General features: G+C 39.5%; 3 protein-coding genes and 2 long non-coding RNA genes across 7 annotated transcripts; 3 read left to right on the forward strand and 2 right to left on the reverse strand.

Annotated features, from left to right (window-relative positions):
- Positions 1-4,460: 4,460 nt before the first annotated feature.
- Positions 4,461-28,400, forward strand: LOC114562294 (sodium bicarbonate transporter-like protein 11). The gene is made up of 20 exons (XM_028588623.1): positions 4,461-4,653; positions 12,789-12,839; positions 13,677-13,772; positions 14,136-14,179; positions 14,470-14,689; positions 14,789-14,870; positions 15,098-15,221; positions 15,563-15,772; positions 18,174-18,258; positions 18,435-18,560; positions 18,666-18,779; positions 19,014-19,146; positions 19,440-19,513; positions 22,142-22,421; positions 22,792-22,898; positions 23,233-23,398; positions 23,541-23,714; positions 24,555-24,750; positions 25,487-25,656; positions 27,831-28,400. Exons 1-20 carry the CDS (start codon positions 4,617-4,619, stop codon positions 27,895-27,897), a joined length of 2,556 nt encoding a protein of 851 aa, XP_028444424.1. The 5' UTR covers positions 4,461-4,616; the 3' UTR covers positions 27,898-28,400.
- Positions 28,401-32,963: 4,563 nt separating this feature from the next.
- On the reverse strand, positions 32,964-229,864 carry LOC114562295 (ecto-NOX disulfide-thiol exchanger 2-like). 2 transcript variants are annotated; one of them, XM_028588624.1, is made up of 16 exons: positions 229,643-229,864; positions 224,885-224,947; positions 175,994-176,140; positions 128,129-128,260; positions 96,054-96,209; positions 84,027-84,233; positions 79,767-80,000; positions 76,042-76,254; positions 69,499-69,605; positions 65,588-65,708; positions 60,007-60,194; positions 54,407-54,535; positions 43,534-43,590; positions 42,629-42,734; positions 36,750-36,835; positions 32,964-33,417 (listed from the first exon to the last, which is right to left on the reverse strand). In XM_028588624.1, the coding sequence occupies exons 1-16, from the start codon at positions 229,662-229,664 to the stop codon at positions 33,286-33,288; spliced, it is 2,100 nt and encodes a 699-aa protein (XP_028444425.1). In that variant the 5' UTR covers positions 229,665-229,864; the 3' UTR covers positions 32,964-33,285. The 2 variants fall into 2 exon arrangements, with proteins under 2 accessions (XP_028444425.1, XP_028444426.1); XM_028588625.1 differs by lacking the exon at positions 224,885-224,947.
- On the forward strand, positions 59,285-60,773 carry LOC114562297 (uncharacterized). The gene is made up of 3 exons (XR_003693483.1): positions 59,285-59,359; positions 60,025-60,209; positions 60,693-60,773. It is a non-coding gene; the product is annotated as an uncharacterized LOC114562297 (long non-coding RNA).
- LOC114562298 (uncharacterized) lies at positions 89,031-94,958 on the reverse strand. 2 transcript variants are annotated; one of them, XR_003693485.1, is made up of 3 exons: positions 94,880-94,958; positions 89,457-89,516; positions 89,031-89,119 (listed from the first exon to the last, which is right to left on the reverse strand). It is a non-coding gene; the product is annotated as an uncharacterized LOC114562298 (long non-coding RNA). The 2 variants fall into 2 exon arrangements; XR_003693484.1 differs by having other exon boundaries at positions 89,035-89,122.
- Positions 164,617-167,971, forward strand: LOC114562296 (E3 ubiquitin-protein ligase TRIM21-like). The gene is made up of 2 exons (XM_028588626.1): positions 164,617-164,792; positions 164,939-167,971. The coding sequence occupies exon 2, from the start codon at positions 164,941-164,943 to the stop codon at positions 166,570-166,572; it is 1,632 nt and encodes a 543-aa protein (XP_028444427.1). The 5' UTR covers positions 164,617-164,792; positions 164,939-164,940; the 3' UTR covers positions 166,573-167,971.
- Positions 229,865-288,358: the final 58,494 nt, after the last annotated feature.

A 288,358-nucleotide genomic window follows, 5' to 3' on the forward strand; every position in this document is an offset into this window, starting at 1 on the left:
TATGACCCACTCTGTCTTATCCTCACTCAATGTCGAATGATGCTGTGTTGTATGTGTGCTCTGCTTGCTGCCTCCCCTTTTTGCGCTGGGTGCTGGGAGGAAAGCGGTGTCTCATATATATGTTGTCACTGATCATGCACGCCTTCAATCACGGATTATGCGCCCTGCATGTGTGTTTCTTCCTTCACGACTGCGCATGCGTGAAGGGATAAACCCAATAGCGTAGTCTTAGAGGGCTGCGCCTATACTCATAGAATCTGGAGTTACAATTCGTAACTATCGATGTCAGGAGTCACTGTGAATCATTTTTCTGAATGTAAGGGCCATATAGATGAATCAAATTTAGACCTGAGTCAAAATAGTATCTATGAATGATCATTAGTGTTTGTTCTTGCTTTGAGCACCAGATGGGACGAATGTGTCATTCAGGGTTTCACACACAGAATCATGCTAAACACCAAAGATCATTAGTTTGTTAAAGCAGCATTTCATTGCTTTCCTGGAGTCTTTGTTACTGATGCTATGGTTTCTGTTTGACTTATTGCTACGCCAGTGATGAAAGTCCACAACATATATAGCATGGGCATGTTTTTGAGTATGAGTGGGACGAGGAGTTGAGGAGTTATCTGAGGTAATGTGCAGCTTATTCAGATGTCAGCAAGTCTTTTATTTAGAATCATAAGCGGTGTAATCCGATTTTTGATCTGTGAAAATATTGATGTCATGTTAAAAGGGTAGGCAAAACATTACACAAAATTAAAAAGGTTCTGCTCTAGTGTGTTGTAATTTTGAATCAGGGCGGAAGGCAGGCAATGAGACATTTTTTTAGTCAAGGTTTTTTAGGCCAGGGTTTGGTTGGAGGTTTTGGTTGGAGTTTGTGATTAGTATGCTGGCAGACTATTTCCACATGCAAATTCCACCTAAATGTTGGCTGCTAAGTCTAGTTAACTTTAGTTGGTTCAGTTAGTTTACAACAGGTTGAAAAAATCCCTTACACCCCCAATACACAGAGGACATGACCTCAGTGGTAGCTACAACCCTGTTTCAGATGACAGACATTTGAGCATTTCCATGAGCGTAGGTCTATAATCAGCTCTAAAGCATTTACAATCATCAAGTACAACTTACTTGGAGAAACCAAACAGCACAGCACTTTAGAGTGAGAACTATTTCAGTAATGTTCAGTTTTACTGTAAAGCTTAGGTGGCCTCTTTCACCAAGAAAATCTGCTTCTACCCTGCTGAGACTCCGAGGTACAGTATGTTACCTTTAAAGTGAGCATACAACATGGAAAACACAGTTTCTTCTCAACACAAATCCTCAAACGAACAATGGACTCTGCTGCCATCTCATGGCATTAAAGGGAAAAGTCTTGCCCACACTTTGTTGTTTGCCTTGTTTTGCCTTGGGTCAAGTAATGATTGTCTTGAAAGTTAACTAACACCATGTTCCAACTCTCTTACCCCTATACTCAACACGTAAGAACTTTTCCTAACTGGAGACTTGGTTTATTTTGTTCGTATCCACCCACCCATCAAAATTGATGCTGCCCTGTGTAAAATAAAAATGTACTGAGTACCTAAGGTGTGCCCTGTAACTGCCTTTGATGTCAGTTAAACAGAGCCTGTAAAGTTTTACAAGGCTTGTAACTTCCAGAAAAATAACAAGCAGGTCTATAATGTGAGTAATTACATCATACAATTAGGAATTCAATGGAAGCATACCACAAAATAAAAGTTATTGTTTATATAAGAACTATTTGTTTTGAATGCAAAATAATTTCCCTGCAGAAAATAATATACTCTTGCAAGGTCTTTCTTCTTCTTCTATTTTGCTTATATTAACATTCAGCCATGGCAATGAATTTGTCACTAAAATTGTCAGATAAAAACAGAATTACCATTCCTTCTTCATGTGCCCCAATCAAAAGAAATAAGTGGAGTTTGTTCCTTCAGGCCAGGTCTGAGCATTACTCTGAAGTCAAACTCGATCAAAAAACAAAATCACAGTCTGCAGAAACAAGTGATAGTCGTGTCACATATGTATCCTCCATCAGTTCAGCTTCATTCAGTCAAATCAACTCTTCTAATACTTTTCATGACAGCCATTCAGTCTGCCGGTTCTTGCTAGAAAGTAAAAATAAAATAACTAATATATTTCTGATTTCCAGATGTATCATTTTATTGTTATGGTGTGTTATGGTGTTGTTGTTGTTCTGGAAATATTAGCACCCTGAAACTAGTTTTGTCACACATGCTCATTCATTTCTTGTGGGGTGATGAGATGTTCTATGTTTTTAATTTTACCTTTTTTGAGTAGAACAAAGATGGACTCTTATCTTTCCTTTTCTATATTCTGTCACTCTGCTGGAGCGTGCATTTCTTTAAATTTTTATTTTTTATCTATGTCTTCTTGTTGTCTGAAGGATGTTTTATTCTATTTTCTTATCTGACTCTTGTTATGTGAAGCACAGTGGTCAACTTCTGTTGTATTTACTAGTGCTATATAAATAAAAATGAAATGAAAATGAAATGAAAAAATGGTGTGTCACATTTTCTGGTCATCATATTTTATTTCCCTGTCAGCTGGGAAAAAATGTCATGCTTTGCGCTTCTCTACTAAATGGATACAATTATTATTATGGAAACACTATACTATAAAGTTTCCTGAGTAGATTTGAATGAATTAATGAAAAATAAATCAGGAAGTAACAGCCAGTTAATGAAAAGCTAAGTAGTTCTTGACTAACTCTTAATCAATACAGTATATAGTAGGTAATGATAATACACAATAGACTGACATAGACTACGTTTACATGCAGCCAATAACCCGTTCAAAACCGTAATATTAGCAATAACCCAGTCGCGCACGGCCATGTAAACACCGGCAAAAACCCGAATATGCTACCTGGGTCACCCCTTTTCTAACCCGAAATTTTGGTCATGTAAATATCCCCATCAAAAGGAACATTGATTTGTGTTCTGCGCATGTTCTATTCGCAAGGAATCTTGGTCTTTTGAGTAGAGGAACTTCTTGTATGCGCCAGAAAACATAGTTATAATAACAATTATATACTATAATAATATAGTTATATATATGTCAATGCAGAAAACCTGCTCGCAGTATACCGGAAGTAAACAAGAAGTAGAGGTAAACATGGCGAGACGCAGCACAGCACCACACTTTTGGAGCGAGGAGGAAACCAGTTTCTTTATTAGTGTGGTGAAAACCATGAATATAATGTCTTTTGTTGACGGCAGAAAGTACCGAGATAGTGAGATTTATAAGAAGGTGACCGAAAAGTTATTGCGTCTTAAGGTTGTCCATACGTCCAGACGCTGACCGTGCGTCGCCATTTACATCGGGATATTGCCAATTGATTACAAATTCCACGTATACAGGAGTAACTCTCTGCTCACGCATGTAAATGGGATATTCCGAATGTTTCAGAAACCCGAATAGTGACCTTAACCCGACCATAACCCGAAAAATGACAGCTTGTAAACGTAGTCATAGACATATTGTGTAAAGGAGAATTTTTATTGTTTACACATCTTTAAATCTGTATACTGACCACTTACTTTTTTAAATTATTTTTTGGGTATTCTAGGCCTTTATTTGTACAGGACAGCTGAAGACATGAAGGGGGAGAGAGAGAGATACTGACCACTTACTTAATGAATCATGCACAGCATCTAACTGATCACTGTACTTACAACAAATCACTGAACTAATTATGAATTCTCTATTATGTGTATATTGCCATCTGTTGAGGGTAGCAGCACGGCAAAAATAATATAAAGTAAAAGCAGGAGAACAAGAGCAAGAAATATTTTATACATAAACGCCAATATCTATTTACTTATTCATTTATTTTAAGCTACTTATATATACTTATTTATTTTAAGCTACTTATATATATATATATATATACACACACACTCATATACTTATATATATGCTAGGGTGAATTTCCACCACTTTTCAAAATCACGTTGGTGCACCCCCCAACCCCCCTCCCTACTATTCTTTCTGGAAGAATTTGTCATTGTGATAAACTGAAGTATATCCTGGATTTTGCATCACCATTCCTATAAATGTATGTAGAAATGCAAGAGATGGGATTCAAATCAAAAACATTTTTTTGCCGCAGGACCCCCAGACACCCTTTTTTGTGTGTGTATATATATATATATATATATATATATATATATATATATATATATATATATATATATCATAGGCACGAGGACCCAGCAGAGAAAAGAAAAGAAAAACACGCCTCTCACCCTCTCTATGGCCCTCCCAGTTACTCCTTCAAACAAATGTGCTGGAAGAGAGGCAGGGAGGTGGTTTTATCTCAGCATACATGTGTGTGTGTGTGTGTGTGTGTGTGTGTGTGTGTGTGTGTGTGTGTGTGTGTGTGTGTGTGTGTGTGTGTGTGTGTGTGTGTGTGTGTGTGTGTGTGTGTGTGTGTGTGTGTGTGTGTGTGTGTGTGTGTGTGTGTGTAAGATATTGAGAAAAGATCACCAGTGAGTGCAGGGTATTTAGGAGCAGAGAGGAAGGATGATGTGTTGACCTTTGGAAAGCATCTTACCAAAAAAAACCTGGAGAACATGGAAGCCAAAAAGGTCCTCCATTTTGTGCCATATGGTAAGTTTTGCAGGGGTGAAGTGGGATGACAAGGTCTTTCATGGTGCAACTTAAGCCAACTCTGACAAACACGTGGAGGAACCCTCTCTACAGTATATGTGTGTGTGTATGTGTGCTCTTTCTACAGTATATGTGTGTGTATGTGTGCTGATAACATCTACTGTTTTTTTTATAGCATATAGTGCAGGCTTTCATCTTTACAAATACAATTATCTCATAACACTTCTATTATCTTTTATTTGCCTTCTTCTCTTGGTGCTATTTAAACTATTTATGTCTTTGTATTCTTGCTGTTAAAAGCACAGAAAATGAACACGATGCTTTTATTGCCCAAAAGGATATGGGTCAATGTTTACAATATGGAAATAAATGACACACTTGTCTATCATGGAAGGTTTTTACAGCAGACCTGCAAATAACTTTTAGCATCTATTTTAACAGCCTTTGAATCATTCCAGAAAAGTACATTAAATTGATTTTAAAATACTTATTTGGTTAAACTTCCTGTTGTTGTATTAAGTGGGAACGTGAGAGTCATATATTCCACTATCCCAGTTTACTACATAACACTTTTTCTTTTATCATGTCATGCTGCTTTTCTTAATGTTTGAGCTGTTGGTCGGACGAAGCCAGTGGCTTATACGTTATAACCTTGTTAAGAATTCTTCACTATTTCTTGACATTTTACAGATCAAACAATTTATAAATGAATTAATAGACAACTGGCAGATTAATCTATAATAAAACAACACACTATATATATGAGTATGAATGTATTTTCTGTTCAGTGCCATTAATGGGTTAAAAGGTACTTGTACTTTCTCAGGTCAAGGATAAGGAAGAATATATAATGAAATATAATATAAAATGTCTTAATATTCTAATTTGGCATTTCCATTCTTGTTTAAGACACTTTCTGCTTGAAGTTGATGGTAATATGATGTAATTGGGATTACTATAGAAGTTTCAAACCAACAGCATCCCCATCCTTTACTACTATTATCTTCAGACTTGAACCGTTATGCAGGTTTAATGTCGTCCACCAAAAACTGAATGGCTATTTAAAACACTTCATTTCCCAGAGCATTAATGCCACACAAACGGGTTTAAAGTCTAAGTGACAAGATAACACCATCGGATGTATATTTTGGTTAGTGAAGTGAACTTGTGTGGCTATGATTACTGTTGGTCCAGTGGTCATATCCATCTTGCTGGATAACCAAACATCTGGTTGTTCTTATTGTCAGCCTTTGAGATGTTGAAGTGGAATGAGCTGTAGTTCCTCTTTCCTGTTATTTGCTTTATTTCAATATATGAGTGTGTACATTGTGACCTACAGAGTACACACTGTTCATGGTACAGCTGCTCACGCCAAACGCTGACAAGATTGATTAAGCTTAAAAAAAAAAGAGTCTTACATCTTTTATAACATGGCACGGATATGTTTTACTGCAAAGCACAGAAATTGACAAGCAGAGCTCCATATTTAAAAAATGAAAGCAGCAACGACCATGCACATTTGCGAACGCCGTATCCCTTCTGCCTTGATGGTTTGACCTTGTACAGTTCAGTTCTAAGCTTTGTAGCTCTTGTTCCCAGAGACCCAACAAGGATTCTTCTGTTTCCTACTGCTCAAGGGCATCCTTTGCACACAGATAGCAGGCTGGCAGCGATTAATAAAAGATGCCTTAGGCTTTAAGTCAGCCTTGTTTGTCCAGTGAGATTAACAGAGTGGTGGTCTGGTTTGTCAGAGTTAGAAGATAATAAATACTTTAGATAAAAAAAAGTTTTTAAATTCCGGGGAAACAGCAGCCAGGGGCAGGGCAACTTTATCTTGAGTAATGTAGTGTATTTTGAAAATATTCTGCTGTAATGTGGAGTTATTTGAAGGGAGCAATACTGTTGGCCTCCAACAACACCTTCCTCATCTGCGTCGTCAGATCAAGAGGAGGAGGATGATGGAGAGGTCAATAAATGAAAGCACAACCATGCCTACTACTAAGATCCAAACAAATACCTTTGACCCATTGCTTTGCTTGTAGTCTATATCCTTGACGTTACACTTCCGGGATTGATCCGTTGGCCCTGGAAAATCCGCCAGATTTCACTCATTTAGGCTGGATATCCGTTGCCTTGGGCTTCCTTTGTGTTGGCATTTTAAACTCCGTTCGATTTATGAGGACTATGGTTAATCTTTTCTCAGATCTCTGCGGAGTGAATCCAGACAGCTAGCTAGACTATCTGTCCAATCTGAGTTTTCTGTTGCACGACTAAAACTTTTAAACATGCACATTTGACCGAAAAAAAGTTCCTTCCGAGCCTATTTTGCAGCAGCACCGCAGCTTTTCTCCGGTGTTTAGCACCGCCCAAGACGATTGTGATTGGTTTAAAGAAATACCACTAAACCAGAGCATGTTTTCCTCCCTTCCCCAAAAGATATGTGGAGTAGCCAGGCTCTCCTCCAGTGTGCTTTTGAGGAGGGACTGGCAAAGCGGGACTACTTTACTCGCTACTACAACTCAAAAAGAGCTGTTTTATATGATGGGTGGAGTTAGCTAGTCCCCAAATCATGTTAAATTACTGTATACAGTGGTGTAGTCTAGTTTTTTTGTACTGAGTATACTGAGATTTTTTCCCTCCCAGCTTTATACTTGCCCGTCACAGAGGGTCAACCCCGTACGTATTTTGTAACGGTACCGAGTAGCATCAGCCTCATCTGGCTCACTTTCTGTAGTTTCTGTAACGTTAACGTCTGCTGCAGTGTCACTCGAAGCAGCAGTAGCTTCAGGGGCAGGCTTACCAAAACACTAAGATTTTTGGTAAGCCTGTAATTCAGAAGTTTAATTTCTCTTTCGTTTTCTATCTCCTTTGGTGATTCACATTTCATATTTGCGAAGAGAATGACCGCCAAGCAACTGCGTTTGAAACAAAACCTACGCCCTTGATTGTACCTATAAGTAACTTGCAACACAGTGATTTTATGAAGTGTCAATCATTGTTGCGTATCCTCACACTTTTGTAAGAGGGTATACTGAAATCCTGGAGCTTTCCTAGTGGGTATACGGCGTATACCTGCGTATCACGTAGACTATGCCACTGACTGACTATATGCCCACAAGTTTAATATGAATTTTCATTTGAATGTTACAGGGAGAGAAAGATAGCCTAGAAATCGAGACGCACCCTAGCGGCAGCAAATTTTATTTGCAGCCAGGGGGGTATAGGCACTCTCCGTTGGCTTGCGAGCTGGAAAAACCGAACTCTGGTCAGGCCAATCACATCGTGTATAAAGTCGGTGGGCGGGCTTATGGCTGCTGCTGCTGGGAACAGCGGTCTTCTGGAAGACTTGGAGTTAAACCTTTCTTTGAGAAAAGAACAAAGAATGGCACTGAAAACAAAAAAAGGAAGAACGTTTTTCGGAGTTTTGCCGACCGGATACGGCAAAAGTTTAATCTATCAACTAGCTCCGCTACCTTCTTCGTTGCTCAGCCTGGTTGTAGCGCTATCCTATTGTGTGCAGAGGGAATTTGAAAGACAACCGTTTATCACGCCCCTCAGATTGAGCTCCGTCAATGGTTTGTTCCCAGACCCAACATCTTGATGTGGGTCTGGCTTGTCAGGCTAAGAGAAAGGAGGGATTTTGAAATAAAAACACCTAAAAATGATTTTTAAACATATATTTGTCATATGGAAGGTCATACAGGATTAGAACTTGGAAAAAAAATGTATATCATAAAATATAAAAACCTGTTTTGCAGTAGTTTACAAACAGGGTCAGAAGACTATTTGAAAGAGTAACATCACCTACATTACAAACATTCTGTCACTGTTGATGTCACTAGACAGCACAGTAAGCGCGAGGAAGTTGCCCAGCCAGCCAACAGGAAACCAATAAGCATGAGTCATCGTAACCTACAGGTCTGCAGAAAGACTGCAAAATATCTTCTCTGATAAACTTTTGCAGCAGTCTGTACTGATTGAACAATAATTGACAGAGAAAAAGAAAACAGGTGACATTTTCTACACTGACACTCACTGTCAATTCTTAGTTTTTAAGCACAAATGTCAGTCATGTCTTCACACCAATTTCACTGTTGGGGCTGATGAGAAAAGTGTGTGTTGAGTGGTAGTCATTGTCTATTGTTGATCATGATCATAAGATTTAGTGGAGCCTATTTACAATGAACTTAGTCTATATCCATGACATTCCACTTCCAGGATTGCTCTCATTCCACTGGCAATTCCCCGGGATGTCACTCTTTTTGGATGTCCGTTTTCGGATGTCCCGTTACCTTCCGCTGTCTTTGTGTTGGCATTTTAAACTCCGGTCGATTTATGAGGACTGTGGTTAACTGCTCCTCAGATCTCTGCAGTGTAAAACCAGACAGCTAGCTATCTGTCTAATCTGAGTTTTCTGTTGCACGACTAAAACAACTTTTGAACGTACACGTTCAAACCAAAACAAGTTTCTTCCCAAGGCTATTTTGCAGCGGCACTATGGCTCCGCTTGGCACCTAGCACCGCCCAAGACAATTGTGATTGGTTTAAAGAAATGCCAATAAACCAGAGCATGTTTTTCTCCCATCCCAGATTGCTGTGTGGACTAGCCAGACCCTCCTTCGCAGCGCTGTGGAGGAAGGTCTGGCAATGCAAGACTACAATGAACTTGACCAAGACAGTAAAGGTCTCAATCAGGCAGACTAAATCATCCTCCACATATCCTGTGGTACAAACAGCTCATTGCATAAGCTGTGAGGCACCCTGTAGTCAGTGCAGATTCCTGTTGAGTGGAGGAGGCCTGGAAATGTTCTGTCTAATCTGCTTTGAGATATAGCCTTGCTCGGGAGCCCCCCCTGGAGCCAATCTCTGCCTCGGGCAAGGAAAAGCTCACCTGTACAGCTACAGCAGTGAGTGTTTCACAGATACATACAGATTTGTATTGCAAATGAGAGTGAAGGGGTCTCTTTTTTCAGTTTCTCAGCATGTGCCGTTTTTTCCCCTGTCCTTATTAATAACATCTTCATAACTGACATCCACTTTCTATCTTCATCATTTAAAGGTTTCATGGTCTGGACGAATGTGTGTCACACTGGCAATAATGATTCAACAAGCTCAGATTTTTTAGTTTCTGTGCACAGAATCTGTCCGTGTGTGCGATGGGAGCAGCTGGAGAGGATGATGCCTGCTGGTGCTGACTGTGTTTGTTGCTTGTGAAGTGAGAGCTACTGTGGCACACAGGTCAGACACAACAGGGTCAAACTGTGTCAGTCAACATGGAGTCCAGTTTCACAGTTTTATCATCATGTTCTGGTCAGTTTGTGTCTGTGTCAGACATAACAAGTCTGCAAGGATAGCTTTTTATTGGGGTTTTATTAAGTAAGATGTTATGGTGTTAGTGTGCATTGGTGGCCTAGTGGCGCTGATTATGAACCAAGACTTTTGTTGCATTGCGTTCCCAGTCTCTCTCTCCCTTTATTTCCTGTCATCTCTCTACTGTTGACTCTCTACTAAGGACATGAAATATACACTACTGAAATTTCCATTCCACTCCATTATAGACAGAATACCAGCTGAGATCAGTTGCATTGTTTTTTTAATCAGGGCAGCAGTTTTCAGATTACATTATGTGCTTTCATAATTGCAAAAGAGTTCTCGACTGTTGTAGAAAGAAGTGGCTGATCTTTAATGCAATATCTACATTGCCCATTATCAGCAACAATTCAGCCAATGTTCCAAAGGCACATTCTGTTTACTAATCTGATATCATTTTAAAAGGCTAACTGAAGGCGAAAAAAAAGTTTTGGATTCTGCATTAAGATTTATTTATTTGAGTAGGACAATGCACATTAATCAACATTTCTGTAAATGCACCAGTGTTAGCCAGTCAGCTAATTTTCAACTGTAGTCCTAGTTGCATGCATGTCTTTATGGTGAGAAGGAACAAGAGGAAACCCACGCAAGCACAGGGAGAACATGCAAACTACACACAGAAAGGGCTGGGACAACCTGGATTCAAACCCAGAACCTTCTTGCTGTGAGGCAGAAGTGCTAACCACTGAGCCACTGTGCTGCCTTTAAATTGCAAAATGAAAGCTAAATATTAAATAATCCACTGGTAACCCGCTGGTTAGGTTTAGCAAAGAGATTGTGGTTTGGGTTAAAATACTTACTTTCGAGGCTAGTTAGTTAAAGGTCCGATGTGTAGAAATTTCTCCCATCTAGCGTTGAGATCATATATCGCAGTCAACTCTCTCGCACCACGCAGTTCAAAGTACGTATTACAGCTACGGTAGCCTTCACGCTTCAAAAGCTGGTCTCTTGCTCTTTTCAATATCCTTTTTCTTTTTCTGGACAAAGAAGAAGACTCCTGTTCCTGAAATTTGGATTTTAAATACGTGTGGTCCTCCATGTTTCCTTCTTCAAACTTGCTGGGGCCGGGAAGCTACGATACCCATCAGCAGCATTAGCCGCACCTGTGAGTTTATCATGTGACAGTGAAAACGCGAAAGGCGGAGCAGTATGTCCTGTATGTCCTTTACCGGCTAACGCATTTCAAGATGCCGCATGAATATGGAGCGTCTACCCCAGTTCATGCAAATGCAAATGCAAATATAAAATTTCAAGCCAAAAGGAATACTTGGAATTGATGGTGGAGGTAAATATTCATGAAAAGGACAAGTTTGTGAACGGGCAACACAGATTTTGATAATGAACAACTAAACACGTTACACACTGGACCTTTAAAGGTACCATGGCATGAAAATTTCACTTTATGAGGTTTTTTAACATTAATATGAGTTCCCCCAGCCTGTCTATGGTCCCCCAGTGGCTAGAAATGGTGATAGGTGTAAACCAAGCCCTGGGTATCCTGCTCTGTCTTTGAGAAAATGAAAGCTCAGATGAGCCGTTTTGGAATCTGCCGGTTACCTCCCCTTTCTCTGCTTTGCCCGCCCAGAGAATTTGGCTAACCCATGAGAGAGAGACATCATGGCTTTCAAACGAGAAAAGTGGCAGTTGGTCAAGGCCACACCCCCACCCTACACCTTGCCCCCCCTCTCTCCTCCTCAATAGCTTCAGACACAGAAATGGCACATCCTAAGGAAAGCTCATTGTGGGACTGGCTCTAGTGGCTGTAGTTCTGCACCAAAGCTGAATTTCGGGAAAGAGACTTCAGATACAGTATTAGGGGACCACTAAGGTCTATATAAAAGCATATAAAGAGCACCATGTCATGGGACCTTTAAGAATGTTTTGTAAGGAACGTTACATAAGAAAGTCAACTAACGTGGCCTACGTAATTTAAAAAAAGTCATCATTGACTTTTGGTGTCACACAGGACACAAACACCAGTCTCCCAGGGTTGTTTGACCCATCCACCACCAGTTGCTCTGAGCATCTAACACTGGTGCAGATGGGTGATCAAGCTTACCAATGGATGATAACGATCACTGAGCCAACTAGAAGGTAGAGTAGGGCCCTACCGCATCATATCTGTGGTAGTGATAATAACTGATGACGTCCATTCAATTGGCTGAATGATCAATATCTTTATACCAACAATGCGTCAAATGACTACTTTTAATCTGAAAGATGTGGCTCATAGTTACCCTGCAGTTTCCACTGAACTCTCTGAAACTTTTAACATGTTCCTGCTCATTATTTTGGTTTGCAAGGTTATGGTTTTGCTTCACTTTCACTGCTCTCACCAACCTTGTTTGCAGCAGACAGCTGTTTTTGGCTTAAAAGCTCTGATAAACCCATTGTATGCTACCTGCCCAGCAACAAAAAGCTGACAAAGTTAGTGACTATAGCTGGTGAACATAGTGGAGCATTCAGCAGCTAACGAGATAAATATTTCCTTCAGGAGCTGGTGGAGACCAAAAACAGAGCCGCAAGATAGTGACTTACATTCATTAGGCGGCTAAATTATATTGTTGCACTGAATCTGCTCAATGTAAATAAGCAAGTGTTTGATAATATAAGGTGATAATATATCAACATTATATATTTTATATGATTCAAACTTTTTTATAATGTGGTCAATAAAACAATAATGAACTATTATAATTTTAAATACTTTATAATAAAAAATTAAGCATGAAGTTGTGCAAATAACTTTTTTTTTCCTCTTACAGAAGTTCCAACCACTTGGACGTCCAAGAATGGACATGTTTTCCAAGAAATGGGTGCGTAGCTGGAGTAATACATATTATTATGTGCTCTGATTGCTTTTCTCAGCATGCATGGGTCCTGTTATTTTATGTACATGATATGATCTGCTATGCAAGCACAGAGGACATTATTCCTCTGAGTTCTGAGTTTTCCACTTGAGCATATAAGGGGAAATACCTTCGTTTTTCACATGTAAATTTATTGCAACAGTTATTTATGCTAATGCCAATACTTCTCGCTGCTCCCTGATGACCCATTTAACATGCTGGTGAGCACAGCCTGTCCCCTCGCTGGTGTGTTGAGAGGTTAATTAATGGGTAAATAACGAGGCAGACGATCGTTGACTGGAAGCGGGAATAATCATAGCTCAAAACTTTGCTCATGAAGGGTTAAGGTTAATTCTGTAATTCTGTGGCGGTTTCTTTCTTCCCTCATAAAAACTTGCGATCGAAATGCCATATTCATCCTCTATACAATTAAGGAATTTACGAGGGGCTGCTATTGTTATATTGCTGCATGTCTGGTTTAAGGGGGATTTTTTTATTGGGTCTCTCTTTCTCCCTCTTGTTGTTTGCTTGTCAACAGGTGGCAGAGGGATGGGAGGTAAAATACACTGTTAATGTGGCTGGCATTGCATCTTAACCTTGTAACCTTAATACAAAGAACAGTTCTATGTATCACTGTACGGTTAATCTATGAAGTGGTCTTTATCATTACTCAATTGCAAAGTGAATGGGAAAAAAGTACTGCAGCAAAAAAACAATAATTCTGACAAGAAACTCTGGCTCACTTGAAATTATAAAACTGTATGTAGACGGAAACTTGGTTGATTTTTTATTGTTTATCCACAGAGCTGCAAGGTGGGGAACAGGAGGATTGTGGGCAAGATTCACCCGTCACTCGCAAGGACCACATCTATGACAACCAGATCCAGATCAGTGTTTCAGGTGTGTATGTTTAAAAAGTATAACATGTTTAGTCTGTGGTGTGATTTGTTATTAATAAATGAAGGTTAGGGAGAACAAATGCATATACTCGTGTGAGTTTCATTGTATGAGAATAATTTGCAGCCTCAATTTGGAAATCATGTGTGCCAGCTCTGATTCCCCGAGCCATAACAACTAAGACAAAGTTCATGGACATGAACTGGCAGCTAGTGCTCTGCATTAACTACTAATACAAGAGATATGTTTTAGTTATTTCTAAGAATATGAAGAAATGATTTGTAGTGGGGATCAGATCAAAGATAAGAGGTTGGAGGTCGAGACTGTGTGTACAAATTTAGAATTCTATGTGGCTTTTATTTGCAGATCCTGAATATCCTGGGCTTGGGCTTTTGAATACAACAAGAAAAGTAAGATTTGCTTTTCCAGTCCCCCTCTCTGTGTTCTGTCATAATCATTACTGCAGAATTACTGTAGAAAAGCAGCATTTTACAGATTGTTTTTCCAATTATAAAGCTAAAATTGCCAAATGTCTACCCAACTCGCGCTTGATGTTTTAAACTAACTGAGAACTAAATCTGAAAGCAGTGTTACTTGCGTTGCGTGTGTGGGCAAAATCCGAAAATGAACCTTTCACCTATTTGCACTATGACGTTATATCACCATCAATCAAATGCCCCTTGTTTTTGGCTCACACTAGTATGTGAAGCCAATGAACTTCCAGGAGGAAGTGCGCGCCCACAGGGACCTGGACAGCTTCCTGGCCCAGGCAAGCATCCTTTTGGACGTGAAAGCTGCCACTCTGGACGAGGTCCTGAGGCGAATGTTAACTCATGTGGTGGAGGACGGCCATGACAGCTATGATGTGGACAAGGTCATGAACTCACTGTTCACGGACGCAGGAGGGAAGGAGCGTAATGGTGAGCCAAAGATATTAGAAGCACTTTGAGATGAAGTGTTTGCTTCAGAGGATGCTTGACATAACAGCTTGTTCATTGAAATATTTAATGCTCCCACAGTTCACCTTCTGTCAGAAACCATTCAGGGGGTGACTGCTACTTCCACTGGCGTATGTTACCAGCAGTCCTGGCTTTGTGTTCTGTGAGTTCATCTACAATAATATTTATGTGAAAGGGTGCTATTTCAACTAATTCCCACAGCCTCCAGCTCAGTAGGGGAAAGTTGTGTATAGTTGCTGAGTTTACAACAACACATATTTTTCATGGGAAAGTCATTTTATTCATTCTAATTTAGACCTGTCAATTAATATGCTGCACAATCAATCATGTATACACCACTGATCCAAATTAATTTTTCTATCAATTCAGCTCCAATGTGAGGAGCCTGCAGAGACGTCATGTCTGCATCGCCCGTCTGGAGAGGTCCCAGAACTGGGGAGGCAACTGCTGCGAGGCCCGCTATGTCATCCTCATCCTGGCCCCTCCTCAAACGGTAAGAGCTAATTGTCAGTTCTTATATTCAAAACTCTCTGTATTTTTTTTTAAGAATCTGGAAGCTTACTGCAACAATTTTGAAAATTGTTAGCCTCTTAAATGTGAATATTTGCTGGTTTTCCGAGCCTTCAATGATAGTAAACTGGTGACCTTTGGATTTTTATTGGACAAACAAGCAATTTGCAGACATCCACTTGAGCCCCTTTTCAGTATTCACTGACATTTTATAGAACAAATGCTTAACATAGAAAATAATAATCAATAACAAAATAACCATTATTTGCAAACAAATTGACAGAACAGTCAGAATATGTTTAACAATCTCATCATCCGTTTCAGAAAAGCACCAAGACGGCCATCGAACTCAGTAGAACATTTGCCACAATGTTCTCCGACATCTCCTTCAGACAGAAGCTTTTGGAGGTCAAGACCCAGGAGGAGTTCAAACAGGAGCTGGTCTACCAGCGACAGCAGCTCTCCATAGACACAGAGAAGCTGGTCGAAGAGGAAGTGGAGGACTCAGATCCACGTAGGGGGAAACCACTTCAGGTGTGAAAGAAGAGCAAAGTAGGAGATATAAAACAAACATTGGCTCTGTGCTTTAATCAGTGCAGCAGTGGCCATATGACTAGCGTGAGTTGAGTATGTTGGGTAACTGTAGAACAATGATGCCAAAAAGCACAAACCTTAAAAACTAATATACAACAATACGTAAACATAACTCTCCCTAACAAGGGGTTGTTTCTTGTAAAACCAACATTTATATTCTCTACAGACTGTTAGTTTCTCTCCACAACATGTGGAGACCACCCTCGTGTTTTCCGACTCCATCCAGGCATATAAGGATGTGATGCAGTAAAGTAGTTGAGCCAGATTATCTGATTATCCTGTTTCCACACTTTGTCAGCCAGGGGCCGAGGAACGAGAAGCAGCTGGGCAACAAACTGAAAAAGCTGCCAAGTCTGGCATGGCTCTGACGGCAGAATGTGTGCAGCTTCATGTAATGATAAAGTATTTCATTATGTCCAGTGTTAAAATTAAGAGGAAATGTGTGCACTCAGCAGGAGGGTGGAGAAGGGGAACACCCAGATACTGCCTAGAGAGAAAGCATGTAGTAAAAGACCAAAGTAAACAACAGATTGTGGCTACACCTGATGTCCTGAATGGTTTCAAAACATCATTTAAATGTAGGTTATTGCTGCTAAACCAGCCTTTTAACCTGTTATGCAATTCCAAAGTTGTATAATACAAAAACACACAATGATGGACACTCAAGTGTGCCAGTATGTTTAATATATTATACCGTATTTCAGCTACGTTTCTCCACAAATTTGAAAAAATAATAATAATAATCATTATTTATTACGTTCATTCAAAAGACCTAATATCCAGACAGCAAATGCATTTAAATTAAGGTATTTTCAAATGAATTTCCTCTGTACCATCTTCTCACTCACAAAAATCAGTCAGAGGATTTTTTTAATGTCGTGTTCAGACCACCATTAGCACTGTGGGGATTGGAGGGGTTGTCCAATCATTATAATGGGACCAGTGTCAGCACAGCAGGGGTCTCGGCGCAGCAAAAAAAAAGCTCCTCTGGCCAAACAAAAACATGAAAGTGCAAATTCCTCAGTGGTGGAGGAAGTATTCAGATCCTTTATTTAATACCACACTGTAAAATACTCTTATTTACTCACAAGTAAAAGTAAAATGTTACTTAAAGTGACTATATGTAACTTTTACACATTTCTGAAACTGTGTAATGTTCCACCTGATGATCATAAATGACCTGTAACAGCAAACAAGACTAACTAACTAACTAACTAAGTTTTATATAGCTTTTACTAATGCCTCTGCCCGGGTCAGATTTTTCCCGCAAAGTCACAAAATGATTTATGGCAGGTAGACAGTGCTACAGAACACATTCTGAAGGATCACAGATTTTGGTGTAAGCCTGTGTTATTGTATCAAGCTAAAAGTAGCAGGAGATTTCTTTATACAGCCCTAATTGTATTTTAATTTTATTTAAGAAGTTATCTGCTATAGTTGTGGCAGAACTATCACAGAAAATAATTAAATTAAACAACAACTAAAAGCTAAAAAGGAAAGTGAAAGACAACGGGCGAAAATGCAAGTCAATCTCGGTCGGGCAGATGATTCAAAAGTGTCCCCAAATTGGCCCTCAGGTATGTGATAAATAACTTTGTGTTTGTACGTTAGTAGCCAACATTAAATTATATCCCAATTCCATTTAGCGAGACCTTTTATTCCTTTTAGTCTGTGTTTGTGTTGGCCTACTATTTTCTTTTCCCTTGTCCCCTGTACTTGTGTAAAGCGTCCGTTGGTTTCATGAATTGCTAAATTTCCCTCTGAAATGTAATGAGGGATAAAGTGGCATGAAACGAAAATAATCAAGTACCTAAAATCTGTACTTGTACTTGAGTACATCTACTTCCTTTCAACCAGTGAGATTCCTGTTAGATTACTTGGAGAAATGATTGTCTTTCCAGAGTGATAATATCCTTTCTAATAGCATTATAGACCACTGTGCAGTGTTTTGGCATCTGACAAGCCTTCAAACTGATGGATGTATGACACACAATGTATTCATTCTGTCACTTGTACTTAAAACAACCAAAACAGCCCAATTGTTTCTTTTTTTCTTGTTTTGAAACATAGTGTAATTTTCCAACTTAGTGCCAAATCTAAAAAAAAAGTATTTTTTCCTCACAATTTTGAATGCTTTATGAAAATCAAGACCAGAATGTACAGTGGAGCCTTTAGCATATACATGCAAATGTCAGTGCACAGAGAACAGAAGACGTCTTGAATTCTATGGTCCTATTAGATGACTCTCCAACTATTTAACAGCATGTGTCTCTTGCAGGTCTTCACACTAACTGAAGTGTCCTGTCTAAATGACTAAATTATGTCATGTCATTTTTCACAGTGCAAAGAATTCTTTAAAGTCGGTAAAGGTGTTTATGATGACCTCCGTCGCAGACTCCCCCTCTACCCCTCAGACTTCACAGATGGTATTAATATTTTCTTGTGTAATACTTCTCCCTTAGTGTGATCTATTTAACTTAACTGCTACTGCTACAAAATCATGAAATGTCTTCTTCAAAAATCTTACACTTTGAAGATATCTTTAGATTGTGGCTGCTTTGGCTGTTGAGTCTTTAATAAGCCTTTTAAATAATCCATCAAGGCATAACTGGGAAGGACCGCTGTCTGCTGAAGTACACTACCACTGCTATTTTCCTCTACATCGCCATTCTACTGCCTGCTATTGCCTTTGGCTCATTGAATGACGAAAGCACAAGAGGAGAGATAGGTATGGACTCCTGTCTTTGTTGTCTTAATCTGCAACAATTCATAATATTATTAGCTATTTAATCTGAAGCATAAAAAAAGTATTGAAGTTTAGTTTTTTTGACAGATGTTCAGAAGACTATTGTTGGCCAGAGCATTGGAGGAGTGATCTATTCTTTGTTTGCTGGCTCACCACTCGTCATTCCACTGACCACTGCACCACTGGCCATCTTCATAAGCGGTACTTATGGTGTCCTACTGCTTAGACAGGGGAATTAATCTGTAGAGCACATCAATAGCAAAAAGGAACAGAACATCTCCATACAGTATATTACATGCAGCAAATGTGTTGCAACTCGAGCTTGATGCTGGATGTTAGGCAGCTTCAAACAGCCAAGTTGGTAGCCAGGTTACCAGACACGTTATTAATTTAATGCTATCAAATGTATGTTTGTGGCTTTATGTATGTTTTTAGTCATCAGGGGCATCTGTGACGACTACGAGCTCGACTTCGATGCTTTCTACGCCTGCATCGGTTTATGGAACAGTCTATTCCTCATCCTCGGAGGCTTATTCAATGTCAGCCTGTTTATGAAACTCTTTAAACGGTAAATACACAACAACAGATTTTTTACTATGACATATCACAGACAGAAGCCCCATACTTGTAATATATGTACCTAACCATTTGGCCATGCACTGAGGTCAGGTCACTGATTAGAGAAGACGCATCTGTTATGACTTCCTGTTTTCAACCATAATTATTAGTTATGTTTAATGTGCACTCTCACTATCAGGGCCATCATTTTGCCTTGAACGGACTGTTATGACTGTGTCTGTGTTTTATTTAGATAAAACATGAATGATCACGCCATGCTTTTTTTTTTTTTAAATCTCCCAGCTCGACAGAAGAAATCATTGCATTGTTCATCTCCATAGCATTTGTCGGGGATGCTGTGAAAGGCACCATCAAAAGTAAGTCAAGACAAGGTCAGACTACATTAAACTTGGTGTAATCCTGGACTCCACCCTCTCTTTCCATACTCACATCAAATCCATCACCGAATCAGCCTTTTTTCATCTCAAAGCATCTCAGGACTCAGGCCATCACTCTCTGAAACCCTCATTCATGCTTTCATAACATCCCATTTGGACTACTACAATGGAGTCCTGTCTGGGGTCCCTAGCAAAACCCTAGACAGGCTCCAGTATGTCCAAAACTCTGCTGCCAGGGTCCTCACCCACACCAAAACCTGGCAGCACATCACTCCAACCCTCATCCACCTTCACTGGCTCCCAATTACAGTTTTTCGCAATCGCTATGACACTTTTTTCAATACTTTTAACAACTTTCCTAAACTCTTAACGCACCTACACACCTACAACACACGATTGGCAAAACAGTTAATTTCATGCTCAAAATCACACATTGTAAACTAAACTCCAACACCGATTTTCAAAATACAATAATTCACTAACACAATACACTGTGTTTACCAAAACAATGCAATCATGTCTCAAAATCAAATAATTCTTCCAAAACACTAACACATGTTGTCTCCCAACAGGAACATTTAGTCAATCATAGCACAATGTCATAAAAACACTAACATCCCATGGAATAACAGAAACTACATTATTTTATGTATCAGGTCTGCCCTTATACAACAGACAAAAGTGACTGTATTGATCATAGATTGTGTTTTGGACTGCAGTTTCTGTTGAAGCCTCTACATTTTTGTTTTGTTGGATTTAGCAAATTTTTTTAAAGATTATTTTTTGGGGTTTTCTGCCCTTATTCGACAGGACAGCTAGTTGAGAAAGGGCAGAGAGAGAAAGGGGGAAGACATGCAGGAAATAGTCACAAGTCGGATTTGAACCCTGGATATCTGCGTCAAGGCATAAACCTCCAAGTATATGTGTGCATGCTCTACCCACTGAGCCAACCCGGCCACCATTTTCTTTCTTTTGCTGCAGAGATTCAATACAAAAAATGATTGACCCATCTCAGAGTAGCTTTATAGAAAGTACGGTTTGTGAAAAAAAGGAGAAAGAGACAGAATTGTCCTGGTACTCCTCTTCCTCTCCCTCGTGAAGGCATTTTCTTATTTTCTGTGTTCATCTACAGTATATTGTTCAAATAGGTCATTTTTTACTGTACTACCATATGATCATGCGATTGAAAGAACCTCAACACCTGAGTGTGTTTCCTAGAAGGGAATCAGCTGTGATCGATCTATTTGCATTACTTCAATCAGCTGTTTCTCAATAAATGCATATATAAAATGCAGGGAATATATTTGTGTTTCAATTTACAATATGATCAGCTGTTCACTTTGACTTTAGCCTATAAGTTAGGTTTAGAACATGATGTTATCTGTTCTGACATACAGTGTGAAAGCATTTGTAAATTTGGCAGTGAAGATCCATTGTTTTGGTCTTGGTGGAGCTTGTGTGTAAAAGAAGTTCAAGCATTTTACATTTGTGTTAACTGAATGCATTTTGTGTCAAAGCAACAAGAAATGTGTTAATTGTATAGCCTACTCAGACGGATGTTGTGCTAACTGTGTTAAGAGCTTAGGAAAGTTGTTAAAAGTATTGAAAAAAGTGTCATAGCGATTGTGAAAAACTGTAAGTCCCGCATCGCATATAAAATCACCTACAAATCCCTCCATGCCCTGGCCCCACAGTTCCTCTCTGACCTCCTCCATCCATACACCCCACCCTGAAACCTGCAGTCCTCCGACGCTGGCCTGCTCTCCATTCCCCACAAACAAAAGCACAAAGCAAGCCGATCCACTTTTCCATGTTGATAAGAGCATTAAAATGAGAAAAATAATGGGACAAAAAGAAATCTAGGGACATTTAGAATAGATATAAATGTGCGATTAATTGCAAGTTAACTATGATATTAATGTGATTAATCACGTTTAAATATTTTAATCGTCTGACAGCACTAGTAATTATTATTATTATTATTATTATTATTAATAAACATGTTTTGAATGCAGCATAGCCATCATTCCAAACTGTAGGGAGATGTCTAAATGTCCTGCATATCGTTTCTTGTAGGTAATGTAGCCCAGCAAATATACATATCCATCATGGAGTCTAGAGGAAAACCAAGCATAAAATCAAACAGGCCCCCTGTGCTTTGTGGGAAAACAGACAACCCTATAATGTACATTTCACACAGCTTCTATTTATATCTTTTTCTAAAGGGTTTGTCACAAAAATAAATGGATGAGCACGATGGATTCTTTAGAGTGTTTTCCCCTCTTTGTGCCTCAGGCTGTTGCTACCAAACTACATCAAAAGTGAGCAAAGCTTGAATACAATGCACTGCTTGAATGGCTTGAAATATATGGAAAATGAATACATGAAATTGTATTAATAATGTGGTACATTATGTATGAAGACACTCATAAAGTGTACTTTTTTATATTCTCTGCATCAGCATTTTCTGCTGAGATCCAAAACGGGGCTTTTTTTCCCTAGTACTTGACAAATGTTAAATTGCACAGGTGTATTTTTACGTAAAGATATTATAATTATGTGAACATTATCTTTTCATCCCTTTCTTCTTTCTCCCTCACTTCCTAGTGTTCTGGCACTTCTACCATGGGCCCACACTGGCGACCACAAATAGCACGTTGGTGCTTCAGCAGATTAATGAGATTCTAGAGAAGATGCAGAATCAGACAGGAAACATGACCGAACATCATAATGAGACCGTGTCACTGATGGGACACGCAGAAGGACATGCGTCAATCTTCCTGCCCGAGGCTCTGGTGTTGACAACACGGGAAAGGCCCATCCTCTGTCTGCTGCTTATGTTGGGGACTTTGTGGCTGGGTTACACCCTCTACATCATTAAGAGGAGGTATGTTCACTTACTGGATGATTTTATCAAATTATATACAGCAAGAAGTGGCACAAGTATATAAAGTTGGGAGATCCAGAAAAAGAGACGATTTACATCCCAGGAATCAGGCAGAAGGTAACAAATCATCTGCAATGATTTTCACTCTTCAGGTGTAATGATGTAATACGTGAGGTAGATAAAAGTGTGTATTTCCATGTCTGACTCCTGGGATGTTATTTTTCTTTCCCCTCCAAACTTTCACTACGTAACATGGCTTACTTTTCAAGCTAAGAGAGTAACTACGATAAATACAGAAGTAACACTTGTAAAATATATTACATCAGAGTTGCTAAATATTGGAAAATATGTGCTTCTTTTCCCCTCACAGCCCATATCTGAATTACAAAATCAGAGAGGTGGTGTCAGACTGCGCTTTGCCGATCTCTGTGCTGATATTCTCCTTCATTGGCTCCTACCTTTTCCTTGACATACAGCGTGAGTACAGATCTGTCACATAAAATAACTGACAGAAGAGTACGCTTGAGACTTAAAGTCACAACCTCAGTTGTGCTTCCACTGTTCATAAATCCTTTGTTGGAGGTGGAAAAAAAGGTAAAATATTTGCTTTCTGAGAGCTTTTAACCCAGTGTGGGTTCTAAATCGATGTGGGTCAAAGACACTGTGTTGAATGTTTTTTATAAAACAAAGCTTACGAGCAGCAAAGTTCACCATTCAGGCATTTCTTTTATTATGTACTGTCGTCATTGTTTCACCTTACAAATGTGAAAAGACTGTGTGTTATTCAATGTTATGTTTTCTATTCTATTAGTTCCTATGTTAAGTGTCCACGACGGCCCTATCTTCAACTTCCCTCATTTTGAAAAGCTGTCAGGAATGAACATACTGAGTGCAGTCGGGCTGGGTTTCCTCCTCGCATTGCTCATCTTCATCGATCAGAACATCGTCATCTCACTCACACATGTACCACAACACAAGTAAGACCCTGATTAACCATGGCGAGACATTAACGTGTTGTAACACACACATTTCTGATTTGTTGTAGAAATCTGGAGGTTATATTGTATCTTCTTCTTCTACTACTATGTGACACACTGTGTGTTTGAATGTCTGCACCAGGTTGCTCAAAGGCACAGCGTTCCACTGGGACTTAATGCTGACTGGCTTCATCAACATCCTCATGTCCTGTCTGGGGTTGCCTTGGATGCACGCTGCCTTCCCACATTCCTCCCTGCACGCCCGTCAGCTGGCCAAAGTGGAACAGCACGTAGAGAACGGACACCTCTACACGACGTGAGTAAAGTTAAAACAAGGACAAAAACCAAGTGGTGCTTTCAAAGACATCCAGACTGAAAACAGCTTGCTTTTAGCTGTTTGTTTGGAGGCTTTGTAACAGTGGTGTTCAAATACTGATCAAAATAACTAGGCATTCAGTGAAGTAAACATATATTAAAAAACATAGTCAGCTTAATTCATTTCAAAACTAATTGTCAAACATTTAAGTTGATCTTGAGTCTGTTTAGGAATATAAATTACAAAAATGTTTTGATGATTATTTTTGTGTGCAAACCCTGCATATTTTTTCTATTGGAGTAGTCCTTTGATGTTATGGTGTAATGTTTATCCATTAATGATAATAGTCAAAAGAAAATACAGTAAAACATATAAAAAAGGAAAAATATATAAGTTGAGCAGCTGATCAGATTTTGGCAATGTCAATCATTATTTTTGGTCAGAAATTGGAAATTAGTAGATTGGAAATTAACTTGTAATTCCAGTTTTACTTGAAGATATTCAAGGAAAATCAGTTTCATTTAGCTAAAAACAACAAAACATGTAAATCCTTGATGACAGTGGTTCTCAACCTGTGGATCGGAACCCCCTAAGGGGACCCAAGATACATCTGAGGGTTACAAAAGAGATAAGAAAGAAAAACAGACATTTTTCTTACGCAAAATGAAGACTAATTTCTAATCTATTTTTCTTGTGAAATACTGCATACTTTCTCCTGTTTAGGGCCCCTAAAATCAAAATCACTCTTTTGTTGACAATCATGTCCACACTAGGGCCATAACCTGTGATTATATTTAACAACATATTTAAAGTGCTTTACTCTGCCTTTGTGTCAAACAGTATTGTCAGTGTGAAGGAGACTCGTCTGACCTCGTTGGTAGCCAACATCCTGATTGGCCTGTCTGCGTTCATGCTGCCCATTCCTCTGCAGTGGATCCCCAAGCCCGTCCTCTACGGCCTCTTCCTCTACATCGCAGGTACTTCGCTTGATGGGAACCAGATGGTGGACCGCATGGCCCTGCTGCTTAAGGAACAGGTGAGCAGGAAGGACACTGTGGTTTGATTAGTTGGTCTGTTTGTCTTTCCTGTTTATCCATTAAACTTCACACGGTGGCTGCAGCGAATTGGCACCCAGTATTTGTTTGAAAAAGTTTGATATTCAAGTATTCAGTGGGCTGAAAAAGTTTTGGGTAAAAGTTATGGCAACTTTACTGCCACCATGACAAAAAAATGAAAAAATATATATCATATAATAGCTTGCTATGTTGTTATAACAAGTCTATATGCATGTCTATATGATGAGTTAATTGTTTTAACAAGACATTTTAAGTTGCTAGAAAGTTTCATTATACGAGAAAAGGCGATTTGTTGTTATACCAAGGAACATTTCACATAAGAATAATTTGATTTATTTATTGTAATAATGAGAAAATATGTCATAATAGCATAAAAATATCATGGAAAAGATATGGTAAAAATGAGACCATGGTGGCAGCAATATGCTGCCATACAAATCAAAATTAATTCAAGCAAAAAGCAAAAATGAACATTCACGTAGGGGAAATTGGCGCCTTTTCCCACTTAATTTGTCATTCATGCTGCAACAACAGGTGTATTGTCACATAGAAATATTGCCTTTACAACTGTAACAGGTATTAGTGGGTATATTAATGGGTTAATATGGGTCAACCTTTATATTAGCAAAACAAAACGAAAGCAAAATATAATTTAAAAGCATTTTAACCACATCATACTTGCACTTCTCTGTCTAGACCTCCTATCCTCCCACACACTACATCCGCCGTGTGCCTCAGAGGAAGGTGCACTACTTCACAGCAGTGCAGATGATCCAGCTGATCATCCTGTGTGCTTTTGGGATGTATCCTCTGCCCTACATGAAGATGGTCTTCCCCCTTCTGATGATCTTGCTGGTCCCTGTCAGGTAAAATGACCCAACAGGGGCCAACAGGGGGCTGAGTAAGACCATGCAAACCAACACAGTGCTACAATGTCTGCATAGAGTTGTCATTATGCTAAGGCCCCATTCAGACCTGGTATTAACATCTGCCCTGAGTGATATCACCACCCCTAGATGGGGGTGTGATTGTCTCAATTCCCCAGAACCTCAGTGATGCAGGGGAGCCATGATTGGCCTGCCTGCTTATAATGCCTCGCCATGGCATATGTTAAGTTCTGGGTGCGAATAGCTGCCTTATGTTCAGATACCTTTAGTTTGAGTTGAAGTTTTGTTTGGCCTATATACGCCAGTCCACAAGGACACTTTAGAAGGTACGCTACATGTGTGCTGTTGCAATTAATAAATGAAGAAATGGAGTATTTATTGCCAGTGCGGGGATGTGAAAATTCTTTCGCATTGGTCGAATTAGAGCATTGCGCACAGTTAGCACATTTATAGAAACCCAGGGGTGGGTTAGGGAGCCAAGTGGTTGGAGATGGGTTGGACATGTCTGAATGGACAAATCGGTCACGAATGTTGCCAGAACGCCTAAAAATAAACCTGGGCGGATTGGCGCATATGTCTTTGAGTGTCGGGTCACTCTTCAGGACATGCTAATGCTTGCGAATAACGTTTTTCATTCTTCCTGCTTCTGGAGTGTAGCCGGTCGAAAAAAATACACTGGGTGCTGTGTGTGACTTAGGTTTTTTCTTCAAAAGTGAGGCGCGATCTGTACTTAGAGCCCTGTCCCATGTTTTTGTAATGTCAGATTTATCATAACCTCGTTGTTCAAAACGGTGCGCTAAATGAGCTGCTTTGGACATAAAATCAGCTATGGTGCTACAATTTCTTCTGACTCGCAAAAACTGGCCCACTGGTATATTGCGGACCAGATGAGGCGAGTGATTGCTGTCGGCTCTTAACAGGGTGTTCCTACTAAGGGGTTTGTGATAGATGGTGGATTGTAGAATATTATTTACGTCCTTAGAAATGGTAAGATCTAAGAAATCAATGGACTGATTATTACATTCCATAGTAAAGGACAAATAATCTGTGGAAGAATTTACATAAGTCAAAAAGTGATTTAGCTCATTAAGGGTACCCTTCCATATTAAAAGAACATGTCTATGTATCTTCGCCACAGTGATATTTTGGAATGAAAGGGGTTATTTTCAGTATTGTGTATATATTTTTCTTCCCATAGAGAGGGTGCAAAGGTGCTCCCCATTGCAGTCCCTTGTAGTTGTAAATAAAATTTGCCAGAATATTTAAAGAAATTATTAGATAGAATGATCTAGACAAGATTTACAAGAAATTCTGATGGAGGCAGAACATCGGTGGGATGTTTAGCAAGGTAATGCGACATGGCTTGTAGGCCTTTGTGATGGGGTATGCATGTATAAAGACTTTGCACATCCAAAGACACAAGTACATCATTGCTTTCACAATTCCAATCATTAATCAAATTCAGAACATCAGTTGTATCCCCAAGGTATGATGATTAGCTGTGAACATATTTTCTTAGAAAAAAATCAACAAATTGTGAGAGAGGCTCAGTGAGGCTCCCTATAACAGATACAATAGGGCGCCAAGGAGGATCATCAAGTCGGGCTCCCCTGCATTACTGAGGTTCTGGGGAATTGAGAAAATCACACCCCATCCAGGGGGTGGTGATATAATTAATAAACTCCTATGCAGGGAAGCATTTTGGATACATACACTCGGCACTTTAGAACCTCTAGGTTTAAATGAAGAATTTAATCTGACTTGCTTTCTCTAATGTCAAAGTATGTTAAAGTATATTATTTAAGATGAATATACTTTTATTCCCATTGTATTGTGAACATTTTTATGTCTGTTCTTAATCCCTTTTGACCTGTTTGTGGGCATTTGCCCTTTAATGATTGATTAATGAGTGTAACACCTTGGTTACGCACAATCACACCTGTTGATGATTCTTATTAAGGGCTTCATTGCCCATTCTCTCCAAGGACTCTGACGAAGATGTAACCTTACATCGAAACGTTAGTCACTGTTATGCACCTTAAGAAATAAAACTATTAAGTAAGAAGACGTCTGTGTTGCACCGGCAAATTTTTTAGATACTATTACCATACAACACACGTAACTGTACAGCATCTCTCTGTGTTTTATCTCAGGACCAGCCTGCTTCCCCAAGTAATCGACGCCAAGTATCTGGATATCATGGACGCTCAGCACATGTAGAACAGAGCACACCATATGAAAGGATTAGTTTTCTCTGGTAGGAAGGGAAACAGACTCAGAACTCAAGGATTGTGTTAACAACTAAACAAAATGCATTTTGAGCTGGTGACTGGCTGAGTTAATGTCAGGCATCTTTGTAATATTTAAAACACGTTCATCATCATTTAATTTAATTTAAGCAACATGTTTTGCTGCTTGGTCTGTGTCCTACTTGGATTAAAGTGTGATGTGGATGAGGGGATTTCAGTGTTTTACCACCGATCAAAAATCCAGAATCATTTAACAAAGTGAGAAGGAATTTCTCACACTTGAAAACATGCAGAGTGAAGTATTACCTCATAATGATGACATTTTAATAACACTAAAGCCAGGTATCACAAGATCTGTGTTACAGTTGTTTATATGTGAAAACTGCTATTTTAATTAAGATAAGACGTAACATTATGTTAGTATAAAGGTAATTTGTAATTTTCTGTGCATTGTAATCATTTTTTGTTACACAAATAAAGCCCTTTAAAGAAACTGAATGAACATTTTTCATCATGCTGAACCTACTCGATATTAAAAGCAAAATACTTAACATGCACCACCAATCATTGATACAGTAGGTAACAGAAAGACACCTTCTCAAATATCGTCACTCACGGCATCAGCACGATGCCATCCTTTATTGAGCTGAGAGGGACTGACAGTTATAAAGTTCTGACTGTTAAATTTCTCCAATAGATGGCAGTAGAAGCTTATCTTCAGGATGGTTTGAGATCAGGCTTGGCCAATGATAGATGTATACTTGTCAGTACTTTACAGACAAAATGAGGCAGATTCATATCAAGTATTCAGTATAAGAATAAGAAACTGGGATAATGACTTGGACAGACATAAAGCATGAGCAGTTTTCCCAAAATCTACCACTTTAGATTGTTGCATTATTTTGTTTCATCTGTTACTTCCTGTAAAGACACTTTTTGAAGCCAAAAAAACCAAACACCTGATGCTCTAATTTTAAATGCATTTTACTGCCTTTGATGTGCTCAAAACTGTTATTCCACCATTAATGCATCAACTACTTCATAATGAATGTTTTTCAGGCATGTATTAACTGTCTGTTCTGAGTGCACGGAATATATTTGCAGAAAAGAAAAACACGCAACAGTTTGAGCCTTCTGACAAACAAAAGGAAGCTCCTTTTCCCATTGTGCTACAATGAAGCAGTGGACACAATTATCATCTGTGGCCATGCGGCTGAAACCATAATCATGAACGCAGCAGAAAATAATTCACATTAAATAATTTGGAATTAAATTGTCTGCTTTTGTAAAACGAACCAGACCTGGAAGGCATCGTGTTAATGTCGTCTGAGAGTGAATATGTATTCTTTTCTTGATTTATAATGATTAACTCACTGGCATGATAAAAAATGATGATTGCTGCATCCGTCTCGTGTGTACTTTCAATAGCCTACACGCAAAGTAGAGGGAAATATAAGAATTTATTTCACATGATTGTACAAAATCAAGAAGAGGCAAAAAAGGAAGTCAGAGAGTTGTGAGGTTGAAAGTAGACCCTGATGACCTTCCTGTGTAGCCCTTTAGTCCAGGTCTGCCAGTACAATGTGTCAACTGTGGGCTCAAGTATAAAAAATACCACCTTTCACGTGACTCTGTTGAGATTGGCTCTCTGGAGGGAATTTTAGTTGAATCCCATCCATCCATCCATCCATCTTCGTCCGCTTATCCGGTGTCGGGTCGCGGGGGGAGCAGCTCCAGCAGGGGACCCCAAACTTCCCTTTCCCGAGCAACATTAACCAGCTCCGACTGGGGATCCTGAGCGTTCCCAGGCCAGGTTGGAGATATAATCCCTCCACCTAGTCCTGGGTCTTCCCCGAGGCCTCCTCCCAGCTGGACGTGCCTGGAACACCTCCCTAGGGAGGCGCCCAGGGGGCATCCTTACCAGATGCCCGAACCACCTCAACTGGCTCCTTTCGACGCAAAGAGCAGCAGCGGCTCTCTCCGAGCTCCTCACGGATGACTGAGCTTCTCACCCTATCTCTAAGGGAGACGCCAGCCACCCTCCTGAGGAAACCCATTTCGCCGCTTGTACCCTGGATCTCGTTCTTTCGGTCATGACCCAGCCTTCATGACCATAGGTGAGGGTAGGAACGAAAACTGACCGGTAGATCGAGAGCTTTGCCTTCTGGCTCAGCTCTCTTTTCGTCTAACGGTGCGATAGATTGAATGCAATACCGCACCCGCTGCCCGATTCTCCGACCAATCTCCCGCTCCATTGTCCCCTCACTCGCGAACAAAACCCCAAGGTACTTGAACTCCTTCACTTGGGGTAAGGACTCATTCCCTACCTGGAGAAGGCATTCCATCGGTTTCCTGCTGAGAACCATGGCCTCCGATTTAGAGGTGCTGATCCTCATCCCAACCGCTTCACACTCGGTTGCGAACCGATCCAGTGAGTGCTGAAGGTCGCAGGCCGATGATGCCATCAGGACCACATCATCTGCAAAGAGCAGCGATGAGATCCCCAGCCCACCAAACTGCAACCCCTCCCCACCCCGACTACGCCTCGATATCCTGTCCATAAATATTACAAACAGGATTGGTGACAAAGCGCAGCCCTGGCGGAGGCCAACCCTCACCTGAAACGAGTCCGACTTACTACCGAGAACCCGGACACAGCTCTCACTTTGGTCATACAGAGATTGGATGGCCCTGAGTAGAGACCCCCCTCACCCCATACTCCCGCAGCACCTCCCACAGTATCTCCCGGGGACCCGGTCATACGCCTTCTCCAAATCCACAAAACACATGTAGACCGGGTTGGGCATACTCCCAGGCTCCCTCCAGGATCCTTGCGAGAGAAAGAGCTGGTCCGTTGTTCCACGACCAGGACGGAATCCGCATTGTTCCTCCTCAACCCGAGGTTCGACTATCGGCCGAACCCTCCTTTCCAGCACCTTGGAGTAGACTTTACCAGGGAGGCTGAGAAGTGTGATACCCCTATAATTGGCACACACCCTCTGGTCCCCCTTTTTAAAAAAGAGGAACCACCACCCCAGTCTGCCACTCCTTTGGCACCGTCCCAGACTTCCACGCAATGTTGAAGAGGCGTGTCAACCAGGACAACCCCTCCACACCCAGAGCCTTGAGCATTTCTGGACGGATCTCATCAATCCCGGGGCTTTGCCACTGTGTAGTTGTTTGACTACATCAGTGACTTCCGCCTGTGAAATCGGCGACAATCCCCGTTATCCTCCAGCTCTGCCTCTAACATAGAGGGCGTATTAGTCGGATTCAGGAGTTCCTCAAAGTGCTCCCTCCACCGCCCCTATTACCTCCTCAGTGGAGGTCAACAGTGTCCCATCCTTACTGTACACAGCTTGGATGGTTCCCCGCCTCCCCCTCCTGAGGTGGCGAACAGTTTTCCAGAAACACTTTGGTGCCGACCGAAAGTCCTTCTCCATGTCTTCTCCAAACTTCTCCCACACCCGCTGCTTTGCCTCTTTCACGGCAGAGGCTGCAGCCCTTCGGGCCCTTCGGTACCCTGCAACTGCCTCCGGAGTCCTCCGAGATAACATATCCCGGAAGGACTCCTTCTTCAGTCGGACGGCTTCCCTGACCACTGGTGTCCACCACGGTGTTCGTGGGTTACCGCCCCTTGAGGCACCTAAGATCCTAAGACCACAGCTCCTCGCCGCAGCTTCAGCAATGGAAACTTTGAACATTGTCCACTCGGTTCAATGCCCCCAGCCTCCACAGGGATGCACGAAAAGCTCCGCCCGGAGGTGTGAGTTGAAAGTCTGTCGGACAGGGGCCTCCTCCAGACGTTCCCAATTTACCCGCACTACACGTTTGGGCTTACCAGGTCTGTCCAGAGTCTTCCCCACCCCCCTGACCCAACTCACCACCAGATGGTGATCGGTTGACAGCTCTGCCCCTCTCTTCACCCGAGTGTCCAAAACATACGGCCTCAGATCAGATGAAACGATTATGAAATCGATCATTGACCTTGACCTAGGGTGCTCTGGTACCAGGTACACTTATGAGCATCCCTATGTTCGAACATGGTGTTCGTTATAGACAATCCATGACTAGCACAGAAGTCCAACAACAAACAACCACTCTGGTTTAGATCAGGGAGGCCGTTCCTCCCAATCACGCCTCCAGGTGTCTCCATCATTGCCCACGTGTGCGTTGAAGTCCCCCAGCAGAACAATGGAGTCCCCCACTGGAGCCCCATGCAGGACTCCAGTCAAGGTCTCCAAGACGGCCGAATACTCCGAACTCCTGTTTGGTGCATATGCACAAACAACAGTCAGAGTTTTCCCCCACAACCCGCAGGCGTGGGAGGCGACCCTCTCGTCCACCGGGGTAAACTCCAACACAGCGGCGCTCAGCCGGGGCTTGTGAGTATCCCCACACCCGCCCGGCGCCTCACACCCTGGGCAACTCCGGAGAAGAAAAGAGTCCAACCCCTATCCAGGAGTATGGTTCCAGAACCGAGACTGTGCGTAGAGGTAAGCCCCACCAGATCTAACCGGTAGCGCTCCACCTCCCGCACCAGTTCCGGCTCCTTCCCCCACAGAGAGGTGACGTTCCACGTCCCCAGAGCCAGCGTCTGCCGCCCGGGTCTGGTCCGTCGAGGCCCCTGACCTTCACTGCCACCCATGTGGCATCGCACCCGACCCCAACGGTTCCTCCCACAGGTGGTGTGCCCATGGGCTGGAGAGATGGGAGCCACGTAGCTTGTTCGGGCTGTGCCCGGCCGGGCTCCGTGGCAAACCCGGCCACCAGGCGCTCGCCGGCGAGCCCGCCGCCTGGGCCTGGCTCCAGACGGGGGCCCCGGGCTTCCTCCGGGCAGGGTCACTCCATCTCTACCTTGCTTCTTCATTGGGGTTTTTGAACCATTCTTTGTCTGGCCCCTCACCTGAGACCACTTTGCCTTGGGAGACCCTACCAGGAGCACAAAGCTCCAGACAACACAGCCCTCAGGTTCACAGAGACACACAAACCTCTCCACCACGATAAGGTGATGGTTCACGGAGTTGAATCCCATGATTTAAAAAAAAAAAGAGAGACTGAGACATGACGCAACTGTCACCATAGAGATACATCCACCTCTTGGTCACCATAGAGATGCTGCCAATTAATAACGCCATCAGAAAAACCTGTTCATTCATCTCTCTGCCACCTACACAGAACACCCCTTCCTGATCTGAGATCTGCGCTGTATAATTTGTGCTCTTTTCTGTGCAGGCGGCGTCCAGCGTCTCCGTTAGTTGTGGGCTTCCGCTACATTTCTAGAGTGTCCTCCATGTACCTGTGTTGTCTTGTCTGCATGTCGTCTCTTCAATGTCCCAGAAGTGTCGCCGGCAGACTCCTACGTGCTCTTGATGCCCTGAAAGCCACAGAAGTTCCAGCGTTTCTCCAAACTGGCTCCGACACCAGTCAGCTCCTGTCTGAAGGTGCAGGGCAGCCGAGAAAGAAGAGCCTCCACCTCACTGGTGTTGATCTGCAGAAACACACACACACACACACACACACACACACACACACACACACACACACACACACACACACACACACACACACACACACACACACACACACACACACACACACACACACACACACACACACACACACACACACAGTTAGATGCCACACAGAATTACTTTAGCACACATATGAACAACATCTCACACCTCTGCTCACACTCTTCATTATTCTCACACATTCACTTAAACAAGATGAAAAGGGCAAACATCATGACATTATGAGCTTCATGAAAGGATTTACGTTGGCTCACACCACACACCACCCTGGTGGGATGAGGTGAATCAGACAGGTGACAGTAGACACAAGTTCATTGTGAGAGCTGCTGTAGACCACCCACGCTGTCTTGCATTAATAACTAGATTGTTTGAGCCCTGTGCTGATGTCAGGATGCATTAAGTTCCATCATGGAGATAGGAGTGGTTTGACATCAGAGACAATGGAGCCGTGTGAGTGTGGAGCCAGAAGATAAGCCGGGAGGATTGGACTTGTTGTTGGAGTATCCAGCCGAGGTATTGACAAAACTGTGGGCTGCTTGATGTGCAGAGTCAGTGTTAAAGGAACAGATACACAGGCAAACAGCCGCACATAGACTTTCACAAAATCTCAAACACGCAACACAATCATATATAAAGCAAACCCATACAAAACACACAGGTACACCTACACATACACTACCGGTCAAAAGTTTGGGGTCACTTAGAAATTTCCATTCCAGACAGAATACCAGCTGAGATCAGTTGCATTGTTTTTTTAATCAGGGCAGCACTTTTCAGATTACATTATTTGCTTACGTAACTGCAAAAGGGTTCTCGACTGTTGTAGAAAGAAGTGGCTGAAGAAACGCTTGAAAGTCATGCTTTTTGGTCTAAACGTCATACCCAAATTAAAAGCTCCCATATACCTTGACACTCAGGGTGTGCCTGATATCATTGGAAAGGTGATTGATGCGGGTTTGTTTGTGTATTTGAGAAGTGTTGTATTTTTTAGTTTTTTGGCTTTTTTCTTTGCACTTTTCAAATGGAAATAAAAAAAACAATTCATATAAAATCCATTTTTGAGTCTTTTGACTTTTTCTTTTTTTTTTCTGTAGTAAGCTGAGACATGCGGCTAATGCCCTGTGTTGTCTGTCACCTGTCAGATGTGTTTACAGCAGTGTATTCTAATCATTTTACAGATGTATGACTTGGACAGAAAAAAAAACCCTCCATTCTAGCCTCTGTAACTCTGTGTCAGTAAGGCCTAGAATCACCTTGACACTTGTAACAAAAACTTGAGTGTTTCCTTTCCAATGATATCAGGCACACCCCTGAGTGTCAAAGTATATGGCAGCTGTACCACTTTTAATTTGGGTATGACGCTTAGACCAAAAAGCATGGAATTTCAAGCGTTTCTTCAGCCACTTCTGTTTACAACAGTCAAGAACTCTTTTGCAATCATGTAAGCACATAATGTAATCTGAAAACTGCTGCCCTGATTAAAAAAACAATGCAACTAATCTCAGCTGGTATTCTGTCTATAATGGAGTGGAATGGAAATTCCTAAGTGACCCCAAACCTTTGACCGGTAGTGTGCATGTGATGGTTTAAGGCAATAGTTTACATCAATTTGTTTCTAAAATGTATAAGAGGGCAGGAGACCAATCAGATCCAACAGAATGATCATAAAGGTTCCAGGCAGATGCAGCGAGAAGGAGTGGCATGAGGTAATCAGAGCACGTTTAGTAAATCGAGAACGGTCTTAGTGGAATTGTGACGACAAAGCTCAGCTCAGTTATAACCCAGAAATCAGCTCAAACACAGCGCTTTGTTCAGAGAAATCTGGCTGAGAAAGAGCCTAACCTGGCAGAGGCAGGCAGCAGCAGACGGACACAGAACATGAATATATTCATCAATAGGTTGCGCATGGGGGGATGTGTGATCAAATTATAAAGTGATAACTGCAACAGGACAAACGGAGGGAAGCTCTAGCTGCAAAGAAAAAAACTGGCTATTGAGGTTTTACGCTATTAACGAGGAAGGAGCAGCTGAGGTCTAAAAGGTTGAGACAAACACGATTTTGACCACAGGGAAGGTCAGCGGTGCTTTGTCCTGCATCAGGAGAAAAAAAACCTGGTGGGATAAACCTGCCACCCTTCTGCAACAACTGTCGATTTACTCAGCTGCCCACATTAGGTGATGTGGTTGAATCCGGTCACTCCCAGTTTGACTTTGTCACTATCACAAAGCTACTATCTGCATTTGTTTATGTCACAAAAATATCTGTATTCATACCTATGTATTCAGAGTATACCAAAAGGGGTCATGGCTTATAACTGAAATTAGAAATCATCTTTGTAGTCTACTTCATGTTCTGCATTGGATTGTTACAGAAATGGATGTCTCCTTTATATGTATAAATTAAGCTGCCAACAAAATAACATAATATCTTAACCATGTAACTGAATTAATGAAATATAGTAAAATATGATTTTTATTTTAACCACAAAAGAAAGAAGAAATAAGTCTACACAGAGTTTAATTAGGAACTTTGCAGCTATTAATGTTTTCAGTGGAAATCAATAGAGAAAATAAAACAGAAGATTGGTGTCAGAATCGCATAATTGCATGATTTTCTTTAAAAAACTGGAGGATGTGTAATAGGCTCAGATGAGTGTTGGTCCATGAAAAGAAAACAAGAACCCTATTGACAAAATAAACACGCTATAATAGCTGACAGGATCCTTTAACATATTTTAAAAATAAGCCAACATGTGCATTTGCATGCATTTCTGAAACAATCCATAACTTCAGAACTTCCAGTTTCCTGTTAATATCAGATCATGAAATCATAAAATCAAATCATAAAAATAACACCTGTGGAACATCAGTTAAGCTTTGTTCTGCACTCAACAACTAATCTGGTAAAGAATTATGAAATGGAAAGTGTCAATGAATGTCTGAGTATTCAACTTAAACCTACATCTCTGTGTTTTTAGCCTATATCCTATTTGTTTTCATACACCCCTGGTAGGTAACATGTATACAGTATGAGTGTGAAGCAGTGCAGCTTTAAATTGACGTGTGTGTTCACCACCCTTTACTGAGATAAATAAAGGCAAAAAAAAAATCTCAGAGTAATTGATGGCTTTCGTCTGCACTTCAGGCGTGTTTGCATGCCAGGAGACTAAAATGGCACAGCAGGACCCTGGCATACAGCAGGCCCATATGTCAGCCCTGCGGGGAAATTTAATCTGTGTCACCATGTCTAGGATATATGTGTGTGTGTGTGTGCGTGTGTGTCTGTTACCTTGGTGTCCAAACGCTGCAGGTAGGAACAGATGTACTCGATGCTGGCTCCAAACGGGTGGACGTGCAGGAAGGTTGAAATGATCCCTGAGGTAGAACAAATAGGTCACGCAGACATGTTAATTAAACTGTCAAAATGCAAAGACATACCTTGTCACAAAGCTTCAACCTTTGAGTTTCTGTTCCATGTCAAACATGACTTTAAACCACAGCTAAATACTACTAAAAATCAGTTTGTCCCGCACAACCAGGCTCAGGGACAGCATCATCCCACAGGCCATTAGACTTTTGAACTTTTGAGCTCTGAGCTCATTGCATGTCACTTTACCCTAAAACTGTAACTTTATCTTTATATACTTTTACATACTTACATACATGTTACAACTGTTTTCCCCTCTGAATATATATATATATATATATATATATATATATATATATATATATATATATATATATATATATATATACACACACACTCACCTTAAAGATTATTAGGAACACCTGTAAGATTTCCCGTTAATGCAATTATCTAATCAACCAATCACATAGCAGCTGCTTCAATGCATTTAGGGGTGTCGTTCAGGTCTAGACAATCTCCTGAACTCAAAACTGAATGTCAGAATCGGAAAGAAAGGTGATCTAAGCAACTTCGAGCGTGGCATTGTTGTTGGTGCCAGATGGGCTGGTCTGAGTATTTCACAATCTGCTCCGTTACTGGGATTTTCACACACAACCATTTCTAGGGTTTACAAAGAATGGTCTGAAAAAGGAAAAACATCCAGTATGCTGCAGTCCTGTGGGCGAAAATGCCTTGTTGATGCTAGAGGTCAGAGGAGAATGGGCCGAGTGAGTTCAGCTGAGAGAAGATCAACTTTGACTCAAATAACCACGCGTTACAACCGAGGTATGCAGCAAAGCATTTGTGAAGCCACAACACGCACATCCTTGAGGTGGATGGGCTACATCAGCAGAAGACCCCACCGGATACCACTCGTCTCCACTAAAAATAGGATTTTTGGTCTAGCAAACTTTGGAGTTTTTTTCCCATGCTGTTGCAACAACTAGTAACGTTAGAAAAACTACAACACCACACGGATCTAGCTAGACCAGAAAGACAAAAACAGGCACGGCGCACACACTTGTTTGGGCTTGCGAGCCGGCCAAAGAGTAGCAGGCTAACGGTACGTTTTGAGTGGATGGAGAGCGCGAGACGCCGAAATAGATGCCAATAATATTCTGAATGGAAAGTTTACTTTTAAAAAGTTGCCAAATGGTTCCATTGACAAGACCAAAGAGGTCTGTGTGTTTTGTTGTTGTGAACTGAGCTATCATCGCAGCACGTCCAGTATGAAATACTACTTGATGGCCGAGCACACAGCTGATGTGAATTCTCCGCCCCCTCGTCAAAGCCAGGCGACAAAAGCACAAGCCGATCCACTTTTCCATGTTGATAAGAGCATTAAAATGAGAAAAAATAATGGGACAAAAAGAAATCAAGGAACATTTAGAATAGATAAAAATGTGCCATTAATTGTGAGTTATTAGTTAGCTAATATATATATATATATATATATATATATATATATATATATATATATATATATATATATATATAAAGCAGACTACTACTATAGTAGTAGAGAAGTAATAATATGTATTACTTCTCATTATGCATATACATTTACTACATTCAGTTGATTCTAGGGTTTGGGAAAAAATATGGATACGGCAATATATCATCGTCATTCTATGTGCGATATGATAATCGATACGCTGGTGCCAAATATTGATATTTTAATTAATAAAACAAGACACTTTAAATAGATTTCCCTGCTCCCAGTGTTGCTACTTCATAGCTCCTTGAGGTGGGGCTCAACATATGAATCAGGGAAACTTGAACTTAAGTTAACTAGCTGAAGAGGAAGATGTTTTCAACAGGATGGTGGAAAGCAGAGGAAAATAACAGATGCCCCAGCCACGTTTAAGTCCAAAGTCTGGACCCATAGTTGCTGTATAGTTCTGTTATTTTAATTTACAGAGTGAAAAAACTTGCGCTGCAGAATTGTGCTGTTTTTTAACAGTTTGGACTTGCAGTGAAGAGAGAGAAAACCTGCACTTAACCTTTTCATGGGCATTTTGTAATGCATCTTCATAGGATTGTTTAGCAATATATTGATTATTGCAGAATCACTGTATCGAGATATTATCCGTATCGTAAGGTACCCTATGATTCCTACCCCTAGTTTATTCATTTGCAATTACGGTCTTACACAAATGTATATTACCTTATTTTATATTTTCTGTTATATTGATCCTATAACTTTCACTATTTAACAGCTTATGTCTTAGATTCTCTTTTTTTTTTTTTTTACTTGCGATTTTCTGTGACAAATCTAATTAGCATTGTTGGAGAGAGCCTGAAAGCCAACATTTGAAGTGACAATGACTGCTTCTGTAATTGTTGTGCATCTGACAATAAATCATTTTAAACTTATATTATTCTTTCTGTTCTTGCCTGACTGAAAAACAAGCAAGGATGCATCAAGTGGCTTTTTCTTGTCAGACTCCCAACACTGTTAAGAGCCTCTTTTATATTGCGGCTCCAGATTAGAGGGCATGTTTAATGACGGCTTTAATGCCGTTATCTTTCATCAAAGCCGTGTGCTACTGAAACTCTCCACAACCTCAACCAAACCATGTGCTCTCGGCTCTCTGATAGGGCCAGGAGAGAAATAATCCTTCACCACAGCTTATCGTTAGAGCACAACGAGACTGATAGAAGACCCCAAAACTTCAGCTGAGATTTGGATGGTGGTTCTCCAGAGGATCTGACCTCAATATGTGTGTCTGCATGTATGGCAGGCAAAGCATGTGAGCTAGGCTAAAGTTTATACATTCTACACAGAACAACAAGATGAAATTGAGGGATAGTTTCCAATTTATTGCAACTTATGCTTATTTTTGGCCGTTTTGGCCAACATTGTATGTAACTGATGAGCTCTGGAAACAAATCATGTACGTTTGGGTCAAGTGTGATGTCTCTTGGTTTGTTTTTTCAACACACAGTAAGCCTTGATATGGTTTGGGAAACGACAGAGAGAGAGATAGAGATATCAGAAAAACAATTTTTTATTGTGGTTCCATACTAAATAACACACAGATTTGATGTACTGCTGAATGCTAAAAGATGGTGATGACGGAGTGGATTGATGACCTGCTTTAATCAAAAATCATATTCTGTTGTTGGGGTTCTAACAGGGAGTGATAAGGAAAATTGCTGTACAGACTGCGCCAAATTTATGGAAATTGCTGCAAAAATGCCGTATGCCTGTAATATCTTAAAAAATATATAATAATTATTTCAGCCTTTGGCTGAGTCATATTGGTTGCAGCATTCCCACATTGTGTGTGCAGCATTCCCACATCTCAGCAATTAAAGTGCACAATTGTAGCTACCATTGAGGACATTGTGGTGTCCACAATAATAATTATTAATAATATATTATTATGGGAATTTGAGGGCAGATTTTATTATTTAAACATATTACAAATGTAATGTTTTCAGGCAGAAAACTAGATAAATTGAAATAAAAGGGATATCTCCTCCTACCTGACATTGTACAGAAGGTTGTTAAAGAACATTTAGATCATAATGTAGGGAGATCAAATTAAATTGTGATATTTTGTATTTTAGTATGGTTGGTGGCCAGGGAATAATGTCTTAGGTTGAGGTTCAGCTGGGAGAATTTGGACTCTTGACCTCAGTATTTCTAAAATCCTAGTTTTGACTCTGTTAACTTCGTTAAAATCGTGTAACAGGATAAAAATGATCACCAAATCTACAAAAATAAGACCCAAGTTGTAATAAAACAGAATTATTATTAATAGATGATTTGATAGTGTTTTCAGAAGCATTCTTATTTAAAAAAACACAGCTCGTCTTGGAAAGGACTTTGCAGTTGAACAATACAAATAAAAATACTTTCATCTAGTATACTTTGGCGGAGGGAGAGAAAAGGCTAAGAGATTCAACCCTGATGAAACATTTTCCTTCAGAATTCAAGTGTCCCTATTCTTTCCTGCGATGCTCACTTCAACTCAGCATCAAACAAGACGTCAAGAGGAGTGATTCTGACATAAAAAGGTGCCAGAATCTTTAACTGTTGCCCACCTCTTTCTGAGCAAACAGCCAGAGTGGGCATGCACAGAGGACACGCACCATTGACTACCTAACTACCTGCTATGACAGAGTAGATGCAGGTTTTTCTGGCACTGGAAGAAAGGTAGAACTGGACCCAAATAGAGACATATAGAAAGCTTTATTATTTGTTAAACTCTAGCATAATTTGCATTTCCTTTTTACTTCCTAACAAGACAATTTTTATCATTCATGCTTTGAGCCAACGGATGTCCTTGACAATTAACATGTGAAAATGAAGCGCGCCGGAAAACAGGCAGCAAAATAGGACGAGGCTTTGTTTACTTCTATAAATAATGTAGTTTATTACACACGAGGGAGATAGATGTTGGCTATATCTCCCATTATCATAAAGTCACATTGTGTTATGTAATCTAATGAGTAAATTGAGCTCTTTCTCTCTTCATATCTTTCTCCTCTCTCGCTCTAACGGCTATGTAATTATGCATAATTATTACGTCAAAGCGACAGAAGCAGAAATACAACTGCTGTAGAGGTGGCATCGGTGCTGCATGTTGTGGTTATGTTATAAAAGTGATAAACGATAAGAAAAATGGAACACATTACAATAAAATGTAATCCAATTCAACAGCTATGTAGTGTGTGTACTCCCTTTGTGAAACTATAATGTTACATTTCTGTTGAGACCACCATTTTTGAGGCCGTTATTTTGTACACTTCCTGTAAGTGTTTTGGTGGCACAATTGCCAAATTAAATTTGTTTAGCTCAATTTTCAAATTCAAATAACATGTAAAAAAATTGTTTTAATAATATCAGAGAGCAATCATCATAAAGAACAGATTAACATATTAAAAACAGCATAAACATATGAAGCATAAGACATAAAATACTGTAGAGCAGGTCTTGTATAGGTAAGATAGGCTACTGGATTAATATTGTGGCGCTAACATAAGGATGCTAACATTCTCACAGTGACATTGCTAACATGCTGATGATTTTCTGACAACCATTTACAAAGTTAACTATATTAGTTTAGCAAGTTAGCATGCTAACGTGCTTATTAATGTACAACTGGAGCTGATGGAACTCTAACTAGTTTTGTAGGTTATTGGTTTATAAGAAAGTATTAGACAAAGTAAAATGGTTGACCTGATGACGGCACTAGAGGAAATTTCAGGGAATCACTAAAGTCATTGGGATTAACTCTTTGGGCACCATAAAATAATTGTACAAAACTTCATGGCAATCTATCTGATAGTTGTTGAGATGTTTCAATCTACACGAAAGCAGAGGACTGACTCACTGACGTTGCCATCCCCAGAGCCAAGCCGCTAACATGGCAAAAACAGCTTAAACAGTGGATTGCACTTGGAATAAATGACTATAAAACAACTAAAATGTAGGTTGTTAAAGGCACACTATAGCCACAGTTGAAAATCTCAAACTGAGTAACTAAAAGATGGAAACTTTTCAGGATGTTTATACTTTAATTATATTCCTAATATTCATATGTCCATCAACAGGTTACATGTTTGTAACAGAAACTTGTAATGTTAAGATAAATGTGTGCGCAGGCAGCTTTTCATGTAATTCACGTTTTATATGGTTTAGTCTTCGTTGTGGATATGTTGCCAAAAAAAAACTTTTTCACCCCCTTGAACAATTGTATTGTTGTTTTATAAATGTAGTAATGCCATGGAGATACAGTAAGGTAGCATACCAATTAGGAGTGCATCCCTCTCGGATTGTACAGGACTGGGACGATTCTTCTCTGGAAGACCTTCCTTGTCCTGACTGCAGGACACCGCTGATGATGCTGTTACATCCTGAGGAAAGACAGAGGTCACGAAACACTGTTGAAAGACCCACATAGCACCTCAATTTAACATCAATGCTGCTGAATAACCTAAACAGGGCTCAGGGTATTAAGAGTCTAATATTTGAGGGTGTTTTAGCAAGCATGCAAATAAGAGTGTAAGCAAATTTAAAATAAGAAATACACACAAAATAATCCATAAAAAAGGACAAGATAATGAGCACAAGATGAAGGAGCGAAAAAACAAAGCCAGCAGCTAATGTTCTGACAAAAGGGAAAAACAAATAACAGTGGAAGAGAGAGGAAAAGGAAATGCTACGATGCTATCATGCTAATGATCAATCTGTTGTTCCTGTGAGCCTGTGACAGCCTCATACATAGACATGAGGATAGAAGAGGAAATTTGGATCTGTGTGTGTAGCAGGAAATACATTTATGTGCGTCTAGTGAAGTTTCTAAAACGAGAATTGTGGCGATGGAAGGTGGCTTGCCCTTCAGAGTCAAGTCTAATCAGAACGCAGTGACCTTGTCTTCAAGTTCTTGTCTAATGTGTGCAAGTATGTATTAGAGTGTGTTCATTTACCCTAAATGTGCACTGTATGCTGGCCCTTCATTTTCTAACCCAGTTGTGTCTGGGTGATTTAGTGACAATTAGCCTACACTCCCTGTGAAGATTGGCCTGTAATGATATGTCATGTCAGTGGAAGAGTTACAGGAGGGGAGGAGAGGAGTTGAAATAAATACAAAAAAATAAGGGGAAGAAAAATATTTAGCATGGAGTAGCGAGAGCTTAGTTTTTTCCCACTTACACTGACTTGATTAGCACTCTGTTCGCTCCCTCTGTCATCTTCCTTTAATGTCTCCAGCTAGAGTCAATTAGAAAAATGAGAGGAAACGTCAATGAGAAACAAGTCCCCCCACTAATGCAATCCGACACACCAAAACTCACTCTCCATCCCTCTCCAACTCTCTCAGACACACGCATACACATGAATAGCAGCAGCAGCAAAAGCAGCAGCAGCAGCATGAAAAAAAAGCCTAGTTTCAGAGTGACCTTTTCTGTTCAAGTTTTGGAGACAAAGTCGGATAAAGAAAAGTCAAATAGTTTATATAAGTATATGGCTACACGGCCAAGAATAGAAACCTTAAAGGGATACTTCACAGATTTAGCATTAAGCTTTGTATCAGTAGAAACACGGTAGTATTTTTGAATGACCGTGCTTCCCTCCCTCATGTCCCCCTGAGACGAGAGATCTCTTAATTGTGGGTCTGGAAAAAATCTTCCGATGATGGAAAACGACGATTTTTGCGTCATCAGAAGATTTTTTGCCCAGAGGCAATGGACTACAGCCAGTAGTAGCAAGGGGGTAAGCTTCGCTTCAGAACTCGAACCTCCTATTGCGCCATTTTGATGCTACAAAACGATCACCTCCCGTTAGCATTCCACTGACTGCCATTCATTTTGACGTCACTTTGACAGCGAATAACTTTACATTTGAAGAGTTTAAAGACTCTATTTGTCCATTGTTTATTTCTAAAGAAACACGACAATGTATAAAAGGCTCCACTACCTTGTACCTCACGTTATGTCTCCGTAGCAGACGTTTTTGTAAAAATAGGCTAATGATTGTGTCACATAGTAGAGGAATTACCGTATAGTACAGGAGAAGCTCGCAGGCAGTTTTGACTTGCATGAGCTGTTTAGGTTTAATTACTAATGTTAACTAGCATTTTAGTTAGCAATAATTAGCCTGTGCCTATGTTATCCCCTTACATATACCTACGCTCTCCGTCTCTGCAAGATTGGGAATGATTGAGATTTCTCTTGGCACAGCTACCAGAAGACTTACAACTTTCAGACAGGTTGCTCACGTCACGTCTACGTCTTCGATCTCAGTTGGAAGCTGTGCAGTAATGCTCAGCGCTCACCGGAAAAGTGCTTCTAATATCCTTCACTGGTCTCCGTCCAGAGCAACGGGATCTGTTGGTCCATTCTTATATACTGTCTATGAGTAGTAGGAGCTACTTCCGCATGTTTTCAACCCGCCCACAGGGGGTTGGACTGTTGTCTTTACCCGAAGATTTGCCTGAAGCACCTCAGCCTTAGGTGTCGCCCGATGCCACTAGTCGGGGAAAGGGACCTCGACAGCCGTGTGCAAGAGTTTGAGGGGAGCTAGGTGGAAAGCTAACTCTAGCCGTCCACCTAACAAACTGGACTACATCCAACTTCAACGAAACTCCCAACGCGAGTTCAGAGACTGCTGTGTTTTTGTTGTTGTGGAAACATGGCTGAACAACAGTGGACTATCCAGCTACCAGGCCTGCTGCTCTGTCGCCGGGTAAGACTAGTGGAGGTGGGCTGTGTTAACACGGACTGGTGCAGAAATGGGGTGCTTGGAACCAACTAACTGCTGGTGGGGTTTGTGACTGTTAATGCCGACCATTCTACATTCCACGCTAATTTACGGCTGTGTTTATACTCAGTGTTTACAGCCCACCAAGTGCTAATGCTAGTATGCGTTAGCTGAACTTTACGGAGCCTATAATGCGCGTGCACTAAATGTAGCCTGTTTTGTATGTCGTTTTTATATAATGTAGTTTTTATATATTTTAAAGGTAAACACCACTTGAGCCATGGTGAAACATTGTTTTGTGTATATGGTTGAAATGACAATAAAACACACTTGAGTTGACCGTCTCACTGTCTGTTTGTCTGTAAACGGTAGGCGTGGCTTGGGAGTGCACTCTAAAGCAGCGCAACAAATGTATTCTGGGATTTGGTGTCTTTCATCCACATGAGCCAAAAACACATTTTCTGGCTTTTCTCTGCCTATTTCTAATAGATAAATTAATAATAAATAATAAATTAATAATAATTTCTAAAATCTTTTCACATTTCTACTACATAAGTGACTCAATTTAAAGATATATTCATCTTTCCAACGGTGAAATATCCCTTTAATATATGGTCCTCTGCGCTGCGTGGAAAGTCACTTATTTATTTAATCAAAGTTGCATCCACAGCACAGAACACATTCACTCAGAGAAAACCTTCTACAGTAAATTCATTTTAATAGAAACACACTGTTTATGATGGCACACTGACATACAGTTTAAAATGATTAAAGTATCTTCTCTTACATGGCTGACGGCGGTGATAACATGACAACAGTGCTGACAGACAGGTGTATGATGAAAGATGACATCTTGAGAGTGGATTTAGGGACAAATATGGTAACTGCATTATAAAACAGATACACATTATTATGAAAATAATACAGTGCTGACAGCTACGATGCTGAATGTGTGTGTGTGTGTGTGTGTGTGTGTGTGTGTGGTAGAGGAGCTGAGGCCATGTACAATCTGCTGTTATAATGTATGTCTTAGTGTATATATGTTAATGCATTTCTTCACCTAATGTGTGTCAGGAGGAAACCGTTTTATTGCGCTTGTTGCATAAAATTATCCTCTACCTGATGGTGAAATAATATGAAGGAGAGGTTTCAGTAAATAAATCCACACATGTAAGTAAAAACTGGCATACTTTATTATATCCCTGTCCTAGCCTTGCTCCTTTTTTTTTTTTTTTTTTTTTTTTCTTTTGGTATTCTAATAGTTGTACTGCTCCAATCACTTTTATGTTTCAAAAGGGACTAATATTGATGATAGGGAGTATTTTCCTGCATTACATGATGAGATAGGTCAGGTCACAGTGACCTAATAGAAGATCCAGTACCATTAAGGGATAGCAGCAATCAGTGGTTTAGTGAAGGTAAACTGATGTAGTAACAGCTAAATTTTTACAAAGAGAACATTTTTGATAAAATCCATTATATGTGCTTGTTAAGGAATCGTGACAAAGATATGTACAGAGTAGGCCATAACCACTTGTTCCCAAAGACTATATTTAGACGATAAGAAAAAAATTGGTGTAAAGTCTTGGAATTGGAGTCTTAGATCACATGAAAAATTTAAAATCATATGCTTATCAATAGTCAAAGTCAGGATTTTTGAAAAATTTGGAAAACGCTACATTGTGTTTATTTAATGTCTTCCATTTGAATTTGTTTTGCACTGAATACATGTGCATATCTTTGACATTGATCTTGTTATGAGTTCAAAGATACCAAATACTTGATTGTGATCCTTCTAGTTTCTGAGATACAGACATTTCTTATCATACTATATTAAGTCATTCGGCAGATGGGACTACTGTTTTTTTCCTAAAATACAATAACATATATAGAACAAACAGTAGTCCCTTGTGCCCAAAGACTAAATATAGTATGATAAGAAAAACTCAGCTAAACGAAGATTTGTGCTTAGGCAAGCCCAGAGAACACTTCCACCAAAGTAAATTTTTTCAGTTACAGACATAAATGGACCTGCAGGAACAGATTTTTGGCCACTTGGGGGCAGCAGAAACAAGTTGTGTACACAACATTGACATATCCACTTTGAAGTTGATATGGCGAACCTGTCAGCAAACAGTTTCTTATGTACACGTCCAACAGTTACGGAGAGACATTATCATTAATTTAAAGTCATGTTTGTATCCACCTAATGAATGTTATATATTTATTCTTTTTAAGCTCTGTTTTTGGTCTCATAAATATCTGGCAGCTAAATGCTCCACTATGTTCAACAGCTAGTTGCGAACTATGTCTGTGTGCTGTTTGGTGCTGACCAGTGGGTTTATTAGAGCTTTCTTTTAAAAAAAAAAACTGAAAACAGCTGCCTGCTTCAGCCTAAAACAACACTATGAGAGCAATGAAAGTTAACCAAAATAGCAGTTGTGGGCCAGACAGCTAAATAATGAGCTGAAACTCACTATAAAGCTCTATTAAGCCGAGGGGAGCTGCAGATTAATGTGATTATTGAAATTATGAGTACTAACTTTAATCACACTCTTCGCTGATGGTGGGAGACTAATTGTTGGAACCATGCTAAGAGCGGCGTTGGGGACCAAGAAGCTGGTTAAACATTGATCTTAACCAAAAATGGCTCAGACTGAGCTGACTGCAGAGACAAAATATCTTGGCCTACATGTGAATCCCAAAGCCAGTTTTACCAAACTCCTACAGGTAGAGTCGCCAAGATGGAGAATCTACCTTCACCACATGCTAGGCAAGGCAGACTGGTGGTGAGACAAAGAACTGCTTCACACCTGTGACAAAGTTGCAGTTTTCCCATTGGCTGTCGGGCCTTTGAATGCACCACCCCGCCACTAGGAGGCGGAGGAAGGATAAAAGCTGTCCGCGTTTGTGTTTCTTTGCTTTTTCCACGGTGACTCAGGTCACTACAGGAGGCACTCTAGTCCAGGCTAGCTAGCCAGCTCACCTCGCTGGTCGAGTTTGGAGCTGGGACAACTTTATATCGGTCTGATATACAAAGGGGATCCGAGGAAATACTGGCCGAGTATTCCCTCATCTGCAGCGGGTTTAATCAGCCTGGATTCAAGAAAAGGACTGCGTTGTGTTTCTTGCTTGTTGACCTGGATCATGTCTCGTCCCCTGCTCTGGACGAAACGGATCGTTAACCTCTGGCAAGAGAGTAACTGACAATCAACGCACAGTAAGAGGCTTACACAGTTCTGGGCAGACGTTAGAACTAGTGCGTTTTGGTTTGTTTATTAATGAGCAAAGGGTTCGCTACCGCTTGTGCCATTAATGTGATCTGATTGTAATCATGTAATGGTCTATATGTGATTATTAATCTGTTTTCTGTGAATGTATCAATAGATCACGATACCGTTGATTATGTTGTGTTAAGTAGCTGGGTATAACTGTAATCGCTACCTGCTAAATCACTCCTTTCACGGAGTTTAGTTATTGTCTGCAAGATAATCGCGGTGAATCAGCTGTTAGCCACTGGAGTGGTTATAATGACCAAAGTTTCCCTCGGTAAATCAAAAGTCCGCCCTCTTGAGGCTAAATAGTTTTTTTGCAGCTCACAGGAGTAGCCATTTTTGTAGTTTTGTGTTAGAACTACATTTCGACACCGCCCCTCCTCTTCACTCACTCTCTCTCACACTCACACACACACACACACACACACACACACACACACACACACACACACACACACACACACACACACACACACACACACACACACGACACGTGTCCACAACACATGCTGTTTTATTTTTGCTTTGTTTTTGGGTTGTGATACTAGAAGTTTATTATGGAAGGATTATTGATTAGCTACTGATAATTGTGACGTTAATAAATCTTATTATACTTAATTAGCAGTTGCTTGTGATTATTTGTGTACTTGTTGTAATAATTGCTGGCTTAAAAGGTCCGTGCTCGAAATCACCCTTCCTTTGTTTCCTTTTAAAGGATTTTCACAGAAATGAGACTGTTCCACAGTTTGATTATTGGTCCCTGACTTGCAGGGTGGTGCCCCGTTTTGATTGTTTGTCGATTTGATAGTTATTAATAACCATATTCATAACTTTATTAATATTGATAAAACATCTTTTGATAATTTGCCAATGATCAAATCTGTACCCTAAGGGAATCCAACAGTGGACACTTCAAAGTCTTCATCCTTGTTAGGGCAGTCATAAAATTTCAAGGGCTGAGACAGATTAGGAGGATGTAAACACTTTTACCTTTTACCTAGTCTCGCTTTGCCAGACCATCCACACACTATGGAGCAGAGGAGGGTCTGGCTACTTCACATAGAATTCTGGGATGGGAGAAAAACGTGCTCTGGTTTATTGGCATTTCTTTAAAGGTCCCATGACATGGTGCTCTTTCGATGCTTTTATATAGGCCTTAGTGGTCCCCTAATACTGTATCTAAAGTCTCTTTCCCAAAATGCAGCCTTGGTGCAGAATTACAGCCACTAGAGCCAGTCCCACAATGAGCTTTCCTTAGTATGTGCCATTTCCTTCTTTCAGAGTTTAAAATTCCAAAACAAAGAAAGCAGAAGGAAACGGAAAATACATGCATCCGGCGGAACGTCAAGGATATAGACTACCTTTTACCTAACAGGATAGTGGGAGTGTTTGTTGTGGCCATACTGGGCTTGTGCTGTGTGTAGGGGCTGACTGTGGTGGAGTTCGAGGCAGTGCTGCATGGTGAAGAAGTGACTGTATGTGTTCTACATGTGTAGTCACTGTTCTCTTACTTGCTGGGAAATGAGAGGTAGGGGAGCATGATGAAGCTGTGACTCAAGAAGTCCCATATAAAGGACAACATACTCCTCTTGTCTCTTCTGACCGACATTGCTCATGTTGCTACTTGTCAGTCTCTCACTGACAAAGGGCTCTTGGAAAGTTGAAATGCTACTGTTTTTCCAAACCTTGCAGGCTCCGCCAGCTGAAACATTTTCACTTACTATACACACACCTTTCTCTTTCCTACCTCTTTCTACCTGTTGTATTTGTCTTTACTTACCCAAGAATGGGAATTAAAAAAACTTCTAAAATCAGGTCAGTTATAGTAAATAATCTATAGCTTAAGAAAATACGGTGCTATAACTTTGTTGCCAGCCAAATACAACATTTATAACCTCCCATCCTTGCTTCCTACTACCTGTTGAACTGACTTTTTGTCTATTTTTGTTACACTAGCTAGCCTCAAAGATCAGTCAAACATGGGTACAAAGTTTAACAAATATTAACTTGTGGTGTAGTGTTTACCACCCAGCACACCGCATGTCAGGGCAGGATAGTAGGGAAAACACACCACATAAAGAATAATGATGCACACAAGCGCTATTGTTTGCACTACTGTGAAAGCAGCTTAAGTCCAGAGGGAGGACAGTGGTGTTTTCTCCAGAAACAAACAGCTTGTAGCCTTAAGATTGTCTAATGTGATAACCCAGAAATAGTGGAACGTAAGGTACCGCCATCTCCTTCATGTCACCTGAGGAAAATGACCTCGCTGAGGTACAGATGATGAATTATCTCTGCTACTACACAGCTCTGCCTATATAGAGAGTCCTCCAGAGGACAGAAAGAGATGCATATAGAAAAAGTAAGGAGAAATCCTCACCAGCAGAACAGTGGAAAGACTGGAGAAGCTAAACCAAAAATCTATTGTTCCTGCAGAGAGGAGATGTCAAACCTGCACTTTATTTCACAGGTCCATCGCAGAATAATTTCCTTATAATTTACTAGAAAGTTTCCTGGAAATAACTATGACATGGTTCTAAAACCATGACATGAAAGAGAGGGAGATGCAAGTTGATGGCAAAACAATAACTTAGGGCGCCTTATTAGCACACCTGGTAGAGTGAAGGCCTATATATAGAGGTTTACTCATCAATGCAGTGGCCGCTGGTTCGCCCTTTGCTGCATGTCATTCCCCCTCTCTCTCCCCTTTCAAGTCTAAGCTGTTCCAAAAAACAATTTTTAAAAAAAACAATAACTTATTTATTTTAACAAAAGGAGCCAGGAGAATCCATAGTAGAACAAGCTAGAGTAAAGGAGCTTCACAAACCCATCCCTTTAGTCCTTCCCAGTCAAGAAACCGCTCCTCTAGAGGAGCCACATCAGTTTCCAAAAAAACTAGAAAATAAAATCCAGATGTAGCAAATGAGGTGGTCATTGTGATTACAGATGAATCCTGAATATGTGCTTAGTAAGAAGGAGAGCCAAGTGGCGAATTCCCCACTCCTTTATTGGGTATTATTGTGCATGGATCTGTCTCAGTGTGCTGAGGACAGGGAAGCCCATCAGAGGGCAAGGCACAAAGAAAAGAGAAAAGCTAATTCCCATAGTTTGAATATCTGCAGCTGGGCGACATTCTATTAGCTCACAGCAAACCAATTTGAGCAGCTCTGTGGATCAAAAAGATGACCTGAGAGCAAACAGCAAGCCACCAGAGTCATCAGGCACCACGTGCCAGTACCATTTTAGTATTATCATTATCCAATTACATAGCTGATTAAACTTGAAGCTAGATTTTATGTTCACTCTCTTCCCTTTTACCACGCTGAGCCAAAATATGCCAGCAAGGAATTACAACATAAGAGGTAATGGAGCACACCTGCACTATAATAAGATCTTTGTTGCATGTCAATAGGTGACCTGCAATATGCAACATATTTGAGGTGTTTTGAAATATGTGCCTCTGTGTCTCATATGGAGCAGAAAAGCAGTTAATTTTAGTTTTTCTTTTATAGTACGGTTCAGGACAGTTTGGTCTCTTCACAGCTTTTGTCTGCGCTAATATTCAAGGATAGTTCTCAACAAACTGCTTCAAAGGCATACAAACTGTACATTTGAGCTGCTCTGTGTTATCCTGTCAGCCCATGATCAGCCTCATTAGAGTTGGTCATCACTTGTCCTTCACTAAAGGGCTTGATGGTAAACAAAGGAGATTACATGCTTTTTTTATTTCCCATTTAACTTTCCAAACTGGTCTAGGAACAATCAGTTACCTTTTGGTCTGCCTATTCTAAAAAATCCATCTCCTATTTTATGATGTAACATCAACATACAGCGTTACAAGGATGAAATTGAGGACATGGCAGTGCTGGCAATGATCGTACCCGGGGTAATTTTCCCAAGATATGCAAACATTTTCCGCTTCAAACTGTAAAATAAATCTCATTTGGGAGTAAAAGTTCATTCACAGATTTGACATACCCTTAAATGCCTTCTACCACACAGGAAACAGTTACAGGCTGTATCTTGATTTAAGAATGAATTTGAGAGAGAAATCTCAAAGTGCAAAATATAACAAGTTGATATTTCTCTTAAGACTTCTTAGATTAAGTATAATTCCCGTTTAACATTTCACTCACATTCATTTATAACCGTTTCCATTATATCAAACCCCTTTGTTGATACCATTTATGATCAGCATTTTGTCAGCAATAGCCATTAATGCATTTGTAATTACCTCTCTATGTAGTAGTTTTCATTGGTGGGGTCCGCCATTCCCACACAAGATTTAAATTGCCTTCACACGCATGGGATTCACAGGAAATTATGCAGCATGTAATTCAGCGATACTTTTTCTAATTGTATCTAATGTATCTCATGTACTCTGTTTACATGCACTTAAGTAACCAGGTTACTCAGACAAACCATGTTAATCGCTAATATAACTACTGCTATATGCACTTTAGTAACATAGTTACAGTAAATCTGTATGTATTTAACGCAGGTTAGTAATCATATTTCTCCCCCACCCCCAACGTTATTTTGGAGGCATGACTTCCTTAATTTAACAGTAGAAGATGTTTTGTTGAGTTGTACAGGTTAGTTTGTAATTATTGAGCTCTTCTTTCATCCAGCCGCTCTGCTGTTTTTACATGTCTGCAATCTTTTATTTTGCACATACACGCTTGTAAAAAGCAGTTTAGATATCTGGTTAAACATATACAGTACCGATTACTGTAACCAAGTTATTCTTTTACATGACAGTTGAAAAAATTCTGCTTACTGGAGAAGCCTACTGTAACCCGGTTACTTTAATGCATGTAAACACTTGATACTAGCATCTCAGCTTATTGTTCTCTACAGCTGTATCGGAGCTGTATTTACTGCTTATGCAAACCAAACTTTTCCTTCTGCTGTCACATTAAAAGCATTTAACTGGCAAAACATAGGATGGCTTTTTGTAAAGCTAGTGGTATGATGGAAGAAGGCAGATTAGTGAAACCTGATTTTTTTTTAATGAAACAGACAAACAAAAAGTCTAAGACTGAAATGTTAAGGATGAACTTCATATGCAACCTTTGACATGATTTTGATTTAAAGGTCCAGTGTGTAACATGTTTAGTTGTTCATTATCAAAATCTGTGTTGCCCGTTAACAAATTTGTCCTTTTTATGAATATTTACCTCCATCATCAATTCCAAGTATTCCTTTTGGCTTGAAATTTTACATCTGCATTTGCATGAACTGGGGTAGACGCTCCTTATTCATGCGCCATCTTGAAATACGTTAGCTGATAAGGGAGATACAGGACATACTGCTCCGCCTTTCGCATTTTCGTTGCTAATGCTGCTAATGGGTATCGTAGCTTCCCGGCCCCGGCAAGTTTGAAGAAAGAAACATGGAGGACCACACATATTCAAAATCCAAATTTCAGGAACAGGAGTCTTCTTCTTCGCCCAGAAAAAGAAAAAGGATATTGAAAAAGAGCAAGAGACCAGCTTTTTGAAGTGTGAAGGCTACTGTAGCTGTAATACGTACTTTGAACGTATTACAGCTGGGGGGAAAAAGGGGACTGAGTATACACGGCCCTCATGTGAGAAGGGGGCCCACAAAGATACTAGAATGAATGAAAGCTGTGGTGCGGGGAGGGGCCCATAGAGGATGCCTGTGTACAGGATGCAGAATTTTGTGCTACGCCCCTGGGGAGGAGTTCCATCTCTCATCTACTGTGCTGGGTTGATTCAGGGAAAAATCATTAGACACCAATTCAAATGCACCAACATCTTCACTAAAATGAAGCCTGTGGTGTGTTGAATAATTTTACCAATATGCAACATTCGCCATGCACTGACACTCATTATGAAGTAAATTCTTTCAAACTATACCACAAATGAGGCCCGCTTTTTTTTTTAAACAATTATAAAATTATAAAATAAAATAAATTATAAAATAATTACCATTTACCCAAACATAAACACGTTTTTTCCTTGACTTAGCATGTGTGTGTGTGTGTGTGTGTGTGTGTGTGTGTGTGTGTGTGTGTGTTTTGTTCTGACCTGTAGTGTGTGTGTGGTCAGTCCTGACTTGAGGTCACGGATTTGGTTCTTCAGCTGCTGTTTTTCTTCTATACTCTTCTCAAGCTCTGCCTCTCGCTCCTTCAACTCATCCCTCATTCTCAGCAGTTGCTAAACATAAAGAAAAAAAAAAAAAAAAAAAAAAGAGTGGTTAGCCATTAATGTTCATGTTAGCCACGTTTCACAACTGCTGATCTTTGACAGATAAGTTAATCTGATGCAGGGTCCCAACATTAACCATTAATCAAAAGGTAAAATTTCTTGGGAGAAATTCAAAATAAGCACTCCCTCAACACCTTCTTTATTTAATGTGATGCTGAACAATTCATCAATTACAGAGGTGCTGTGCAGTGTGTGCCAAGTGGGGTGAAAACTGAGCACCGGTCTGGAGACAGGAAGAGGGAAAAGATTCAGCTAGTCAGACCTGCACATAATGAGCTCATCTGCATATCTAAGACATCATTCATACCAAGTATTAAAAATATGTTGTCTGCTAATGTTGTCTATATAATGAATGATCCAATTACACCATAGTATTTTTACATTACGCAATTTTGGTCTGTGCTCTGTCTGCATCATGTTTTATTTGTGGTATACACTTTGCAATACAGATAAGTAGACAGGTGGCTGGCAAATAGCACAAATCTAGTAATCATATCTGGCACAATGATGGTGGTTCAGTAAAAACTGGTGAAAGTACCGGTATTGAAAAAGGGATATACATTATATACATTATGTATATACATTGCACAACTCATGCACTGAGGCAGTTCCAGTCCTTTACATATTAAAAATAATTTAAGTCTCACAACGTCTGAAGATAATTTGAACAATCTCTTAAGGCCAGTTTCTTTTGAAATGTAGGTTCCTGTGTCACAGGAAACCATTTGCAGCTTGAGAAGTATCAGCTAAGTCATCTGAACAAACAATATGATTTTACTAATTCATACAGACTATATTACTGTACATATTATTAATATATGTTAACAGGATGACTGGCTAACGAGCAGAAACCGGAAATATAAAATTAGCCAGATGTAATCAGTTTAAAACCTGGTATTAACGTCTGTATTTGGAAATGTTGTCTGACATGCCTAGGCAGTTGTGTCAAACTCCCTTGTATGGGAGGGTCTTAGGAGATGATTTGGGCTTCAGCAGAAAGGGGGGAGGGACTGAGAAGGTGTCGATGTTCAAATTTTTTGGCAAAGTCCTGGATCTTCACAATCTTACCTACAGCACCTTTAATACTTGAACAATGACTGTAACCCTATTAATTCAAGCCTCTAATATTGACTGTTGATTTGTATTTATCCTACTGTCTACTTTATTCCCATATAATGTCCATATTTAATGCTGTCTTTTTTAAAACTTTATCCTTGCACTGCTATAGTTTTTATATTACTATGTCTACATTATTCTCTTATATTGTCCATATTTAATGCTGGTGTCTAGACTTTATCCTTGCACTATTGGACTTATTTGCACTACCACCATGACACACTCTAATAGAGCACCTTGCCATGCATACTGAATCACAGGGTCAGTCCCTGCCCTGTCACTGCAAGCGTCTCATGCTTATACATCCCTTATTACATTCATTGGATTTTTTATTTAGTATCTTTTCTTTTATTGTCCATATTATTCATGTGGATTTGTTATTTTGTCATCCTGTTTATGATGTATGTGTATGTTGTGTGTGATGTTTTCAAGCTACTGGGACCTTGAATTTCCCCTTGGGGATCAATAAAGTATCTATCTATCTATCTATCTATCTATCTATCTATCTATCTATCAATCATAACAGCACATTTTGTAACTGGAATATTAATTGAACCTTGTGATTTTGTTGATTGTGCAACCTGAATCTCAGGTTGGTACAAATGGTGTTTGTGAGCTGAAGAACAGAAGCTGACATTTGATGTTGTCAACCATGCCCAACTACTTATCCAATTTCCTATCACGATGCAGACAGAATGCAGGTAACAACACACACTTAACAATTTCCTGATGACATATTAAGATTAAGATATATTGTGTCTTCAGTGTCAGATGAAACTGAGTCCTTATATCCAATGGGAGGATAGGACAATAATTTGCATAAATTGCAGTGACCCCTGGCTGCTGAGGTCAGATCATAATCCAAACAAACATCTTATCAAGTTCCGTGTTTATATCTACATTAACATTTCCTTCATGCAGATCAAACAGAGTGACTTGTAAATTAGAGCGTTGTGTGAACCTGATCGAAAGAGGTTACTACTTAACACATTATTAGATGTAAGCCCAAAAGCTGAACATTAATTTAGAGGCTTGACTCAAAACACTGACTGCAGAACTAGTGCATAATTTGTGATAATTAAGACTTTTTGCTGATTAGACTATTGGCAAGCACCAGAGGCAAATCTCCACATGATGAACAGAAGATTGTGTTTGCACTGTGCAGCTTGCTGAGGTGTATGAACATGTATGTGGAAATGTGTAGCATTAGAAAAACAAAAGTCAACCTTTCATAGGGAAATATAATCTTTAAAATGTTTTTGCGTTTGGCATCATTTAGATAAAGAAATGTGAAATTTTGTCATGTGTGGAAAAAGGCTCAAGCAGACAATACAAATGTTTATTAGGTTTCAAAGTGTACATCAGCTCTCTCCTACAGGATGCATGTTTTTCTGATAATACTTTTGAAGGAACCATAACAATTTCAGGAGCATAATGTTCAAATTATCCATGCTGATGTTTTCATTTACGTACTGGAGACAAATTTCATAAAAGGTGATTACAATGCACTTTGTCAACTGAGATGGAAGTTGAGAAAAGCTCTTCCACTCCCTTGAAAACAATATTTTCTATGACATCTCTACGCTTAAGGAAGAACTGCAAGCTGGGGCTATTTGACAACACAGCAGGTGATCAGAAAAGTGGATTTCTGCCTAAGGAAGTGTTTTCCTTTTTTTTAGTGTGGATTACTAAATGTTCCTGAGAGTAATATTCTATTAAATATAGCCTAAAGCTGTGGTTCTCAATGCTGGTCCCTAGGATACCTTTCTTTTCTATCATTTTAGCCACTTAAAGGTGTAATTTCTGTCTAAATGCCAAACTCTATTGTTCAATCAAACAACACATCACATCCCAACCCGTCCACAAACACATGCCTGCAGCTACCAGATATTGGATCAGATAATGGTGAAAATGATTTAGTATTAAAGAAGCAATATGTACTTTCCCTCAAATTCAACTACAGTAGAGAAACTGAAGCAGTACAGCAGCATGTTTCACCACACTGCATTGTACAGACTAATATAACAATTAACTACAACTTAAAATTAAACCATAAATGTAGCTATAAGCACGGGGAGGCCAGGATATATTAGTGTTGTGGGAGTTATGAAATGTTGAAATGTATAAAATGCTAGCTAAAAAATAAAAACACATACAGCGGCAAAATCAACCATGCGTCAACACTAGAGCTGCATATAACAATTGCTTTTATTATCAATTGATCTGATAATTATTTTCTCAATTATTAAACTAATTGTTTTGTCTCAAAAGCCATGAGTGAGAAATACCCATCACAATCTCCAAGACCAAGCCAACATATTCAAATGCCTTGTTTTGTCCAAATAACAGTCTAAAGTCAAAAGGTATTGAATGTACTTATTTAACCCTTGTGTTGACTTCGGGTCAAATTGACCCGTTTTCAATTTTTGTGTTATATCATAAAATATGGGCGCTGAAAATGTGTAGAAGAAAAATTTTACAATTTAAAATGTTGGAAAAAGCAAAAACAAACTGTGAAAATAGGCGTCAAAAACATTGGAAAAAAAGTTGACGGGAAGACAACACAAGGGATATACACAGATATAAAACAGAGAAAAGCAGCAAATCCTCACATTGAAGAAACTGGAACTAGACAATTAATGGCAACAATTAACACCACATTCTAAAAGCTGAGCAATCAAATTTCGGAACCATTCATGGCATGTTTTGGACAACGTGGGTTTAAACTCATCTTAAATCCCTAAATCTTTAACATTCTGTAAAATTGAATTAAATACAATTTTTTTTACTTAATCTACCTGATCAGAGCTTAGCTTCTCATGACTGCGGGGGGGGTGTACAGACTGTTGTCTCACTCTCTTGTTGTTGCATCTGTTAGGGCAGGAGTCAGGACAATTAACACCTTTATCATCCTAATTGGTACATGGCGTGCATACCTCAGCCCTGTATCTACCTGAGCAGAGGTCTAATCAGACAGAATAAGTGAAAACACCTGTGCGGGTATGCAGGGCCTTTAACCAGGCAAGCCAGGTGTATAACATTAGCACAAATACTCCATTTGCCTGAGAGGCTCCTTGCAAAAACACAGAGTTAACAGAAACACAGTGGGGGCATCACACTGTTAAAAGTTTAGCTGCCTTCTGTTACTTAAATTCTGACAGGTGAAATCTTTGATATCCAACTTGACTAACTTAACATTAGAACTGCCTGCAAAGGGAACATTTTCTTCCTTGTTTAAACATTTCTCAGGTTAATCTAATCTAAGTTTTTCCGTAACAGATACATATCCTTCCCACTGCTGGACAGAAAGCTTCAAGAGGTTGTTTTCTTCTTAATCTGAACTGCTTTAATACTAATTTTACTGCTCACTGACAAACACAACAAAGTAGATAAACACTGACTTCTCAAACGATTGCCTTGTTTATGTACATTCAGGTAATTTTGCGATGTCACAGCCCTGAAGATGACCTGCAATTTCTCTGAGCTGTGAAATACTGTGTAATCCCCGATTACTATCAGCTGTGATTTAAAAAAAAAAAGTCACTCCCTATGAGTTTGCAATATCAAGGACATTACAGGAGTGCCAAGATTAAAGCTGCTTTAACAGCAATAAACATTAAACTTTTGCTGATTGAAACCACACAGAAAATGGCTGAGGTTTGTTGTCAAGTCCTGTCGAGGTACTTCTTGCGTGACTGACATTGGGCTTTTGTTTTGCTTCTTCTTTTCCTGATAAGTGAATAACTTCCAAGTAAGAGTGAGTAAGGACATTTCACCTGTTTTCAATGCAATTCAGTGATAGTCGGGTGAGCTCTTATTATTCTGGTAGCAAAAAAATCTTAAAACAGAAAATGCTACATGGGAAAACGAATGGTATTTGAGGAATTTGAAGAAAAAAAAGACTCAAAACTGCTTGTTCAGGTGGATATTTCTTGCAGTGTAGAGGTTATGAGTATATTGATTTTGTTTAAGATACTGACATTTATTCTATTTGGTTTCATATTACCCAATATACTGCTCATTTTCAATCCTATCGCATGTGTCAAAACAACTGACCAAAGTCATCTGTTTAGTGGTCTAAACTTGAATCACAGGATACATCTAGTGAGATGATATGTAATGCAAACTCGAGAAAATTCTACTTCCAATGCTTAACTGCAGTTTTATCATAGCAGACCCGATTCTTTTAGAGGCAGATTTGCATTATCTTTATGTCTCTGCATTCATTATTGTTTATTCCTAACTTCTTCCTGATGTATGAGGCATCATCGTGCAGTATGTGTCTATACTACAGTAGACATTACCTTCTGCATGCCTTGCAGAGCCTGCTGCAGGAAGCTGAGCTGCTCAGAGTGTGTGCTGTCCTCCTCACTGCTGATTGGTTGGTTCTTTCCTTGTTCCTGTTTGAGCAGCTCCACCTCGTTCCTGTAGGCATCCAGCTGGCAGCGCAGAGAGTCGTTCTCCTCCTTCAAGGCTTCTGCTTGGGAAACACCTACAGATTCATTCGGTACACAAACACACAATGACACATTATTAGACGGCATATGGAAAGGATTTATTCAGTCTAGTTTCTGTCTAAATGCCAAACGCTATGGTTCTCTCCCCCTAGGTTTCCAATTCTGGCATCAACAAGAAATGCAAACACATTTCCGTTGTTTAAACAAAAGCAGATTACTGTTTCTTGATTCTGTAACTGATTCTTGAAATTCAAAACTCTAATTATATACGCATAAATGCCAGTACGTTCATTAAAAAAATATAGCTGATTTCTGTAAAATGTGAGATTTATATTCACAAATAGTCCACTGGTAAAAGCCAAATTGAAGCATCTGTCAACCTTACATAATACACACATTTCCACCGACTCAATACTGTAAATAACATTAACATATGTCTTTATTCTTTTACCTCATACAGAAGCATTAAAAAAGTACCATGACATTTTTAAAAATGCTGCCGCAAAATTAATTCTGTTTAATCTCAATAACAGGAGAAGAAGAACCCCTGGAGACTTTTAGACAAAGAATCATCCTCCTCCTTTTACATTTGTGAACCAAATGCAGAGTATGAGAGCATTTAAGACATTATGTTCCCATGCAGGCACTAAAATACAAACCCTTTTGAAAAATGCCTTTTATCTCTAACAGGCTTTTGACTTCAATAGAATTTTCCTTTTTCCTGTTCTTTTTCTTCCTGAATTTCCAGAAGAAATTTAAATCACACTGACCTTAGTGTGACTGAAAGCAGCACAAAGCTGATTTATTGATTTTGATCTGAAATCCATAACTATATTAATGCTATTTTAATAAATGCCCCAAATCAGATTTTCTTTTGTACACTCACAACACAGCCTTAAAGTCTAATATGATGCACACTCCAGAATAATATTCTACAATAGGTAAAGGGTTGGCTCAGACAATTTGAAGGTTCTAATGTGTGAATTAGAACAGTTTACCCTTAATCATTTTGGGCTACTAAACTATTAATAATCATGTCTACTTCAGGCAATCTTTTAATATCTATTATTTCAAGATGCATGTTGCATTGGTGACCTTACCCTCTGACTGAATGGAAGTTAACCCTTTTACTGCATAACGTTTCCCTCAGGCAACAAACTTCATTTTTGGACCTCACACTGGCCATTTAAAAAGTTAGTTAAAAAAAAATAATATCACCAGACATATCCGTAGCCTATGAAATGATTGGTTGAAGTGGGTGTGGTCTTTTGTTTGGGGGTGGAGCAGTCCTTTCCGGAAGCATTGCCACCAAGGGGGTAAGCCTCTCCCCGTAACGCGTACCTCCTATGGCGCCATTTTGATGCTAATAAGCCATCACCCGGCATTAACATTCCATTGACTGCCATTCATTTTGACAGTGAATAACTTTACATCTGAAACGTTTAAAGACTCTATTTGTCCACTGTTTATTTCTAAAGAAACACGACAATGTATAAAAGGCTCCATTACCTTGTATCTCATGTTATGGCTCCGTAGCAGACGTTTTTGTAAAAATAGGCTAACGATTGTGTCATAACCACACGACTTAAGCCCGGGACACACAGGGCCAAAAATCAAGTCTGGCGAGGTCATTGACTTGAATCAGTTCGGTGTGTCCCGTGCCGTCGTCAGTCTGGGGGGCTGTCGGCCTTCATTTTGGCCAACCTGACACGTTCAGTCGGCGGCAGGGCAGTCGGGACTCACCCGGAAATGGGGAGCGGAATGAGCGTGACTAGAGTCTCTCAAAATCTGACAAAAATCTTTTAAACTGACCTTTGTTGAGCTGAAATGAAGACAGATTCAGGAACTGCATGGCCTATTTCTCACTTAAAATGTTTTCACAAACATTTTTCAGTGCGCTATTTTAGTACAATATGAGATCGTATTCTGAACGGCCGCCATGACAGCCTGGCTTTGAATTTCTGGAGAAAACAAACCCATGTGACGTGTTTGTCCAATCAGCTGCCGGTTTTCATTTCTTGGGCAACAATACAGAGCCGCCTGCTGCTATGGAGACGTATTACGTTTCTCAGGTCGGTGTCGCCTCAGTGTGTCCCGAGGCAGTTTTTTGGATCTCGGGGACGCGACTGATCATTTCGACTGGCTTTTCTGCCAAGGGTTGTCCGTCTGGCTGGTGTGTACCGGCTTTTACTGTCGCATAGTAGAGGAATTACCGTATAGTACAGGATAAGCTTGCAGGCAGTTTCGACTTACATTAGCTGTTTAAGTTTAATTACTAATGTTAACTAGCATTTTAGTTAGCAATAATTAGCCTGTGGCTATGTTATCTCCTTACATATAACTACACTCTCCGTCTCTGTAAGATTGGGAACGTATCTGTTGGTCCATTTTATATACTGTCTATATTATATTGCAGCATATTGGTAAGATAAATATCACTTTTTAACATGTTTAAATTGAAATAACTTTATATAAAACTATACATTCATGTGCATAGATATGTAAATAAGTATGTTTGATTGTTTAGATACTTAGTTTGTTTTTATTTATATACTAAAACTGTGATATTTTATATTTGTTGCCTCAGGGCAACATTGTGCAGTTAGTCCAATTTACTTAGTCGACTTAGGCACAATCATGCATGTGTCAATGTTTTTAGTTTACTATCTACTGAAACTCACAGGAGAGGGACATTTTAACTATTGTCACATACAGTAGCTCCCGAGTTAAAACACTGCTGAAGCCTTAGACCCCTCTGGAGCAAACAGCATCATGCATCTGTGTGCTGGTGGATACACGTGGACATGGTGGATATTAGGGCAGGGTTATGCTCAGAAAGAACTAGCTTGTATAAAGCCAGTTGTCAGAGTAGGGGGATACTGTATAGGGGCTATTAGGGGGTTCTGAAGCTGATTAACTGTCTGACTGGAAGTTCTGATGGAGTATAATGGTGCATTGAAGCTTTAGTCGGGAGCTACGGTTTGAAACAACACTATTACATTAGCAACAGTCTGAGCTTTCCATCTGCTGCTTTAATCAAATCAACTGCCTGGTGACAACACACTCTTTCCCATAATATATTCATCCATATGGCACATAACTCAAGAGCTTGATGTTGACCTGTGCACTTTTTACATTTCATCCTGGAAGGTAACCTTAAGTCAAACTGCTTTTTTTCTTCTTACATAGTACGGTATGATTTTATTGTTGATGCCAATAACAGCATCAGTAACATTTTTACAATGCTTTTATATATTAAAGTTTTTCTACTTTCTATTTTCTGTTTTCACACTGTTTTTAATCTGCAGATCACCTGTGGGTTTGTCAGGGTGTGAATCAAAATCAGCAAAGATCTACATGAATTAATTAACCGATAAATGCATATTCCATGAACCTTAGGCTATTCTGAGGGCAATTTCCCCCAGAACAAAAGTGACACACAGACAATTTGAGAAAAGTTGTGTGAATGAGGTTTATTCTTTCTTTCAGCACTGCAATTAATTGAACTGTAAAATCTACATTTCCATAGCTAATTACTTTAAATGGTGTAAAGGGATGTTAGAACATCATTCACACATGCTGTTATTAATTAAATTATTTTCAATGTGAGCCTGCTGTTGCAATGACTGTCAGTCAAATCAGAAAGATAATAGGATGTCTAATGTTTCATCCAGAATGGCGCTGAAATGATGATGTAGATTAGATGGTAACAATATCCTGAATTGTGTTTAATTTCACCTGTATGATTAACATGTGGATCACATTAAGATATCACAGTGTTTGATACTCCCATAATGGGGAGCTGTTGCTCAGGAGGTAGAGCTGTCGTCTACCAATCGGAAGGTCTGCGATAATTGCTCCTATTGGCTTTCCATCGTTGTGTGAATGTGCATGATTGGTTGTTTAGCTGATGAGCAGGTGGCACATGGTATGGCAGCCTTGGCCACCTGTGTATGAATGTGTGTGTGAATGGGGTGAATGGTGCCTGTAGTGTCAAAAGGGCTTTAAGTGGTCGCTATGACACATGTTTTTTTTGTCAAGAAATACTTTCATTTAATTTTTATTCTTCTCAAGCTATGTTTGGAAACATTATTAAATTACTAATTTTTGATAATATAAAGATGGATATGGAGACCGCAGCTTGGTGCAAATGTGTTCTTTCTCCTAGCAGTATTCACCGAGGCAGAGATGGGGTGAGGATAGTATTGATTATCAACTATGTTATTAACTTGCTCCCAAAAGAAAGCCAACAGTTTAGCCAGATTCTGTCAAATTTCCCCTGTGTGCTCTGAATGTTATCAACACTGACAAACACATGTACCTGTAGGCATGCATGCACACACATACGCTTCACGCTGGGGGAATAACAACAGTTTATTTCCCCGTTAATCTCTGTGCTGTGACAGAAAACCCTCACCCATAACTTGAGATCAGAGATTTCTTTTTCAGCTTCCTTGTGCTTATGTGTGCACCTTGCGTACCATACAGTACACCCATACATCATTTATGAAATTCCACAAAGGACGCCCCCAATGTAAAATATTTTCATTAAAGGAAGCTTCAGCAATGTTAGCGTTATTCTCTGTTTAATTTCTGTCAATTTATTTTTTTTTGTTTGCTGTTGGTCTCATATCAGATTCATCAGTGCAGAGTCACTGCAGTAATAATAATCCCAATATGGAGCCTTAAGGGTGCTACTTTCTTTCACAAAAGAGATTTCCAAAGATTAGCTCTATTTCCTGTTTCGGCACATCTTTTTTAAATCTCTTATTGTATTTCTAATATGAGATTACAGGCTCTTCCCAGAGGTAATGCAGGCTCAGATTCTCTCTCTCTCTCTCTCTCTCTCTCTCTCTCTCTCTCTCTGATTGTGTGTGATTTTAGATTCAATGATTTGTGACAAACACTTTTAATGCAATTTTTGTGGAACCAATTTGATTGACCCCACTTCATCTACACTACTATACTGAGTGATTTCCTACATTCCCCAGCATTACTTTACTTTACACATTGAAAAATTGCAAGAGACCAATACTGTGTTCCAGAGAGGAGAATCAAATGATGGTGTGTGTCAAACATTTACCTCTACCGTCTTTTGTCCACAGCAAAAAACTTGAAATGCAGCTGAGGCCGATTAAATGATTGGCCAATGTATCCACAACAGCCAAATTAATTCTGTTGTGTGAGCAATTGTTTTGCCATCACTAATCAACCAGAAACAGTTTTTTAAAAGACGTAGTCAAACAGATTACAATGTACTGTTATGTAAGTTATTTTTGCTGCAATTCTGTGTATCCAAGTTTTTGTTGTACAGATTATACTACATTTTTAGCCAGAACCCATAGAGTGTGACGGTATCCTTTGTGGCAAAGTACCCACATCATTTAGCACCTGTACGCTGTTTAGTGTCAGTCCAATTATTTTTTACCTGAGTCCTCAAAGTCTTTGCTGTTGGAACCGGTGGAATCCTGCATGTCATCGTCAGACATCTCCATCTCCTCTTCTCCCCTGATGCCTATCAGCTGCTCGTTGTGCATGTTTCTAATCTTCTGCAAAACACAAAAACAGAAGCAAGTAAATATCTGCAATAAAATGCAAACCAATGCAAAATCACACAGCCGTGATGACAACATCCTACACGCTTACGCTGCATTTGTCAGAGGTTGAAAGTGGAAAATTCCAGTCCCCTGGAACTCGCATTTGAGCTACCAAGGAGTAAAAAGAAATGATAAAAGCCTGCAGTGTTTATTCAGTAGATCATGAAAAAATAATTTCAAATAATGTGAAAAAACTTGACTCTGAACACAGTAAACCTGGTACAGTTTGACCTGCAGAGAGATCATATTGTCCTGTTGACCTCTTTTTATTCGACTATTAATAGTCAAATAAAAAGAGGTCAACAGGACAATATGATTTTATGATTATTGCCTGGTAAACACACACACACACACACACACACACACACACACACACACACACACACACACACACACACACACACACACACACACACACACACACACACACACACACACACACACACACCAATATGTTCTATTAGGGCACAAGGCCTTTCTTCCCTTATTAATGCAGTGTGAAGTATAAAACAGATAAAAGACAACGGGATTAAAAACAGGCTATTGAGCATGTTAAAGAACTAAAGAAGACTATAATCTGACATTTTGTTTACACCAAGAACCCCCTCAAATGCCATACTAGAATGCTTCATAGTAGTCTGAATAAAACATTATAAAAAACAACCTTTGTAATGTCTGTTTGTTACATACGTGACATACAATTACTGAAAGAAAGATTACAATAACAATCAGCCATTTTCTGAGCAAACGCAAGGGTAGAATAACATGCAATAACTGCAATGGTGGTTACAGCTCTACATTTGTGTTCCTAAAACATCTTTTCAATTTGTCCACTTCAATTTCCTGTGCCATGTCAAAGGCGAGGGAAAACTGGTGTCCCTCAAGTGACATAACAGGCTTCACCTTAGAGAGAGCAAAAAGGGACGTGACATTTTGTCTGTGCAGATGATTTCCTCCGCAGCAGCAGAAGCCTGTACACTCAAACGAAAAACTCCATTCCATTCTCCATGGTTTTCAATACATCAAGCCTTTCACCAAACTTACAAATGTTGTTTTCAAAATAATATCATCCATTTGAAAATATGCATACCTATTTTAAAGAGCGTGTGTGGCATTTGAAACGGTGAAAATGTTAAAGAATGAAACAATTGTTGTTGAAATAACTATTTTGTTAATATCAGGGGACCTTTGTCGTCATGGCTACAATAATAACCATTTGAACATAATTGCAACCGGATTTATGGTTAAAAAAAAAACCATTTACTGTATGGAAGAGACAGGAGACGAACAGCGGTCTGCAATATTAAAGTCCTCCATCCGTGGACCTATTACAACGTCACACAACTTCCTCCTTTGCTTCAGATGGAAAAGAGTTATAATTCCTACAGCCATTGCAGGGCTTGTCACTTGAAATTGAACTTAAACATATGTTGTTTCTATGGATTTGCTGAAACTACTGATTCTGCCTTTCGGCTCACTTGGGCTAAATGCAAAAGTCAGCGTTTAAGATTGGATTTGCTTAAATTTAGGCAACTAAAAAAACATCAAGTATAAATTGTGTCATCCATTAGATTGTGATAGAACTAGAGCTGCATTTTGCCGCAGTCTGTCTGATGTCCAGATGGTGAAGCAGTTTGTCTTATTACAGATACAGTGATGGAAACAACACCCAGGCTGACTGAGGCACTGAGAATAATTCAGGAGCTCATTTACACTTATGCTGAACACAAGAGGCTTTTCTACAGCAGTGGTAACAAACATGAGGATCTGAACATACACTCACCCTGCGCTCTTAAACGCTCAATGGTGTTTTAAGCCCCCAACGTCTCCTTCCAGGCAGCGCTGCAACCGTTGACTTTAAGGCACCTAACCCTAACCCTAACCATAACCATTACCATTGCCTAATCCTAGTGCCTTCCAGGAAATGTTGGGGGCTTCTTAAAACACCGATAAACCTCTTAAACCTCTGATGCGAAGGCTACTGTCATTACACTGGGGGGTTAACAACAATGTGTAGAGGCATGGTGCTCCACCTAACAGCAAATCAATATTCGTGGGTTAAAGTGGAAAGTGTGATTAATGTATCAACACTCTAATGTGGACAGCTCCCAGCAGCGGTTCTGAATGCTTGTTAATGTCATAGATCTATTTCTGGAAACGTATTAGCATTTTCATAGTTCTGCAGGGGACGGAGCAGAATAATCGCTATTCTCTTTTTGATACTACAAGCTTCATTTGCAATGACGTGCATTTTCTGTCTGTGGATATAACACATTATACACAGTGTTTCTCTGAGTGCATGAAACTGTGTATGTGTGTGTGTGTGTGTGTGTGTGTGTGTGTGTGTGTGTGTGTGTGTGTGTGTGTGTGATTATCTGGTTGTTGATTACACCCCTCACTCAACACTTTCTACACTCAGGCATTAAGAGACTTTTAGCAGATCAAAACTTCACCCATCAGATCTACACCTAATGCTGCACTCTCTATTAAATACAACACAGGCTCCATTAAACACAAATCTTCACCATAATTGACGTGGCATTTGTCTGACAGTAAATAATAATGAAAAAAAAAAAAAACAGTCAGTTTCTGAAAAAATTACGATTGGATAACCTCATTTCTGGGCCAAACAAAACATGCAAAAATGTGGTCTATCCATATATGACAGCAGGCAGCAAATGGTGCGACAGTTTAAAGCAGCAGAGAGGCATCAAAGCAACCTATACCTGGTATTAACATACAGTCTGTTATCTGGATAATGTCATCTGATCATGGGGCCAGTTTACACCGGTTATTAATAAATGTTAATGTTAGCTTGATTCTGCCTGCAATGCGATGTGATTTAATTTACACCTTTCATTACCTTACACCTTTCCTATCCATATGAGATATCCTGATGAAAAAGAAATAATGTCAAAAAAAAGTCAGTTGGAGAGCTGAACGGAAATGGAGAAAAAACTAATTGCACGTTGAGTTTGAAATATACAAAAATGCACTCTATTGTTATAACGCAAATATAAAATCTGTCCTACATCTCTCAATTAATTAACAATTATGTCTAATTTCTATTCTCTTCAACTGACAAAGTCCTCTAAATCGATTCCTCACGAGCTCCTCACAACAACTAAATTTGCTGTCTTTTCCCAATATAAACTGTCTCATATTAGAGATAATATAACAATCTCTTGCAGCAATCAATCTGGCCCAGCTCCACCCTCACCAGTATTTACTGTCACAAGCTAAATGTCAACTTTATCACCTGTTAACTCCAAAAACCTAGAGGAAGTAATTCAGTGCCTAAAGCCTAGCACTTGTTCTCTCGATTCCATCCCTACCAAACTGTTTTAATCGGTCTTTCATTGCTTTATAAATTCCATAGAAAGTAATATTAATTGCTCTCTGCAGCCTGGCATTTCCCCTGCTTCTCTTAAGCGTGCTGTTGTCTCACCTCGATTAAAAAAAACATTCACAAAATATTCACATTTAAGAAACTGGAATCAAAGAATCTTTACTTGTTTTTATTTTTTTTTTAATTATTCCAACTGATTAATCAAAATAAATGGCAATTAATGTAATAGTTGACAACTAATGGATTATTCTTTGCAGCTCTAGAATAAACAATGGTTGATAATGAACTTTTGTGTAAAACTTTTACCTTTTCAGATTTTTAAGCAAGTTTATATATATATACGCATGTAAAAAATTATTTATATTATATATTATATTAATATATATTACTAACCTCAACCTGCGTGCGCCATATGTCCAGGTTCTTCCGCTGAGCTTTGGAGAAATGGTCCCATGCCTTTTGTTTGGAAGCAGCGTGGAATACAGACACAATCTGTTCAACTGTGGTGAGGAGGGAATATGTAGATGCAGAGAAAGGGCAAAAGAAGGAGGAAGAAAGAGGGAAAGAGAAACATGGGAATCCTTATTTAAATCATTTACAACAATTATTATCATAATACTTATGTCACAATACAATATTATTGCGATTTCAAACATATTGCGATATTCTGCGATATAACTAACTAACTATTAGTAGTAATAGTAGTAATTTTAAACTTATTTGACACCATCAGTAAAGACCACATGTCATGGCATAAAATCAGAAACTGTGTTGTGTGTGCTTTTGATATTATTACAGCAAAATTCACACATTGGTGCGTATGATCAAGAACTCTTGACTGTGAAGAAACCCTGTGCAGGATTCTTCGGTTCTTCAAAGTTTAATGTTATATAATTCATAGACAAATGAAGTATCGTTGCAAGGAGAAGAGAAGCAAACATGTATCACTGTGTTGTGGTTCCCTACCATCTTCAGACATAAAAGACACCCAATTCTCCCCAACAATTGGCATGCGCACACCGATAATTAATACTCTGTCCAACAGATTTCTACACTGCACTTATCTTAAAAATTGTGTGATTATTGGAAACACAGAAATTATTGTTTTCTTGAGAAATTGGTTCTAATAGTAGGGCCCATGAAAGATCCCTATAGTTGTTTAGAAAAAAATGCTGAGAGCTAAAACTGGCTACGGTCCATGAAATTAAAACGGTTTTATTGGAAGAGAAAGTTTCAGATGATGAACCATACCCTGGGATATACTGTATTGTTTGGAGCATTACCAAATAATTTCCACGCTAATTTCTAAACACTGTGTACTGTAACTTGATGAGACCATCAATGAAAACATTAGCAGCATCTACTGGCCCCAAAACTGCATTTTACATTTTGTATCAGCATCACAGGGGCAAATGTGCACTAGATTGGTATTGTATGCCATAAGGCAACAAACAGCCCACATCGATTGTTTGCTCAAAGGAGAAAATGTATCTCAGATCAGACGGACGAATCATGGCCGTGGACATTTAAAGTCCTCCTTCAGACATGTTTTAAAGTATTAATAATACATTTATTCCCTGATTACTTCAGTTTTATTGGTCAATGGGGAATGATGGACCAGTACAGTATTAATATTACTGCATTTGTACAATAATATTGTCTATTTTACATGTTTTGACAGCATGAGGATATCTGTGTCTGCGCCAACTGAAAACAAAATGAAAATGATAGGAGGTTGTTAAGCTTTAGAAGCAACATAAACCAATGTTTGAATCAAGTTAAAATACAAGTTTTAAATGCTTTGATTTAATCAACAAATCCAAGGATATTTTTATGTACAAGGACAGACTAATCAATTGCTGAGTACGTACACAAAGCCTGGAACTAATTCCAAACAAATGAATTAGCAAGTAGGGTAAGATAACACAAGGAGGATTTGCTCAGGAAAATGGTCCATTTTATAAATTACAATTGACAAAACTACTTTACTATGACTCTTAGCTAGTTGTAAGAGGCTAGCAAACACTATGTCAGCTGGAGAAGACATCAATTAAAACATTTTCATTTGAGAACTTTAAAGGGATACTTCACTGATTTAGCATTAAGCTTTGTATCAGTAGAAACACGGGAGTATTTTCGAATGACCGTGCTTCCCTCCCTCATGTCCCGCTGAGATCTTGACTACTTGTAAAAAAAAAAAAAAAATCTGTGACACTTTAAACAAGCTCTTGACTATTTAGAGACGGACTGCAGAAGACATAAAATAGTAAATAGTCTGTGACACCCTAAGCGAGTTCTTGACTATTAAGAGATGTCTGCAGGGCCGTCCCGGGTTTTTACGAAGGTTTGCCGAAGAAATAACCTTGCCTTGTGGTGACGATCACATTGTACATTGTACGATAAAACAGGATTGGATGAGAAAACAGAGAGAAAGAGCTCTGTGGGTCGCTGATGACTGACTATCCAGAGATCAAAAATCACCTGCCTCATACCTCTAACCTTAAAAAGGTATTTCAGAGAGAAGGGGGTCAGGACAGCGGAGCGCTCTTGACTGTTTTCCACTCCGATCAAAAACGAACAGGAAGAGATTTCAAGCAGTACGGGTAAGATAAAATTGATTCATTCATTGATATCTTTAAAACCCTGCTGCTTTAAGAAAAACTTCCACCACAATTTGGACGTCATGTACTGCACTGTACATTTTATTCTTGTCTTTTAATGTTTTTAAATTGTTTTAAATTGTTTTCTAACTGCTCTTTACATTTTATTCTTGTCTTTTAATGCTTTTAAATAGATTTTAATGGTTTTCTAACTGCTCTTTAATGTTTTATGTAAAGCACTTTGAATTGCCTTGTTGCTGAAATGTGCTATACAAATAATGCTGCCTTGCCTCGCCTTGCCTTGAGACGAGAGATTTCTGTATTGTGGGTCTGGAAAAAAGCCTCAGATGATGCAAAAAACGTCGCTTTCTGTCATTGTAGGCATTTTTGCACAGAGGCAATGGACTACAGCCAGTAGTAGGAGCTACTGCCGCATGTTTTCAACCTGCCCATAGGGAGTATTGCCGAAGCAAAACGAGCGTCAGCCATCTTGAATCTTTGCTAACAGGGATCTCCGTTTTTTCTTTTCTTTTTGTTCTCTTAATACATCCATGGTCTTTTCAGCAGAAAACTTCTACAACAATTATGTGCATTCAAACTACCGCACATGTGTACCACCGGGATACATTGGTACAGATCGGAGAATATGCAGGACACTTTACTACAGACGGAATACTCGACACACTACGCGAGCTTCGCCCGCCTGGCCGATGCCTCTGGCCGGTAAAGGGACATCATCAGCGGGGAACGTGTAACAAGTGCTGGTTGCCACCTGTGCCATCCATCCTGCTTGCAAGTGTCCGCTCATTAGACAACAAACTGGAATACATTCAACTTCAACGAAACTCCCAATGCGAGTTCAGAGACTGCTGTGTTTTTGTTGTTGTGGAAACATGGCTGAACAACAGTGGACTATCCAGCTACCAGGCCTGCTGCTCTTTCGCCGGGTAAGACTAGTGGAGGTGGGCTGTGTTAACACGGACTGGTGCAGAAATGGGGTGCTTGGAACCAACTAACTGCTGGAGGGGTTTGTGACTGTTAAATGCCGACTAATCTACATTCCACACAAATTTACGGCTGTGTTTATACTTGTGTTTACAGCCCACATGCTAGTATGTGTAAGCTGAACTTTACGGAGCCTATAATGTGTGTGCACTAAATGTAGCCTGTTTCGTATGTCATTTTTATATAATGTTGTTTGTATATATTTTAAATGTGTAACACCACTAGAGCCACGGTGAAACGCTGTTTCGTGTATATGGTTGAAATGACAATAAAACACACTTGAGTTGAGTTGACTGTCTCACTGTCTGTCTGTCTGTAAACGGTAGGCATGGCTTGGGAGTAGATGCTAAAGCAGCAAAGCAAGTGCATTGTGGGATTTGGTGTCTTTAATCCACATAAGCCAAAAACACATTTTCTGGCTTTTCTTGGCCTAGAAGCCACCAATTTCTAAAGAAAATGTCACATTTCTACTACATAAGTGATCCAATTTAAAGATATATTCATCTTTCCAACAGTGAAATATCCCTTTAAGTGGCCAAAACTTTGGCAAAATAAACAAAATTCCAACTGCAACAAATTAAATAAATTGCAGAATCCCAGTGTATTTAAACAGTACTAGCACCTGACCCTTCTGGTGAGATATGCCTTGGTCTTGGCTGCCCAACACAGAGCACCCTTTCTTCCACAGCAGAAGGATGGGTGTAAAACAGACAACAGAGGAAGAGGATGCTTTAACTGGGCTTTTCCTACTCCTCTCTGGATGCACTGAATCGTCAAACAATCCCTCTGGTGAGAGAGAAGCACACAGGAGACCTCCCCTATGTTTTTGATAGAAGCCAGTCAAGCTTAGCAAGACATGTCAGAAACTAGCTGCGGTTAAGGCCACGACACAGCCTGTGGTAGTAGTAATACTTCTGGTCAGGTTTTTCATTTTCCCTGCTTACAGGGACACAACCATAAGGTCTTGTATTCCCTGACCAGTTAGCAGAACAGGTGCGAAATAGGAAGTCAGCACTTTATCAAATGGAGGAATGCCTCAGAAGCAGTGACAGGTCTGGGACAGTGTCAGGTCTAATAGTGGTGCCAATATATAGAACTCCTTTGATGTATAATGCTTGCCTGCTGTGATTTTGGGGCAGGAAATTCTGTAACCAAGTAACTCAGCCTACCTGTTAAGATTGTGTGATGTAGGTGGTCCATAACACATTCTAAGGAAGGTGTGCAACATCTGCACAAAGCAAGTCTCATAGGATGCAACAAAGGGTGCAATGACCGCTACACAGAGTATGAACATATTCAGTAAATTACACAATAGTATGTGGCTGCTTTTTGGTTGTGCCATGGCTATGTCACATTTTCAAAGCTGATCAATAAATTGACTAATTAAAAAGAAATTAAAACAGCAACAATGTCAAGAACTTTTCAATAAAGGTAATTCTATTCAAGGTGACAGAAGTGATAATGTGAAAATGATAATGTGTCCTTGGATGACAGCCTTTGACAAAAGCAGAGCCTGGTAAATATGGATGTCTCTTTTGTTCACAGGTGTGGTGAATACAACTGCCTCATGGGAGACCAATATCAGTGTTGGCATTTGCATGGCTGGAACTACGGCGAGTGAAAGACAAACTCATGAATAGAAATAAGTGTTTGTATGGATTATTGTGTTGGATGTGGACGGCCTTTAATGAAAGAGAAACACAGGAAGAAAAAGAGTGAAGGAGACTGACAGAGAGAAAAAGAGCTATCTAGCTATCTAGGAAGATGACGCCCCTATTCTTAATCCTGCCTACTAAAACAATCAGCTGTCAGTGGCCACAACACCTGACCTAAATTAATCGCTGAAAAAATCTGACATGTGAAGTCAGGTTTGGAAATCTAGAAACAGGCTATGTAAGCACTGTCTTTAAGAAATGAATAACTCATTGCTAAATATTATTTCTCTGGTCTGTATACTTTTGCTATGGCTGGAGATAGCAGCAGTAGCCACAATTCATCTTATGTCATCAGAAGGAATAGAATTTGCCTCATGTTTATTTTTGTCTTAGTAAGCCTTTACCAGTTTGTCCTGGAACATGTGTCCTGCAAAAAAATAATATTGTATTATCATTAATGTAAACTATTGCTTGCTTTGTATTTGTGTGAGTGTGTGTGTGTGTATGAGAGAGAGAGAGAGAGAGAGAAAGAGTATGTTGGTAAGTGTATGTGTGAAAATGTGTGGGTTACAGCGTATTTATGTCATGGTATTTCTTGCTGGGTATTTGAGCATTTGATATGCCGTGTACAGAGCGGTGACCTGTGATAAAACGGCAGACTGCAGAGTGTCATGGGAATTACTGCAGCGAGTGTGGTCGATTTCATCTGTTACCCAAGTATAGCAATAACTGAATGGTAAATTCTGTAGGATGGTGCGCTATTCTCCGGGGGCTGTGACATAGGATAAATTGGTTACAGAGTGCATGTACAGTATGAGTGATTGAATGGGACACACTCAATCAGCCCACATGCTCCTTAACCTGTAAACCCACTGGTCATTTCCTGTTTCTATGTTAAGACACAATTTTGCCTTCATCACGAGTCAAGTAGGAACAAAAGCAACATTTCTAAATATAGAGTACAAATGGTGCTTAGCAAGCAAGTCATATTTCTGGAGTTAGATTGGAGATACTGAAATATCAAATAGTTGCAATAGTTGAGGGACAGAAATTAGGTTCTTTTTTGAGGTTCGATTTTAAATTATTTGCTCCTTTTTTTTTAACACAGTTTGAAAATTGGAACTCCCAGTACTCATGACTGGACAACCGGTCTCCTGCTGAGTAATAAATATAGCTGTGAAGCTGTTCACCCAAAACAACCATTCTTGCCTTCTTACCTGGACACTGAACTGTGAGTTTTAGATTGATTTAAACAAAAATACGTGTGACTTTGAAATCACTTCTTAAAAATCCCTTTATCCAAATTTCATTTCATTTATATTCATCTGTGTTTTATATATTTTTTATATATACAGTATCTATATTATTCATAAAATACTGTATATGTACCGCTGTTTTCATGATACCTTTTTTCTAAGTTTTACAAGGTTTACTAAGAAAGCTTTTTTTTGTTTAAAGAAAATGAATTGTTTGGGAATGGGAATATGAGTTGCATTGTCCTGTCTATGCTGCGTTACATTTAAATATGTGAAAAGTTAAAAAACATTTGAGATATAATACATGTTCTACAAAGGTAGATTATACAAGTATGGTGAATGAATTGTACGATAAACATGAAGCTTCTGACCTGTGCTATCCTGAAACTACATATGCATGCACTGTGTGAGAGGACTCACATTGAGTCAATATGGTGACCATTGCGGTTTTGAACTTGTCTTTGGCCTCCTCCACCTCCTTCTCATGCTGACTCTTCTCGCTCATCAGCCGGCGGATGTGGCTGTTAGATGACTGGATCATGGAGTAAAAGTTGTTGGCGTTCCTGCGGTTGACTTCACCTCGTTCCAGCCAGGTCGAGAGCACACGCACTGCTTCAGGAAACTTACTGTCATCTGGGGAAGAAGGGAGGAGACGAGGTGGAGAGAGCAAGAGTCTGGGTCAATATTAGAACATTTCCCTCAGTATATTGACATTGTCATCTGGGCAATAGTGAAAGGGAAACGAGTCTATATATAAAGTGCTGCCTTCACAAACTGTCATTTGAAGTGTGGAAAAGAGAAAACAAAAAGTGGTAAAAATCAATACCACAGAAGTACAATAACATAACAGCCCCTGCCAACTAACTAAACTAAAGTTTAGTTTGGTCAGAAAGGGACAGAAGTAAAGAGCAAAAGCTGCCTGGCCAAATTTACTCTGGAACCATTTGAAGATCAGAGACATGCAGGAGGCAACAAGTTCAACAACAACCCAAATAAGGAACATATTTCACAATGTACACACAACAAAATTATTTCACAAAATAAGGCAAGTAGTAAAAATCATCTCAGCTGCTGACATTTAATTTAATTAATGTTTGTGTGTTATTTTCATATTTGTACAAGCTGGCTCGACAACATCTATTCGTGTTGTATGCTGAGTTGTCTCGAGGTCTCATGCAGGAGTGTCTGAGAAGAAAGAATGAGGACATGAAGATGATGAGATGAAAATAACTTCAAGAACTTGCTGTCATTTCGGGATAAAAGGAACAGAGCAGATTAAATAAAGATTGAAGAGAAAAAATATCACATCTATACACTGAACATAAAAGATCAGGAGGTTAAATAAGAAGAACAGTGTCAGGGTGAAATCAATCAGCTCCTATAAATATCTTTGGTAAACAACCCTTGCCAAATGTCTACAGAAAAGTTGAGCACAGGTTTATATAGCTGCTGTTTACAAAGCTCCGGTTGTTTAGCAGTACTCCTTCTTTGTCTGGTGAATAATCAGATGATGTCAGGATACTTTATTGATTTCTATTATTGTTATTCCAGTGTGATTGTCCTGTCCTCTGCTGCCTCGCTGGGCTGCTTACAAGTCAGAGGAGCATTGGAGAGAACACGCTCCCACGCACAGATCAGTCAGTATACAACACAGTGCCTTAGACCTCCACAACACACACACACACACACACACACACATACACAAAGAGGGGTGCAAATGCATCATGTACACACATAAACATTACTTAGCATCTTTACAGATTGAGTAGCTGGGGAGGTTTTTGGGGAGGCTGGGCCAATATTTTACACCGCTATGATCGGGCCGGGCCAGGCCAGGCCCTTGATCAAGGATTTGGTTTTTTTTAATCATTACTTTATTAGCCTTATTCGGTGGGGAAAAAGCTATGCCTCTGCAGCTTCTCCCGTAGCTCTGGGTATGTGTCCTTCACTGACTTGAGTGTGAGGTAAACTGTGCTACATTGTGTCTCCCCCATCTGCAGCGCTGTTGTCGGCCAGTGCGTCAGCATGCTGACTGTGGTGAAGGACAGTATTAATTAGGTGATCGAGACAAGAAAGTCTCCTATATTGTTCCAGGGCTTTGATTATGTTGCTGCCTTGATCTGTTACCCACACTATTCGGCTGAGGGAGATAGGGTCTTACGTTTCTTTATTTGGATCCATTCCATTCTGAATAAACAAACAACACAGTTTACATGCTTTGTCTTTCTTGCGTCTTTCTCGTCTTTCTTCGTTCAAACAACTCGGAATTGTAGTTGAGAACGTCAGTTATAATGGCCCACGTATTAAAAAAAAAGTTGGGTTTAAATCGGGGTCGGGCATAATTCCAGTTAATGTGTCGGGCCGGGCTTGGACACAACGTGCACGGGCTCGGGTAGGGTCGGGCTTGATTTTTTGGGTCCGATCTAAGCTCTAACACACACACACACACACACACACACACACACACACACTCACACAGACAGATGGCATGCATTAATGATGATCTATCACAGCAACAGATATCAAGGTGTTATCTCATGAATCCCTGAGGTGTTCCTGTTTGTTTATAGGCAGACTCTAGTCCCATAATACATGGCTCCCTGCAGCGGTATTATTAATAGACAATCTGGAGGAATATTAGTGGCATTCGATCACTGACAATGGCCAGAGGCCACATAGATTTAGATTTTCACTTAATGGGCCTTAAGCTCAGGCATTACCGAGCATAAATACACAAATTAAGAATGTATTACCTTGGTTTATCAGAAATAAATACCCCATTACAAAACTTGCTTCATTGTTTCTCAACATTTTTCCTTTTATGCATAAGTCAGAGCTATTCTGAAGAGAAAGAGATGAGATAGTGACAATAATCTTGCAGAAAAAGATCCAGAACATAACAATTTTACGAGATACTATATTGCTGCGTGTGCCATTGACTAAACAACCCCAAAGAAGCTCGGTGAACAGCTGTAAGAAAAAGACTAAATCTGTGAAACATCCCAGTAAATGGTGCTGCATTTCAGCAAAAATGAAATGTAATTTTCCTGTGAAATCATCCACTGACTTTTCTCAATTAATTTTGTTCTGCCATGCTTTTTTTTCTTTATTCAGATTCCAAAATATAATGTGAATGGAACAATCACATAACAGTTGGTCCAATGACTAGAAAATGAAAAGCATTGACCTTTCCTTCAAAAATCTGACATATAGGTGAGAATGGTGGTTGTTAAGTGGTCAATTAGCAGATATGAATAAAAAGGCAAGGCATCTACCCACCCTCTACGTAAATGTGCTCCAAACACTGATGTAAACTATACTCAACCACACAAGGCATTTCAATATTTCAAATTAAAGTACAGCTCCTTGCAGTCAAGGAATATGATTAAAAGGTATCAAGTCACTTTAAATTCTCAGTAGGATGCAGAAGTGTAAGACACTCAAATGATAAAAAGTCTGCAGACACTAAAAGGAACACTCAATATAATGTGATGTTTAGATTACTGCCTCTGCTGGCTCGAAATAAAGTTAGAATCAACTTAAACACATTTTCATCCCTTCCTTTATAGCCTATATTGGAATTTTCTGCACCAGGTGACATTTTGAACTGGTATATATTAAGTGTTAATATTTAAGTTACTCTAGTTATAGCTTAATGGATTAGTTGATTATACGAAAAGTCAGGCATCAGGTTAGCAGAGCAGCAGCCCAGTGCTCCATCTACACAAGATGCATTCATCCACAGTATTGAGTGTAGGTCATCTGCATTTTGACAGCGCTCTACACGGCCAAATACACAATCACTGTTGTTAGACACGTAATAAGAATTCAACAGATGGGTTTAGACAGCTGGATTGTTTAAAACAGAAGCCTGAACTGTCCCGTCAGACGCGCATGAGACAGATACTGGAAAAACACGGCTAAAACACTTTTTGTGTAGACAGAATCTACAGCCATGCTAGTGGCTCTGTGAGTCTGTACATAGGCACAGCAGCGGTTTGAGCTAAATGGTGATCTCCGCATGCTAACATGCTTACAATGATAATGCAAACATGCTAATGTTTATCAGGTATAATATTTATACCATTCACCCTCTTAATTTATCTAGATTGACTGACTGACGTATTTGTCTACCATTGACCAACCTTTGATCTTGTCTCCCAGCTCGCTGCACTCGTGCTCTGAGTAGTGGACGATGGGAGGAGGGGAGGGCGGCCGGAGGCGATCCTCCTCTACCTTGCGCCGGTGCCTCTCCTCTCTGGCCAACATGCGCTGGCGACACTCCCACTCGTAGAGGTCGTCTCTGGCCTGGGCAAAGTCCACGTGGAGACGGCCAGTGTCTTTTTTGTCTGTGCTGGAGCCCAAACGAATACGGTAACCTGTGGAGAGGAAGAGAGGTTTTTAGAGCACTAAGAAAAAGTTGAGGTTTGGGGAAAAGATGTACTGTAGAGATAGAGAGAAAACAGGACATGGAAGATAGCTGAGACATTTTATTGATTGGATGAGTGTGGCAACAGGGGTGACATATCAATTTTTATCAACACCTACTCAGATTCAGATGTACAGTAAATAGACAGAGATAGGCACAGACAGAATAACAAGCAAACAGAAAGACAAAAGGTTACATTTACACACACACACACACACAGAAGCACGCATGTAAACAAATGTGTATTTGACAAGGTTATATTGATCATATTGTCCTCATTTTCCTTCAGATTGAAAGGAACAACCTGATCTATACATCCTCTTTGTTCACCATTTGTCCTGTTACTGCAGCTAGACTCCAGGTGTATAGGCCAATACGTAGACAGAGAAAAGCTGAGAGAGTCACTTGAGATATTAATTATGTATGTCCACGAGTGTGAAACACTAATTACAGCGATAGACCTGGATCACCTCACTGCCTCCCACCTGACACTCAAAGCCAGATTCCATTGCCTGAGTGTGGGTGTGAAGAGCGATCACACTCGTTTTGTTAACTGATTGGTCTGAATGATCTGTGAGAGGATGGGGTGTTTACAGTACAGCGTGAACTCACATACTAGAAGAGCAAGCTCAGAAAGCCCTTGGCCAACCTTTCCTCCAAAAACTGAACGTACACTCTCTTCGGGGGAAAGTTGAGATAAAGTTGTACATTGGTGTGAGCAGAAGAAAGATATGAGTGTGAGTTTGGGGTTGTTTCTCGAGTCTGCTCTCCCTGCTTAAGGTTCTCGGTTTGCTTTAATATTTCATAAAGGGAGACCTCAGTGTGTCGAGGCTGCTGTGAGTGTAAGGGTTTCAGGAGAAGAAGGCAGAGTGTTACGGAAAGTAGTATTTATGACAAAGCTACACAGGTCTGTCATCTGGCAAATATATATCTCCAGTCTTACCGTAGAGAAGAGGTAGATGAAATCACACACAGACACACACACACAATCACACATACACACACACGCATTAAATAATGCAGAGGGTGTTATTGCAGTGGCTGGTCTTTTAAATTAGCTTTGTGAAGACGGAAAATATGGTCTGCAATTCACACAGAGAGATTTAAGGCACCTGTGCAGGAGAAGCTGCTAGATGGAGATAAAATCATATAATAAAAAAGGCCAGAAGTCTAGTAAAAACTAACTAACTCTTAGTAACTGATATGTTATACTTTGACATCAGGGATTTACTGGCTGCAGAATGACTGTGATTCTGACTGCATGCCTCTGTGGTTGTAGGGCGAGAAACAGTTATTACTCAATATTAAACGGTGTGTTCAGACTGAAAGCAATACAAATTTTAGAAGCTGTAGAAACCGCTCTGGACAAATTGGGGTGAAGATGGATCCATGCAAGTTTCAACTTGAGCAAAAGGATTCTGCTTATGCCAAGCCTTTATGACTCTATTTATTGAACATATAAAGCCAGGTGGAAAAGGGCTAGGAGAGGGCTGTAGAAAAATAACAGAAAGGCCTGGTAAGTATGTCAGTAAGTTAGCTGTCACAGAAACACCTCCTTCAAGTTTCTGATGGAGATTGTTTAGGAGTCGTCTCCTTCTCAATAACACATCCAGCAAACCCATCTTCGCTGTGAAACTTCTGCTCATTGCAAATGCTGTTCTCCATAATAGAAAATAAAAGAATGTACATACAGCAATTACACAAGAGCAGTCTCATTTTCTCTAACGAGACAAGGTGAATTAGTGTTAAACTGGATGTAACTCGAGTTCTATGCCTAGTGCACCGTCGCTCTGTTTCCCAGAGTAAATGGAAGAAAATAAACACAGTTACTGTGGGGAATATAATTAAAGCATGAGATGGCCTGATCACATATGATACATCTGTTAAGTGCTTCGGTGGTAGTAACAATAGGTTTAATTGGCTAGCTACAGCAGGTTGGTCATTAACACTTTGGGCCCTATCTTGCACTCAGTGCAATTGCCTTTGTACACTGACGCATGAATCATTCCTATTTTGCACCCGACGCACAGCAGACTTTTCCCTCCACAGACACACATTGGTAAATTAGGGAATGTATTTGCGCTCCCGGGGCGGTTCAGCGAAAAGAGGAGGCGTGTTCAGGCGCAAACATTCCTTGGTGCTATTTTGCAGTTTCAGAAAACAATTCCGCCACAGACCAGGAAAAACCTGGTCTAAAGTCAGTGGCGCGTTATTCAGATGCTATTTTAGGGGCGCATGCTTGGCCATAATGTAGCGTGTGCACAACGTGCATACACTTTGCTTCTCTCATCTACACGGACGCAGCAGTTCCCATTTTTGCAAACCATACATAATTACAAAGAAAAATATTACTGAAAATGTGCTTTAGGTGTTTGGATCGGTCAGGAGGCACTTTACAGTACAGTCCTCAAAAAGTCGCAGCATTCTTTGTGGCTTGTTATGTTTTACACAACATTTTCATGAATCATGGATGTGTTGATGACATAAATGAGGAATATATTAGAGGTGGAGAGGGTCGACGGAGATGGAGTGGGGGGGGGGAAGGGGCACAACAGCAGCAGGTGGTGCGTTAGGAGGTCCACGCTCCATGGCTGCAGCATTCCTCTCCCGGCTTGAGGAGAGGCGCCCGAGAGGCCGCAGCAACATCGCCACCCAGGCAAAACGGGCATTTATTACTTTGCCGCATCCCGGACAGCTCCCGCTGGCGTGCGCCAGGCAAATCCGCCGTCAGAATAGCAATCCGCCATGGAACAAGCGCACCTGCTCTTAAAGGGAATGTGAGATGACGCTCTGATTGGTTTATTGCACGTTACGCCCAAACCACACCTAGCTACTTCAGACCAACCCATTTTAGATTTGCATCGGGCGAAAGAGTCATTTATCCCGCCAGTATAATAAAAAGTAAATAATAGCAACAGCGCCAAAGATCCGCCCACAAAGCTACTTGCGTTTCACGTTTGATACTTGCGTTTCAGATAATTAAAATAGGGCCCTTTAAGTAAAGTATAAACCCAGCTCCTAAAAGTTACACACATGCACACCTCGCAAAAAGAAATGGCACAAGAACAAAGAACGGCACTGAAATCATTCTTAAAAAAGGAAGATGTGTTCGGAATGCGGCAAAAGCTTAAAGTTGAATCTATCAATCAGCTTCGCTACCTTCTTTGTTGCTCTGCCTGGTTGTAGCGCTATCCTATTGTGTGCAGAGGGAATTTGAAAGACAACCATTTATCCCACCCCTCGGATTGAGCCCTGTCAATGGTGAGTTCCCAGACCCAACATCTTGATGTGGGTCTAATGATAAATGTGCTTATTTATAAAAAAAAAAAAAAAAAGTAATGACTGATGACTGACCGACTATAATAGCTGGAGTCCATTAATTTAGTCTTATGACTCAACTACTTATTAAGTGTTGTTCACTTCCAAACAGTTTGTATAGAGTGCCGCGAACTTTCCATCTATCTGTCCATCCATCCACCTATCTACTGTATTTATCCATCTGTCAAATGGTCCCGAGAGAATGTGTGAGGCTGGAGAATTGTAGTGCTGAATGATGGATATTAGCCCTTTCATTTCCATCAGAGTAAAGGTTAACAGCTCATCATTCTTCCTCCACCTGAGGTGAAGGAGGTGAAGGAGTGCTGGGGCACTGATAGCAGTGGACTGACAATACAAGCGGTCCCTACAGATTTAATATTGTCCAGGGGGGTAAGAAAGAAAGCGGTTATCCTCTGACCTTTAAACGCAAACGTAAACCAATACATACCTAAAAACAAGGTTGGACGTTTGCTGGGGTTTCCGTTACACAGCAGTGAGGATTGGGCATAAAAGCAACAAACTATATATGTGTGCAGATGGCTAACCAGATGAAAAACTTTCCTTCTCTAAAAAGACATAATCAAATATACCATGATTTACCTCATTACGTGAGTACTTAGAAACTGGGGCCACTGGTTTTAGAGTGAAGATATTTTACCAGAGAGGAGGAGAGCCTTGTCCACAGTAAACTCTTCAGCAAATCGGATATGGCAGAAGTTTTTCTTGCTCCTTCTGATAGCAGCAATATCCCCACACTGTCCAAAGACCTCCACGATGAGCTGCTCAGTTGCGTTCTCAGGCAAACCACCGACAAATACCGTCTTACACCCAGGAGGGCGTTCCCTTGTGGCCGGAGGCGGAAGGTCTGTCAAACATGGAGAAAGAAAGACAAGAGACAATATTATTTCAATTGAAGGTGAAACTGTAGTCCCAGCCTCACACAGCATAAATGTAGCAGAAAATTCATCAAAAGAATTCAGATTATAGTTGATTGACTGGCACTTAATTATTGAAGCTACAACATCAGTTTTAATAATGAAAGATATTGGAATACATGAGGATATTTCAGGGTTATTCTGAGTAATGCCATACTGTATAGATTCAGTCCAGCTGAGTGGGCTGGGTTTGCTTAGCAGTGCTTTCCAATAAGTCAATTATTTTCTCGTTGGCCTGTATTTCATGAGGTCGACAATCTGCCTTCAAAGATGTGATGATTTGAAATTTTGCTTCCATCAATTGAACCAGCAACACATAAAAAATGTAGTGCTTACAGTCTGTATTGTTTTAACTGCTTCAATGTTTCAAGCGCAAACTTTTAGCAGCGAGCACTTGTTTGCCTTTTCTAGTTCAATGTAATCCCTAACATAGCTGGGTTCAAAAGGGAAAAAGACTCATGAAAACATATAAAAACTTTTAGTATGAGGCTGAAACACCAAAGGTAATCATGAATATGTCTCTTCTCTCCCTCAGCCAGTCCGGAACACGTGTTCATTATATATACAGTAACACTGTAACATGGCCATTAAATGCATCAAACTGAGTGCTTTAAAATGACTCTATATTTAAACCACATTATACAAATGAAAACTGGATGATGAAAATTCTTTCTCTGAAAGTACTAATTTAGTTCCACATCTTTTCCTACCTTCTAATGACATGATTTGAGGCAGAGAAATCTGATGTGAGAAACCAAGAAAACCAAACTAAACTAAAAAGTGGCCATAGACATTCAAGTCAATTTTATTTACATAGCCCAATATCATAAATCACAAATTTGCCTGACGGGGCTTTAAACACAGCATACCACATCCTCTGTCCTTCTTACACCCTTGATAAGAAAAGAAAAAAAAAAGAAATCCTCTTATGGCAAAAAAACAAATGGAAGAAACCAGGAAGAAGAACTGAGGAGGGATCCCTCTCTCAGGACGGACAGAAACACATGCAATAGATGTTGACTATAAAGAATAAACAAAAATAGATATAATAAAGACATGAATCTAGAAGGATGTAAGGGAACTTTAAGGTGCCGCCAAACAAATAGGAACTGAGCCACACAACGTCGTTTTCTTAGAATTTTGTGGTCATCAGAAGCACCTTAAAGTCTGATCTGACATGGGTAAGGAGCCAATGAAGGAAAGGTAAAACTGGCGTAATATGGTCAAGTTTTCTAGATTTAGCTAAAATTCTTGCGGCAAAGACTTTTAGTACGGGCACGCAGCAGGCCTGACAACAAAATGTTACAAACCCTCCTCTACGCAGTTGCTAGTATGCAAGGAGGACATGGAGGATTAAAAAAACATGATGGACTCTTCAGAAGAGTTAATTATTTTCATTCGAGTTTCTGCGCAGGAATGTCACTGGACGCCACAATCTTCTGAACATTGCCATACTAAGAAATACATACAGAGTTGTGTGGAGCTGATGGTCTTAATTAGCGTTGTAGCATCTCATTTGGCAATGGCTTGAATGTAACAGACGTTCATTATTAATATCAAAAAGTTAAGAACTAAAGCTTTAAATGACTGCATATTATTTGAGAGAAGAACATTGTATAGGCTGTAATAGTTACATTATTAGTGGAACGGTTTGGTGACCTGTGCATGCAATGGTGTGGGGTGGTGATCCAGGTAAAGACAACGTATGAGTAATATGGTGGGGGAGGGAGACAGTCTCAATGTTGTAAAACAATCAGTCAATCAATTTTTATCTGTCACTTAAATTCAAAGGACGATGTACAACACACAAGGTACAATTCCAGTGAAATGTAATCCCATCAGCTCCTTCAACTTGTGCATGATTCATTATAAAGCAGAATGTGGCCATCAGATCAGCATATAGAAAAGAGTCTCCACTTGAATGGCACTGGCACTCCAGGATCCCGCCAAGTCTCTTCGAAAGGACACCATAGCTCCCGACATCCCGTTGGAAACTGACGCAGGCACGGAGGCCACCCAGAGGAGGCGACTGGAAAATTCCCCGCCTCATTGCAATGTCAGTCTGGAAGTGTGCACTGTAAGGAATACCCTGGCTGGCTATTAACTAAGCTAGTGGACTCCAAATATGCATTTATGGTATTAGAAACCCAGCAGCCAATCATCTCTAATCACCTGCAACCTGTGGAGTGCTAAGTCCCTATTGTCAAACGTCTTGACACAAACACCTGTCTATATTCCTAGACAATATTGCAGTGTCTGTTCCAGTAGGGCGAAGGCTAACCTCTCAGCAGGTAAGCCCCAGAAAGAAGGCCAATTATCAACACAACCAAGTCCCTGCTCACTGCAATAACGAGCCAGCGGTTCAATAAAGTATGCTACCCATTAAAGGGCAAGGATGAGATGTAGAGTAGTGGAAAGATTTCTCTATGACCATACAATGTTGGAAATATAGCATGATAAGGGATGACATGGAACAATATGCTTGAATAATTTTCATATTACAGAAATAATCACATCACGCCATCCCTAGCATGAAAATCAAATCCATCTGGCCGGAGAGAGGTTGATCCTTTTGTGTCGATGGTTTGAAGCATGAAGGACATTACTGACTGAACAAAGATAAATGTTGACTGATCTAATCTCAGGAAGATCCGGCTTTCCATGGATGATATGAGTGACTCGTTGAGTCTGCACAAGGGAAACTAGGAAATTGATTGGTGCTAAACCGTCTGGGCTTTAATGTTAGCACTGTTATCTAACCTAGAAAAGATGGTATAAAGCATAACTCAAGTTTGGTGTTACTATGGTTATATAATATTAGAAAAAAACTTTCAGTATTACACAATTCAACAGCAGCACAAACTGCAAACTCAAACATTACCATCAAGTTGAATTAACACCTCTCTAAAACAATTTCAACAAAAATTTACATTATAACCATCTTGAAGATATAATTTATTGCAGGGTATTGTATTAGACTGCAGTAGTTTTAGCAAGGTGTGCCTAATAAACTCGCAACTGAGGAGTGGTCCAAAGTAAAAAAAAAAAAAAAAAAAAATGTAAAGAAAGAGCAGTGGTTATTATAGTCTGGGTCAGTGAACTGACCTACAGCTATGAAAGGAACCTGACCAAATGCCCCTTATGTAAATATTCAAATAAATTGTAGCCAAATGTAGTAGGCATAATATAACACTGGAAATAATATCCTGACCTTAGCAGCCATCAAAAATATAATGATATTTGCTGTCCAACACACAGTACAAATTGGAGCCAGTAGTTATGTGAAAAGTACCTCAAGCAGAGCTGAAATGTAGGACTCATTCATGAACACTTTGAGCTGCTGAAACCACTTTCCCATGGCTATAAAGCTGTGGCTTAAATCATACGACTTTCCATCAATCATGTCCTAAATTAGAAAAAAATACAGAGTACTTTTCATTCAGTATTCAAAAGGTTGGACATGAAATTTTAAATTATGGGCCCAAGAGGAGCCGTTTTCCAGTCCTGTAGCTTTAGTGCTTGAGAGCCTGTAGCATAGTTATGGTAAAATACTTCAAAGGTACTTTATGGCTTTGTCCTCCTCATGTCACAGATTGCTCTGGCACATGGCCCAAATGCCGCTGTCCCCTAACCTTGGCGATGATGATGGCATTAAAACTGGAACATGCACATACTCACGGCTGCTCTCTCACTCGCATACTCAAAGCCAGAAGACAGACACACACACACACACACACCAACGCTATGACAGCACCAAGGTGATAGTTTCCTGGCATTTACTTTGCAGTCAGCTAAAACATGCTGCGCTTCATTGCACGATTCAGCATTAAATTGCAATTCCTGACAGAGTTCGCTGATGAGCGAGGAGGACAATATAAAAGGACAACAAGGTAACAATCTGACATTTAGCTGACATCCTTGATTCACAAAAGCCTGCTTTTAAAAACTAAATTTTTTTTCCCCCAGACACAATAGAGATGTGACTGCATTACCAAATGTTTGGCTTTGAAAGAAGGATGAAATCCATACTGAGCACTTTTTTCGAAATGTAAGCACGTAGACAGAATGGTTCTGAAGGGCATCTTTGGTCTTTTACTTGAGGGTAATTACAAACAGACAAGCCTGACATCAATGAAAAAGTGTTGGAAAAAGAAGAGCTGCAGGAACTGATGACCATTAAAGACACTCACAAAGTAATTCCCTGAAGCAATAAATGAAATGTAGGTCTTCAGCATTAAAGGGCCAGAGACCAAGATGGATTTGTGTTTGTGGTGTATAGGAGTCATGAAGAAGAAAAAGAAGACAGAGACAGAAAAGTTTAATCAAATCTTTTTCAAGTTTTTCTCCAAACCCTGTATAGCAACAAAAACTGGGGCAACTGGAGAAGATGCTTATTGACAGTGTGCTTTTACAAATATAAATGTATTAACTATAAATAATATAATTCATATCACTGTCAAGACAAATCAACTTTTGTGCATTTATGCAGTCCAATCGTTTATGATTAATAAACAAGTCAAACAACAACAAAGTCGTTGAAGTCATTAAAGCCAAATAACTGTGATGTGATTTTTCTAATTTTTACTGGTATATGTGCTTAAATTGTATATATTTGTGTATTGGACTGTTGGTTGGACACAACAAGCAAACTGAGGATGTCGCTTTGGTCTCAAGGAATTTGTGATGGGCAATTACTCTACCTTGTTTATGTCTGAGGTGGAATAGCTGGGGGGGGTTCCTGCTTCCTGTGATAGCTGCCATATGCAACCTGCTGCCCTCTATCCTCATCACACATACAAGCACTCACTGCTATTGCCTGCTGGACACATAACAAATACCTTAGGAAATAGAGCACTGACTCACAATCAACCTCTAACATCACACACAGTACATGAAGAGAGAAAAACACACTATAAAGCAATATTTCTATTCACGTTTTCCATTTTCTTCCTGTTCTATATTTTTTTGTTCCCCACACATACATCAAACTGTATACAAAAACTGTGATACTCATTTAAAAAAAAAATACATTTTAAGAAAGAGCATGTCAGATATTTATTGTGACCCCATGCGTGGTCCCCTGTGGTTGAGCTTTATCATGCTGTGACCCCCTTAGAAGAACCCCAGAGGCTTCAATTACAGAGGAAACCTACCAGTGAGCCAAGACATCTCCTCAATGGCACCCACTCGGTTCTGGGTGAATGTCTTCCCATCTGTTAAAATAAATTGCTGCGTTGAATTCCTAGCCTGAAATGCTGTTATTTGGTTGCCACTTTCCCTTCTTTCTCCTCAACATGTCTGCTACTGAGGTATGTCATCTGATTGTGTTCAAAGGACAGTTTTTGACACCCTCTTGGTCTATTGTAGAAGGCAACAGCGACGCCTTTCATAGTGGGGGAAAAAAGGTATTTTTTTCATGATGGGAGTAAATTGGCTTCCTCTGAAGACTTACTTTTCAACCCACTCTTGTCTACGGCTCACTTCTTGCCTTAAAGATGACATAAAGGGAAGGGAATGAAAAATACGAGACATGATAGGAAAGAAAGGTGAGCAAGAATGAAACTGTGGCAGGAATCTCAAAGATGTGTGAAGATGCTGTTGTAGAGAAGATGGAGTGAAGGGTTAAAGTCAGAGATTTTTCTTTTTTATCCAAAATGCTTTACAAGTAGCATGAGTGCTTACATTTTGTGTTTATAAGAGGCCCATTGGAGATGGAGTCCTTAACCTTAGCAGTGTACATGAAATCTGTATCCACTGATCTGCATACAGTATGAATCTCTTGTTATGATTCTTTCTTTTAAAATCTCTTTAGATTCTTGGCCTTTTACTTTACGTATTTTGTCATATACACAATAAAAAGACTCGGAGGCTGAAGGCTTGAATTGGAGAATAACTATATTTCAGTAACATGAATCTTATAGACTTAAAGGTCCAATATGTAATATTTGTACTGTAATAAATCCAAAAATTACACCAATGCCTCATCAGATATTAAGGAAACATGTTAAACTGAAATACTATCTTTTCTGACAACAATGCTAATTTCAGTATTTTTTCTTTTTGAAATTTACATTCCGTGACGGAATTTATGTTTATGTTTTGATCTGTGTGTTGTTATCAACGGCCCAGTTTGACAGGAAGGCCGGGTTGCCAGATATACTTGTAAAAACGTAAACCCAGCGCGCTACAGCTGTAACGTTAGTACAGCCATGAAAGCAGCAAACAAACGAACAGGATCAACGGTGATAGATTCTACATGACATAATAAAAAGAAAACAGCATGTTTCTAACAGTTGCGTGACCAGAGACGTAACAACCCCCTGGTAAATATTGGAGATGTATTTGAAAGATGGAGACAGCTTAGAGCCCAAAAGGACGCAGAGTTGGCTTATTTTCTCCTGAACCGGTAAGCATTAGCTCCACGCTAATTTATCACAGCTACTAGGGATGGGCATTTTTTGTCATTTCAACATTTGTGTACTCACATTGAATTATATAGCTAGAGTAACCGAGTTGGTTACTCGCAAAAACAATTGAGACATAGCCAGTAAAGTGATCCCGACTGGTCCTGGCTAACGCCGCCATGCTAACTCTGCTAACTGTTAACGTTACCGGGCAGCCCATGGCTGTTTACAGCGTGTAGCCTCTTCAGCGGCTGGAGCCGACAACGGTGAGTTATTTTAAGCCACGAGAGGGGGGCTGTAAATCGGAAAGAGGGGATTATGAGTTTGCAGTGTGTTTAGCGATTGTTGCCGTAATTTTAAGCCAATGAAGTGTGTTCCGTCGGCAAGGTAGTGGTATTTTTAGCGTTTCGTATTGTAATTCTAAGCCGAGGAAGTGTGCCTGACTGGCGTGTGGAGAGGACAGTGAGGTTGTTGTGTTTTTATCGGTTCATACTGTAATTTTAAGCCGAAAAAGTGTGTCTGTTAGTTGGTTACAGAGCTCCACGTGAGCACGGGCTTTTATGACTGACAATATAGCCAGCATCTAACGTTAGCTACTCGGCTGTGCTGTGGAGTAATGTCTGGCTATGTGAGACTAGCATCTACCGTTAGCTACTCCGCTGTGCTGTGGAGTAATGTCTGGCTATGTGAGACTAGCATCTAACGTTAGCTACTCCGCTGTGCTGTGGAGTAATGTCTGGCTATGTGAGACTAGCATCTAACGTTAGCTACTCCGCTGTGCTGTGGAGTAATGTCTGGCTATGTGAGAAAAGCGTCCAGCTACATTGTTGTGAATGCTGCGGTCTCAGCCTGGCAACCCCCGTGAACTTCGAGTCTGGGCAGGAGGGGGCGGGGGAGACGACTCTCCAGTATTTTGAATTGGTAGTGCAGTAACTATTTTAACCGCTAGCTGCCAGTATTACACACAATATTACATATTGCACCTTTAAGAGCAAGGCTAACTTTAATTCGACAAAAAAGGAAAGAAAATTCCAAGTGCTAATACAATAAAAGAATGTAACCCTAGGTCATACAATGTGTGTTTATTTCAGGTTCTTGTGTTGTAACCTTGGGTGGTATGACTTCTCATTCAGCCTCAGGATTAGAATGAACTCTGTATAAAGGTACACTGTTTTTCATCCCTGTGCTCATCTCTGATAACTAGCGTAGCGTGTAAAGGCCTCAAGGTGTGGGGGGAATATTCATTCACTAATATATCTATCTATCGTGTGTGATAAATGTTTCTGTCTGCATTAAAGTGACAGTGATGCTTTATACTAAGGGTGAACTCTGAACTCAAACAAACTTGGTATCAAAGGCATCCTCCCGCGCTGGTTGCAGAAAGGAACTTCCACTAATAGTCTAGGTTGAAATTGATGTGTTCTTTATCTGACGTGTAAGACTGGCTTGAAAAAGCCTCCAGACAGACAGTTTTATCTAACGGAAGGAAGAAAGTTTCCTCCCAGAGGGAGAGAACTAGGATCACATTTAATTATTTACGGAACGCCTGTTTGAAGGAAATGTTTTACATCCAGGGGGTTATTTTTTCTCTTTAAACACCATATTGGTGAAACAAACAGAAAAATGAAATGATGACCTAAAAAATCAAGATTATGAAAATAGTGATTAGAATATGTTCTGTAGGGCTTTATTCACAATGTCATTTGATGCCAATGAGAAAGAGAGTTCCATAGTTTATATCTGGTTGAAAATAAACCTGCTTTTAAGAAGCTTGGATGAAGATTGAGTAGGAGCGACTGTGAATTAGTTTTACGATAAGACCTTCAATTATTTGGAAGATTTCCCACTTTGAATTTATACATGTATAAAGTATTTATTTGCAAAACATGAATATATTGTAAGATGATAAGTTTCCATACAGATAATAACCAAATAGGGGATGTAAATTAGACACCTGACAAATCAAGGGACTCCATCGCATTGATGCAAAATACTATGATGCCATCAAGCAGTCCTATTAATGTCTTTGCAACATTTCCCACAATGGCCCCATTAAACCAGAGACATTAAAGGTAAAATAACTTCAGTATGAATGGTATAGAGAAATCTTCTCACAGCATATAGAGTCATATCATCTAATCCTATTTTGGTGCTCTGCTATTGAAATACGAAATAATATATTTGCGCTGCATCTTGGAATACATTGCAGTGGCGTTTTATGAAAGGGCAATGGCCCCGGTGGGAGCCATCTTAGAAACACCACTACAGTATAGGAATGGTGTTCAGTTCCTATTCCACTCCTCTGTTGCTCAGTTTTATATAATATTGGCTGTTTAACTTTTCTTGACCTGCTATTTCGTACGGTCAACACATTTTCTCCTGGTTCAGACGGCGAGCTTGCTTGCTTTTTGCAATAACAAGAAAAGTTCTCCTTTTATTCCTTCAGAACAGAGTGGAAAGATTAACCCAATTACCTATAATGGCCCACAGGGGACAGTACTGTAGCTATAAGTAATAATGGCAATTTAACAATTTAATTATGAAAGCAGGGACTTTTTGCCCATCCTGATTTTCAAACCAATACATTTTGTCATGGGTCACAAGCCACATGCCTTACCTTGTACGGCACCTCCCGATATCACAACAAGATTACTCAAGAATCACGGGATCACATATCACACGGAAATCCATCTTGTCAGTTATCAAGTAATGCATTTGTGTCTGAACTACCAGCTTACCGAACCGATCAGCGTCCGGCGAGGAGCTACTGGCAGCAACGGGCGTGGTTTCGGTGCATGTGACGGCCGCAACCGTTTGTTGAAAAACAACGGACGTGATAGACAGATGGTTCATCCAATCACCTGCCAGGTATTTGTTTGTGCTTGCACTTTTTCCAAATAGTTTCCAGTGACAGCTTCTTAGATGGTTCTGTGTAACAAACCATCTGGCGCGTCAGGTTACCACAAGCAATCATTCATTTCAGATCCTGATGCACAAACATGTCATTGTAAAGATGTCCATACTGTATATGTGCATTTGTCCAGGCATGTGTGTGAAAAAGTGAGGGTGTGTTTTGACATATACATCTGCAGACCTGCCAAACTTGAAAAACTTTTTTGAGTAGCAACTTACTGATTTATTGTCGAAGTTCTGGTTCATGAACACGACGGCATACACGTGGAAAAAATGCCATTAAATGTCAAATCTGTATACATTTTAAACCCTAGAAAATAATTATGTTCAAGTAGGCTACTTGAATTAAATAAAACATTAATTATATTAAATACAATTAATTGGATTATAATATAATCCAATAAAATATATTACACTGCATAATGAGCACTTTTACTTTTGGTACTTTAAGTATATTTTGATAATACTTTTGTACTATTACATAGGGAAGATGTTGAATGCAGGACTTGTCATTTGTAACTCTACAACACTGTTTTGTCTACTTTTACTGCAATACATAATCTGAGTAAGTCTTCCACCTCTGGAAATCACCAACAACAGTCGTGCATGAATACCTGCAGCAGTGTTTAACACTGAAAACACACAGCTCAGTTCAGCGTTTACTTGCAGCTCTGCTACAGTAGCAGATAACCTTTGAAGTTACCTGCCAGTCACAAGTCCTGCACGGATCAATAGGTATTATAGTCCGGCAGCTGCTCGCTCTGTTTGTTATAAAACACACACAGAGCAGATTAATGCGCTCACAGAGCCAATCTTTGCAGAGGTTACCGCTCGGTGTTTGGCTAGCTAATAAGCCGTTAGTCTGTTAGCTTGAGCTTTGTCTGAAGGTGCCAAGCGGCAAGGTCCGATATACACCGACACATTCCGCACATCCTCCGCTCAGTTTAACCGCTAACCCCCCGGTACCGGTCAGAGAGGCGTGTTTACTTTGTGTCTCGGTCCTCCGGTGCGTCCAGTGACGGGCTCCGGTCAGTTTTTAATTAGCCTACATTAGTAAAAGTTAATTTTGTTACGGTATGAACTTAATCCTAGGAAAGGCAAAACATATATAAGACCTTTGTAACGAAATCCAAGACTTTGTATACCAAATGCAAGGCTTTATTAATAATAATATAAATAATATTTCTCCAAAGTTGACAGGTAGGCTACGTACATTAATTCATTTCACAATTTCACTTTTCTACATCAAATCAGTTTACCTTTGCAAGCACCGTCCTCCCTTGGGGAAACCCATAGATATATGGGGGAAACCAACCAAACTAAACGGGAATGATGGAGGAATAACACTTGCATTTGATGCTTTCGTTTTACTATCAGTGCCGATATCCCCGCTTGACATTAGAGGAAGGAACCCAACACTGTGATTGGTCAAACTCTTCTTCTTTAGTTTTTTTTCCAGCATGCTCGTGGCTGCTACGCTGTTTTAGCCATAGGTTTTACTGTCTATGGTTTTAGCCTATGGTTTTAGCCGCCTACTACCATCACGTGTTAGACTGAGACGGTTACTGCGCGTCAACAAGTGAACTCAAAGCAGTCACCTGATTTTCGCGTAGTTTAAAGTGACAAATCGTATCACCGTATTTTGATGTCAAAATGCGTATCTACTACGCAAAATGCGTACAGGTTGGCAGGTCTGCATCTGTAACAGTCAGAGCCTGACAGAGACCTTTTACAGAGACCTATAAGTAGTAGCCTGGAAGACTCAAAGGTGATCAAGTAATTTTGTGGATTTAAGCATGAAGTGGGAGAAGAGGAGATGCAGTATATTAAAGAAAAGAGCGGGAGAGCTATATATGTATATGGTACAGTAGAGCGAGCAGGTGAAGAGAGATTAGAAAAGAGATACAGCAATAAGGGTGAGTTGAGCTAAGGGGAGGACAGAGTCCATCACATCTTTGGCCGACATATTGAAGACAGCAGCACTGTGTTATGTGTTCACAGAGGTCACTCCTCCAATTATAGATTCACAGTCATCACACAATTGCACGCTCGTATGCACACACACACACACACACACACACACACACACACACACACACACACACACACACACACCTCAACACCTACTTTAAGCCCCCCTTCCCTCCCTCCCCTCCTTCCTGATGAATGCAAATCAGCTACGCTCTGCTAGATAGAGGTACTAAAGGTGACATTAAGGAAGAATACTCACTTCTTCTTTGTTGCCACACAATATCTGTCTGAGTGGTGCATGGGTGCCTATTCAGAGCCCGAGTGTGAGAGAAGTCATAGATAATGCACACAAATGCATCAATAAATAAAACATACTCCAGGCTCACTGATGACGGGTCAGCCTGCAGTGTTTCTGTGCTGCTTATTTCTGTTACAACAGCGAGGAGTTACTATGAGACTTACTGGGGTTGGGAGGAAACAGCGTGCAGCTCTTGCAGTGGATGATCTCCCTGACAACTGTTGCATCCTGGGAGAGGGGCAGGGGCGCCATGCCCAGGCCAGGCATCATGGGATTTATGGGGGTAATGCCAGTCATCAGCCCGAGACTGGGGTCAAAATCTGGAGTCAGGAGAGAAACATGGATGAGAATACGTAGCAAGAAACACAGCGGCTACTGGGGAAGCAGTGACACACATTAAGACATTTGCTTCCTAACTGCTATTCAGTCACAGCTAACCTTTACTGTGACATCCTTTGACATAATTTGAGCACTGGCTGTTTCCATGTTCAACTTTACATTGTGTACTTCCTCCATGAATACAGAGCAACACTTGTGTCAACAGTGGTGACACACAAGCAGTTTATAAATAACTGAATATATCAGCCACTCATGCATAAATCATCTGACAAAAAATATGAATATTTAAACTATTTTTACTTATTGTCATCCTTTCTCTCTCTCTCTCACTCTCTCTCTCTCACTCACACACACACACACACACACACACACACACACACACACACACACACACACACACACACACACACACACACACATATTCTCACTTGTGCTCTATCTCCCCCCTCTCCTCTTTAGTCTTTGAATGATGACCTGTAACATCACAAAGAAATTTGAGAAAAAAACAGAGACACTATATTCACAGGTACTGATTTAGACTGCACCTGGGCACACACAAACACACATTCCTACTCTTGCACACATTCCCAGCTTTTTTGATATGGAAATATATTGCCCCTTCCCATGAGTCTCCACTGCACCTGCAGCAGACAGCGGCAGAGAAAGGATGTCATTGTGTACATGTGCGTGTATGCAATGCTTTGCATACTCAGACTTCATCCCCATGAGTAACTCAAACTTGACTGAGACAAAACTGTATTGAAAGCACAACAAAACACAGATGCAATGTTCGCTCAAGAGGACTGGCATGGAAGTTTTCTTTTTCTGGAGGAGTCAACAGAGAATAATAAAAAAGAAATAATAAATAAATCTAGTTTGATTATGCAGTAGAGTAGTGGGAGGGATGGAAAAAGTTATGAGTGACACAATGCTGCTGAACTAAACACTATAAAGAGGAAGAGCTGCGATACTGTGTTGGCTTGCCTGGCTTTCTCTGTCTCCTGTTGATGACCTCGACATCCATCTTTGGCCAGGTGACAGAGGGAGAGGAGGCATCCTGAAAACACTGCTTCGATGGCAGAGCGATGAATTACTTATTCTTGTAAGGTGGAGGAGAGGAAGATGGATAACACAAAGGAAGAGAAGCAGTAAAAGAGAAACAGCCATAAAATCAGATCCAATTATACCAAGCATACCAGGATGGTACTGTTCTCATTAAAACTGTATCTCTGTATCTGTCTGGGGTGGTCGCAGCTGTTGTTAATTGTATTCTTATCTGTATAAGGTATAAAACCAATAGCTGGCTGCTGCATAGCAGTATATATTGTATAATCCATGTTTTGTTATTTTAGCTAGTCTTCTGGGTTTAATTTTGTTGGGCAGCTGCCTCTCATATTTTAGAATTTCAGAGTGTCTAATCAGCATAAGGACGTACCATAAGTAAGACTAGAGTAAGTAAGAGTCTGAGCTTTCAACAGCATTACGCTGAAAGAGTGAGGTAACTGAGAAAAAAAGGAACCAGATCTATTTACTTTACTGCACTTTACTCTAATAAATATATTATAACTTTAGCAAGTTGATTTTCATCCCATACTGAAATGAAATGAAACTAATGGCTGCTTCCAAGTTGAGAAAATTCAATAATCTACAACACTGCTGCATGGTTGGAAAATGTTCAGCATTGATGAATAAGAATACTAGGGCTGTGCCCTGTTCAAAATGTTCTAAGTCGGCTCTGAGTCACCAGTTTATTACTGTGGAGGTTGAGGTTTCTGTGACTGTGACACCAGTTTGGGACAAATCTGTTTCTTCATATATGCACCTTACCAAAAATTTAGAAAAATACTATATTATTCATGTCCTTTGCCCAATTACAGTAAAGTCCAGAGCACTGTTTTGTCTCACATTTAAGTCTCATGTTTTTAGGTCCTTGCATAATCTGAAAATATCGGATTTGCTCACAGTCACAGAGATAGAAAGCATTTGTCCTGATAATAAGTTCATCCTCCTCTGCATGGCAAAGTGCCATACAAACTGGACGTCACTCGGGGAAGCAGTGCCAGCCCAGTAGTTTAGCTAACTTCGCTAACATTCGGCGCCGGAACTGAGAACATCTGCATCGCACTACTCTGCCCTTGGCAACGGTCTGCATCGCACTCCCCATCTTTTCCATTACCCTATTCTAATTAATATTAGTTTAATACTGGGATTCTAAAAGTTTATAGCATTGTTTGTGAGACAGTGACACAAAAAAAAAAGCAATCTTTTGACGGACTTCGAAGGCGGCCGTAGAGAATACTGTTCACTGAACAACATTTGAATTTGGACATTTTCGGGCTACATTCACAGCGCAGTTAAAATTGTTCAAAACTCAAATGTATTTCCTCTCAATATATTTTGATGTTTTCTAATCAGTAAAACAGCATTAGTTATATATAAATGCAGAGGTGTCAAAAGTATTTACATTCATTACTCAGGTAGAAGTCTAGATACTACAGTTTAAAAAGACTTCTGTAGAAGTTGAAGTATCAACTCAAGCTTTTTACTCAAGTAAAAGTGTAAAAGTACTGGTTTCAAAAAGTATAAAAGTAAAAGTAATGTAAGGGAAAAAAATGCCATTAAGGCCAAATGTTTAGGCAGCGCCACAGGGGCCTATATTGCACTAGCCCTCCACAAAAAAACATTTTTCTAAAGGCCATAATGTATGGCCAATAAATGCTATTGAAGGGCGGGTCTTGGCATGACCATAGGTGGATTCGTAATATCGCTGTCCGGATGGTGCGATTTATCTGGATAGGTTTTTTGTTTTGGTTTTTTTGAATGAAAACAAGCCAAACTGAAATAGGAGTAATGAGGCTATTTTTAAAATGTAAGGAGTAGAAAGTACAGATAATTGCGTGAAAATGTAAGGAGTAGAAGTAAAAAGTCTGCTGTAAAATAATTTCTACAGTAAAAGTAGAGATACCCAAAATTTCTACTTAAGTAAGGTAACAAAGTATTTGTACTTCGTTACTTGACACCTCTGTATAAATGAAAAGATTTCTGTTGCATGGTCTCTTTTTTAGTTAAGAATCTGGCTTCTAAATAGGTGTTAAAAATCAGACCTGTCTGCTCTGCATACTCAGATCTGACTACGATGACGAGGAGTCAGTCTTACGTCATCAATTTGATGCTGTTGTACTACTTGTTGGCCATTGCAGTTTGGCAAGGCTGGGAGTTAGCACTAAAGATGCAACAATAGAAACAAAAAAGTTGAAGAAAAGCCTCAATGCAGCCAACACTTCCACCACAGAAAGGTATTGAAACCAAGTGGGAGAAGAAAATGGATGTGGACGTTATTGTTACTCTGTGCACGCATGACTTTTCACCATCACTGACATTTCATATTGGTGGTGGATATGGGTTACATCCTGAATGGATATGACCAGTCGTCTGGAAATGTGAGATATGAGCAGCATTTATAAGCATGAAGAACTGTTGTGTATATGCACTATTTCACTTGTGCGCCGTGTCTATGTATGTCATTTATTCATACACATGATTGTCATTAATGTATTTATTCTGTTAAATTTGTGATCCTGTCCGTGTCATTGTGCCTGGTTGTCTGTTACTTTTTGTACTTTCTGTACAAATTTTAAATAAGGCTCTGTCTGACCCAGGAAACATCGAGATCAGACAAAAAGTCGTCTCCAGGGTAACATCCCGGCTTCTCACTGCTTCTAGCACTCTGAACTCAGGTCAGCACAATTCTTTCAACAGACATGATCTGCCTGCTCAGGGCTGAGTAACTCTGCGTATACAGGCTTTTTCTACGCCTGCACATTTCTGTATTGTTACTTTGTTTATCTGTTCTGCTCCATTTGCTTGCCATGGTAATCCTATCAGACTCCAAGCATATTCCTTTACACAAGCATAAATACAGCAGGAAATGCTGTTTGTTTCTCCTGTTGTGTTCACAACTTAAATGTTGATGGAGGGCAAAATAAGTTTGTATTTTTAGTAAGAACTAATCTGATTAGGAGCATGGCCGACTTATCTCAAATGAAGCCCCATAGTGTGTTTGTTGTGGCACATCTTTAAAAATAATTTAAAAAAAAATCACATATTTTCTTTAACCCCTTAATCCAATGAAAAAAATTGAAAAGTTCACTGATGTGCCAATATGACAATTATAAACAAGACTAAAATAGGACATGGTACAAGAATTATCAGTAAAATTGCCTCAGAATTTAATCTAAAACCGTTAAATTATGTGTCGGTGAAGCAGATTGGATTTCTGGGCATATTTTGGTGGTTGGTGTTGTTTTTCTTGTTTCAAAAGAGAAAATCAAACACATCTCCCGCAGAGCAGCTGTGGAGTTCAGTGGAAAGAAAAAAGATTCAGCAGTATGAACCATACTGAACCAAGTCCATCAGAATCAAAGAGCGGAGGCTTGTTTCTTTTAACAGTCAGCAATCACTCTGTCAAATCATACAACCAAAATCCATAATAGAAGACAAAGAAATACATTTCTCCATGCACCTGAATGAAACAGCCCTGAGACATAGAAAATGTCTCCCTTTCTTGTAGAACCTTTATACTGTGCGGTTGTTGACTCTCACTCCAAAGTTGAAAATTGAGACTGTGAGACAACTCCAACAATAGCTGATTTAGAGCTTTGTTCAACCAGAGACGGGCTGCGTAAAATTTTTGACAGTTTCTGATTTTTTCAAATATCAAGACCAAAATACAACAATATGTGACTGTGGCTACGACCAAGATTTACAAACCAATCAATTGTAAAACAAGACGAAATGACGCAAAATAAACTAGCTAGCATAATGCTAGTGCTGAAACACATATCTATCTTAAACTCACTTTGCAAAATCAGCATTTTATGTTTCCCTCTTATCACTGGCAGAGCACAGTTTCAATAAATATATCTCAACAACTATTTAATGGATTGCCATGAAATTTGATACAGACATTCATGGTCCCCAGAGGATAAACTCTAATGACTTAGGTAATCCCCTCACTTTTCACATAGCGTCATGAGGTTGACATTTGTGGTTTTAAGTGAACGGTCTCGACAAACATTGATGTTCCCCTTGGGATGTTGTACCTTTGGTGATCCCTTCACTTTCCATCTACTGTAGCACCATTATCAGGTCATAAGTTTAATAGTTTAGGTTCGTCCAATACTTTGGTTTATGACCAAACACCTATTAAACTAATAACACTACCACCAGCCTTATCTTAGCAGCCTTCCACTTTTGCAATGATCAAAGCGTCCTTGTAACATGACAAAAAAAACTTTTTATACAGTAAGTGATAACTCCTTCATTAATGTAAGTACTCACACTTTGCCATCATTACCACGATGACTAAGTCCATTTTACAGCATTCACCTGAAACAACAGTCAATCCTATTTTTCTACATCCATGCATCTAATAAATGTAATAATTCCCTGTATGTTTCCAGTCTCTCTGACGAGGTGCTGACGTGTAAGGTGAGCGTATTGTGTCACTTCCGGTGTTCCCGTGTTACAAACGCTAGTTTGCTGCTCCGGCAAAAACTTACTGAACTCTGCTTTACTGTTTAAATTAGCAGCTATTTGCCTGGATTGCATTTGAATTACAATTGTTTTACTCAAGCACTTATACTTAGCTTCACTTACAGTGACTGACTCGCTGAATTTACAATTGTTAAAACGCTGTTAGCTACTTTAGCTTAGCCATTAGCAATGGCTAATTCCTCTCCCTCTCCTGCTCTTTCTTGCTCTGTGTGTCAAATGTTTAGCTATTCCCCTGCCTCCTTTAGTGATAACGATACATGTAATAAATGTAGTATATTCGCTGCTCTGGAGGCAAGGCTTAGTGAATTTGAGTCATGGCTCCACACCATGGAATCAGAATTGTATGCTTCCATAGCTAGCTAGCACCATGTACTTAATGCGGACCACCATACTGTAGCTTCTGTAGCTTGTTTAACTTCTGCTAGCTGTCCCCCGTCAGACCCCGAGCAGCCGGGCGAGTGGGTGACTGTCTGAGGGAAGCGTAAAGTTAGAGGGAAGCGTAGCGTTAGATCTAGACCAGGGAGTGCACATGATGACGGTCGCTCTAAACCGGAGCGTCTTTGCCTCTCTAACAGTTTCTCCCTACTCAGTGATTCACCCGCTGAGAAGCCAATTCTGGTTATTGGGAGCTCTATACTGCGATATGTGAAGCCGGCGGCCCCAGCGGCTACAGTACCTACGGTCATATGTGTCACCGGGGCTAGAGCGGGCGATATAGAAACCCACCTAGAGCTGCTGGCTAAAAAGAACCGTAAATACAGTAAGATCATACTTCACGTAGGGGGTAAGGGTCGTAAATCGGAGATTACTAAATTGACTCTTGAGTCACTTTGTGCATACGCAAAGACAATGTCGGACTCAGTAGTTTTCTCTGGACCCCTGCCAAACCTGACCAATGATGAAATGTACAGCCGTACGTCATCCTTCCACCGCTGGTTGTCGGGGTGGTGCCCAGCTTACGATGTGGGCTATGTGAATAACTGGGGGGCGTTCTGGGGAAAGCCTGGTCTGATGGAGAGAGACGGCATTCATCCCACCTGGGACGGAGCCGCTCTCATATCAAAAAATCTGACCGAGTTTATCAGACATAAACCATGACAACCCAAGTTTGATATTAGTAATCAGGGGTGCAGTACTACGCGCCCCTCTGTGCTTCCGTTGGAGCAGTCACCCACTCATAGTCTAATAAGCACGGTGTCTGTTCCCCGACTCAGATCGGTTAAATCAAAGGTAAACAAAAGATGCGCTATACTTAACAACCTAATTGGAACGACTGCAACGATAGAACAAAATAGGAGTTGCAGCCATCTTTGATGCAAGCCTGTTAATTACTCCTAAACCTAAATTAAATTATAACTCCTTTGAAAGTCTTGTTCTTAATCTTCAACATCCAAAATGGAAAACATTACAGCCAATTATATTCGTTGTTATTTACAGGGCTCCAGGTCCGTATTCTGAATTTTTATCTGAATTCTCAGAGTTTTTATCATGTTTAGTCCTTAAATCAGACCAAGTACTTATTGTAGGTGATTTTAATATCCATGTGGACGTTGACAATGATAGCCTTAGTACTGCTTTCAACTCTTTACTGGATTCAATTGGTTTCAGTCAGAGTGTGCACAAGGCGACGCACTGTTTTAACCACACCCTCGACCTTGTGCGTGTATATGGTATTGAAATTGAGGATTTAATAATATTCCCGCAGAATTCGGTATTAACAGATCATTCTTTAATCACTTTCGAATTCTTACTACCTGACTATATTAGATTAGATAAAAGCTTCTACACCAGATGCCTATCTGACAGTGCTATAGCTAAATTTAAAGAAGATATTCCAACAGCATTCCACTCTATGTCATGCCTTAACATAACAGAGTATCTCTATGTTAACCTCAGTCCCTCTCAAATTGATACATTTGTAGACGGTGCTACGACTTGCCTACGGACGACCTTAGACTCCGTTGCTCCCCTGAAAAAAAAGATGATGAAGCAAAGGAAATTAGCACCTTGGTATAACTCCCAAACTCGCAAATTAAAACAAATCTCGCGAAACCTCGAATGTAAATGGCGTTCCACAAAAGTGGAAGAATCCCGTTTGGATTGGCAAGAAAGTCTCAAAACCTATAGGAAGGCCCTAAGAAAGGCCAGATCAGACTATTACTCATCACTAATAGAAGAAAACAAGAACAACCCAAGGTTTCTTTTCAGCACTGTAGCCAGGCTGACAGATAGCCACAGCTCTACTAAGCCATCTATTCCTTTAGCTCTGAGTAGTGATGACTTCATGAGCTTCTTTAATGATAAAATTATAACAATTAGAGATATAATTCATCACCTTTTGCCCTCAACTTCTAACGGTTCACCTTTAAACGCAGAAAACAACAACAATTAATGTTAAAGATATCCTCAGCTAAGCCATCTACCTGTCTCTTAGACCCCATCCCAACGAGATTACTCAAAGAAGCGTTACCGCAGTCATTTAAAGTAGCTGTGATAAAACCTCTTCTGAAAAAACCCACCCTCGATCCTGAGGTCTTAGCAAACTATAGACCTATATCTAACCTTCCCTTTCTATCCAAGATCCTTGAGAAGGTGGTTGCTAATCAGTTATGTGATTTTCTACATAGCAATAGTTTATTTGACTTTCAATCAGGATTTAGAAAGCATCATAGCACAGAGACGGCACTGGTGAAAATTACTAACGACCTTTTAACTGCTGCAGACAAAGGACTTGTCTCCATTCTTGTTTTACTAGATCTTAGTGCTGCATTTGACACTATTGACCATTCAATCCTGTTACAGAGATTGGAACACTTGGTTGGCATTAAAGGAATTGCGCTAAGCTGGTTTAAGTCCTATTTCTCTGATCGATCTCAATTTGTTAATGTTAATGATAAATCCTCCAAGTACGCTAAAGTTAGCCATGGGGTTCCTCAAGGCTCAGTGCTTGGACCAATTCTATTCTCCTTATATATGTTTTCTCTAGGCAATATTATTAGGAAACACTCAATTAACTTTCACTGTTATGCGGATGACACCCAATTATACTTGTCAATCAAACCAGACAAAACCAGTCAGCTAGCTAAATTTCAAGCGTGCATTAAAGATATAAAATCCTGGATGACCTATAATTTTCTGATGTTAAACCCTAACAAAACTGAAGTTATTGTACTGGGACCTAAACACCTCAGAACCTCATTATCTAAAGACATAGCTACTCTGGATGGTATTGCCCTGGCCTCCAGCACTACTGTCAGAAATTTAGGAGTTATTTTTGATCAGGATATATCCTTTAATGCCAATCTAAAACAAACCTCAAGAACAGCCTTTTTTTATCTTCGTAACATTGCCAAAATTAGGAATATCCTGTCTCAAAACGACGCTGAAAAACTAGTCCATGCATTTGTTACATCCAGGCTGGACTATTGTAATTCCCTACTGTCAGGTTGCTCAAATAAGTCCCTTACGACTCTCCAGCTGATCCAGAATGCTGCAGCGTGTGTTCTCACAAGAACTAAGAAAAGAGATCATATTTCTCCTGTATTAGCTTCTCTGCACTGGCTTCCTGTTGAATCCAGGATTGAGTTTAAAATCCTTCTCTTGACCTACACAGCTCTAAATGGTCTAGCACCATCATATCTAGAAGAGCTCCTAATACCCTATTGTCCCACTAGAGCACTGCGCTCCCAGAATGCAGAGTTACTGGTGGTACCTAGAGTCTCTAAAAGTAGAATTGGAGCAAGAGCCTTCAGTTATCAGGCTCCTCTCTTATGGAACCAGCTGTTCACCTAACTGGCCCACCTGCTTCTCTTCATAATTGTTAGATTAATAATACATAACAAAGTAGAGGGAGGCAGGCCAGCCAAGCCCGATCCGGCAGGGGGAGAGTTCTAAGCCCGAAAAAGCTACCTCTCCTTATGACCTGTCTCTCTTAGTTACGCTGTTATAGTTACGCTGTTATAGTTCTAGACTGCCGGGGGACTTCCTTCCTTCCTTTGACACACTGAGCTGCTCTCTCCTCTCCCTTTCTATTACTATTACTATTACTATTTGTGTGTATCCCGTCCCAGAAATGCTTGTTACTAATCCTAGCTTCTGGGGAGTTTACTCCCCGGAGTCCTTATGTTTTTTCCCCCAGCGTATTTCCTTGGAGAACGCTGGCACCAAGATCCTGGTTCCAGCTGTCGCCGTGGTCCTGCTGCACTCCCTGCCGAGCTCAGCGGTGCCCTGCAATGTCATGCTGCGTCCTGCTGAACCCTGCTGCTTCCCGCTACATCCAGTCACTGTTCCATTATTAATGTGACTACTATTGCCACTGTTCATCACACCCCCAACCGGCCCGTCAGACACCGCCTACCAAGAGCCTGGGTCTGTCCGAGGTTTCTTCCCAAGAGGGAGTTTTTCCTCACCACTGTCGCACTGCTTGCTCTTGAGGGAATTACTGTAATTGTTGGAATTGTTGGGGCTTTGTAAATTATAGAGTGTGGTCTAGACCTACTCAATCTGTAAAGTGTCTCGAGATAACCTATGTTATGATTTGATACTATAAATAAAATTGAATTGAATTGAATTGAATCTACACACCAACAGTGCGCTTAGTAGTCTGTAAGAGCATGTGCATGTGCAGAGAGCAGCAGCAGAGACGTGCATGATAAGATATTATTTACTTTCTCTTCTTCCAGGGGATTTTCAGCTGCTCCGGCACTCTCATCACTATGGCAACAATGGTGCTTCAGCCCGGAAGCCATGTTTGATGTTTCATCACTAACAGTACGTCGATTGAGTGTTTGAGTGGTTTCAGTGCAAAAAGGGGTCTGTACTGTGAAACTCCTCAGAGTCTCAGAGATCATGAAAGTGCCCTTAAACAAAAACATCAAGAGAAACATTCTAGTTCTCCGACCGCCCACACAAGGCTGCCAGTCTCTGTCTGTTTATCTCTGATCTGTTTTTCTCTCGCTCACGGTTTGACTCTGTCATTTTTAAATCCATTTCTCTGTGCGCTTCTTCATTACTGCACATGCCGCTGTTCTAAATCATTTACACAAACAATACACCCCCATCTTGGTGCTTTTTTTGCATTTACATTTTTTCCAAATGTAAAATCTTTCCCGGAGGTTTGTTAAATGTACAGTAACTGCATTTCAGACTGCATGTGTGTAAGAAGCACAGACATGAAATTCAATTTAAAAAAGTATGTTAAATAAGCTCCTGAGTATCGTCGTTGTACTCCCTTTTCCCGCTTGACACAACCTGCCCTCCCCTTTCTTCCTCCTCAAACTGTGATTTCCACAGTAAATGTTCCCTCTCAGCAGAGTCAGCTATGGGTGGCGGACGGGGGGACACAGAAAGCCGCTGTGAGGCATGCTGGGTAATATGGGTAATATTTTCTGATGAAGAGACATGCCTAAGCCTCCTGGAACTTGGCCTTTTACTCAACTTGCCAACTGTCCCCCCATCTGCATCTCCATTTCCCTCCTAATCTCCGCCAGATATCTCTCAAAACCACATCAGTCTCTATTAAATACAAATAATTCTTCAATTGATTTTCTGTATTGTGACAGATATATCACATTTGTTCAGCATAGATTGTACCTCTTTAACTAATAACTCAGTGAAATTTTTATGAACCACAATTTTAATTTTATTATTTTATTTTTACACTATTCATTTTTCCTCTGACTTTAGCGTATGTTAAATTGGTCTCTCGCTGGTCGCTGCAGTAGATCAAATCAGAGTATGAGAATGTGTGTGTGTGTGTATGTATGCTCATGTATAACTGTGTGTCAAGCAAACACAGCAGTGTAAGGCTTTCTGTTCATTCAAAAATATGCTGTAAAAATATGAAATTCTGTTATCTGTAAGATAACAGAATTGCCGTTTTGCAGTAAATACTAATGTAGATACAGCTATTCATTATTTACTAAAAGCGGCTGGTGGTTACAGTCTAAAAACTGCAGCATGAAAAACAGTTAATCCTTTCCAGCTGACTCTGACCTCCCAATAGGGCAAGTGAGCTTTGAATTTCACGTCTGGAGTGAATACATCATATAAATGGACAGTGCTTCACCACGCAAGTTAATAAGGATATACTGAACAGGACTACACAATATAAAAGGGTATTCAGAAAAGCCACATTAAAAACATGTCAATGCCTTTTTGATGTTTTGTGTGTTACTGATAGAGAAAAGCTAATTACAGTGGTGATACCTATGAATGGGCTGCATAAGAAAACAAATAGCTCCAAGAAAATAAGTGTTATGAGGCATGAAATCAAATTGGGTTTAGGCTTAAAGCTGTAAGCAAAGCATATTGTTTAACAACCCCACTTTTTTAAATAATGGAAATCCAGGATAAATAATCACTAATTAGTTGACAGTTTTAATTCATTCACACTACAATGTTCTGCCACCGGCAGTTGGTTTAGGTTAAACATTCTGTTGCTATTAGCAACCCCAACTGGCAAAGTTACAGTTCCAGCTTTTTTGGTTTAAAGGTCCCATGGCATGGAAATTTCACTTTATTAGGTTTTTTAACATTACAGTTTTTTCCAACTGCTTACACACGTTTTCAAAACTATGTCTCCTTTTTTCAAAACTCTACACACAATTCCTAAAACTGTACACACAAAATGCTAAATGCCTCACATCTCCTTCAAAATGAAACACTGCATTCAAAATAGAGATTGCCCGATACCACTTTTTTGCACAAGTTTGGCTCACTGCTAACCATAGTGAACAAACTGCAGCGCAATCACCTGGAGGGGATACATATTGTAGCAGGGGACTTTAACAAGGTGTCCTTAAAGTCTGTACTCACCAGCTTTTTCCAGCATGTAGATTTTGTTACTAGAGGGAAGAACACACTAGACCATGTATACTCTAACATCAAGACAGCATACAGAACTGCTCCTCTCCCTACCTGGGCCAGACAGATCACATCCAACTACTCCTGATCCCAGCATGCATCAGTCAGATCACATCCAACTACTCCTGGTCCCAACATACATCATTCAGATCACATCAAGTACTCCTGATCTCAGCATGCATCAGATCACATCCACCTACTCCTGATCCCAGCATGCAATAGATCACATCCAACTACTCCTGGTCCCAGCATGCAATAGATCACATCCAACTACTCCTGATCCCAGCATGCATCAGATCACATCCAACTACTCCTGAGCCCAGCATGCATCAGTCAGATCACATCCAACTACTCCTGATCCCAGCATGCATCAGTCAGATCACATCAACTACTCCTGATCCCAGCATACATCAGATCACATGCAACTACTCCTGGTCCCAGCATGCATCAGTCAGATCACATCAACTACTCCTGATCCCAGCATGCAATAGATCACATCCAACTACTCCTGATCCCAGCATGCATCAGTCAGATCACATCCAACTACTCCTGGTCCCAGCATACATCCCGGTCAGAAGGAATATACAGCCAAGTAGGACTATCAAAACCTGAGCTGACACTGCCCTATCCCAGCTCCAGGACTGCTTCCAATAAGGACATGGTTGTGTGCAATATATATAAGAACTGTTTTCATTCAACATTGAGCTCATTATCTTATTTATTTTCTTTAAAATGTAAGTATTTAAGTAAAAACAATTCAAAGACATAAAATACTAATACTATATTAATTGAACTAGTGTAGTACCATTGAATTCTGAGTAAACATTCAGTTGTACACCTCTGCTGTAATGTAAATTGTGCAGCATACAAGCACAATGAAATCATAACAATAACAAAAGGCTCTGTTCTGTAGATCAGGAGTAGTTGATGTGATCTGACTGATGTATGCTGGGATCAGGAGTAGTTGATGTGATCTGACTGATGTATGCTGGGATCAGGAGTAGTTGGGTGTGATCTGGTGTATGCTGGGATCAGGAGTAGTTGGATGTGATCTGACTGGTCCAGGTGAGGGAGAGGAGCAGTTCTGTATGCTGTCTTGATGTTAGAGTATACGTGGTCTAGTGTGTTCTTCCCTCTAGTAGCACACTCTACATGCTGGAAAAAGCTGGTGAGTACAGACTTTAAGGACACCTCGTTAAAGTCGCCTGCTACAATATGTATCCCCTCCAGGTGATCGAGCTGCAATGTGTTCACTATGGTTAGCAGTGAGCCAAACTTGTGCTAACGTTGGCATCAGGGGCTGTGTAGACGGCGGTGTGCTGTTTTCGTGGTAAATAAAATGGCCTCTATATTACCAACAGGGCTTCCAGGTCAGGTGAGCAGTGCTGGGCAACGATCCTGCGGTCAGTACTTCATTCATTCTGCACAAAAATGCAGTCCTCCGCCTCTGGTCTTGCCGGAGTTCTTGTCTCGATCCTGCCGGTAGCTTAGCCTGGGTCAACCCTGACGAACTTCCGGCAAATTTTAGATTTGCTCTGCAAGTCAGTCTGGCAAAGAGCCCATTCAAACCCATTTCCAATGTCCTCAAAATTGAGGAACCAATCACAACCGATGAGGCTGGCTTTACACCAATCACAACCATTGAGGCAGGCTTTACGCGACGACGATAGCGTAGCGACGGCGATAGCGTAGCGACGGCGAGCAGCTTTTTGTTTACATTCAACATGACGGCTACCGAAGCCGTGCTTCCGTGCGCTGCCATGACCAGAGAGCGGCAGGTCAGTCTGACATATGCCAATTTCATGCAGGTCAATACTACAATTAACTGACAACTTAAGTTATACGAGTTACAGTTCTCAAGGATGCACGCACACACGGACAGAGACACGGCCTCTTTTTTCTTCTCAACTTCTCCGCTGTGTGTGGCGCGTGTCCGCGCTATTCTTGCACATTAGGGAACCTCGTGAATTAACCTGCAACATGTCAGCTGTTTGGAAATTCTTCAGCATGTCTGCAGAAGATAAGTTTGCAATATGCAACACCTGCTGCAAGGAGAAAGTAGGGCGTTGAGGGACGACACCTAAAACCCAAATAAAAATTTTTTTTGTTGGATATTGGATGTGAAAAGAGTCAACCGGATCGTTGGTCTGATTGGTTGAAGGACTATCCAATGGCGCCCAGAGGCATTTGAGCAGCGTACCTTTGGAAATGAACTGTCAGTGAACCTTTCCCAGACCCACTCTCAGTTACAACTGAGAAGGGTCTGGTGTCAATCAGGCTACTGGTAGCTAGCTCAGCGTGCTAGATGCCGACAACAATCCACGGAGCGTCCGGTTTGGCTAGGTCCTCCGAGATGTTATGAGCCGCCTGGAAGGCTCCTGTAACGGCTGTGTTGTATCGTGGTCCTATATTGATTAGGTCAGCGTGGCTGTACCGAAAGGAGAGCTAGCAGCCGCTGCACAATCACGCACCACCATCTTTGTTGACATTAGTGAATGTGTAGTGTTCCAATGCGTGTTTTGAAGTGTTTTTTTCTAACTAATTTACATACTTGATAATGTCAATTTGCACATCGTTAACACAACAATGACAATATTATCGTAGACGATATATATCGCCCACCCCTACTATAGGTATAATCTCCCTCTGTCTATTCTCCATCAATTCACAAGCACAAGAGAAAAAGTATTTTGTACTTACATTTAATACCCCTAAAACTCATTGGAAGTTGATTGAAGATGGCATAGTTGGTAGTGTTGTTATAATCAGTCAACTGAACCAACGATCTTTTCACGAAACTGACAAAACCTTGTCAAACTGTCAAAATCCATCATTACGTGCATGAGCTACTTTCTGACTTAAAGTGGCTGAATATCAAAATACATGATAGAAGCATTTTGTTAAACCACTTACAAGTGTTATGTTGACAACACTATTGAAACAATTACTTTTTATTACAACTGTACATGAATAAAGAGGCCATTTGGCCCTGGACTAATAGGGTATTCTATTTGTCCATTCTATTGGCTCCATTCTATTTTGAAGACTTGTGCCGGCTGCATAAGTCTAATTTAAGGCTCTCACATATAAATAGTATGGGTATATTGTAAATTTTCTGAATCATCAGAGTGCCTTGAGTATTGAAGTTGTTGAGTTTTGTGTCCCTGGTGTTCTGTCATGCCCCAGGGATAAAAGAAAGCACACATTTTAGGCGGAAATTGGGAGAAAATGTGTGTTATTTCTGGTTTAAAGAAGTCATGTGACCTCTGTGATTGACAGACAGATTCAGTACTCGGCTTAAATGAAAGCCTAAAATCTCGCCCTTTCCAACGATACAAAGCACCATATTATAGAATATTGACAATATCCCTACCATGAGCCTAAACCAGATATACACCAGATTTCAAAAACGGAATTTATCTTAGGGGGTTAGTAACTTCATGAGCTGAAAAAAAGTGATTTGCTACCACCCCTGCACTGCTATCGTGATTTTTCTAGTACTAGGGGTGTATACCTTGCCAAAAATCACTATGAGCCTTTGTCCCCCCGATGATACCGATCAACCCCCCTGGCTCATGGACTATAAGCAGTTGGAAAAAACTGTAACTCGCCGTTCTGGACATTTTACACATCGCAGAGCTACAGGATGTACAGGACTAGGTAGGACTAACCAGGGTTGATGCATTGACTGTATAAGTAAAACCAAAACATATTGATCACTGGTGGCTGGCTGCAGAATAGGTTATAAATCCTGCCACTCCATATTAGTGGATGGGACATGAGCCAAACAAAAAAAAAATCAAAGTACACGTCAAACACATTTTTCCCAAAGATGGTGTCTGTCATTTAAAGTAGTTTTGATCACACTGATGTTTGTTGAAGTGTTATTTTTTCTGACAGGTTTTGTTTTAATTAGTTATTTGATGCTATATAAACAGGGTGAAACGTCATGATTGACAGCTGGGATTGGCTCGCGATTGGTCGGGCAGGTGTATGGGCGGGACTTTGGTACCGTGCCTCCACCGACCGATCACTACTGCTCAGATTCTGGCACCAAAATTACAAGATGGCAGGATGAACTCTCCTAATGGCTTTCTTTTTTTATTTTTACATTGTCATATTGGTTCCCATAAATACTATATGTTGATGTTAACATGTTTCCATCATTTTCACCGGAAGGCATTACAGACGGTGGTGAAAACTGCTCAGCACATAACCAGTACAGCTCAGCACATCACCAGTACAGATCTGCTATCCATCAATGACCTCTTCACCCAGCAGTGCAGGAAGAAGGCCAACTGGATTATCAGGGACCCCAATCACCCCGGGCCACAAACTGTTCTGCCTGAGATCTAAGATTTTCATTGCCAACGACTGCTTCTCTAATTATTGTGTATATGAAAATAAATAACTTCACACAAAAGTAAAATTTCACACTGAGCTGATTAAAAAATACAGAGGACAGGCAGCTATTGCCAAGGAAATAAACTCAGAGATCCACTTTAAAATACAGGGATGTGGCTCTGGGCAGGATTTAAATTACAGGAGGACGAGCAGCTTTGCCGAAAAACAGTAGATAATTGTGGCTGTAATTATAGGGTGTGTGAAAAATCACCCAAATACGCACTCCAGACAGGATTAAAATGACTGACCAGCACAGGTAAATACAAAATCCCCACACCTCCACTTGAGAAATAGTCCAAATTAGGCTTGAGAAAGGGATGCTACTCAACAAGTTGTACGTTCCATGACTGTAATGGATGATGCAGAGGTGAAAAACCACCTAAGGCAAAGTTGTGCATTTTATTTGTCACATGTCCTCTCTGGTCCTGCAGATGTACAATGAGCTTTACTTTCTTCCTCTTTTTCATCCTACTCATGCCGTTTTGACATCAGGAACTTGGTTGTCCAGTTTGTTTAAATAATGTCAACACTCTGTACCGTACTTGAAAAGGTGGTTTTGAATACCGTTTAATGTGTACTTGGGTAGAGTTCAGGTGTGAAAACCAACTGTACCTAAACACAGAAGTGGGCATTTTAGGCCTTTATTTGACTGGACAGCTGAAGACATTAAAGGGGAGAGCAAAGGGCCAAGGTCGGAGTTGAACCCGGGCCCGCTGCGTTGAGGAGTAAACCTCTATATATGGGCGCCTGCTCTACCAACAGGCGCCCAACTGTTACATATTTTAACGGTTATTTTCAGGTTTTATTTTGAGGGTCTTTTAAAGTTATTACATGCCGTCTCAGCTAGCGGTTAAACAAATTAGTTGTTAGCTAAGAGAAGAGTAGTTCTTTCGCTCGATAATGAAAATATGTACACAGTCTTGTACCTTTGACTTTTTTTGGATTTTCTGTTTGTTTTTTCACTCAAAATGATATGTTGTATGCTTATGAGTCATGTCACCTCTGGGTAGTATAAGGCATGGTCTAAAACTCTTTATATAGGGATTTTTCCAGACGTCAATGGGAGAAATGAATGGGAAATTTACTTCCGGAATCCAAGTTCTCTCTGAGGAGGGGCGGGACTGTTGAGCTCTATTGGATAGTCCTTCAACCAATCAGACCAATGATCCGGGTGACGTAGCAGCTACAGCGGCATCAACGGGTTGCTGCACTTCGGTGGCCGTCATGTTGAATGTAAACAAAAAGCTGCTTGCCGTCGCTGCACTATCGTCATTGTGTAAAGCCCGCCTCAATGGTTGTGATTGGTGTAAAGCCAGCCTCAACGGTTGTGATTGGTGCCTCCATTTTGAAAAATTGGAAATGGGCTTGAATGGGCTCTTGGCCAGACTGACTTGCAGAGCAAATCTCAAATTTGCCAGAAGTTTGTCAGGGTTTTCCCAACAATATTTTTTACCCTTAATACTGGTGCATTAATTAACAACTGAAAACAACGACTTGTGTTTTACTTGTTCAGTTCATCCACACAAAAAGTAGATGTCAATATTAAGTTACCAATAAGTAAAACTTTTACACAACTTTACAGACAAAGTCATATTTGTGGCCGGTTTGTGGCATTGTTGATGGTTATGACAATACATTGTTGGCAAGGTTGAACAGGGGACAGAGGAATACATGGCTATAATCTGTACAAAATAAGTTAAAAACCTGCCATAATCTTTCTTTAGAGTTAGAGTAATGAGTCCTCAAGTGTCTTGAAAACTCTTGAAAAAAGCTCAAATAAATCCCTGAAATTAAGTATTTTAGACATAGCTGCCAGAGTGAATAGATCCAGTCAGATTTAGAGATGAGTGTATCTGTGTGTCTGTGATAATAAGTGGTAGATTGTAAGGTTGTAAGGTCAGAGAGAGAGAGAGAGAGAGAGAGAGAGACACCGAAATAGCGAGCAAGACGTAATCATATTTGACAGAGAGGGGAGAGATGGAGGAGAGCCATTTTTCTGGCTATTACACGGCACTCTGCTGTCATCACAGTGTGGGTGTATGAGTCAGTGATATAACAACATCCATTCAATATCCCAATAATAACACCGTGCCAACGTACACAACCTCCATTCACTAACCCTAACCATAAAGGTATCTATTATATTGAGATCAACAGACTTCTCTCATCTTTATGGTCAACCCAACTCAAACTAAATATAAGTTTACCTGACTGAATTCAATAACATTAATCCGTGCTGACAAAATAGTATCTGGCCACAAGGAGTCAATCTATCTCACACAACCGCTGACTTAAAGGTGCAATATGTAATACTGACAGCTAGTGTTTAAAATAGTTACTGCAGTACAAATTCAAAATACTAGAGAGAGTCGTTTCGCCCGACGCCTCCTCCCCAGATTCGAAGTTCACGGAGGTTGCCAGGCTGAGACCGCAGTATCCACAATTGTGCTGCTAGACACTTGTGTCACATAGTCAGACATTACTTCACAGCACAATGGAGTAGCTAACATTAGATACTGGCTATAATGACAGTCATGAAAGCCAGTGCTCACCCAGAGCTCTATACCCAACTGACAGACACACTTTTTCAGCTTAGAATTACAGTAAGAACCTCTAAAAACACAACAACCTCACTGTCCTCTTCACCCAACGGACAGCCGCACTTCCTAGGCTTAGAATTACGGTAGGAACCGCTAAAAACACAACAAGCTTGCCGTACTCTCCACCCGACGGACAGGCACACTTCTTTGGCTTAGCTACGGTAGGAACCGCTGACACACTTTATTGGCTTAGAAATATGGCAACATCACTAAACACACTGCAAACTCATAATCTCCTCTTACCGATTTACAGCCCCCCTCTCTTGGCTTAAAATAACTCACCATTGTTGGCTACGGCCACTGAACAGGCTACGCGTTATAAACAGCCCTGGCCCACTTGCCACTGTCGCAATAGCTACTGCTAATGCTTGCTCTTGAGGGAATTACTGTAATTGTTGGGGCTTTGTAAATTATAGAGTGTGATCTAGACCTACTCTATCTGTAAAGTGTCTCGAGATAACTCTTGTTATGATTTGATACTATAAATAAACTTGAATTGAATTGAAATTGGTCCTCCTAACGTTAACAGTTAGCAGGGTTAGCATGGCGGCATTAGCCAGGACCAGTCAGGATCATTTTATTGGCTATCTCTCAATTGTTTTTGCAAGTAAGCAACTCGGGTACTCTACCTATATAATTCAATGTGAGTACACAAATGTTGACATGACATAAAATGCCCGTCCCTTGTAACGTTAGCCGTGATAAATTAGCCTGAAGCTAATGCCTATTCAGGAGGAAATTATCCAACTCTGCGTCTTTTTGGGCTATAAACTGTTTCCGTCTTTCAAATACATCTCCAATATTTACCCGGGGTTTGTTACGTCTCTGGTCATCAAACCGTTTTTTTTAGGTCGGATAGAATCTATCTCCGTTGGTTTGTTTGCTGCTTTAATGGCTGTACTAACGTTCCAGCTGTAGCGAGCTGGGTTTACGTTTTTACAGGTATATCTGGCAACCCGGCCTGGCTGTCAAACTGGGCAGTTGATAACAACACACAGGCCAAAACACAAACAGAAATTCCGTAACGGAACGGAAATGTCAAAAGGAGAAAATATTGGCATTAGCATTGTTGTTAGATAGTATTTCAACTAAGCATGTTTCCTTAATATCTGATGACGCATTGGGGTCATTTTCGGATTTATTACAGTAAATATATTACATATTGGACCTTTAAAAGTAATAGTAGTTTGTATTCTGTAAGATAAAGAAAAGAACAGTCATGATAACGTATCTAATAGTTCTAATGGTAAATTTAATTAAAAAAAAAAGATACCTGGGTCAATGGTTTTCAACTATAACTCTGTAATTTAATTTTAAAAAGTGAGGGAGGAATTCAGTTGAAGTTAAACGTGCCATCCCACATAAATAAACTACAAATAACCGGATGTTTAAAACGTTTAAGTACAAAAATCGAGAGCCATATTAGCTGTTTCAAGTTTTTCAGCCTTAAAGATAGGTTGAGGTGTTGGAAAATCACATCGGATACATACCAGGGGCCAGATGTATTAAAAATCTGTATGCCACATAAACCTGACTGTGATCTTTTATTGCAGGCATCCTTTATTTTCCGGTGTTGATGTATTTTTCTTCTTTTATTCTTCAATGTGCATCATTTTGTAAAGTTTGCTTTGATATGAGCAGTATAAACTCAACTGACTATCTTTCAGACATTTAATAATGGTGGTTAACAGGTATATGTGAGAAATGAATGATGTATCATCGGTGTGTAATGGTCACACATAATGACAGCTGCTCTGACATTCTTAGAGAAGTTTGCCTAAGTGGCACAATTGGTAAAATTGCACTTCTTCTTTGCGGTTTTTTCCCCCCTCCATTGACTGGTCTAAAGACAAGTGGAGTGGGCAGAAGTATTGATATAAAAATAGGTGATTAAGCATGTGTCTAATTTATATTTATTTATTCAGTAAGTGTAGAAGTGGAGGCTTGTGCACATGCATCCAGTTCTACAATGATTGAGATTTACTTTATAATTCTGATGCAAAGAATGCTAATGTATAAGTCTGCCTTTGTGCGTACTTGGAGGTTTTCTTGTGAATATACAGTTTTTTTTTGCATTTGCTTATGATGTCACAGGCCTAAACTGTTTATGAGGTAAAACATAAATATACAAACAAATAACTCAGTTCCTTTCTGCACCAATAAGTGAAAAATACGATGCTTTATTTTGACCTTCAGTTGTTATACCACTGACAAAAAAGTTTCATCAAAGCCAGTTGATTGGTGTAATGGACAAACAAATAAACAAACTGATCCCATCCCTGCCTCCTGCTGCTTCATTGAAAACGTACAAAATGTATAATTAAATCAAATTAAGCCATTTTTGTTGTGCAGACACTTTTGTACTTTTGAAGCTATTTATTCAGTGTCATATTGTCTGTCCACACCATTTATATTTGAGTAATAATTATCTTAATTTACACAGCACTTATTTGAAAGCTGAATTAACAAAGTGTGCAGTCTTTTGTAGCAGCTTTTTGGATAGCTCTGATTAAATTGTGGAGGATGAAATTCAGGGACTCTTAAATTAAAGGAAAACTGTGACATTTTGGGAAATACATTTTGTTTTACCAGTAGATCAATATAAATTTCATCTCTGTATGTTCATCAACATTTGTTTAGCAGAGCCTAGAACTAGGCTTTCACCAACTCCAAAGCTGTCATATGTACAGATGTGAAAAAATAGAATAACGACACATTGTGGTATAATTCGCAGTAAGCTACAGTCTTGGAGGTATTTAATTCACCCACTGGTTACATGCAGCTTCTCAAAAGTCTAGCCAACGTTGTTGGGTTTAAAGGCCCTGCACAGTCATGGTACACCAACACAGGTGTTAATTATTGTGCCTGATTAGAGGTTTTCTCAAGACTGTGTGGGAATGTACAGATTTAGATTGATTGACACCTCCCTCACTCTTGCAAGTGTTTTAGCACCTGCCAGAGCGGGACAAATGACATTATTAGTTCATGGAGTCAGGTGACATCACATAACTCCAGCATAACTCTTCCCACCTTCAATTTGAGCAGAAGTCTAATCGTCCAGAAAAAGTGACACCTGTGTGGGTGTGCAAGCCCTTTAAACTCTTTAATATCTCTCAACTATAACCCACCTGATGCTGATTCTTTTAGGCTGCTACCGAAATCGATATATGAGAGTTTAAAAAAATCTGTTAACATATGAGATTTCTTTTTTCTTTTTTTCATAAATGCATAACAGAAACAAACCATTGTCATACAGATCCCTCCATTGTTTTTTGGTTTGTGGTTATATTGATGGTTAAGATAATACATTGTTGGCAAGGTTTAACAGGGGACAGAGGAATACATGGATGTAATCAGTACAAAAATAAGTAAAAAACGTGCGATAATCTTTCTTTAGAGTTAGAGTTATGAGTCCTAAAGTATCTTGAAAACTCTTTAAAAAAAAGCTCAATTAAATCCCTGAGGTGAAATATCTTAGACAGCTGCCAGAGTGAATAGATCCAGCCAGATTTAGAGATGAGTGTATCTGTGTCTATGATAATAAGTGGTAGATTGTAAGGTCGTAAGGTCAGAGAGAGAGAGAGAGAGAGAGAGAGAGACACAGAGAGACACCGAAACAGCGAGAGAAACAAACCATTGGGATACAGATCCCTCCATTTGTGTTTTTTTTTTTAAATGTGACCAAGATACATAAGCAGGTCAGTCAGTGCTCTTTGGTGGACAAACTATATAATGGTGGAACTGTTTTTAAATGACCTCAAACCTAGTATGGCATTTCTGTACTGTCATTTTATGTTTCTTATCTGCCAACATATACTGTACACCAATTCCGATATATCTGCAATTAGCCAATTTTGGGTGATAATGTTAATAATGGTATTACATTCCAGAGTTCCAGATTGAGGGGGCAGGTATGGGGAAGGCTCTGTCGCCCCAGGTCCATTTCTTGGTCCTCAGTAGTAGAGGCAGGAGGTTGGCATCAGAGGAGCGGAGGCTGTAGGAAGGAGTGTGGTGGTGCAGTAGGTCAGTGAGATAGGAGGGGCCCTGGTTATGGAGGGCTTTGTGGCGAGGGCATTTTTGGCTGCAACAATCTCAAAAAAAGGCTGCGAAATCCTGGAGGGACTGACCAAGACCCAACCATGAATATGTGTCAGGCCATGTCGACATTATATCACGTCTAATTGGGTCAGGTAGGATGCTAATCTATTGCCACGGATCGCACGTCTGTGTGTGAATGTGCAGTGTCATACTCATCATTTTCCTGCTCTTTTTAACAGTGGCTGCTCCTTAATTGGTAAAGCATCACACTACTGTCAATGTTGGTCTTGTCTCTTTTTTCGGTCTGTTGAGGTTGCCCACATTTTGGGTCTGGGGTACTTAATTTGTCTCTTTCTTTCCTTGGGTCTCTTTCGGATCAGCTTAAAAAAAAAGGATCCTTGAGGACGTCTATCTTTGATGTAATGATGGCTAGCTTACTAACAATGTCAAATGTCAATGCCAATGTCAATTTATTTACTTATTTACTTTACCAACTGAGCCATCCAGGCGCCCAAAACCAAGACTCTTTACAGTGGAGCAAATATTAGGAGCTAGTGGGACTAGGGTGCCGACATCAACCAGATTGTGATGTCCAAACACTATAACCTTGGTTTTGTCTCTGTTGAGGTTGAGGAAGTTTAGGCTTATCCATCTTTTAATGTAATTTAGACAATCAAGCAGGGGCTGCAATGAGCCCTTAGTTTTTAGATTTAAAGGCATATCAATTTGCACATCATCTGCAAAACTGTGGAAAGAGACCTCATATCTTTCAAATATGGACGCTCATATATAATGAGTAGAGATGCACCGATTACAATTTTCTGGGCCGATTCCATTTCCGATTTTTCATTGAGTTTGACCTGCCGATACCGATTTTAGCCGATTCCAATTAAATTTTTTCTAACCACGTTACAGCACACACAAATATTTATTTCCTATCTTTTCTTTAATAGAACATTTTACATTTTGCATAGAACATTTTTTGGACAGATAATCAAAACAGAACTATATAAATTACTCCTGGTGTAGGAAATTCACACACATCTAAAGTGCAATGTTATGGAATAACCATTTCCTTCTTTTCAAATCCAATAGTCAACAAAAAAGTGATATATTTAGCAAACTAAACCGTCTATAAGCAGTAATTGTTAAGAGTGCGTGTCGGAGAATAGCGCGGACACGCGTTATTTATATGCTACAGTAGTTACACTGCATTAAGATAATGTAATTAATAGTGAGTTTAATGTTATTATTTGCTAGCCTATATATAATTTCTATGCATTGTGTATGGTAGCCTTTACAATGTTATTTATTTAAAGCATTTGACCAGCATAAAATCGGCATATGTCAGACTGACCGGCCGGTCGCCAGTCATGACCGATGACGTGAAAATTGGCCAATTCCGGTCATCAGCCGGTCAATCGGTGCATCTCTAATAATGAGAATAGGAAAGGGCCTAAGACAGAGCCTTGAGGGACACCGCAGGTTAATGGGGCTGTCTCGGAAGAGTAATCGCCAAGGTGGACAGAGAAGCTCCTATCTCTGAGGTATGATTGGAGCCACCTGAGTACAGTACCTTTAATTCCTACACACTGTTCCAAGCGTGACAAGAGGATTGAGTGTTCAACAGTGTCGATGGCAGTGCTGAGGTCTAAAAGTACCAGGATGGCGGGGACTCCTGAATCAACAGTTAAGATTAGTTCATTAAAAACTCTTAAAAGGGCAGTTTCAGTGCTATGACAGGGTTAAAACCAGACAAGATACAACATGTCAACAAGAACATTTGGAGCTGTATTTTTCCCCTCTATTAACTTATTTGGCATCTGTGTATAAAGCTAAACTTGGAACATCTCTGTACTGAACCCCTAAAGACAATACTGATAATTATCTTCTTTCCTAAATCCAAACATGACAACAAACAGGCCTATTTTCCAATAGTAGAGTAGTAGTAGAGTATTCATTGTAAAAGTATGAATAACCTTCAAATAAATCACACACACACTGTTCAGTTGGAAAGTAATGGAGACCAGTCAGGTTTTCTGTAGTTTAGAGCCAACACTGAGCAGGATTCTTTAAGTCGTGATGGAGAGTTGACAGTCATCTGCATTAAATCAAAGACGTAAAGTGACTTAGTACGTGTGTGCATCTTTCTTTTATAGCTTGTGTCAAGTTATGCTCTATGCTTTGTGTGTGTGTGTGTGTGTGTGTGTGTGTGTGTGTGTGTGTGTGTGTGTGTGTGTGTGTGTGTGTGGGAGGCTCATGGGGGAAGGAATGCGTGTGCTGAGTATGTTCAGAGTGGCTCAAAATGTGCAGGAGGTTCAGGGCTAACAGACTATAAATGTGTAGGTACATCGCCTGCCAAAGTCTACTGAATCTATGGATTATGGATGAAGTTCAGCAGAGGTCATGTTTACTGCTCAGAGGCCTCCTTTCAGCTGCCTGTTTAAGTGCAGGTAGAACAGGGATAGTAGACGCACAGTCATAACTCAGACTGCACTTAGCAGTCCACTTTGATTGACCTGAGATATATGCTTCATAAATGGTTAAAGGGAAAGCGACCGACAGAGATGGTGGAGTTAAAGAAAAAGAACTGGTAGGAGTCCTTCAAAAAGAATGTTCTGAACAGAGATATGCATCATTTAAAAAAAAATAACCAATGCTCTCACAAAATGACTGATAGCAGAAACGATTACAGTACTGTTTAAACTGAAGGTGTTTAAAGGAGAGCTTAATTCAAGTCCTTAATATAAGTGAAAACATAGGATTAAGATTGAAGTCTGTAGGTTTTATTTTGTAATTTCCTTGAATTCATATGTACTCAGTTTGTAGCATGACCCACTTTATCGCATGTACCGTTTGGGTTTTTCAGTGCGACCGAGCGAAGGCTGAAACTGTGAAAGCTCTCGGCTGTCTAAAAACCCGATGAACAGCATGTGCTCTAATGTGGCTGTGGGTTGCAGCGGCTGACTCAGCTGTAATGAGACATTAATGAAGATGTTGGGTAATTTGCGCTGGCGAGGGAGAGAGAGGGAGGGAGGAGGAATAGGGAAGGAGGGAGGAGGAAGGAAAAGGGAAAGCTAGGGAAGCACCAGCTGCTTTTCCAGATGATCCATGAGGGGAGCCACAGCTGTCCCCTTCACCTGACCCTCCTCCCTCTCCATCTCTTTCTCCTCCCCTCTGTCCTCTCTACACCACCTTTCAGAAACTGCTTCAGCAGAATGACTTTAATGAAGATATATTACCACAACTAAGGCCTTATCCATTCTTTGCCACACAGATTTAATCCCTCGATACACTTCTCCCTCTTGATGTGTGGGCAAGAGAGTGTTTCCCTCCATCTCCATCAGGGACAGCTCCCACTCTGTCGGTAATGTTTATGATACTCTTGAGAGGAGAGCTGGCAAAGGCTGTTCTGAGTGTGGAAGCAGTAAATACCAAAAATGAAATGAAATAAGTGAACTGTGGTAGTAAAGGGCAGCAACTTCCACACCCAAATTTGTAAATATGGATTCAAATGACAATCATATGCATGTATGCGAAGTGAAAACACAAATGAAAAGCATGTGCTAAGTACCACAAATAAGGTAAAAAAATTGGTAAGACTGACTGTAATGTTCTCAATGCAGAATACTTAACAATGAAGTGCTCTCTTAGTTTGTAATGACATTGTAAAATAATAAACAGATGTGCACACGGGCCAATGCTTCATTAATCTTAAAGCTCTCAGCTTTAAAATATTTATCCAGTGTTCTGAGAGTAGTTTTAATGAAGTGTTATAAGTCTCATGTTGGCTGAGCCCAATTTTTTTTGAATGAGATGGTGTGTGCTCTCTTAAGGACAAAATAATGGCACAGTGCTCTGATTGGTTAAATTTGCTCATTTATGCTTATGAGTTGTCAAAAAAGACATGTAGCAGCAAGTTTCCATGTTGAATCCACGAGGTTCTGCGTCTTTGAACAGCATTCTTTGCTAATCATTACCCTTATTAACTGCAATTTTAGAAAAACAGAGATCATGGATACCTTTGGTATCACCGAGGGGCCATTTGTTAATTGACTGGGCCTTCTTCAAAGTCCTAACCATGTACAGATGAAGACATGCCTGCAATGCTGCTGCACACCTTTGTCATACCCTGCAGTCTGTTTCTATTGTTGAGGGCAAGCAACCCGTACCAGCTGACAAAGGAAAATGTGAGGGCTGATTCAATAAAGCAGGAATAAAACAATTTCATGGTATTGTCAACATTAAAACTTTGAAGCTTACGATTAAAGTACATGAGCTCGGAAGCTTTTTTAAACACAGCAGCCACATGAAGCTTGAAGGTCAGCTTGTCATCAATTACAGTGCCAAGATCGTTCTGCTACACAAGCTAATGATCATTGAAGTAAAGCTTGAGCTTTTTGTCTGTGACCCAAACAGGAAGATGTCTCTAGCCAACCTTTAGGACTGAGCCACTGTTCTGTGCATGTTTGTGTGTGTGCATGTGAGTGTTGCTTACATAGTCATGGAGTCGTAACTCCATCTCCCAGAGTCAGCTCAGTGTATCCAATTTAATTGGATCATTCCCACTTGACAACACAAACCAACACGGGACCTGGGCAGGGATCAAACCGAACGTTCAATTTCAAGACTATAAAATTCCAACTAATGCAATCTCAATCTTCATCTGTTATGCATAAAGAAAAGAAAATAAATTTAATAAACTGCTGTGAAAGATCCATGTGTGTGTTTAAGTTCTTCTCATTCTTCTTCAGATCATTCTATAAAAACAATTTTCCACCTGCGGGGCAATAGAAAAAAACAACTTCTACTTACAAAGTCAAAATATATGGCAATTTATGGATCAATAAATGAATTGCCTATCCAGCAAAAAACTAACAAACACATACAGCATGTTAGCTAATAGGAATTAAACAAGAATCCCCACTGAGTGTCCCGTCATTCAATGCTTGTGCATCTGATATTATAAAACGTGCAGCAGAATTTGCTCTCTAATAACGTTAAATGATGGAGTTGATGCAAGAATGTATCAATGGATTCATTATGAGAAGCAGGGGTGAGCATGCCCCTCGGGGTGGTCATTTATTAAGAATTAAAAATCCATCTCTCCTTCACCAGGTGCCATAATCACATGAATATTGTCTTTTTACATAAATTTGCAGTCAGGTCTGAATCAAGCAGTAAAGAACATTAATGTTAAAGTCACCGTTTGTCTAAATGATAACTTACCATTACTTTGACATATAAATCAAGCCAGCATGTTAGACAAGGACCAAATATTAGCATGATGATTAATAACGATATAATATATGTTAACAACAAGCCTTTACTGTGGGTGCTTTTAAAGCTTCTTAAAACACAATATAATCCGAAATGAACACGGTTGCAGACGCCAAGGCCGACAGTAAGTGTGATTCTGTTTATAATACATTAGGTGTCCACATGATGGGACGTTTTCCCACATTTACAGTTGGTGCATTCATTCATTTTATGGCCGCATGTAAACTTATGCACAGATGACTAAGCTTACATCTCTCTGACCCTCGTGGACCCTGAGAGCTATGCAAAAAGTATAATTTAAGCTTTTAGCCCTGGGGTTCAAAGTTCTTTCTTCTGGGGTGACCTTTAATGACTACTACTTTACTGCTACTCTTGTCCATGGGAATTATTGACTCTTTGTACATGACGTACTGTAGAAAATTAATAGAGTATAGTTATGAGACTTTGTGATTTGAAAAGTTGAGCTTTAACATAGTGTACTCAAAGTCTATTGTTCAGATATGATTTTCCATAAAACAATATCCTTTCAAATGTGGCTCAGAATAAATGTTACATTCCTTGTGACACTTTGCAAATTAATGTAGATTTAAAAAGTTGATGTAGAGTTAAAGGTGTAGTGGGCAGACAACACCAGCTCCTCATTAGAGGAATTCAGCACTTTTTTAGTGTGATGTACCAATCAACACCCAGTTCAGTTGTGAACTGAACTGTTGTTAGTCTAAAACTGCCTGTAAAATGGAGGCATTTGGGAGATTAAGCTTTGTTTTTTATATCAAACACAACATTACACTATGTTAATTAACCAGGGGAACTATATTCTTATTTCAGTAAAGTGGGCTGTTTATGCTTGCCTGTTCATGGTGACACCAAAACTGTCTATGGAGAAGAACATAGCCTGAATGTCCATTTTCTGTACTTAAGTTTATGGTTTCTGTACAAATAATTTCTTTTATTGTTGACTGTGTTTGTATTATAGCACAGTAACTGTGCATTCGTGTTTTCAGGGCATAGCGGTACCCGCTGAGTCTTATTCTTCAACAAAAGCAGTCAGCTCATGCCTCAGTTGGGGTTGTGACCTGTAGTTTAAGAAACCAGGCCTTAGAGGGATTATGGGATGTTGATGTGTTTATATATCTTGACTTTAAAGGAGCTAGGTTATACAGAAGGGATCAGCATGCAGAAACATTATCTTCTCTTAAACCCCTCTGTTGTAAACTTGGCAGATTTGATATGCCAACAGACACGCACTACATGCTGGCACATTATCAGCTGCTGACCAAATGTGACCTGATGAAAGCAGGCACTAGTTATACATCATAACTCTATTTCTAAGCACATAGGCTGAGCCCTCTGATATGTCTCTCATTGGAACAGTTTGACATGTTGGGATGTAAGATAATTCTTTTACTTGCAGAGAGTTAAATGAGATACCACTCTCATATCTGTCTGTTAGACATGAAGCTGTAGCTAGCAACTGGTTAGCTTAGCTTAGCTTAGCAAAGACTGGAAACCGGGGGAAACCGCTAGCCCGGCTTAGTCCACAGGTAACAAAATCTGCCTACAAGTGCCTCCAAAGCAAGCCAAGCAAGGTGTTACTTTATACTTTGTTTAATCGTACAAAAGTAAAAGTACCAAAGTGTATAAAAGACAATTTCTGGTTTTTACAGGGGGGTTATGTGCAAGATTTCTTTGGTGCGATCAGTGAGTCTTGTCCTTGTCCTCAAATCTCTGCGCTTGGCCAACAAATAGTTCCGCAGTGGCCTTTAGAGATGCTAGTAGGCAGATTTTGTTACCTTAGGACAGAGCCAGGCTAGCTCGGTTTCTTCCTGCTTTCAGTCTTTATGCTAAGCAAAGATAACCGGCTGCTGTACAGACATGTGAGAGGTGTAGAGGACATCTCCAGCTCTCTGTGTCTCAGCAGGGCAAGGCATATAATTAACGACCCTTCCCACCCCAGTCAGCACCTGTTCAACCTCCTGCTCTCTGGCAGGTGGTACAGGTGCATAAAGAGACAAACACACTCAAAAACAGTTTCTTCCCCTGGGCCATTAGAACTCATAATTCCTGCAAATAACATTACCTGGCAACATGGAAAAACTTTTAAATATGAAATACATTGCTATTTTATCCCATGACTGACCCCCTCTCATGTGCAATTCTTATATCTTATTTATCTATTTATTTAATACTTATGTCCTGAATGTATGTGATGTCTTGTTTTGTTTTTATTGTTAAAACTGTCTTTCACTGAACAGAAGAGCTCTCCAAATTTCAATGTATGTTACCATGTTCAATGACAATAAAGGATATCTATCTATCCATCCATCCATCCATCCATCAATCAAACTCTGGGCAAAAAATCTAATAATTTCAAAAATTGCATAAATCTTTCACCTATACTAAAATGTGCATTTATGTGCTCAGCCAATCAGGATGAAGCTAGTCAACCCCAAGGGGGCTGGATGAGGATTACTAACTCTTCAGTAACTCGTGGAACAGAGAGGCAACTCCTTAAAGGGGTTACCACATATACTGTAAACATCCTGACCTCCTGTGTACAGTCAGACAAGGATGACTTACAGCCCCCACGGGCCCCACACAGGTACGTATAAAAGCATACACACGTCATCATCCTTTGGACACATTTGCCATTTCCAAACCTTTACTTAAGCAAGAAAATGAGCTAACAGCACATTATTCATTATAATTGCCTGGGGGAGTAGATGCAGAGGAGGGGAAGCTCTAGACATTCAAACATTGACGCATCGGGAACTGCCCAGTGCGATGAGAACAACTTCTCCCGTGCTGATGCTCAACGACTTGCTCAAGGGCAGCGGAGGGGGAGGAAACACTGTTACTCATGCATCCTCCTACACACATTTTGTTCTAGCCAGTCTGTGGATTCAAGGCAACAACCAAAAAAGGTTCTGTAACCTTTAGGTGGCTGTTTCTCCCACCTCTAAACATGTAGGCAGCTATACCTTACTTACAGTATATCTTCCAACCACAAAAAGTGTCAACGTAAGTCTAACAAGTTAATTTTTTATGAGCTGTGGGATAGAAATTCCCACATCAATATATTCCCTGTACAACACAACACATTTCTGTGCGGGACTGTGTTATCTGTTTGGCAGCATGTAGCATGTTTTCTGTGGTACCTGGTATGGGCTGCTGTCCAGTCATGCTTATCGGAGGCATTCCCAGGTTGCTCATGGCTGTTGCCCAGGCGCTGGGGTCTGACATGGGCATTGTCATGGAGTTAGAAGCCATGGTCATGTTATGGTTTGCAACTGGAGAGAGATACACACAAGAGGAAAGAAAGAGTGAGATTTAAAATTCCCTTTTCGGATCGTTATTCGAGTTCCCCCCCCAAAAAAAGGAAAGCCCAGGGTCAAAACCATAATTACATTTAAGGTGGCTTTCGTTTGTGACAAAATTTCACACCTCACTGACACAAGTGCGTTGTGATCTCCACCCCCATTTCAATTCTGTCACCCTGCTTTCAGCCTAACAGCCAAAACACACCGGGCGCGTAAGCGTCACATATAGCAGCGTAGCTATTTTTATTTTCGGCGCCAATGTTATCCACACACACACACACACACACACACACACACACACACACACACCAAACAATTACCACAGTTTTCCCCACTCAGCCTGTCTCTTTCTATCAGAGCGAGAGCGAGAGCGAGCCGAGAGGAGAAAGCTCGCTATGTGATCTGCACGTAGAAATACGTGTCCGGTGAGAATGGCCAGGCACACGATCAGGCACGTATCTATGCTACGCAACACTTACGCACCCGGTGTGTTCCAGCTGTGAGTCTGTATTGACTTTTACAACACATTCACGTCATTTACAATACTTTCCTCTTCATTGTTCAACTACCGCACAGAGGTTCAACAGCCCGGCCTCTTGGCACTTCCTGTCTCAGTGACCTATGACCTCTGCTCAAAAGGCTGCAGCTGCTCGGACTGACAATGCTGTCACACACCTGTACAGACACATACACTCTAAACTCTTCCACGAAAAGTTTTCATGACAACATCTGGCCCAAGAATACTGCAACTGAAAAACAGAGCACATTTTCAACTGCTAAAAGTCAAATTTTGGACAGTAAGTTAAAGATAAAAGTAAAAAATCCTTAGCTTTTACTTCTACTCATAAATGTAAGAAAAAGACATTTATAAAATGTCTCACAACTTAAAAACAATCAAGTTGTTTAAGAGTACATCCCATTTTTTGTTTGATGTAACATGTTAAAGAGTGAGTGATAAAATAATATTCTTGGTCATGGTGAATAATAGGTTAGCTGAAGTGTATGAAGAATATGTGTGATAGTAGTTAGGGTAGTTTTAGCCAAGTATTTGTATATGATTTGAACATTTTATCCTTTTTTGTATTTATTAGTGGTGCTAACAACATGTGGCATTCATTGTCTGGCCTTGGCAATGTGGTATTATAATCTCCAGTTTGCTTTTTTTCTTCTTTTCCTTTCAGCCTATTTCCTATTAGGATATATTAGGTCAGGCCTATATCTTCTTTTTTTCTTTCTTTCTTTTTATTGCAAACAAAATAATAAAATTAAATATAAAAACACAATAAGTGCATAGCAACACACCAAAAGGAAAAACAATATGTTCAATCTGGCCAAAATGGAGCGGGGAGAAGCCAAAGCTTGTGTTTTTTCCCACCCCTCATTCAACTTTAAATACTTCCTGTATATATTATATATTTTGCATATGTATGCATCATCAACAATCCATTACCCTAATCACCCACCAGTACAATCAGTATAATAACCCACAATATATATATATATATATATATATATATATATATATATATATATATATATATATATATATATATATATATTATATATATATAAGGATTTTACACAAATTAAAGAAACCTTAAATAATGAATAATAAATGATGATGTTTTCGCTGATACTTTTAATAATTAATGGAGCAGATGTATGATAAATCATAGTCTGATCTTTGTTTCATTGGCTACATGGTATCACTTGAGATCTTCTATTAAAGTTCACTCTGACACAGTTTCTTGATAAATGTGTTATATTCCTCACACTTAAAACATGTTCAACTTCTAAATTGACCTTTTACAGTAGTGGAATCATTTAAAGTTTAATAAATACAAGACCTGACCAAAGTTAAACTTGACACACAATACACAAAGGCATAAAGCAGTGTACATATAACATTGCCTCAGAGCAAAGTTTCAAATGCATTCATTTTATCTGAGGCATAAAACACTGAAAAATCTCCAAGCTACCACTACAAATACACATCAGCTGCCACACAAAACCTCAGGCTTGTGGTTCTCTGCCAAATCCTAAGTCTTGCATAGAAAGGCAAATTCAGATCCCCATAGATAAAAACCCTGCAGTAAAGTCAACAAGAACACATCATACATCCACCGGCAGCTCATTCTCCTGATCTGTAGTTCATATCACAGCTCTAAGTACTCTTACAACTCTTGCTGGTTGAGCTCCTGCTGGCAGACCTGTAAATTACCAAGGTGCAGCAGCTGCTGGCTGAGCCACAAGCCTGTCCTCCTTTTTCCTGACACTTAGTTTAACTGTTGTAACCCAAACCAGCACTGAACAGCAATGGAATTTTACCCATTGCTAAAAAGTGGTTTTAAAGTTTTTCCCAACTGCTGGTTTAATTCTACTCACAGTGTGTGTGTGTGTGTGTGTGTGTGTGTGTGTGTGTGTGTGTGTGTGTGTGTGCCCCGGCCTGTTCATGTTGGCAGCAGTTTGTACTATATACTGTATATCAACACACTCGGCTCAGCAAATTCACACTCGCACTGACAGGACAACACCAAGAAGCTTCTTGTGCTGCTTTTCTTCAGATATGCTGGAGAGATGTTTACAGACAAAGCAGCAATATGTTTTCCACAGGACATAAACATGATAGTGTAATTATGATATTTTAACCATAAACATTTCAAGGACCCCAACAACTTGACTATTTATATGTAATTGTTATGATTAAGGGGGAGTGGTGGCCTAGAGGTTAAAGAAGCGAGCTTGTGACCGGGAGGTCGCCGGACCAATCCCCAGACCGACAGGATAAAATCAGGGTGGGGAAAGTGAAAGAGCAGTGCTTGTACCTCCCTCATTACCACCACTGAGGTACCCTTGAGCAAGGCCCTTAACCCCAACTGCTCCAATGGAGCTGCTCAGTGGCCAGAAGATCAGACTTACTGGGCAGCTTCCAGGTTGTGTAACTGTGTTCATGTGATAGGTTGTCGTTGCAAATGAGAATTTGTTCTCAATCGACTTACCTGGATAAATAAAAAAAATAAATTAACTAGCAGCTTTGCATTTTATAGCGTTATAGGCAATAGTGTGGGCTTTGACAAAAGGGAAACTATCAGTAACAGCATGCTTGTCATATAGCAACAGGCCTGTTTTACATTGCCTTTCATTCTGCTAATTACTATTCTTCTAAAAATTCCATTAACACAACAACAGCGTCCCTGCTCAGACCCACTCTATGTTGCCATGGAGAGGTCCGATAACGCACTGATTGCTGTGGTGTCGCTATGTTAATGTTCCCGACAGGAGCTTCACAGGCCTGTTAACTGCTTACAACCCTATTAGCTGTCCTGCTGACTGGGTGGCAGTACACTCAGAGGAGAGATAATACAGTGGGAGGAGAGGAGTGGTAAAACATAAAGCTTTACTACACATCCATGATCTCTGTGATGCAGGTTTACAACACAGGGAGTGATAGGATTCCAAATGAAAACTAATGCAGGGTTTAACAATAGACTGGCAGTAGAACGCTGATTTGGACTGGAAAAGAGGTCAGAAATTGGCCCAGTTGGGCATGTGCCCAGAAATAGTTTCCTGACTATTATTTCTCACCTTGTGACGCTGTTATCTTTCCTCTGCGATCTACCCACTCTCCACTTTCTTACGTATTTTTTAACAAACAAGACTGCGTGCCAGCTCAGAATTAGTCAGAGCGTAGTGTGGTGCATTTGTGGGCCTGCTACTTTTGAATACAAAGCAAGAAAAGCATCAGTTACCCATTAGATGAAAACAATGAATCAATAATCACGAGGTTTGTACCATTTGTCAGCAATAAGGTGCTCAGAGCTGGCTAAGTTGCCAAATACACATGCCAATAATGGCAACAAATGCCAGCAAATGTTGGCAGTAACACCTACAGTAAGCCTGAGTGATTGTAAAGTGACTAGTTGACAACCATCTTCAGTAAATGAATAATGCGTTAGCAAGATGACTATGCACTCTTGGTTTGTATTTGCAATCACACAAGCCATTAGTAGGTCAACTTAGTTGGCACCACTATAGTACAAAATGTTTACATATCAAGCCATCAATCTTAAACTATTTATCCTTCATTACATTCTTTACATTGAGCTACTGTATAAAAACACAATATTAGTTATATAAATTGTTTACAATACAAAAATGGAGCTTTTAACTCCCATCTCCCAACATAAATGACCACCTGTATCCTAGGTGGAATTACATTACCCATGTTCAATTGTCAAGCGAATTTTAAGCAAACTTTTGAAATGTCATAAAAAAGAAATGCAAATTAGTTAGTGTTTTAATATCACATTTAGTACCTCAACTTGTTTTCAACAAAGGCAAAAACCCTTCAAGCAAACGCAAAAACTTTACTGCACAAATTTAACAAGTTTAATTGAATGTTGATGTTTCCATCTAGCTTTTTAATTGACATACTTCAAAATGTGCATAGAAGTAGGTGAATGGAAAGAAGGCTATACTGAGATATCTCCAAAACAAAATGAGCAAACATAATCTGCTGAAGAAGATATGGTTAAAAGCTAGTGAGTGGACCTTGAGCTAAGATTATTTATCAAACTTGTTTTTTGTCATGGTCTGAGTTTACACAAATGTGGTGTTAACCATCTCTGTGCCCCAATGTACAATTAATAAAAGAACACAAGTAAATTACTGTTTTATGTATGCCCTCAGGCAATATATAAGAAGCTCTTTCTCTGAAATGAAATTTGCATTTGTTTTCAAAGATGGCCTACTCTCTGTATCGGTGTATAAACCTTCCTCACATGGTGGCACTATACTTATTCTAATCATGTTTGAATGGAACTCATGAATCATTCCTTTTGCCTAAATATCTCATTTGAAGCACTTAAACATGAAGGTTTCAATGTCACTGATGCACAAAGTAATTGGATCCATTTCTCTAGTTGCTTTAAGATTTGGTAGCTGTATTTTGCACAACTCAATGACTGTGTTTTTATGAGAGATCTTTGCTGATCAATTAACTATTGATGGAGTTGGATGGAGTGCCCTTTTGTATCTATAGAAAGAACAAATCAGGTATAATTGTACAAACTGCACAAAAACCATGTGCATCTCAATACAATAGAGACAAACAAAGACAACGAACATAAACATAGACTGCAAACTATTTAATATTACACCAGCAAAGTCATATCTAAAAGAGTGCATCTGCATCTATTTGATGTTATTTGATCTGTCAGATATTTGCTTTTCATTTCATCATGCTCAAATCCTACATCAACTGTCAGAAACAAGAGACAGTCCCAGCCAGTAATGTGCAAAACCAATTCACCCAAAGAGCCATCTTCATTCTATGAAGCTATGTGTCTCATTAACAGAGTTACGGTTGAAAGCCCCTTACTTTTAAGCTTGTGATTCAAGGGGAGATTATTATAACAGGGTCAAGGTGAAGACAAAGTCTTATAGATACTGATAATGAGTCGAAATGCATAAAGTGAGAGGCATCTGGGAAATTTCTCATATGATGAGTCTCAGCTGGTTGCCACTATTTGAGTTTGGTTTGTCCAATTTAACATGCGGTACCATACTGTTCTACGGAATTATTTCTGTGAGTCATGAATGATTAATTCAGATTGACTCAGACAACGAAAAAGTAATTGAGAGACCGGAAAATAATGTTTATAATGTTAATTAATGTGAAAACTCAGTGGGAGTAATACAGTCTGTTCTGCTCTTTATGCTAAGCTAAGCTAATCATCGTCTTGGTATAGCCAAGTTGATGTAACTTGAGGCAGTGTTGCTTGGCTGGGGAACTGCACGATCCAAATTCTCCTCAAAACTTGCCATTTTCAGCGTGTAACGTGCTAGCTCGAAGTTTGTTGTTTCTAGAAGCAAACAGAGTTTGAGAACAGCAACACACAGAGAGCGGAAGGTGAGGGATATCCGACGCGTTAGCCACGCACAGGATATCAGGCAATTATCCTGGAAATATACTTCTGTTCATCCAGACTACATTCCTCCTACCGTCCTTTGTATGTCAATCAGCTAACCATGACCTCTTCTCTAAAGACAACAGACTGATATCACAACACAAGTTACATTGCATATTTCATAAGGCAGAAACAAATTCTTCCGTGCTCGTCATGTGTGAATTTTCATGACTTACATTTCGTGTCAGATATGTAAAACGTCAACTCACGAGCTGAGTCTTCTTGTTTGAATTCGCTGATCTTGTGAGCCAAGTCAGCAGTATTTCAGCCTACACTCTAAAAACTCCTGGGTTTAAAAGTGACCAACTAATTTCTGGGTTATTTCAACCCAGAAAATTGGGTTACTCTTTTTGACCCAACTTCTGGGTTAAATACCTGACCAAATTTTTTGTTAAAATAACCCAATATTGTAGTTAAAATAACCCAACTTCTGGGTCAAAAGAACAACCCCATTTTCTGGGTTGAAATAACCCAGAAATTAGTACAACACACAAGTGTGATTGTTCATATTATAAACTATGTTGACATGATAATATAATAACTCCATAAAATACACCCCTCCAACAAAAAATACATTTAATATATATATATATCTATCTATCTATCTATCTATCTATCTATATATATATATATATATATATATATATATATATATATATATATATATATATATATATATATATATATATGTAGAGAGAGAGAGAGAGAGAGAGAGAGAGAACCCCATAACCCAAAACATGGGTTACTCTTTGAAAAATAACACAGCAACCCAAACAATCCAGGAATTGGGTCAAAATATTAGCCCTATAACCCATAAAATGGGTTACTCTTTGAAAAAATAACCCATCATTTTAACCCAACACAAATAACCCAGACACTGGGTTGAAGAAATAACCCAGGAGTTTTTACAGTGTACTATCAACATTACACAGTAAATATTGTTTTGTTTTTAAGTGCAACAATTCAGTGAGTGTGGTTGGCCTGAAGTGGTAAAGGATTTTCCTGCAGTATATAACATTTGATTTCTCTGCCTCTGATCATAACATTTCCTTTCCATTTTAGAGTGTACCCTCTCTGCTAAACAGGGTTTTCTGTCAATGTGGCCCCACAGCCAATTGCTTTCAATCCACTGACATTTTCTTTGCACTGTGGTAGTCAGCAGCCAGCAGAGGGTGCATTAATTATTAAATATACAGTTTAAGCAACAGGTAGGAATCTTAAGGTTCAGTATTCATTTTTTTAATCTTGCGTCTGCATGCTCACAGAGTGTTTGAACTTAAACTGCTCTTCAATGAAGCTGCAGCTCACAGTTCAACAGAACTTATTCTCTTGTGATTGGCACATTTAATACATGCATGCAGGATTATGGCTTTTGACAAGGTGTCTGCAATATTTTGCACATGAAGTTTATTATGTCATGTATCCTTTTATAATAATTGATATTGACAGGTCCTTCTGAACAGACTCTGTCTGGTTAAAATTTATTTGATGGGAAGTTGATTCCCCCTGTGCCCCAGAGTCATGAGCTCGTGAACTCTGAGGATTGATTTCAGACTAAGGCTTTACTGATCCCCCGGACTCTCCTGATTGGCCTTTAGCTCCACTAAACGCTCCCTCAGGGGAGTGAGGCTGATAGGAAATGAAGCCATTTTAAGGCCTATTGGCTGTAAACCTCCCTATCCAGAGTGAGAAGCTGGGGACCATTTTGTTAACAATGAGCAAGCTTTCAATAGCAAACCGAGAGAAAGCGAGAGGCGGAAAAGAGGGAGAAGTTTGACTGAGATAGGGAGAGAGAAACAAAGGGGGAAGCTGATGACAGAAGTATAATAAATACAAAATGACAGGCAATATCTCTCTTGGCTTTGTTTGATATACTGTATATATAACTGCACTACTCTATGAATAAGCTAATTTTTTTAAAATACAAATAAATAAAACACCCCATTCCCAACCCACATAATTCACCATATACATATTCTAAAAGAAAATGTGTATAAGAGAATTTGTTTGAATTCACATAATTGGGGTGGTGGGGGTGTAGATCTTTATTCAGTATTAGTTAGTTGAGGTAAGGAGACATTTGATCATTTACATGGAAAGAGAAACCCTTTGGAGAAATCCTTAATCATGAAAACACACAGCAGGCACAATAAAATGCACGGATTGCAAAACTGCCTTCTAGTAGTGGATGGCTTTTTGACCTTACTGAGAGTGTGTGTGTGTGTGTGTCTTTATACATCCTCCTCACCTACAGACAACATCAGCACAACCAAGCAAGTAAAACTACATCAGCACAAAACTCGAATCATCAACAGGAGCAATCCATCACAAATTTAACTGAGTCAGAGTGGAGTGTGTCCATGTGAAAACAACTGTAAGGAAAGATTAAACTCTCACACCTATCTCATTAAACATTTTGCATTTACAGTAGTTTTTGGGCAAACATAATGCAGCCCAGGACGTTTTTCTATAAGAAAAAGTAACTGAAAAACGTTGTTAATGAACATTTTGTGATGGCATTAAGTTTATCACAAACTGTTAAATAGCTGCATAAGAACACAGTAATTTGTTTAAAATATTACTGCACACACACACACAGGAAAGTAAACACAGCTGCTCTTACACAATTTTCAATATACATGTATGCTGGTCAATCAAACACTCCACCTTCTTCCCTGGTGCACGAACACAGACACAAATTACTCATGTTTTATATCTTCCCTTCCCCACTGCTTTGATCTGTTACTTACAGCACAATAAAACCAGCGGGGGTCAAGTAATTAGAGCTGTGTTGTGTAAGACCTACAATCTATCATTATATATAGAGCTTGGGTTTGCATAAGCACAACAAGAAGAAAAAAAACCAAGCAAAAGAAGCAGCCAAAGACCATGAAGACATTGACACTGCTTTTCATGGAAGCTATCTCAGGATCTCAGAGTGAAATCCCACTCCTCCAAGTGAAACCCCAACTAGTGGTTTTGTTGCATTATGAGATGAAGATTACTGACTGAGTCTGACTGTGTCATGTACAGTATGGAGTGTAGGTAGCACCACAACCACCAGACATATTATTACTGTAACAGGGATTGCATCTGCCGGAACAACATGCGCATCAGTTGTGTAATGCATTAAACTAACTGTAATGCATCTGCTCAAAAACTTAAAAACTACAAAATCTGGATCTGTGTTGACCACATATTTCTGTGTGAACAAAAATTCTGCCACGTAGAGTAATTTTCTGAAAGGCATGATTTTCTACTTGTAAATAATCTATCTTGCCTGATCTTTTTAGATGACAAAAATACATTATGCAAGTTCTGGTTCTGGTTCCATTTGTATTACATTAAACTTCTCTTTCTAAATGAGAGTAGAAAGGCAGACATAAAAGGAGAAAGACTTCCTAAGGCATACCCTTTTGTTGGTATCAATTCCCTTTTCTATTGAATTGAATTGAATTGAAAAACTTTATTAATCCCGATAGGGAAACTGGTTTGCCACCAACCATACAGCAATCGAACACAATACACAACTAACAGACAAATAAATAAATAAATAATTCTGCATTAGGAGACTAATAGACCCTGATAAAGAGACACAATTTTAAGAAAAAATCAATTTCACAATACATGAATGTAAAAAACAAACACTATAGAAGACAAGAATAATATCCAACAGTAAACAGTGTTGGTTAAAATATCTAACCGCTGCAGGAACCAAAGACCTTCTCATGCGCTCACTAGAGCATCGAGGCACTACCAATCGCTCACTGAAAGAGCTTCTGAGTCCTTTGAACAAATTGTATAGTGGATGGCTTTCAAAAAGCAGGACAATTTTTAGTTTTGAACTAATCCTCTTCTCTACAGTAACCTCCAGTACATCCGGGTTAAGACCAATAACTGAACCAGCTCTCTTGATTAACATGTTTATCATATTTTTGTCCTCAACAGATATACTGCCCCCAGCACAGTACAGCATAAAAAAGAACACTAGCCAAAATCCCTTGATAAAAAACATTTAAGAGCTTTGTGCTGATGTTGAATGATCTAAGTTTTCTCAAAAAGAACAATCTCGACTGAGCCTTCTTCATTAGGACATTCGTATTCTCCTTCCAGTTTAATTTTTCATCCAGATGTACACCTAAAAATGTATATGACTGCACAATTTCAATCAACTGGCCATTAATTGTAACTGAAAGGACCTTCTCTTTTTTCTTTCTAAAATCAATAACAAGTTCTTTGGTCTTTCCTACGTTCAGTTTCATAAAGTTTGACTCACACCAGGTGGCAAAAGACTGCACCTCCCTTCTGTAGGCAAGATCATCACCCTGATTAAGTAGACCCACTAAAGCAGTGTCATCCCAACAAGATGGCTGACTATGCCTGTAGTCAGCAGTATAAAGTGAAAATAAAAAGGGGGATAAAACTGTGCCCTGAGGTGCTAGAGTATTAGTTAGAATGGTATCAGAATGTAGATATACATCAAAGGTCCATTTTTAGATGAGTGGAACACAAATTCTCTTCTTGGTTTTTGTTTTCGGGGGGGGGACAGCATTTGTCCATACATTGAAGCAGGACCTTTCTTTTTATTGGGCTGAGGAGGCAGAGAGGGTGCAGATATTCCCTTGATGTTTGTGGTTGTGTGCGTGTGACGGAGAGAGAGAGAGAGAGAGAGAGAGAGAGAGAGAGAGAGAGAGAGAGATAGATAATAGACACAGGGAGGAAAAAGCCTGAGTTCTCTTACATCAATATAAATCTCCTCCAGCTCTGCACTTCAAACAATCAGCAGTGCATTATGAGGTTTGAGATGGACCAATTGATTGATCCTTTCTCCTTCTACCCTTGAGGGTCTACTGCCAGCAAATGTGTCTTCATCCCCCACAATTAATCTAATCAGCCTTAATAAAAGCATCCATTACCGAGGCAGCAGCATCGACAGGCAGGGGCAGGATGTTTACTGATGAATAATCAAACACAGGAAGATACTGATTGGTCTTATGATCCAAACAACCTCCAAAGCTGCCACATCACTGACCATGTATTCTGCCAGTGAGCTACTCCGTGTTCTTTCAATCAAAGTGTTCAAAAAATGTTCAGCCTGTAAACCAGCCAGTTTTATCTTAATCCTCCACAGCCAGTCAATGGTTCACAAAAATACTCCTAGGCAGAAATACCATACTTGATTTCTCAGCATACAGTGCATACATACAAATATATTACATTAAGTTAAACGGCAATGGTGACTCACTTTCTACCACTGAACTTCCAGCAGAATCAACACACAATTATTAAAAACAAAAAAAAGACAAGGATGATAATAGATGCTGCTTTGTAACACAAACCCTGCCATGGCTTACAGGGTTTATGTTCCCTCAGCAGCTTAAATGGGGAAAAACACAACTTCAGGCAATGTGAACACTGGGGAACAGGTAATTCTGCTATGTTCACTCTCTGTTTTGTTTTTGATGAGTAAAACCACTCAGGCTAATACCTTCAGGAATCCAGCAAGAAAAACAAGTGAGTCTGGAGACACCACCTACGAAATTGTGAATATGCCGCAGACACAAATGTCTTTTATTTTAATAAACGGAACAAAAAAAGTAATTCAGCAACCTGTAAGCAGCTGTGTTTTGGGACTTCTTCAGGTTTTGACGTTTTATTTTCCATATTTTTTACTCCCAAATAATTTTTCATTTTCTAGGATGCCTGTGGCCCAGCTTGAGTCAGTTTCTGCTCTGACAACAGAACCTGCTTAGCCCGCTCTATAACCACGAGAAATAAACAAGATTGCATGTGGGCAGTACTGCAGTGAGGGGGATAACATGCTATGTAGAGAATTTGTTGGGGTTGACATAAAGCATGTCTGGGGCAGCAGGAGCCTAGAGATTAGAGAAGTGGACTTGTGACTGAAAGCAACTTCTTTGAATTTCTAGATCAACAGGGAAAATGTGGGAGGAGAGACAAAACAACTAATACTCTCACCTTCCTCAAATACCATCGATTAGGCCTTGATGAAGGTAACTTTATCGCCGGCTGCTGTAGTGGAGCTGCTGCAGTGGAGCTGCTTCAGGCCCAAAGGTGGAAGACTTGGCTGCTCAGTTTGAAAGTGTGCAGCATGAACTTAAAGGAACCAAGAGTAAGCATGTCCAGGCAAGCTTTTACTGGTTTAATTAAATAATTAAAGTAAGTAAAAAATAAACCACCTTTATATTATAATTCTCTAGTACTTGAGTGTTGGACGGATATATTTTCCTGTACACGGAAGTAGCGTTTATAGGATCTTCATTACCCAAAAGGTAACATTAAATGGTCGCCCCAAAGTATTTGATTGGATACATTTATGTATACATCTCTTCTGCCCTCACTATGTGTAAAGGTTCACAGCTATGCAGAGAGCTAAACACACTTCCAATAAATGGTTGAAGACAGGAGTTGGCCATTAATCAGCAGTGAAAGATCAACATTTAGTCCAAAAGAACAACATAGTGATTAATCTATTACACAGAGTCCACAAAAGTAAAAGTGTACAAAGTTAACCCAACAGTAAATTAACAGTTACTCAGAATGTTGTATAGCAACACATTAGCGTCAGACAGCTAATGTTTAGCTTGGTTTTTATCAGCAAAACTGACTAATGTTAGCTTATCCGTCTCTGGAGCTAGCACTGCCGCAGTTCACCAGTCGGCTGAAAAAACATTGAATGTATTGTGATAAACAGTATATTCATCAATGTTTCAGCTGTTTTTCTGCCACCATAATGCGTATGCAACAACCAAAACGGTTTATCCTTTATCTAAATGACATTTGTAAAGTATCAAATGTACTGTTTATTTTTTCTTTGCTGATGACACACATATTTTTTGTTGCGGTGATGACTTTGAAAATGTTCTGTTGTGTGGAAGTTTGGGGAAATATCTACAAAAGCACCTTAGAAAATATTTGCACATTGCATAACATTGCAATCAGGATAATAAATAACACGTGGTGTTATGAGCACACTAATCATCCGTTTTTGAATTCACATTTGCTGAAATTTATGGACATTGTTAAATTCAAAACTGCACAATTTAAGTTTAAGTTTTTTAAGTTTAAAGTTAAAGAAAATAATTTACCATGTAACATACTCGCAATGTTTAATGATAGAGACCGGAGAACTCATCTAAGAGGACAATGTATGTTTAAACAACCTCTTGTGCAAACTGCTTTTAAAAGCATGCGTGTTTCAGTTTGTGGGGCGACCTTATGGAATGGATTGAACAATGACATCAAACAGAGCCATACTATCATTCAGTTCAAAAATAGATTAAAGAAATCAATACTTGACCAATACAGAAAGGAATAGATCGAAACATAGGAATGGAATTGTAATGTAAAGGTATTGTTGTATATTGTTGTAAGTTATTGTAAGACCTGAAAGATTGTATGCTGTATTTGCATACTGTATATATTTGTTTTGTAATAATATGATATTGTGAAGTAGGGGCAAGACCTAATAAGCTGTATGCTTCCACCTGCTCCTTCCCCTTTTTTTTCTTTTTTTTGGTCTTTGGTAAATTCTGATTGTTTGTGTTTTAATTTTGTGGTTTTAATTTGTTTTGTTTTCTTTTGCAACATTGTTGATTGTTCGAGATAATAAAATCAAATCAAAATGCAGTGACGTAACTGTGACATCCACTCCAAACCGGTCTATATTTATGGTTATGGAACTGTCAGGTGTGGTTGCTATGACAAAAGAATGTTCAACTGAAAGCAACTGTTGGTAACAGAACAATGGCCCCTGAGTGCAGTATGAGTTTTTCTATCAATAATATTTGACAAAAAGAGAACGGAGTAGCCAAGAAGCTGAGTGGACAAACATTAAGCTTAGTGCTCTTTCTTTATTTGAAACCAGCTGGTTTGGTGAATGCAGATAAAAGCTGTGAATCACGAAGGGGAGAAGAAGGTGCAGGGTGTTAAGAGAGGTGCTTAACCTCAAGACATGGGTTGGGCACAACAGGGTGCAATTTCACAGTGGGAAGAAGTAAACAGCAGATGTGCTTAGGATTTAGATTATTTCATTTTGATACTACTACACTGATAGCGCAGACCAATTTATTTCCAGTGGTGGAAGAAGTACTCATTTCCTTTACTTAAATAAAGGTACTAATACATTGATGTCAAAAATCATTACTAAAAGTCCTGTTTTCTATATGTAAATACAGAAGTAATATCAGCAAACATTTTTCTGATAATACTTCTGTAGGCTACTTAAAGTATCACATGTAAAAGTGCAGAACTGCTCCTTTCAAAGTGGCTAAGTAGGCTATATTATTCTGTTTTTATCACTAAAAATACATGTAAGAGCATTTTAATGTTGTAGTTTGTCAATGTGGAGCCAGTTTTAGATATTTTGTATACTACTGGGTAGAAGAGTATATAATTCAAGGCCATCATATATTGTTTATGTAAAACGTAACTAAGTGTCAAATAAATGTAGTGGAATAAAAAGTACAGTATTTCCTTCTGACATGTAATGGAGTAAAAGTACCTCAAAACTGTACTTAAGTACAGTACTTGAGTTAATGTACTTTCATTACTTTCCACCACTGTTAATTTTGCACACCTGTCCATCAGGTTTGCATCTCTACTGTACTGCCTTCCAGAGGTGTCTGCATTGGCTAAATGCAATCCCAGCTGGCCAGTACCTTTTAAATACTCTCATTGTGGCTGCTGAGAGAGAGAGTGTGCAGGAGAAGCAGTCAAGTAGATGTCTGCACACACAGTGGCGTATTCACAAGCTTGTACATGATTATCGGGTCACAGAGGTGTTTGGTAATTAAGTGGAGGAGCTCTGAGGTCCCGGAGCTGGTCAGCATCCATCCTGACAGGATGGCAGCAGGAACAGGAAGAACAGGCTGGTTAGCAAAGACAGCCACTTCCTGCTCCTGTCGCTCAAATCTCATTTCCCCTCCTGTCCTCCAGCTCCCTTTAGACCAACTGAGATTATGAGCTGTTCCTGCTGACTAGCCATGGTGGCTCTGCCGGTCTCTGGCAGTGATTGCATGTTTGCAGATGTGTACGAGTGTGCATTTCTTTGAGCAACACACCCTGGAAATAAAGATGGTTGTCAATGGTTACACATCACCCGAATATAGAATCTTACAGCATTGTCTCCATAGAGTCATCAATTATTAAATCAGACATCTATATACACGGAAACACACACACACATAACATTATTTTTTGCCAAATTTAGTTTGTTTGACTTGCCTTTAACCCTCCAGGAAGGCTTCTCCCTTTGTATTCCTTTCATTTTCCTGATATAAAGATGATGGACAAGCAAATATGGATTTATTTAGGGTCAATAAATGACTCCAACTCATTTCGTCAAGAACGGGCTCAAAGCATATGGTACATCAAATACTAATCTAATCTTGCAAGGGAGCAATAAAAATTGGTTTGACTATACCTATTAAATATGTCACAGCTCAGTATGAGAAGATATTAGATGAACAATGATAGGCACACAGGTAATTACTATAGCAATGACTAGAAAAAGTAATTGGAAAAAGTTCCTGTTGTGTGTTCATAATCAGGGTGAAATATTCAGAAGCAGAATGACAGCAGGAGACATGGATTATATTTTACATAAAAAAAACTAAATACACATTAAATCATGTAAATTTAACTCTATGCGCTCCAAATCTCAAGCTGTGTGTGGAGAAATTATACATCAATTAAAGACAGCAGTTTAAAGGTTCCCCTCATGCAATTCATATGGCTCATCTATTATACATTGAGTCAGAATTTGACTTGTGGATTCATCAGAGCGGTGTGATGTGTGCTGGACGATGCATTCAATGACATTTAGCCCTCCTGCTCAACAGCCAGTCAGTCATGAAGACAAAACGGATTCAGGCAGAAAAAGAAAAAAACCCTTATGGAAGAAAAAAAAAAAACAAGCCTGAAAGGAACAAAAAAAAACTTAATAGGCACAATAAAGTAAATAAGTCAATAAAGTCAAAAGAACAACAGCTGTCAAAAAATCTGCCATAGAGGGCTGCCAGTCAAAACAATCCCTCAGAGATGTGCAACAGAGAAAAAACTCTGCCTCCGTCTTGTCACTCAGACAAATACAATTCTTTGGAGGGAACAACAAAAGGACAAAAACACTGAATAAGCTGTTGATTCTGGGTAATGTGGGAGACATAACAGCAGAACAGGTAGGAAGAATGTCCAAAGCCCCACTTGTAACACATTCTGAATTTTACAAGTGAAGAGAAAAAAATGAATTAATATGTGAAATTCTTTCTCACTTATGCTTCTGTGCTTTAATTTTTTTAACATCTTCAAACCATCCTTTAGGATTAGGAATTGAATATTTCCAAACATGTTTAAGGCTCCAGTGCGGTGTCTTCCTACTTAAATACAAAAAGGATATAATGAGTTGTGGGACTACTGCATATGTGAGATATGGACAGAGATACATTACCCTAGTCAGAGCAACATATTCACATTGATTTCTAAGTTACAAAAAAAGAACACAAAGACATTATTACAAATGTCTCTTCAGCCTATTTTAGGGCTATTGAATAGAAGAAAGAGTCAATTGGGAAAATCTTGCTGCTTACACTCATTTCAAAATATGCCTGAACTTTGATGTGGCACACAATGGCACACAATTAATCAAAAGGCTCCACATTGAGTAAATCCCAGTAAATGTCCTCTCCTCCTTCTAAGTGGGTGTCTGGGGAGAGGAGCAGTTGCTGTGATGTTGGCGTATGGTCAGAGATATTTATCTATACCCTCTCTCTTTGTTTCCTCCTCTCTCCCTCTGTCTCTTACTCCCTGGCTTCCCTTTGAAGACTTCTCTTCAAAGTCATATGTTATTTGATTCAGAAGAGACTAGTGCTTTTAAAGGTCTGGCAATTATGGCTCCCTCACTCTTGTGTCTGAAAATAAACTGCAGCAAGTCTCTAAAAGGGGCAAATTAAACGTGTATGCGAGTACCCAATGGACGCATTACATACATGTTCTGCACACAGCAAAATCACACACTATGCACAACAAAGTGGATGTGGCAGTGCACCTCCCAGTGCTTCCTGAAGTGTACGTTACTATTGCTAGAAAGGTTTTTGTTTTCCAGTTGGTAAGTTAAGTCTATGGAGATTTGATGCATGGCCTTCAGCTGTAAACTTGAAGCTAACTATATTTATAAACACAATCCCAAACTATACACCAGACTGCTGCAGGGAAAGCCAAATGTGCCATAAGATCAGGGCCAAATATAACATTAATGCTCTTCACTCCATCCATCTCTCTATCAGTGAGACTATTCCATCACTAAATACCAACTCCCAGCTGTCATTAAGATGAATGACTGTTAATAGTTCATTCCAGAACAAATGGCGATACGGGGGCTGAGCAGCATTTATTGTCTCTCTTTTCACTCTCTCCCCCAAATTGCACACAACTTTACCAGCAAACTTTAATTACTTAACTGAGCAAGCACACTTAATTTGTAGAGAGAAAGCTATTGCGAGAAGGTGAATTGGGAGAAAAAACAGAGAACACAATATATAAAACAAGGCGGAATAAGTGTATAACCCATAATCTTAGATACAAAATCAAATGCAATTCAAATATGCAGATTGATTTGGTTTCTCTGAGACATTATATGAGGCTGTTTCAGAGTTGAGGAGCAACAACAGCAAAAGAACATTCACCTTTAGTTTTCCTTTAGTCCTGAGGATTCTCCCAGAGGTCTGAGATACAGAGCTGCCTGACCATGTAGTAGTTTGTATATTAGGAGTAAAATTGTAAAATCAATCTGTTGTAATATGTCATCTATGTTAAGTTTTTGTTAGAAGCCTCCCTGCAGAGTTCTGGCACAGTTGGAGTAGAGATAAAGAAAATTTGCAAAGAGAAATGGTTGAAAGGCCTTTATTTAGGGATGCACCGAAATTAAAATTCTTGGCCGAAGCTGAACATAATAAAGGCCAAATTACCAAACATGTTTATTCACGTTTTTTTCCCTATTTATTTTTCCAACTTTTTCATCATTGCATAAATCAAATAGTCAAAATGTGCTTTTTACTATCTTGTCTTGCTTTCCAAAGACAAAATCAATTACAAAACTACAATTTAAAAATATTACACTGAAATTTTTTTTTAGCAGACATGCTTGCTGCACTTATAAAGCGTGCGCACCTCTCACTCTACGCTGGTTGTGTAATTGTTCGGTAAAATGTATTCGGCCGAACACCAAAAGTGCTTTTTTTTGCTAATTTTGTCCGTATCATGTCGGTTGACGAACATTCGGTGCATCCCTTTGACACATCTTCTTTAAATAAATTTTCATATCTTTCCAGACATCTGTTAGCCTTATAATCTTGCCAAAATTAACTGCATTTAAGGTGCAAGACTCAAATTCTGAGGCAGTCATCCAACAGTGAGATGTGAAAGTTGGATGCAAAACATTCATGCTCTCAAATTTAAATCTTCCAGGTAAGACTTTTCATGTCATATATGCAATGGTGTTAGGCAGCTGATTGAAATCATGGATGCTAGAGTTTCCCACACAACAACTGAGACATACTGTAATACTACAAATGCTTTGGACTGCATTACCAACTCCCAATAATGTAACTTTGAATGTGATGAATTACATATCTGAAGGAGTTTCAAGTCTCCACAATTTTATTGTGATGTGGAACTGAACTAATGGTTTCATAAAAAGTTCATCCATCAATGTAAAACTCTGTGGCTTGTAAAATGGTCAACATAATGGGAAGTACAGTGCAGTCAGAATATATTAGGACAGCAGTATTTATTTTGCTGTGTTGGCTCTGTACTCCAGTCTATTTTTTTTAAAGATTATTTTTGGGCTTTTTTCAGCCTTTATTGATAAGACAGCTAGGTGAGAAAGGGGAGAGAGAGAGGGAAGACATGCAGGAAATCGATTTCAAAATACTCCAATTACCAATTTTAACCGACAGAAATGAAGTGGATCAATTACCGTAATTATCACATATCATACTTTCAGTCTGGTCCTAATCAAAACACCACGTCCACCATATTTGACGGATGAGTTGGGTAGCTTGTATTGACTTGGATCAGTTCCCTTTGTTTTCTCTACACTTTTGTGTTTCCATCATTCTGGTACAGGTTGATCTGTGTCTCGTCTGTGTATAAAACTTTGTTCCAGCCCTTTACAACATTGGTGCATTAATTGTTTTGCCAACTGGTGGGGAAAACTCAAAGGTCATGCTGGACTAGTCCTCTCTTGATTGTAGTCTTTGACATCCTGGAGACTTAACTCGATCTTTTAGACAATTTTAAAGTTTTTTTTTCCCACTATCCCAACTATTGTGACATTGTACAAAACACAGCAAACAGCAACACAAATGTCACACCTAAAATCAACTAGACCTTTTGTTAAGTTCTTGTATTTACAGTCACTGGCCAAAACTGATATTCTATTGGTAAATACTTAGAGTAGGTATACTACAAATTACATGAATGACACTTTAAAGCAGCTCAAGGAAAAAAACTAATAAAATCAATCCACAGAATGCTTGAAATCCTCTCTCACACTTGCCGTTGTTGCCTCTCAATCCTCTTTACTGCAGCACATACCCATAAAGCGTTTTTATGAGAGAATGTCACCACACTAATTGTCTGAATTTCAAGCAGTTATCCATCACTTCTTTCTTGCACATATGCTTGGCATTAGGGCATCTTGCCTGCAGTATTTGAGTGATGTATGGCAATGAAGTGAGCATAAAAATAAACCAACACAAATGACAACACACAGCTAACATCAGCCAACAAGAGAAAGAAAGAAATACACATCCAGATGCTACAAAGCTTAGTTACGAAAAGGCAAGAAATTTTTCTTCAAGGGTGAGAAACCTGTTATGAATGTGCATGCACATTTATGGTTCAGTGGATGCTGATATGCTCTTGCAAGAGTCTAACTGTGGAGAGAAAGACCTTCTGTCTCTTATTTCTCTTCCAGACAAACTGAAAGAATAGACTGAGCTGACAAGTTAAGCCAGCCTAGAAAACAAAAGTTCAGACATGTTCAGTGGAACTTCTGTAGAACCAGCAATTTCCGTTTCTGTGCAGTTACCGGTAATCACTCTTGTGTTTCTTGTAACTCTAACCCTTTGTCAGCAGGGTGGTTTAGAGCAGAGAAACACTGTCCTACGGATATAGAAACAAGGTTCAAGACACCGCCTCAGCAAGTACCAATTCTTCTTCAGTGTCCATGAGACATACAGTGAATCTACCACCTCTATGGAGCTAGTAAAGTGAACTAAGTATTTTTCCCATCGGGCTCGTGATGCATAACATGATCAAGGCAAGACAGGGCTATATTCCTGACTGGCTTAAACATATTTAGGGGATTTCAGTTGGGACATAGTTAAATCCTCAGCCCTCCATCACGCTTTAACTGTGAGCACAAAAAATGAGAAGCATTTTTTTTGTCAATGTCATTGGGGTTCTCATTGGGGTATCCACAAAGTCAGACTCTGCATACTTAAAGTCTGAAAATTCCTTGTGAAAAGCCTCAACCAATTTGGCGTGATATTGCTTCATCAAAGGTGAGAGCAATATAAATCATCTTTTATCAGTTGTCAGTGGAGAAAGGCAAGATACGTTGGAGGAGTGAAATCAGCTGGAGTATTCCCCATCCTTTAATGTCAAACTTGAAGGTATCAATGCTGATTGATGTTGAAAGTATGTGCAAGACCTTGGGAGAAGTTACTTTGACTTTGGTGTTCATCATGTTTCACTGTGCAACTTTACAAGGAAACATCACAACACCACAGACTGAATGTCTATTTGATCCATTCACCACAAATGTGGTGTCTATCTCTGGGTTTTCCAGTTCCCAGGAGTTGGCAGGAAAAGACAAAAACAGACAAGAGAAATGGGATCCTGCCTAAGATATTGATTCACTACAAAATTAGAGTCCACTGGAGCCCCGTGAAGGAGCTGGCATACACAGAGCTCCTACATATTGTGTTAACACATGATGGGTGGGGGCTCAATTAGTAGTCATGGAGCTGCATCCCAACCCAGTCACATAAAGCATGTAAAAGATAGATCTATGCATTTTACAGACACCTCCATCAGTTAGGCACTGTGGACTGCAGAGGGTGTTGCAATGTAATCGATCTGTCTTCCACCTAATGGCTCCTCTGCGATCCATTTACCAATAAAAGAAATTGTAGCTCTTTCCCAAGACCAATTAACTCATTATCTGGTCACCTCCTGCAACCAATGAGATTTCACAAAGTATGCCTTGGTGCAAAGTTTCTTTGTGTAGAAAAAGAGATTACAGCTAGACAGAAACTGTTATTGTGAAGGCAACAAAAACTCTCTTTGCATGTGTTTTAGTCTAAACACAAAATTTAAACTCATTTTCGTCAGATATCTAAATCTACAAATTCACCACTGAAACACAGTAAAATAGAATGACCATTTCAAGGAAGAAACAGTCTGGTTAAGGCAGGCAGCCAAGTGGAGAAACTCAAAATGTGTCACAGTAAAGGGATGATTCACTGGGAAATAGCCCAGTGCCCCAAAGGCCACAATAAAACCATAATATAATGACATGGACACAGAGGATTTAAGTAGCCACATGTGGGCAAAAGTAAAGGTCTCTCGCTATTATGAGGCTTTTTCAGAACTTGAACTCCAAACGCTAATCAAAAAAGAAGAAGCATTTAGACATTTATATTTTTTTTCTGTTTAGGTTAGCTGTGATTATCTAACTGCTGCTTTAGCACCCAATTATTACAGCACATAAAAAGAAGCCGGGAAAACACTGTGTGAGAATACAACAGCAGCTCATAGGTAAAGTGAACCAACCAAAGCTCTTATCTTGCCATGCATCTCCATTCAGGCAACTCTGAATCCATCATCACATTAACGGCAGATGATGAGATGTTGTGACTGGGGTGGTGTAAGGTGTAGGCTGCCTTCAAACATGCTAATCTCTGTTGCAATAAACCGTGAAAATAGCTGTGAGTATTTCTGAACCTTCATTATACTTGATGAATAAAAAGATTGCCAGATTTCCTCACTTTTTAAAGAGCAGCTGTTCTTATATTTATTTGTGTGAAAGAGAACTAGAAACAAAGAGAGACAGGAGAAACCACACAATTCAACAGCACAGATCCTCACATTTAAAGAATCTTCCATAGATTATAGCTGAGGTTTTATTTTGTAAAGAAAACTTAAAAACAATAAAATAATCTGCTTCTTAAAGGTCCCATGACACGGTGCTCTTTGGATGCTTTTATATAGACCTTAGTGGTCCCCTAATACTGTATCTGAAGTCTCTTTCCCAAAATTCAGCTTTGGTGCAGAACTACAGCCACTAGAGCCAGTCCCACAATGAGCTTTCCTTAGTATGTCCCATTTCTGTGTCTGAAGCTATTGAGGAGGAGAGAGGGAGGGGCAAGGTGGAGGGTGGGGGTGTGGCCTTGACCAACTGCCACTTTTCTCGTTTGAAAGCCATGATGTCTCTCTCTCATGGGTGGGCCAAATTCTCTGGGCGGGAAAGCAGAGAAAGGGGAGGTAACCTTGCTTGTTATGACCTCATAACAAGCAGATTCCAAAACGGCTCATCTGAGCTTTCCTTTTCTCAAAGACAGAGCAGGATATCCAGGGCTCGGTTTACACCTATCACCATTTCTAGCCACTGGGGGACAATAGACAGGCTGGGGGAACTCATATTAATGTTAAAAAACCTCATAAAGTGAAATTTTCATGCCATGGGACCTTTAAAAAAGGATGTTGGTTTAAAGTCCAAGTCAAATTAAATTGCATTAGTTTTTTCTGCTACAGGTCGTTGACTGAGTGACCAAACCAACATTCCACCAAAGAAAAATGCAATACAACGTAATTAACTGGTGAGCTGTATGTAAATATAAGTGCAAATGTCACTTGGTTCAGTAAGATGCTGGTCTGGTCCTTACTCTTCGATACCACTAACACATCTTCTATCCATTGCTTATAAGCTACAGTGCAAGTTTGTTTACTTTATGTCTTGCTCCCCTGCCGCCAGTTCTGGAGCTCAGCCTGCAAGCTGCTGTCAATCAAACTCAGACACTGACCCAAAGACCCTTTTTTATTATTTCTTTTTAATAATAAAACCCCAGTAAAAACACATTTGAAAAAGGCATTGACATTATATTTGACAGCAAAAAGAAATGTCTAAGTGTGATTTCAGTTCAGTTTTTAGTGGGTTTTTTTTCCTGGTAGCTTACAAGGATTCCTAAAAAAAAAAAAGAAAAACTGCAGTGCTGTCCCCTGGATCACCCCCCTTCAAAACAGACATATAAAAGCAAGACCAACAACCTTTAACTTCCAGTGGTGCTGCCACTTGATCCAAAACTCCCATTGCAGTCATTACTTCTGGGTTATTGCAGATTTTAACTTGTTTTTTTCTAATTTATAAAAGCAGAGGATTGCTAACTGGCAGTGTTTACTTCTAAACACGAAGATTATTTTAAAGCAGCTGTCAAAAGGTGTCCATTCCTCTTTCAAACTACATTGACAAACCAAGGTTGGACAGAAAGAGCGAGTGGCACTTTATGTTCCCTGAAGGCAACAGCAGCACACATGGTCACACACAAGTGTTCATCAGCAGAGACAGTCGTGTCACGGACTGTCACGTGTCATCAAACTTGATGGAGAAACTCGACAGCCTGACCTAAACACAGACGCTTCTACATGATGAAAAAACAACACCACGGGCTGAACCTCCAGTCGGCCTATCAGAGAGTACCAGTCCATCCATCTCACCAGTCCATTGTCATCATTCATTCAACACTCAGTTATACACCACCTGGATGCTCAAGGGGCAGAAGTAAGAGTCATGAGGTAAGTAGCTATGGTCAGATGCGTTATCCATCAAACCCATCAGAATCAAAGTTGTTATTGTTTTAATGGTTGACTTTTCTTCTTCTGGTGGGTTGACTGGAGCACTGACTGAAAGCAGCGTAGCAAGACAAGACACTGATGGAGAGATGAGGAGTTCAGAGACAAGAATATCACAAGATGTAAAGCAGTGGCAGGCAAACAAGTCAAGTCAGGCCAAATTTATTTCTATAGCACATTTAAACGTGAGCTGACCAAAGTGCTTTGCAACCATAGGCAGAATAACAGGTCAACAGCATACAACAAAATCATTTATAACATATACATATTAATCCCTAGGGCTGGGTACCGAATGTCGATACTTTTAATTTCGGTTCCAAAAGCGTCTGAGCGCGTAAGCGCAAGCTTATCTGTCCTCTCTGCATATTGACACAGAGCGGAGCTCCGACACACACACACACACACACACACACACACACACACACACACACACAGAGGTGCGGACGGAGTAAACTGTCTGCAGTTTTGTTGAAGTCACGGTGAGTCACGGCAATGCCGATAAAGTGGTTTCAACTGTGGTTAAGGTTTTTGAAAACTTCACGCTGACAACGATTGCTGCGATATGATATTAATGGCGAGCCGAAAGCGGTCGCTGTGCTGTTGACGTTACACTTCCTCTAAAGCCCGAGACACACAGGGGCGATAATTAGCCGTTGGACAGTCTGGCGAGGTCAGTGTGTTCCGTGTGTCGTCCATCTGAGGGGCTGTCGGCCTTTATTTTGGCGGCAGGGCAGTCGGGACTGGTGACTAGAGTCTCTCAAAATCTGATGAAAATCTTTTAAACTGACCTTTGTTGAGCTGAAATGAAAACAGATTCAGCAACTGCATGGCCTATTTCTCGCTTAAAATGTTTTCAGAAACATGTTTCAGTGAACTATTTTAGTACAATATGAGATTGTATTCTGAACAAACCGCCATGACAGCCTGGCTTTGAATTTCCGGAGAAAACAAACCCATGTGACGCGTTCGTCCAATCAGCTGCCGGTTTTCATTTCTTGGGCAACAATACAGAGTAGCGCCGCCTGCTGCTATGGAGACGTATTACGTTTCTCAAGTCGGTGTCGCCTCAGTGTGTCCCGAGGCAGTTTTTTGGACCTCGGGGACCCGACTGATCATTCCGACTGGCTTTTCTAACGACGGTCGGCTGTCTGGTTGGTGTGTCTCGGCTATTAGACAAGCACGCACAACAGTGGTTTCTCTGCCCTGATGACTGGCTGATAGGCTGAGCTTGCAAGGCAAGGCACTTGTAATAATGTTACTCTGAGTGAGCAGTTTTACCAGAATTTTTTAATCTTGATAACTGTTTTGATTCACCATTAAGGTGGAAAATAAAAGCTTTGTATTTAATGTATTTTTGTTGATGTTGAAATGGATTTTAAAACATATGGTATCGAAAAAAGTATCGTTAGGAACCGGCATCGAAACTGAGGTATTGAAATTGGCACCGGATTGAAAGATTTTGAACGATGCCCAGCCCTATTAATCTCCTATACCCAGGCAGAGATCAAAATAAGATCAATGAAGGCCAATTGGTGGTGGAAATTTAAGTACTTTCAAAGTCTGTGAAAAGAGGTAGGCTTTGAGCTGGGCTTTAAACAACTAAGTAGAGGGGGCAGATCTGATGCGGTGAGGCAGTTTGTTTCATTGACTCGGCCCGCAACTGAGAAGGCGGGGTCGCGCCTGAGCTTTCGCTGAGCCCGAGGAACAACCTGAAGTTACTGGTCAGAGGAAATGAGTGGCTAGATGTGATATAGGGAATTAGAAAGTTGAATAGGTAAGAGAAAACCAATCCATGAAGTGCTTTATAGGCAAATAGTAAAGTGTTGAAATAAACTCTAAAACGGAGGAGGCAAGTAAAGGGGAAACAGTGGCCCGTGGGACAAATCCGGCCCTCCAACCAAAATATTTGGACCCCTGAGGGAAGCTGAAGTCTTGCCTTTAATTCAATTTTCCATTGCATTTTATATATAGTGTCAAATCATAACAGGCATTATCTCAGGACACTTTACAGATAGAGTAGGTCTAGACTACGATTTAACTTTTATAATTTACATTAAAAATGTTGTCACATATCTTCCGTAGATAACAATGTAAAGGTTCATGTAAATCCCAAATAAATGTGAAGTGTAACATCTAATACTGCTTAAACATGAAGAGCTAGTGCATGGTGCTGAAATGTAGTCAAATAAATGTACAAGATAGATTTTGTAAAGCAGGTAAATAATACAATCCGGCCATAACAGATTTGTGTCAACAGTACTTTCATCTAAAATAAAAGTATCAGTCTCACCTCAACACTGAACATACGTTCATGTTTGAGTATACAATGAAGTGGAACAAAATGAGTATTCACAAACTTCTGTAACTCTGTAACTTCTCACTTAGTTTTTACTTTTGCCTGATGTAGGTCTAGCACCGAAATGTTAGATAGACAGTGTGCAGGAGTTTGATGGCAACTTTTGACCTATTTGTCCCTTTTCTACCTACCTAGTCGGATTCACCAGAGGTAAACTGGGAATAAGCTTGCCATTGGTTGGCTATTTTGGCCAGCATTCTCCTCCCCTTCCCCTATCATGGCTATTTATTTTGCAAGGGCACCGTCGCTGCTTCCAGTGCTTTTTTCTTCCTATAGCAGAATGCTAATGGGTGCTTCGAGACCTTTCTATAGCACTGACACAGCGTACCTGTCTCATGAAATAAATGTACGAAGTATTCTTCTGTTCTAGTTCACTTACTAACAGGACTTATAGCATCTGCACATAGATACAATACCGTTTTATGAATAAATGTTCAAAAAGCCTGCTCTGGCTTGCAAGAAAAATGTGGCGCACCTTTGCAAAGGTAGTTCTCAAGCTGTGGGGGAGATAGTCAGATGGGGAGCGGTATATTCTAGTGAGCCTGCATGTGATATATAACACATATATGAATGGCTTGTTGAATTCCATGTGTTTTGATCTGGGCAGCCCACAAAAATATTTACTGGGTTGACTGGGTAGTCTTATCTCACAGTTTGTGGGTTGGTAGGCACTTCAGATACCTAAATGTATGTGGACAAGCAATGAAAAGGGGATTTTTTTGTATGATATGTCCCCTTTAACCAAGTGCTGTGAGTAACCAAAGAAGGTTTTCTCATTATTCTGATGATGTATTTCCTGTTGCAAATGACTAGTAGAGTATATAACAAGAATCTCTACGACATAAGGTTGGTCATCAATGCCACAATATGCTCATCTCACCAATTCATGAGATTTACTTTAAAGAGATAGTTGTCTGCCTTGTTGCATGTTAAGCCCCAGTCAATCCTGTACCAGTACACCAGCCCCTAAGAGTTAAGTGTCTAATCATTTGCTGTAGTGAGTTCTGATTAAATGAACAACCTTTCCTTATTATATAAAGACCTGAGGGGAAAGGAAACACATAAGCTGTAGCAAGGGAATGTTAAAAGGCTGGTAACAAAGTGACTGCTGTGTTGATACAAACATCACAATGCTACAATACCCTGTGGCCCTCATAATGAATTTATACTGACACTTCAAAGAGACAAGACTTGTTGTCACTGCCAAATTGCCCGACAGATTAGCAGAAGAGAGGACTGTACACTTTGACCATTTTCTATCTGCTGTATGCAAGACGATGTTCATTAGTTGACAATAATTAGTACACTTCTTATTGAGGGTTTCCAGGTCCAAATAATATATCTTGTCATCCTCTGAGATACATTTTTACTAAATAAATTAACTCACATTTAGTAGATCGTGCTAATTAAGATAACATCACTGGCTTCAGTATAACAATGTATAACAATTGTCTCTGTTGCAAAAACGTTTTTCTCTAAAACAATCAAACCAGAGACCCGTACATTATGTTCAGTGTTGGAACAAGATGAAGAAGTCATTAAAAAGAAATATAAAAGTTGTCATTGTCACTTGTTTGGCAAAAGATCAGAGAGCAAGAGAGAGTCAAAGGGAGGAGATGCTGCACCTTTTCTTTTGGAGGAATTTAATTCTGCCACAGTTCGTCAAGCAGATGATTACATTTTCTCAGCACAGTGGATGTCTGTTGTTGTGAAGGGTCAAGGAGAGAGAGTGACAGAAACTGCCAAAATAAGCATCAAGGGAGAGGCAGAATGTCTTTGATTTAAATCCATTCGTCTTCTAAAACAGCAGCATCGAAATACTGCCTTTGTAAGGTGTTGCAATTTTGTTTGGTGAAAGCCATTTAAGACAATAAATAGGTAGAAGATTGTAGTGTCTTTAACAATATCTTTTATGAATAACCCATACCTGATCATAGAGCTCCTGTATCACAAGAATAAGGGCTTTGAGGTTGAGTGGTGGTTTTACAGACGACAACAAAAAGAATGTAAAGAGGATATGCAAATATGTTGGCTTGTTCCCAACATAGGGAGGCTCACAGTAATAATGAGAGGGGCAGAGAGAGACAAGTAGAGCCATGGGCCAAGAGCCGGCTGTCAAACGACAATAAAAAGCACTTGTGTGTGATAGATCAAGCTGTGAGAGGAAGAGATGAAGGGCACGCCGGGGTCAGATAGATAGAAATCCTCTGTGATCTCCCCCATATTTCACAAACACCGTCTGTGGAGACACGGAGGGGGAGACAGATGGCACAGACGGAAGACAGTACAAGAAAGAAAAAAGAGGGACAAAAAGTTTGTGGTCATTTTAGAGACTCGCTTTAGTCATTTTGCATTTCTTTGTGGTTGTGTTGCATGTAGTTGTTTTGCATCTTTGTAGTCTTTTTGTGTCTCTTTGTTGTCTTTTTGCATCTCTTTGTAGTCCTTTTGTGCGTCTTTGTAGTTGTTCATTTCCAACAAGAAATGTTGGAAACCCTTTGGGCCCCTGGGCCTGTGCTCGGTGGAGCCGCTCAGAAGTCTATCCATGGAACTAGAGGGTCTCGCAGGACATCTGGGAGATGGTTAGTTGACCTCTGGAGTTGCATAGCTGGCTGAACATATTGGATCCCACTGCTAAACCATTTGAGAGAGGGGCTGAAGGCTGCGGGAAGGAGTGAGATGGGGAAGATCTGTGGTTTAGGTGTGAACCGGGCCATTCTCACATTAATCATGGTCAGGTGGAACAATGAATGAACCTGAGCAGCCGCCCCTCCCTGCTTTTTACTGGAGCTTAAAGATGATGGAACGCCAGAACCCACTGGGGCTTTCTAGGAGAACACTGTAGTGCGATATAGATTACTAGAGAAACCGTACAGGGGAATACACAACGCAATGCATTTCAGACTAGCACACCACTACTTTGAACTGTTTAACTTGTCTGCTGAAGCTCGCCGGCATTTGCCTCCTCCTAAAAATCTATTAAAGAACGGATTTACCAAACCTTATAGGAGCGTGACGACTGATGAGTATTTAAAAATCGCTCTGCCTCTCTGTGTGTCTCCTCTGCTATGGATCAATAACTCTTTTATACTGTCTATAATTGAAATGCACGGAGCCTGAGGTGATTTAGTTGGCTTTCATTTCCTTGTTCATTATGAATACAAATACAAGCCCAAGGACATCAGATCTCCATTCATCTATAAACACATGTACTCATTCCTGCCCGTATTAACTGACATACCTCAGTTTAAAATATTCCACTCATCCATCCATAAAGCCTATACTATGCTAGGACTGTTGTCGAGGATTCTGCTGGTTATTATCTTAATTAATTGTTTCATCTATAAAATATAATGCAAATGGTTAGAAAATGCATGTTGCAATTTCACAGGATGCAAGTCGACAATGTCCAAAAATTTGGAAAGGAGATTCCGTTCGCTATCATGGACGTATCAAAACATGAAAATCCAAAACAAATTTACATTTCAGAAGCTGGAGCCTGTGCTCTTTTGTAATTTTTACTTGAAAATTGACAAAATTATGAAAGGATTAATTACTTATCAACATTGTTGCAGATCATTTTAATGATGTGTATTGTAAAGCACACACATGCTACTTGAGAGACATACACTTTTTTTATTCAGGAATGAACTAAAATATAAGATTCTCATTCATGCATGTCTGGACGTTAAGCCAATAACAAATCGGAAAAATCTGTCTTTACCAATGCCTGGTAGGTGGCTGAGAAACGTGCAGGCTCCTGTTTAATAAAAGGCAACGAGGCACTAACCACTTCCCGTTTCTAACCCTAGTCCGGCAGTACCTGTACATTTTAACCTCAGAGAAAAGTTAAATTACAGGAGGAAAGAGGGCAAAGTGGCTTCAGCATGATAGAATGAGGAGGAAAGAGCAGCAGGACTGCAGGACCTTGTTAAAAGCCCCTGTGTGACAGCCAAGCAAAGGCTGCAGCTCAGAGTCATTAAATGTGGCTGAAGTTGGGGTGAGTGACTCAAAAAAGAGAGGACAGAAAGAAAGGGTTTTAGAGGGGGTTGCTGCAAATTGAGGAAAGGAGCACCGGTTTGAAATGGGAGATCAAGTAGTAGCTCGCTAGGGTAAAAGCATACAAGTGATGAGATGCAACAGAGAAGCAAAAACTGCTAGTATCCATCTTACCCACAGTTTTTACTGGAAAATTAAATCTTTACTCTTGACACTGTTATCAATTACATATATAAAAATAAAAAAGTGATGCTGGACATGCTTTATTTTCTGTTAATTCCTCGATCCTGTGAAGGCAAATAGTATCAAAAACAGGGTTTGGTTTGATGAAAATCTTATAGTTTCCTAAACCTCTTTATGTCCTCCAGGGGTGTTAAACAAGTGCTAGCATCACAGAAGGCAACATTCACATTATTTACAGCCTGTAATATGCATTTCAAATGCTCTACAATTGAACAAAAATCTGTGGTTTTTAGCTGTCCAAGGCTCCACAACCAGCAAACTAATGGGAGATTTTGACCTCTGTAACAGCAGAAATATTTCACCTTATGGAATCCGCAAAATCATTCAATCTCTGTTATATTCTCAGTCACAGAAACTGAGTCTGGCAAATAGCACAAATGAATAATTCAAACAGTTGAAGCAACCTATCAGACAAACTAACTCCTCTGGTGTTTTGAGGCCATCTCATATAGTGGTATAAATCCAACAGTCGCACGCCTAATGAATAAGAGCGTAGATAAAATAGCTCAACAGCCTTTACATTTGGAAATAAGCTTTTGGATGCTTTAAATCTCCAGGCACCACTCAGGGTTCAAGAAAATGTCCAGTTTGATTTCTATAGCAGCTGAGTGGCACCGATACAATTCACAAAACATTCAGCTCTTAAAGAGTTTTCTCTAGCGACAGGCTTTTTATGGGGTGTGTATCAGCTGGGAATACAGTATTTATTTTCTATTTAGTTTTAATGTGTCACTTAAGGAACTTTAAATAACTTCTCAACTGCTAGTGTCCCACATTTACTCATTCTTCATTTGACTTCACAAAGCCTAAGAATCTTCTTCCACACGCTGCCGAATTACTAGAGAAGAGGAGAAAGAATCAGGGTAGAGATAAGATGTAGTGTTACAGTTGAAGATTTTAGTGGCATGATGAATGGGCTTTGAATTGACTTGCAACTCAGATTCAGTGTTTCTACTTTGCTAGACAATTTCGATGAAGAGGTGAAGTAGTACGTCTGCTCCCTCTTTACGATGATAAAAGCACTGTTTTTAACAAGAGCCGCGAAAAAAAAAGAAATGCTTTTAATCCGCAAACACCCTGACAAAGATGAAGTCGTCCTCGCCAGCTTTTGAGCGTTTCAAAGTCGTCCTATCAAGGTGGGAAATCTAAAGCTGAGTTTCTGGGGAACAAAAACACTGGAGGGAGAGGACTCTGATTTGGCTTCAGTTCTCCTATGTTCCCTGGGCTGATGGATGAAGGGAGAAACTCATCTCATGACTAATTATTTATCTTCCCTCCAGAAATGTTGTGTCTGGGGGTTGGCAATAACACAACCCTCTGCACTGACCAAGTAGTAAACAAACTAGAATGATGGAGGTGAGCGGGTCTCCTCTTTCTCCCTCACAACACTGTAGAGCATGGCTGTCATACACACAGCCCACAGACAAAATCTGGCAGCTTATATTTCTCCCTTCGATGTTTGTGTGTGTTTCTTCAGCTAGATTACCAGTGATGTTATTACGACTATGAATTTTAATGTGAGATCCATTGCTTTTGGATTCAAACACACAATTGTTGCCTATTAGGGCTGTCACTCAAAAAATGATGTTCATCTACGTGGTGGAAATGCTTCCACACATGGCAGCGCTATTGCTAGGGCTGGGCAATATATCAATATTATATCTATATTGATATATGAGGCTGGATATCGTCTTACATTTTGGATATCATGATATCGTAATTTGACATGTGTTGTCTTTTCCTGGGTTTAAAGGCTGCATAACTGTTCTAGCTGTTCTATTATTTTCCTTTATCTACGTAGTCATTATATACAGTACATATTTCCGATGATTATTTAGCAAAACTCTCATTGTGTAAATATTTTGCTAAATATTGCTGACCCTACAATATCGACGCAATATCAACATCAAGGTATTTGGTCAAAAATATTGTGATATTTGATTTTCTTCATTTAACTATTGCCAATAGCTAGGATATTAACCAGAACAACAAATAAACAAATGTATACATTTATGCGGGGGCCAGTCAAGTTGTTTCACAACAAACAAACCTATTTCTTTATGGACCTTACCTAGTACCCAGGCGTGTTGTCATGTTGAAACAGGAAAGGGTTTGTCCAATACTGTTGCCACAAAGTCAATGCACCATTTGTTATCTATTAAACCATTAGTCAAATGAAAAAAATGATATATGCTATTTTGATTGTAAGAAACCTTTATGTGCTTTTCCTTGACTTACACTTTAGTAAATTGAATACCTTGAGTTTTGGACTAGAATACCGTAATAAAACTTGCCATGTGTACATTTTAAGAATTATTGAATGCTGTAATCATTCCTCCTGTCACACTGGCCATGTAGCGATACCTTTGCTGCACAACTACACTGTAAAAAATGGGAGATAAGAGTCTTTTTTTCGTGCAAAAAATGTAATCTGAATTTTGGCAAAAACTAATACAAAGTTTTAGCAGCCCGAGTCTGCCAAATTGAGCGGAACTCGTACCAAACTTACAGACATCTTAGGACAAAAGTCTGTCTTTGTGATTCCACTGCCAGTGTTGCCTAGCTAAGCTTTGGCAGAGGGATGTGTCGCATGCAAATTTGTTGCCCCGTAACAAAAGACTGTGTTGGCTATAAACCAACACATGATGTAGTGACCAACTTGAAATTTGACTGACTGCTGAGGTCTTATATTGGCTTCAACAGAACTTCTGATTGGACTTTTGCATAGGACCAAGTTTTTGTTACAGTGTAGTCGCTCTGCAAAGAAATCAATAACTCTTTTAATGAACATACAACATTGCTGATATTATTCTCATTTTCAGGTTCATAATTGTATTTAGAGGTTGTACCAGAATAGGTTTATGTGGCTTCATTTAAAAAAAACACCATATTTTGTTGTACTGCACATTGCTGCAGCTCCTCTTTTCACCCTGTGTGTTGAGCTCTCTGTTTTAGCTACAGAGTGAGGCATCACACTTCTGTTCCATCTTTGTTGGGAGTCACACATGTGCAGTACCTAGGTAAGCACTGCTAGCTAGTCAGTTGCAGAGTATGAGGGCGTACCACGCTAGCAGCTAGGTGAGCATTATAACGTGTGTTACAAAGTGACGCACGTTCGTCACAGAAGTAAAGGCTGGACTACAATAGAGCTGTTTGGAGCAGTTGGTGAACAGAGTTTTCTGTTGGAGATGGTAAGTCCCTTTGGGGTGGACTTTGGGCTTTTTCACTTTGTAAACTTATAACGTGTACAAAAAAGATATATAATACAATAAAGGAAAGGGAAAAAGCATAATATGAGCACTTTAAAATCCATTTAAGATTTTCCTTAAAGGTTCCATGTGGAGTTTTGGACCTATGGAGCTGTTTTTCTACAAGTGGGTCTTTGTTTTGTTTATCTCATGTGCTAATGCAAGCATGCGCACGTGGGTGAGTTGATACCGAGTCCTACTTATGGATTCACACAATTCCAATGATTAACGGGTGGCTGTAACACACTAAGATATGGAGTAATGCACGAGCAAAGGCAGGGGAAGAAGAAGTTTGCTAGCAAGTAAACATGAATGTTAACAATGTTGGATTTAAAATCCAATTGTAAATGTTAGATTAGGATGGAAATGAACTACAAATGTTTGATGGACCTCAAGGATACATGGTTATGGTGAGTAACAATGAATGTGAACAGAATTTTAACAGGGCAGCTTTAATCGAGATGAGAACCTCAGCAGGTAGACAAGGTGTACACACATACTTTTAGCCCAACAGCTTATAATAATAATAGTTATAATAATAATAATAATAATGTTATTTTGTCAATGATGGTGATGTTATCCAATGACACAGTTTAGCCTGTAGTCCACCACCAGAACAGGCTTTACTGTAGACTAACACTCAGTTTAAAACTGAGCATACACCTAGCGGGAGGCATTCAATTTTAATAGAGGAAGGTCTGTGTCTCTGGCATTTTGAGCTCCTCTAATCTCTTATTCATGTATTCAAGGTGAGAGAAGCAAGCTACAAGTGGGAGCCGACAGGCCAGAGAACAGAGATGAAGAGAGGGAGAAAGCTCTGGTTGAATGAAGGAAGGAGTGAGAAGAAGTAAAATCATGGGAGGAGAAAAGCCCCGACTCCCTCTCAACTTTCCATGAACCAGTGGATCATGCGGAGGAGAAGAAAAGCTCGGGTCCTGGAGTTCCACACAGTCCAGGATCAAAGGGAATCCCCATCCGATCCAAATGTCGTTTGAATTTTTTATGGCAGACAAGACATTGAGGTCAGGCTTGGATAAGATGTGGCTCAAGAGAGCTCTGATCAGCGGTGGCCTGTCATTTTCAGATCAGTCACATTGGGGAACTTTTTCCTGAGCACATAAACTGTATATATATATATATATACTTAATTCAAAAATACTTAGCAAATATCTATCAATCTATATATCTATATCTATATCTATATATATATATATATATATATATATATATATATATACATACATACATATACATATATATACATATATATAAATAAATAAATATCTAAGTGTCGTATTATTGGATTTTCAAAGTCTGTCTTGATACTGCCAGTCACTGAATTCATTCACGCCTGGCGTAGGCTGTACCAGCTATTCGCATTTCAACAGTAAAGACTCCAGCAAATACACAACATGTTTAATAATGGAGCACTAAAACACTGAGAAATGATGCGTACAGCATACGCCCACATACACATATTTAAACAGACACATAACCAGTGTAACTGACAGAGCAATCTGCATGAAGGCTAATTAATTTGTGTCACTGAAAGCTTAAGTACAATGTATCACTCATTTTTTTTTTTTTCCAACCATCAGCCCATTTTCACATGCTCACACCTGCATTCCTGCAAAGCTCAGTTTGTGGATAAACCCATATGCAGCAATAGAAATACATTCAATCATACATGAATGCTGCAAATGCACAGATACTATACGCAACCTACACCGATTATTTCAGCTGTGACAAAGCCCTTCAAGGAGGCAGCGAAGCCATTGTTTAAAGCCTTATTTCCTCAGAGAAGAATGTACAGGACGAGAGCATTTACAGTTCATAATGCAGATGCCTTCACCAAGCACTCTCATGTGGTGCAAATGCACACACATGCATACTCACAAACCAATTTAGAATTTAGCATGTTGTGCTTTCTCAGAGTTTTTATCTCATTTGTGCATAATACTGTACATGAAAGGGAGTTTTGAAGCACTAACTGTTAGGGTGAGTTGTGGACCCAAGAGCGAACACAGACGATGGATGGTTGTGAGTTAACAACAGTTCTTTAATGTAAGTTCAGCCGAACAGACATCTTGTAAATCCACGTAGGAGGATGGTGACCCAAATGGAGTGGAGGAGTGGAGATAGGCACGGCAGGCTCGAAAACACACAGGGCTGGTGGCGTGGCTGGAAGCGAAGAGTAGGTAGACCTACAGCGTCGCTTGACGGACTGAAACGAACTGGTGCTGGCTGCCTGGATCACAGCTGGAGCTTGATTAGTGAATTGCCTGTAGCTGCGCTGGAGAGCCAGGTGCCCTGATGGAAAGACCACGCCTACACACACTCACTCCACACACACGACCAAAAAAGGAAAACAGCAGCCTGAGTCACGGCCAGGCCGTGACACTAACATTGTAAATACATCAACAAGAAAGTAAGAAAGTTCATAGAATAATATGAATAATGCACACCTGAGAGAAACTACTGCTCATATAGCTGTATACAAGCCTTTGAAGTCAAGATTGGGGACACATTTTATATCTCTAACTAAGCTCTAATGGATCAAGAAGACAAAAAAGCTCTCGACCTGGGTGAGTAGTGAATTGCAGCCTGTAATGGGTTAACTTGTTCCAGTTAGATCAGGAAATGGGAGGAGACTGGCACTTACGTCACAGCTGAAAGAGAAACTAAAAGGAGGAAAAGGGCCGCATGTTTTTACTTTCCTTTACAGATCTAAAAAGATTTAGACCTACATACTCCAGGTAAAGTTGCAATTTGTCATGTTTGCAGTCTGGTCTTTAGTGTTAACTAGTTTATTTCAGTAATTTCAAACAGAGCAGTAGAAAAACAACCAATGCAGATCTATTAATGTCTAACTTTTTTCAATATTTCACCTTATATTTTCTAGACATGGCTTCTGCTGCTGCTAGTAGTCTACTTGCTGAGGACAATTTTCTTTGTTCCATCTGTCTGGATGTGTTCACTAAACCAGTGTCGATTCCCTGTGGGCACAACTTCTGTTTTGACTGCATCACAAACTACTGGGACACTAACGATACTGTAATGCAATGTCCACTGTGTAAAGAGAACTTCTACAGCAGGCCAATGCTTCGGGTTAACACTTTCATTGATGGGATGGCTGCAAAGGTTAAGAAATCGATTGAAGAAAGATCTTATAGTCCCCCTGAAAAAGTAGGAAATGGAAACGTGCTCTGTGATATGTGCAAAGGGGCAAAGCTCACAGCCCTCAAGTCCTGCTTAGTGTGTTTCATGTCTTTCTGTGACACACATCTGGAGCGTCATAGGACAATTCCAGCCATGAAAAAACACAAGCTAATCCAACCGGTTGAGAACCTAGAGAGCAGGATGTGCAAGGTGCACGACGAGCCTTTTGAGCTGTTTTGCAAGGTGGACGAAATGTTTGCATGTCAGTCCTGTAAAAACAGTGCCCATAAAACCCATAAGATGGTGAGTCTGGAGGAGGAGGCACAAATGAGAAAGACACAGCTGGGAATGGAGAAGAAAAGCACGGATCAGATGATCCAGGCGCGTCAGCAGAAAATTCACAAGATCCAAAACTCAGTGGAGGCTAGCAGGAATAATGCAGCAAAGGCGCTGTCATACAACATGAGTGTGATGACTTCTGTGGTGGACTACATCAAGAGAAGCCAAGCTGAGCTGACCGAGGTAATTGAGACGAAGCAGAAAAAAATTGAAACAGAAACAAAAGGCTTCATTAAAGAACTGGAGGGAGAAATTTTGCAAATAAAGCAAATAAACTCGCAGCTTAATCAAGTCTCACTTAGCGACGATGCCTTGACGTTCCTCGAGAATGTCCTGTCAATTACCATCATTTCGCCCCAGGTTAAGGACTGGTCTGATTTGACTCTTACCAATGATGAGTTTACAGTGCAAGGAGCCATGGCCATGCTGGAGACAACGGTGAGGAGAGAAGTACGGATGCTTTGTGATCCCGACTTGAAAGAAATGAAGCGACATGCTGTGGATGTGACACTGGATCCTGACACAGCAAACCCTCTTCTCAATATTTCTTCGGATGGGAAACAAGTCACGCATGGAGACAGAAAGAGGAATCTCCCAAACAAACCAGAGAGGTTTGAACATGTCCTTAATGTTCTTGCAAAGGAGGGTTTCTCCTTGGGAAAATTCTACTATGAGGTCCAGGTTAAAGACAAGACAAACTGGGATTTAGGAGTTGCAAACCAGTCCATCAACAGGAAGGGGGATATAAGATTAAGCCCCAAGAATGGCTACTGGACTATATGGCTGAGAAACGGAAGTGAGTTAACAGCTAATGCCGGCCCTGCCATTAATCTTAATGTGAGGGAGATGCCTCAAAAGGTTGGGGTGTTTGTTGATTACGAGGGGGGTCAAGTTTCCTTCTATGACGCGGACGCCAGGGCTTGCCTCTTCTCCTTCACCGGATGTCATTTCACTGAGAAGCTCTTTCCGTTCTTCAGCCCCTGTGCTAATGACGGTGACAAAAATTCAGCCCCCTTGATCATCACTCTTGTCAAATAAACCGGCTGAGCTCCTGTTCTGTTTTCTGGATTTGTGAAAGAAAAAAAAGAGACAGGGCGAGGGACTTGGAGAGAGATCACACAATAGCAGAGCGCTGAAATGTTTTTATCTGTGGAAATCCGGTGTGTCATTCGGTTTCCCCCATCCATCAATGCCAGAACTGTGTGTCGGCCTGTCACACAGACAGCTGTAGATCTCCAACTGAACACACACACACACACACACACACACACACACACACACACACACACACACACACACACACACACACACACGTTACAGAAAGAAATCTTTACGAGCTGGCCATTTATTTCGAGCTACTCTTGCCTGCCAACAGACCAAAGATGGGTGACATAGCATTTAAAAATATTTTATAGCACTTGTTTGTTTGTGCATCTTGAAGTGCCACATATCAGAACTGTTTATTGATGACACCTTTAGCAGGTTGAAATAACTATTACTGTCTTCACAAAATACTCTTTGACCTACATGGGATACAGGACAGCATGTCCCAAGGTGACCCTCACAACACAACCTGCAATAGAAAACAAATCAGCGCCCTGTTGTTAACAGCATACAGAAACTATTCAATTGTTATTATGTAGCTCTGGATGAGCATTATTTTCTTTCCACAAATGATGTTTTATTTACTTAAAGAGGATACTATTAGAATGGATCTGTCACAATACTGGAACCTGACTGGCACAAAATGCCATGTTCTCTAATTAAAATCAGCCAAACCAGCTTTCCAAGTTAAAATGCAGTGAATATGTCTGGTAAAGAGAGCAACTGTTCTAATTGAGCAGAGCCAATTAAACTCTAAAGTTGTGTGCATATTGTTTTTTTGGATACTGTTCTGCCAACAAGAATAGCATCATAAGTGTCAGCAAGTGATTATTTTAACCTTAACCATCATCTCTAACTATAGTGTTGCCAAATCATAAAACTGATTTAACATGACAAAGCTGTAAATAAAAGATAAAGATGTAATAGATTTTGAAAGTCACAAACTATTGACGTCCTGCTGATAGAGGGCACTGACAAACAAAGTATTGTGTTGCTTGTATATGCAAGACTAGTTGTTGTTGTTATTGTAAACTGGAATGATTTACTGGTTTCAAGTTTTTTTAAAACATCAGTGACCATTTATACACATGATGTACTGTAGAAACAAATGAACAATCTGTAATAATGCTAAAACAATTAGTCAATTAATTGATTAGAAAATGAATCGACAAAATTCTCCAATGTGAAGATTTGCTGCTGTTTTATCTTCACTGTAAATTAATTAAAAAAAAAAAGAAAATCTTTTTTAAGGATGTCCCTTTGAGGTCTGACAGATTGTGATGGTCATTCTGTTTCCTGACATTTCATTTGATCTTTTAAATGATGAGTTGTAAAAAAATAAAAATAAAAAACATTATTGATAATGGTCTGTGCATATGTGTGTTGGATATACTGAAAAGTATCGGATGTTCACTTTGTGATGTACTCTCCTTGATTTATCTTATCTGGACCACATACTTGATAAACACAACAATCCAAGAAATCCTGCCAGCAGATAAAGAAACCAAACGCTGTTTGGTTTACTTCAATTATTTCAATATGCAATCAAAGTGCATCTTTCACATTAAACACAAATTAGAGACAACATACATTTAGCAATTTTGTAGCCACCACTCTGAAAATAATCCATTACATTTCTCTCCCAGTGCGGTTTGAAAAATGATGGTAATTCTGCCTTTCACAAACAGGGGAATGAACTTTTAATGATTTGACACAGATAATTGCATGCCATGTTCAAGTGAAAACAGGTTATCTGCAAAATGGGAATAGAAACATGGTGGTGGTGCAGATGTTGCATAAATAGACAGCTTATGTTAATGTTATGCAAACACAGCTTTATTTTACTGCTAATGGTCAGGGGGTATTTAGATATTTCAGGGAAATAAAAGCAATACTGACATGTCAAAATGTTTCAAAAAATGTCACTTAAGTAAAAGTATTTTGAGGGTGTAGCTGGTGAAGGTGAAACTACTATTTATACTCTGTTTGGTGCTTTAACCTATAACAATGCATCAGGTTTTATTAAACCTGTTTTGTATGAAAAACCTGAATCTGTAAAGTAACCAGTATATGGAATAAATGCAGTGGAGTAAAAGAAAAAAAAGAGACTTTTCTGTTTATTTATTATTTATTTATTTTATTAAATTAAGTCATTATTTATTTCTTAAACTGCACTGTAACTTAGTCTATCTTAGCTCATCGTATTCTGTTTTAGCTTGCTTTTATTTTCTATTCTCTTTAAAGAATGTTTTAATTGATTTGAATTGCTTTATAATTTTTTATGTAAAGCACTTTTTATTTTATTACCTTGTAGCTGAAATGTGCGATAATACAGTTGCCTTGCCTTGTCTTAAATATAGTAGCTCTACTGCATTTCAAATGTGCTCCAGTTTAATACTGTCATGGAATCAGGCTCATTATAAAAGGGCCTTGTCAAGAAATTCACCATTCATCTAAGGTTTCTGTCAAGCAACATTTTCAAATTAAAAGCGCAGTCCTGGAGTGTGCACTGTACTGCTTCGAGTGCAATAACATATAGAATGCAATAGACAGCTGTTGATTTGTGAAGCTAACCAAGAGCACATCAGATTTTAAGTGCTATTGATCCACTCAACGAGTGAAGTCATGCTCCTCCAACACGCCAGCAGCTTTATAACTGCCCATTCTGCTCACTTGCTTTTGTTTAATCACAACAGATCTGCAAAGAGAGGACCATCGTGGACTGCTGTGAAATGTGGATACCAATAAAAACCAGTTGGTACAGGGGGCCTTGAGGCAGTCTTTGTTAAGCTTCTTTGTTTTTCTTTTTTTTTTTAAGAGACGCTGGTGAGGAGATGTGGAAGAGTGAATAATGTTGAGAGTTTAACTTCTATAAAAATGAACCCCAAAGAGCTGGCAACTGAAAGGATGATAATGTGTTTGAGTCACCAACCCATCGACGCAAAGATTTCTATAAAGCATGCGCTGTACCTACGTAAGTCACTTTCTAGCTATTTAATATTAATAATTCAAAAATATTTTCTTACTCTGATACTGTAAAATATAATAATTGGTGGGGCATGGTTGGGATTAATGTACACCTATAGAGCTTTGAAATGTATCTTCATTCAGCTGCATATGATGATTTGCAGTATTAGGTTAGATTGTTTCCAACCTTGAAGTTAAGCCCTGACATATGCAGAAGGGATAACTTGATACTAGCGTGGCTCTAGGAATATAAATGTCAGTCTGTCAGGCCACCACTTGGTCCAAACTGAATTATCTAAATAAGTATTGGATTGCTATGTACTTTGGTGCAGATATATACATGGTTCCTAGTGGGTAAATCCTAATGACTTTGGTGATCGTCTGACATTTCCTCTAGAGCTACCGTGAGGTTAGTCATTTGTGGTTTTAATAAAATGTTTTGACTACTATTGATTGGATATTTAAGTCAGGATGAATTGTATAACTACTTTAGCTCAAATGACAACTGAACACCCCCTGGTGTGGAGAATTCGGGGACCTGTCAGTCTAGAGAAGGTATGATAAACTAAATGTCTGTTTTAGTTTTTCTAACAGGATGTTTGGATGTTTGTCTCACTGTGTTAGATTATAAATACAGTCTGTGTGTGTGTGTGTGTGTGTGTGTGTGTGTGTGTGTGTGTGTGTGTGTGTGTGTGTGTGTGTGTGTGTGTGTGTGTGTGTGTGTGTGTGTGTCCAAAGGACCACAAGCCTTTGTCCTACAGTATGTGTATCTAATGAAGTGCCAAATGTAATGAGATAAATCTATCCATTAGGGTCCCTTAACGAGACTAAATCCACATGGCTGCTAATGAGTCGGTGCTCCATCAGTCGTCCTCAGAGGGCTGGAGGACCTGACTGAAGCTGAAGACGACATGGAGCCAGACAGACTTACACCCTCTAAGCAAGTAAATTCACAGCACCAGCTGTTGCAGACCTTCATCATTTAGCTACCAGTCCTTCAGGGAGTGACTTTAAGTAAGCAAGCGGCTACAACTGATAGACAGTGGAGTCATAGCCGACACAGGGAAACACTAATAATCTGTAATCATTGATCTGCCATTTCAGGGCCATAGTCATTAGCCTGACGCAACAATGCTGTAGAATTCAGTTGTTACCGGGCTATTATTAGCTTTCCAGCTACTGCTGTGTTCTCTACACAGGTTCTACATGCTGTGCAACAACATGTGGCTAATGTAACAGTATAGAGCTGAAACAATTACTCAAGAAACTGAAGTTATTCAAATAATAAAAATCCTCTATTCATATTCTTTGCTTCAAAGCTTTGTTTTATCTGAGGAAGTATTATATAGCAAACAAGGCTGAAAAAAAGGAAAAGCAGAATTAGGCAGTGAAAACACTAGCAACCATAGAACTTGTGGGAGCATTTCAATTTGAAAGCTGCAGTAGTGACCTGGTAGCAGCACGACAGCACTGGCAAGGCTCTAGTGCAGACCACAGGGTATAGGGATACTGCATGTTAAAAAGAGACAAGCCCTGATACACTGCCTACAAGGATCAACATCCACCAGTGCCACACCAGTTTTAGAGAAACCTCCCAGTGTAAGTGGTATCTGTAAGTGCAAGAAGGGAATCATGCTGTGTAAAAAAGGAAGAACTGCAACTGGCATGTGAATACATTAATATGCCACGGAACCAACCAATTCACCAATTTAACAGCACTTCAGCCACATTCTTGTAGGTTAGTGTTTTAGGATGGTGTTTAATTAAATTTAGAACTCTGCAATTATAAATAACACCAACTGAGATCTGGCCTACTTGATTTTTGTCATATTTATTCTTGCTTTAAAAAAAAAGACAAGAGTCTACAGTACAGCCATGGTAGCAACTCTGTGAGGCTGTTCTTAGGCACAGCTGTGCTTTGGGATGAATCCTAAATTGAGCTTACTAGTGATGAGAAGTGCGGTTCTTTTAAGTAACACTGTTTGTGTCGTTGACCCAGCTCTAGCGAACTGACTCATGAACGACTCTTTTAGTTCGCCTACATGGACACATTTGCATTTTTGACCTGATGGTGGTGCTAGATGAAAAGTTAAGGGGCCACTAAAGTCATTAGGATACATTGTCTGAGAACCATGAATGTCTCTATAAAAATTCATGGAAAATCCATACAACCATTTATGAGTAATTTCAGTCCGGACCAAAGAGGTGAACCAAATGACCAACTGATTTATAGACCAGCATTGCCATCTCTATAGACATGCCACTAGGGCTGGGCGATATGGAGAAAATCAAATATCACTATATTTTTGACCAAATACCTCAATATTGATACCGCAACGATATTGTAGTGTTGACTAATGGTGCTTTTACAAAATATTTACACAATGAGATTTTTGATAAATAATCATCAGTAATGTGGATATAATGACTAAGTGGGTAAAGGCAAATAATAGGACAGTTACAACAGGCTGGTAAGTTCAGAAAATGACACAACTTTACTGTAATGCAGCCTTTAAAACCAGGAAAAGACAACACTTATGCCATATTACGATATTACGATATCCAAAATCTAAGACGATATCTAGTCTCATATCACGATATCGATATAATATCGATATTTTGCCCAGCTCTACATGCCACTACTAGTTTAGCTAAAAATACTAATAACTGTTATTATTTGGCAGAATGGCAGAAATTAGCTATAATTGCAGCCTTATAACATCCATCCATTATTATGTAACCACGTATCCTTTACAGGGTTGCATGGGTTTGGAGCCAGTTGAGCTGACATTGGTCAAGAGTCACCAGTCAATCACAGGGCTGACACAAAGAGACCAACAGATAGACATTCACACCTGGCAATTTAAAGTCAAGACTTTCCTTAACCTGCATGTCTTTGGACAGTGCTTACCACTGCACTACCAGCCTTTTAATTGCAATCAAAATAGTATGTATTTTGCCATTAAATAGAATGTTAGATGTCTCAGAAATATTCAATTGTGAATCTAAGTCATCCAGCTGCTTTGCACCCAATGCAATTAATCAAGTAAACAGGCTTGAAGAGTACAGGATGATCACATAATGTATGAAATTCCAACATAAAATGAATGCACTACTCGGTATTTGCAGTAGGATGGTTGTTTGTTTTGGTTATCACCCTTATTTTCCATTTTTGGACGCACAGCATTTTTTGTTTATATCATACAATCCATTATAGGTCAACTAAATGTGCTTTACATTAAATGGACATGAAATCCATTTCTTTGACAATGTTGGAACTTTTTGTCCCTTAAGGTTTCCTGTTGGTTTTCCTCAAAGCTGTGAGTAAATACAGAGGAACTGCAGCAAGAGGTGTCATCATGATAGTAGTGCATGTATCCTGCTTTAATGGCACCTTTATTATAATAGTGTTCATAACTTGACTAACTGACAGAAAAAATAATGGATGAGTTATTTTGCTCTCTATCTCTACGATGGAAGGAAAAAAACTTGGTGGCTTTTCCAGTGACAGATCAGATTTGTGCTCCACAAGGGCTTTGATCTTCAGGCTTTCTGACAGGCTTTAATCTAAGCAGACCAGTCTCTCAAACACACAAGCATGCACGAACACACACGCAAAGGTTGCTTTTATAAATGTGCCTGCTGCACCTTTTCTTTAGTCATTTTCACTGGATTTCTTGCGGCAGGTGTACATCTACTCAATATTATTAATATTTCTGTAGGGACGGAATGTCCCTGCAGAAATATTAATTTTGAGTTTGGAAGGAGAGAATATTTTAAAAAACAAAGCGAAAATTATAAAAACTGAGGCTGAAGCTGAGTTTATTCATCTTAGGGCACCCTTGGTTGTATCATCAGAGTATGACAAAAAGCAAATAGCAGCACCTGGCTGGAAGAAAGAAGCCTTAAATCTGAGAAACAAGTGATTGAAGTTCCACACAAATAAGGCAAAGACAAAGACCTGCAGACCTGCCAGGCAAGATCGTAATTTTAAAGGTCACATATTATGCTTTTCCGTGTTTTCTGTCATATCTACAATGTTATAATGTTGGATTGTCATGTTAAACGTGGCCAAATAATGAGAGAAACATATTTTAGACAAATCCCTGTGAGCTAAAACGAAAAGATTTCCAACTATTCTAAACACTTGGTTTCATCATTTTTTTTCTACTCTCTGCTAAGTGTTACGCAACTCTAAACCAGCCTTCTATGATTGGTCATCTGCTCCAAGTAGGCAGGAATGTCCCATTGTCCCATGTAACTACATGGTAACGGGGGTAAACAATGTCACCTTGGCTGCCAGTGTTGTTAAATTCTCCCCAATTCCAGGTCACATTACTCTTGAAACATTTTCTGTTAGTAGCCTAGTATTTGGTTTAAAAGCCTTTAGTTGTGATTTTTGACTGTAGAAATTGCTGATATATACTATTAGTGTCAACTGCTAACTAAAGTAGCAAAATGGCTAATGGCAGTAAACAATGTCATCTTGGCTGCCAATGTTGTTAAATTCTCCCCAATTCCAGGTCGCATTACTGCTGAAACATGTCAGATTGGGTAGTGTGTGGTTCAGAAGCCTTTATCTGCAATTTTTGACAGTAGTGCTGCTTCGTTCCACTACAACCTCACGTTAGCATACTGCTAACTATTAAGTAGCTACATGCTAAACGCGACATAGCTGTAATCTTGGCCAATGCTGGTCATTTCTCCCGAAATTCCGGTTACTTTACTGCTCGGACATGTCCGGTTGTGTAATATTTGGTTTAGAAGCCTTTATTGGGAATTTTTCACAGTACAAAGTCCTGCTATATACTCCATTGCAGTAGCTCCAGCTTCAACTAGAAGCTCCGGAGTTTCCAAGAAGCGCGCTGGGCCAATCAGAGCAGACTGGGCTTTTCCGGGACGGAGGGATTAAAGAGACAGGCGCTCCTACAGAGCGTCTCATACAGAGGGTGAATACAGGTGCAGCAGCCATGGGCAGTATGAGAAAAACAAAGTGTTTTTTTTTAAACATTAAAGCATGTAAACTTGTTCTAGTACAAACACAAAATGCAAGTATAATCCTGAAAATGCTATATAATAGTTGCCCTTTAACAGTGATGTCAACATTTGAACATCCCTAAAGCAGGTTTCCTAAGTGGAGATTTACAGTGGAGCACACAAACTACTTAAAAACTACTTCATCAATTTTATTATGTAATCAACTGTGGAGGAACATGTAACTGTCTTGTTTTGCTTTGTGCTTTGTTGTACTATAATATACAACTCTAAGATGCAGGTGGATGCATGGTACACTCTGGACAGGTGTAGCAATATATTGTATATATTGTATTCATTAGCTCTTTATTATGATTATGGAGAAACAAGATATGTATTTGAATTGAAAAGCAATCTCAGCTGCCTAAAATAGCAAACCTTTGTTTTTCCCAGATTTAACGGGATGGCACTCGCAAGGTCAACACTGTTGTTGACTGGGGAGAAACATTATTTACCTTACATTATTGGTAACATTAGCCAGTCGTGAGACTGAAAGAAAAACGGGTCTTGTGAAGATTCTCCCCAGGTGAAGACTACCTTATCTCTGCCCCTGGGAATTAAATCTATAACAGCACAAAGCACACACAGATCTTTGAGGAAATTGCTGGCGACTGTCTTTGGCAAGAGAAAAATTAGCCATTTAGCCTGCTTGTGCGAGGTTCCACAGGCTGCGCTTAACTATGAGCACCACAAGTGAGTTAGCTGTCCACTGCAAGTACTGATATTAGTTTATGTGGAGGCCCTGTGTTTGTGATTGTAAATCCAGACCAATTAGTGTCACCCCGACAGATGAAAACATGGAGCAACACCTCTCTCTCTTAAGGGCCCTTTTCTTTCTACTCCTTAAAATGCAATTAATTAGAAAGCCCTTCTTTAATTAGATAACACACTGGCCCCGATTAAAATTAGGCTCTTTGGGTTAGCATTTGCACAAAGCACACACACACACACACACAGGCAGGGGCATCGCCACAGTATTTCGTATATAACAGGTCAGGCGGATGGGAAATCTCCGCCGTGCAGCTTCCTGTTTTTAGCCGTGTAACCTCCAAACAGGCCAGACAAGCAGAGCTGCGGGCTACAGCAAGCTAATCAAAAACTGCAAAGACCAAACAAGGCTACCTCTTTCAGACTGTCTCAAAATAACAGGATTATAGTTTATCTCTCACCAGCAGTTATTTGATGCCGGTAGCATTTAAATTACATTCCATCAGGAAGCATCCAACCAGACAAAGTGAGCCACTATAATTCCAGGTAGGGCATGTGTAGCACAATTGAAAAGCCGCAGATGACGGTTTCTTTCTTTGTTCTTTAGTGTCACGATGAACCTGTAGTGAGGTAATATTCTCAGTACCTGGAGGCAGACTGGATCTTTTCCTCTTCTTGCTGTTTTCAGTAGTGTTTTCCAGGGAAGGACACTCCGTTACCAGCGGCACATTAGAGCTACTGAAGTGGATAGGGTCGTTGCTGGCCGTGGGGTCAAAGGGCAGAGCGCTGAGCCCTAAAAGATGAGAACAAGAACCACATTAGATGAGCCGAAACAGCGGCATGTGATCAGCTGTGGTCACACACAGCAAAATGTATCTGAAAGACGTGTTAAAGAGGTATATATTTTATTTTCCTATAGTACAAAATAACCATTATTTTACCATATCTGCAGGGATTTTACAGAGCTGTCTGATCAATATTGTTCATTTTTCTCGAAACAGGCTGTATAACCTCGCAAACTAGATTGACTGCAATGGAGTGGTTGCTTTGTTACAAGACATCATTAACTGGAAACTGGAAAATGTCTTTCTTTTGAGAAAAATCTTTTTGAAGACTCTTCTGAGCCAAAAGACTTTCAGTATTGATAATGTTTGCAATGGTATGGTATGCTAGATGTCTACGTACAGTAACACGCATAACAAAACATTTTTCACGATGACTTTTGATCCCTATTATTTTTTATTTTAAAATTTAAAACAAAGACAGATAACGTCTGAAATAATGTGAATATATCTCATTGAAAGTCATTAGACAAAGTTGACATTTCCCTACAAGTAATGTCCAAAAAGGTTTCTTAAAAACATGATGGACAGCCAGTAGATGAGATATAATGAGCAACAAAGAAAAAAGAACAACTAGAAATCACCAAAGAAGCTCTGAATCCCTTTAATATACAGTATATATATCCTGAGATGCTGGAGTGAGTTTCTAGATCTTATTAATGTGGGCAGACTGTCCACACACACAGACACATACGTACACACACACACACACACACACACACACACACACAATATGACTCATCAAAATATAAAAGAGCCTGGGCTTTAATGCAAATCAACCAAATCTGCCTAATGGTTCCAAGCCGTATTCTGTTATATAAATATTTTAATTTTCACCTGCTTATTTTCTCATTATTCTGTTCCTTTAACGGACTCAATAGTCTGACACAAAATAGAGCAATAATTAAAGTTACATTCTTGGGAAAAAGTCACAACAATAATGATGTTATTTCCAAACCCTGAGGAATGACAATCAAATACAGTCTAAATCAGCTATTGTATGCTTGTTTTTACAATAATTCTGAGGGCTTGGAAGACACCAGCCCCATACTGAAATACATATCAACTCCTAATTCACATCTGTTTCTGCATGTCTGTTTTCCAATGGAATAGAATAGATCTATAGGATGATGAGTGAATCTTCTCTCAGGTCAGCTTTATTGAGACAAAATTTCAATTTTCAATTTCAGTTATCAAACTCAGATATTGTCCTGTTTATTTTAACCAAAGGCACATTTAGAGCTTTAACTGGTATCCAGCACCAAGTGTCATCTTTGCAATGGGAAACAACAGAGCCATATGGACACAAAATCCAAGAGTTTAAATGCTTCCTCGTTTATTTTGAACTGTGATGCACTACATATTTTCCTTGAAATCCAGATAACGATTCATCCTTAACTAATATTGCATGCATTTGCACCTGTATTCGTCCAATCGTGAAGAAAAATGCATACTGATGTCAAGTAAATCAGGCTCACACACAACATGTACCATGTTCTAACTTAGCTTTTGTTTGTTCTAAAGGCATCTTTTTTTTCTTTGTAGATGACATGTTTACTTGTGCTCTGCTCAGTACTCACCACTCCTCACTCCTTTTTCTTCTGTGTAAATACTGCACATCAGGATGCACAGAAGGGTGCCAGCAGATGCTGACATGAGATTGGCTTAATACATTTATAGATGCAACTCAGCCTCTATATCATTTTTGTATCTAATTCTACTTATAATTAAGTATCATATTGGACAAGACCAGGCCGATAATGTGTTTACAAGGGATTTTAATAGCTGCCTTTATTCAGCTGAGCTTCTCCCCCATTCACTATTAGACAAGGAAAGATGGAGCCTTTTGCTGCATGGTCTGTGTTTTTGTTTCACTGTATTTCTGCAGGCTTCTCCACTATCTCTATGCACATGTGGCATGTTTATATGTAAATCTATCTATCGTGCTATTTTAATGCTGACAGCCTTTCCAAATGCAGGAGAGGGTTAATGGTTTCGGAAAGAGTAGTAAAGCTTTCCTTTACACCTGGATAGCACAAATTGAAAATGACAATAAAAGCAAAATAAAAAAAACTCTGATATTAGAAGAATTATTCTATGTTTGTCTGCCTAAGCTAATGGCTAAAGGGATGTTTTTTTCAACTAGGGAGAACAAAAAGACACCACCTACAAAGTGTTATGAGATGTGTAGCACTGATGACACTTGCAAGTACCTGAGCACAGTCTCAGGACCCAACCACATGTTGGGTCCTATGTTCAACTTATTTTATGCAATTTAGTTGACTAAAGACACAAGCATAATAATAAATATAATAATAAAGAAACAGAGCAGAATGATCTGAAAAGGGGTATGGAACAGAATATACTTTTAGTGGGATGAATAGATAAGTAAACTCCAGGTGGAGTGGAGCAAGGTTCAATACTGGGCACTCAGCTCCTTCAGACCACTTTAAAAACAAAAAGCAGTTTCCTAATAGGCTAAATACAGAATCCTGAGATAAAAGAGTTCATGTCTGGGAGACAGTCCATGTTTTCTGCATGTATTGGTCAGATTTTGTAAAATTAAGTTATTTTAGAAGACATAATTTAATAATATACTCATAATATAATTGCATTTCATCAACAACTGTTAAGCTACATTAAAATGTGTTTTCTTCACCGTTTTATGTTACCTATAGATGATGTTGATTTGCTTTTTTTCTATACTAAAGTGATTTAAAAGGCAAACCCGAAGATACTCAGTTAACAATCATACAAGCAGCAAATCTTCACAACTGAGAAGCTGGAAGTAGGGAATGTTTGTCATTTTTGCTTGAAAAATGACTTTTACTGCACCGATTAAGCATTTCACTCCTGTAACATTGTCAAGCTCACATTGGACAGTTAAAAAAAGGAATGAAAATTGATGCAGCAGAACCACAGATATTATCTTTCTTATTGAATGCATTCTTCTTTGTTGTCAAATGCTGGCGCCTACATAACCCACAATGCAACTTGACCACTGACAGTTCAGTTGGAGATTTAGGTGTGTAATGCAAGTAGCCAATAATAATGTAGCCTCAAGCCCAAAGCAGAGATGAAGATCAGGCTACAGAGGTTTGGTAATCTAACTCCACACCCCCAGTTTATATTTTTCATTTTCAAGCTTGTAGTCTTCTCAAAAATGTTGCTAATAAATTTTTCTGTTGATAGACTTGACGTTTGACGTTTAATCATTTCAGCTGTAAAACTATCAAAATGATTTATGAAAAACTCACAAAAAGACATTTGAGTGAACTGAGGACATCCATGTGTGCTTCCCTTAATTATAGCCACGAAACAAAGCGATAAGAAGGTGCTCTCAGCAGGCAGAAACACGGGCACAATTTCATGCCAAAATGATTACCAGAATTGTAGCGTGCCAACCGATAAACACAATCGCAGCTGCGTCACTTGACTTCTCTTTTAGCGCATAAACACACCAATTATTAGAAAATGAACAAATCAAAGTAAAATGGAACACCTTCATCTTTGCAGGTATTTCCATTCTAACCATTGCCTAAGAGGTGCTTTAATCTAGAGTCTGTGGCACCAAAAACATGTTTACCTTCAGTCCCACCCTGTAAACACAGTTCTTCAAATTAACTCTGTTGCTTCCCTGTTTGGAAAACCTTCCTCTGACAGTACATGTGAATACTAATGCAAGTTTTCACAAATGCTTGAGTCTGCGCCTGTACTACTACCCAAAAAGTCCTCCACCTTTCTGCAGCACTGAGTAACGCAACTGCTTGGGGTTACATCAAACACATCTACGCACACACACCCTTCCACTGACTGCATCAGTATCTCTTTCCTGAGATCTCTCTCTCTCTCTCTCTCTCTCTCTCTCTCTCTGCATGACAGACCGAGTCAGCTCATCTTCTGTTGCTGAATTGATATTACTGCTGTCAGTCTACAAGCAGATCTTTGTCAACGTTTTATTCAAGACATTCAAACGCATAAAGAAAGGAAACATGGGGGGCAAAATATCAGAGTTTCTGAAATAAAGGAAGGAAGTACATACTGTGTATGTACACAGGGGTGCTGCTAGAAATTCTGGGCCTCAAAACATGTAGCAATGTGTTCCCCACTCTGATGTGTCTTACATCAAAAAGCAATCCCTTGCCACTCTAAACAACCACTGGAAAGATGTTGTTTTCCAGCTGTTCCTGGTATGTTCATTTTTTAGTGCATTGTGTGGATGTTTTAACTGATCTACAATCTGTATCTCTTCTCTCCATCTGTGTCCAGACAGATTGATAGGTGTATTTTTTTTTTTCCTTCAAAGGCCTTAACCTCAATTGCCTAGAATGGGTGGCAGCGTCACTAGAACTGGAGGTGGGCAGACGTATTCTGGAAGGCAGCACCAACAATCTAAAAGGGAGCAAGTTGAGGTTATGGTAGTGTATGGCCAGACCCAACAGATACATTTATGCAATAGTATTATCAGCAATTAGCAATGTCTAGAAGTGATGGTTCCATCCGAGTATTTTTATATCACATACAGTATGATGCATTAAAGTATGCTGCTGACTATTAATGAAAAGTAGTCTACGGACCCAAATTCCTCACTGTCCCATAAACATTTTGGAGTTCCTTGAGAGAGAATAGATTGTGTGTTGTAAATTGTAAAATAGCACATTTGATGAATAATTAATGAAGCAGATTAAAGACTCATTTGTTTTCTTTAATGTGCTCTCTGACATAGCTCTCATACATTTTACATTCAGAAAGCCTCCGCCTCTAATAATGGAAACATACCACACTCACATTTTATTGTTTGCCTGTCAAAAGTTTCCTTGCTCTAATCAAAATTTCTGTATGAATGTATCAAATGTGAAACTTTAATGTCATTTAATAGGGGTTGCGTGCAGTGCCAAACCCAAAGACATTTACTCAACTCTGCAGGTTTTCTGGCCTGCAACTTTACTCTTCTGGTTCACTCTCACTCAAAATGCAGATTCAACTAAACCACTTTGCACATCTGGACAATGAAATCCTCTCTTCGTTCTTCTCTGCAAATTGCTCCAACTCAGCGCCTTTTGTCTGCATGACAAGCCTCAGACAAGCATTTGCAGGATGTAGACACATTAAACTCAATACAGAGAGAGATGACCAGTAAAGAAAACCACTTGAACCACCAACCATTAAAAAAACCCATGTAATAGTAATGGATCTAAACTGCCTAATAGGTAAGAGAGATCCCTGGACAACACAGCATGTCTGCTGAATATGATACCCGCTTTTATCAGGAAGATGAGACAATGCCAGGCTTCAAGTACCAACACAACATTTCAAAAAAGTGTTTAAAACATACAGTATGGCCTACTCAAGCAGCCACACCTTGTCTTTATTTGTCAGTCGTTTAAGATGCAGGGATAAACAATGCTAAGAGTCTACAGCCATGCCAGCAGCTCTGTGAGAGTCATTTTACTCATTTTAGTCTTGGTTATAAACTAAAATATAGGGCAAATTATGAATTTGACCTGATGATGCCTGATGATTTTAGACCCCCTCAAAAACGACATGATACATCCCAAGGGGCTTATCCTAATAAACAAATTTGAACCATGCCACTATATGAAAAGTCAGTGAATCGCCAAGGTTATTACAATTCATTCTGATGGGGACATCAATGTCTGTACAAAATTTCATGGCAATCCATCTCATACTTGATGAGATATTTCAGTCTGGACCAACTGACCGACACAAAATATAGCTAAAAAACAGCAGGGAGGCAGAGCAAAAATATTTATTAAAAGGCAGAGTTAAAGTACAAGTGACAATGTGTTTGACCTGTTCTGGCTCTGATCTGACTTTGTAAATATATCTGTTGAAAGATATGCTATTAAAGATTAATAACTGTTAACCGGTGCCACAACGGAGATGACAATTGCCACTATACCGATGAGGACTGGCAGGTTAAATTGTCCGTCCTTCTAACACAGAGTAAACCAGGCAGACACACAGCCGACAACCTCGCAGCTAAACTAACTGATATGGAGGATACTTAGGGACTCACTGGGAAAGTGGCTGCATGTGTCCACAACAATGCACACAAGAACATGGCTGCTAACTCTCCCGGACAGGTGAACTGGGACTCAGTTGCCTGCTTGTCTGTGAACGGTTAATCGGTTAACAAGGGCTATCAGTCAGTTCAAAAATCTAAATTAGCATCCCTATATTCTATTGCACAATACATTAACACTTATAATGTAAGTAATATAATATTATGTACCCATAAGCACTAAAGCTGAAAGAAGTAGTTGAATAATCGATTACTCAATCATTAATCTGCAACTAGATTGATAATTTTTGAGTTACATCCATTTTCAACCACTTATCTGGGTCATGGTGGTAGCAGGATACGAAAGGTAGCCCAGACATACTTTCCTCTAGCCAGCTGCTGCTCCTGGGGGACCCCAAGGCCAGACGGGATATGTAATCCCTCCAGCACACTCTGGGTCTGCCCCGGGGCCACTGCCCAGCTGGACGTGTCTGGAAAACCTCCAAAAAGAGGCATCCACAAGGCCTAGTAAATTGAGATCTTTGGCTTCAGGCTTAGCTACACAAAGACAGTCCTGCACAGTTCGAATCAACACCACCTGTCGATCTCACACAACATCTTACCCTCACTCATGAACAACACCCCGAGATATTTGAACTCATTTATGTAGGGTAGCAACTCCCTCCCAACCCAGAGTGGGAAGTCGGAAGGCTTTTCCTGGCAGAGTACAATGGCAGCGAGCTTGGAGGTGCAGTCTCTCATGCTAACAAAATGTAAATAATTTGCTGTTGCAGGTTCTACTGTGAGTATTTTCTACTTGTGTCAATGTGGTGTGTCATTGTAAATTGAATACCTTTGGTTATCATTTGCACCGCTGGTCAGACAAAATGAGCAATCTGCATATGTCCTCCTTAGGGCTCTGGGGAATGTGCCATGCATATTTTCACAATTTTTGGGTACTTTATAAACAAATTATGAGATAAAATAATCCAGTAAGGGCTACATCTCATCCATAAAACGTTTAGATCTGATAACCAAGATGCTATCATGAAGGACTGTGATGACATCACAAACCAAAACATGAATATTTCATTACTTTGATGATTAATTTGGGACACAATATCCCACTGCAGTCATTTTAGGGTCCATTCTCTGTAAGCATGTTTGAAGTGGATCGTCCCACACTGTAGCTTTTCTAAAACTGGGAACTGAATGTCGTTTTATGGGCAAGTCAGCACTGGAACATGTTGAAGGAACTCGAGTCAGCTCAATATAGTATTACACCAGGTTCTCGGTCTTCCCTTCTCCTTGCTAAAAGATTTATAATTCTACATTGCACCATGTTCTCTACTGCAGCATTGGTCTGCTTTCTTTTGGAGTAAATTATCTGTGTAAATACATAGATTGGTGAATCTTGGTATGAAAATATATGCCAGTTGGCACACATTAGCAGGTGAACTTGTGCATCTGGAAGTCTGTGTCCAAGAGAGAGAGAGAGAGAGAGAGAGAGAGAGAGAGAGAGAGAGAGAGAGAGAGAGAGAGAGAGAGAGAGAGAGAGAGAGAGAAGCCAGCCATCAAAATATAAAAAAAACATGTAGATTACTGTGTTCATCCATCTGAAGAAGATACGGGTACATTGAAAGACATGAAACATGTACGTCATTTGAGTGAATTTAATTTCTTTTTCTACATAACTTCCCATAGAAACTCATTATTTGCCCTTGCAGCTCAGAGCATTGGACTCCGATGACAATAAAACATATCAAGAACACAGGAGGATATTGAAGTAATCCATGAACTAAGACTTCTCTGCACTGGTGTTGAAAAATATTAGAAAGAACATGCTTTATGCAGCCATAATCTTCACAAATACACACACACATATACACACACACACACATACATATATATATACAGTATGTATGTATATATATATATATATATATATATACAGTATATGTATATATATATATATATATATATATATATATATATATATATATATATATATAAATTAAATAAACTACTATAAATCCACTTAAGTTCAGTTCAATTACTAAATACATTCTGATGGTATAAAAAATATGTTCAGCCATACAGGCACATATCAGGAGGGGATGCAGGAAGAGGATAAACCTGCCAACACACATATGCTTCAAACCTTCATTTTAAAGTATTTATGTGATGAAAATATTGAATAATGCACAGCAATGGGTACAATATCTCAAATCAACTAAGAATTCTTCAGCTACTGTTATTCTCCAAAGCGTAATTTGTGTTTCGAAGGTTATAGTTTGTATTTGGCCTTCATATTCCAGATTAGTGATTTTTGAATACAGAAACCATGTCCTTGCCTATTATCAACCAGTCTGTGCTCATACTTACATAACTTTATGAAAACTGCTCTGAGACAGAACCCATTATGATCTTGAGTCTACTTGCTGACATTGAAATGATGGTTCAAGGTTCATTTATTGTCATTGTACAACACAAGTTTGCACAACAAAAAGCTGTAGTCGCTTTATGCTACACAAGAAATGGAGGATGAGTAGAAGTGTCTTAGTGCTTCTTCTTCTTCTTCTTTAGTCCATTGATGGATACAATATAGTTGCTAGTACAGATACAACACATTTTCAGCAGTAATTTATTTATTGGTATGTCATTTATTTGAATTTCACAAAGGGACATAATAACAGAATATCACCTTTAGACACTAACTACTGAGACATAACGCTTTATTTCAGCCCTATATTACAAAAAGGGCAATAAATCAACACTTTTCAGGTCATCTTTAATCAGCAAATTGTCTGAAGGCTATTATTTGCAATAAGTTCATCTGAGGGGTCATATAACCTTTCACAGAGAGGCTGAAAGGAAACTCAGCCATATGTGACCTTTCTGTCATCACTTGAATTAGCTGCTTCCTGCCCCCTGAACAAAGACATACAGGCAGAGGGTGACAGAACCAATGACAGTCATGCTTTTTACAAACATATCTGTCATAAGTCACATTCGGTCACAGCTGAGGGTTCAGAGTGCAGTGCAACCACTCACATAAATCTACTGGCTGATAATCCATTTCCAGGTTGGCTGCAATTGGTCAAAAGTGACACATTTCTGGTTGCGGCATGCATGGTGATAGCTCCAAGATTAGCTTTCTGCCACCACCAGCAGCTATGTTCCCATATCTGGGACTTTGCCCAAGCAACTCAGTCATGAGACCTCTAAGAGTTTGTAGGTGAGAAGAGTAACTAATAGATAAGTCAATCACTGGAACAAGTCATTGCTCTATTCATAGCCTGGACTGTCTGGCTCAACGAGATTAGTGAAGGTCGCAGATACTTGGCTGTACAATCAAGCTAGCTGTAAAACTAGCAGACTATGCTGAGTGACAGATGACCCCGACAGTTGAATAAACAAGGTGCCTGACTGATTCGGCTTAGCAATAGCTGGTTTGGCACACTGGGCATGTGAAGCATCCTCATAAGGATATTAACCTGGCTTTTCACTTGGGGCCTGAGTATTTTTAGCAGCAGAAACAATAAAGGGGGGAAATGAATACAGTGGTAGGAAGTAAACAAACCCCTTGTTATTATCTCGGACCCCTTTCTAAAGATGTGTCCTTTACCTTTAAAAGCACAGTAATGATCTGGCAAAAAAACAAACTGCACTTCTGAAACAAAGTACAGTTCATGGTGAGAGAAAAAAAAAAAAAGTTTCTATTGTGTTTCATTTATTTATGTTCTCTGAGGCCATCAGACAGCCGAGGTCGGTGTCTTAAAAAACACCTCTAATGATTGTACGTTCAGACGTTTCAGTTCCAGATGTACAAACACCACCAGATGGACAGCCTTCATCCAGTCGATCGCAGCGCAGCAAGCTAATGAGTTCCATGAACAATGAAGACATGTGAGAAAAAATTTAGCAATAGTTTCTCAATGTGCCCACACAACATCTGCCTCTGGTGTAGATATGAAAGGCACATACATTCAGCAAACAAAGACATAAATAACCACAAACAGGAGTTGGAAAGGAGTTACAGCTAAGTACAGTGAAAAGCGTAAAAGATAAAAAGTGATGATATGAATGATAAACCTGCCTGTCTTTTTTACTTTTGGTAGAGATTTATACCAGTGACTATGGAAAAGAAAGTAAAGTTTATGATCTGGTGAAATGAGCTGACTTTTAGATTAGTGGTACAGCTTCTGCAGGCAATTTTTTGACCTTCATCATTATTGCATATATATGCTGTGCTCATAAACCAAGTGGCACAATGTATTCAACCCATTTAAACATACAGTTCCCTATTATTCCCTCAGGGAAACAGCAGAATAGAGATTTTCTAAAACCTACTCAGTCCACAATTTGTCAAAGTGAAACTTTTGAAATTTAAACTGCGACAATCAATTTTCTTATATTAACAATGGACCAAATGACTATGTGTAATGTGAAAGGGCCGATTGTAGTGACAAACTCACATGCAATCATCAATAATCAAACTCTTTGCTTCAGGTGTTAGGGCCCACAACTGTACAGTTTTGGTTCACTCTCAATGTTCTCATCAGCATTGGTTCCAGCAGCAGGAGGCAGCTGTTTACAGTGAAAAAAACTCTGATAAACCCACTTTAAACTACTTGCCCACTACCAAATAGTTTACAGATAAAGTAAGCGACTAGCTGATGAACACAGTGGAGCATGGCTGCTGCTAAAGTGCCAGATACTTTCTTTAGGAGTCAGAGCTAAAACAAGAGTGAATATTGGACTTAACATTATTTAGATGGACAGAAAAATGACTCAAACTGTATGTTACAGAAATCTCATTAATAGGTGATAATATGCCAGTATTGTGTTTACAGCTTGTTTAAGCTGCCCCAAAGTGGCCAAAAAAGCAATTAATGCAGCTTTAAGTTTTCATGCAAACTATTTGAAAACACTCATCCATGTATTAGACAGAGGACAGTATAGAGGTGACAAGAAATGAGTGCAGAGTAAAACAGAGTGATGACAGGCAACAAAGGTCACTGGTCAGACGCAAACCAGGATGGTGCCACCACTAGGGTTTGGTGCCAAACCCGGTACTTTTGCTGTTGATGTTACACTTCCTGTGAGACAAGCAGGCACAGTGGTTTCTGTGCCCTGGGGACTGACAGACAGGCTGAGGTTGTAAGGCAAGGCAACTTTATTTCTACAGCATCTTTCAGCAACAAGGCAATTCAAAGTGCTTTACATGAAACATTAAAGAGCAATTAAAAACGGTCATGATGAAAATAAAACAGGCTAAAAAAATAATATACAAATACAAGAATTCTAGTTTAATAATTATTTAATAGGTTGTAGGGACAGCTTTAGGAGGAGAGAGGGAGGGGTTTTATTTTTATTTAATTTCTGTCAGTGTAAAATATTCTGAATAAATAACAGAATGTTCTAAGTAAATAGGGTAAATAGGTTTGGAATTATTTTTAAAACTGAAATATTTTTTTTGTAACAGGCAGAGGGAAAGTACCGAAAAAAGTATAACAGAATAACATATATTGATAGAGCTGGATACCAAATTCAATACTTTTTAGGCACCGACCAAATTGCCTCTAAAAGTATTGAGAATCGAAAAAAGCCTCATCATCCAATACCCAATTTATATACCTAAGGAGTAAATCTCACCAGCGTCAGCGAGCCAATAAGCATGCAGCATGCTTCTACCAAGATCTATTAATGTCTATGATTGGCTGTCTAACGCTACACGTCATAGAGGTATCCAGGGAAAACTCTACGTTACGCACATAGAATGGCTCACGTAGTAGGAGCTTAAAGGTCCCATGGCAAGAAAATTTTACTTTATGAGGTTTTTTAACATTAATATGTATTTCCCCAGCCTGCCTATGGTCCCCCAGTGGCTAGAAATGACGATAGGTGTAAACCGAGCCCTGGGTATCCTGTTCTGCCTTTGAGAAAATGAAAGCTCAGATGGGCCGATCTGGAATCTTGCTCCTTATGAAGTCATAAGGAGCAAGATTACCTCCCCTTCCTCTGCTTTGCCCACCAAAAGAATTTGGCCCACCCATGAGAGAGAGACATCATGGCTTTCAAACGAGCAAAGTGGCAGTTGGTCAAGGCCACACCCCCACCCTACACCTTGCCCCCCCTCTCTCCTCCTCAATAGCTACAGACACAGAAATGGCACATACTAAGGAAAGCTCATTGTGGGACTGGCTCTAGTGGCTGTAATTCTGCACCAAGGCTGAATTTCGAGAAAGAGACTTCAGATACAGTATTAGGGGACCACTAAGGTCTATATAAAAGCATATAAAGAGCAGCATGTCATGGGACCTTTAAAAAGAAATACAAAGATTTGTGCCATAATGCGTGTGTATGTGTAATGTGTAATTTATTTTTGTTTTATGAAATTGGTATCGAAAAAAATATTGTTTGGGAACCGGTATCAAAGTCATGTTGTTGGTATCAGTATTGAATGTTTTTACGATACCCAGCCCTATATATTGACATACCTTTCCGCGTTAAGGTTTGCTGAATACAGTGCCAGGCTGAAAAGTGTGCACGGTGCCATGAATGCTTATAGAATTGGCTATGCAGAGTAGGTTTTTCATGGTGACACAGTAACCCGTGGTGACAAGTATCCGTTGGCAATTGTATCAGATGCTGTTGTTCAGTTTGACTCTTTCCACAGTGATCTGAATGCAGAAAAACTGAAGATCTCAGTTGCGCCAACTGTCAGCTGTTATACACACACAGCAAGAGACAGTACACACACAGTCACTGTCATACACAAAGACATACACACACTTGAGCATCCAACCAAGCAAACGGAGCTACACAAATGCACACAGGCATACACACTCTTTTTGTTGCGTGTGTATCACACATGCACTTGTGCATGCAACAGTGAAAGAGCCGCACATCTTCTATGCCAGCAGTGACGACTTAGGAGACAAACTGAGCCTTGTGCGGACGGTTTGTTAACATTCTTGTACAAAAAGGTTGGTTGCGGAATATTATGGTATCAGGTCATTTATTGAGACAGCAGAAGCTGTGTGAATGAGATTGCTGGTGTGAAACGGCCTCATTTATACAGCTTTAGCAGAAGTAAAGAGGTGAGGGAAATCTAGAAAATGCTGAATGGCTATGGTTGTCATTGACAATATAACATAGATCCTCACTCTTCTGTGATATTTAACACAAATGAGACATGAATGAAGCATTACCCTACCAACAAAAAAATGAAAATAGATGCCTAATAGTTTGATCCAGTGATTCAACAGTAAGGACTGCTAAGAAATGGAAACCATAGTTTTACTGTCAGGACTTGGCAAAATGTAATAAGCTGAGAGAGTGACATTTAAAAATGAGGTTTCTTTTACAAAACATCGCCATGTGTCATATTCAGATAGAAGTCATATAATTTTAACTTTCATTATTACCCAGATAAAAAACTATTTTGGGCTACTCACAGGAGTTATACCACATCCCCACTGACATTTTACATTTATAAGGTCACTTTCAGTGTGATATTTTACCATTATGCAGGTTTTCAAATGGCTTACGTCATGCTTATGCTCGGGACACACTGTGCCTATTTTAACAAGCTTTTGTTGTGAATTCACAATGATTCCAGCTCAATAACACCTCTCTTTGCACAACTTTGCCACATGCTCTGCTTTTATCACAGTATATGATGCACGTAAACACGCGCACACACCAACAACAATGTAGATAATGCTACATACCATCCTGAAAATATCAACGTCTCATTTAATCCATTTTCAATTTCCTATTCATCCCAGTTTCTCCTGTCCATCCACACAAACTCATGTTTACTTGAACAAGAACATAGTGCATTCAGGCCAGAATCATGTAATCAGTATTCATTACATTGGTGACAAGGAGAAAATTCCTCCTCAGCCGGCTTCTGTCATTCCCCCCGGGCCTCTGGGAATCCACTGAAGGTTAATTTATTTAAATCCTCCATCCACTCATCTCTATTCCATTAAACTCTACTAATAAATCTTTGGTTTGCCATGTAATCTGTTTCCTACTGTCAAAGGCCCAAGCCTCAGCTGCATTTTGCACACATGCTTGTGGATGTGCGCTCAAAGATAACATGGCAGCAGATAAGGTTATGTGAAAATCAGTAGATTTGATGATCTCTGTGTGTGTGTGTGTGTGTGTGTGTGTGTGTGTGTGTGTGTGTGTGTGTGTGTGTGTGTGTGTGTTTTGTCACACACACACACACACACACACACACACACTCTGCACACAAGTCCGCAGACGTGTGTAACTGTGCACAGACGTCTGTCCTTTGAATGTGGCCAATAGGCCTGGTTTAATTAATATAAGTGCAGCTCATAGTAGGGGGTAATAAAATCAAAAGGCTGAACCCTCAAAGAGCCCAGCGCAGCTCTAGAGTCCCAAAGGTCCTGTAAAGTCTAAGCCTGGTCTGAAACAGAATTTCCCATCTGCTCTCTCTCCTGTTTTTATCCTATAATAAAGAATATGGTCATACCTCTCTGGCCATGACAGCGTCGATTAGTCTGAGGTACAAGGGGACCTTGGCTTTATGGACAGGCGCTGTATCATTATTACAGCATGTCATGTCAGCGTTACACAGATGCTGTTATGATAATGGCTGTTAAAAAGCTCAGCTGTTGGTTTAATAGTGGGTGAAGCCGTTTGCAGTCTGTTGGAGGGGACGTCTCATTGAAGTCAATGTGGGTTTTTTTGTTCAAGAGGGTATGTTAATGAGAGGCTCGGACTGGAAATTGGATCCAAAGGGCCTCAGCGCTGGTGAGAGAGGTTAGTGTACAGTCTGAGGTGTGGGTGTGTACACATCATACCAAATACAGACAATATCAGCTCAGTGATGTCCGAACCCAAAAGTGACCATCAGGTACAACAATTGCTTTCTAATATCCTGTGTAGTGGAAGACAAAAGAAGCCAATCTGGGATGCCTCATGACAAAATGATAAGTATGTCAGAATTGCCTTCTCGCATGAGGTTCTTAGTCAAGAAGAAGTCAAAGTGTGAATATCCACAATGTATTTCTTATCAGATTTGTCTTCATTGAACGCAAATACTGCTGATGGAATATTGCTTCTTTACTGCCGCGGTGCTTTGCAACACTCAATTATTTCAGTCTCCAACTCATAATAACGGAGCGAGCAGAGTATAGACAGAGACAGAAGTTATGGCCACTTCATGATGGAAAGGTGCCAGACCCGTACTGACACACTGGTAATTGGACAACAGGTGTTCTGGCAATTTACAATAAAACAACATATTAGAGTAAAAATCTATTTCTAAGCGGAACATACTGTGCATCACTTCTGTTTAAAAGCCCACACTTTTAAAATATGCTTCCACCGGATGTCCCTCATTTCACCTTCCACTTTCTTTGTGTTGGCATTTTAAACTCTGGTCGATTCATGAGGACTATGGTTAACTGCTCCTCAGATCTCTGCAGGGTAAATCCAGACAGCTAGCTAGACTATCTGTCGAATCTAAGTTTTCTGTTGCATGACTAAAACAACCTTTGAATGTACACATGTTCCACCACAACAAGTTTATTCTTCAGGCTATTTTGCAGAGGCACTGTTGCTCTGTCCGGTGCTTAGCGCCGCCCAAGACCATTGTGATTAGTTTAAAGAAATGACGATAAACCAGAGCACGTTTTTCTCCTGTCCCGGAATGCTGTGTGGACTAGCCAGACCCTCCTCCGCAGCGCTGTGGAGGTAGGTCTGGCAATGAGAGACTACCTCATTCATAATGATCTCCTATTCAGCATACAGTAAAGCAAAAATGTCACCCAGAGATGTCAAATATCCACTAAGCAAGCACAAAATACTAGAATTACCATGTGGCTCTCATATTACCTACCAAACATGTAACACTACCTCTGAGTTTTCCTCTTGTTTCTGCCTTTTTTGCTGTGTCCACTGTTTTCTGTTGCATCAGTTTCTGTCACATCAGCCACATAGCATCCATGCCATTTTGAACATCTAAAAGCCATCAACATAAATATAAACTAGAATCAAAATTCTTATGCTCACATGAAAGTTTATCCATCACTTTAGAAATGGAAAATGATTTCCATATAGTTTCACTAAGAGATCCATCATATTAAATACACCAATGATATGGACAAATCCAATTATGTTACGTTAAAGCCCCTCTACATCCATAACTGACCTGTTTTGGCTGATGACGCCTTCTCGAGATCTACACAATATCTTAATACTGTAATAGACTTAGCAATCTCAGCACGACAGCCTGACTGGTGATGGCTTTTTGAGGCCAATACCGATATTTAAAAACCTTTAAAAAATGTAATAACGATACATTTATTTTCTTTACATAAACGCCAGGACTTAAGAAATAGATACCCATCAAAATTTCCCAAAGCCCAAACTATTCACAGTCACCGACCAACAGTCCAAAAGCCAAAGATATCCAGTTAAGAAGACTTGAGACATTTGAGAAGCTGAAATTGAGTGTTTGCCATTTTAATTGACTGATTAATCGACTAATTGTTTCAGCTCTAACAAACATAAATTATACAAAGATTTGGTACAAGGGTCTCTTAAATTTGGTTACTAAACATTTATGATCAAGATATGTAATCATTTTAAAATGTTACAGTTGGCTAATGCATTTATCAGCACACCCTGGTGGACAAACCATGTAATAGCAATATATTTTTGGCATTTGCGTACTGCAGAAGTAATTTCTAAATATATGTTTGTTATTGTTTTTATGGTACAAGACTGGTTCTGTGTGCATGAGGGAAAAGTCTTTCCGGGCTAGAAAGCATAACACGACTTACAAATTCAACAGCAGCCAAAACTGCCAAACAGTCCAGTACTATGTGAGCTTGACTGGCCCACCCTGCAGTATGCCAAGAGCACTTTTAGTGTTGTTGTTTGCCTTCCCCAAAGTAATAATCCCCCTCTTTAGCATTTCTCCCTCTCTGGACCATTCATGGCATTTCTCTTCAATCAGGCAGGAAGCACAATAAGCTTACGTTTTTTTTTCCCATACAAGTGTGATGATTACTTATGATGGAATCTGAATCCAAATGAATTATAACCCCCAAGCGGTGACACAAGGGAGAGCTTAAGTGCCAAAAGCCGTCTTTCAAAAGAAGAGGCTTTCTCCTTTAAAGATATTCCAGTATGCAGTTAGTGAATAATCTTGGGGAGAAGGATATCCAGATGGCTGCTTGTCATTCTCTATGAGTTTTTCGCTCCGCAAACCTACAAGGGATGATACGACATTTCAAATTCAGGGGTGTTATTATTTTACACAATCACTTGACTTTACAATATGATGACGACTTCACACTGAGACTTAGAAAATAAAAAAACAATATTTAAATAAAATGCAAACCAACAATTCACACTACTTTTTTTTAGAACTGAAAACAATAAGGCAATCAAGTGATTAGTTGGTATTCTGATAATCAATCAATAATATTAGTTACTTTTTCCAAAAATTTTAGGATTTTCTGCTTTTCTCTTGTACAACTGTATATTGAATATCTTTGGATATTGGACTGTTGTTCGGGCAAATCTAGATGCCTAAAGATGTCGGCTTGGGCTCTCATTTTTAACTGTTTTCTGATATCTTACCAAACAATGAATTGGTTAATTGAGAAAATAATCGGTAGGTTAATAGATAATGAAAAGACTCATTAGTTTCAGCCCCAATCTGTTTGATGAATTAAGAGACACGTCTGAGTTTCCAGACATAATAATGCTGCAATTTAAACATTAATGGCTTTCATTCGGCATTAATTCAACAGCTCTTGTTTATGCAGTAAGTGATATGACGTATTACCTTTGACTTCATCCGTGTCTCATTAACCAAATCGGTGGTTAGTGCAGCTCAGTCCACTTGTCACGTGTGGACAAGATAAGACTCACAATAATTTATTCGATTTATTCCAATGCCCTGGATTTTCAGGAATACATGCTAAAGCAAAGCAGTGAGTCATTTCACGACAGCTAGAACAGAGGGCAAGTCATCATTAATCATTATTAAAGCAGCTCTGTAACAAAGACAAAGAAACCAAGTGAATCAGAACTGCTGCAGGACAAACAGATGGCTTGCTTGCAGAGTAGTCGTCCACTTTGTCCTAAGATTTTCTATTATCAATTTTTACATTCCAATCACTTACCACAAAGAACCTACAGTATCTCAGTTGGACAGCGGAGGCTGCTGGCTTGGGGACAGACTACATATTGCATCAGTCAGTTTCAGAGTGCTTGTTCTGACAACAGGCCAAAGTAATCTTCAGTCTACTTTTTGGGCTTAAATGAGGTAAAAAAAACAAAAAAAATACAACACAGGCTCCCTGTGTCGCTCTACTGAATACCTCTCACAAACAAACAGATGATGAATTTGTATTCTTCTCAGAACCTTTTGACTTCACCATTTCCCAATATTCTCCTCCATAGTGAAGTGGGTGCTTCCTCTGGTATTCCCCATTTCCTCCTGTTGTCATTTTGTCTCGTTGGAGGAAATTAATGGCTGAAATGCAATACGGTAGCACCAAAACACACCTGTGGAGACTATTTAAGCTTGAATTCTCAGCTGTTTTCACTATGTCTTGCTTTTGGAAAAGATGATAAAGATGAATAACACGGGTGTACTCTTAAAACAGACCTTACCGTGGAAATCTATTACAATTTTACCACCAGTCAGACAAATGGCATTTGAATTGATAGCCACATTCGCAGGTTGGCAAGAAAAGAATCAACCTTTCAAGACAGGAAATAACCCGGTCACAGACACCATTACTGCAGTAAAGCAGAAGGATAATCAGACTGTCTATAGATGACAATTTAACGGCTGAGGAAAAAGCAACCAAGCCAGTCGGAGCTAATTTAGCTAACATTACAAAGGACCTTGCAACACCAATATTTTGCACATTCAATATCCCCAAACTCGATTGTGAGGTTCACACCCTGTGATTGAACTGTCTGAAATCATAATAGCCGTCATCAAGGTTAGCTCTTCAAACTCTATTGTGAGCCCAGGATTCAGAGTTGAAAAAATGTTTTATGTAAGTCAAGTGATATTCAGTTTAATATTTCAGCTCAAGGATATAGTTTATACAAATTGTAGACTGTGAGCAAAACAATTATTAGAATCTATTTAATTTAATAATGGAGAAACCAGCCCAATAGTTTGACAATAAACAAGTCTTCAAAGGCCTACATGCTGGGGAACTGGGACAATGGACATCAGTGCAGCGCTACTGATTTGTGGAGACAGTGCAGAGAGATTAGCAAGGACGTTTTATTATGGAGCGACTGACCCTGCTGACACCCAGACATGTTCAGACTTCCAAATACCTCACTCCCCTCCTTGTAACCCACCTGTCTGACAGCAGCTGAAAAATAGCGTGGGCTATTTCTGTGTATTGACCCAAAGAAGACCCTTCACCCTGTCTACATTACAGGCCCACCTCCTAGTTGATTTGACCTGCAGCCACTAAAACTGCAAAAGGGTAACGGTGGAATCACAGTCATCTACAACAGACGTATGTGTTCTCCCAAAGACTTAAGACCAAAGACCATAATTACTAAATATGAAACATCACAAACTACAAAAAACATGAGGATGTCACAAACACTTAGCAGTGTACCTAAAGAAAAATTACATTGGATTCTTGAATCAAAAGGGACTGTTGCCTGTCATTTAAATGAGGTACTTACTGTAGGCTATATTACTGAGTGAATATGAAGGTGTTTGCAGTGCCAAATAAATGTCAAACCTTAAAGCAGGATTTTCAAAGGCTTTCTGAGGTAAACAATGCATTTAGTTTGAATATTAGACAAGGACGAACACATCTAGTCAGATTCAAATTAGAGTGAGAACTACTGAGATGCCCATGAGGGAAAACGTTTGTATGGTTTATGTGTAAGTAATGCTTGTCACATGTTGTTTGTTAAGTTTTTATCTGTTTTGATAGGATTGTCTGTATTGTCTATATTGTCCTTTTATCGCCATTGCCCAGGGACCACAGATATAAATTGGCTGTATAGCTAACTCTGGTACAGGGCCTGAACTGTGCATGGTCCCTGACAAATAAACTAATAAAATAAATAAATATAGATATACAAACGTTTTCCCTCATGGGCATCTCAGTAGTTTTCAGTCTAATTTGTCATTACTATATTATATATAATTGCACCCATTCCACTTTTTCTCTTCTGCTACCTGTTCTGATATCTGCCAATTATGTGATTGTAAGATGCAACTGTAAGAGGCCAGGGATTGCTGTATCTGAAATTAATATTGACCAATTGCATTTAATGTGGATCCGTCATAGGGTTGGACGATAATGACAAAATGTGATATTGCGATATCAATTATGAATATTGCGATATAGATATTCATTTTTGATATTTTTAAACATATGTAAAATTACAAAAGTTACGGGAAAACGCATCAAAATAGATTCACAACAAATTAAACAAGTTTTCTTACAACACAAGGTTTATTTCAACTGACAGTCATATTGGACTGGTCCAACATGAATAAATAAGGACCATGTCTACAGAACAGGACATGTTTGTACAGTATAAAATATATAAATAAAGAGAACAGGACACAACTTTTCTTTCGCTTCTCTGATTCGTTCCGTTTTGTTGTCTCTATCTATATCTTCACACACGTGGTACGGTCCATAGAGTTTGTCACGTAGTGGACCCGTGCGCTGACGTGCACTAACGTGTACAAGTGGCACGGTAACTGGACAATGAAATGATGATCATTATAGCGTTTCAAGCTCTAAATCAAACACAACTAAGCCACACAGCCAACGGACGGGACGCAGCGCTCCACTAAATAAACTAAATATTGCATACTTATTGCAACACTTTTGATATATTGCGCTAACGATATTGAGTCGATATATCTTGCACCCCTAATCCGTCATGCAATGGCCAATGCCGATCCACTTAAAGGAGTAGTACACCGATTTAGGTTTGCACTATAACACTGGCAGACTTGCAATGGACAGTTTAACAAAAAGGATCAAAGTCAGTGCAGTAGAAGTCTTTTCTATTCCATGCATTCTTCTGCTTGTCAAAACCTGGCAACTGGCAACAGTTCAGTCGGAGATTCAGTTGTGTTATACTAGTAGTGGTACTGAGCCTCAAGCGAGAAGATACAGTATGAGGAGAGGGCTCATTTCTTTATTACTACACAACCCCAGGTTTCCATTTTGAAACCCCTAGTCTACAGCCCCAACTGACAAGCCACAAAAGGCACTGTACATTTTTTTTTCACATATGCAGCAGTACTCCCTGTAAACAGATGTGCAAAAATTGGTGGAGTTCCCTTAAACCAGGTCAGTATCTGCGCAAATACCAATCCAGCTAAATCAGATCTGTGCAGCTCATATTTGTCTCATGATTAATCCTAACTTCTACAGCACAGAACAATTGTTTTGTGGATAAGACCTCCTGATATACTCAAAGGGATTTTCTGTGACATTGTCAAAACAACTAGAGGAACTTTTACACTGAACTAAATGAAAACGCCCAAATGGTATTTGGATCTAATCCTTGCACCGCATACAGAGGCATCTCTTTGTAATAATACAATTTGTCATTAAAACATAATTTACAGTAATATGTTAATGAAAACAGTCTGCACTTGGCGCTTAAAACTTCAACCCAGGAACATGAGCTGTGGAGTTTTAATTATTCTCAGGATTACTTGGGGCCTATTTCTCATCTTATCCAAACTATAATAGAAAAGTGTTGATATAAAAAGAGAGCATAAGCAGCTTAACCTCTTTTCAGTCAGAATAGATCTCCCAGGGACATGTGAATCATGCAAGATGATTATTTGAAAAGGACTGAACTAACTGCATTAATATGTTGGTAAAAATAAAATAAGACAACAACCTTAAAAAGAGAAAGACCTGAATTTCAGGAAAAGCTAGAGTCACAGATGTATAATCGTGGAGAGTTCTTCGGAGAACTTAAACAGGGAATTGATCCTCTGAACTGTAATATAAAGTACCTTCCAGCTCATTCCCTGTAGCAAAGCTCTGAAATGGCTCTGTAAGAGTTATGATGGTCAATGCAAATTAATGTGGCCGTGATTCATGGGAAAGCCCTCCACTGGTGCCCTCTGTGCCATTTTATGGCCGTTATAAACCATAGCCTCCATCCACCTTAGAGCTGCATGCCGTATGAGACAGAACCACATGTGGACTCGAGAAATGCCAAAGAGAACAAAAAGATTGAGGCAGTAAAAAATGAGAGGGGACAAGCCCAACAGTCTGGGATCAATGCCAGAGCATTCAATGAGTATGTTTACATTCACACCAATATTCCACTATTATTCCGAATACGACAATATTCCGAATTTGATGCAGGTCATGTAAACGGCCTATTCTGGTTGGATATTGCGAATAAGGCCTTTTTCCGAATAGCATTTTCCGATTACAGTTTTTTTGGATTGCTTAAGCACGATTTTCAAAACAGGGCCCGTGTTTTCAAAACACTACACACAATTAGCACAACCACACACCCAATTAGCAAAACACTACAGATCCTTTGCATAATTAAACACTCTTGTAAAAACTATACACTTTTGTTTAAAAACCACACTTTGTTACCATATGAAACACACACGTTTTACATTACTATACTCTGTTTGCACGAGTTTCACTCTTCTGTGATAAACCTAAAACACTTTTAGCAATTCTACTTCCCTATGATTAGAGTAGGCTACCATCAACAAAGTACAAATATAATGTAAATTCACCAAACACTACACAAGACCAATGTTGCAGACTGAAGAAACTCATTTATTTCTCAACACGCCCAAAATGTTGACATGGAGATTCATAATACTGTAACAAAATGTCACTTTACGTATTGTACTGTAAGTTTACTGTAAAAAAAAACAAACACAACAAAACTAGACATTGTCTCTTCGCCTAGCTGGATCTGGCCAGAGAATTTCATCAACATCGCAGGCAATGTTGTCATTAGCAAGACACCTTGGAAAGAAACGTCTTGAATGACGAATCCATCCTTGCATTGCTGCTACCTCCATCTGGTCACAGGCCTCATCCATGGCTTGGATGAGGGCTACCTCAGCCTGGAGACGGAGATCATATACCTTCCACCGCCATGCCGATATTTTTACAATACCTATTTTCCAGTCGAAATGTTCTTATCAAACTTGCCACTGTGTATCGGCTTAGATTTGGCTGTACTCGCAGTCCAGCCTCCCTCAGCGTCAGGCCGTGGTTGACAACGTGGTCAACCAGTGTAGCGCGGATCTCATTTGTCAGATTCGGTCCTCTTTGAGCACCTTCTTGTCTTCCTCTTCCTCTTCCTCTACCTCCAGCATGGCCTCCATCTCTTCCTCTTCCTCTGTTGATTCCTCCTCTGTTGATTCCTCTTCCTCCCCTTCTTCCTCCCCTTCTTCCTCCTCCTTGTCCTCCTCCTCGTTCTCCTCGTTCTCCTCCCCGTCTTACTCTTTCTCTGACTTTCCATTGTGCTTGAAAACCGATGAACTCACCTGCTGCTTTTTATAGTGCTTATACACCTGATTGGTGTGTCTACAATTAGGCAAACAAGTGTTTGCACACCTGATGACTGTGTTGAACCAATTGGTTGGAAGGTGCGGTAATTTGACAGTCAGTGCTTTGGTATTGTAAGGAAGTGACTTCATGATAGATTTTTGTGTGTAATGTATGTTAAGTGTGTTTAGTGTTTTGCAAATCACTGTGTGTAGAGTTTTGCAACAAGTGTGAGGTTGACAATGTGCTTATAGTTGTGTAAATATGGGCTGATGTTTTGCTTCTTGAGTGTAAGGTTTTGCTAATAGTGTACTACTTTTAATTTTAGTGTGTAAGCTATCCAAAAGAACTGTAAGACGTGTGGGATATTCCGGTATTATTCGGGTTTTAGAGGCATTCTTTGGACATGTATACAGCGCATTTGGAATATGAGTCTTCATCGTGGTTTTTACCGCAGATTATGGCCTCTTGCCTGTTTACGGCTTATGGTCAGCTCTGCGGGTTGCTATGGTTGCTGTACACAAACCAACCATCTGACAGTTTGCACGGCTGCAGACCCGATAAGAACGAGAAACACGACTACTTTTAAACATTATCAAAGACTTTGATATTTGGATATGCGCACACATTGCTACGACAACCTTTTCAAGAAGCTGGTTGAAGGAATGAAAAGAAGCTGGTTGAAGGAATGAAAGAGGGACGCTGTGTTTGCACAGTCCAACGAGTCCGCCACCACTGGTAAACATGTAAACTAGTAAACATGTAAACAGGAATATTAGTGGAACATTCACTTTCATTAGTCATGTAAACAGCTTAGTCGGAATATCATCTTTTTCGGAATAAGGGCAAAAACCGGAATATTATGTGCATGTAAACGTAGTCACTGTTCATACGACACCTCTGCCACCTGATCCCCACTTTTCACACCACTATGTAGAGGACAACAACATGTCCTCTGTGATAGTGTATTAATAGTCTTACCCGGAGTCAGGACTATTCAACTGAATGGTGTTACACTGTATTTTTTCTTGTTGGCTTTTCTGGTGCAATGCTAGTATTCCACCAAGATAATCTGACATGGGTGGCATAACAGATTTGTTAACAGTAGGAGAAAAAAACATTTAAAACAAATTACATGAAGATGCTGGGAGCTAAATGATTCATGGCATGGGCTAATGAACTAGCAGTTTTTCGCCAGCTTGACTATTCATTTTCATGTAGTTAATATCATCAAACTGAAAGGAAATACTGAACACAAAAAGGAATGGAGCTCTGCCAATACACATGACAAAGAGCATATATGAAATGCTCTACATAGTGGCATAGCAAGGGCTGGTAAGTTTACGGTTACTGAATAAAGACAAAAGGAAAATGTTTCATATGTTTAAAAATCATTGTTGTTGTTGTTTGCAAAATCTTCTAATTTGTTTTCTTAACACTGGACTGAGAGGGAAAAACAGCTTCTTGTTGTTTCAGCTCCTTAGAGGCAGTCATAGTACATTGACCTGGTTTTCTCTGAAACTGTTCATTTGAGTGACTTCAGTTGGAAAAGTGCTTTGGGCCCTTCAGGTTCTCGTGAGCAAAGAATAGAAGAGCAGCAGTTGGCATCAAACCCCTGCTTCTTTATTTTGCTGTGGCACTGCAGCAAGAAAGCCAGTTAATTAACAGTGACAAAAAGCCATCTAAATAAGGAGATGGCATTGAGGCTTGTCAGGTTTGAGCTCACTTGCTTTACAGACTCTTTTTCTCTCCAACAACGCTCCCTTGATGAGCCAGTCAAATCAAGCCAACGCCAGAGGTGGTACACTGCGAAGTCTTCTGACCAGCGTCAAAGAATCAAAGACAACTTATGAGAAGTTGCTGCTAGGCACAAGCTACAAGAAAGCACGGAAAAAGTGTCTGACTATTATTTGTGCTATCATCTTAAGATCTGAAGGCCACCTGACTGTGCACAGCCCATAACATCCTGCTGCTGCAGAGACACAGGGAGCCCATTACATAGATGTTCTCATCAGTTTTGGTTGTTATAAATTTCCACAAAAAAATATTCAGATTTTTCAAATAGGAGCAGAGCAAGTTTTCATGTCTGCAAGACAGAAAATCAGAAGAAGCAGCAGAAACGTTACAAAGTTATTCTGGATGGTAGGTCAATTATTAATGGATCAATGATTACAGAGGCTAACTTTGTCAAATACATACAAGTACTCACTAAGAAAATAGTATTTTTTCTAAACAATCGTCGACAGTCAGGGTCCAATTCAGCCTGCATAGCCAAAATACCATCTACATCCTGTAAGCTCAGTTTTTGCAATTACAATTACAATTGATTGAGCCAGAGCATAATGCATTGGATTAATCAGCAAAAAAAGTTTAGATGACGTGGTTCGCCACATCTCAAAACTCCCAAACCTTGTGAACTAATAATAATAATAATAATAATAATAATAATAATAATAATAATAAATCAAATGAAAGGCATACTTCATTAAATAATGAAACATTTAAACTAAATAAATCTTAACATGTTTGACATTCAAAAGCCATTATTTTTTCAAAATACATTCAAGACATTACTTATCTGAGAGCTGTACTTCTACTACTTGAATGGAAGAATCATTAGAAAACAAATCAAGCCATAAGCAATCACTCTCTCCTATTGTTGCCCAATGAGCAACTCCACTGGAGAAACACAGGCAAAATAACCTTACCCGAGGCTATCTAAGTGGTGACCACTGAGGTGGGAAGGAGGGATTCTTTCTCCACATATATTTTTCCAGTTGGTTACAGATTCAGACAGGAAGCCCACCACCCAATTATTAGGCTCTGATATAGCTGTAATTCACTTGTAATGTGCATACAGTGGATTATACACACCGCAGAGTAAGACAATGCCCCCTTTCTCTTCCCCATATTGTTAAGTTTCAAAGGTCTGAGCCGGTCTCCTCTCTTTCAGATATGTTAAGGGTTAATAGAAGACTTTCTAAGCATCTGACAGCTCATCTCTTCAAAGGCTTTTGCCAGATAGTAGCTCTGCGGTGGGATTTGAACAGCAAACTCCCTACAGGCGCAAGTCTGCCATGGAGTGGGCACAATCTCTCGTCTCAGCACTGGTCTGTTTACCTGCAGGCTACATGTCTGACTGGAGGAGTCAATGGCAGTCTGGAAACAAGGTCCTCACTTTATCAACAAACAAACAACTACTGAATGAACAGCTATATCAATTTGACTGAATAAACCATTGACATCCTGGTGTTTTACTTTGATGGCAAATGCTGTCAAATCTGTGTGTTCTTCTCTTCTTCTTTTTTTCCATTTAATTGAACATGTTATTACAATATCAAAGCCAATCCTAATGTAGAGTATTTATGTCATTACTCTTCAGCTGTTGGCCCACAGAGATACTTCCTGCATGCAATCATATTTAGTTCATGATCATTACTCCCCTCTAGAGCTGTGTGATTGGACATAAGGAGCTCCTGACAGATGCCACAGCCCCAAATGTCTGATAAAGACGGTGACGGCTTGCCCTTGCCACATCCTCATTAAGAAAGTACAGGACAAGGAGCAAGTTGGGTAAACAAGCAGAATCCATTCTATTATTGGCTGTGGGCTCCCCTGCCACACCACCATTAATTAGCTGGTCTTACAGAGTGATAGGATGAGAGAAAACAACAAGCCATGTGCCAGAATCTTCTGCCTGGAGGCCTGACTTTTTAATTAGTTAGGCATGTCTCATGAAGCTACAACATTTCTTGCCGTATTTAATCATTACTGATGTCAAAACATTTCCAAAGTTGACCAATTTGAGGAATTAAACTGCATTTAGTACAACCAAGCAATCAACTGAGAGGTGTGACTGTTCTGGAGACTGTTGCAAACAATACAGTGATGGCATTGCAATATTCTCTAAAAGGTAAAGTTAGACTTGAAGAAAAATCTTCAAAAGGTCACAGTGCTTAACCTGCTGACATTTATTGCCCAACTGTAGGTCGCCCTTTGCAGCAAAAACAAGAAGGGTGAATGTGCAGAAAACAGCAGTTGGTGGACCAAACCAGAGAAGAGTCAACAGCCATGCTACTGGCTCTGTGATGCTTTAAGCTGAATGCTAAAATTAGCATACTAACATGCTCAATGACATGCTCATGCATGTTCATCATCTTATTTTGACATGTTAGCATGCTTATCAACTGCTTTACTTATGAAATAAGTCCCTTTTTTCACCTAAACTTATTCAGCATCTGTGAATGTCAAAAGCACCTTAGATGTAACAAAACTAACAAACTAAAGGCATATTCACACACCCAGGGTTGCAATATGCAATGCACGTTGGTCGATGTAGAATTTACCACTCTTAAAACTCCCAGTGACATTGTACTAAGCGGCACCAACTTAGCTGCAATGCTATTTGTCTACCTTATAGTTCAAGCGGTGGTCAACATCGATTGGGTCCACAATGGTCAGCACAGCTCAGGTCAAAGTTGATCAAATTTTATCTTTGGGCGCTCGGTGCACCACAGACATCCGTGCAGAGCTGTAACAACAAACCACATACACCCCCAGCAAAGCCATGATACACAGAGCTTACAACATAGCACATGACCCCAGGCACCCCCCCAACCCATTCTTTACACTGCTTCCGTAGATACCGGTCCCTGGCCTGGAAACGGGGGCACTATGGGAGGAGTTTTGTTCCCTCTACCATCACAAAATACACGGATAAATATGATGTGTGTAGGTTCTGTATGTATAGGTATGTGTGAATGTGGTATCTGATGTCTCTCATGTAATCGTCTTGTGATGTACAATGTATTTATGTGTCTTTCTATTTATGTGAGGCCTTGTACAGACGTTGGCAACCAATATCCTTGGTGAAGGACAATAAGGAATGTATCCATCTAAAACGACAAGCTGTGCGCAAAAGCTGTTTTTCTGCGACAATGTGAATATTCTATAAATAAATAAATCATTTTATAATAATTAATTTACCCTAATGCAGTATATAACCATGCAAATGTGTAATCTAAACTTAGTATGCAAAGTAGTCTGGCAATGTGTGTGTGTGTGTGTGTGTGTGTGTGTGTGTGTGTGTGTGTGTGTGTGTGTGTGTGTGTGTGTGTGTGTGTGTGCACATGTGGGAGAACTAAATCTTTTTGTTAAGCCTGGGTGAAACCATTCCTGATCACTTTAATTACTGAAATATGTAGTTTAATAACACCAAATCATAATTACCACCAATTCAAATATTTATCTCAATTCTGTCAACTCTGGCATCCAAAAGACGATGGCTGGTTTCCAATTTGGCAAAACTATGTGGCATCAGTAAATTACACACGTTCATGTTCCTCTATCAAAAAAAAAGGTAGTTATTATGTTAATAAATATGGGCATTAATAAAACACCGTATAATTGAGAAAATAAGTCTGCAGAAAGACACCTCTAGATAGTGTACACAAGTGTAAATGATAGGGGTTATTGTCACCTTTAAGGCACATTGCCACAGCATTAAGGAAGGCATTTTTTCTATTGATATTATGGTGTGACATCACATTGAGGCTGTAAAAAGATCTTCAAAACTTGAGATCAGCAAGGAAGATAATACGGGTGCAACAGTGTATTGCATCAATCACTGTCAGAAAGTCTATGAAATGATTTCATTACATTTAATAAACCACAGTAAATTTCCTTCATTATTGATACCTACAATCAATGTCAGCTACGTTCTATTTGTTAGAAGCCTTCATTTTACAGCCAAAGTGGGCAAATGACCTGGAAACACAGTAAACATTATTTATATCAGTAATGTAATAAATCACTGTGGTTCTGCAGGTCTCTAAACGCCGCTGCTCTGGAGGTAACCCTCCTTATTATCCACAGGTTCAATAGTTTGCCCCTTTGGAGCTCTGTTCCTTTTTGGTTTCATTTCTTTTTGTAAAGTTTAGATACGGATCAGGCTTATATACTATACATATTATTTTGCTATAAAAAGGTTAAAGTCTCTCATATTCTCTAAAAATGGTGATGATGATACATTAAAATGGCAGGCAGGATTTTATATGGTGGCTCAAAATTTTAAATGTAGGCTAGTTATTTAAAATGTTTACCACTTCCCAATCCCACTTTCTAGCTTCTGGACATTCACCTGCTAAATCATTTAATATCTAAAACTAATACATCTTTGTCATTAAAGTCATAAAACACGACAAATGAGTCAGTCAGTCTTGAAAAGAGTCTGCAATGATGAAATTGATATGACCCATGCGCCTAACTTTAAAGGAATAGTTTGATACTTTGGGAAATACACTTGTTTGCTTTCTTGTGAGTTAGATGACAACAAATGATACCAATCGTCTGTCTGTACAGTAATATAAAGCTACCACCAGCAGCTTAGCTTAGCACAGCGACTAGAATCAAGGGGAAACAACTAGCCTCCGTCTAACTATCCATCCATAGGACAAGCAAGGACAACCAGGAGCTCGGTAACACTGCCAGCTACATGTATTGGCTGGATTGCTAAGTGGGAGTTCACAATCAGCGTGTGAGCATATGGTATGGAGTACACCACTAAGTATGCTACATCTTTATTCATCCTTCACCTCCTCTTTCCTTCCTCTTCCTCCTTCCTAAATTTAGAACGCTAAAAGATGGAGAGACATGGATTTAGGGGTCCACTACGTTTAACTTATCAAAACAGAAGACACAAACATTTATTCCTATTGTAGGTGATTGATGTGAAGCTGTCACAATCTCAGCAGTTTGCTTTCCAATACAGCCATCACAATATACAAACAAGCATATGGCAAGCTGAAGGTCATCTGCAGGACTGTGTGTGTGTGTGTGTGTGTGTGTGTGTGTGTGTGAACACTAAGCTTATTGAATGTAAGTAGCTGTGTGTATAATACTGGTGTACCATAGAGAGTAACCGAAAGCTGCAACATTAGGTTGAGAGTAAAAATGTGTGGGAATTGGTGAACAGTGCTCTGCCTTTTCCCACCGACAATTAGGCTTGATCGTTCACATTTTGCCTCTTTCTCTCTCCTTTTCTCGCTATATATATATATATATATATATATATATATATATATATATATATATATATATATATATATATATATATATATATATATACAGTACAGGCCAAAAGTTTGGACACACTTTCTCATTCAATGCGTTTCCTTTTTATTTTCATGACTATTTACATTGTAGATTCTCACTGAAGGCATCAAAACTATGAATGAACACATATGGAATTATGTACTTAACAAAAAAGTGTGAAATAACTGAAAAGATTTCTTATATTTTAGATTCCTCAAAGTAGCCACCCTTTGCTTTTTTTATTAATAAGGGAAAAACTTCCACTAATTAACCCTGACAAAGCACACCTGTGGAGTGAAAACCATTTCAGGTGACTACCTCATGAAGCTCATTGAGAGAACACCAAGAGTTATCAAAAAAAGCAAAGGGTGGCTACTTTGAAGAATCTAAAATATAATATCAGTTATTTCACACTTTTTTGTTAAGTACATAATTCCACATGTGTTCATTCATAGTTTTGATGCCTTCAGTGAGAATCTACAATGTAAATAGTCATGAAAATAAAGAAACACATTGAATGAGAAGGTGTGTCCAAACTTTTGGCCTGTACTGTATATATATTTAACTCAGAAAAACACCATTGTATTTTGACATTCATAGAGTAGATCTATACACATTCATGTGGGCAGCACCGGCTAAGCATTGCAGCGTCCAATTATGTGCTTTATTTAATTTTTTTTTTTTCTTTGCTGTACCTTGTATAGCATATTGCCATGTAGCAGATGTCGTGCAGAGATAGAAGTAGAGTTTCACTAATGAGCTCTTTGATGTGAATGCAAGGGACAGTGTTACATGATCAAGCTGAACTGAAACAATCTGCAGCTTTAAATATTTTATTGACTGAGCAAAAATGTGTCAGGGCCATAGCAGAGTGTCCAAATCATCCAATTATGTTTGTACCATCTATTAAGTTGATATCCAATTAAGTGTATGAATCCTCTGCTCTGATTTTAACATTAAGAACTGAATTACTGTTGGCAAGGATACATAAATAGGCATCACTGGGAAATGGGATTTAAGCCTGTGCTCAATGCTGTTATAAAACTGATAAAGAGAAATAAGTACGCGGAGATTAGTACGAATGAGGAGATTGTTTGAGTATGTTTATGGAGGCGAAATGCTTTTGCTTAGAGTACAAATCCCTCTGGAGGGAGCGATTTGGTTGCTGTTTGTATCCTGCTGTATTTGCATCGCCTTCAACAGTTCATCCAATCAGACGATCCTGTGAACACCTACAGTGACATCACCCCCTCCATATCTGCCAGCGGGAACGGCAGATATCGTTCTCAACCCCATCAGTAACCAAACTCCTCCACTCACAATCTGTTTTGTCTTTAATAAATCAGCCCGGCAACACCCACATATTCCTGTGGCCTTCAGAAAGGGAATTTATCATTCAACTGTTGACCAAATCTGGCACACCCCGAGCTGTGCTGGCATCCGTCGGGGAGGTTACACACATACTGTTGATTTATTGGCATGATATACTGGACATAGCAAAATAAAATATGTTCCACGGGGCATAAGCCATTTATCTTGGAACTGTCACAAACCAATCTTCACCGCAAGGACAAGAAGAAATAGAAAAAAAAGGAAAACACAGTAGAAAGTTGACCAGGTAAGCAAAGCAGTGCCCTTAAGGCCTTCATACATTCAGGCATACAGATATCTTGAACTGAAACTGCTTTATAACTTTTCGTAGGGCTGGGCAATATATCAATATTATATCGATATCGTGATATGAGACAAGATATCGTCTTAGATTTTGCATATTGTAATATCGTGATATGACATAAGTGTCTTTTACTGGTTTTAAAGGCTGCATTACAATAAAGTGATGTACTTTTCTGAACTAAGCAGACAGTAGCTGTTCTATTATTTTCCTTTTCCCCACTTAGACATTATGTCCACATCACTGATGATTATTTATCTAAAATCTGAATGTGAAGATATTTTGTTAGAGCACCAATTGTCAACCCTAGAATATCGCCGCAATATAATCTAGCTTCAGCCAAGTCTCTTTAGATAACAAAATAAGTTCTTGAAGGAAAGGTTTGACTGACACCAAGGCAGACGAAGGCACCAAAGGGCTGAGGTCTTCAACAACAACAACACTGTAATCTACTACTGTATTTAGATGTTTCCAGATTTCATTTAGGCCAAGTGGATGGTGTGATTTCTGGATTTGGATGCTCGTTCTGCTGACAGGGCGAGCCACAGCGTGCTCTTCTGGAGCTCTTTCTCAGTCCAGAGTGCAGACCAACACCCTCAAGCCAACTTGTCGGGAGAAAAGGAACAGATTTCATCTAGCATATGGAATCTCAATGGGGGCCCGATAAAGCAGACCGCTGGTATTGCCCTCTGTACCTGCAAAAAACAATTAATCCTCATTCTTTCCCACCTTGGTGGCTCTTGTTTGGACCAGTGTCAGCAGCACAGAGAGACAAAGGATAAGGGGGGAAATCTGAAAAGATGCAGCTAGACTCTTTGGCTACTTTTCACATTGTTTTCTCCTGTGAACAAGTATATGCAATACCAGTTTTTCTCTTTCTCGCAGAAAGAAAAGCCTGCTCACTCTGCCATAATAAAGAGCACAAGACAGAGATGGAGTGATAAAGGGGGTCATCTCATACTGTGCCCGGCCATGTGCTCTGACCTCTCCATTCACTTCAGATGGCCTCAGTTTTTATGAAGTACAAAAACTCTGTGGATGACATTCCTCTCGATGTCTTTCATCCTCCTAGCTTAGTCCTTGTCAGTGGCCAGCGCTTGTTGTTGCAGTACAACGAGAAGAGGGGCAAATGACTTATGAGATCCTGTGGCATATTTTCAATTTGATCCAAACAAATGAGTCAATTAATGCAGTTTCGAATGCACTTTGATTCAAGAGGATTTGGTGAAAACCCATCAGAAATGACTTAGCCTAGTCTTCATTTCAGAAAATAAGCCAAAGGTTTAATTGCCTTCAAAAGCATGTATCATTTCAGTCAATGATGCAGGGCTTAGTTCATTGGGGATGAGTGATATCACAGTGACTCATTGCTCAACAGTGGTTTTTGCTCAGTAAAACCTCACAAAAGGTAAGAAATAAATGCTGATGCCTCCCTGCTGCTCTCTCCTGTGCCGGTTCCTCGCAACCTACAAACTACCGCTGACAAACTGCACAACAGTCCCTGAAATATTACCCATAAAGCCCAATGCCACTATAAACCTAGAGCTGTCAGCTGATTTGTGAATCCAATTAGCTTCCTCTCTGTAATGGGTGTGTTCAGTACCATGATGTAACAGCTGCTGCTGCTGCTGTTGGCTGTCAACAAAGATTCAGCTTTCACAGCATCCGGGACGGATAGCTAAATTAACTTTATAGCCTCACCTTTCAGGTATTGCACATTACTCCATCAAATACATTTATCATGAGGACAAAAGTGCCATTCTGACATGAAAAACACAAAGTACTGTATGGAAGCTATAAGAAAGTCATTAGAAGCACAACACAACATGCACATGTAACATCTAACTGTGTAGACGCTCTAGCCATGCTAGCTGTGTGTCTCGAGAGATACCAATCCCAGTCCGTCAGTCAGTCCACTTTTATCCGGACGGAAATATCTCAGCAACAATCGGATGCCCGAGACAAATTTTTCCTATAGGAGACAATAAGGGCTTATCTTATCTCATCTCATCGTATGCATAGCGATGACATTTTGACATTCAATGTGCCCTGAGGATGAACCCCACTGACTTTGGTTATCATGACTTTTACTGTAGCGCCACCAGCAGGTTAAAGTTTTCCTGTGAAATATCTCAACAGATACTCGATGGATTGACACTAGGGTTTAATATTTTTCCCGAAAATGAGATGAATCAGATCCCGGGAAATAGACAGCCCATATTCTGGGAATCGCGGGAAATGGCCGGGAAATGGCTGGGAAATGGCTGTGTTTTTTTGGTTTGTTTTTAGCCCGAGTAATGTATTGATATCATTCAAATATGAGTTCCCAAAATCCCAAACTGATATTTTTTATATTATTTGTATGATTTTTAGGACTAAAGAACACAGTTTATGTCCATCATTAACACAGTTTGCAATGATCAATTCTGCTGCGTGATCAAGTGAGCTACGTGCTGCAGCGTGACATCTGCTGCAGCGCTAATTATGAAATGCCAGGTGGAATGTCTGGGACGAAATATGCTTAAGTAAACCATTGAATGATTCCTAAACCATTACGTTATCGAAATCCATTCTGTGGCTGTTGAGGATGTGTAAGCGGCTGCAAACGGGGAATAATCACTCAAAGTTTTGAAACTTTCGGTGGGTTTTCTTTGGGAACTTTCTCATGCTGAGATTCTAAATGTCTGTGTTTCCCGGGATTAAACCCTAATTGACACAACATGTGTACAGACATCCACGGACCCCAGAGGATGAAGCCTACTGACATTGGATAGCCCCTGTCTTTTCCTCTTGTGCCACTGTGAAGCTGACATTTGTGGTTTTAAGTAAAATGTCTCGACAAGTATCGGATGGGTTGCCATGAAATTTGGCACACACATTCGTGTCCCCCTTAGGATGAACTTGAATCACTCTGGAGATCCTCGGACTTTCCATGTGGCACCATCATAAAAGTCAATACTTTGGTTTGTGACTACATACCGTCAGAACTAACAACATTCCCATCAGCCATGTATTCGCTGTACTTGAGTGTTGTACTAATTACCAACTGTTAGCATGATAACATGCTAAACTAAGATGGTGAACATGGTAAACATCAAGCCTTCTTCATCCTCATGCCATTGTGAGTATGTTAGAATGTCGACATTTAGCCCCAAGCACTACTGTGCCTAAGTTCAGCCTCACAGAGCCACTGGCATGGCTGAAGAAAGTGTGGTGGCTCCCATCTTCTCATCCATGGACTGTTCTCTTTAATTATGTATTTCTTTCTAAATTAACAATTCAATGTATTCTTATTAAATTGCAACAGATGGGACTTACATTAAAAGGTCATTAAACACATTCACACCTTCCTGCATTCATGGCCCGAATACTGAGGTGCAGAAATATATGCAGTGGAGTTTGGCATGTGATAGTGTGCTAAAATCAGTGGTAAAGAAAATGGTGTGATGAGCGTTTGCTGACAGCACTGTGGGAGTGCAAACTGAAGGTACACAACAGTTGGCATCAGTTGACATCTGGGAAAGAGACAGGTAGCTGACAGGGAGATAATCTCCACCGGAGATGCAGCACAGTGGAAGCTGTCCACTGCAGCTGTGATGCTCCATAGGGAGCAAGGACACCAAGGTCTGCTTGGAAAGACTTTTAAAGATACAGTGAAAATTGAGAAGCAAACTAGTATTCCAGACACTTAACATTGTCACACTAAAAGACATAAGGATAGCACATCCATCGAAGGGACTCACTGGTTAAATGAAATGCAGGCTATGCAGCTATGATGACTCAGATCCCATGGGCATCTGTCACCTGCAGGAGTCCATTGTCAGGTCAGTTTGATGTAAAATTGTCAATGTGGTGAAATAAAAAGGAGAAAAAAAACTGAGTGTAGGACAAAAGGAGGGAAAGGACAGAGTCCCACTGTGTGTGTGTGTGTGTTTGTGTGTGTGTGTGTGTGTGTGTGTGTGTGTGTGTGTGTGTGTGTGTGTGTGTGTGTGTGTGTGTGTGTGTGTGTGTGTGTGTGTGTGTGTGTGTCATTGTTCATAAGCTTTCCTTCTGCCTCTGGAAAACGTTGAACAGATTCTTTTTAGCTCTATTTCACTTTGGCATAATTCATCCAATTAAATTCTGGTCCAATATAGAAACAGTGTGCTGCATTGTATCATAGTTTGACTTATTTGTAACAGTGCCAAATGATGTCAGGACTTCGATGTTGTTGTTTTCTCCATCTTATTTCCTGCTGAGCTTGTGAAAGTCTTGCCAAAAGGCCAAGTGCCCAGAGGAAGATATTGACAGTTTCTCCACACACAGTAAGAGAGTAATTTCATTTTATTTATATTTCCTCAGGCTCAGAAAATAATCAGAGGGGGGGCATCTGAACTGTTTGAGACCTGCAGCTTGCGGCCTAAAGAGGGATTCAGTTTGGGCTGACCCAGGTGGAGGTCTCCTCAGCTCACAGACGAGGCCAAATCAATGAAGGGTGCAGTGAAACACAGACAGCAAACCCCACCAGGAAGGTGTTTGGATGCACAGCCACATGCAGAGGAGGGATGTGAATGTAAATGAGGATTCACATGGCGAGAAGGCTACAAGGACTCACATAGGCATGAGAGGTGAATAAATGAACCCTGACAGGAACCATAGGAGCTGATGTCTTTCACTGGATGGTTGTTGCTTCCATCTTAATGTTATAATCATTACCATCATAGTGTCACAGTGGAACACTTTTGGAGTTACCGGGAAGAAGGGCTGGGCAATAAAACAATCTCGATGATAACGATGTTTTTTAGGGCTAAACATTTTGTTTACAAAAATCTAAAGAAATTTAGCCAAAACTGACTACTCACTTTAGTTTGCACAAAAAAGGAAAACGTAATTGTAAGATGACTCTGTACGAGGAACTTAATTTTATTTTGCCAGTAGAGAGCACTAGCTCTGTTGACCGATAGGGCATCTCATAATGTGAATGTGTAATCTGTCCTTAACAAAAACATTGCGCTGAATACTGTAAAGGCATGTTTTTATTTGATATGTTAATAAATAGAGGCGCGATATTAAAACATAAAAGATATTTCTCATCAAGGTGAAAAGTTGTCTCGCGATATCTGTACACAAGTGCAGAATTACGTTGGTGCTACCGAGGAACAATTCACGTTATAACTTTCCACTTCCGAGACAGGCAGGCACAACAGTGTTCACTATGCCCTGGTCACAGGCTGCCAGGCTGAGGTTGTAGGGCAAGGCAAGGCAACTTTATTTCTAGCACATTTCAGCAACAAGGCCATTCAAAACGGTTCACATAAAACATTAAAGAGCAATTGAATTAAAGACTATTTTTCCAGTGCAACTGTCATTAGGCAACTTTTCTGTAGCATTGCTAGCAAGTCAACTATATACATATACTGCAGGAAGGTAATCAGTGAAGGAAGCATGACACAACAATCATAAGATTTTTAACAAGTTTCAAAAAGTCACAAGGTGCTGATATGTAAGAGAGAAAAACTCACCACTGCACTGCAGGTCAGACACAAAGCTGAAGTTAGTTTTATAATCACCGATTGGACACGTGTCTCATCCAACTGAGTCTGCATGGAGTAGAAGTTAGTTTAAAGGATGTTGTGTCCTCCGTGGCTGTCACCACTTACCACCTCCGCTCACCAATTTCTAGAGTATTACAGACTTGAGTGTGATAGACTGCTACATGTGTACCAAACCACTCTTAGAAATTATAGTTTTTATGTGTACTATGTGATCTCCTCGATAAAAAAGAGAAAAAAGAGAAAGAATGATCATAAACAGAGATCTAGGACCGAGCAAATACTACTAGTACAAATAAGCACTGCCACAGAAGCAAACAACTGAAAAACAACTCCATCATTTTGTGATGATTAACCAAGAGAGCAAGCAAATTAGAGTGTGTAAGAAATAATACAAAGCCAAAATAGTAATATGGACAGGAAATTGCATTGTTAAAGCCTGATTGACTGATATATAGGCATACTGCTGACTTTAAGGTGCATTTTACTGGTCAGAAACAGACAGAGCAATGCATTAACTCAAATGAAAGCTGTTTTGCTTTCCTCTTGAAATGTTACACCGGTGATGTATCACTTCCTTGTAAATGCTGACCACAATCCATTTCACAAGAAGATTTAAAAAAAAAAAAAAAAAAAAAAAGCAACTGAACAACTTTTGGTCAGCGAGATGTGCTGAAATGCACAAAAATCCACAAAGTTATCAAAACAGCCAAAGTCTGACTCTGGCCAAGCTCTGTGCGGTAAACACTCAGGTACAGGGCTTCTTTTGAGTTCACACAGTGAATCCTTCATCGCCGCTCTGTATGATATATGAGATAGACATTTACTGTGTTTATGAAAGGGTGTGCACAATGGAGGTCTGTCAGAATGAGAATGTTTACAGCAAACAGGGCACAAATTCCAATATATGATTCCCCGAAAAGTCCTCTTAGGTGAATGGAAAATTACCAAGCCGCCGTGAGGTTCCTCCATATTTTAGTAATTTTAGAAATAATTCAATCTGGAGTAGCTCTGATTCCACAAACAATCCATTATGATTTGACTTCCAGAAGGAAAATAATAATGTTATTCATTCAAAACTTAGTCTGGCAAAGAAAGTACATTGTCAGGATAAAGCCTGGCTTCCGGCGCGGAGCCATCAGGCTTTGTCCTTCTTAAAATCCCTCCACTACAGGAAACAACAACAACCTTCAAGATACCAAGCTACACGCTGAAAAGGGAAGGTTTTGACAAGGCAGGCCTGCTTGGTTCTTTGGGTGAATGATTCTAACTGGCATAGATCTATCAGGGACGTGCTAGCATGTTTGCCCACCAGTTATGAATAAAGCTTATTACGCAGGCCAAGATAAAGAAACGGACGAAAAAATGGTGCTGGCAGTTTTTGGTTTGGTTTGGTTCATTTATGGATATAGAAAGACAAAAGCATGTAAAAGCAATGAACATTTTTTTCCAACATGGTCCCTGATGGAAGAGAACAGGACATACACATAACACATGCAAACACATACAGCCCTTCTAAGGGTAAAAAAAACAACACCATGAGCTAAAAAGCAATAAATTACCCGGTCGCCAGTCTAGAGTCTATTTTCCCTAATTATCTTTTTTATTCCACAAGTAAAATCTAACTTTATGTTTAAAATCCTTTTTTGTTTCTGCCATTTTAATATTAAGTGACTATTCCAGAAAATAATTCCTGTAGTCCTGTAGTTCTCCATCGTATAAGAATAATCAGAAACATACGTTACATAAGACACTACACTGGTAAGAGCAAATTACATTTAACCATGTATCCAGCATATTTTAATAGCTCACATTATTGTTTTTGTTTATTATATCGTTTTTTTCATTTTCCGGGGAATTAGCGAAGCCATTTGGTTCGTTGTGGCAACGCTGCAGAATATCCAGAAGTTAAAGCCCGAGTGTAGCAGTTCCACTGCTGTAGACCTCTGTTCACAGACAACGACAAACACACAGGGAGGAATATTTGCCACAGCGCTTTATTTAAGGATCGCATCAGCTAAATTGTCCCACAATCCGTCTGGAGCTCCCTCGCTCCCACTTGGCCCGAGGCTCTCACAAAGTGTCCACGTCTCCGCTCTCACAGTCGGCCATTCTTCTCCTTGTTCCGGCTCACTACTGCTTTTAAAGGGAGAACATAATCAGACAACTCGCTGCAGCTGTAGCAATCAGTCCCTCCCTACCTGCTCACCTGAGCCACCACCTCCTCCCCACACCCCCTCCACACCACCACACCGAGCAAGAACAATCTTTGCTGAGTTTTGTTGGTGGCCATGATGTCGTGGCCCTCCTCCCCACGGAGTTCGGGAAAAGTTTGATTTTCCAGCTCGCTCCAGTAGTGGTGAAGGAGTTAGCTAAGGCAAAAGCTAGCGATGCTAAGCCGACGTCACAACCGAACATTACCGATTATGGCAGATCCAGAGTGGCTCTGGGCAGATCCAATAGTTTTAAACTCCAACAGAGTACCCGCCTTCAAGGAAGTTAACACTTGTCAATGGAGAGTGGCCAGGCTCTAGTGTTCATGTCCCTGTTCATTCTCAAGCCGCCCCTCGAGGCATCCTATGTCTATTATGTTGGAGACATGGTTGCTTTTCAGACAAGCAATCTCAGTGAGAGCTGCTTTTTCCTGGGCCAAACCATTGAACCACAGCCTCCGTGTTCCACCATAGACGCTCCAGGGAAAATGTTCAACATATCAATGTCTTCAGGATAAGGCATGTTATTTAAACAACATTGTCAGTAAAGTCATTAAATAGAATGAGAGAGTAGAGTGATCCTTAGTAACCTTACTGGCCAATAATGTGTTTTTCATGAACGTATGGGTATTGTTAATATTCTGGCTAATATGGAACTATTACATTCTGCAAGAAATATTCACTAGTTTGACATAACTGTCGCTATGGATAATATATAAAAGCAATACAATACAAAAATATCATTGTATCTATAATTCAAATCTATAACGAATACAGAAGATGAGAGCCCTTATGTGTAGGACAAGGGTTGGAAGATATAATAATATCACAATAGTTCAGGGAATATCTGTGATAATGATATTCTTGATGACAAAATACTAAACATTGTTTAGTAATTAATTCCAAAAACATACAATTACAACAAATTAAGTGGTATAGTTTTATGTCAGCATAAATATTAACCCTTCAAATATTCAGCAAAAAGTAAAACAGCATCTCTCTTTGGTTTGTAAACAACAGTAGCTCAAAGTGAGATTCAGATTTAGTATAGCATATTTTTTTTAAAGTACAACAAAGTGCACATCTAAACATTTGCCAAATTAAGTTGGAATATTGCCATTATCACGATATGATATGGCGCATTGAGTGTTGCATTTGTAAATTTCTGACTTTGGTTACCCCTAGTGGTTGTGCCAAAAAATACACTTTGGCACACATCGAGCACACTAACAGGAATGTATAATAACTACATGTAAAGGATATCCTGTTACTTTTTGTTCAAACACTTCACTGAGGCAATATCACGCTAAAACAGAGTATAAAAATACAGTGGCACTTGTGGGGAATTCCGATTGCATTATGTGTCACTTTAGACAAGAGATATCGGCAGCAGGTAAATTAGGGGTGCACCGATCCGATATTAGGATCGGATATCGGCCCCGATATTGAAAATATAAAGCTTAATATAGCTGGATCGGGGATCGGAAAAATTAACAGATCCACAGACCGATCCAGTTTTTTCGCAGCACTGGGACCCCTGTTAATGGTGTACCCTTCTCACTCATGGTAGTAACTTTATAACACAACAATTAATAACCCACAACTAACTCTCTTTAAAAGGATAAAACACCATAGCATAACAATTTGTGACTTAAACAGTTTCTAACACCAATAATTTTACATTTACAAATGTACACCGCCCAACGGCATGCTGGGTAACATTATAGCTGCTAGCTAGCCAGGTAGCATAACAGTTAAAGCTGGGAGAGGCTCCGGTCGGTAGGCTACTGCACATTGTTCCCAAGTTTTTTGTTTCTAAAAAAAAGTTATTGTATAATGTCGTGGAGCCAAACCCTTTAGTAAACATGATGACATTAACATGTTTTTGTGATATTCTATGTACTCCTGACAGTAGAATAAGCCATTATAAACCTATATAAAGGTGGCCCATTATTGAAGGGCCATTATTGTTATTTATTTAAATTTATTTTAAGAATTTTGATTACATATATATTTTCGGATTGAATGCACAATTGTTTTTTAAATAACAAATAAATAAGAATTCAATACATTACATCTATGTTATTTTGTCTTAGTTAGAAAGGTCTGGTGCCTTTAGTTTTATTAATTAATTCAGAAACGGTATGGAATCGGTATCGGGTATCGACAGATAGACAAAGACCCGGCATCGGTATCAGGACTGAAAAAGTCGGATCGGTGCATCCCTAAGGTAAATGTCATTCCGTTTGATTCACACCAACTCCAACCTCTGTTCCAGCCAAGATGCTGAGAGGATGGGAAGCAAACAAACTGTCTTTAACACACTAAAGTGTCTTTTGGGTTGAAAAAGTTACAATAACAATAATATATAACAATAGAGCACGATCAATAAATCAGCTCTATATTAGCTCAACACCAATATATTGGTATTGGCAATATATGTTAAAAATTGCAGTACAAACATGCAAAAGATATGTTTGAGGTACCTTACAGTATAGTGTTGTCATTACAAGGTTCCTCCATCAAAGAGTACTGAAAGGGATCTTTGTCTAAAATGTTTGTTCATGCATGCATTCATGTAAAAAAAATCTATCTATCTATAAACATAGTATATATATAAAGTCACTATTTTTTTATTTCCAGTTTAAAGTAGCCCATATGGTCCCACATATACAGCAGTCTCCACCCACTGCACAGCAGCAGCAGCAGCAGCAGCAGTGGGCACAGGCACAATCTGACATTGTGTTCTTCATCCTTAAAGTAATCCATCATAGCCTGTGTTGTGTTATTTCCAATTGTTTATCCTGGCATTGGCCGAAAGAGAAAAATGCCAGAATCACAGCAAAATCTCAGCATCACTTTGTGCCTTGAAAGAGGTCACTGTGCAGTGATGGTGATAGTCACAGTAATATTTTTTGCAGTCTTGCTGCTCCACTGACCACAACAGTTTTACCCGCACCTCCTTTATTTAAACGGGCAGAGATGGGGGTGGGGGGGAATAGATGTAGTTCAGGTTTTCACATTTTTCTCAACAGCCACACAGAGGCCTATACTGACAGGCTGAGGTGAATCCTGATATTGATGTAGCAGAGTGAGGGCTTCATTCTCAAGATATGTGAGAACAGAAATGAAAAATCTCCTGAGGTGTAATCACAGAGCTGCTCCCTGTTGAACAGTCTAAACCAGCATCCAGCTTCTTCCATCTACTCCATCTTCTCATAGCTCCATTTCCACCTTTTCCACCTTTTTTTTTTTTTTTAACCAAACTCCAATGTGTTCTTGTCATAAATTTGCCTTTTCTATTCTGTCTTCTATCACTATTTTGAATCAGAGCACTTCAAACTCAAAAGGGATTGATTGCATACTAAGGGTGTCACGATTCTCCAAATCCACGATTCAATTTGACTCTCAATTTGACTCTCAATTTTAAGGTCACAATTTGATTACATTTTCGATTTAAACCTTGTTTTTCAACAGGAATGGCAATGCCACAATAAGAGCCACTAGATAGCAGAAGGGTACTTGCAACAACGGTTTGAGTTTCTCAAGAGTTTCTTTTAGTGGTGCAATTGAATGCAACAATAGTTTAATGACCACCACCATGGAGTCCCAGCCCACATGCTTTACCTTCGTTGTTTGTTTACAAAACTCACTCACAGGGAAGGCAAAATGTTGCCAATGCGATGACTTCAGGGTAGCAGGAGGATTTGCAACTGTTTCTCCGTCATCTCCGACGCCAGCAGTGGGCATGGTGTCTGGAAAAGTGCAGCTGCAGGCTTCCGGTAAGCTAGCGTTACCCTGTTCTTTAGCTGCATGCTACCAGCCAGTGGGCTACGCTTTGTCTGTTGTTGTGTGTTTCCTCAGGCGTGCGCAAGTAGACGGGGATGGAGGGAGAAAAAAAATCTCCGATCCTGCTTCTGCTATGGATGGTTGAAATTAAAAGCTTGTTTAGATCAGTTTTCCTTCCACATATTGATTTAACACACATACTCTGCAACTGAACTGATACCAGCTTCACTCAAATGGACTTATCTGTTTAATTAGATAAGTCGCCCTATATTACGGATTGTTCAGCTTTGGGAAACTCCAAAAGATCACAAAGCTGAACAATCAGACCAAATCCCAAAGCTGAACAATTAGACCATCCCAAATGCAGTTTCAGGCAAACACAGACATCTGAACATTAGTGGCAGGCTAATACAACAGTCATTACCTAATAAAAGCAAGCCACAGGGAGAAAACAGCATGAGTGGGGAAGCAATGAGACAATGGGAAGTTATTGCCCAAACTCTGGTATAGCTCCTGCACCTGCTGCTGCAAAGTCCTTAGTTCCAATTTCTACGTTCCTTGCATGGTACTTTATCGCTGAAGTGATTAGGAACAAACCGCTCCATCAATCCGGTGGTGGAACCCCAGAGCTGATCCAAAAACATCCCGAGGCTGCCAAGTTTGTGCTGATTCTGCTGACACTCACAATGTTCAACCACACAGTCCTTCACAGTGCTTTTCAAATGAACTGAGTCTGGTACTGGTAAAATATCCCACCTGTGTTGAATGTCTCAACTGGAAGAAAAGGCCAGGCAACAAGAACAATCTGACAGACACAAATATATTGAAACACAGACATCAGAGGAAATTCATTCACTGACAAACTAAGCAAGACTTTTTGCCTGATCAGGGGCTGGTTTCACAAAAGCAATTTTGCGAGGACTGTATGCACGCAGATAGCAAATGGTGCAGCGTCATGTTTCACAAAAGTCTGTTTCCCACAAGTTGCAGATACATTCGAATCCCTCTCACACTCTCAAGGCTCTCACATGCTAATGACTGTGTTGCAGGTATGGCGTTTGTTTTGATGAGAGAGAAGAAAATGTTCTCATGTTGCAAATCACAGCTTGCATGTTGCAAATTTGGTGAATTGGGGGGCCCCAGACTGAATTGCCGTTTTGTGTGACTTCATTATTCAGACTGATATGTTCATTTTAGGCAATTTCTGTTTGGGAAACGGATGCTATTTTGTTTTGCCTTAACCAATTAGTAGTGAGCAAATTCCCACCAACATCATTTTGAGTTCAAACAGAAGCTGCAATGGTGGTTACTAGGAATGGTTAACCTTTGCCATGTCAATTGAAGAAATTTAGGAGCTTTTTTTATATTTTCTATATTGACTCTACAACCTGTACAGCTACAATCTAATCCAACCTTGTTGCCATTTTGTGCCAACATTTCTGGTGCCATTTTTTACAGATATCACTATTTATTATTATATAATATTATTATTATATTATTATTATAGTAAGATGACATCCCAATTTTAAATAATTTGGAGGAAAGAGGTGGACAGTGATTTAGAGGTATAAAACTAGGCTGAAATAGTGGTGAAGATGCAAGGAAATCTTACATACCCACACTGTCAAACACATCAAACAAACAGATGAAGATTTGCAATTTCTCTTTCAAGCTTTGTAATTTCCTTAGGTTTTCTATACTGGCTTTTTGATTATAGATTGAGGAGAGCTGAAAACCAAGAAAATACTAAATGTTTTTGACAGTGTCACAAAGGTGCTGATTTATTTTTATGGTACTTTTATAATTTTGCTATAATGAACTGCATTATATTATAAAGACTTTATAATATCTTTGCTCTGCTGTATTCAGTATGTATGACAACATACTGCATACACCTTTTAATATGATGCAGTTCGGTACAGCAACAATTCAAAATGAACATGTTTTACAAAGGGTAGCATTTATTAAAACTGTTGAATGTAATTTGGAAGTACAGTATTAAAGTATTAAGTTTTAAAGTATTAAAGCAGCATTAAGATCCACAGTGGGAACAATTTACAATTCTACCCATGTAGCAATTTCTCTAATTATAATACACTGGGATAGCAACAACTGTTGTTGTATTGTACGGCCCCTCAGAGCAATTCATCTGAATATTTCACTTTTCATTATTGCTTTCATTATTTATTCTTACTTATTCAGTCATTTGATAAATAACTTGCCAGTCAATAAAAGACAACGTTTTAAATTTCTGGGGAGTGGAAGAATTCCCAGTTTGTCCAAATAAAAACTATTCTACCATTTATTGATGCTCCAAAGGACTGTCAAATCACACTTCACAACAGCAATTGCTGCAGCATAATATATTACCTCTATTTACTTTAGTGTCTCCATATTTGCATCTAATTTCCACTGGGAAAGCGTGACAATTGGTGAAGTATAGGCGTTATTATTCTTTTTCATAGCATCCTTAAAAAGGCTTCAGACAGGCTAAAAAAAAAAAGGCTTCCACATGCTCAACTAGTACAAAAGTAGAAAAGCTCAATTCATTCATTATAATTAGTTACATTTTGAGACTTTGTGATGGTGGCAGTTACATTGCCTTCACATGATTAGGCAGAGCTCAGAAACCTGGTCAAAATCAGCGTTTTAGCCCAGAAATCTTGTCCACAGCTACCTTTTCAAAGTGAATCTGCAATCAGTCTGTGCTTCCTTCTGTGGTGACTTTTTTTATGAAGTTGATTACAGCCCTTCAAAGCTGTCTGCTAGCCTGTTATTTCTAGACTGCAAGAATACAGGTGGCAATGACTACAATACAATGACTAGAGAGTGGTTGCCAACTTGCCTTCATTAATAATTGAGCATTTCAGTTAACTTCCAAACTAATTAGCACCATTATCTATGGCACCCTACCACAATGTACCATGCAGGGTAACGCGAAAACAGGAACAACTACATGATTTATAGTACTTGTTGAAAACTTTGAAGCTACAAGAGACCACAACATAGATGCAATCAAAGCCTCTCACACCGCCCACAGTCAGCCAGGAAAGAGCAACCCATCAACAATGTTGCCAGCAGTGTGAATGCCCAACGACAGCACTCCATAGCACAGCTGTCCACTGCAGCGGTAGTAATTGTGGAAAAGCAACATCATGCACCAAATTCTGATGTAAAAGAGTCTCTCTCACTGTAACAAGGACATTACACCATCCTACAATTTGAGAAAAAAAAAAAAACACAATTTTCCAAACAATTGCTTTTGTGGGTGTAACAACAGTACATCAGACGTGCATGAGGTGCTCAAATACAAGTGGGGCAGAGTGAAAATTAAAAACTCATTTAGTGCCAAACAAACCATGAACATGCTTTACTGCCTCAACCAAAATTAACATCTTTTCTTTCACCTGTTTTTGCAGGGAGGCACATTGAAATGAGGGCAATGTCACAGGAATACGGTTTCTATCATTGTCTTTCTGAAATGAAGACTTGGATAAGAAGCTGTTTAGGGATTCTCATAAGCTCCTTTTCAGGTTGTCTGCTCAAAAGAGAAGTCTGTCTTTAGATGCAAAAGGGGGATCAAACTGCATGTATCAATGCTGGCTTCACATGTATAAAATGCACTATGAAAATGTATCCTCGAGAAGCAAATTTGATGAAGGCCCTGCTTTCTTCATAAGTCTTTATAGTTCTGAGATACAGTATTCCTCAGATACTGCTTTAAATAATTACCCTCCGCCTTGAGGGGGAAACCCACTGATCAGAGCACTTAAAGTAATAGAAAGTAGGAGAAAAGCAATAACCTTATGGTGACCGTACACCAGTCAACATTTCAGGCTGACCAGTTCTAAATCATACGAGGTCCCCAGCTGATACTAATCCCGTGCGAATAGTGCTTTAGAGTGATTACACAGAAAACCATGACACAGATCTTGAACACATCTTTATACCACCTCTACTGTGCTGAAGCTAAAACAAACAAATGGCTCAAAGCACAGTGATACACAGTGACAAGACGTGGTTTATCTGTGTCTTTAAGAAACTCATTGGAGACAATGAGAAAAAGTAATACGGTCTAAAGCACACCATCTGAAAGCATCATTTATTTAGATTCACCCTTTGGCTCTTGATAACAGCACTGGCAAAACTCTTCATAGACTGGCCCACAGAAAGACAAAGAGCAACTTGAAGCTAAGGAAACCAAGCTGAGGAGTTATACAGCCAGAAAACTTGTTGTCTTCCTGGGCCTTTAAGATGCTGCTGAATGATCCATAACCAGTTTACTAGAGCTGAGCATCTCTGCCTTTCAGCAGCGTACTCTCCTGAATCCTCCATTCTCAAACCGTGATATTGCCAGCGGTACTCACAGAAGGGGAGCTTCCTTTATCTCTGACTCATATTTTCACATTTCATTATGCTGCCTCTTTTCCCCATAGCCATTTTTTACTAGGCGCACACTTACTGCTGAATTGTTAGCAAAACTGAGCTTACGTTTTACTCATTTAAAAGGGAGATTTACTTAAAGCTGACATATCTCTCCACACTACAATAGCTCACTCTGCTACAGTTGTGCTTTAATTTAGCTATACTAGCACCATTATCCTGGGGCCACTGCATAAGCAAAACAAAGCAGATCCAGTTCTCTCTCTCTCTCTCTCTAAACCCCTCCCTTCTAAAGGCAATTTAACAATGTCCTGCTCATTGATCAGAGAGAGGATCGGTGCAGGGTGGAGGTAAATGGCTGTCACAGGGAATGATAGACCTTAACTCAACCATGGTCGCTCCTGAGGCCACTCAGCCTCCACTTACAGTGATGGATGCAAGGATGTCGCCCATCACATTCTGGAGAGTGGGGAAGACTTTGTTCCATCGCTAGAGGAGTCAGGAAACATTAACATAAGACAACAGTTTTAGAAATTACTCCAACTGCTTTTCCCTGATGTGAACTGATGACAGGGTTGAAGTTAAACCCAACTTTGCTTTGATGTATTTACCTGAATGGAGCTAAAATTATTAGTCAATTAATCTTGTGGTCAATCTACAGAAAATAAATAGGCAACAATTAGTTTGTCAGACAACACAGGATGTCACCATGGGCTCTTGGAACTTGGGCTGGGCCTTTTCCACCATTTTCTGACACTTTATAGGCTAAACAATTAAACAGCTACTCCAGTAGTGTACCTCTAAAGTTGGATGACTTGCATGACTTTTTCTGATAAAAACATGTTGTCTTCAGTCCAAGCCAAATGTGAGCTATCCCTGATTTGACAAAGCTCCCCCCAGAACCACAGAAGACACTATATTGTTTCCCCAGGCTGAGTAGAACTTATCATCCTAATCATAATGAAAAATGTATCTGCTAAATACAGTATCAAGGGGGCGACCTCTAGCTCACCTGGAAGAGCCCCATGTAGGCTCAGTCCTTGGCAGTGGCCTGGGATCGAATCCAACCCCTGTAATCCCCTCTCTCTGCCCTCTGTCCTGCAATTCTTCAGCTGCTCTAATAAAGGCAATAAAAGCCCTAAAAACATAATCTTGTAAAAATACAGCATAGCATACAACAGGTCAGCAGTATGACTGACTTAACTGCACAGCTGTGTGTACAGAGCTTCTCATTGTGTTTGCTTGCATACTATTCTCAACACTACGCTGGCTAGTTACTGGGGGAAATAACCATAAAATTATGAGCACTTATCCGTCATTAGACTGGCTGTAAGAGACATGGAGTAAGTTCTTAATGAATCATAGCTAAATAAACTGGAGGCAGCTAAAACGGTGAGCAAAGTGTTTGACTAAAGCGGAGTACTGTAAGCCTGTTTGTGGGAGGTTTTTGGATTGTATGATTCTCCAATTGCTCAGTGATCGTGTTAAACTCTTTCATTTGACTACAGTTAAAGGATTACAAAGAAATTAGAAAATAAATGCAAGGAAAATACAAAGTCAGTGGCACCCCATTTAAACTCTAGATGACTTTAATCCAGCAGGCATTTAAATGCTGAGCTCAGTAGTTTCCAAAGTGTGCTCTGGAGGCCAACAGTGTTCCTCCCCAGAAAGAATTGTTTCTCAGTGCCCATTACTAGCCTACCTAGTGAAAGACTTATCTTGTAGGATAATGGTTTTTAAAGGTCCTATGACATGCTGCTCTTTGGATGCTTTTAGACCTTAGTGGTCCCCTAATACCATAACTAAAGTCTCTTTCCCGAAATTCAGCCTTGGTGCAGAACTACAGCCACTAGAGCCAGTCCCACAATGAGCTTTCCTTAGGACGTGCCATTTCTGTGTCTGTAGCTATTGAGGAGGAGAGGGGGGGGGCAAGGTGGAGGGGTGGGGGTGGCCTAGACCAAACTGCCACTTTGTTTGTTTTCAAGCAATGATGTTTCTCTCTCATGGGCGGGCCAAATTCTCTGGGTGGGCAAAGCAGAGAAAGGGGAGGTAAAGGTAAAGATTCCAGATCGGATTCCAGATCGGCCCATCTGAGCTTTCATTTTCTCAAAGACAGAGCAGGATACCCGGGGCTCGGTTTACACGTATCGCCATTTCTAGCCACTAGGGGACCATAGGCAGGCTGGGGAAACTCACTTTAATGTTAAAAATTAGAAATTAGAGTGCCGCCTGCACGCAGAGCCGGCCCGCAGAGCCGGCCCGAGGCATAAGCGAACTAAGCGGCTGCTTGGGGCCCCCAGGCCACCAGGGGGCCCCCAATCGAGTGTTGTTTTTTCTCCTTAACATTCGCCGACGGTCCCATCTGGGCTCCCGTAGTTCAGAATGGGCCCAGCCCTCCCCCCGCGCGTTTGCCATGGAGATACACAAACAACATGGCAGCGACAGCGGCTAATATTAGTTATTTTCTTAACTAGTCGTTTCATTACTTACTTAACCGTAATCTCCGCCGAAATGACCGGCAACACATGGTGCTCTCTACCCGGCTCAAAGTCACCTATTCTCGAATAACTGAACCACGAACTACCGCTGACCTGACGGAGCGAGTATTGGACGGAGCACCATGGAGTACCGTCAGCTGTTGAGGAACTCGGTTGCAGCTCAACACACCTACTAGAACGCGCCATTAACCCGCTGATACGACCGAGCTGTGACGGAGGTCTGTAGCGGCTTAAACAACTAGCAAATGCCGCTTTATAGCACGGAGCTCCTCTTCAATGTTTGTTTGTTTGTTTTTTTACCGCTAGTTACTATGATGGAGCTTGCTACAGGTATGCTACACTCATGAGACCATGGCATGTTAATGTACGTTACTCAGCAACAGGTGAAAACAGGAGCAAGTCAAACTACTAAACAACTAAAGTCAAAATGAATTGAACTTTTACTGAGGAACGGGAAGTGAATTACCTGTATGTGTGAAAACAGCTTTATCTCATGCATCCGTTTAGTTGTTGTTGATAGCATAATTATATAATTTGTTGAATACATAGCATATGATTTTGTCATTCTTTTACGGAGGGTGCCCCCCCCCCCAATACAATGGTAGGGAAAACACTCAAATGAATTTGCATAAAATTGGCATGAATAATCATAATGGTATACATGTCCCGTGTGTGTGTGTGTGTGTATGTGTGTGTGTGATCTTGTCATTTATTTGTCATCTGCAGATTGATTTTAAGTAGGGGGGAAGAATTGATTTAAATCATGAATCCGATTTTTTGTGAAAAAAATCAGGGATTTTTTTGAGGGCATATCGCCCAGCCCTACTTCCTACTAACACAGTGTATGTCCGGCAAACCCACAGCTGACAACCATGCAGCTAAACTAATTGATGTGGTTGCTAACTCTCCCAGAAGGGTGGACTTGGACTTAGTCGGCTGATTGTTAACGGTTAATAAGCGGTTAACACGGGCGGGCTATCGGTCAGGACAAAAAATCTAAATATGCATCCCTATCAGGATAAATAGAGAACATGAAGTCCTGTGGGATTGAACGTGTTGTTTGGCCCTGAAGCCCAAGTAGTTGTGTGAAGTCACTACCTTATTAAGTCAAAAAGCAAAAGGCTATGAATCTGAACAAATTTAGGTATTGCCCTTTCTGAAGCTGACCATCCCAAAAATGCACCAGAATACAGGAAATCACATCTATCACATTCAAAATTTTCTGGAGGAGCACCCCCAGAAAATTTCAGATCGGGTAGTGTCGTAAATCCTCGTACAACAGCGCATGCGCGAACATCTTGCGCACACGCAGAACGGATCATGCAAGCGGCACGGATCGGGTACTGACCAAGGGGGTAAGCTTCGCTTCAGAACGCGAACCTCCGATGGCGCCATTTTGTTGCTACAAAGGTATCACCTCTTGTTAGCATTACACTGACCGCAATTTTTTTTTTACGTCACTTGACTGCGTAATCTGAAGCGTTTAAAGACTATTTGTCCATTGTTTAATTCTAAAGAAACACGACAATGTATAAAAGGCTCCATTACCTTGTACCTCACGTTATGGCTCCGTAGCAGACGTTTTTGTAAAAATACGCTAACGATTGTGTCATAACCAAGTGACTTACTGTCGCACAGTAGAGGAATTACCGTATAGTACAGGAGAAGCTTGCAGGCAGTTTCGACTTACATTAGCTGTTTAGGTTTAATTACGAATGTTAACTAGCATGTTAGTTAGCAATAATTAGCCTGTGCTTATGTTATCTCCTTACATATACCTACACTCTCCGTCTCTGTAAGATTGGAAATGATTGAGATTTCTCTTGGCACAGCTACCAGAACACTTACAACTTTCAGACACGTTGCTCACGTCACATTTACGTTGTCTCTGTCAGTTGGAGGCTGCGCAGTGAGGGAAGAGATCACCGGAAAAGTGCTTCTAATAGTCTTCACTGGTCTCCGTCCAGATCAACGGGGTCTATTGGTCCGTTATATTTATGTCAATGTCAAGTCTGATAAAGTCAACTTATTTATCCATATCCAAGCCAAATCAAATGGTTTTCCAACAGTTCACACTGTTCCCCGGTCGCTCACAGGATGTGAGAAGGGATAAGGGAAGCGACATTATGAAGTCAAATGAGCAGGATGGATTTCATTAGTAAACTAATCCTGTCATAAAGTTTTAGAGGGGTGGAAACTTTTACATGTCATGGAACAAGTTTAAACATAGCGCCTTTACCTGAGAAAAATTGCATTTTAAATATCATGAATTAAGTCAGAGTAAGGTCGTGTTTAGGCTACTCAAGATGTATTAAAAGGTAAATTATTGTAGAAATGTCAGTATAGTAGGCTAATATTAGTCAATATAGGGATGATTTCAACTGCGCTGAATTAAGAGATTATTGAGAACAACAGTGCAACAACGGACACTGTCCAACTTTACAACAATAAATGATTTATGAAACAGAAATGTTATTACAATGCTAGCTAAAATACAACCGTCACTTTATAACAAAATAACCTGTTGGGTTCCTTGCCCGGGAACAGAGGACAAATGCCATGTAAATCGACGAAGTCTCTATAAAGTCACTATTTACGGGATATCGACACTTTAAAAAATAAATACAATGTATCTTTCTGTGTAACGTTAACGCGTGATGCTGTGAGGTTAGTTAGAGCAGCCTACCGGTGTACTGCAGGAGAAACATTGTCCTCTGTCGTTGATTTTTAAGATTAAACAGTCCCACCGAAGATAAAGTCTTTCAGTCTGAAATAAATCCTTGAAGTCGTGGACTTTTCTTGGCTGTAGCCCTGCGCTGCGGTAGAAGGGACGGTGCTCTCGTACTGTATCGTATATCTGCCAGCCAACGGTGAGTGGTTATCACCTGCCCCAGCAATCACAGCGCGCTCTATGCTAGCCTACTGTCAAGTTGGCAAACGGTATAAAAGAATTTCCGGTTGTGACTTTCAAAACAAATCCCACTGCGTTTTATTCGGATTGCAACACGCTTAATCAGATTTTTAAGCGTCAAATGACAATAGGAGTTTGTTAATAACTACAACAAGCATTGTTTCTTCAGGGAGTTCCGCTATATCACATGACCTTAATGCTTACTTACTTTTCTTCACCTTTAAAGAGACTGTACTTTTAAATTGAAGGCAGGTGCACATAATTTCCTGTGTTGCAGATTTGGGTGTAAATATTCCCATGGGTGCAATGTACCATGGAGTGAAGTGAATTGCAGAGTGCAGTTCTTCACACTTGATAGGCTTTAATGAATACAATGACTAAAATTGTGTGTGTGTGTGTGTGTGTGTGTGTGTGTGTGTGTGTGTGTGTGTGTGTGTGTGTGTGTGTGTGTGTGTGTGTGTGCGTGCGTGCGTGCGTGCGTGCGTGCGTGCGTGCGTGCGTGTGAGTGTGTGTGTGTGAGTGAGTGAGTGAGTGAGCGAGTGAGAGACTGAATGAACACCGGAAAATGGATAAATAAGAGCAGTCTGAACGGATAACAGCAGTCTGTCTCTGAACACCAGACCCAAAAGATCGCAACAGTAGCCCTAATAAACAAACAAATAATTAAAAAATTGGTAATGAGTTTGACTCAAGGTCCACTCACAAGGTTTTTCTGGAGCTTTCAGACACACTTCGCAGTATTCGTCAGTGGATGGAGTATACCCAGTTGTCATGTGGTAGAAATCTCCCGAAAAAGCTAGTAAATTTCAAACTAACTACTAACTAATAGAAGAGACTATACTTAATGCTCTCAAAGAATAAAACTGGAAAAAAATAAAATCATAGAGTCCCTAAATATCTGACTTAAATATTGATAAAATACATCAGTTATTATTTTTATGAAGAAAATAATATTTATTGTGTTTTCTAAACGTGTGATAATTTGCAAAACATAGTCTGAAGACACTATGGTATATGCTACAGCAGTGGATAACAGGGTTGTTTGTCTCTGTCCTCATTAGCACTCCCTAACCTAGTTCAGACCAAGATTGGAGGAGATGTAGGCATCTATGTTTGTGAAGCATGCAGAATGGGGGCCATGAAAACTGCATTTTCATTAGGTGAATAGGTGTTCATTATGTTACCTTGTGTCCACTTGCTATTTCGGTATCTGAATTTAAAGTTTACACATTCCTACGTTGAGGATTTTTATGTGCACTGCGAAGGTGGTTACAGCCTCCATTGAAGTCAGATTCTGGCTGGTGGAAGTGCTCCTCCCGCACCCAAACTGTCCCTGTGCTCCACCACCAACGTCTGGCTGGCTCTTTGCCTAATATCACTGAGACGCAGGAAACGGTTCTCTGAGCACCTGAGCAATACATGTTAACCAAATATGTTATCTCCTTCCAGTTAGTTTAACATCATCTGCCCTCAGTGTCCCATTTCATGTACTGTATATTTGCTTGTGGCCATTATGCACCATCAGTTTTGTAATAGGAGAAGCTTTTGTGGATTCTTCCATCACCAAAATAGCAGCAGGAAAAGAACGGCAATTTAGTCTGACAAGTATTCTCATAACAAAGTTGTTTTGGCAGGGGTGATTTTTATATTTCTGAAGGCAGTAAAGGGGTTGTGTTGGTTGATAGGTGCCCTGCCAAATTACACACCATTTACACATCCTGCAGGGGTGACATAATTTAAGAGCCTTTCAAAGTAAAAAGTTCGATGAATGCTTGGGCAACATATGACCCACAGTTTTCTCTTTACCCGGTCTGAAATGGTGTTTTGTTCCAAGGTGATATTCTGCATTTACCAGTTGACACAAATGTCTCCTTGAAAAATGATTTTGAAATGCTGTCCCTTCACCCTGGAACTACAAAAAAGGTCAGAGATAAAAGGAATGCCAGACATATCCTAAAGTGGAAAAGAATTAGCTATAGGGGGCATCCATCATGCCCAGCAAAGCGTTCTCAGCATTGATTTTGAAACAACTTTGACGTAATTGCGGAAACAAATGAGGCATACGCTGTTCACGGCGCACTAATGTTGATTTCTCTATCTGCACATCCATTTTCTGGATATGGAAATTATATGTTTATAGCCAGTCTGATTATATGTCAGAGCAACACTGCATATAAAATGCATTAAAGTAAAAAAAGCTGACCTGATGTATGAATACATTAAAAGTCTATGCTTTACCATAGCATTTTTGTGTGCCATACACAGTGCACAAAGGGTAAAATAAAATAAGAACAGGGCTTATGAGTTTAACTGGTATTTTTCTAAGCTGTATTAGAACTTGTTGACCTTTTCATATTTGTAAATGTAATGTTTAGATCAACTAGCAGACCTTGTTGGCTCAGAATCTTTTGGGCTTCAAAGAGCTAATGAAGAGCAGTTGAAATGTGCAGGAGATAACTGTACCCATATGAGGTAAGGGCTTTTATTAAGAAATCTACACAAAGGTAATTGCATTCCTAAATCAGCTTCTAATGGGTAAAGTGCAATAGCTGCGTTTTTCAGTGTCGCATTATCAGTAAGAATGTTTTCTTCTGAACTTTACCTTTGTTGCTTATTTAGTCATGAATATACATTTCTTTGAGAAATATCAAAGATGTGAAACCAAGTTGTTAGAGTCTTTACCAAAAAAAGGAATTAGAAAGTAAAAGTAATGTAGAAAAAAAATGGCACCTGTGAGTGTTTTATAATACATTATAGTACACTGTACAATACAATAGTACAAGCACTCATTTGTTCCTCACTCTATAACACTCAACCAATCAAAGAGAAGGGCAAGGAGGTGATCAAAGTCCCCCCTCCCCCCACATATACATACCCCACACTTGAACTGTGTCATCCCACTCAACATGAACTGTGATTACTGGATAATGGATGATTGAGTAAATATACATACTACTTTCCACCACTGCCAGCATTGTCTCTGTGCTTTAATGTAAGTGAGATATCAATTAAGCAGCGTGCTGTAAAAGTGTTGAAAGTGCCAAAAACAGCGGTATTGATAATTTGATGCTGATGTCACTGAGCAAAGCCAGTTGGGAATTGGCTGCCTTGACTCACACTGTGGTTGAATGCAAGCGCTAAGCAGATCACAGTCGTCTTTTCTGTATGGTGCTTTGAAGACAATCTATTTTTATACTAAACAAGAAGAAAAATAGATTTAAAATCCTCTGCTCTGTGTGCAAGAAGTGCTTCATGCGTTGGCTGCGTTGGCCTTTAGTGGTCGTGCAGAAATGTACAGCCAAACGGGGCTCTCTTTTACCATCATGTTTCCTCTGAAGACGGCAGTCATAAATAATCTTAATGGTTTCCAGAGTGAATTCAATTACCTTTGTCACCCAATAGAAATGAATAAAAGCCAGTATGTGCTTTCTTATTCTATTTGCATGTCCCTGGGGGATGATGTTTGCATCTCTTCAATTTTCAGACTATGGTTTGCTCTCCATGGTTTGCTTAGTCAGAAAATTCATTTAATCAAATGCTAATTTGACATAATACCTAACAGATGCAGGAGCCCTTCAGTAGCTTTTATAGATTGCACTTGTGCATTAAGAACACCACAGTCCTCCGTGGCAAAGTGAACTGGGTAGCTTGAAAGTGGTGGTGTAATAAATCAAAGCAATTCCTGTCAGAACATTTTCACTTCTTTTAGAAATGAGAAAAAATCTTTACCATCACAGAAAACGTCACAGTAGCCATTTCTTCAGTCAAAGAGGCATGCCTTTTGGCCCTGCTCATTCCAACATAAAGGCACAATTAACGGGTTAGCTGGTCATTCCTGCATCTAAATGTCTTTATTTTTATTCTCCTTTGAAGGTCAATAGTATGCACCAAACACCAAGACAAATTCCTTGTAAGTGAAAATCTACTTGGTAATAAACCTCATTCTGATTCTTATTCTTATTCTAATCAAGATAGGAAACACTCATTATTAAATGGAAACTTATGTTACATATGATATCTAACCCATATACTGTATACATATACATACATACAGTACACTCCCAGTGTGCTCTCACCAATGTCACAACCACTTCATTATGAAAGCTAACCTGATTTTAAAAATGGAAATATATATTAAAGTTGAAGATCTTGGATTTGTAGATATCCTCTCTGAATGTTGTGCAGATCAAATAAAGCCATTTATTGTACTTCCACACACAGCGCGAGCTTGAAATCACAATTGGGTTCCACTCCCTTCGCAGGGTCTTCACCTCCCAGCTAACAATTTCTGGTTGTGGGAATGTTCCCTGAAGGTCAAGGTTTTGGTTAGGTTTTGGTTGTGTGTGTGTGTGTGTGTGTGTGTGTGTGTGTGTGTGTGTGTGTGTGTGTGTGTGTGTGTGTGTGTGTGTGTGTGTGTGTGTGTGTGTGTGTGTGTGTGTGTGTGTGTGTGTGTGTGGTAACACAGTGGTTTAATATGGTTTGAGTATGTTTTACATTGAAACTGCTGTAAGGAGGAATCATTTTGTGTAGCTGGAGGGTTTTAAGTGGAAATTGATAGAGAAATGGGTAAAGGGGTACTTGTGTTAATATCATTTGAAGAAATATTGCAGTTAGCATATTTGAAGGGTGTGATTTGTGTTATATGTTTTTTTTTTTTTTTTTATTCACTCTAACAGCTAAATATTATTTGTACATTTAAGTTATTGTTCAGTAAACATACCTTTTTTTTTTTTTGTTAAAGAGTTGTCTGGGGTCAGTTATTCCAATACAGCACAATAGATTTGCTGGTTAAAAGTAGGGTGGTATATGACTAATCCAAAATAGGTAAACCTTTGTGGTAGCTACCTTAAAGAAACAAATCCAAACACCTCATCATTCCAGTCTAAAGTTACTTATTGCAGCTTGGGCATTGCACTTGACGATGCAAGTTTGTCAAGTCAAATATCCTATATGGCTTTAATAGAAAAATGTTTTTGATGCATTGAGATATCGAATCGAAGGCATGATAATCGTAATCGAAGATCAGTGAAGATTCACACCTCTACTCTCTATTCTGTCTCTTTGTGCTATCTGCCCTTCATGCCTCATCATCATTATTCTCATTATTTCCCATCATCTGTTCTCTGACTCCTCTACATACCTTCCTGTTCATTAGTGATTAGCAAGTGATCATTTGGACGGGGAAGGTTGAGGCGATTGTCCAGCCAGTCACAGACACACCTCATTAACCGAGCGCCCCCCCCCCCCATCCCAGTGAACGGGTTGGCAAATACCAGTTTGAGTGATGCAATGTACTGGGGGGGGAAATAAAAAAAAGTGATAACAAGAAAGAGAAAGTGTGGATGAGGTGTTTTATATTCCAGGAACCTGGTGTTGAGGTCACTTATTTTAGGGGGAGGAAAGAGATTGGCGTTTTGTCAGTGGCAGCATTCAGTAAATTGGATTAAATCCACACGGAGGCCAGTCGGTCTCTAGAGGGTTTCCCAACAGCATGAATATTGATGCAAGGGTTTCATGCAGGGCACATAATAACAGGCTTAACCTCTCTCTGTCGCTGAGTCCCTGTCAACGGCAAGGGCCTCAAACCATCACTCAGAGTCTGGAGGTCACTTGAACGTAAAACATCATCAATATAGCGATGAGGGCAAGCTAAATGATTTGTTTTCATCACAAGGGGGGCCAATTCCCATTAAAATGCCACAAGGATCCTGTTCTACAACACAACAGGTCCATGACAGTGAGTGGGCACTCTATTGCATTTTGGCAGCTGTGTTGCGCAGCTAGCTGGTCATGATATCTGGCCCCAAATGTGCCATCTGTGCAGATAACCATCACATACATTGGCCCTTAGACAACATTACCACAAGGCTGACAGATCCATGGATAACCCATGCATAACCCTGGCATGTTAGCAAAAGAGATTAGGCGAGAATACTTGTGTTTAAAGGGTAATTCTGGTTCATAACAAGGTAAACAATACAAGTATTACCTAAACTGTCAATTGTAAACACCAATCACACTTTACAGACATTGAGCATTGATATTTGGCATGTAGACGCTTTTTTCTGTCAGCTCTCCACTGTCGCTATCTGCATTTACAAAGGCATTGTGTTGTTATGTGTTGTAGCGACATCAGTTCTTCCATGTGGTATGGAGGGACTCAAGTTGACTCACATTTCTTCCAAATCGAGGGTCTAAGGATAGGTGAGTGTGGCTGGATCAGATTTAATTGACAGTGGTCTGGCAATTTTAGCAAAAAGCCCCACAAAAGTCATCAGATTCTGAACCAAATGTTGCATAATCCTGATTAGTTCAAGGAATTATATGACATCAGCTTTTTTCAGCTTTAAACCAGTGAGAAGAGCGCACACAAAACAGCACCGACAGAAGTTGCTACAGTAACGTAAAATAACAAAGACTTTTCTAACTTCGGCAGAAAATCGTTTGTATAGTAAGTATAGCTCAAAATAAAAAGCTGATTGAGAAAATGTTATAATGGCCTTTTATTGAGTATACAATGTTATCATAACAGATAGAAATAATGGCCAAAACTATGAAAATAAGTAAAATGGAATTATCCTTTAAATGTGCACAAATATAACCCTCCTGAACATGAACTAATCTAAACCCACATCATCTCTTTGCTTGTGGTTCAGCATGCTCATTCTCTGTTAATTATGCATCAGACACACTCCAGGTTCATTACCATCACTTTCCTTCACACGCAACATTCGTGTGCCAGTCACAACTGGTAAATGAAACCGCAGGGGCATCCAAATCCGACCGATCCTGCAACCCTCTGCCCTGCCCTCTACCTCTCACTCCCACCAATTAAGAGGGTGTGGTTAGCAGCCCTGAACTTGACACTTCCCGTCTCTCTGCTTTAATTATGTCTGAGTCCCTGAAGGTCACAGAGAGGACAGTGTCCAATTAGTCGACAGACAGAGAGAGGGCAGTGGATGACGCCACGCTCACACAAGCCAGAATCCATCAGAAAGAGGCAATTGAGTTTGGTGGTGAATGAAAAAGCTCATCTACAGAAGAGTGAGGATAAGGGGGAGAGGGGTGAAGGATGGGAGGGATCAGAGCTGACTAAAAAGAGATGACAGATATCAGATCAGATCAGGCTAAATGTAGCTAAAATAAATCAACATCATCAGTTGGCATGTGCTGTAATCACTCTCAAGGAACTCCTCGTTTGATTCTCTCTTTATCTATCCCTGTTTTATCACCACTTCGCGTTTGATCTTTATTGCCGCCCCACTCTCTCACCAAATAAGTCTCATCCCCTCTATCTCTCTCTGCCTTTTTTTGTCTCTCACCATCTCCCCCTCTCTCTTGCAATCTCTGCTGTGCCCACGCATGTGAGTATGCTATTGTTGCGGAGCATGTCATATGTTTTTCAAGTGAAAGTTCACGCTCTTAACTTTGCAAAACACTTCTAAAAGGCTGCAGTTGTGGAGCAATCAAATAAAGACAGTCCCAGCTTGTGCACTCAGTTTACTGTTGGCCTTCAAACAAAAAATTGCATGTAATTACATAGCTGTCTTTATCAAAATGAAAAGGGCTCTCGCTTTTATCTGAGTCACAGAGGAGGCATGGAGTTGGTACATTTTGATGAACCCACATCAGCAGCTTGTTTTAGATGGACACAGATGCATCAGCAGGTCCTACATAGTCTACATAGAAAAACTGATTAAAGTCCTACAAGATATGGAGTCAGACAGTGCGGAGGACTGTAATGGAGAGATTGATGAGAGAAGCAGCTCTTCTCAGATCTAAGGAAAGACCTCCTCACAGGGGATAGTGACACCATTATCAGGTGTGAAGCAGAAATGTTGCTAGCTTAATCCTCTTTGTGCTGCAAAATCTGGACTATCCATGGGTTTTGGAGACCCTGCCTCTGGTGTGGTGGAACCTAACCTCCAAGCGGTAAACACACACATATACAACCATACACACTCTTCTTGTGTCTCTCTAGCTTCCTCTTGAACCCATCTCCAAAATATAATAACCCTGGAATACCAATTTATCTACATAGCCACTAGTTCAAGGACACAGAGACTAATGGTTAATAAGGGTCATCGTTTTGTCTTAACCAGTCAAAAGACAAACAAAGGATTTTTTTTTTTTTTTATTTCATCTACTGCACCGCCAAGTTCAATGTTTTTGCTGAGTGCTGCAGAAACTCAAGTGAGCCAGAGGAAGCTCCAAGGCGTGGGAGAGATCTGTGACTTTATAATTAGCATTCAAACGGTAAAAATGACCTGGAAGACATGAAAAAGCTGCCAGCACATTGAAAGGAGAGTGTGATTAGCATGAAGAGCCCTGAAGGTCTTGTGATGTCCACAATTACTGGATTTTCAAAGTTATTATAATTTGCGTTATTAATTCGCTGCTAGTATATTCCAGCACACAATGAATGGTCACAAGTTTTACAAAGCTCCTACCACTATCCTCATACGAGAAATCACATCCTACTTTAAAGGTGGCCTGCCACACAAAACCGTTTTTACTTGTATTTTTTTGAAATATGTTAGGTCCATATTTGTTTGTGTTATGTCGTGAATGTGAAAATGAACTGCTACCTCCTCTGTCAGCTCTAGCCACTGAAAAGAAATAAGCAGAGAAATCAGGCCAATTACAAAAGCTGGTCAGTCTGACGTGGTGTTGCCTGAGCTCATTACTACTCATGAGCTCGCCCAGTTGCGCTGGGTAAAGGATGCTGATAGCCAGGCTCTCATTGGCTAGCTGTTAGCCAATCAGAGTCAAGCAGCTTAGCTCGTTGAATATTAATGACAACTGGCACAAATCGAGCTGAGTCTTCCTGCAGGCTTTCTATACCACGCTTGAATGGCTTGAAACAAGGTAACCATGGAATTTTATCCACAATTCTTTTTTTTACAGAGTCCATGGTAGAACTTCAGACAGTACCACAAAGTAATGAAATACGTGTGGCAGGGCACCTTTAAGAAATGACAATCAAAAGCGCTTCAACAGCCAAAGAAGACTGATGTCTCATCAGAAGTGCTTTTTTGTTTTCAGTAAAACTATTGAGTTTATTGTACAGCGAGTTGTTGCCCATCAATCGAATGTGACCTCACGGTACGAAAACAATACAATCTGATTGATGAATGGCATTTACATTTTTTGGCATGTTTTTTAATCTGGTAGATTCCAGCTTTAGTTGATGAGTCTCTATAAAGGAGTATATGAATTAAGTTCTGAAAATGATTTTGAGTTCTTTTTTGTTTTGCAGGTATGGTCGATCAACCACTTTGCAGCTATTAGATGGATTGCCGCAATAATTTGAACCCACATTCATGGTTCCTAGAGGATGCAATCTAATGACTTTAGTGATTCCCTGACTTTCGACTTTCCCTAAAGCATTAAAAATCAAAAGTTCAAAAACTGAATTTGTCCAAAACTTTTGTTTATGACCAAATCAAAATCAGAATTGCTTTATTCGCCAAATGTTCAATGTACACAGGCACTGGACTTGGTGATGATGCAGAGAAAAAGTCAAGTTAAAGTTAAAAGTCAGAGAGAGGTAAATACAGAATTGCAAGAATGATATACATATAGGCCTACACAAATAATAATAAATAAGATGCATTTTACTATTGCTAAATATCTGCAAAACTAACGACAATCCATTCAACTAATTTGAAAATATTACCATGTTACATAATGAACTAATATGGTTAACCTGGTAAATATTATACTGTACCTGCTAATCATCAGCATGTTAGCATTGCCATTGTGAGCATAGTAGCTTTCTGACATTAGACTTTAGATAAAATCACCGCTGTGTTGCTAGCATGGAATTAGCCTTGTTTTTTTTCCTTTAAAGCTATGGTGCGTAGTTTCTGTTGCCCCCATGAGGAATTCTAAGTAACAACAACAATACTGTTGGCGCGTCAACATGATAAAAGCCTTATGTGATCGCACACGCACCCCCACCCCTCCTCGATGCAGTTGCTATCAGCTAAGGATTAAAAAAACATTGATGGGGATTCTTCAGAAGAGAACTTTATCTTCACTCGAGTTTCTGTGCGGGAAAGTCACCGGACGACACAATCTTCTTAACATAGCCATACTGAGAAATACAGATGGAGTTGTGTGGAGCTGATAGTCTTAATTAGCTTTGTAGCAACTCATTTGGCAATGGCTTGAATGTAACGGACGTTTATTAATATCAAAAAGTTACGCACTGAAGCTTTAATGAATTAGCATTAGGCAGGTAAATGCTTACGTCTGTGATTCAAATGTAATTCTAATACATGCACTAACTGAGACTCTTAATCTTTCTATTTACCACCCCTTGATCCCTTTTGTAATGGTGCTTTGTAAAGCACAGCAATCTTAAATGTGTGAAAATACTTAACTTTTTGCTTCTGCTGACCAACAGACCTTTCCAATTTATCCACAGTGTCCTCGTTCCCTCTGCCTTTCGACTCACAAGCTCAGCACCCTGCCCATCGCATTTGTTGCATACCAGAAATCCAGGCAGAAAGCTAAGGGTTTAGGACCATTGATCAATAACCTATCTTTATCTCAAATTAGGACAGGCCTAGCCTCAGCTCCAACACAAGGCCAAAGTTGTTCATTACATGTAGCTTATTTGTCACGGTGAATAATGACCAACAAGGCAGGAACACAAGCAGTGTTGTCAAAGTCCTGACTCCAAACAAGTTTCCTTTGTTTGAGTAACTGGTCAAAAGTACAAGCTGTAAGATTGACAGTGTCTTCCCAGAGTTTTTTCATGCCTAGACATATCATGAGGAAACATCAGCGCATTTCACTGTTGCTGTTGCTCTGACAAAAATATTGCGCCAGAGCCCATTTAATTTAATGAGAGGGAACTGCAAAAATCAGATCATCAAGGGAGAAGAGAGGACTTTAACGCTTTTATTTCAGTTAAGAGGAGGACCCGTGAGCTTTTTAATTATAATAGAAAAAAAAGGGGAAATATTTATAGTGGAATACAGGATTTTCTGATGAATGTTTAGGCACTGTACAATTACTTGTATATACAAATATGAAAATCTGACTTCCTGTTTGTTGCTTGGTGTTCAGATTCTCTACCAGTTCTGTAATTTTACGCTCTAATAACTTGGTTAGGACCTCTGACATGCACCCTTGCATGCCCTTCAGTACAGTCTATTATTGTTTTTGGGAGGTGTAGGAGGCAATCTTTGCCAAAGAAACACATTTAAACTGGGCAGTGAGTAGAGATGCTAGCTAGACACACAAAGGTAATGAAGGATAATACAGAGATTACATGACATCAGTCTAACAATGGCCGGTACTCGTGTGGTTTTGGAAACAAAACTGAGCATCTGTCGTGACATTTTATCCCGTGATGTGCATCACAGTGGAAGACAGTCAACACCGTATCTGGGAAGCCTTGTGACATTGCGATAAAAACATTATATTAACTAGTTTGGCAACTTCTACAAGGTGTTCTATGATGTTGGCCCAGAGTAGCACATAGTTATGGTAGTCAGCACATTAAAAATAAAGAAAACAGTGCTTGTTGCGATTTGTGGATTATAAAGTTATTGAAGTCAGCTGCCGTCAGTGGTGTTGGAAAATGACCTAAAATGTAATTTTTTTTCAGCTTATTTTAAACATTAGGATGGCATAATTCAGATATTATTGCAGATATCTGCTGTTAACCTAATGTTAGCCTTTTGCTTATTATTATCATATCTGAATCATGTGTTCACAATGACGGATATCCGACTTTAATAACTTCATAAGCCACAAACAATGACAACAATAAGCGAGTCACAGCATCACTTCTACGTGTCCAATTGAAACAGTTTCCGTTGTGTTGTAAGCTTCTTGCAGCGTTTTTTCTAAACGTTGCGCGTGTGTCGTCAAATTTGTCGAATTTGTTCAGGGACAACGTACATAGTGCTACAAAGAACAAGCGAAAGAGGAATGATGTTTACTATTCATTTCAGTGAACATGTAACCATTTGACTCCCATCCTCAGGTCAGTAGCGTCAGAAAGAAAAAAGAGAGATCCCACCTTCACTGCCAAGTGACGATAAATGCTTCCAGGTCCACTTTTACATTTGTTGTTCGTACTGTTGGTGGTAATGCACAAGTCGCTCACATAACACATTATCTTCACTGTAGCCGTCCATTTACAGAAGCAGTAGCATTCCTCAGTGAGCTGCAGTCTTTTCTGTTGTCATATGCAGCTACTACAGATTAGGCCTATTTGTGTTCAGATTACTTGTTATACAGTTCAATTGTTACAGTATTGGCATGTCCTTCATCTTTTTTGGTTGATATACATGTCGATACTGTGACATCTAAAGTATGAGCACAATTCAGGAGGATGCTGGAGTTCTTTGGAAACTAAACAATATGCTGTTTGACAGATTTTGCTAAAGCCATATTATCCTCGGACACAACCATTCACAACAGCTTCTATTATGTGGAAAAGGAGAGGAGAACAATACAAAGCAGCATGGGCAAAAGAATATCTTCTGTAAATCACAGTTTTCCACGCAGAATTGGCAAATGCAAAGGCACTATACTAAAGACAGTGCAGGATGAAAGAAGCCCACATAAAACAAGAACAGCAGCATCCATTTATCACAGCCAGACTACCAATTTTCTTCGTATATACTGTATATACAGTATGCCACAGAGATTTTTCATTCCTTCTTATGTACAAGCATTCCTTTAAAGGACTTCTAAAAAGCCTGACGTAACACGTGTGAGGATTATTAATGGCATGGAGCATAGGAAAAGCAAATTCCAGCATGGTTTTGTCTGTAATCTGTCTCTGTCTAAAGAGTGCATGTTCAGATTTAAGCACATACATGAAAGTGGGGCAAAATATGTAGTGTAGCTCCAGTGAGAATCCTTTAACAGTTGTTCCAAGAGCATAAGTTCCATTAAACATGAACATTAACCATGAGAAGAGGACATAATACTTATGTTATCCCATTTACTCTCCTTTGAAAATGAAACACTATTACTGTCACTGTTTGTCTTAAACTTTGACCCTCTCACTGTGTTTTCACTTCATCAAAGTTGATAGGTACATTTGGGGGCATAAAAAGGTCTTGTTCAGCGATATGCTAGTAACTTAAGAAAAAGTATGCAGATTTTCTGTACCCGGAGCCGCCGGTAAATCTCCAATGGATGACTCACTTCAGAAGTGTTGAAAATCTGCAACTTTCCCCCCTTTAGTGTTTATCTTGAATTGTGGAGAGTGCGCTATTTTTTTTTCTCCCCCTCTCTTTAATCAGTCCATGCAATCGCACAGATGAATCCCAGACGAGTCATGAATATTAAAGAGCAGAAGCTAGGAATCTGTTTCAAGCACTGATCAGACGACCCCCTCCATGAACACAAAGTGACCAGACAATGTCAACATATGCACGCTGTAATGGAGGAGGGAGATACACCACCACGCCACAGTCCATTCATCTTGCCTGGTTGAACAGCAGGAAAGCAGCAGCGCAGTGAGGCGCAAAGCAACTTACTCCACACCGGCTCCCCAGCATGGTATAAATTATACTAACTTTACCAGAACTAATCCATACTTCACTTCAAGCTAAACTCTGGTTCCTTTTCTTTTCTGTAGCGGTGCCTCAGTCTGCATGCTCATCTGTGTGAAGAATTACCTCATCATTTTCACTGGGAAGCAAGAAGGAACTTCTTATTTACTTCCTCCTGAGCGCAGAGGATTGTTATAGGTAGCAGAAAAGCATGTTTCTACAAAATGTTCATCCCTGATGTCTTCTCTCCTTACCAAATAGTTTTGTGTTAGGAGAAACAGTAGATTAGGATTAGGATAGAACTGAGTTAGAAAGCAAATTCCTGCTAAAAAAAGGGGGTTCTTTTCTATAAAATATTGGATAATTTGAACAGTTATTCAAATGAAAGCATGGGTTTACTATTTCCGCCAAGGAGGTTCAATTTTAGGTTCAGTTTGTGTGTTTTTCAGTTTGTTGGTCAGCAGGGTTACTGACAAAGTACCGGCCCCATTTTAATGAAACTTGGTGGAAGGGCCAAGGAAGAGCCCATTACATTTTGGAGAAAATCCAAATCATGGGGCAGATACACAAAGTATTTTTTTGCGAGAGGATGCTGCATTCATATGGAGTCTGTATACTCGGAAAAAACAGTTCCCAACTGGGCATGCCTTGGATGAGGTCTGCGGTCTCTGAGTGCCCTTCTAGTGGTATTTTAGAAACATATAAGTAATGGAGTAAATGAACTTAGTTACTTTCCACAACTGATTAGAGGGGCTAAATCTTACGAAGGCCTTTAAACAAACCAGGAGGAATGAATCTAAGTCATATGTTCTAAGTTTTGGTCATCCCTGCACTCACATTTTTAAATTCATATATATATATACCCATGGTTACCAAATGATCTGTCATGAATACATTGACTAATTATACAGATCACTCACAAGATTGCTTCTGTAACAGTTCCCTACATCATTTAATAGTGGTTCAACTTTTGAATTCAGACCCACGCTTTCAGATGGTTATGGTCTGGTTGTTTAATTAGCACCATAGTACCATAGTTGGAAAGACAGCTTTAACACCAGCCTAAAGGAATTAAACCAAAAGGGGGAACACACCTGAATTATTTTGAACTGAACCAAACAGCGTGTAAATGTGTAATACATACATGTGTAAATGTACCCAAAGTTAAGTTGCTGTTTTCCTCTGTGGACACTCAGATCACATCTAGCATCTGGAAAGTGATCACCGCTCACTTCGCCGAAATAAAAAGGTGAAGGTGATTTTTTAATCTATCTTTAGAGAAGGGCTGTTTGTGAGACCAGTTGGTCTTTTGTTTACAATTCCTCTTGCTCACTGAGGCTGGAATTCTTTTTGGATTGCAGGGTGACGGCACAGATTTGTTTAGTTAATGAGTCCCCGCTGACACATTTAAGACATGACAGGCACTGTCATGCTTTCATTCGCTCAAGGAACCAACAAGCCAGTGCCAGAAGCAGACGTCTGCTTGAAGGCTGGCAGAGGCTCCACGCTGCAAAGCAGATGCCCAGACATAACAAATGGATCCCATCAGAAAAAGAATAACAAAGGCTGAGATGGTTTAAGGGAAAAAAAATCTGGATTTGACAACAGCAACTCCAGTATTTAATGGGTAGGAATCTCATTGTTTATAAGCAGAAAATCATTCCAAAGTGAAAACTGACTCCTCATTTACATGCTAAATAGTACAAAGAGGAAGAACAGAGTCCCACAAGAAATGTGTAAAGTGTTGGCTAAGGGAGCAAGATTCATAAAAGAATACTTGAGTAGCGCCATAGCTGCTCAACTGAACATGTCTTGTCCATCTGTAACTCATTTAATTTACAAATAACTCATGCTTGACACCATGATTTTTATTTGAAACAGGTGATCTTTGTGAAATGTTTTTTAAATCATTATTGTGAGGCATTTAAGTTGGCATTCATGAGAAAATAATTCTAGTCGGCTTGGGTTACATGTAAATTACACCATTTTCTAGATCATCTCCAGATTCCAGAGGAATATTTAAAAAAAAATGACAACAATGTTGAATATGTGATTTAAAATAACCAAACCCCTTGTGGTAATTTGTCAAGATAGAGTTAATATTTTGTGCTAAAGAGACAGGTGGCAGTCATTGCCTTGGCTGCAGGATGCTGCATGCTTGCCCAAACAGCTCCCCTGAAGTCAGGCTTGGAAAGGAGCTTTCCCACTGTTATTTATGAGAGTGCTGAGAGCCAGTGTACCTTGTTTAACAGTCTACAGCCACATGTTCTCTTTGTATCCATTTCAAGTGGGTAAGATAGGGAAATCATGCCAAGTCTTTTCTCATTTTCACATAAACATACATCACAGAGCGTCACAGAAAAGGATGCAATTTGGCAGCACCTGCCTGAATTTCTCTTAAAAAGAGAGTAGGAAATAAATAAATTTTACAAACTTAAGAAGAAAACGAAACTGCCAAAACAGTTTAAATCATTCCTGACAACAGCGATGAAGTAGGAAAGAAGAATGAAGCACTGCTTGGCAGCTTTAGGTCCAGAAGTATCCACGGTGCAGAGTTTCAGTTTGATTGCTCAGAAACAATAAAACGTTACATATTAGCTTTTTTTGTGTACAGCTCATGTAATTCCTTGCCAACAGAATTTGCACAAAAATGAAGGACCTTTCTGTCTTGATATCAGAGTCAAGAGATTCAATGGGGAATGTTCCTTGAACAGTTCTAAATGTGTTCTTTCATTCAGGATTCCTACCTGAATACTGCCATCAGCTTGATAAGCAATTAGCCTTCTCAGTCATTGACCGTTCTTCACATTGCAGATTTAGTACCGCCTCATGCGTGAGGCGAGCAAGGCTGGTCGCCATAGCGACACACACGCAGAACGTCGAAGGTGCGTTGAAACAAATCTGGTTTCATAAGAAGCTGGAAGCAGCCAAAAAAACAGTGATTAGTGACGATTCTCTCCAACCAATCGGTAGTCTGCAGGTTTTCACGTCACCTATTGGTATCGCCTCAGCTCGCTTGGTACCTCGACGGAGGTGATACAAAAAAAAAAAAGTACCTGTTAGCTCGTACCAGGTACTTTTTTTCATAATGGAAAAACAAAAAAGGCGAGTAGAGTCAAGTCGAGGCGAGTCGAGCAGGTACCATGTAATAGAAAAACGGCACATGAATCATGACCTACTTTTATTACACACAGAAACCTACTTCCCATGTAACTGGAGGTGTAAGCCAATAATATTGTTGCAGGGAGGTGCATCAGGGGCCGTGACTACTTTGATAAATCAACATTACCAAGTGAGCGATTGTTCACCGGGCTCCACCACAATAGATGCTACTTTGGGCAGTGAATAGCAGAGAGCTGCGAGCAGCCGGCTGTTGATACTGAATCATGTTAACTGCTTACACCTGTGCCTGCCAATTCACGCCACAGACTCTGGCACTGACAGAACACAGTCCTGAACCAAAAGAGTGACAATACCGAATAGGAATGACGAGGAGCGAAAGCAAAGTAAAGCTTAAAAATAGCTACGGACGCTTGTAGCTCGAATTTCTGCACGCTGTTTGTTGTGATTTATTTTCCTCATTACTTCAAATGGAGATATCACCTTACATCAAGTTATCTGCAGCACAGTGACAATGGAATTGAATTACAAAACAAGCTATTCAGAAAATCAATAAATGTTAAAAAGATTTATAAAAAACAATGTCAGAGTGTGTCGCTGAGTGTGAGCAAGGCTTCTTTCAAAGCTAACCACTTTCCACTAACAAGAATACGGAGAGAAATCCGCCATTAAAGAGGCTGCATTTTCTTTATGAACTGAACTGTTACTTTTACCAACAATAAATATTCTCCTCTCTTGTTCTTGCACCCCCTTAACTTGTTAAGGTGTTTTCAACACATGCATACCTGTTTACTCAGAACTGTCAAAATATTTTTGGGAAATGCAGCCGTACACCTGGCTCTGGGGATTTTCTGAAACTCATAAAATATAAAACGGTATCAAGCTGTCAGTGAGAACAACAGCGGTCCTATTTTCATAGCGAGGTGAGAGGGAAGTGAAGTTCGGTTTTCAGCAAACAGTGCTTCTTTCAGCTCTCTTGAGATTTTCAGACAAAGCTCTAGTTATTCTGCAGTCAAAGCTCAAAACTAAGTCTGGGGACACACTGGAGGATTATCTAAAAGACACTGCAGTTTGGTCTATTCCTAAAATTGAAGGAGAAAACCCAAAGGGAGGCTAGTTAGGAACATCCTGTATATTCAGGGAAGGTTATGGTTCGAGCGGTTTGATGCTCTAAGTTGTGAAGAAAAAAAAATATCAAGGCTATTACATGATGTTTCTTGGGGGACCTTTAACAATATCAATTGACTCAATATTTATGAGCTAAATCCAATGCATTTTTTCTTCAAAGTTTCCAATGGCCAAGGTTTCGGCCTTACTTAAACAAGACACCATGAATACAAAACGAACATCGCCCCACTCCCTTTTCATATACCTGCTGGATAAATACCCAATTAATATGTTAATTGAAAAATTAGTTAGGCAGACTATATTTGTAAATGCCCTTTGTGGAGAAAAAGGTCACGTGGATTTAATGAGAATCACCATTCGGGACTGACACCATGCTTACTGCATTAAGCCTCCTGTTGTCCTCGGGTCAAATTTAACCCATTTTCAAAAAGTTTCTATATCAGAAATATGGGTTTCTATCAACCAAATTGTCAGAAAAAATAACATGGATGGTTCCATACGGCGCTCTTCACAAGTTAAATAAATGATCAGTTCACTACTTTCATTGAATTTTGGTGTTTTATTCTATTTTATAGCATTTGAAAAAGAAATGATAAAAGAGCATTGAAAAAAGTGACAAAAAAAGCACAGATAAAATCAACAAAAACATAAAAAAAGCGACAAATACGTCAGCAAAAGCTTCAAAAATGACAGGACAAGTAACAGAAACGTCGAAAAAAGTGACTAAAACACCGGGAAAACCGACAATAGTGTCGAAACCAAACAGAGCAAAACGTTGAAAAAAAAGTGTCAATTTAAAATTTGAATTTTTGTTGAAAAACAAAAAGTTGCATGGTCGACGGGAAGACAACACAAGGGTTAAGTCTAGTTGCTTTATCCTGCTCTTACACTAGAGTTGTGGATGTTACCTCAAATAAATTTGTTAATCTCATCAGTAAATCTTCAACTTTAAAGCCACTTTTAAAGTTAAACAGTGTTTAATATCAATTTTATCTTTGTGTGGCATTCTGAATCTTACATTTTTTGACAGATAACTTACTCTTTAAGACTGTCTTTGTGGGTTCTACTATCTTGTCTATGGTGTAGCATTCAGTCTTCTCCGATACACCAACAATACATTGTGCCAGGATATAGTGTTAGAGAATTATTAGGAATTTATGTTCTACATGGCAGCAAAACATTCATTAACTGTAGAAACACTTAGAGGCTGGCTTGCATTCACAGTTAGATTCATTCAACAGACATACTATACACTAGCCTAGGAACATAAAGGCTACTATGCAAATTATCCATTAAAAAATACCTCTCAGGCTCAATCTGTAACACAGGAGCCAATCCTTGCTCTCCATACAAATGGGACATCTGCTGTTGTGAATACATTTCTTTAATTTACAGAAAATAAAAACTCTTTTATATTCAAGTGCAATCTTAAGTTAGCCTGGGAACCACAGGAATCTGCACACTCATGTTTTATTCGCTCTGGCAGATATGTCTGGTCCCTCTCCCGTTTAGACAGATTTCCAGCCAACCTGACCCAGGTCGGGCCAGTTAGAACCGTTTATCTAATATGGGGCATGTTTGAGAGGATGACTAACAACTTGTGGAGCTGCGGACTGTCAAATGTTTCATTGCTTTGATTTATTAAAAGGTCTATCCAATCAATTTCAGAGGCATTTTGGTCTATGGCAGTTGAAAAGAAAAAAGGAAACAGGAAATAAGAGGTTTCAGACGAACTTCAGGCTGGACTGGGGTAAAAAATCAGCCCTAGACTTTTGAGACCCAGACCCGCCCACCACAATCACCAACCATCCTTGCGCTCCCCTTACAACACCATGTACCAGCAGGGTTCAAAATTAGCACCATTTAAACAAGCCAAATAATGCTGTTAAAATATGCAAGTGGCTGGTAGATTTGTTTGACTCACCAGCCAAACAAAGTAACATTTTAACATTCACTAGCTATTTGTCTGGTGGACAAAAAGTTCATTTTGAATCCTGCATACCAGCGCCTACTACTGACATCAGCGGAGTGGTATGTAAGATAGTATGATAGTGTACTCACAGAGACAAAAAGGCTGCCTGGCTCTTGATGGTAAGATGGCTATAGGTTTAGGGTGGAGAGTGGCTGTCATCAAGATGTCAAGTATCGTATAGCAAACAAGTGACAAGTCTGTAAGTTAAGCTAAAGCTGCATTTTGTACACAGTATGCAACTTGTGTTATAGTGGAATGTGGATCAGTCAGAAATCTATAGTAGGCCTACTATGTTTGCAAATGCCTTAGCTTGCTGCATAACTAACATTAGCTTACTAACAGCTAACGTGTCCTCTCTGGTAGACAAAGGGTGCTAAAATAATCGTTTGACATGCTTAAATCTCGTTTTTAGCATAGACAGTAAAGTTAATGGACAAAGCGACGCAGTAGATTTCCACGGAGACGGGTGAAGTCTATTAGAAGCACTTTTCGTGATGGCTGAGCGTTACTGCGCAGCCTCAAACTGAGCTTGACGTGAGCAACCTGTCTGAAAGTTGTAAGTCTTCTGGTAGCTGTGCCAAAAGAAATCTCAATCATTCCGAACCTTGCAGAGACAGAGAGCGTAGGTATATGTAAGGATATAATATAGGCACAGGGTAATTATTGATAACTAAAATGGTAGTTAACATTAGTAATTAAACTTAAATAGCTAATGTAAATTGAAACTGCCTGCGAGCTTCTCCTGCCTGTACGGTAATTTGTCTACTATGCGATAGAAATTTGCATGGTTATGACACAATTGGAGCCATAACATGAGGTAATGGAGCCTTTTATACATTGTCGTGTTTCTTTAGAAATAAATAACGGACAAATAGAGTCTTTAAACGCTTCAGATGTAAAGTTGTTCGCTGTCAAAGTGACACCAAAATGAATGGCAGTCAATGGAATGCTAATGGCAGGTGATGGCTTGATAGCATCAAAATGGCACCATAGGAGGTATGCTTTGTGCAGGCTCGCTTACCCCCTTGGTTTTTAGCTAGCTATTGGCACTTTTTTTCACTGCCGGTGGGGCGGGACTTAAATGTGCTCTCTCTCTCTCTGTTATGGGTTGGAAGAGGGCCATAGTAGGCTGTGATTGGCAAATGTTCAGATGAGAGCCAAACCAGTAGGCCAATCATGTGAACTCTCTCCTGTCTGTGGCCGGTCAGCCAAAGACCAAGGATGTGAATGGCCAGTGTTTACATGAAAGACACACAAGTGGCCAATCATGTGAAATCTCTTCTCTCTATGGGCCGATAAAAAAAAAAATAAAAGTTTTCGACCAGAGTGCAGCCAACTCAGCCCACACAAATAGAGCGGCCCACTAGGAAATCTCCCAGAGGGCAATCGCACAATCTATCACGGCTTCTAACTTGCGGTGCAAGCTGCCTGATGAGAACCTAGAGACTCTTTTAGCCTTGCTTTTGCTCAGTTTTAATGTGTCAGGTATGGCAATGTAAGGATATTGGGTTTGTAGCTTTGAGGCACAAATGCACATTAAATTGCAGCTGTATATTTTAGTAAGATAACTGCGTACAACTTATCTCACAAAATAAAAGAAATGTCTTATGTGGTCACAAAACAATTACAAATGTGAAAATTACATCTGGTAAAATCAGTGTCCTATAATTTTTTTGATTATCTTACAGCTTAAGACACACATACTGTATCACACTTAAATATCTGATGCAGATTGAAATCTTAATCTGGCCAACATCATGTAACCAGAACGGTAATAAATATGACCCAAAGCCATTAGTGACGTCTGAATTGTTCCATTCTGCTGCCATTAGAATAAGACATAACGTTTTTTTCGCCTTTAACATTCTTGTGATTCTCCTCTCACCACTTTACCGTGCTGCAGTCATTCGTCTCCACACCACCCCAGCAGTAGCTTCAAGCAACCCATAAATAATTCATTGTTTGAAATGGACACAGTGAATACCAATTCTCTCATATTGCCCAGCACCATCATCAAGGAAGATTGCTCAACCTGAGGTCATTAATGTTATTGGTGGCAATATGTTGCAATACCAAGCGTTCACTTTGTACTGTTGACACCAGGTTACCCAGAGACCTACTGGAAACACATTGGTTTTAGAGTATGATTGGGAGTGACATGATGAATCTATTGTGGGAGAGTCAGTTTATCTGTCTGCCTGTCTGCTTACTGACAAGCCGGACAAATAAAAATAGGAAGAAATTATTTGCTGATGGTTAAGTTTTTCAAACTGCAGACTCTCTGCCAGAAGTGAATTTGAGATCAGTGGCTAGATTGGCATCAACCACTGGTACAAGCATAAAAATAGACTTGGCACTGACCCTGAACCATGCTCTGATATTAGAAAGTTGGAACTCTAGCAAGTTGCATGAGGGAACTTCAGGGCAACTGGGCATGTGTGGACATAATTTACATTGGATGCTGGATTTGTAAATAAGGAACAGGCTCTTTAAATCAACTCAGCCTGGAACAGTCATGAACACCTGTTCTCAACATGGAGCTCCTCCATGCTTGAAATTATTAGCTCAGTCTTTGGAAAGTAATTCATTTTAAACAAAAAAAGACAGATACAACTTTAAAAAAAAAACTTGTAACAATAGGGACCGTTAGGAATCATAGTTCTCTGTGGCAAACTCTTTGCAATTTACACCTGGGCACAATTCCTCATATACAAGCCTCTCGTATATGTGCGCCTACTCTACCCACTGATCCAACCACTTCTGCTGTCTTTTTTATGGTGGTTAACAAACAGCTTTAGGTGTGTAAGTGTCACCCTCTGACCCACTGGACTGAAGTGTGTATCAGAATAGCTGTTTAACAAGTAGTTCCTATTACAAATACATAATTAATGCATTTTTTTGGACACTTGGGGGTCGTGCAGTTGGCTGTAAACACAACATGACAACATTATCACCTCATAAGGTTGAAACACAGAATGTGTTTGCAATAGTTAGCCAATCACACATCCACCTGACACAAATCAACATTAGCATTCATTTTGGGGTTGTGTTTCTGGCTACCCAAAGAAAGTATGTCGATTATTGTCTTTTGTTGGTGCTCCGTTTTGGTCTCCACCAACTCCTGAAGGAAGTATCTGCATCTTTAGCTGCTAACTGTTGCACTATGTTCACAAGCTGAGTCAACCAGCGGAGATTCTAGGAAGTTACTGGTCCCAGGTCAGAAATAGTTTGGTACATAACCCACCATAAAATTGTTTAATTGGGATTTCCATTTAAGCTTAGCTAGCTGGCTGCAAGCTCCAGCTACATATTTACTGTCTAGACATGAGAGTGCTATCAATCTTCTCATCTAACTCTCTGCAAGGAAGGATATTTCTAAAAATGTCAAAGTCTTTTTCTTTGTTTACCTCAGCTCTCCTTTTTTGTTCTCTGAACATACAGTACTGCAGGATAAACAGGACATGTTTCTCTTCTGAAATGCCTTAATATTGCTGTATACAACATTTTAGTCTTGAAGTAATATGTTAATCTTTGTTTTATCATTCTCGCCATGCCTACATAAAAGAGTAATGAAAATGACCTGTAATTTGCTGTTACTTGGATTTTTTCCTGATTTGCAGAAAAACTTGAAAAAACAAAGATGCCTTGTTGGAACAATATGATCTGGCATGCAAAAATCACTTTCAGTATACATTTGGTCTTTTTGCACACAGTATATAATATAAAGTATCATTTGTAACACATGCAAAAGGCACTTACCATTCTGCTTACCATCAAAAGATCATATCATCTTCACTTGGTCAGCATCTCTGTGACCTCCCTGTGACAACTGAAACCTGCATACAATCTGTGGCATCACACCAAGCAGTGTTATTTTACTGAATTGCATCTACAGACCTTCCTCCACAGCGCTGCAGAGGAGGGTCTGACTAGTCCACACAACATTCCGGGATGGGAGAAAAACGTGCTCTGTTTTATTGGCATTTCTTTAAACCAATCACAATCATCATGGGCGGGCAAAGCCACGGCGCCGCTGCGAAATAGCCTTGGGAAGGAACTTGTTTTGGTGGAACGTGTACGTTCAAAGGTTGTTTTAGTCATGCAACAGAAAACTTACCCTGCAGAGATCTGAGGAGCAGTTAACCATAGTCTTCATAAATCGACCGGAGTTTAAAATTCCAACACAAAGAAAACGGAAGGTAATGGACATCCAGCCGAAAAGAGTGAAATCCGGCAGAATTTCCGGTGGCAATGGAGCAATCCCGGGAGTGGAACATCAGGGATATAGACTAACAGATGGGAGCCTCCATCCAGAAACTCAAACCAAAGAAATTATTGACAACATGTTGAATCTTAAAGCAGAGGCAAAAACTTTCTTTCATATTCTTTGCAAAAATGTTGAAGACTGGGCCAAAGAAGAAAAGATTCATGACTTGGAATATGCAGAATGACATAAAGTCTGTTATTCACAAATACTTCGAAGTTCCCCAGCCTCCAGTAACCTCACAATAAATTTGAAAAAACTCAAAACGCCTGCATTCAATTGCCAGTTTAAAAGACAAAGCATGACTAATAACCAATTCCTGCCAACTGAAAGAGGCAAAGCTGTATCTTAACTGCTGCACATCTGAAACTTATTTTGACTGAGATTGGGACTGGTTTGTTTTTACTTTGTGAAATGAGTGGTTTCAAAATGTGATTGTGCAGATGGCACTGAAATATGCCATATTATTATAGTATTATATTGTAGAATTTCCTTTAAAATTTAATTAATGTTAGATTTACTGTTTGTGCTGATGATACTGATTTTCTTCTATGTAGGACTAAGTCCAGAAAACAACTATACTAACAACAATAGTATGAAGATTCTTTATTTCACAAAGTAACACCAAATTCACAGAGGTATGGCCGTCTTTAGTTGTGCAACAAAAACTGCACTCTCAACATGTTATTAATGGAAGCAAAGAAAGTCATTTGTCATTTGGGTAAACATTGAGATGTTTTTTGCATGTCTGTGGTATCTATATCCTGACAAGATAATAACCTATATTTGCAACATGTTGACATGACAGACTACTCAGACATAACTCAATACCAGCAGGATACAATAACACAGATCCTGCTCTCCCTCGTGCAATATGAATTTCTTCCTGCATCAGCACAAAACGCTCTCACACAGACGACACACACATTCACAAAAAAAACTAAAATGCACACCCTCAGGCAGTAGCTCTGTCAGCAGAAGGAACAACAAGTGTCCACATCCCGGCACCGCAGTGGTCCTGGAGCAGCACGGGTTCATGCAGCAGGTAAAAAATGACCGAAAATATCCTTATCCTGTTGAAACCCCACTGGCACCTTGTTACAAACTCAGGTGCATCAAAACCCATATAACTTAAATTTAAATTCTAGTGGAGATCCCAAAGTGTCAAAAGGCTAGGAAACACACGGAGTCTTGGGGTGAAAGATGTGTGTCTTCACCAGGCAGAGGTGGTCGGTTGCCGTGGTCAGGTCATATCGTAAAGGTCGTAACCACGAGCAGCCAAGTTTGAGATACTAGGAATTTCTTCTACTTGGTGAAAAAGAGCTACAGAGTTGTCAACAAATTTACAACAAAACCATTGCCACTAGCAGCTAAATAAAATCCAATATTAACGCTTACATAATCATTCAGTTAAGTTAACAACTTGAAGCTCATGAAAAATTTCGGAAGAACGACTTCCCAATTCGGGAAATGGGACCATCCGAGGAGCACGTAAATGCACCAATAGTTGCTGTTATTCCCTCTGCTAGTCTTGAAGAAACATCATTTCAGCAGCCTAAAGTGGTTGCATTATACTCTTTGCAGTAATTAATTAGCAGTTAATAAGTTAAAACCAGATATAAACAATGTATGCATCTTTTTAAATAACACGTTTATAACTGTTTCCAGTATTTGTTTTCAGTATGAAGCTTTAGATCAATGATTTTGTCCCAGACTTGTTGCTTGTCCTAAAACCACTGAAATAAATAATGTTTTGAACTCTTGCAGGTCACTTTACATGGACAGCAACTAACAGTTACAGCCTAACACATGAATTAATAAAAAGTGTCTTACCATCAACCAAACATTTACTTTCATCTGCCATATTTCTACGTAATATGATGTCAACTCGACACTTCCTGTACCAAAATCTTCGCCGAGTTGTTGTTCCAGGTTCATCTGAATTTTCCCAGTCGGAAACAATTTTTTTCTATTATTTCAAGACCACATGAATGCAGCATTTTTCTACCCGTTCTGCCGACATTTGTGAATGCAGTGTAATGATGAAGATGCATTATGGGAAGTGTAAGATCAGGCAAATATGGAGCCAAACCGGATTTGGGCCATTTCACATTTCACATCACTGTCTCTTTCAAGCCCCTAAACTTTAAGCGAAGTATTGTACTCATTTGCTGTAATACTACTTTATAAAGGTATGTGTTCTTAAAGCCGTTTTACAGTAGCCGCAGCAAAATGACGTAGATCGTAGATTTATGGCGCACGCGCACGAGCGGTGCGCGACAAAGCAGAAACAGGAAGCATGAACGAGCTCCTGGGCAACCAGATGCCAGGACTCCCAGAGTGACTGCAAGTCTCTCTTGTAAACTTACTGGGTTAAGATGAGCTCTTTTATGGTGAATGAAAGGCTTGATCCGACCAAGTAGGTCATCAAATCAAATTGAAGCATTGACGGCAATGCTGCTGCCAGTTCGGCCATTGTTTATCTTTTTCTTCTTCTTCTAGTCTGTAGAGCAACGTCGGTAGCCTTTCCTCATTAGCGCCACCTCTGTTCTGCAACTAGTGTCGCGACCACCAGTGTGAGTATTCATAGTTACAGTGATTTCATGACATCACATATATCACATGACATCACCTGTAAAACACGCTTTAGTCTTCAGAACAAATTGCAATGTTAACTCACAGAAATGGTCAGCCTCTTCTCCAACAATGTCACAAATGAGCATTCGTCTAAGCTTGCAAATATGTGCTATTATCACATATTCCAATGTGATAGCAGCACAAACTGTGAATTACAGAGTTAGTGCTAATTTATGCAAAGTGTAAGGATTCTACTGCAGTCTCTTTCCATCGTGCAACCTCAGAAATCAAATTTTGAAAGAGAGGTCCTGACACTGAATGACCTGAAATCATGATGAGGACCAGTCTATTGTTTCCTCCCCCACTGTTTGTGTAGCTGAGCGAGCTGCTCATCTCAGTCTGGCCCAATTGACTGATGGATTTCCAAACTCTGCATCAGCCAAAGCTATTAAGTGGTCTGCTGGAGCGAAATGGCTTTACCGTTGCGGAGGTGCTGCAATTGGCTCAGCAATTCCTGCCTGCTATTGTCTCAGACCTCTGTGACTAAGTTAATTTCTTGCCAGACAAGCACAACGCGTATATGCTGACACACACAACAAATAACAAGCAAGAAATACAGTGAATCCCATTTCTAACAACCTCTTTTGTTTCCCTTCATTATCAGCACAGAATTCAGACGGACGGTTTCGGAGGTGACCCAAACCGAATGAATTACCCACAGTAAAGCCTTTTGTCTTTGGCTGCATATCTTATGCTGTAACAGCTTCTTTTATATTATGAATCTGCTACAGGCTTCATCCATCATGTGTTTGAAATCTCAGAGCTCATGGGTTTTTTTTCTTGTTGATTTTTTGATTACTGTATTCCACTTTAAGATTATAGCAGTAAATCCAATTTGATGATTCAGTGACATCCTACCACTGACTTAATTTCAAAGAGGTATGGAAAAGGTTACGCCCCTTTGATCCCTCTTCAATACTTGCTCTTCCTGCTTCTACATTATTCATGGTCATATTTAAGTCTTAGGGAGATAAAGCCTGTCTTTACATTCATGGTGACAGACTGGATTGGCCCTGAGGAATTCAGGCCCTCTGTGATATAACTGCCTGACATGGTTGGCCAAACACAGAACAAACTGAATGCAGTTATTTCCCATAGGACCTTGTACACACACAAGGGACTCGCAGCAACAATTGCGAGAAAAAAGAAAGGAAAGAAAAGACAACTTTCTTTTCTTCTTTGAAATACAGTATGTTCAACAAGGAGCCTTTAGAATGAGTGAAATTCAGAGGATTGGAAGATCTTTTACAGAAATGATCTACTGTATGCTACATAATAAAAAAAAAATGTATATAGGCCTATAGTACATGACAACATTCAAAGGATGATAGTGATTTTTTTGTCATCTCCAAAAAATTATGTTCAGACAGCTTGGTCTCTGTTGTCTCTGGATGTCACGCTTCCTGGATTGCAAAAGAACAAAAAATGTTACCAGTGAACAGTATTGTATTTGGCGTAGCAAAATTCTAATACATGTATTCTGTAGGATGCACTACACTAGAGGATTCACTAAAAACAGCTGTCTTCTATGTCTAAAAACAAGCTTGATAAGAGCGGTGAGAACCAAAACAGTAAAGTTGTGGACCGTAAAACCGAAACAATGAGCTATATTTTTTTGCACTTTAATTGAATTGATGAATTATTTAATCAATATCTCATTCATTTAAAGCACTGACGACCCAATGGTTAAAGGTCAAAATACAATTCACATGAAGTTGGAGGTCAATCTCTCTTGTGTGTTATTTGCTCAGTGAATAAAGATATTTGGGGATTGTTTAACTTAATCAGTAACCTGTCAAAATCATACTCCCTTCAGTAAGTTACTGAACACATTCATTCAACCTCTTTGGTTCATACATAAGTAAGTTCTATGATGTTCATCCACAGAGGACACAAATCAAATCAATATGTTTTCCACCACTGCATAATCTTATATTAATTAATATCTCAACACTTTGTCACATAGCCCAGGTCTTTGGTGGAATTGAGAATGATTTAGCAGGAGTTGTATCAAAAGGAGAGAACTGAGAAAGACTGTCACCGTGGGTCACGTACTCTCTCTGGTCTGTTCCCTCCATTGTAGTGAGTGGGGTCTAGCTGCCTGGGGGCCTTATCTGGCTGTGAAGCGCCGGGCTCTGTGAAGCTGTCTCTATTGGCATGGTGATGGAGGGAAGGCCTGCCTTCCGAGATAAACCCTCCCTCTGTTCTTACTGCAGCCCGCCAGGCTTCCTGTTTGCTGCAGGCGTCTTAGTAAATAGTCCCACAACCATTAGACATCAACATGTCGGCTGGTGACAAGTTGGCCTACATGACTGGAGAAGATAAAGGATGATGACGTGGGAGGAGAAATGGAAGTTAGCAAGTAAACAGGTACACAGATGGCAGAGGAGGAGGGGGGAAAGTGAGGACATGGGCATTTAAAATTCATGGAGACACAATGAAAAAAGGCATGTTACCAAGTCATTTAGTTTAGTATTGAGTCTAAAAATCCTATTAGTTTTAGACAGCAGCTACCAAAAGTCAGTTCGTTGGTCAGCCCCAAAACTCTCTGTAACATTTCAAGTTGCATTGAAGAAGTTTGAAAATATTCCATCCCACTTGCACCTCTGAAGAGTTTTTCACTTGTTTTAAAATGTGAAAAGTGGAACAGTAGTAAAAGTGACTGCTGTTTTCAACTGTATTATATGTGGAACTTATATGTGGAAAGGGTATTTGCATTGTCATCGTATTTATCTCTTCAAATTAAAGAACTGAGTTTGGGCTTGAGAAAATATCTTAAGACTCAATACCAGCTGACAGCATGTTATAACAGATAACTTTCTGTAATGTAATAAAGAAAGACAGACTGAGGTGAGATAGAGAAAAGAGAGGTATGATAGAGGGAACCTCTAGAGTTCAGGATGTAGGAAGGGACAGTAGAGGAATCCTAATCAACGTCTTTCATGAGACTCATTTCAAATGTATCGACCCTTCAGCAACACACTGAGCTGTCAGTTTGTTGGATCCACCTTCACATAAATTATACAACAAGTCCAACACAAGACTTCTGTGGGTTGTATTAATCAGACAAATGAGAACTTTCAGGTCAATGCGACAGCTTTGTTGTTGAGCTTTTCACCCACCAACTATTTCAAGGGTTTACTGAGAGTGATGCGAAAAACAAAAAATCATCATCAGTGGTCCTGTAGACCAAAATGTAAGATGTGGACAGCTGACCTCCTGTGTGGTGTTGCCCCATTAAATGAGGGTTGGTGGTTCAATTGATGGCTTGTCAGAAATTGAAATGTCACTTAACACATGCAAATCAACAACTAATCTTATTGAATAGGTTTCAAGGTGTACTGTCGGACGCCAAAACAGATATTGATGGTACTTTTAAAAACATTGTGATTACAACTTTTTAGATTACAAACTATCTAGTCTCGCTTTGCCAGACCTACCTTCACAGCGCAGCGGAGGAAGGTCTGGATATTCCACATACTGTAGCACTCTGAGATGGGAGAAAAATCGTGCTCTGGTTTATTGGCATTTCTTTAAACCAATCACAATCGTCTTGGGCGCTAAGCACTGGACGGAGCACCGGTGTCGCTGCAAAATAGTCTCGAGAAGGAACTTGTTTTGGTGGATAGTCTAGCTAGCTGTGGGAGCAGTTAACCATAGTCTTCATAAATTGACCGGAGTTTAAAATTCCAATACAAAGAAAGTGGAAGGTAACGGACATCCGGCCGAAAAGAGCGTCATCCGGCAGAATTTCCTGTGACAACGGACCAATCCCGGAAGTGTAACATCGTTTATGCATGTAGACTGCAAACTATCTAATAGGTGAGATCACAATCAGCAAGGAAATCTATTAAAAGGTCAGGTTTGTCAACAATCTTTGAGCTCCACTGAGTTGTTGCATAAACTTATTGTAACTAAGCCGCATCACAGGTATGCTAATTTAAAAGGAGTTCATTCAAAAATAGTATTGCAAAACAAATAAAAGGGTCACTATGTTTTTACTATGTAGTAATTGTTGACACTCCAGGCGAACTCTCTGCTCCTCACCACGGGGCTTCAGGTGCTGCTAGCAAATCACTCCGCCCAAGTAGCAGAAGTAGCAGTGCTTCGCCTTTCTGAGAATATAGTTCCCAGTTTGTATACCGTTAGAGGACGGCTGTGTCTCATATGAGCTTGTTAATTTTACACCATGTGACTATAAAAATCACAACATGTAAATAGGAACATGTTGCCGTTATTTTGTCACTTATTTGGAGAAGTAGGCTAGTTGAAACCGGTTACCTCCAGGATCTGTGCTAGGATTAGCCAGCGCTGGGGGTGTCAGACAGAGTTGCGACACGCACGGAGATGAGAAGGGTATGTATCGACTTGTCAAACTCTGGGGGTTACTGTGAATAAGCTAAAGTTCCAATAAGTTGCCGTGTTCCTTTAAATGTATTAACTTTGACTTCAAGTTATTACATGTGATGCCCATGTTACAAAACAAACATTTTTGAGAGGAAATTAATTGTTTTACACATCATCCTCTCATCAAAAGAGCTGCATCGTGACAGTTTGCCAGGGAACGGTGCCATCTGTGGACAATGTGAGGTCACTGTGAATGTGGAAAAAACATCCACCTGCACCAGGCAGCGAGGAGGACAGCAGACTGGCAGATAAGACCACCTGGCCCTGCCAGACTGTCAGCCTATTTATACCCAGGACAATAATTTGCACTAGGAATGCTCGGTGCCATTGACAAGGAGATCCAGGAGGGATGGGTGAGGGGGGCTCTGTGAAGTTACCATGGTGAGGAAAAAAATGAACTAATATAGATTCACATGACCTTCTGCCGTCTTTTTCCCTGTGAGGCTTTCCCAGAGGAGTCAACCAGTGGCAGTGTTCTCCTCCATCTGCTGTGACCTTCCTACCAGAAACGCCAGGGAGACATTAACGATATTTGAACATGATCTTCGATAGATATCTGGATAAAACTAATATGCACAGAATTCTGACATGTCACTCACATTTATTGTCCATGAAAAAAAGATACAGTGGCATAACTGTGGTTACATGTGTGTTTGTCTCATAGTTGTTCCCATGGCAGAATGGTCCCCATTACTGTGTCACGTAAGAATGACATCTCTTTAATGTCATCCCTGTCTCCCTCTGAATCTTTTCTGTCAGTTCTCACTTTTAACTCTTTTATTAACAGGTCAAAAGTAACTTATTACATTTACTTTGTCTCTATAGTCAATATTTACTTTTCAGATTCATGCAATTACAATAAACATCATCACCAAACGTCATGACCAGTTTATAATACATGTGTTAGAGGCTAAACAGCTCAATGGTACAGTACATGACGCAGTTACAATTAGCACCACCTCGACCAACTGCAAAAAAAAAAGTACTGCTTACATGGTAATGCATCAATAAAAATGATGTAGTATTATCATAATATAACACTGACATTATTTTCCATAATGAGTGCTGCTGCATTATGTCTGCTAATTAAGACAAAATGCTCAAAATCGGAAAAGATTAGGGACACATTTCCGTTCAAGAAGTCCCCCAAACTAAATGAAACCATGAAAAATGATATAGCACTTTTAAAAACTTTTTTACAAACATTACAAAGTGCTTTGACAGACAAAGCAGAGCAAAAGCAGAATACCCAGAAGGCAATATAACAACAGGAGGCCAAACAGTCAGGCCAAACAAAAACAAGAAAACAAAAGACTCAAAAACATAGTAGAAAGAAGACAAATGAAAAACAATAAAAACATTACATAAAAGAAAGTCTATAAAAATGGGTCTCAAAGAAGAGATTTAAAACATTCAACATCATGACTCTTTTCTGATCTGCCACCACAGAGGTTTGGTTAAATTAAGGAACAAAAACTGTTCGCTTAAGTTTAGGAAAATATTGCGATCATGGTTACAAGAATACAATGTTGACTAAACAAGATTCCAACAGCGGCTTCCAATGTCCAAAGTTGGATTATTTATACATGAGGTCTGGTAAGGACAGTCTTTTCCTATAACCCAGTACATTGCCCACTAAATCAAATGCTTAAACCGGGTGTATGAAACAGTATATGGCACCATAAAATATTAAAGCACAAAGTAAAAGTAATATGTCAAGGGATAGTTGAAACATTATGTTCTGATGGTAAATTTAGGAAAAAAACACTATTCCTTGTTTTTAAATCCAAGCAAAATCTACAAAAATAATTGTAACCATCAACTTTTAGTATTGTTAGCACCACATCGTGCTGCATAGGATTGGTACTTCAGTTCATTTGCTGCAAAAAAACAACACAGTTACTTAAAGTGTCAAAGAAAGAGAGAGAGAGAGAGAGAGAGAGAGAGAGAGAGAGAGAGAGAGAGAGAAAAGGGTCTTATTTGCTGGAGCTACAATTAGTCAGCCTTTTTAATTAATAGACATCCTGTCCTTTGGCTCTCCTTTGAAAAGAGGAAAGGCTGGATGTAGGGAGGAGGCAGAGGAGGCTAAAGACATTGTAATTAGTTATTGAGTGGAGTAGGTGCATGCTGCAGTGGACTATGTCAGCCAGTGTAACATGAGAGATTCACTGGGTGGGTGACATTAGTCTATTGGCTTTCTGTCACCTCTCAAGACACCCATGGCAGTTTTAGATAGTGTCAAGCTGTCTGGCTTTGGCTGTCTATCATCAACATTCACAAGTCCAAATGGGGAAAACAGAGCTTAACTTTAAAATCAATAAAACCTTTGTGATAATACATCAATAGTCAGTGTTGGGGAGTAACGGAATACATGTAACGGCGTTACGTATTCAGAATACAAATTATGAGTAACTGTATTCCGTTACAGTTACAATTTAAATAGTTGGTATTTAGAATACAGTTACATTGTTAAAATCAATGAATTACATGACAATACTTCTCCGTTTCACGAGTTTATTCACTCTGAATAAATTAAGTCAACTTAATGTATTTTCCAGAAACCCCGATATGAAATAGAAAAAAATAGCTATTTGCGTGATCAGTCACAATGGAGTCGGAACCGGCACGACAAAGCCATGGCAGCAATACGTTTCTATCTTGGAAATTCAAACAGCCTTTCACATTAAAGAACGAACAGGGAGAATGAAATATAGCTAACTGTGCCGTGCAGCCTCTGCTTGCCAGCAACCTACCTCCTTTCTGCTCCAAATTACTCCACTTCCAACCTGAAGAAGCATCTTAAAGTAAGTTATTTTTTTAATTAGCCAAGGGTAGTCGTCTGCTGTAGTTTTACTGGTCACCTTGCTATTTTAACATTGACGTGCGACTTTACATTCTCCTAGGTGCTGATTTACTAGCTTCAGAGCCGTTTAAAGACTATAGCCCCGTTTGACATGCTAACTAACGTTAGCTAAAATTAGCTTGTGGTAGCTTAGACTGCAGTTCGATTTTTGTAGTAGGCTATGCAGTTTGGGACTACCAATACAATAATCTATCTGCTATTCAGCTAGTTGGAAGAAAACGAACACACCATTATAGGCCTGTTTAGTAAGATGTGATAGCCGCATTCCTACACCTATAAAACGCAATTCAATGTGGAAGTAATCTTGAAGTAATCCAAGTATTCAGAATACGTTACTCAGATTGAGTAACATAACGGAATACGTTACAAATTACATTTGTGGGCATGTATTCTGTATTCTGTAACGAAATACGTTTTGAAAGTATCCTTCCCAACACTGTCAATAGTTGTGTGCTGGTGTAAAGAGACCTTTCTATTTTACAGCCAAGTAAAAGTAAAATAGCAACATATGTTCTGCTAAAACTATCAAAATATCAGCAATATTGCACAAAGTGAAGTAGCAATGTGGCTATGGGAACATTTTGGCAGCCACTTTTGTTATGCAGAGAGGTGAGAGAGAGCTCAATGTTGTTGAGCACAGTGAGAACAGGTGGGAGGCTTGTATCCGTGTGGGCACGCGCGCATGTGTACAGGTGCAACATAAAAATATGCATTCAGGTTGTGTGTGTCCGTGCATGTGGATGAATTTGTCTGCTAGTCCCAGAGGTGCACAAGTGCAAAGGAGGGGAATATGCAGTGTTGGCAGATTGGATGTGTCTAATGCCTGATGCTTGGACACTTGTAAAGTTTCTGTTTCCCCTTTGGCTCAGTGTTGGACAGTGATCACAGGGAAGAACAGCAGAGGCTCCCGGAGCAGTGATATAGGAGCAGTAGGTCCTGTGACAGCTAGTATTTATAGACAGTCTCATACTGGACCATCCTAAAACTGGATTTACATTACACTCTTTTACGGAAGACAACCGTTTCCCATTTCCCACTGACAGTTAAAGCATTAGTGCGTAACTTTTTAATATTAATGAACGTCCGTTACATTCAAGCCATTGCCAAATGAGTTACAAAGCTAATTAAGACCATCAGCTCCACACAACTCTGTCTTTGTATTTCTCAGTATGGCTATGTTCAGAAGATTGTGTCGTCCGGCAACTTTCGCGTGCAGGAACTTGAGTGAAGATAATTACCTCTTTTGAAGAGTGCATCATGTTTTTTTAATCCCCCGTGTCCACCTTGGCTACTAGCAACTGCGTGGAGGAGGGTGGGGGCGGTGCGCGATCACGGAAGGTTTATATCATGTGAACACGCCAACAGTTTTGTTGTCATTACTTAGAATTCCTCATGGGGGCGACAGAAACTAAGCACTATAGCTTTAACATTGCTTTTTTTTTTTTAAGCATGGTAATAATTGTTCCCTAAACTTAACCTTACTGTAACCATGCATGATGACGAAGCTCCCCTGACCTTTTTGTTAGGCTTTTAACCTAACCAAATCATTTTATGCTTAAACCTAACTAAATCTGAACCAGAGTAATAAGGCACTTTTATAAGTCTAAGGATTTATAAGTTGTAACTAATGCATATATTAATGGTTAATACATAATTTACTAAGGCAATATAGATTTGAATAAGAAGAGCTTTTGGATTGCCAGGTTGTAAAAAAAAAAAAAAGTTGACTGGTTGCCATCAAATCTACAGTTATAAATGTTGAGTTGTTAATAAATGGATTTTGCTCCATATTTTCCAGACAGTCACAAGTTAAACCACTGCATTAGTGTTCTTCATGATGAATTAAGGAGGTGAAAAGACAAAGAAAATGTCATACCTGCAACCCAAAAGGTTGTTCTCAAACTGCTCTATATAGGATAGTACATTATTTGCTAACTATTAACAAAGTTACAACTTGTAAACCCCTAGAGTGACTTGTTAGAAAGTGGTACTTTTAAGTTATAACACTCATCTGAGTTTTATTATTCCAAATACAGTCATAGTTTCCCAGCAGTTGCTCCATTACTCACTGTCGGTGGTTTAGTTGTAAATTACATAATTTACCACTGTCTGTCTCACTGCTATTGAGCTTGGGGAAAGACTGATTCAAATTCACACATTCACACATTAAAGCTGAGCTGTTGGATATATTACAGTAGATTTTTGTTTTTATAAACTTGCAGTAACAATACTCACACTGTTGGTATGAGCTAAAAGACAATCAACCTCAAACATTTTGCTTACAATAGCTTGAGAGAATATTTGCACAGACCAGACTGAAATCTGTCTGTTTATTTCAGGAGAAAAGAGGATTTGGAGAAAAGGATATTGGAAAAGGCACAAAATCCTGATGAAGTGAAAAGATAATCTTCAGAGAGCCACTCTTGCTTTTTTCCAAAGACAAATGTTTGTGTTTGTGACATCTGACTTGAACTAAAAAAAAAAATGACTTGAAATTCTTCTAATCTCGTGACTTGGCGCTTTCATTTCAGCCCATGACAGAGCAGAGGTTACTGCTAATCTCAGGCAACACACCATCGCCTGCTGTGGAAGGCATGCTGGCTTGGACTTTCCGCAAGAGAAGGGTCCTTTTCAAATCTCAGGTCAATCAGAAGAACTCTAATTGAAACAAACCAGAAGATCTAGCCGAGGGAGAAGTACCATGTTATTAACTGATCTGTAGATAGACTTGTTGGCTTTTAAATTGAAAGGGAAAGGTTCAGACCTGATGCTAGATAATCCATTGTTCCCCATGGACACAAGACTGGCTGCTTGGCTTCATCTGTAGCTAGAAGATAGCCAGCAGGCCTGGTATCACCTGGCTGAACCAGATAGCAGGTACAAATAAAAATGCTCCTAGAGACAGCTCAAAGTGTTCAACACTAATAACTTGACAGCTAAATTAAAAATAGACAGCAACTCACGCAGGGTCCTGAGGAATAAATGCCCAGTGGTATCTTGGCAGTAAATAATATCTGCTCAGTTACAGACAACAGTGTGTCTCTCTCTTCTCAATGTCAAATAAGACGAATATCTATCCGCCGTGTGTGACTCAGCATGCATATATGTTTGTGTATGTGGTCAAAGCATTGTTCGAGAGGATGCATCGACTTGTGATGATACATGAGAAAAATAGGCAGAAAGGGAGGGAGAGTCGAGTTGAGCTTGGCACAGATGGGACCTTTTCACCTTGAAATTCTCCAAAACAAAAGAAAAACTGAGTAAACCACTGCAAAAGAACACTCAGACAGCGATTCAAGTGTTTAATTTAGTAGAACTTTAATTTTCCTCCTTGTAAAGCAATAAGTACGGGACATCCCAGCGTTGTCAATATGATATTGAAATGTATCCAGGGTGAAATTAGAGTGTGGAATTAATCAGTAACAAGCCAATATGCGGGCCCCTGATTCTATTTTCTGTGCATACGGCAAGATAAATCATTGTGAACCTCATTAAATGCCCAGCAAGCTCAAGCTAATTTCCCTGGGAGGCTGCTTGGCTCAAAGCCCCCAAATCCACATGGCTGTCTCTGGCCTCGGCAGGGCCTGGCAATGCAGAGAGAAAGAGATAGAAAGAGAGAGAACCAGGAAGAGGCAGATATAGACGGAATCAGATAGAGATAGGAGGGAGGGAAAGATGGATGGCTGGGTGTTGAATGACGAGCTCTCCTCTATCTCTCTTCAGCCACTGATGGAGCTCGAGGGAGCCGTGGACCTATAGTGATCGCACTCCGCTCCAGACTCATTTTATATAATAAGCACTTCAAGCTTGCGCTCACACTGTCAGCAAATTTGACACAGTACTATGCTTTATTACATTGTTTTTAGCATATCTTGATATCACACTGTTCATTTTTCTGTGGATGTTACTGCAGCATCCGCGCGATGTCTGCAAAATTGGAAGAACAGGAAAACCTCCTGTCATTCAGACTCGGGAGAGTTCATGCATTATTCAAGATGATTGCAGCCCATTTCTAGCCTTGTAGTAATACCAGTAATATACTACATTAGATCAGTCAGAGACAATTATGTCAAAGAATTGACTTTTTAATTATATGTTTATACCGTTAGATTTGGCAGAAAAGGCTCTGCTCTTTGAAGGAGCTATCAAAGCTGTAGACAAATAATCTCCTCTTAATGCGTGAACATGAAAACGTTAAATCAACAACATTGAAATCTTGGCACATAAGGAGGAAGTTGAGGTGCAGGAGGAAGCCGCATGTGAGCGAGAGATTTGCCGGCCAATTTTTGACTGAAGGTAGGACCTTGGGGAATCAGTGGGAAAACCTCCCTGAGATAAAAGTAAAGTGTTCTCAACCAAGAACAAAGTTGCAAACATGCACTTATGGAAACATCAACTGATAGCGTGCATTTAGTATTTGCACACCGTTTCACCAGATACAGACTGTACTGCTGCTTACTTACGTGACATGCAAAAAGCTTTTGAACAAATCTATAATCTTGTTTTTCATTACTGTGTAAATCTCGATTTGTGCTCTACTGTTTTTAATCTAAAATATTTTTTCCCTGCTTAAATCCTATTTGCCTGCTCTGCAGCTAAAATGCACCGTTTGTGTCTTGGATGTGCTTGAATGACATTCATTCAGTTCTAAACAAGTTTGCCAGTTTTCTGTCTTTAAATCAACCATTTCTATCAATTTGTCATACTGTTTACATGTTGAGGTCAAGATATCACCCGAGGGTACAGAAGCAGTCATAAAATCACAATAACAACTCTCAGCAATTTGATCCATTCTGTTAATCACAAAAAGCTGGTGCTTTTTTAATTTAAAAAAACGTAATGCTTGTTTACATTTATAAATTAAGAAAAATGCCTTTGGGAATCATTTCAATTGGACATTCCATGTTGCAATCAGCCAAGCAAGACCTCAACTCAGTTTCTTGCTTCTTTCTGTTAGCTGTTGCCTTTGTGATTTATCTTACTGGAGACACAGGTCAGTTTTTGCCCACAGAGAAACACAGAGATGGAAGCTTTACACTCAAAAGCAGATTATTACTCAAAAATGCAAGTATTGAACTTTCATCCCATCCATTTTTAATTCACTTGCTTTATTTTTATTAATTTTTTTACCATTTTCTTGTCCATCAGGGTAGTATGAACTCTTGAGTATAATTTCTGAAACCTTGCACATCTCGTGTATGAATCACAATCACTGCTGAAATAGAGGAGTGAAACCATGCTATAAGATGCTGATAATTCATTATTGATGGCTATTTCAATTTCATTGAGCACTCATCAAAAATCATAGTTTTGCAGCTGTGCTCAATTAATATCTCATTCCTTAACTGATGCACCCCAAGGTTATTACAACGAGTATGCCACTGTATGTGTATGTGACACATATTCTGTGAGAGAAGTAATATGTTGTGGCGTGTTAGGCTCCAAAATGGGCTCTAGAGATCTGATAGAGGACAGTACATCCAATTCCTCACATCTCCTCTTTTCTTTCTTTTTTTAACATCGGAAGATGATCGGCTTTACTAAGATTAACTAAGCCCCTCTAGGTGAAGCCATCCTCGACAGTCACCCTGCCAAAATTACCTTCTTATAGTGCTTGGTTTACCATTCAGTCAATTGTATTGTTAAAAGAATAGTTTGACATTTTGGGAAATACAATTATTTGCTTTCTTTCCGAGTTAGATGAGAAGATGAATACTACTCTCATGTGCATACAATAAATGTGAAGCTATAGTAAGCAGCCAATTGGCTTAGCTGAGAGGAAACATCTAGGCTTCTAGTACGTCTACACAGTACACCTGTAGTTTGTTCCAGTACTGTTTTTGTAAGGGAAAGCTCACTCATCACATTACATCTTTTTTGTATTTTTTTTGTATTTTGTATTTATTTACATTTTGGGGTTATGAGAGCGGTATCAATCTTCACATCTAACTCTTACTGTACATATTTAATTTTCCTTACTTTTTTTCTTTTTACAACTATGTAGAAATAATTAGAACCCCACTACAGTCAAGCGAATGCCACTTTGACAAATGGCATTTAGAAGATTTTTTTTAATTGATATTCCTAAAAGGAGAAACTATGCCTGTATGACTTGTTTTTACACAGCACTTAAAATGTCTGTTAAATTGACTTAGCCCTGCTGGCTGCTCGGGGATTGACTTCTAAATGATCACAGCATGTCCACCAGAGCTGTTGCAGCAGTAATGACAATGCGCCATGCACTTGTGCACCCTGCTGAGGTTGCAAACAGCCTCTCTGTACCTCTCTCATCACCTCAGTAACAGCATCAGTCAGCAGGGACGGAGGATGAGTGGATGAAGAGGCGACAGGTGGGCTTTCAGGAACAGTCCCACAACAACAACGTCATAAAAAAACACCTAGATCACACTAATTGGTGCCTCAGACCTTTCCTTATCTTTTTTACAGCCACAATTGAATTGTCTTTGTGCCTCTTCGACTAGTTGCATTTCTCTTTTTCATATGAACATGTATGTGTATCTGTGTATCTGTAGGGGCATCAAAGATCTATAGTTATCCACAATGTCATATTTACTATTTCATCAACTAAACATCTAAAGATACATGAAGCTGAACCAAATTTATTTTATCGCAGGAGACATCTGCCTACATGTCACCATATAATATTAAGTCAATCATCAGTTTCAAGTTTCAAGTTTCACTTCATTTATCCTTAGAAATGTAGTGTCCAGCAGGATGTCTAAAACACATACACAGAAAAGAAGCACCACCAGGGGCCTGTTTCACAAAACCAAGATAAGGGATTAAGCCGGGATTTCCTGGTTATCCTGGATGAATTTAGTCTTGACTCGGTTTCACGAAAGCAGAGGCACATAAATCACCATGGAGATTTATTCTGTGCAGCTAGCCTGGTCCTGACCAGGCTAACAGCCAGGCTAACAGCTAGCCTGGTCCTGACCAGGCTAACAGCCAGGATTTATTTAATCCTGGAACCTTTTCTGTTCACTCAGCAGTGGTTTTACCCTTTTCTTATCCGCCTGGATTAAAATACAACATGTGCATATTGCTGTTCATTTGAGTACTGTTATTATTTAAAGTTGTGACCATTATTTTTTTTTTATAATTATAAGTTTGTCATTGTTACTGTTATATTGCTGTATGAAGACTGCTGTTCATATTGTTGTAAGAAGTTTGATGAATATATTATGGCAGTTGTTGAGATAATTAGAAAAGGCTGATAACATTTCAAATGAGTTTTAAATGAAGTCTGTTACTAAGGGCAATACATACAATGCTGTACATTTCTATAGTTCCCCAATGCACCTTAAATTATTTCTTTTTTTTTTCTTTAACAATAAGGATCATGTTTGTTCTGCTTCCATGTGCATTGTATTTGGCATTCTTAGCACACAATTTGTGTTGTCCAGTAAACTGGGACTATAATTTGGGAGGATTGTACAATTTTAAGAACATATCCTAACTGTACAATCCTCCCAAATTATAGTCTTAGTTCACTGGACCAGTAACTAAATAGTGATGTAGGCTACTGTACATTCATGTAACAACAGGGAGAGGACACTTTAATGGTTTTTGACCTTATATTTTGCCTGGGGGGAAATAACTGATGAATATACTCTGTTCCATTCATGTTTATAGTGTGCATGGAATTTATCACTTTATTATCTTTATAGTTTCTAGATTTTACAGTGCAATTTCTTCAGTGTCTTTATTTTCTATGTCCCTATATACCAGGGAGCAAGGCATATAATATGTAGAGAAGGAAACTCGTCCTCTATAAAAAATAAAAAAACGCGAGAAAAAGCGTGACAGATAATAGCGGACAGACTAAATGATAGTCTAGTCTAAAAATATACATTTATGAACTACTGCTCTTAAATGAAACCATTCAATGTGTCACTTGTCATTTGCAAAAACGAACACCTGTACACTTTGCATTAAAAGCGAGTAGTGGAAGTTAATATGACTTAGGAAATTAATATTTTAGCCAATGAGAGAGAGGGAGGAACAGAGTGAAAGAGATATTTACGCTTCATATTCTAGCGTTTTAGAAAATGGATCTTCATGGTAAATTTCCTGAGTTATCTTCTGCTTACTTTTAAGGCAAAGAGTTCAATTGTTAATTTGTGCAAATTATTAGTAGCCTAATCATTGAATGGTAGGATTATGAGGGTTTCCATTCAGAGCAGTGGTCAGTTAATGTATATATTTAGGCTGCTTACGCATTCAGTCGGTCCGTGATCGTCTGCTACACTTTCTCTCGCTGTTTCGTTACAGCGGCCGTGTTATTTTCTTTTTATTCAAATAATGTGTTTCACGTCATCATACTTCCACAAGAAGCTGCTGCTCACTCTGTATAAAGTACGTACAATACGTATTCTCCATTTTGGCATCAGTAAATCTGTGATCGACCTCGCGGTCTTTTGAGGAAATCCGTGGACGCGCATCTATCTGAATTAGTTCAGCCTGGCTCGACCTAGTCGCTCCTCCTCAGCCTGGCTTGGCCTTTGTGAAACGCACCAAGCCAGGATGCACAGATTAGACTAGGTCAAGCCTCGCTTTATCAGTTATCCTGGATTTATATATTCTGCTTTTGTGAAACAGGCCCCAGATGCCAACAACATTGTAAACACAACACAGGACACACATCAACACATCAATGGAGACATTCCTTCCCCCAAAACCAATGACAAAATCCAATTGGACAGTACACAGGTAAATCCGTCATAATGAACACGAACAGGAATAAATGAATAAATAATCACATACTGTATAAACATTTCAAAGACAGATAACCATCCGTACCAAAAGCGCAAAAGAGCAAGATTAAGAGGGTTTCGCCACACATTGAGCAGTGACACACACACACACACACACACACACACACACAAACACACACACACAAAGATATACCATTATATTGCCACAGGTGTAGAATAACAGTGCAAACCAATTCTACAGGTGTCTTTTACATTTTATTGCATTTGTATCAATACATTTGTCCAAAAGCCCTGGTAATTGTTGTAAAGGGTTTGTTATACTGATTAACTCACTTTGCAATAGTCTCAGGTTGAATGTTATTGTGTATTTGTTAAACTGGCATCCCCTATCACAGTGGTTCCCAACCTTTTTTCCTTGCCGCCCCCCCTACTCATGTCTAAGAAAAGCTGAGCCCCCCCGAAACCAAAGTTGAGGTAACTCTCGAGATAGAGCCTTACTTGCTTTTTTGATACAGAGGAGTTATCAGCACTTTTACATTTCTCCGCCATGTTTCATTCCTAAAATAGTGATGCCGTGGCGGCAGGAAAAACGAGGATACAACTAAATATATCGTTTTCATACAGACTTTTGTATACATTATATATTCTAATGAATTATCATAATTTGTTTAACATGTGCAAATATATATATATATATTTTTTTACCTCAACCTCAAACCAGATAAAGACTTGCGCCCCCCCTGTGATCTTTGCCGCCCCCCCTGGGGGTGCCCGGACCCCAGGTTGGGAACCACTGCCCTATCAGATGGTTAGATGACTTGCTTTTGTTTGAATCGATGTGAAGGGTTGAAACCTGTAGAGGATTGTCAGACGACACACAGAGAGTTAAATATGGGCACATGTTAAAACCTTAGCGCTTTAACACTGTATCCACTTATTTATTTATCTTACAAAGCTAATTTCCCCAACTGTAGAAATAAAGAATTTTAAAGACATTGGCATTGAACATTAAAGGAATCCGAGGTTTTTGCAGAATCATCCATCAACATCCTGTCTAGCAAGAGGGCTTATTGTTCACTTGTATGACAACAGTTTGTCATTTTGATCAGTTTTGCTTTGTTTTTATGATATGGAGGTGTTAGGATATACAGTAAATGTATCATTTGATCAAAACTCACACAGTGACAATCACAGAGTAATCCTAAAACATTAGAAACATGTTTCCATAATGTTTCAGTATTAACTCTGTAGCCAAGGAATCAAAAAGCAATCAAAACTCAAAAAATAGTTCAGAGTAGACATCATTTTGGACTGGAACTTCACAGAGTATTAAGTGCAAGGTCAAGTGACTCCAATTGAACTTGCTGTAGTGCTTGTTCAATAAAAAATGTAACATGACAGTCAAGCCACAGATTTCCCCCTCATGCAACCAATATCAGTTATTCAATAGACTAAAGAGAAGATTGAATTAGATTTGAGTGATAATTGATCACACTCAAGGTTGTACATATTGCACTCTTTGTACAATTACGTTAATGAATACATTAGGCCTACTGATTTTCAATAGGTTCCACATCAGGACAAAGATGATTAGTACATACATCAGCACCCATCAGGAAAGAGGTTGAATTATTAGCTTATTGATGTGGGTTCAGTGTAATGAGCACAGGTCATTGTGGAAGACTGAGTACCCAACATCTGCAACTACTAACAGTGCATGAGGACAGGAAGGTAATATGAAAAGGAATTAAGAAAAAAGACCCAATCTGTGAGGTGATGAAATGCAAATTACAACAGGAATACGGTTTGCATAAAATCTATTAACACTGGGAAGATTTTTATGGAAGGGATGAAAGGTAATGCAGAGTTTAAGGACACAGTTTGGCATGGCTGGCATCATTTGCAGTGTGGTTCATAGTCACAGGGGAAATTAGTGGAGATAGTGCTGCCTGAGTTTCAGCTGGATCGCATGGAAATAAGATCCAGTTACAGCGACCTGAGAGGCATTCGCATGTACCTGATGATATCCTGCGAGGGTGGCAGCGGTTGCATCAGGAATGTTGTCAGTGGAGGAAACCTGTGTCTAGATATACTGTACTGTGGTGAAACACAAGGCAAGCCTTCGATTTAACTGCAGCAGAGGTGTCAAGTACAAATACTTTGTTACCTTACTTAAGTAGAAGTTTTGGGTATCTATACTTTACTGGAGTAATGATTTTAGAGATTTTAGAGACTTTTTACTTCTACTCCTTTTTCAAACAATTATCTGTACTTTCTACTCCTTACATTTTAAAAATAGCCTCGTTACTCCTATTTCAGTTCGGCTTGTTTTCATTCCAGCTTGTCATTGTTCAGAAAAAAAAATAAACAACCTATCCAGATAAATCACGCCATTCGGATAGAGTGAATTATGGAGCTAAATCGGGGCCAAATGTTTTGTTCATTTGAAAAAAATATATATAGTTGAAAAAATAAAGCTTGAAATTGAAAATTTAAGTTTTGGTCAAAACTTGGAAAAAATAAAACCATGTATTCAAACTTAAAATAAGTGTACCAATTTTTCTTTCAGTTTGAATAAAATATAGATTAAATTCTGGAATTATTTTGAATAAATTATAAATTTTCATTTTTCACTTTAATATTTGTTTTCAGTTCCACATTTCATGTTTTCAGATTCAAAACTTATTTTTTTTTTTACGCCTTCAAATCTTTTTTTTTTTTCGGTTTCAAATCTTTTTTTTTTTTTTCAGATCTGTTTTTCACTTTCAGATAATTTTTTTTTCGGTTTCAGACTTTTGGCCCTGATTTTGCGTGGGGGGCGTGGCTTCAACTCAGAGGGGCGTGGTATTATGAGTGACAGCCTAACAACGAAGGCAGAAGACTCCTCTGTCATGTTGACTTCAGGAAATGGTGTTACTGTGAGAACTATGACTGAATGCTTTCTATCCACTATATACATGTGATGTTTACTTAATAAACTGATGCAAGTGACAAAGTTCCATTTAAAAAATTGTATTGGACAACACATGGTACCAATTACACTATAAGAGCAATAAACTGATTGTGCAGTTCGGCAGGAACAATGACTTCTCCCACTTCCATGTATGACATTGAATGTAGCACCACAGTATTAACTCGGCAGTCAGCATAGCGTCCGCTCCGCCAAGGCAACCTGCTGGCGCAGCCCACAGGTAAGACATGTGAAAGATATTAGCCTTTTTGAATAGATACTTTGGGACATTATCCCCGCAGTGGCATTTTTTTTGTCATTAACACATAAAGGGGAAAATAGGTGGACAGCTGGAAATGAAGCATCGCTAGCACAAAAGTTAGCATTAACTAACGTTAGCTTCACACTAGCTGGTGTTTTTACACCAATTTTAGTGTCCAGCTCAAGTTTTTTGACTTTAACGTTTAGTGGTCTTTGTTAACCTCTGTTTGTCACAATGACCATAACTCGACAGTGGCTGCCTGCAGCCGTACAGCCTTATAAATGTAAAACATTATAGATAACTAACATTGCTAGTGTTACCTTTTCATGGTTAGTTTAAACAACATAACTTGTCCTGGTCCGCTTTGTTAATCAATCAATCAATCAAAGCTTTTATTACGGACACACATGGTCCAGAAAACAGACAGTAAGACATACAAATACAAAAAGACAAGTTAGTGTATTCTGATACTTAAGTTAGGCTGTGGTAGAAGCCTTCAAAGTTTGCCCACTTGGCATATTTTGTAAGGCATAACTGTCATGCTGTTACATGTAACGTTATAGTGTAAAACGTAATTTATCAGGCTACAGCATTAATGTAAAGTCATATTTGTCTACTCTATAAAAGGAGACCTTCTTCACTGCAGCCAGTGTCAAGTTATGGTCATTCTGACAAACCGAGGTTAACAAAGACCAATACACGTTAAAGTAAAAAAAACTTGAGCTGGACACTGAAATTAGTGTAAAAACACCAGCTAGTGTGAAGCTAACGTTAGTTAATGCTAACTTTAGTGCTAGCGATGCTTGATTGCCAGCTTTGTCCAGCTGTCCACCTATTTTCCTTTTATGTGTTAATCACAAAAAAAAAAATGCCACTGCGGGATAATGTCCCAAAGTATCTATTCACAAAGGCTAATATCTTTCACATGTCCTACCTGTGGGCTGGTGCCAGTGAATACTGTGGTGCTCTAAGTCATACATGGAAGTGGGAGAAGTCATTGTTCCTGCTGAACTGCACAATCTGGCACAGTTTATTGCTCTTATAATGTAATTGGTACCATTTGTTGTCCAAAACATTTTTTAAATGGAACTTTGTCACTGGCATCAGTTTAAGTAAAAATCACATGTATATAGTGGATAGAAAGCATTCAGTCATAGTTCTCACAGTAACACCATTTCCTGAAGGCAACATGACAGAGGAGTCTTCTGCCTTCTTTGATAGGCTGTCACTCATAATGCCACGCCCCTCTGAGTTGAAGCCACGCCCCCACGCCAAATCAGGGCCAAAAGTCTCAAACCGAAAAAAAAATATCTGAAAGTGAAAAACAGATCTGAAACCGAAAAAAAAAAAAATTTGAAGCCGAAAAAAGATTTGAAGCCGTAAAAAATAACTTTTGAATCTGAAAACATGAAATGTGGAACTGAAAACAAATATAAAAGTGAAAAATGAAAATTTATAATTTATTCAAAATAATTCCAGAATTGAATCTATATTTTATTCAAACTGAAAGAAAAATTGGTACACTTATTTTTAGTTCAAATACATGGTTTTATTTTTTCCATGTTTTGACCAAAACTTAAATTTTCAATTTCAAGCTTTATTTTTTCAACTATATATATTTTTTTCGAATGAACAAAACATTTGGCCCCGATTTAGCTCCATAGTGAATTTGATTGTGAAGAGAACTTGAGTGAAATGTCCCAACCAAGCACCAGCAAGGAGGTGGGTAGCCCGGAAGACCAGCCAACCCTTCTACATCTCTGGCCGTACCTGGAAGAATTTTTTGAAAAGGTTGGATGCAAAAACAACTCCTTTCGAATGCGCTGCAAGATCTGCGCACCCAAGTACCACGAGCTAATTACAATACTTATAGAGAGCTAGTCATCATATCTTCCACTCCATGAAACATGTTAATGCTCAGTAGTATGCTCACATATATGGTTCTTTAATGTATTTGCATTGTACTAAAATGTGTTCATTTTAATGGGCATGAATGCGGCTGAAACAGGTGCATCCCAAATTTTTCAACATTAACATTTTAATATAACATTATAGTCATTATTGCCTTTAGAAAAAAGGCCCCTGTGGCGCAGCCTAAGCTTTAGGCCTTAATGACATTTTTTTCTCTTACATTACTTTTACTTTTATACTTTAAGTAGTTTTGAAACCAGTACTTTTACACTTTTACTTGTAAAAAACTTGAGTCGATACTTCAACTTCTACAGAAGTCTTTTTAAACCCTAGTATTTATACTTCTATTTAAGTAATGAATGTGAATACTTTTGAGACCTCTGAACTGCAGTAATAATCTGGGACATTTTTATCCAAACTGAACATGTTTTTTTCTCTATTGCAGTTTTGACATTTTTTTTCAGTTTGGTGTTGTCAGAAGGTTTTTTTTGGGACGTATCTTCTAATGCAGAAGAAATAATGCAATGACAACATACAGTATAAATAGAGGTTTTATTTTGATGTGAATACATATATAAATGGAAATAATAAAAGAACATTTTATAGGATGAAGCTTTAAAGGAGTCAAATACCATAGACTTTTTGGTGATTAAGTTAAATTATTCTAACGATTAAATTACATCTATATTTACTACAGGGTTCAAACACATTTTGGCCAATAGATTTCGATGATTTTTTGTGATTTCTGTGTATACATGATAAAAATGTATAGAAAACGAACCATATGTTATATACTGTAGGACAAGGCGGTAATTCAATTTCTTTTATCAATTATCAGTGGAAGCGTATTGTAATGATATTATATAATATGGTATCATGATTGTATAACTTATACATACTAATATGTACACTGGCAATGTTTGTTTTTTTTCCCAGTCCACGACATGTTATTTTTTGTATCATTGAGACATTGTAAGTCTAATAGTAGGTAGGATAGTAGGCGTACAAAGTACAGGCGTTAACAGGGGCAACCATGTATTGGGTCCCATGTGTGATTGGTTTTAGCCCACAATAACACTTTGGTTAGGAAAAGGATACTGATAGTGTTTTTTGTTGAGGGAGTGGTCCAGAGATTTAGTATTGCACTTCCACAAAGTTGGGAAGTTTTAAAGAGACACCTTTAAAAAAGAATAGTCAAAATGAATGCAGTGGAGACAGAAACGTCCTGACATTTAGTCCCTACTATAAATCAAGCTCCAGAACTTAATGGCGTCCTTTCTTAGACTTAGGCCACCCTGCCTGGTAAATGCTCACATCTTTCAAACTCCAAGCTCCATTTTATAACGTAGTTTGCTAAATACTTGTAGTCTGCTGAGATAACCCTGATGTCACTATCAGGATTCTTTTTTTTCTTCTTCATAGTTTAGACAGTTCCCTACAGAGCCACAGATTAAACTGGGTAGTAATCCCAATGACAAGTACATTAAACTTCATGTGTAAAATCAATGATGTGCACCTTTAAATATTGAAAAATCAACACCCTGTCTTGTGTCGTCTTTGACTAAGACAACGATCTTTCCCTATCCTTCAAGAAGCGCCCTGAACATAACCAGAAACATGTTAATTAATCGTGTCATATTAGTACATTTGTATGTAAATGTAATATTTAGAAGTCAAGACAGTCAAAAGACAAGACCGACAGGCCTCCGCCCAGACAGGGCTGGAAATTTTAGGCAGCCCGTATACAAACATAAGAACAGAGATACCCTAACCCTTTGAAAAGGTATTTCCTCCCAGCACACGTCATGATCCTGTACAAAACAAAGAACAGCACGGCAACCATCGATCAACCAGATCCTTTCAGCAAACGCGTCACTCATCAGTACAGTACAGCTGTGTCCTCAGCACTGCAGCCTTGAATTAGAGATGATGCTCTGATCCTAGGACTATGACACAAAGAAGTGAGACCTAGTGATGGCGACTGAGAATTATCCTCCCTATACTCAGCAACAGAAGTACAACGTGCCCCCAAAGTAACTGTGTAGCACTCTCTCAACTGCTCACTAATTACAGCCAAAGGGGGGAATGTAACACTCAGTTCCACAGCCCAGTGAAATATGCACAGCTATTTATTACTGTACAGCAGTAAGAGAGAGGGAGAACAACAGCATATTACAAATCACTGCAGGGAGGGGGGGGGGGGTTTCAGTGGATTAAAAAGAGGGTGCGGCTCACTTTCATTTTCCTTTTAGTTAGCATATATTGGCAACATCTCTGAGGGGGGTGGTGAGGGATTTGTTTGTATAATCCTACAAATATGCAAATCCAGGCTGCTTCTTCATTATTCCGAGCATGATAACCTCTGGCAAATGCTTAGCTTGTGTGGAACCCCAGTTATGTAGGTAGCCTCCAGGAGCACGGTCCGTTGCATTTTTAAGTATATACGCAGAAGCCAAGAGACACCCTACTTTCAACAGTGCAGCTCTCTACATAAAGCCCATCTCCAAATCTCAGTTAGGAGAGAGTTATTTCTCAGTTTGTGCCTCTGCTGCACCAAAGCAGCGGGTTAAAGTGAAGACTTCAAACCTCTATAAGAAGAATTGATGTGGGTATAAAAGGTATTGATAGTCCAGCCCAGAAGCACCTCCCTGTGTTACCTTTCAAAGTCTGTGAACAGAGCAGATCTTCACTCCGCCAGCTCCAAATGGCAGTGCATTGATCAGAAGGTCAGACCAGATTGGATTCAGCTGTCTAATTCACTGTGTCACTCCATGTCCTCACTCCAACAGCTGTCAATTATGCTACTGGTAACTGAGGTCAGGAGCAATCATGGCAGTTCATTGCTAAGCTAAGGTTTACGGTCCAGTTGAAGGAGGATATAGGAAATGGACAGACATAGAAAGCACAGCTCTTCATGGCTGGTGAGAGGTAGAAAAATGCTTTGAAGGGAAGCAGAATAAGGCCATAAAACACTAATCATGTTTACAATGGAAGTCTCAATCAAAATTAGTTGTAACTTTTTAACCAATGGATTTTGCCTTGGATATGCAGCTTTAGCCTTAATATTTTAGCACAATGTCATGTATATCAAGTGCATATTTAAGACTTTCTCAGAGTCAGCGAGAAACATTAAAAAGTCAGCCAGAGACCATGTCTTCCAACAATCTCATGGAGCTAATGTTAGCTTAATTATAGCTGATCTGTGGGGTCATCACTATGTTCCCAGGGTCCTGGATTGGTAAGTGCTATCTTCACAGTTCAAATTGCAAACAATCAAGGGAGATGGACGTTTCAAATGCAGTTTGACTGGTGAAAATTCATTCAGCCACTGTGGAAATATCAATCTCTAAAGTCAAGAAAACGGTCTGTTCCGCAAATTTGAAAGCATATGTTTCAAGGAGTATAACATCAGCACCGGCGACAAGCTATAGGTGGGTGATTTCAACATAACTGACCGAGGTAAACATACATTGAACATTAAACCTGGGGGAAAAAACATTACTGAGAACATAAAAGCTTTTGAAAGGTCTCCTTAATGAGTCATAGTAAGGAGATATTGAGTTGGGGAACATATAACCCTGGGGACGTACTGTAGATAAGCTCCCCAATCAGAATACTGACACCGTTATCATTGTGAACTGCATATGTGCCATGCAAGAATTGAAAGGTTGACAGGTGTAGTAACAGTAACTATGGTGGGGCAGAGTTTATATGGACACAGAAAAGACAAAGCAACTAAAGCATCAGTAATGACACTGTCAACTTGATGAACACTGTGCATGCATCCATAACTAGCTAGTATGTGTCCCACTGATCCTCATTCAAATGTTTTGTGTCTCCTTCTCTGCAGGGGGGCTGTTGGCATGCTGGGCCACTGGCCTGAGGCACATTCAGCTGTGTCTAATGTCTTCTTAGCTTGCATCAGGCAACACAGTGTTGACACAGACAGACGTGAACAAGGAGAGTGTCCTGTAGGTCATGACAGCCACACGTGTTCCTCCTTTTAACCGCGAACGAGAGGCAGATGACAGTCAGTGATGTGTCAATCTCTCTGCTGTAGTCTCAACGTTCCTCCATCGAAGAGTGGAGAAAAACAGGTTGAATCCTTTTGCACAATAATCCAGATAGCTGGCCGCAATTTTAAAAGCCTCATTGTCCTTCTCTGACGTTTCGCAAGCCCCTCCTCTGAAATTTAGATGCCTCAATCGATGATCAGCCCAAAGTCTGTCTCTTGATATAAGGACGATAATATATCTGTCCCGATTATCTTTGAAAGCTTAGACAGTGTGTCAAAATTAAACAAATGAGGAGTAAAAACCAACACATAAATCAACATGTGTTCTGCATAATTTAACATTGACATTTTGAAGTCATTACTAATAGATGCCAGTTGGTGTAGATTACTTGTTATTTAAGATTATATTTCACAAATACCTTTTTTTGAAATTTAGTGTTAGAAGCAGATGTATAATTTTAAAAGTTAGGAACTAACTGTATCGGAGCTTTTGACTGTATTTGCTGGAAGTCATGGCTGAAACTAGCTGGGCCGGACCTGTTGTCTGATGCCTTTTCGACTGTTTAGCTGGTAGATAAACCCTGGGGCTGTGCATGGAACATGCACCTGCATCGATATCACCTAAACACATATGTTATGGATCAATTACTTATCCCCTGTACTGCAGAATGCCAGATGGAAATGTATGAATGTGGTTGCCAGAAGAAGCTTTTTGCACATTACCCCACATTATAATTTTAGCCTGAAGTATAACAAAAGTTATTGTTGTTTCACAGATTTTGTCTCTATTGCCCTAATTATCCTGTTCTGTCATTTCTAATAGGCTTGGTCAAAGGGGGCTTAGACAAAAGGTCATTACAGTATGCGTAGTATACCACCTAACAATAGGCTTTCTTCACAGCTTTAAGTTTGACTTGTAATAGTTTAAATGAAAAATTCAGCCATCATTAATTGTATTATTTACTCCAGGGCTTTTCCTTCTGTGACATGTCAAAATGTCTTCAATGAAAAGGGGTCATTAACCAGATACCAGAACACTAGCACTGTGTCCAAAATCACTCCCTTATTCACACTACACGTCATATAATTCACACTTTTTGAGCACACTACATACAGTAAAGTGCTCAGAATTCAGACAGTCGAATAAAATGTAAACTAAGTGCAAGATATAGTAAATAGGGAGTTGATTTTAGACACAGCCCTGAACTGGCTAATCTAAATTGAATTTAGTTTTTTTTAGTAGGATTTGGGCTTTTCCTGTTTTATGTCTAAATGCCTGCAAAAAAAAAAAAAAAAAGTTTTATAGGTAGACAACATTCTGAATACTTCTAAGAAACAAGTAAAGAACAAATTACAAACTATTTTCCATTTAATGATTAGCTAACAAAAAATTCATGAATATAGTCATACGAATCAATGACTATACTGTATACCTCATAACCAAAAGCACCAACATACACACACCCATACTCCACACACAGATGTTTTCACTTTTGATGGCAGATTAGACTTCTTAGAGCTGTGTGGGTGTGTACAAACTGACCTTGACTGGCATCTTCCTTACACTTCCATTTTGTTGCACCTGTTAGGGCAGGACAGCAGGTTTTGTGAAATCATGTAAAACCAAGTGTAGCTCCTCCAGGCTTTAACCTGATTTATTGAAAAGACCTATGTAAGTGTGCAGGGCATTTAGATGTGCAGTGGGTACTGTTTAATTATCATTTAGCACCTTACTATTAAGAGTTGAACAGAAATTCATGAAGTGGTCAGAACGCAGATTTATAGATATCTAGGAAATAATTCAACATAGTGTATTCGCAGTAATTTACTTGTAATTTCAGAGTTAATCTGGTATTTTTAGTTAGCTATTCAGTAATTAGCCTTTATTTCCTTATTTGCTTCCTACTTCTGTCTTGGTAACTATTATGGATTGTGTACCTTATTGCACAGTGTTACCAGTAAATGAAAGATGTTACAGAGCACCTGGATTGTGTGCATATCAGTCTATAAGGGGGTGAGGGGTAAAAACATATATTTGGCTTATGATTTTGCTTAATTTAGTAGTTAAAAACCAGTCGGAAAAAAACTGATGGTGCTGAACCAGTGGGGGTGGATGGGAACCATCTGCACCACCCACCTAAAGCGGGATTGAGGCAGCCCAAGAGACCTACAGGTCTTACCATGTGGTTATACATAAAACATAAAAAAACAGTATAAGACAGTGTCAGCTCTAAAATAACCACTCACCAAAAGTGACACTGTTAGATTGTGGCAGATACTTGCCGATGTGTGCAGACATTTAACTCCATTAGCTTGAGCTGAAAGGATGCCCTTCAGGTTATTTACGACCAGTAGGATTGACCAAGGTAAGAACCAGCAATGATCTCCTTGTCACTTTCACTAATTTATATCAAACAGCTCATGCTTCATCACTGCTGCCACTGATGGCTCAATTCCAGCAGCAAAAATACAATCAGCGCCAACATTGACCAGCTGTCTATGTGAAAAATATGGTGTTTATGAGAGTGAGGCAAGTAAGTTCCAGGGACATGGTGAGGATGAACTGCGTTAAATAGCTCACAGCATTTAGGTCAACCACTGATGATTGGTAAAGGGAAAAAAAGTACAATGTCTCAACTCATGAACATCCCTGTTCAGTGAATTCAAACATGTATCGTGTGCACAACACTGCAACACGCCTTTTTGTGGTATAGGATTAGCATAGCACTGTTACCCACATGTCAACCTCAATCAGAGTGACTGCTCAGTCAGAACTGAGTTTTCAGGCTTACTGGTTTATGAAATTCATTTACTCCACACCTCTTCTCAGACTTCATCTTAAATCAGTGGCCATTCAGCTCTGATGGGAGGATCTATGGCATGTGGCTGCCTGTAGCAAATTCAGCGGAGAACTTCGCACTCCAGAAGGAAATGTTGGCAGAACTAGATGCAAGGTTAGAATAAGATGTGTCTACTGTGTCATCTTTGAAATAGAGATGCATAATGCATAATGCTACTAGTGTGTTTGTGTGTGTGTGTGTGTGTGTGTGTGTGTGTGTGTGTGTGTGTGTACAGCGTTGATGCCGGCAGCAGCAGGGAGCCGAGGATCAAAACAAACTCTGACTTTAGCTTTGTCAGGGACATGACCATGCCAAAATGTTTTTGCATAGAAAAACATTCATTTATATATTTATGTGTTTGCTTTTTTTTTGTTTATATCCCAATACAGTGTTCCTTTGCAAACCATTGTATTGTCCTGTGCAAAATAAAAATAAAAAAGTTGTTTTAGCTTAAATTCAATTGACATCAAGGGTCGGGGGGTGGATGGTTGGATCACCAAAACATTTGAATTTGAGTTTTCATTTATAGTTACAGTCAGTCAGCGTTGGTTTCTTTTAACCACTCCCCAGCATGTAGGCACCTGGCTATGAGAAACAGACTCAAGATGGACTCAATTTACTTGTTATGGGTCATAATCTGGAAATATTTAATAGCTCTCATCTTAATTTTGTAAAGTAAGTCAATGGCTTCTCCAATTCACCACACATTTTATTTAAATACCTATTAAAGGAGCTTTTTTCCCCTTATTTATTTACTGGCTTTACTCGAGTTTAGGTTCCTTTTGTGGCTTATGTGATGTGATTTGTTATCTGTGGGGTTTTGAATTGATGATATCACCTTTAATGCACGGTTAAGGGTTAACATGTTTTATACTCATGGCATTACTTTGTTTTCTTTTGTTATCTATTTTTACTTTTTTTGTTTCATTCTATGATTACCACATTGATTGTGAAACACACTGTGTTTCTGTGAATAATTTTGGTTAGTTATTTTCATATCTTAGTTACAGGTTTCTTAGGCTACAACATTTTTTACAGCAAACATCTCCTCACTATCCGCGAGCTGCCTGTCCCCTGAACACACTGTAAAAAAACGCGGTCTCTGTAGACAGCCCAGGCTCCACAAACGGCAATAAAAACAAGCTGTGCCAACCTGCAACACGAAACATAACAAACAGTGTTCCAGCGTTCCAGGCAATAACCGACAAAGAAGGATTTTGGGTTGGGGGGTCAGTGCGCGGAAGCACGGAAGGAAGGGGGAGGGGGTGGGATGAGGAGGAGGGAGAGGCGAGCTAGCCTCAGATTTGTTTGACAAAACTTTGAACATCAACAAGAAGTAACTTCACCCACCATCGCTTAGAGTTCCTTTAATTGTTATTGTACTTTCACAAAGGCTCAGCAAATGGATATTAATTAGGTGACATTGGGTGACAGCTTGTGGAGTGAAAACATTGCCAAACAACTGCAGTGTCATCTAATTAATATTCCCAGCTGAGCCTTTGCCCTACCGTAGGATTTCGCAAACCGGTAACAAGTCTCAACGACCTGCTGTACTGCAAGCCCTAATTTGAGCCCTACAGAAGATGACGTGAATACAACATATGCCTTCATTTTGTTGTTACTGTCTCCTTTTAACATAACCATTGACTGGTTTACATGTTGCATCAGATCAGGTGGGTGTGATTAAGTTAATATTCCTATTAAAATATTATGTTACAGTGTTACTGTAAATATGTTTTCATCGTGGTGGGTAAAAAACTGGGTAAGAATAAGCTGATGTACATATGGTTCTTAAATATCTGATTATCCTGTCACACTTCTTGACAAAATATTGGTATTGTTGGATTATGTGATTCACCTTGGCCCATCAATGTAGTTGCAGCAGCAGGATTGTTGACTGTGACAGCTCATGGAATTAAGGTAGGCCTACCGGTACATTAAAACCCGAATGATACACTCCTTCTCAGAATCATAATCTTTTCACATCTAAATACACAGACATGATACACACATTTTTAGAATCAGTGTGACTTACACTTTCCGAGGATGGCACTTAATCCGATGTGCATCATGAATAAAGGTCCATAAATCCGCTTAGAAATTATAGAAAAGACGCTCCTTGTAACTGCACTACTTACCTTAGAATCATAAAAATGTTGAGTTTTCTTTAGTATCAAAAAAATCCAGTCTTAGTTATACATCACTGGATACATTGCAAGCAGAAACTGCCACTAGCTTATTCGGCATACGTTTATTGGTGCCACTTTGCCAAAATGTTAACAATTATACTTTGACTGAAACACAAATGTGTTGAAAACCTGTGACAAAAAAAAATATTATATGGCATTGGTCTATTGTATTATGGTACAGTACATAGAAACAGTACGTAGAAATGGCATATTCTGCTTATGTGTATGTTTCTATGGAGTCTAAGAATTTTGGTGGAATAATGCAGGAAATACTTGGAAAATTCTGTAAAACTTTGATATTTCTGCATGCACCAATCTTCTTCTGTCATCCACACACGTATTTACCCAGATTCACTTGGATCCTTTGTCTGGCTCACCAGGTTCTACCTTCCAGGCAATTAGTCAGTCAACGCTCTATCACCCAATCAAAAGGCATTCATAATAACCAGTGGGATACCCATTAGAATGAGGTGCTCGTATGTCCCACACCAGGTTTCACCCTTCTACATTAATAGGGCTGAGTGTGGCTGTCACAGACCAGAGTATTACTGTACACTTTCAAACTGAAATAGATCGGAAGCTAGAAAATCAAATAAGATTTTGAAGTTACTGAAATGGAAATCTGCGCCATGAATCTGCGAACATATCCCAGCGATGAAACAAGTGCCTCTGCTCTGATCCACAGATATCGTGTCATGATTCAGCCTGTGTCAGTGTTGTTTTGCAGAGTGTAAAGATACCGCGGTTCCTCTGACAGACAAGCACAGCCTATAAAAAGCATATTGATCGAATGGAATGGAACCTCCTCACATCTACATCTTTTTCTCGTCTGGCTGATGTCCTTGAGGGTCAACACAGTGTCTTTGGTAATTGGAAATGCTGCCAAACCTTCACTGTGAAGGACAAAAACAATTTTGACCAGGGTGGGTAATAAATGGGACTAATGTCTTTGCCGTTCAGATGCTGTCTGCAGGGCTGAGTTTTGTGTATACAGCCCACGGCGGTGGAAATGTTGCTCTTCTGAGGTCAGCTTTGACAAATCTCTGAACCCAGCCTGGTATAAACCTGGAGGGAAAATAAAAGATCAGGCAGCAAATATAGAAGTAGGCACTATGAAAATAACCTATATCAATAATATTGACGAAGACATGGACAAACACAAAACACACACCTTCAAAAATAACAAACTGCCCCATAACAGTGTGTGCTTTTTGTCTAAAGAAGTGTTCAATAGATCTTCAAATAAAGCATCACATCATGAACACCACTGCCACGCCAGATATATTATATACATAATGTTATTTTATTAATAGTAACCCTAAAGACACAACAACAACAAAAATGATGATAAAAGGCTATAAAGCTATTCCATAGCTGTTCCATGTTCTATGTTTGCAGTGAGTGTATCCAAATCTTTACAGGAGGTGGACTTACACTAGTGCAATAGTCGTGATAAAAAAAATAAAAATAAACCTTTTAAGATTTAGCCTGGTGATATTCTATAGCACATCCAATGAAAGATTGGTGTAACTAAAGCCTGATAAAGTTTCTGTACAACAAGAGGTACTAAAGACACACCAGTGACACATTCCCTCATTACCATAACATTACATGACATTTAGCTGACACTTTTATCCAAAGTAACTTACAATTGTTACATATGTCA

The sequence above is a fragment of the Perca flavescens genome, chromosome 10 (assembly GCF_004354835.1).
Source record: "Perca flavescens isolate YP-PL-M2 chromosome 10, PFLA_1.0, whole genome shotgun sequence".
Taxonomy (NCBI): domain Eukaryota; kingdom Metazoa; phylum Chordata; class Actinopteri; order Perciformes; family Percidae; genus Perca; species Perca flavescens.

Excerpts from the sequence above, each read along its gene's own strand:
- LOC114562294 (XM_028588623.1), top strand. The coding sequence starts at position 4,617 with ATGGAAGCCAAAAAGGTCCTCCATTTTGTGCCATATG. Across the intron at positions 14,690-14,788 it reads AGGAGGGAAGGAGCGTAATG|TTCACCTTCTGTCAGAAACC; the intron begins GTGAGCCAAAGA and ends ATGCTCCCACAG. Across the intron at positions 22,422-22,791 it reads CTCTACATCATTAAGAGGAG|CCCATATCTGAATTACAAAA; the intron begins GTATGTTCACTT and ends TTCCCCTCACAG.
- LOC114562296 (XM_028588626.1), top strand. The coding sequence starts at position 164,941 with ATGGCTTCTGCTGCTGCTAGTAGTCTACTTGCTGAGGACAATTTTCTT.
- LOC114562295 (XM_028588624.1), bottom strand. The coding sequence starts at position 229,664 with ATGTTTCTCCTGCAGTACACCG. Across the intron at positions 96,210-128,128 it reads TGGACAGCAGCCCATACCAG|ATTTTGACCCCAGTCTCGGG; the intron begins GTACCACAGAAA and ends TCCTGACTCCAG. Across the intron at positions 36,836-42,628 it reads GAGGGATGCACTCCTAATTG|GGATCATTTCAACCTTCCTG; the intron begins GTATGCTACCTT and ends GTTCTACCTCAG.